The sequence below is a fragment of the Vicugna pacos genome, chromosome 18 (genome assembly GCF_048564905.1).
Source record: "Vicugna pacos chromosome 18, VicPac4, whole genome shotgun sequence".
NCBI lineage: Eukaryota > Metazoa > Chordata > Mammalia > Artiodactyla > Camelidae > Vicugna > Vicugna pacos.
Window position 1 is genome coordinate 43,858,511 of NC_133004.1, and position 272,033 is coordinate 44,130,543.

At 54.4% G+C, this 272,033-nt stretch overlaps 4 protein-coding genes, 3 long non-coding RNA genes and 1 pseudogene across 38 annotated transcripts; 3 read left to right on the forward strand and 5 right to left on the reverse strand.

Moving 5' to 3' along the window:
- Positions 1-6,535: 6,535 nt before the first annotated feature.
- LOC107034188 (uncharacterized) lies at positions 6,536-34,816 on the reverse strand. Of its 10 annotated transcripts, none has more exons than XR_012061334.1 (6): positions 34,190-34,722; positions 31,215-33,703; positions 28,332-28,552; positions 20,331-20,437; positions 15,329-15,415; positions 6,536-6,799 (listed from the first exon to the last, which is right to left on the reverse strand). It is a non-coding gene; the product is annotated as an uncharacterized lncRNA (long non-coding RNA). The 10 variants fall into 10 exon arrangements; XR_012061336.1 differs by lacking the exon at positions 6,536-6,799 and adding an exon at positions 34,730-34,816 and having other exon boundaries at positions 12,430-15,415; positions 34,190-34,320; XR_012061335.1 differs by lacking the exon at positions 6,536-6,799 and adding an exon at positions 34,730-34,804 and having other exon boundaries at positions 12,430-15,415; positions 34,190-34,317.
- A 193-nt stretch (positions 34,817-35,009) lies between these two features.
- On the forward strand, positions 35,010-120,683 carry TNRC18 (trinucleotide repeat containing 18). Of its 10 annotated transcripts, none has more exons than XM_072943367.1 (30): positions 35,010-35,390; positions 37,309-37,753; positions 55,299-55,454; positions 57,730-57,855; positions 58,327-60,045; positions 66,942-67,044; positions 67,323-67,528; positions 67,893-68,039; positions 68,600-68,790; positions 70,085-70,514; positions 72,154-73,152; positions 78,664-78,839; positions 79,408-79,544; positions 79,756-79,884; positions 81,517-81,688; positions 83,076-83,436; positions 86,665-86,940; positions 91,516-91,764; positions 101,646-102,067; positions 105,725-105,877; positions 106,186-106,327; positions 108,230-108,347; positions 108,840-108,915; positions 109,004-109,112; positions 111,651-111,767; positions 112,454-112,618; positions 113,108-114,426; positions 118,343-118,579; positions 118,703-118,777; positions 119,153-120,683. In XM_072943367.1, exons 2-30 carry the CDS (start codon positions 37,567-37,569, stop codon positions 119,357-119,359), a joined length of 8,904 nt encoding a protein of 2,967 aa, XP_072799468.1. In that variant the 5' UTR covers positions 35,010-35,390; positions 37,309-37,566; the 3' UTR covers positions 119,360-120,683. The 10 variants fall into 10 exon arrangements, with proteins under 10 accessions (XP_072799468.1, XP_072799473.1, XP_072799472.1 ...); XM_072943372.1 differs by having other exon boundaries at positions 83,076-83,322; XM_072943371.1 differs by having other exon boundaries at positions 70,088-70,514.
- LOC102534770 (elongin-C pseudogene) lies at positions 74,317-75,128 on the reverse strand (annotated as a pseudogene).
- SLC29A4 (solute carrier family 29 member 4) lies at positions 120,527-150,508 on the reverse strand. 10 transcript variants are annotated; one of them, XM_072943385.1, is made up of 12 exons: positions 150,491-150,508; positions 149,674-149,764; positions 137,800-137,982; positions 134,582-134,710; positions 134,188-134,301; positions 133,613-133,741; positions 131,801-131,875; positions 130,301-130,548; positions 129,376-129,514; positions 129,048-129,235; positions 127,926-128,166; positions 125,681-126,854 (listed from the first exon to the last, which is right to left on the reverse strand). In XM_072943385.1, the coding sequence occupies exons 3-12, from the start codon at positions 137,969-137,971 to the stop codon at positions 126,712-126,714; spliced, it is 1,578 nt and encodes a 525-aa protein (XP_072799486.1). In that variant the 5' UTR covers positions 137,972-137,982; positions 149,674-149,764; positions 150,491-150,508; the 3' UTR covers positions 125,681-126,711. The 10 variants fall into 10 exon arrangements, with proteins under 10 accessions (XP_072799481.1, XP_072799486.1, XP_072799485.1 ...); XM_072943384.1 differs by lacking the exon at positions 150,491-150,508 and adding an exon at positions 149,947-150,108; XM_072943380.1 differs by lacking the exons at positions 125,681-126,854; positions 149,674-149,764; positions 150,491-150,508 and adding exons at positions 120,527-120,811; positions 139,523-139,675.
- Positions 141,968-143,029, forward strand: LOC140687178 (uncharacterized). The gene is made up of 2 exons (XR_012061342.1): positions 141,968-142,386; positions 142,806-143,029. It is a non-coding gene; the product is annotated as an uncharacterized lncRNA (long non-coding RNA).
- A 5,068-nt stretch (positions 150,509-155,576) lies between the features above and the next one.
- On the reverse strand, positions 155,577-160,658 carry LOC140686981 (uncharacterized). Its single transcript, XR_012060993.1, has 3 exons — positions 160,482-160,658; positions 156,853-157,078; positions 155,577-156,449 (listed from the first exon to the last, which is right to left on the reverse strand). It is a non-coding gene; the product is annotated as an uncharacterized lncRNA (long non-coding RNA).
- Positions 160,659-177,480: 16,822 nt separating this feature from the next.
- WIPI2 (WD repeat domain, phosphoinositide interacting 2) lies at positions 177,481-206,343 on the reverse strand. 2 transcript variants are annotated; one of them, XM_031676762.2, is made up of 12 exons: positions 206,073-206,343; positions 199,679-199,761; positions 187,526-187,695; positions 186,095-186,191; positions 185,600-185,697; positions 185,118-185,210; positions 182,148-182,218; positions 181,576-181,683; positions 180,503-180,667; positions 179,608-179,715; positions 178,506-178,636; positions 177,481-177,800 (listed from the first exon to the last, which is right to left on the reverse strand). In XM_031676762.2, exons 1-12 carry the CDS (start codon positions 206,144-206,146, stop codon positions 177,688-177,690), a joined length of 1,311 nt encoding a protein of 436 aa, XP_031532622.2. In that variant the 5' UTR covers positions 206,147-206,343; the 3' UTR covers positions 177,481-177,687. The 2 variants fall into 2 exon arrangements, with proteins under 2 accessions (XP_031532622.2, XP_072799488.1); XM_072943387.1 differs by lacking the exons at positions 199,679-199,761; positions 206,073-206,343 and adding an exon at positions 198,010-198,028.
- Positions 206,344-224,994: 18,651 nt separating this feature from the next.
- MMD2 (monocyte to macrophage differentiation associated 2) lies at positions 224,995-257,658 on the forward strand. Of its 4 annotated transcripts, none has more exons than XM_072942116.1 (7): positions 224,995-225,123; positions 242,574-242,655; positions 244,180-244,340; positions 247,229-247,303; positions 252,858-252,959; positions 253,718-253,787; positions 257,236-257,658. In XM_072942116.1, exons 1-7 carry the CDS (start codon positions 225,077-225,079, stop codon positions 257,437-257,439), a joined length of 741 nt encoding a protein of 246 aa, XP_072798217.1. In that variant the 5' UTR covers positions 224,995-225,076; the 3' UTR covers positions 257,440-257,658. The 4 variants fall into 4 exon arrangements, with proteins under 4 accessions (XP_072798217.1, XP_072798220.1, XP_072798219.1 ...); XM_072942119.1 differs by lacking the exon at positions 257,236-257,658 and adding an exon at positions 254,716-254,803 and having other exon boundaries at positions 225,000-225,123; XM_072942118.1 differs by lacking the exon at positions 224,995-225,123 and adding an exon at positions 238,456-238,566.
- The last annotated feature ends 14,375 nt before the right edge of the window (positions 257,659-272,033 follow it).

Here is a 272,033-nt window from a genome sequence, read left to right on the forward strand (position 1 = left end):
CCTAAGAGCGCTGCCCCCAACCCCCCGGTCCTGGCCCTTCCAGACAGAAGGAACCACTTCTCTTCCTGCACCGTCTCTATACCTTGTTCAGATTTTCCCTGTTCATTTCCCTTATCCTACTAAATTCAGGTTTTAAATTAGTCTTTTTTTCCCCTAATAAAATAATGTTCATTTGCAAAATCTAACTAGCACAGGCAAACAAAAGGAAAAAGAATTTAGTCCCCAGTATGACTATTTTGGAGTCTATCTTTCTAGTCTTTCTCTTTGGACTTTAACGTGTCTGTATATATCGACAAAATTAAAATGGGATTAAATCCTGCAAACAACTTCACCCAATGCCCTTTTTGATGATTTCAGTGGTGCCCACGTTTCTGCCTCACATAACCTCCTACAGCGTGGTTTGTGACAGCTTTAACTACTTATTTGAGTTCTTAACTGACCCCCGGTGATGGGACGACCAGGTAGTGTCTAGCTTTTTACTTCTGTAAACAGTGCTGCAGTGAGCATTCTTATAAACTTAATATTTGTGCATCGTTTTTTTTTTCAGGACAGAAAGCATCCTTAGAAATAAAATTTCTAATAAATAAAATAAAAAATAAAAAAATAAAATAAAAAAAAAAAGGGCTAGAGGGTGGGTAGAGCTGAGTGGTAGAGTGCGTGCTGAGCATGCATGACGTCCTGGGTTCAATCCCCACTGCCTCCATTAAAAAATCTTTTCAGGGCCTCAAGGTGTTTAGAATTGGAGGTGTCAGTACACGGTGTTTTGCTTAGCCCCAGGAAGAACAGACGTTAACCCCCAGGTGGGGAGCAGGCGTATGGCTTTGCATCACAGGGCCCCAGTGGCTCATGGTTCCCTTTCTGGGTGGTGAGACCCTGCCCGCCCCCGCCGGAAGATGCTGGTGAGTCCTCCTGTCTGAGCACACAGGCTGGGCACGGGGCGGGCTGCTCCACGTCTGGGGACTTGGATTCAATCAAGGGGTGCAGAGAAGGCAGCGACTCTTCAATCTAGTTTTCCACAAGTCAGGCTTTGGGAATGCTCATTGTCTGCTTAAAAAAAAAATCTGACGCTGGGGATTTTTGCTCCCAAAATGTATTTGAAGTTCTCAGTGGCACAACAAACCAACAGCAGCCGCAGCGCACGCTGGACGCGGCAGTGCCGCCGGCGCAGGAAAGATGCGGTCCAGTCCCGGCACGGCAGACCCTGCTCGGGCCCTGGGCTCCTCTGTGCTGCTTGGCGTCCGGGCCCCCCCTTTCTCAGGGGGAGGTAATTAGGTTTATTTATTTATTTGTTTGTTTATTTATTTATTTTTAGAGGAGGGACTGGGGATTGAACCCAGGACCTCATGCATGTTAAGCATGCACTCTACCACTTGAGCTACACCCTCCCCCCAGGCCCCGTCATATGTTTTGTGTCCCCCCAGGCCCATCGCACAGTAGGTCATGAGTAATTGTGCAGGATTTGGGAGCCTGGCTGTGGGCACGTGTGTGGTCCCCCAAAATGACTCCAAGCCAAAGGCTGCAGTCCCCGCTGGAGGTGAGGGAACATGGCCCAGACCCAGCGCCTGGGTTTGGGGGGTTGGGGGGACAGCCCGGGCCCCCCAGCCCCTCCCACAGTGGCCGCCTGCCAAGCCCCCTGAAGCCCTGGAGCGTTTGTTCTGTGGCCGCCAAGCTTTTTCTCCCTCTCCCCCTCGCCCGTTATTTTTTCTTCCCTTTTGGAAGCAGTGCTGTTCGGAGATAATAGTGCTTCTGGGAAACGGGGCTGAGAGTCTTGAGTGTTCGAAGAAAAATATTTTTCTGCCACGCACAAGGGCTGTGTTTACGCCATAAATCGCCCGCCTCCGCTTCTGTCCTCCCACCCACCTTTCTTCTGGCGTCTTTCCCCGTGGCGTGGACTTGGGCCCAGGCAGGCGGAGGTGGGGTCTTTAAGCCCGCCTTCTTAGGCCTGGCTGCACAATCATCCTCATCCCCGCTGCACTGGGGCCGGGGGGCTGGGGCAGCCCTCTAGTTGAGGGGGCCCTCCCCTTACTGATCACAGCTGGGATCCCCCACCTGGGGAGGGGCTCCCCAGCCCTAGGGCTGCCTGTGATAAGCTTTGCATATTTGTTCAATATGCTTGAGGCCTGACAGCTCACAAAGCTGCAGGGCTGGGTGTGTCGGGGCCTTTGGGTGGGGGACCCTCCGGCCTCTACCCTCTGCCTGGGCGCGGGGGTGATGTCATAGCAGAACCTGGCGGTGCCACAGCCCCTCCCTGGCCCCACTCAAGGCGCTGAGGGGAGCACCATCCTCAGGGAGCAGCTCCCCCTCCTCCCCCAGAATTTGAGCTGGAGGGGGCAGGGCTTTGTCCTCTCCCGCGCTGCGCCAGCCCCACCCAAGGTGTGCAGCATCAAAGCCCACAGATGGCCACTGTGCATCCCCACCTGCCGGCCCCAACCAGTAAGGGTCCCACTGGCTGTGGTATCTGCGTCCTCCTGCGTGTTCCTCTGCCCAGCGCCCCGTCACCCAACGCCCTGTCCCCCAACCACGTTTGTCTCCTGGTTCACCTGCTGATACACACTTGTCTTGTTTCCAGGACTTCGCTGTTGCCAATACAGCTACTCTGAGCATTGACATGCCAGATTTTGCCCAGGCGTTGGCTTTCATTTCTGTTGGGCAAGTACCTTGGAGGAGAAAGCCTGTATTGTGGTAGCGGTCTGTTTGACTTTCTAAGAAACTACTGAACTGTTCTGCAAAGTGGTTGCGTCGTCTGCACTCCTACGGGCAGGTTCCCATTTCCCCACATCCCCGCCAGCACTGGGCACAGTGGGCCTTTCATCGTAGCCATTTTGGTGGCTGTGTGTGTCTCCTCGTGGTTGTCACGGGGGTTTCCGTAGTGACTTGTGATGCTGCACATCTTTTCACGGCCTTATTCGCCATCAGTGTATCTTCTTTGGTGAAGTATCTGTTCAGCTCTTTTGCCCATTTTTTTTAATTGGGTCATTTGTCTTACTATTTTTTTTTATTCTTTTTTTTTAACATTTTTTATTGATTTATAATCATTTTACAATGTTGTGTCAAATTCCAGTGTTCAGCACAATTTTTCAGTCATTCATGGACATATACACACTCATTGTCACATTTTTTTCTCTGTGATTTATCATAATGTCTTACTATTGAATTGTAAGAGTTTTTCTTTTTCTTTCTTTCTTTCTTTTTTTCTTCGCAGCTGAATGAGTCATTTGTCAGATATCTCTTTTCTCCTGGGCTGTGACTTGCCTTTTTGGCTTTTTTAACATCATGCCTTTTGAAGAGCAAACTTAAAAAAATTTTATTTGATGAAATCCAATTTACCGATTTATTTTCTTCATAACTTGGCTTTTCTTGTTGTTTTTCAGAAATCGTTGCCTCACCCGAGGTCCCTGAGATTTTTCTCTCATGCTTTCTTCAAGGAGTTGTGTAGTGTTCATCCTTCCGTTTAGGCCTATGATCTGTTCTTTATTAAGTACATTCATATTGTGCAACCATCACTACCATCATCTCCAGCACCTTCTCATCTTCCCAAACTGAACCTCTGTCCCCATGAAAGACTAACTCCCCATCGCCCTCCACCAGCCCCCGGCAACCGCTGCTCCAGGTTCTGTCTCTGGGAATGACTACTCGCGGGACTTCACGTAAGTGGAATACGTGGAATCACACAAGGTTTGTCATTTTGTGACTGGCTTATTTCACTCAGCATAATGTCCTCAAGGCTCATCCATGCTGTCGCAGGTGTCAGAGTTTCCTTCCTTTTAAAAAATGATTCTATTTTGAGTATTATTCCATTGTATGGGATGGGTCACTTTTTGTTTATCCATTCATCCATTGATGGACACTTGGGTTGCTACCACCTTTTGGCTCCTGTGAATAATGTTGCTATAAACAAATGTCTCTTCAAGTCCCTGCTTTCAGTTCTTCTGAGCGTAAACCCAGGAGTGGAATTGCTGGATGGTGTGGTAGTTCTATATTTAATTCTTAAGGAACCTCTGTTCCGTTTCCCACAATGGCCACACCGTTTTGCATTTCCACCAGCAGTGCATAGGAGTTCCCGTTCCTCCACATCCTGGTCAACACTTGCTGTTTTCTGGTGTTTTTTGATCTGTTTGTTTGATAATAGCCATCCTAGTGGGTATGAAGTGGTATCTCTTTGTGGTCTCGGATTGCATTTCCATGATGTTTAGTGATGTCAAGCATCTTTTCGTTTCCTTACTGGCCTTTTGTCTGTCTGCTTTGGGAAAATGTCTATCCAAGTCTTTGCCTGTTAAAAAAATTAAAAAAAAAATTTTCCCCTTTGCCTACTTTTTAAGTTGCTTTTTTTGTTGTTGCTGCTGTTAAGTTGATGATCCTTTCTGAATCCTACTCTTAACCACCCTCAGCTGTCCAGCCCCTGGGAAATCATCACCTCACCCCTGGGCGTCCCTTCCTCCTTCCTCCAGAGGTTGCTGGCTCCCAACCCCAATTCCTGCCGCCTTGTTCACACACAGAGGCCACCTTTTCCTCTTTCCCTGGCCCATGCAGGCCTGGGGGACTTCGTCTTGTGCATCCACGGAGGCCAGTGGGGTTCAGCTGAACAAAATGTAGTTAGCCAGTGAGCAGGTTTCTCCACGCTCATTTTTTTTTCATCTAACACGTTTACTTAATGTTAATTAAGGGTAAGATGCTGAGTGTGGACTAAAGCTTATATTCCAAAAGAGACAAAAAGATACCGTGTTGGCCAGCCTCCAAGATGGCCCCTAATATCCCTGCCCGCTGGTATTCACTCCCCGTGGGGGCCCCTCGTGTACCGAGTAGACCTGGCCTGAGTGACAGGATATTGCACAAATGATGGAGGCTAAGTTAAAAAAGACAGACAGCGTCAGCTTCCCTCCCTTGGACTGCTCGCCCCAGGGAGGCCACCACCAGGCTGTCAGGGTGCTCAAGCAGCCGCGTGGAGAGGTCCGCGTGGTCAAGAGCTGAGGCCTCCTGCTGGCAGCCACGCACGCACCCGTCTTGGATGTGGAGCCTGCAGCCCAGTCAGAAGCCCCTGCCGGCAGCTTGGCCGCAACCTCGAGAGAGAGCCTGAGTCAGAATCACCCAGCCGAGGTGCTCTTGGATGCCTTACCCACCAAAACTGTGTGAGGTAATAAATGCTATTGCTTTAAGCTGTTATGCTTTAGGGCAATTTATTGTCCAGCAATAAGTAACGCATGCAGATGTCTATATAAATAACTATTCTAGGTAGGGAGCGATAAAGGTCACCAGAGAGGGACAAATAAACCATTATAGGATTGGGGTTTTTTTTGAGCTCTCCTTTTTAAAATAAATCAAATTAAATTAAATTAATTTTAGTTTTTATTGAAGTGTGGTCAATTCCAATGTGTCCGTTTCTGGCGTACAGCACAATGTGTCAGGCATCCACGTTAATTCGTATACTCATTTTCATATTCTTTTTCCTTAAAGGTTTCCATGAGGTATTGAATATAGTTCCCTGTGCTAAACCCTTACGGGATCTGAGTGGTGGAAGAGGTGGCTTCCACGTGCAGGGAGCAGGAGAGGCTTCATGGAAGAGGCGAAAAAAATCCCTACTGCTAACATAAGCTGTGAGTTGAAGCATCACTTGGAGGAGGGGAGAGGGTGAAAGAAGACAGAGAAGCGGGCAGGAGCCAGGTGTGCAAGTGACAGATGTCACCCCATGTGTCTTCAGCTCTTGGCCTTTTCATTTTTGGAGTGTTCTTAGGATTGTATTAAATTTAAGTAGCTTGTAAGTATACTCACAGGGGCTTATGTTTCTGGGTTACTCGCTACATATCAGGTGTCATTTTGAACCTTCGCTCTCTACTGAGGCATTTGCTCTCACAACTTGGGAAGCCAAAGCCGTCATCTCTCCCATGTTCAACCAGCTGACCGCCAGCTTTTGCAGTAACATGGTCCCCGGGGCTCACAGCTGTAGGCCCCCACGTGTCACTGAGTACCTTGTAGGTTTGGTTGTTTTTGTCTCATGGCTTTTTTGGATCAGCTGTACATTTGATTGCGTGACTTCTAGGCCCTGGTGGCGATGATTTAGTGGACCGGAGCTGGGCCAAGGTAGAGCCCTGTGTCCCATCTCTGCAGACCTGTTTCCAGAATGTCCATCAGTAGCCCCTAGTAAAATCCTGCCCTGCAGTCTGGGTTCCCAAGTCAGATGGGCATTTGCTTGTGAGTGCTTTCCCAGTGCCCTTCGCCTCCCTGGGAGCAGTCAGTGATGGCATCTCTGCTCTGTTAAGACGGTTCATTGTTTCTGCACAGGTGGATTCCTCTCTTCTGCTACCTGTCCCGCTTGGCCCCCAAATACGTAGGGGTGCAACCTCTGTAGAGTGAGAAAGGTCTTGGGGAGCCCTGGGCCTGCTCGTGCCCAGCTGTATTCTGGGGGGGGGCGGGGGGATATCCCAGAATCACTGGGCACTTCTCTCCGCAACTTGTTGCCGTGTTGCCCAGCAACTGGCTGGCTGCTACTTATCAGCTCCCTGTCGAGCTCCAGCCAAATCCTGAAACGGTCCCACCTGTTTTTCAGTTTGTGGTTTAGATTTTTTTTTTAGGAAGTGAAATGAACAACACTCCTTCTGGAAGGGGAAGATAAGGGCTTGGATCCGCCGGAGCAACGTCTGCTGGAAAGAAATCTCTTTTAACTTTTGGGCAGTTTTCCAGCGCAGCTCGGGTGGTGCAGAAGCTGGTGGCACACTTACTGAGTGAGTTGGACGGCGGGCTGTGGGTGCGGGCCAGCCTGGCGCGGCGGCTGTGGTGGCATTCTGCTGGGACGGGGCCTGGAGACCTGGTGAGCAAAGGGCCAGACCTCAGACCCAGGCCAGCCACCTGCCCCACCTCCCACCTGCTCCTGGCCACTTGGGGACATTGTGGGGCCTTGCAGTTCTTTGCTATCTAAGGGCCAATGTCCCCAGACCTTCTGTTGCTTTTTAGAATATACCTTGATCCTCCCTGACACTGGAAAGTCACTTTTTGCTTTATGGCCATCTAGAAATGGTTCTGCTGTCTAGCTTCGAGGTGGTCTCACTGCTATGTTGAGTCTCTGGGGGAATGCAATCCCACCCCCGGTATCAGGATGTGTTTGGAAGCAAAAATAGAAAACCATGCTCAAAATGGCTTAACAATAAAGGGAATTTATTGTAATAAAGGAATGGTATTGTAGATTTCAGGTCAGGATTGATCCAGCAGCTCAGTGGTGTCTCTAAGGACTGTTTGCGATAGCTACTGGCCAACTAGGCTGTGGGATTCCTTATTTATTCCTACTCCTGAACCAGTCACTGTCACCAGGGGGATGAGAGCATCCTGGGTTGCTTAGAGCAGTCAAGGCCCACCCAAACCATGGGGCTACCACAGAACGGGTGTGGAACAGATTGCATTTTGAGGAGCACGTGAAGTCCCCTAAGTCCTTTTCTGATACACAGGTGTAATGACTATTGTGGCTCTGACTTGAGCGGACCTGAACCTTTCTCTGACTGTCAGCCTACAAGTCTGTGTGATCTTGGAGGGGACAACCCTGTTCTGAGCCTCTGCACCCACGCTGCCCTTCCCCAGCTCCCTTCCCCTCTGTGAGCTCCCCTCTGCTCCTCCTGTCTCCTTTCAAGTCTCCCAATACTCTGAGCTTGGCCCACCACAGGGCCTTTGCACAGGCTGCTCCCTGTGCCTGGAGTACTAGAGACAGAGACAAGAAGGCAGAGAGAAGTCAGATTAACAGGTTAACAGTGGGTAGAGAGAGGAGGACAGAGGCTAGCAGGGAGGGAGAGAGTGGGAAGTGGAGCCTGGGAGGCTGGGTTGTGCTGTTGACCAGTCTGTGGAGCCTCTCTGGGCCTGACTGTTTACATGGCCATGGCCGTGGCCAGATTTGGCCAAGTTCCCCTGACATTCTGGCTGCCTCCCCGGGTGGGGAGGGTGGGGAGGGCCTGGAGGCTCTCAGGGCTGCCATTGGACTGATGATTAAAGCAGGTCTGGCTATGAAGGGAGGACAAGAGAAGACAGTAGGTTTTAGCCCCGCTCTTCCTTTCCCCCCTCCCACCGTGGGACCAGCCTCCTCTTAGGGGCCTGCTGAAGTCCAGGGCTTTCAGGAACTTCAGAGGCACCAGTGTGGGGGACACCACCGGGCTGCGGGGTGTGAGGCTGAGGGCAGGTGCTGGGCCAGATCCTCAGGGCAGCTGGGTTTCCCCAGCATTGGGTGGTACCCCAGGGCTTGGTGGGCATCTGAGGAAGGGCCAGTCCCCCCTCCACCACCAACATCTGTCCTGGCATCACCAAGCTGTCAGTCACGTGGGCCCAGCCTGACGAGTGCAGCGGGGGGTACTGAGGCCTGGAGCAGGGACCAGCCCCAAACCCCAGGGAACCTTGGGAAAGGACCAGGGCCCTGGGCACATTGGATCCTCGGCAGTCCTGTGCGGGGCAGGTGGGGTCAGGTTATGCCAAGACTGGCCTGAGTCTCCCTGTCATCCCACAGGGTGTGGCCAGCAGCCCCAGGGAGACCCCTGGAGCAGGGGAAGGGGACCTGGGGAAGGGGGAGTAGCTTTAGAGGAGTCAGTCCCCAGTCAGGCCGAAGCGAAGGGCCGAGGAGGCACCAGGTCAGCCAACACCTCCCAGTGCTGCCCTGGGCTCAGCTCCAACCCAGAGGGGACCCCACAGTCATGGTAGTGCCAGGCGGCACCTTGGCTGGGGGCAGAACAGTTTCCAGGTGATGCCGAGACCAGGGAGATCACAGCTGGTGGAATGTTCTGGAAGGCTTTGCTGATGGGCGAGAAAGCTGGAAGGGTTGTGGAGAGGGGCACAGCATGCTGAGAACCCCAGGTGGGAACAGCAAGTCTGTGTGGCCCAGCCTGAGGGAGGGTCTGGGCCTCGCCGGGGCACAGGATGTGTGTCGGGCCACAGAGGAGCTGGGCTGTGACAGCCACCCAGGTGAGATGTGACAGCTGCTCAGGTGAATGTGACAGGGCCTAGGTGAGGCTATAGAAGAGGAGGTGGAGTGAGGTGGGCACAGGCCAGAGCTAGCAAGGAGGGGAGACCCAGAGGGGCTGGGGTAGGCGAGAGGCCTCCCACTGCCTTCTGGGGGGTCCAAGCTGGGTGAGAGGGGTCACTGTTCCTGAGAGGGAACCCCAGAAGCCTAGGGGAAGGTGATGATTGAACTGGGGCTCTCGGGTAGGGGGCTGGGTGCATACCCCCTGAGCTCTGGGGAGCGTCAGGCAGGAGGGGCAGACACGGGAGGTGGGGAAGTGGGACGAGGTATGGGCTGGGGTTGGGTGCAGAGTGCGGGGGTGGGGGGGTGATGAGGGTCGAGTGGGAGGCACGGAGTTGAACAGGAGTGATGGGGGCTGTCCCTGGAAGATGCATGCTGCTGCTGCTGGGCCCCCTCCTGTGACTTCTCATCCCTCACCATCCGGCCTCGGGCAAGCCCCACCCCATCCGCCCCCTGCTGGGGGGCTGGGAGGCACAGCTGGGGTTGCTATGGTGATGGGACAAGTGGCCAGCAGGTGTCAGCAGAGCCTGTAGAATGGGGCGGAGCAGGTGTGGATGGGTGGGGGGCACCCATAGCCCCTCTCCAGGGGCCTCCTCCAATTGTGCCAGGAGGGACCCCTCCAACTCCACCAGGCCCTCAGATCCGTCTCTGCACGAGCTTGGGACAGCTGGCCCGCCATTGCCATGGGGTGCACAGCTGGGGACAGCAGGATGCTGGGGTGGGGCCCTGGGGGAGCCCTGGGAGAAGTTTCTCCCCTCAACCCACCAGTGGGAACCCAGGCTCCACCAGTGTGGGACCCCGAGCAAGAGCAAGGCATTGCATCGTGCTCTCTGCGCCTGGTCTCCGCATCTGAAAATTGCGCCAAGGAGGGCGGTCCAGGGTTTACCTGGAACAGGGCCCAGTAAACGGGGTGGCCCTTGCTACCCTCGGGGCCTGGAGGCACCTCTGGGTCAGAAGCCACTTTGCCCCAGGAAGTAAGGTGCACACGCACGCGGACGGCCCACACGGGCAGGGTCTGTAGTTCACTTCAGAACTGTACAGCAGGGTCACTGAGGCCCGGGGCGGGCTGGTCTGTCTCTGCTGTCCCTGCTGTGCCCCTTTCTGAGCCTTGAGTGGGTCTCTGGCCCAGGGGCTCTGTGAGAGGGGCTCCAGGAACCCCTGATGCCTTACCCCAGCTGGTACACAGGACCCAGGCCATGTAACTGATCAGTGAGGAAACTGAGGCAGGCTGGCCTCTGGCAGCGGTGGGGACCCCGGCTGAGGGCCTTCCTGCCTCCCTTTCTCACTGATGCTCCTCTCCCCACTCCCCTCTCTAGGCCCAGGAATGCTGCCAACGCTGGGAGGTGCTGAGGTCTGCTCTTTTCCTAAACAAAGTCTCCGCTGCCTGCCCCCGTTGGCTTATTTTATACCGAAACAAGTTAAAGAGGCTGCGGAGGGAGTTGGGTGGGGGAGGGGCTGTGCTGCGTCCACGGGTCCCTGCCCGGCAGGGGGTGGTGCGGCTGGCCTGCTGGCCTTTGGGGCCCGGGGGCCCTTCTGGGGCAGGGAGGCCGGGCTCATGGCCCTGTGGACCCCACTCTAGATCCCAGCCAGAGTCCCCGAGGACAGAGGACAGCATCCTCCCCTCCCTGGCCACACGGGAGAGAGGGCTGATTGCCTGGGGTCACTGGCTGCCCACTGTCCCCTACCTGGAGCGCCTCTCCCTCCTCTTCCCTTGTCTTGCTCCCTCCGTGGGCCCCTCCAGGTCCCACTTTCTTCCCAGGGCCTCCCTGGCCATGGCTGGGAGGGTCCAGGCCAGAGCCCTGCCTTGCTCTGCAGCCAGACAGGACATTGGAGCAGCTGGGAGCCTGTCACTTGGCCGGCGTTAGCCTCTCCAGAGTACACACTGTGTCTCTAAGACTATATTATATGTGGGGGGAGGGTATAGCTGAAGTGGTACAGTGCATGCTTAGTATGCACAAGGTCCTGGGTTCAATCCCCAGTATGTCCTCTAAAAATAAATGAACCTAATTTCCTCCCCCTGGCAAAAGTTAAAAAAAAAAGACTGTATTATAAAGGCAATTGTTTTCACCGTAGAAATGTTGGAAAACAGAGAAACCTAGAGCTAGGAGAGCAGCCATGGCCGCATCCACCCCTGCTCCGTCCCAGCTCGTGCTGCAAATCACTGGGGGAGGCAGGAGGGGCCCGGGGCTGCGGGATGAGGCCCTGCAGGGCTGGGTTGCAGCAGCCGCCCTTCTCCCTTCTCCCAGCCCTCAGCAGATTGAAACATGCTGCGCTTGGAGGGAGGCCTCACCAGGAAGCTCCAGATGACACTGACATGTCCCAGACAGGCTGAGAGGGAGACGCAGAGGGCGCTCCTCTGTCTCTTGCCTGGGAAGGGGGAAGGGGGGTCTGAGGAGGGTTTCCTGGGGCGCTACAGCTCCACTCAGCCTGGGAAGTGCTTGCAGGCTAGGTCCCTGGGCAGAAAGCACTGGTCCACCTACCCACCCACCCCTCTACCCAGCCCCATCCATCCCCCATCTATCCACCTACCCCACCTACCTCTCTACCCATCCCCCCGCCCATCCACCTATTCCCCACCCATCCCCTATCCACCCACCCATCCATCCTTCCATCGGCCCATTCTTCTGCCCATCAGCCCATCCATCCATCCATCTTCCTTCCTTCTTTCCTTCCACCCATCCAAGACTGACTGACATCTCCCATCTTAGGGCAGAGCCCACGACTGGGATTTTTGTGCAAGGATCCCAGTGAGGGAGGGCCCTCTGGAAAGGCCCATGAGACAGCGAGGGAGGCAGGACCAGGAAGGGGAATGCCCGGCAAGAACGTGGCCTCAGCTGGAGCCAGTGTCCGTCTTCACTGGGGAACTCTGGAGCGTGAATGGCCTCATGCAATTAGGACCCACCCCTAAAGACCTCATCTTGATGTTCTGCAAACACCCAAATTCCACATAAGTTCCCGTCCACAGGTACTGGGAGTTAGGGCTTCAGTGTGTCTTTTTGGGGGGAGACACGAGTAAACCCACAGCATTGGCTACAGGCCGCCGTGGCTCAGGGGTTGGGGTAGGGCCCTGTAACCTCATGGGAAAGCCAGGTCCCTGCAGCAGAGGGCAATTTTTGGAGAAGGGGGCAGCTGTGAGCTGTGAGCAGCCAAGATGCACAGAAGCAGCCCAAGGGCACCTGCAGGGACACCAGCAGTCCCAGACCTGCCGACAGGCGGAGAACGCTGGGAGCTGCAGAACCAATGAACTGAGCCTGGATGGAGGGGCGCTGGGTGCCTTCGGGGTCGGGTAGCTGTGTTGGATTGTGTGGTCCAGGTGGTCCCTGTCTGTCCCTCCCTGAGCTGTTTCCTCATCAGCAAAGTGGAGGGGCCAGAGCATGGCCATCAGCCCCCCAGGAATGTCCTAGAGGGGCAGGCAGAGTGGAGCCGGTGCTTTTGAAAGGTATTTTATTTTTGGAAACCGCCAAGGAGATGGGGCCCCAGTGACCCATTCCCAGGGGACCTTCGGAGGGGCTGGGGGGTGGGGCCAGGATAGCTCCTGGGGCAGGCCACTGCCTGCCCCTCCGGGCCTCGCCCCGGATGGGGAAAGGGGCCCGGTAGGAAGGTGGGGGTGGAGGTGGGGACCTGGGAAAGGCCTAGCCTCAGGGGCTCCAGTCTTGCCCACAAGGCCCTGGGAAACCTGCCACCTCTTTTCTCTACCCTCTGCCCCATCCCCGTCCCAACCCCAATCTCAGAGTGCCCTGGGGGACGGGAACCCACTTTCAGAGGCCATTACCCACCCGGCTCATTAGAGGAAAATCAGAACAGACAGACAATGCTAGAAAAGGGGGCAGAACCCCTCAACAGACCCCCAGGTCTCCCTTGCCCCCCAACCCCCTGCAGCCCGAGGACCTGGGCGTTCTCCTCCAGACTCTTCCCTTGGGTGAGAGAAATGAAATCCAGTTCAAAACCTGTTGATAGGAAACAGATTCCATGCCCAGCTCTGGCTGAGCAGCGGGAGCTCCGCCCCCGGGAACCCTCGGGTCGGGGCAGGAGGGGGCGCGGAGATCCCTTCCCCAGCTCCCCACAGGGCTGGCTGGTGCACAGGGGGGCCCCTGGGGCTTCCTGGGGCTGCTGTAACAAATGACCACAAACCAGGTGGCTGAAAACCTCAGAGATGTATTCTCTTGTACTGTGGAGGCCAGAAGTCCGAGATCCAGGTGTCAGCAGGGTCAGTTCCTGCTGGAGGCTCGACGGAGAATCTTGCTCCAAGCCTCTTCTCAGCTTTGGTGGTAGCTGGCAATCCTCTGGATATGTCACTCCAACCTCTGCCTGTCTTCACACACCCGTGTGTGTGTGTGTGTGTGTGTGTGTGTGTGTGTGTGTGTTTCCTGTCTCTTACAAAGACACTTGGCATTGAATTTAAGTCCAGCCCTAATCCAAGGTGATCTCATCTTGGGATCCTTACTTTAATTATATCTGCAAAGACCTTATTTCCAAATAAGGTCATATTCTGAGGTTCCAGGTGGGCATATCTTTTGGGGGGACACCACTCAACTTGCTACACCACCTGGCGGGTGGCCCAGGATGCGACGTTGCCTGGACTTGAGATTTTCAGGGATAGAAGTGGGACAGTGTTGGCCAACTGGACGGGTAGATCCCACTGGCCTTGGGCGGGGGCCTGGATTTTGGATTTTATACATCAGTGGTGAGCAATGCTTCAGGTGTAAAGGGCTGGGCCCGGGGTGGGAGGAGGGGCCCCTGTCTGCCCAGCAGCCCTCCAGCAGGGAACACATTGTGGATGCTGGCCTGCTGGGGCCAAGGGCACCCCACGCCCCGCCTGCTGGACAGACAGCTGGTGGGGATGGTGGGGCTCAGGGCTCAGGAGACCTGGGCACTCCAGGCACAGGCCAGGAACATGTCCCCCGTTCCTGTGGGCACGACAGTGGGAGACACTGGGAACTTTTGGGAGCCTCCCTTCAAAGATAAAAATGGTCCCAATTAAAATGGGAAGTTGGCATTGCCTCAGGCCAGGAGCTGGCCTTTTCCTTGGCAAGTTGGATGCTTTTAAAGCCCCAGAAGGGATTAGGTCTCCAGGGACAACCTGGTTCCAGGAGGAAAGAAAACCAAATTAAACTCCCCAGGCTGCCCTCTCCAGGCAGCAGGATTCCTGCAGAAGCTAAGCCCACCCCCCTCCATCTCCACCCTGTGGAACCAGGCCAGGGGTGCGGGTCAGTCTGTGCTCCTGGAGGGTCCAGGGGACAAAGACAGGGTGGGGGCAGCAAAACTGGCTCTATGTCCATCCCCTGGAGGCTGCCACAGGGTGGACACTGACGGGGTCAAGTGTGTTCAGGCCGCCGGCCGTGGGTGCTGACGACACTTGGCGCGGGGTATCCTGGGATGCTTGCAGGGGTGGGGGTTGCAGCACCACTGAGGTCGGCAGGCAAGTTGCATGCAGTGGACGTGGTTGGTGCCCGCACAGACTATCTTAGAGATTCCCCCCTCCCTTTTTTTGCATTTAAAAAAATAGTGAGAAAATATATGTAACATAAAATTTACCATTTTAACCATCACGAAGTGCACAGTTCAGGGGCATGAAGCACATTCACATTGTTGTGCAACCATCCCCACCATCCATATCCAAAACGTTTCATCTTCCTGAACTGAAACTCCAGCCCCCAGAAACCACAGCCCCTCCCCCTCCCCAGAGCCTGGGGTGCCCTCCATCCTACTTTCTGTCTCTAAGTTGGGCCTTAGATCCCTGCATTTTTCTCGGAGGCCTGCCCTTAGGTTACTGCAGCTGCTGTGCCTGTGGGCAGAGCCAGGTCCCTGAAAGGTCCCCCTCCCACTACTTCTCGGGCAGCCTGAAACAAGGGCCAGCCGGTGCGGGGCTGGGGGCTCTCCCTGGGGGTGCAGCCGAGGCAGCCTTTAGCCTGCAGCCTGGCCCTGCCTTGTTTTCTCCCAGTGACTGGTCAGTGAACCAAGGGGTGGCTGAGTGTGCACAGGTCTGGGACTGCGGCTGAACCCCACCAGGTGACCTCCAGCAGCCCCCACCTTGCTCTGGGCCTCATCTGGGGAAGGGACATTGGTCTGTTGGTCTTGACACTACATCTCAGGGCCTTGGAAGAGCTGTCCCTCTCACCAGGTGGGAACTGCTCCCTTCCTGGGCGGGGGGTGGGGTGGGGGGGCTCCAGGCCTCGGGGTGAGGTGGCTGGGGTCAGGCCTCTGCAGCCACACCTGCCCCGTGATGTGACGTTTGCGCCCCGTGCCTCTTCCCTGCCGACCAGGCCCCAGGGGCGGGTGATGTGGGGGTCCTCCCCGCCCCTGTCAGAGTGGGAGCCAGACACACCTGCTGAGAGCGGGACTGACCTCAGGGCTTCCTTTACTCCCGGATGGTCCTCCTTCTCGCCTCCTCCTGACAGACGGGGACCCTGAGGCCCAGAGATGTGGGGTGACCTGCAGGCAAATCAGAGAAGCAAGACCTGTGCAGTCCTGGCCTGGGCACCGCACGCCCAGAGAGGAGCCAGAGCCTCAGGCCCCAGGGTGGAGCCGAGGTGGAATTTCAGGAACGAGGCAGCAGCTGGAAGGCATTTTTAGTTGAGGGAGGAGAAGGAGAGGGAGGGGAGGTGGGGAGGAGACGCCATGTGGTCCCCAAAGCTGGCCCCTCTACCTGCCCCAGCCCTGTCATCAGCACCTCTGGGACCCCCCTCTTGCTTCAGTGCAGCGTCCCCCTCCCCCTCCCCTGCCGGCTCCTCGGCGGGAGGCCTGTCTCCCAGGCTGAGGAAGGCCTTTGAATTCCCCGGTTTCAGATCTGGGAGGCTGTGTTTTAAGCCGCAGGATTCTGAACCTTTAATGAGCACATTCAGGTCCCGGTTCTGCTCCTCTGGGTGGGGGGGAGTTGGGGGGAGGCCAAACAGACCTAGGCCTGGGCAGCCTAGCAAGGGGCTCCCCTGCATCCCTCGTCTCAGAGCTGACCAGCCCCTGGGCCTGGCGGGGCTTGGAGGGGACCAGGTGGGTATCTGATGAGAGTTGCTGAGCCCTACGTGGACACAGCCTCCCGGAGCCTGCATGTAGGAGGTGCTCAATGTATGTCCGTCTCCTCCCTGGCTCATGCCACCCTCTTAAATCCTCACTGCCCCCCAGTGCCCCATAAGCTCTCAGACAGGAAGTTGGGCAGGTGAGACGGAAGAAAGACAGAACGCCGCCTGCAGGGGGGCTGAGAAGGAAGTTAGGGCAGTGCCAGGCCCTGTCACCCCACTCCCCTGAATCACCACCTTTCAGCCACATTTCCTGTTCCAGATCATCACCTCTGAGAGGTGGCATCTTCAGCCCCATTTTGCAGATGAGGAAACCAGGTCCGTGGGGAGCAGAGGCAGGGCTGGTTTCCAGCACAGGCCCAGGGCTCCCTCTGCGGACCTGGCTGGCCTGTGCAGGGACAGCTTGCAGACTGTGGCCGACTGAATGGTCCAAAGGCAGCCACAGCAATTCCTCAGGTCAGGGGCTGAGCCGTGACCGGATGGAGGGAGGCAGGCGTGAAATCCGCCTGCTCTGACCTGCAACTGGCGTAAGCGCAGCCACGTGACCCACTTCCGGCCAATGGGACGCAAGGCAAAGCTGAGCAGGGGCGAGGGGAAGCGTTCCTGCCCTCGAGAAAAGGGGGAGAAGCGATAGGAGTAGTTTTGCTCCTCCCTCCTTGTCTTGGACACCGTAGTCTTAGCTCAGGTTCCCCAGAGGCAGACCTGAGACAAGGATTTGAATTAAGTAGGGAAATGAGGCAGCAAGGGGAAGGGCCAATAAAAGGAGTGTTAGTGAGCACCGTGGGCACCCGGCGCTCAAGCCGCCTGGGAGACGGCGAAGAGCACACACCTCCAAGCTCTGCCACCCAAGGGTGAGGGAGCTGGGACACTGACCTGCTAACTCCCATCGGTCAGGGTTGAGGGCTGCCCCTGGAGGGTGTTAATCCCCACCCAGCCAAGCCCTAGGTGATGAGAAGGCCCTCAGAGGTGCTGATGCTGGCTGTTGGAAGTTCAGGTGGGCCAAAGTATACCAAAAAGGTAAGGATAAGGGGATGGGGGATTGAATGTCTGGAGCTTCAGCAACCAACTTGTGATCGTGAAGCAATGGCCAAGAGAATGGCGTAAAAGCCTGAGGTAACTGAGCTGCCGAGCTAACTAGTTATGTGAGAACGTCAGTGCCTTTTTCGTGTAAGTGATTGTTAGTCAAGTTTTCTGTTTCTTGTAGCTGAAAGCATCCCAAGGGATAACGGGCAGCTCAGAGGGCAGAGGCCTGCCCAGATCGTTCTCTTGCCCCAGGTCTCACACAACCTTCTCACCCTCTGGGAGCCCTTAGAGGAGTTCCTCTTGTTGCCCCATTATGCTCACACCACAGGGTGTGGGGGCGTGGAGGAGCCTTCCAGGTAAGGACAAGCTTTTTGGCCTCAGTGGTGCCTTCCTTTTCCTTAACCAGCTGCCTATATCTGCTCAGAATGGCCATGACCTCCGTGCGGTTACCCCTGTGAGGCCCCTGCCACAGGCCCCAAATGCCTGTCCTCACGCACACCCTGTTTTGACACAGGCTCAGGCCACATCCTGAGAACCACTCCTCCCTGGCGGAGCCCAGCCCCCAGCCTGGGGCTGGCTTGTCTGGGTGACGATCAGGGTGACTTTCACAGTATTTACAGCTGCAGAAGCCAGTCAGAGGAGACAGAGCCTGGGTGAGTGTCCCAGGGGCCCCTGTTGGGCCAGGTGTCCATCCTTCTGCTATCAGGAAGTCTGGGGGTCCCAGGAAGGGCCAAGGTGGTGACAGGTCGAGGGGGCTCGGGCCAGCGGCTCTCCACAACCTGGCTCAGGAATATTGTAAAAACTGAATCACTGGTTTGCTTGGATCCCACGGGCTGCCTGTTGTCACGGGCAGAGGCTGGGGGTCATCTGGTGCAGGAGCGAGGGCGGTCTTTCCTGCATGGGGCAGACGCACCCACCTGTGTGCTGGGAGCTCTGCCCCCGCCGGGTACCGGGTGGCACCTGGGAGGCAGAGAGGAATATGGCCATCACTGCCTCAAGAGAGCCACAGTTGGGCAGGGGACCAGGCTGGGAGGGGGCAGCAAGGGGCTGGGGGAGGCCAGAGGAGGTGCTTACAGAGGCAGAGAAGCCTAAACTCAGAACCATCTGGAGAATATTTTTGTGGGTTGAATTATGTTCCCCCTCAAAAGATATGTCGTAGTCCTCACCCCTGCCCTGTTACCAGTGAACATGACCTTATTTGGGAAGAGGGTCTTTGCAGAGATAATCAAGTTAAGATGAGGTCATGGGTGGGCCCCAATTCAATGTGCCTGGTGTCCTTATAAGAAGAGGAAGAGGCAGAAACCTGGGGTGAGAGAGGCTGAGATTGGAGTCACGCAACTGTCAGCCCAGGAGCACCAAGGGGCGCCCGCCGCCCCCACAAGCAGGGGCTGGCAGGGCAGAGAGGCAAGGACGGACCCCCCGCAGGTTTCCGAGGGAGCAGGCCCTGCTGACACCTTGATCTCTGACTCCTGCCTCCAAACTGTGAGAGAGGGCGTCTCAGTCGTTTGAAGCTGCCCAGTGTGTAGGAATAAGTCGTGGCAGCCCCCGGGAGCAAACCCAGATGTGGAGGTGGGGTTGGACGCGGGGGCGCTGCTCTGGAATGACGTCCACGGGCTTCTCGGGGAAGCAGGTGGGTGGGCGCGCGCACGTGTGTGCATGTGGGTCTCTGCTGTGCTTTGGGGAGGCTCAGGTTTTCCGCGTGATGTTTAAATACTGACATCAAAGCAGCCCGAGAAGAGGCAGGGCTGCCTTGCAGACAAAATAAAGGACTGCTGGCTGCTATTTTAAGCCAGGGCCCCTGGCCAGCCTGTCTTGGCCCCTCCACCCTGCGTCTGAGATTCTGTGGGGTTGGGCAGGTGTCGGGGTGGCAGCGGTGGGCTGTAGCCAGCCTGGGGTGGCTACTTCCCCGCGCTCACCTGGCTCCCGCTGTGGGTAGGGTGGGGGGCCTCCCCCGGGAGCAGCAGCTGCTGTGGCCCTTGAGACCTCCCGACCCCCACCTGACAGCAGTGGCAGCCTGTCCAGGATGCTGGCTGGTCAGACTGGTGTGGATTCGTCCAGTTAGGGGGTGGGTGAAAGGTGCTTGGCCTGCCTGGCCACCCTCCACCCCATTTCAAGCATCATCGCTCACTGGGCCCGGCGGCCATGCTGGTTACGATCACTGTGCCACAAACTCGTACAAGACGTAGCTCTCGGCACCATCTGTATTTAGCTCAGGATTTCACAGGAAATCAGGGAGGTGCTCAGCTGGGGGTTCCCGGCCTGGGGTCTCTCGGGCAGTAACAGTCAGATGACCCGGGCGCTGCAGGCATCTGGGAGTTCGGTGGGCCTGGATCCAGGAAGGCCTGCCGGCCGTAGGCAGGGCGCTCAGCTGAGGCCTGGCCTCTCCATGCGGCCGGTGCTTCCTTGCAACATGGTGGCCCCAGGCTCCTGGGACGCCTCACCCAGCGACTGACCTGCCCCTGGTGCAAGGACAGCCAGGCAGAAGCGGTGTGGCCTCTGGTGACCCAGCCTCGGACAGCATGTGCAACACTTGCGCCCTACTCGATTGGTCAAAGCAGTCGTGGGCCTGCACTGGCTCACAGGGAGGGGCCTCAGATTCCACCTTTGGATGTGGGATGTTTGAAAACTGTCAGTAGCCACAGAGAACCCCTGCAATGTGTTGACGGCCATCCGTACCGGCCCCCATTCTTTGGTGGGCTGGGTCCCTGCCTCCCTTCTCAGCCAGACTCCAAGCTCCTCCAGGTAGACAGACTGGCAGATGAGGCTGGAGGAGCCGGGAAGAGTGGGTCCAGGGAGGCTGGTCCAGCTGGAATCGTGCTATACCAGTTTCCTGTGGCTGCCCAAATTATCACAAAGTGAGTGGCTCAAAACAGGAGATGTTTATTCTCTCATAACTGCAGAGGCCAGAAGTCCTGACAGTCAAGAAACTGAACAGAGTGCTCTCTCTGAAGCCTCAGCAGGGAGGGGGACACCCATTCCAGGCCTCTTTCCCAGCTTCCGGTGGCTGGAGCTCCTGATCCTGTAGCTGCATCGCCCAGCATCCTTCTCTGTGTGTGTCTGTGTCCAAATCTCCCAGTTCTGATATGAACACCAGCCCCTGGATGGGGAGCCCCCCTAAAAACCCAGTGTGACCTCATCTGAACTACATTTGAATTGTAATCACCTTCATGACATCCACAAAGACCCTATTGCCCAAACAGGGACAATTCTGAGGTTCTGCAGATGTGAATTTGGGGGAGATGCTCACTAACCCAGGAGGTTGCTGAGATGCCCACGGCCCTCTACCCTGTGGTCCCCGGGGGGTGACTGACCTGCTTCCCGACTGTAGGTGTCTCAGGAGCCTCACCTCAGCAGCCACAGATGTTTTCCTCTGCCAAGTCACTTCCCTCGAGAATCGTCTGGTTCCTGGCTCTTCAGTCTGGGCCAAGAGAGATAAGTCTGAGCAGCAGGTGAGATGATGATCAGGCGAAGCTTGGCCAAGCCTCGGGACCTTTGCCCTGGCTGGGGCCTCCACCCGGGAGCCCTTTATCTGCAGCCACAAGCTAATGTCAGTCAGACCTTGGTGCAGGGTGTTGCAGGCTGAGCTGTGTCCTCCAAAAATGCAGATCTGTTGAAATCCTCACCTCCAGCACCTCAGAATATGACTATACCTGGAGATGTGACCTTTAGAGGGGTAATTAAGGTAAAATGGGGACCTTAGGGTGGACCCTAATCCAATAGGATGATGTCCTTATAAGAAGAGCTTAGGGAAATGGGGGTGGAGGGGTAAACTGGGAACTCAGGATTTGCAGGTACCAACTACTGTATATAAAACAGATAAACAGCAGCTACCTGCTACAGAGCACCAGAAGCTATATTCAATAGCTTATAGTAACCTACGATGAAAAAGAATATGAAAAGAAGTGTATATGCATATGGGGGAGGGTATAGCTCAATTGGTAGCACGCGTGCTTAGCATGCACAAGGTCCTGGGTTCAATCCCCAGTGCCTCCTCTAAAAATAAATAAATAAACCTAACTACTCACCCCCCCAAAAAATATATGTATGACTCAAACACAAGCTTGTAAACCAACTATACTTCAGTAAAAAAAAAAAAAAAAAAAAGAGGTGATTAGGACCCAGACGCACACAGAGGGAGGACCACGTGAGGACACAGGGAGAGGACGGCCGTCTGTGAGCCAAGGAGGGAGGCCTCAGAAGGAACCAGCCCTGCCGACACCTGGACTGTCGGCCTCCAGCCTGTGAGAAGGAAATTTCTGTTGGTGAAGCTGCTCAGTGTGTGGTATCCAGTGCAGAGCAAACCCGTGGAACCTGTCCTTAGGTCTAGACCAAGGGAAAGGTCAGGACGGGCCCCTGTGGTGCCCAGCAGGGCCCCGGTGTCCCCTGGCTCCGTATGCTCCTGCTGGAAGCTTTTACACAAGTGCGCACGGTGTCGTCGTTGAAACGGAACAGTGTAAGACACTCCTTTCTGCGTCCGCCTCCTCTGGGATGCTGTCCTTGGCGGCGGCACCTCAGGTCGTGGTTGGGGCTTTCCCCGCAGGCCCCGCAGGCCCCGCAGACCGGCTGCCCTTCTCTGTATCGTGGCCACAGACTCTGCCTCAGGTCTCTCTCCCCCACAGGTGAGGAGCTCCAGCAGCCCTAGGGCCAGGCAAATGGTCCAAGATTATCTGGTTTTGTTTTGTTTTTATTTTTTGGAGGGCAGAAAATTAGGTTTGTTTGTTTGATGGAAGTACTGAGGATTGAATCCAGGACCTCCTGCATGCTAAGCACACACTCTACCACTGAGCTGTACACCCTCCCTCCAAAGCTTATCTGTTGAGTGACGGATAGACGCCGGAGATGGGAGTTACTGGGAGTGGCCTGGTGTCCTAGTTCCTAGTGAGAGATCTGGCCCTTGAGCCTCACCGTCCCCATATCCAAAAGTGCAAGAGCTGGGTGCTGGGTGTTGGGAGCTCACGGAGGACCAGACAGGCCTGGGCGAGGACCTGGAGCTCCGGCACATCTCCTTACACCCGGAGGTGGGGTCCCAGGTCCTACTGGCCGTCCTAGGAAGCACTTGGTGTTGACGAGGCTGGGGAACAGGGCGCTGGGCAGCAGGTAGAGGCCATCGATGCTGATGCAGGGGCTCTGACCTGCTCTGGATGGGCCCCAGGCATGAAGAGGAGCGCCATCTCTACCTGTCCCCTCATCCCTGCTCTGGGGGCACTGGCCGGCTCCATCTGGGAGCTGTGAGCCCTGGAGAGCAGTCGTGGGGGTGCGGCCTGAACTTCCCGCATTGGTGCAGGTGTGCCGGGGGCTCACAGGGAGGGAGGGACAGGAGAAGAGAAGGTGCTAGAGGGGGCAGGTGAGAGGGGACTCAGATTTAGGGGGCACCTACTGAATTTATACTGCCACAACACAGCTGACCCCAGCCCTAGTGCCGTAAACACCATTTCATTCCGCCCATGGATTCCCTGGGCTGAGGATCTGGGATGGGCCCAGTGGAGATGGCCTGTTTCTGGTCCATAATAACTGGGGTCTCAGCTGAGAAGGCTCAGAGGCCGGGGCAATGCGAGTCGTCAGGAGGCATCTGTCTGGTGGCTGGTGACGGCAGTGGGCGGGGGCCACGCCTGGAGCCATTGGCTCGAATGCCTCCTCGTGGTCTCCCTGTGTGGCCTGGGCTTCCTCACAACGTGGTGGCCACAGGGTGTGGGATGTCTTACATGGAGTCCGTGTAAGAACTTAGGGCACCACAGGCAGTGCACCAATGAACAAGGCAGCAGCTGCCACTGAAGTTACTCATTGTTACTTCTGCCACAATCTGTTGGGTACAAGCAAGTCACAAACCCAGATTCAAGAGGAGGGGGCACAGATCTTGTGTCTTGACTGGAGACATGGCAAGATTCTAGAAGACCATGGAGGAAGGAAGGTGTTTTTTGATGCTGACAGGAGCATCATTCTGATCTTTGCCTTCATCTATACCTTCTCCTTTGGTGTGTGTTTGTGTCCAAATGTCTCAGCTTTGTACGAATGCCAGTCTTACTGGATCAGGGGCTCAGAGAGTCTTCTGGCTGGACTCATCTGAACTATTTACATCTGCAATGAACCTACTTACAAATAAGATTGCGTTCTCAGGTCCTGGGGGTTAGGTCTTCCACTTAGGAAATTTTGAGGACACAACTCAGCCCATCATACAAGGCGCAGTCGTCAGAAAAGGTCTGTTCTCGGAGATGCTTGCTTTTGGAACCTGGAGCCACTCTGGGAGAATGCCTGACACCGCCATGTGGCCCACCACATGGACAGGTCACGTAGGTGTTCCCCCACAGCTCTGGCGGAGGTCCCAGCTGGTGGCCAGCACCCACTAGCAGACATGTGAGCAAAGGAGACCCCCCTGGTATCCCACCCCCAGCAACTTGTGGGACCATGACCCACTGAGGTCCCTGCTGCCTCCAGCGAGACTTGGCTTCCAGAGCATTCCGAGTCTCCGTCACTTGATGCTCGGGGGCAGCCTCTGACCGACGTGAGTTGAGCTGACACATAATTTGCACCTTATGTACGAAGAAGATGCGGTTGTTGTCAGAAGAGAACCGAAACCAGCCATGAATAATTCCTATGCTTTCAACACACCACCAATAAAATGAAAGTTTGAATAAATACCACTCAACCCATCCAGGCATGAAGGGGAAAAGAGATGCCTAAAATCATCTGAGCTGGGTTCCTGGAGGCTGAGGAGGGTAGGGCCCTGTTCCCCAAGGATGAGCCCCAGCTCAGGGGGTAGGAGGTCAGCAGGGCCACAACGGGCAGCCCACAGCTACTGTCGCCTGTGCTGACCCAGGGTGCCCAGTCGCCTGGGATGGGAGGCCTTGACTGGCTCTCTCCCCTCCACCAGGCCCAGCATGCTACCTGTGAGCCAGGAGATCCTGCTGGGGGCCTTCTAGACTTTAGCATAGGCTGTTCTTTCAGCCTGGAATGCCTGTCTCTGCCTTCCCTGCCTGGCAAACTTCTATTCATCCCTGAAAACCCTACCAAAATGATATTTCATTCATTCATTGAATGGACGTTCACAGAGATCTACTGGGCTGGGTATGGGGGAGAGTGATAATAAAGCAAAGGGCTTCTGGCAGGGGCTATATTATGGACTGATTGTCTGTGGCCCCTCAAATATGTTGAGATCCTAACCCCCAAGGTGATGCTGTTAGGTGGTGGGATCCTTTGGGAGGTGATTAAATCATGACAGTGGCACCCTCATGAATGGGATGAGTGCCCTTGTAAGAGAGACCCTACTCCAGCCACATCATCTCCACCCCCAAGAAGCCAACAGGGGCTCAGAAAGGGCCCTGTGGTCAGGGAACATGGGCCAAAGGGATTTAGGTTACCCCCCAGCACTGCCCTTACACCCCAAGACCTAAGTCTCCCCTTCTGCATCGCAGCTGCCTGGAAGACCCCAGTCCTTCTTCGAGTTATGTCCTGGCCCTGGAATGAAGCAAAGGGCCAAGGACCCAAGGTCAGGGTCTTGGGTTGAATTGTGAGCCCTACAAAGATATATTGAAGTCCTGACCTCTGAGACCTCAGTATATGGCCTTATTGAGAAAGAGGATCATTGCAGATGTAATTAGTTAGGACGCGATCACACTGGAGTCAGATGGGCCTTTAATCCAACATGACTACTGTCCTTATAAGAAGAGGACACAGAGACAGACCCACACGGGGAAGAGAACACCATGTGCAGACACAGACACAGAAGGGAGATGTGTGATGATGGAGGCAGAGAACGGGTCGATGCAACTTCCAGCCCAGGAATGCCAAGAATGCTGGCAGCCACCAGGAGCAGGGAGAGAGGCCTGGAGCAGTTTCTCCATCACAGACCCCCTAGAAGGAACCAACCCTGCTGACACCTTGACTTTGAACTTCTGGCCTCCAAAACTGAGAGAATCAATTTCTGTTGTCCACAGCCACCCAGTTGTGGCCATTGTCATGGTGGCCCCAGGAGAGCAACTGAGTAGGCTACAGTCCTGTCCTGGTCCAGAAGTGTTGCAGCAGTGGCCTGGGTACAGGGCTGACCACAGCGCACACAGTGCCAGTTGGGAATCCATCCTTTCCTGAGCACCTGCTTAGTACCCAGCCCTCACTGGTAGAGTGAGTGAGGCGGTGGGCACCCCTTGGCTACCTGAGGGCCTGCTAGCGTTCAGAACAACAAGCATCTCTCTCGGGACCATCTGCGCACTTGATTTAGGCACACACACCCTCACCTAATCCCAGGAAAGGAGGTTACGTTCAGCTCCACTTTACAGATGGGTAAACTGAGGCTCAGAGAGGGAAAATGGCTTGTAAACGTCACATACCAAGTAAATGGCAGAACCAGTATGTGAACCCAGGCTGGCTGGCTCCACAGTCCCCTCCTGCTCCCTCCCACCATCATTCAGGCTGTATCACCCCAGCAAGGGCAGCCTGGCCAGGGATGGGCAGAACTGAGGTCGAACTCCAGCCTGGAAAGGCTGGCATTTCATCTCCTTTCCTGATCTTGCCTTGGCAATCTTGGTGTCATTTCGTGTGTCTGGTTAGAGACATACGGTCCCACCTCCCATGGGAGGAATGTCAAGGTCACAATGTAGAAGGGACACATTGCATGACCATCCTCAGAGAATACATGTCATGACAGCCACTCGGCCTTACGCCACACAGCATGGCATTTGATCATCTGGAGTTGGAATTGTAACCTGGTGTGCTGGTTTGGGCAGGATGCTGAGAGACACAGGGAGAGAACACGAGAGAAGGAGAAAGAGAAGGAGGGGGAGAGGAGGGTGGGGAAGCAGCTGGAGAAGCCACCAGCTTTGTGGCCAGTACAAGCCCTGTGATGAAGTTCTGCCTCTTGGGCAAGGCCATGTGATGAATCTCACCCATTAGTTGTTCCTCAGGTCTGATTAGATCTTGCCCTTGGAGAAGAGTGTGATGGGTAGAGTTTATTGGCAGTATGTTTCCATCCAGCATTATTACTTTGACTACCTTCTCTCCTGATAAACCTTTGGGGAATTGCCTCTTTCTTGCTGCAAATGTGAGGCTGGTCATATCCTATAACATGGAGGAAACTGATGTTTGTAGGAGAGAATGGGGCCAGTGGAAAGGGAACTGAAATTGACAGGGAGGAGGGTGGTATATGTCCTTGATCTAGCCATACCTGAAGGTGCTATACTTCTGAGCTTCCTACTTGTGGGACTTAGTATTTCTTTTATTTAATACAGTTGCATACCGGCCACTTAAAACATCTCTTTCCAGGTTTAGACTATGGTCCAGCCCCTTCCACTGCTCTCAGGCCTTCTCCTTGGCTCACTACACTTAAGAGTTCTCTGTGAACCAACTGTCCCTCTCACCGGACTGTAAGCTCTGTGAGGACAGGACTCTGGTCCAATGTATTTACCACTTTATCATTAGGGCCTAGCACAGAGCCTGTATTTGTTAAACAAACACAAGTGGATAAATGCAAGGAAGGAGAAATGCTCTGGTAGTAAAAATCCTCTGTGCAATGATGGCCTCACAGTGGGGTGGGCAACTTGGGAAATCTAAGTGGCTTGGGATGCTGAGTTGCCACATGGCAATCAGCTGCTCTGGGGGGTTGTGCAGGCTCAGAGCAATGTGTCGGGGAGGATGGATTTTTGTCTTGTGTTAAGCTACTGAGATGTTGGGGATTTTTGTCACTGCCGCATAACCTAGCTCATTCTGACTGATACACAAGTTTCCCATGAACAACAGCAGATCTGAGCCCTTGGGGATTACCGGCTGGGCTGTGCTGAGTCCTCCCCTCTAGATGCTGTCCCGCTTCTGCTCCTCTGTGTTTCCCACCCTTAAATTTGGGGTGGTGTATTAGTTTGCTCAGGCTGCTGTAACAAAGGGTCACAGATTGGGTGGCTTAAACAACAGAAATTTATTATCACTCGGTTCTGAAGGTTGGTAGCCCAAGATCAAGGTGCTGGCCATGGCGGTTCCTTCTGTGGGCTGTTCCAGGCCTCTGCCTGTGTCCTGTTTTTACAAGAACACCAGTCATACAGGACTAGGGGCCCACCCGACTCCACTGTGGCCTCATCTTCACTAATTACAGGTACAATGACCCTATTTCCAAATAATGTCACACTTCGAGGTACTGGGGGTCAGGATGTGAACTTATGAATTTTGGGGGTATTCAGCACACAACAGATGGCCTCCTGGAGGAAAGTCCACAGGGCCTGGGCCAGGTGAGCAGGGCTGGACAGGGGAGAGTTGGGGAGAACCCACACATTTCCAGCAGGAGACGAGTAAGTAGGTCTTACTAGTATGGGCGGCTCTAGAAGGTTCTTAAGAGACTCCCTGTGGCCACAAAGTACGTGCACACACGTGAGCCTGTGTTGTGTGTGTTGGGGGGCTCCTCTTCAGGGTGGAGACAGACCGAGACACGCAGTGAAAGCGGAGGCGCGGGGGGGGGCCGTCGGGTTTGATCTGTGGGGGTTCGTGTTTGACTTTATGCTGACTCTGGAAAGGGACTGACATGGGGGTGGGGGCGAGAAAGGAGAGGGAAACTTTCAAAGCTGTAGCCATGGGAAATGTTTTTATTTTCTGCTTGAAAGAAAATGCCAAAGAAGGATTAAAAAAAAGAAAAAGGGTGGGAGGGAGGTGAAGCAAGTGGGAGGCTCCTGTGTGAGTGTGTAAGTGTGTTGTGTGTGGGTATGAGTGAGATGTGAGAGAGACAGAGAGACAGAGAGAGAGACATTCTGGGAGACTGTAGGGGAGGGAGGATCCCAGGAGACCTGGGAAGAAGGGTTAGAGCCAGCTATCCCCTCCCTCGGGAGATGCCACCAAGGGCCGCAGAGCAGCAGCTGGGAGTGGGGAAGGCGGGGAGCTGGGCAGAAACGTCTGGCTTGCTTGTGCCACCTAGGCCGGGTGACCTTAGGAAGTCACCCCCTCTTTTGACGAGTGTGTCTATAACAGGGGCACAGATGTGTGGGACAGAATGAGTGTGCAAGGAGCAGAAATAACACCTAGAGGAATGCCCAGAGACTGGGGCGTGTGTGTCAGACAACAGCAGACCCAGAGGAGATGTAAGTAAGATTCTTGGTCCTGAGCGGGAGCGCTGGCCCTCCTAAGCCCTGACCGCAGCCCCCTTCCAGCTGGGAAGGCGGGCTGGGCTCCCTGCCAGCTTGACCTCACCCTGCCCCCACCAGGCCCAGGCCAAAGGGACTCCTGTTAACCTCTGACCTCTGCTGCCTCCCCTACAGGCTGGAGAAGGGTCCCAGGAGAAGGTAGGGAGGACTGACGGGGAAGGGCGGCTGTGGGGGGCAGGGTGGTGAGAGCCTTCGGGTGCTTACCTTTTTCCTGAACTAGTCTTGGTCAGGCTGGCAGCTCCCTGGGGCACTGGGGCTCCACATTTACATCTGTATCCGCAGTGCCCTGCCTGGCTTAGCTGAGGGTGCCTGCTGCCACTTCTTAGCTGTGGGAGTACGTTGCTTCTCTTCTCTGTGCCTCTGGTTTCTCGTCTGTTAAATGGGCCTGATGCGGCATGGTTCCCAAGCCAGAGGGCTGTCAAAGCCTGCACGAAGCAGGGGTTTGCATCAAAAGGAATTTTCAGACTGAAAGACAGGAAGTTGGGAAGTTTCTGCGGTGGGAGGGGGTGGCACTGGCTGGATTTGCAGGGGCCACTCAGGTCAGGGCAGCAGCAGGCAGGGACTGGGGCGCCTCTGGGGGCCCGGCTGCCAGTGGAATTTGCTCCAGAACTCTCAGCATGCACAGGCCTGCCAGGAAGGGGTTCAGAGGCCCAAACAAAGCTGGGAACTCACAGCAGCAGGAGAGGGGGGCCCCAGCAGATGGGGTGGCCCTCTCCTGGGGCACTGACTCCCCACCTAGGTGCAGCGTCCCTCCCTCAGCAGGCACACCCCTCCCCAAACCCACGTGCTGCCAAGCCTTCCATTAGTCACCCTGGCACTGACATACATAAATCCCATTAGTCACACCCGCACAAACTCGCTGGCAGAACACACCCAGGCACACCCAGACAAAGAAGGCCCCCAAAGAGGCCTTGTTTGTCCCTCGTGCCTCTTCTCCGGGGCCTAGAATAGTGCAGGCACCCGAGGCGCTCCATGAACACGCGGTCAGCTTCCCTCAGAGCAACCGACTCCCACAGTAACACCCCCCACCGCTGGGCGCTGCCAGTCCCCCAGATAATCACGGCAGCCCCAGGCCCTCTGGGCGCACAAGGACTGCAACAAACGCCCACGAATGGCCTTGGCCCAAGCCCTCTTTGCTTCCCTCTGGAGGAGGGCACGGCTGGCACTGTGTCCCCCTCCCCACGCCTGTCCTCTGAAGGGTCGAGCAGGAAATCCATTCCCCAAGGTCAGCAAAGCTCCTCAGCAGGCGGCCCCGAGTGCTGATTTATTGGCGGTTTATTTGGAGAAACACTATCGCTCTTGGATGGGGGCGGGGCGGGGGGATGCTCGCGGTGGACTTTAACCTTGGGCTGAAACCGCAGCGCTTTGTTTTCGGAGGCGCTTCCTGGGGCGCCGCGGGGCTGGGGCCCAGGGGGGAGGCACGGCCGGAATGCGGCTCAGCCACCTCACCGCTCCTGGGCTGGGCTGCGGCCGCCGCCGCCAGAGCGAGCGCTCCGATTCTCCTAGGCCGGGCTAGAAGGCCTCGGTCCTTTCAAATATGCTTCTAGAAATTCTAGGAAGGAGCCGAAGCTCACTGGGTGAGAGTATTTCCAAGCGAGGTTTCCAAACCCTCCACCTCCGGCGTCTGCCACGGCAGTTTGCAGTTGTGTTACTGGCACAGTGACGCTCTCGGGAGGCACCCAGGAAGGGTGAATGCCTCCCCTTCCATGGTTGTCCCCACCCGAAGTCCCGAGCAAAATGAGGTTGTTCCGAGGGGGTTGTCTCCGATCGCGCGCACCGCCTGCTTGGCTGATGCGGGTCACCAGCACCAAGGCTTGTTCCCCGCCTCTCTGGCAAAAACGCAAACAATGCTGGTGACATTAAGCATTATTGTTGCAAATACACCCTCTCTGGGGCTGCTCCCCCTCCTACCCACTGCGCCTCATGCTTCGGGTAGAAAGACTGCTGCCAGTACCAACCAATTCCTGCTTTCCTGACGGTCTGCCTCCTTGTGCCAAAGCGGGCGGCCGAGGAGGGCGCCAAATGGGCTCAGACAGCGAAAAGCCCGGGGTATCCCCAGCAAGAAGATGGGCTGGTATGGGGTGGGGAGCCAGAGGAGCCCCCGCCACAACACTGCTTGGTCCTCGGACGCTCAAAAAAAGTTCTCCTCTCTGCATGGTGCGCCCACAGAGGGCTCCAAGGGCAGAACCATAGAGCAAGATTAAAGCTGGGTCTGCGGAGAGGGGTGGCAGTCTGAGTCCTATGAAGCCACTCTGATCCTGACCCTGGTGCCCTCAATGGTGGAGCCGGAGTTGGGGTGTAAGCGGGTGGACACGGGCCCATTCCAGCCGCACCTAGTCTCCCTAAGTGCCCTGCCTGGGCACCCCTACCCCACTTATCCTGAGGCACAGGACGTGTCTGGGTCCAGTGGCCACGGGGATGGAAGATGGTGGCAACAAGTGGAATGGGCAAGGCCTCCTCTCTCTGGCGAACTAGGAAGGGCCTGGCTTGACTCCCTGCGGTCTTGGGCCCCCAGGCCCTGACAAGGAGAGCATAGGGCAAGGCATTGGGTGCTGTCCAGGACGTGGGGTAGACTGGGAGTACCCACGCGAGAGAGAATGGGGAAGGAGGACCCTGCCCCGAGATTTATGGCTGCAGCCAGCCCTCTGCACATGGAGTGTCTCCGTCCCCTTAAAGCCAAACAGTGGAGTGGAAGACCAGAGCCGGCCGAGGGAAGAGGCCAGGGCCGGAGGCGGAGCCGAGGGCCGCGGGAATCTGCTGGGGCCGGTCCTGGAGCTTGGGTTCAGGCTCTGCCCGCTGTGCGCCCTGGTCCCTGCGGCTTTTGGGGCACTGGCGCCGCGTCCTTGGTCTTCCTGGCGGGTCTGGACGGATCTTGGCTGGGCTGGCCGAACCTCAGCTGGGCACTAAGTCCTGACTAGGCCAGCCGCAGCAAGGGGATGGCTAGCTTGGTTTTCCCGGGCGGGGCCTCTCCGGGTTTTAGCGGCACCCAGGCCAGAAGGTCCCTGGTTGCAGGACCTGGAACTGGAAACTGGAGCTTAAAAGACCGGGCCATGGTTTCCCGAGCGGGATGCAGAGGCCGGCCAATACCTGGGGACAGGCTGCTGGAGTGCGGGGACTTCGGTCCCCACCAGGAAAAGCGGCTCTGGGCGACCGGTGGAGGTAGCTCGGGCGTCCTCGCGTAGGAAAGGATGCCGGTTTCTTTTCTGGGGAAGGAGTAGGGGAGAACGTGTCCAAGTCGCCAGCAACACCAGGGTTCTGGGAAGCGCGGGGTTTACTCCTGAATAGGGCAGGACTGGCCGAGGCGCGGGAGCTGAGCCCGCGCAACAAAGATGCAGCCGGGGAGAGCTGAGCCCAAGGTTGGCCTGTCCTTGGTTTTAAAACAAAGGGGAAGAATTTTGTCAGTCGGGCCGCGTCCACTGGAGGAGCTGGAGGCCTGGGAACACTCTAAAGATCTCGGCTCCGGACGCCCAGGATGGCCGCGGACTACAGCTCTGGTTGGGCAGGTTCTCCGGGAACTGAGGTTGGGGGTTGCGATGAAGTTCCCCCCTTCCGCCGATTTTCCGTCCAGCCAGTACAAAATACACACACATACACACTGCGTCAACACGCTCTTTTTGGCCACGGATCCTGCCGAGTAAACACAAGTATGTAGAGGGAGGGGGCCAGAAGATGGCGGCCGGAGCCGGTAGGACTGCGGGCTGCACGCTGTTAACCCGCACTAAGCGGGGCGCCCAGGCCTGGTTTTTACATTTGTGTGGCTTCCAGAGCGGAGAGGGTGCTTCCCCAGACCTCGAAGCCCGGCCAGGGGTGCCCCAAAGGCCCCCGATGAATGGTGGGGGTCTTAGAAGGAGCTTGGGCTGCGCCCACCACTTGGCTTGGGATCCGTCCCCCGCCCCAAGATGGCTCCCGGCCGCTGTTTACTAGCGAGTGCGGGGCACCGGGCGCGGGCCGGGAGGGAGCAAAGATCAGGGCGCGCTGGGGTCGGGCGGCTCCTCGGCGTGGCCCCCTCGCGCCCCTACACACGCTGCAGCTCGGAGAACCGGTGCAGGCAAGGTCTGTCCTGCGAGTCCCGCTCCGCAGCTGGGAACCAGGAGCCGCCGCCGCCGCCACCTCCGTGTTCCCAGACCCTGCACCCTGGCGGAGCTCTGGCGGGAGGGCCCCGCAGCGACTCTCGTGGATTCGAGTGTGTGCAGGAAGGGCAGCCCAAGGGGGCTGCGGCCCACAAAGGCCCGGGATATGGGTGGGGGAGGGGACCTCGCCTGCCCCGAACCTCGGCCCTAATGAAATGCAGGCTTGGTTCGCCACGCCGACCAGGCGCACACTTGGAAAATGCAAACGCCATTGGCAAATCCAGGGCAAACAGGCAGAATTTTTATTAGCAACTAAATGATTTATGGCACAGATACCCCGCCGTCACAATTACGGCGTCTTGGAGCATCCAGGGGTGAAAACATTAAACATTTATAAAAATAGGCTTTTGTTTTTTTCCACCCCGCAAGCCTTTTGTATTCCCCACCCCAACTCGCTAGCTCTCTCCCTCTATTTTTTTCTTGAGATGTATTAAAGAAAAACATTCCAGATCCCCCGCGGGGATAATGGAGTGGGGGGAGCAGGGTCTGGGGTCTGAATGTTGAGCGTTGGGGGCTTGGGCGTGGGAGGGTTTACTAGGAACCCACAAAAGCCTCTGCATAAGACTTAAGAACGCTCGGCGCCCACCCGGGCTGTGCCCTGATGCACGGCCCCTTCCCTTGCCTTGGTCTGCAGCAGCCCCTTGCAGCTCAATTGCATTTATTTCTCTTCTGCAGTCACCCCCTCCTCCCCTAAGGCACAGAGACACAATACCTCCTTTCTCTAACCCCCCTCTCCTCTCCGTCTTTGCTCCTGGCCGTCCCGGAGCTGCACCGGGAGCCTCCCGCCGCCCCGGCCGCCACTGAGACCTGCGCGCCCTGCACCGCCGCTCCTTCCCCTCGGCTCCGGCTATTTTCGTTCCTTTCTTTCCTTCGCACCCCTCCCTCCCCCACGCGGAGCTCCAGCTTCCTAAAGAGGGCAGCCTAGAAACCAGCACAGGAGGCTCCAGGAAGGGCAACTTGAAACTGCCCTCAAGAGGCTGAACTTTTTTCCTCAAATTTATACTGGAATTAAATTGGACACCCCAAGTTCGCTCTCGAAGCTTACCCCCCGTCTTTTTCTAAAAGTGGAGAAAAGAAAATAGAACGAATGGGCGCTAACTAGCTCATTCCCCCCCCTCCAGAAAAGTTGCCTTAAAAATGGATTAAAAAAAATAGAACGAGCGATGCAAAAACGCTGAGTCCGCAGCTCGGGGCGAAAGAGCTTGTTTTAATTAAAATCTAATCACCGCGGTTGCTCTCCGAGGCAGGATCGGCAAGGATTTCTGTCCCTCCAAGCTTCCTTTTGAGGGTACGTAATGCCTAGCTGGGCACGGGTCCTTGCCGGGCTGCGGAGAGCGTGTGCCGGCCCCCAGGACTGCCCTTCCGACCGCGTCCGCACTCTTCGCGCTCACAGCCAAGTAGGTTGCTGCGGGCAGCTCCCGGCGACTCAACCCAGAAAGGATTTTGCTGAAAGCGCAAAATAAAAGTACAAAGTCTGGGGGTTTGGGGCTCCCCTCCCCCTCTGGCCACTGCAGCCAGCCAAGCACTTTTTGGGCTTGGCTGCTGCTTCCTCTGAGCTCAACAGATTTTTTTTTTCCCGGTCTCGCCCTCCCTGGAGGGGGCGCGGCGGATGGAAGGCGAGAGAGGCCCCCAGCCAAGAGGTTTTTAATATTACACTTTAATAGGTTTCAGAAGGCCCCGTGGAGAAATGCTAATAGGCTGAAATGTCAGAATCGAGAGGGAGTCAGTTCGCGCTCAGCCGATCTAATCCTTTTTCCTGCTCTGATTTTTTTTGGGGGGGAGAGAAAGGGAGGGGAGCGCCCACGCGAAGAGAGCCTTTGGGGAGGGGCGCGGAGTGCAAAGCGCCGCAGCCCCGGCCGGGGCGGGCGGGGTGGGGGGCGCGCCCTGGCCCGCGTTTCTATAGGAACCCCTTTTAGAAGATTAGAGACTCACCCGCTGCCCGCCGCCGAGGCCTCTCCAAAATATTAATCAGTAACCATCTGACACCGCGTTTCAGGGAGGAACCCGCAGACCGGGGCTAGGAAAACGGCCTTCTCGCCTGCCCGTCCCACCCAACCGCGCTGCTGGGGGAGAGGGAATGAATCGCTGCTTTGTTTTAAGGCGGGGGGGGGGTGGGGAGGAGGGAAAAAGCAGCCCTTGTCTGTTTTGGCGTCTCCACCGCGCGTTCTAGAAGGCGCGCCCCAGGGGAGGTGGGGGACCTGGGGCCCGGGCACGGGGTGCAGCCCGCCAGGCCCCAAGCCCTTCCCGGCTCGCTCGGCTTGTCACCTCCTCCTGCGAGCAGGAAGCTGACAGGCGGCCCATTAAACCGCGCCTTGCAAAGCCCTGGATTGCGGCGACAACCATCTTCCTCTATTTTGATCACTCAGCCCAGACGCTGGGGGGTGGGGGAAGGAAAAAGGGAGGAGGAGGAAGGGGGGGTCCGAACTGGTGGAGGGGGAGGGCTGCCTAGAAACGGCCGGGAAAAATTCTCACCACCAGTTTTGATCATTCAGCCCCGCGGAGGGGAGCCTGGAAACTGTTGGAGCCCCTTGGTCCGTAATTGGTTTTATAGGAATGGCTGAGGGCCAAGGTGTTTACATGCACTTGATTGGCGGCGCGCTCGGCCAATGGGTGGCGGCCGAGGGCCGGCCTGGGGGGAGGCGGGCACCCGGGAACAATGCGTGTTTCTTCGCCGGAGAGTGCTCCCCTCCCCCAGCCGCCCCTTCCCCCCCACGCTGGTTTTTTTTTTTTTTTTTTTTTAGATCCAGCGAGAGGAACTTGAAAGGGGGGTTGTGTAATGTACCTTTTCCAATCCCGCGCTGTATATGGAGATTTGGGATTCTTTAAACCGGCGCTACCTGGATTTTATTAAAAAGCGGGGAGCTCGGCAGGAGGAAAGCTGGCTTTTCCGGGGGCTGCGGGAGCCCGGCCGCGGGAGGGCGGAGGAGTTGGCGCGCCGAGCTCTCGGCCCGGGGAGCGGTTTTCTACCAAAAAAAGGAAAGGCGGGCAAAAAGTGTGAGGCGGTTGCGGGTGGCGAAGGGGAGCAGCGGCCACGGGATGGCGGGCAGCAAGGGCGCCTAGCTGCGCCGGGAGCCGGGGCCGTCACCGGAGTCGCCGTCGCCGTCGCCCGGAGCCGGGAGCCCCGCCGCGCCAGGTACGCCGCCGGGCCGGCCGACCGCCCGGCCCTGGCTGGGCGCGATGGTCTCCAAACTTCTCCAGATGGCCCTCCACGCCGCCTCCCCCTTGGGGTGCGCCGGGGATCCCTGCAGCTCTCCGGCTCCCGAGAACGGAATTGGGGGACCGGGGCCGGTGAGGTGGGGCGCCCTGGGAGGGGTGGGGGCGAGTCCCTGCGCCCCGGGCGCCCACCTGAGCCCCTAGTCCTGCTCCAGCCCGCCTAGCACGGCCGAGGGGCGTCGGTTCCCTTCTCGGTTCCCGGCAGGCGGCGGGGGAGCCAGGGACGCCGAGACGTTTTCGATTATAGGCTGTTTTTAATTAAAAGCCGGAATTCAGCCATTTTAACTGCATTTAAGAGGGGGAGAAAAGTAGGGAGAACGCAGCAGAGCCCGCAGATGGCCGAGCCAGCCTCTCCACCAGAGCAAGGGTGTTCTGGGGGGGCTTCATCCCGAGTTCCCCAAAGTGGGGCGCCGGGACATGCCCCGAAGCTCTGGCTTTTAAAAGACAGCTACACAAAGAACATTTTTTAAAAAATCACGGAAAGCTCATCGCCTCCTTAAGACATGTATCTTCGGATGTGGCGATCTTAGATTTTTTCCAAAGTAAACGCGGATCTGGTAACCAGAGCCTGATGGGAGAGATCAGGGGAGGGAGGGAGGGGGTGTTTGTAACCAAAACCGGGTTAAAATAAGCACCCTTAGCAAAGTTGGGCAGGGAGGCTGGAGGAGGCAGAGGGGTTTGCGGCTGAGAGGGTCTGCAGCTCGGGGGACTGGGCGCCGATCGCGGGGCGCAGGGCGGGCACCCGGGAGCCAGTGGCTTTGGCGTGATCGGCGGCTCTAGAAGCGCCCGAACCTCTTGGTATCAGGAATCCGAGCTGCTGCGGACAGACGGAGAGCGAGGGCAGAGTTGGCTTCCAGACCCCCTCCCGCCCCCACGGGAATCGGCGAACGACAAATCTTTTAAACAAACAGCTTTAAACTGGAACTACAGGGGGATTTGTACAACGCTGGGGGAGGCGCCCCTCGGTCGGCCGGCGCAGCAAACGTTTTCTTTGTAGGTTATTTTTGGGGTCGGGGGAAGCTAGGGTAGGAGCGAGACCATAGAGTCCCTCCCTTCCTCTCTGACGCCCCCCAAATACCCCGCGCCAGGACAAGTTCTCGGGCTGTAGGCTTCTCAGGCCAGGGCGATGGAAAATGAAACCAAAGCTTGTTTTGAAGGATTCTTTCCAGTCCTCGGGCGAGAATGCCACGTCTTGGGTCCTCGGACTTAGACTTTGCGACTCGCAGTGGCCGGAGGCGGGCGGTGGGAGGGGGCGACGAATCTCTTCAAAAATAATAAACGCACATAGCACCCTCTCTCTCGAAAAAACTAATTCTGCGTCTCAGGGCGAGCTCAGGGGAACCAAACTCAGAAAAGGGAGCCAAGGGCCCCCAAAGGTTAAATATTAAACTTTACGGATCAGATAGTGACACAGTGTTTAGGGAGAGTTTTCGAACTGCTCAGGGAAAGGTTTCATCGTTTGAAACCCAGGAGCATGTGACGCCCAGTCGTCCAGCACTCTTCGGAGGTTTGTATTGATGCGCTCCGGGCAAAGCCGAGGGGCCTTTCCCACTTTTCGGGAGCACCCATGAGCCGCCGAGGCAGAGTCCGGGCTCGGGCGCATCGCGCCACCGGCCACTTTTTGAGCCTGGTCCCCGTGACCCAGAAGCCGCCAGAGGAAGGAGCATGGAATTTTACTTTTTATGGAAAAGGGGCTACTCCCCATTTCATTTCTGGCCACCAGATCGGCAGCCCCCGACCCCGAACAGCAAGATGATTTTCTGAACTTATTTCCCCCCCCCTCTTTTTCTTTCCCCCTGTTCTGTTTCTTCCCCGGCCGGTCTCCTCTCCCCGCCAAGACGCCTTGTGCGCCGCTTCGCGCAGCTCCGCCTGGACGCCCGGAGGGGTTCCATCGCTGGCCGTCTGTGCTCCTCGGGCCGCGGGCCCGCCACCGAGCGCAAGCCCCGCAGGCCGCCGCCGCCGCCGCCGCCGCCATGCCCGCCGCGGAGCCCCCGCCGCCCGAGGATTCTGGGACTACGCCGAGGCCGAACTTTTAGGTCCCACTGAACGAGGCCTGCGGGCCGGGTGGGGGTCTGGCCGCGGCACTCCCGCGGAGGATGGATGGCCGAGACTTCGGGCCCCCGCGGTCCGTGCACGGCCCCCCGCCGCCGCTGCTGTCTGGCCTGGCCATGGACAGCCACCGCGTGGGCGCGGCCACGGCCGGACGCCTGCCTGCCTCAGGCTTGCCCGGCCCGCTGCCACCCGGGAAGTACATGGCCGGCCTTAACCTCCACCCGCACCCGGGTAAGTGCCCTGCGCTGTGCCCGCCCACTCTTGTCCCCTCCGGATCCTGGGCGGGAGGCTTGGGAGAGCTACTAAGACTGTTCCCCTACGCCGGAGTTCGCAGTGGGGGTCTGCGCCTCCCTGTCCTTCGGCCGGTCCATGGGGTGCGGGCCGACTCAGCTCCCGGGGCGAAAAGACCCCTGGGCACGGGGCAGAGGCCAGTCTGGAACGCCTGGTGGAGAGGGGTGCGTGGCTTAGCTGCTTTCCCCGGCTTTCGAGGCTCTCCCAAGGCGCTCGAGTCTGCCGAAATCGGAGCCACCAGGGTCGGTTCCAAACCCTGGGCCCCTGCGGCTCGAGCCTGGGTTGGAGTTTTCAAAGTCTGGGCGAGAAAAGAACAAACCAGCTCCATACCCTTTGAGACATCTGCTCCCAGAGCTGGAATACTGTTCTTGGCAAATGTCCTTTTGGGCGCTGTGGGCCTGGGTTCCGTCTTTAGCTTCTCCTCTTTCGTGCAGGGTTTCCATCCAGTCTGGGCGCCTGCGGGTGCGGGAGGACGGAAACCCCAGCCCTGGGAACGCGGCTCCGGCGGGTGGGCGACGGCCCTCGGGAGACCCCTCATCCCCCGGGGAAGAGAACCGTGGTGGCAGGACCCATACCCCGGGAGGAGGGTAGCAACCCTGGCCATGGGGCCCTCTTGTTTTCCGGCGGGAAGGCGGGCGCGCGGCGCAGTGGGGATGCAGACACAGCTGCCGCCATCCCGAAGCTAGGAGAAGGAAGCAGCGCGGGAGCGGATTCGCGGAGGGAACACCCTGGGTCTGACACAGAGCTGCGGGAGGAGGTGGCCGAGAAGGCCCGCTGGCTTCTACCATTCCCCGAGAGGGGCTGCCCAGGCTCGGTGGGGTCCTCACTGGGGAGGGAGGAGCTTGCCCCCGGCGGGCCTCGGCTGCTCCAGTCCGGCTAGGTGGGAAGGGAGACGCGGGGGCCTGCCGACCTGCCTTCCGCCGCCGCTGGAGACCCGGTCTCTCCTCCCAGGCTGCCTCCAGCTTCTGTGCCTGGCGTACCACGCTTCGACTTTTTAAAAATCCACCTCTCCCACATAAAGTGTAGTCTAGGATTTGTGTGATTTCTCCGAGAGTCCCCGATACTCCCTTGGCCTTGGGGTCTCGGAGGGGACACCTCTGGCCGCAGCAGCCGCCTTAGCCCTGCCCCATCGACCCTGCTCGCTCGGCAGCGCTGGCTGTTTTTACCTCTCTGATTTTTTCTCTTACAACTTTTCAGGAACCGGAGTCCCGGGGCTCGGCGGGACAAAGGACCTTTGTGAGGCGCCAGGCGGGGGAGGGGCGCGAGCGGGGGCCCGGAGCGCGAAGACCCCGCCTGCTGGGGTGCGAGGACCGGGTCGTGGCCTTGGGGCGCGCGCGCGCGTCCCCCGGGGGGCTTCGGGCCTCATTCTGCCCTGGTGGCCCCGATGAGGGCTAGGATTTTCTTCCAAGTGGTGCGCTGCCAAGGAGGGAGGGTGCCGGAGACCCTAGAGGAAGAGTTGGGGGCGGCCCTGGGGTACAAAGGGACACTTAAGCTGTCCCCTTTTGCGCGCCGCCGCCGGAGGGTGCAGTAGTTTTTTGCCTTTGCACTCATGGGTCACTAGGCTCCGCCTGGGGAGGTGGCAGGGTTCTAAGGCTTAGGAGTCAGACCCTGGGTCTTCTCTCCTGGCGGAGCCGTTACTCGGCCTCTGAGAGTCTGGGAGAGGGCAACGCGGACTCCCAATCTTCAATCTGGCTCGGGCCTGGCAGCGGCCAAGTGTTCTAATCAAAAGCGGGGAAAACAGCCACTACTCAAGGGGGCCTCTCCGTGCGCGCACCGTGCCAGGGCCGCGCTGAGTGCAACCGCAGCAGCCAGACCTAACTTGCCCATTAGGGAGATGCAGAGGCTGAGATCGGGGGGCGAACGGACTTGAGGAGGGGCAGGCATGACGAGGAAGTCCAGCGGGAGGTGGCCGCAGAGGCCTGTCGGGACACCTTCTGCTTTAGGAACTGCCTGAGTTCTGCGTGCTTGGCAGCTGAGGTCATGGAGGAAATAGCAGACCCGCGCGGGAAGCGCTCGTTGCCCGGGAAGGGCGCGGAGGCAGCCCCTTGGGCCGTGCTCACGCAGGAGGGAATAGTGGCGGGCTGACGCTGCCTCTTGTTCCCCGCACCCTGAATGGCCTCGGTGAGACCTGGGGAGCCCAGGCCTACACCCAGAGCCCAGCCTTGTGCTAATCCCATTAGCCAGAAGGTGGGGAACTGCTCCCCATTCACTGCTTGGGGTGGGGCCGGATTACAAATTCCTCAACCCAGCCCCCCCCTTTCTTGCGGGGGTGCAGGTGCTAAATTTTCTCTTTATAATATGCTTCACCTTGGCTGTCGGCTCCCTAAGTCTCGCCAGCTTTATCAGCCTCATCTTTATTTGTTTATTTTTGTACTGGGAAACCTGGAGAGGCTGAGCTATTTGCCCGAGGTCACACAGCGCTAGAGTGAGAGGCTGAATTACCTCTGGACAACAGCGTGGGCGGGAGCTCCAGGTGGATCCAGCTCACCTAGGCAGAGGGAGCTGCCTGGGGAGAGCTCATAAGTTTGCAGGGACCCTGCCTGAGGGGTGGTGGCTGGGACCCCTACTCAGGCAGGTTTGGACAGGGGGGTTGCTGGGAGTGAGAGCCTTCTGGAGGAGATGCCTTATACGTCTGATTTCACTAGGCCAAGAGGGGTGGCTCCTTCCTCTGCAGAAGAGGAGGTGAAATCCAGAATAAATAGGGTTTGGGACAAAGGGTCTGGGTTATCTTTCCCATCACCTTGGGCATTGATAGGCATGTATGTGAGCCCTAAATGCTCACAGCAGTCTGTGAAACAGACAAGTAAGTGACAAGCACCTAGGAGACTTACCCCTCTGTTCTGGGGTTGGGAGGCCTGGAGTCAGTTCTTCTCACCGTTGCAATTAAAGATCTATTAGCAGGATTTTGTACTTGGATGTTTATTTTCCCTGCCCCTACACCGTGGAGAATATGTGCATGGGGGGTGGGAATCCAGGATCAGAATGGGGGGCCCTGCACTTTGGACTGGCCAGTGGACAATAGTGGGCCAAGGGCTTTCTCCAGGGCCTGATCAGCTCTATCTCTGGAATCCAGCCCGTCAGCCTACCGGATTGATTTAAAAAGATTAATCAGTAGGACTGGCTGGTGGAGAGATGCGATCCCCAAGATAAGGGAGATTTGCTGGGTGCATCCTCCTCTTGGCAGAGGCACAAGGGAGGCCTGGGGGAGGAACTAGACTCTGGAAGGGCCTCGGCAGCCCCATGGCTCTCTGAACCCCCTGATTCTTTAGCTCTCAACCCCAGCACTCTCTTCTTTCCTCGCTTCTTCATTTGCTCAGCAGAGGATTTCCAAGTGCCTCTGGGTGCCCTGGGAATCAGCAGTGACCAAACACAAAACTCTTTGCCCTCTTTGGCTCTCCCATCCACGTGACATAAGTCAGGCAGTAAACAGAAACCAGCAAAGGAGGTCATTTTAGAGAGATACAGGCTATGAAGGAAAGAAAATGCCGAGGGTCCTTTTGGGCAGAAGTGGTGAGGGGCTGTGAGCCCTGAGAATGGCCAGAGCTGGGGGGAGGGGAGTGGGACCCTGCAGGTCCCTGAAGGCCAGTAACTAGGTCTTGGAATTTCCAACTGTGAGGAATGAGAAAGCAGTGGAGGGTTTTAAATGGAGGGAGTGACTCAAACTGAGGGACATTTTTACAGAACTAGTCTGGACTCTTAAAAAAATTTCAATGGCATGCAAAGACAAAGGAAGGCTGAAAACTGTCCCTGATTAAAGGAAACTAAAAGAAAAATGTGACAACAAAAGGCCAGGCTGTATATGGCCGTCGATTGGATCTTGGATCAGGGAAGAAATTGCACTAAAAGACATCACTGGGGCAATTGACGAAATTGGAATATGGACTGTAGATTAGCCGATAGCATCAAATCAATATCACGTTTCATGAAGTTGATAACCACAGTGAGGTTACGTAAGAGAGCGTCCTTGCTCTTCGGAAGTAAGAGCACTGAAATGTTGAGGGGCCGGGGATGTGCCCTCTGCAACTTAATCTCAGAAATGGCTCAGGAAGAGAAAAAAACAAGATCTATAATTTATAGACATGGGAGACAACGATAAATCAGATGACTTCAAATAACACGTGCAGTGAGAAAGCACTTCACAATTGCCAGACCTAGGGAGGGTCATGTGGCAGCTGGATTCTTTGTTAGTTGTACTGTTTCAGACTTTTCTCTGAGTTTGAAATTATTTCCAAATAGGCATTTAACAGAATTAGTCTGGATTGCCGGCTGGAGACTGTCTGGTGGACGGGAGAGAGGCAGGGAACTAGTCTGCGGTGAGGAGGCTGTCAGGCAGGTGATAGTGACCAGGGAGCGGGGCTGGAGGTGGCCAGGGTTTGGTGCCTTGTGGAGGTGGTGCTGCTAAGATAGTGGAGGGGCAGATAAGGAGGACAACACGTGGATTTTGGGTTGGTGCTACTTTTGGAGGGACGGGGAGGAACAGATATGAGGAGACGGTAGTGATTGGGCATTCTTGATTCGGATGTGGCCAGCTTGGGGTGTTCTTGACTCCCACCGTGGACTGGTCTGATTTCATTTCACTGCCACTGGGTCACTAGGAGCTCTGTCTTTCACCTAGACTCTACCCCCATTCTGGACCTCCCCTGTCCTTTACTTCCCAGCTTTTGAAGGGACCATCAGGAGCTGCTGTCAGGTGGGCCTCCCCAGTGGCTGCGGGGAGTCCCAGCCAGTGGTCAGCCTTGGCCCTCAGGGCTACGGTCCTTGCCACACTAGCTGCCCATAGAGACCTGGCCTCTGACTTTGGAGGAGGTCAAGGCCATTTGGTGGGAATCACAGACGCTCCTCCCCACCTTTGCAGGCTGTGAATGCATTTACCCTCTGTATCCCAGGTTCCTTCATGAGCTAATGAAAGTGATAAATCTACTTCACATACTCTCACTAACAATTTTGCCCACACCGGGCCGTCATGCACAAGCTGAGAGGTTCTATCACGCGATCTCCAGATAGCTGCTGGAGGCAGGAGGGCCTAGGGGCTGAGGTCAGATGGCCCGAGTTTAGATCTTGCTCCTCCACTTACTGGGGGTGTGATGACTCTAAGCCTCGATTTTCTTATCTCTGAAATGGTTCCCTTAGTGGTACTGAATTCATTCGGTTATTGTGGAGTTTGAGCAAGTACCAGCTAGGTGCCTAGCGCGGGAATAGCTTTCTGCAGAAGTTACAGTAAAAGTGATGGCTGTAATTGCAATTGTCATTAACCGATGACTCATGAATCCCTTGCTCTAATCTGGTCCTGTCTGAGGGCCTCTGGAATTGCGTATTTAACCCCTTTATCTGGTCCACAGGCTCCTTAGACTTCAGGGTCCTAAGCAGGACTCCTCTTTTTAATTTTTCTCATTTTGTGTGTGTGTGTGTGTGTGTGTGTGTGTGTGTAAATGTTTCACTCTTGAGTTCAATACATTGCGGTTTTACAAAACACCCATGTCACTACTAGCATGTTACTGCCTGCTCAAGATCAGAACGTTTCCTGTATCCAGGGGGTACCTACTGCTCTCTCCTGGTCACGATCCACCCCACGCCCCAACATCATTCTTATTTCTCTTAGATTAGGTTTGCCTATTTTCTTTTCTTTTCTTAAAAATATTTCTATTAAAGTATAGTCAGTTTACAATGTTGTGTCAATTTCTGGTGTACAACACAATACTTTAGTCACATAGGAACATACATATATTCATTTTTACCATAACTTACTACAAGATATTGAATATAGTCTCCTGTGCTGTACAGTATAAACTCGTTTATCTAGGTTTGCCTATTTTTGAACTTTCTATAAATGGAATCGTGCAGTGGGTCCTTTTTTGGTTTCTGGCTATTTCCACTCAACACTGTGTCAGGTTGGTCGGTATCTAAGGTGTGAGGCAGTATTGGTTTCTTGGGTGGTATTCCACTGCACTGAACACAGTGCATGCAGTCTACGCGCTCTTCTGTTGAGGGACCTTTTGGTTGTTTCCGGTGTTTGCTGTGGATAGTGCTGGTGTTGAATGTGGCCTTGTGGTGCACATAGGTACGCATTTCTTTGGATGTACCCTCACAGCTATGAAAGCTGAAATCTACGCACACTCTGTGACCCGTCACTTCCAGTCCTAGACACTGTGTGTAGATTTCAGCTTTCGTAGCTGTGAGTGTGTGCGTTCCCATCCCAGTGGCAGCTTCCCTGTCCTCCCAACACGTGGTGGTGTCAGTGCTTTAAAGCCTGTTCATTCTGGTGAGTAAGTAGTGGTATCTAATTGTGTGTGCATTTTAAAGTTTTTTTCTTCATTTGTTTTAAGCTTTACTGAGGAAAACTCCCACCGTAAAATTCACCCAGTAAAAGTGTACACGTCTGCTTTATGCTTCATACAAACTTGAAGGTAAAAGTTACATATCATTTTAAAAGTCAGATAGTGTTGGAAGGGTTATGAAGAGAGCCAGCGTCCCTTACCTCCTGTCTCCCCATTCCTGATGCCCAGTTTTAATTCTCTTGGTTTTTCCTTTTTTTTTTTTTTGGCAGGAGGAGGTAATAAGTTTTACTTATTTTTAGAGGAGGTACAGGGATTGAACCCAGGACCTTGTGCATGCTAAGCATGCCACTCTACTGCTTGAGCTATGCCCTCCCCCCAGTTTTTCCTTTTGGGTTTTTCATCTATATTTCTCTGTAATATCCTGCTTCTACTGCTAGTTATTTTTCAAATTTTGAGGTTCTTTTCTGACTTCGATAGAAGAGGATTTTGCATAGACTGCCCAAGTTTGCATCTTGACTCTCCCCTTTATTAGCACGAGACTGTAGGCAAGGTCTTTATCTCTCATACCTTGGTTTTCTTATCTGAAAAATGGGGGATAATAATAGTGTCTATGAGATTGTTGGAAGGATTAAATTGTTGATACATGTAAAGCATTTAGAACAGTATCTGGACTATAATAAGCACTTAGTAAAATGTTTACTGTTGTTGTTACCTCACCCCTGCCCCGATTTCTGTTTCCTCTGTCCTCCCAGTATATGTGAAATACAGTTTTGTGTAAACCAGCTTTATTATTATGGCTTGGACATAGTAAATATTGGTCAAATTTGAGCCAGGTATAATACAGTTTATTTCTTTATTTCCTAAAGTTATTCACTGCCCCCCCCCCCCCCAGTTTGTGGGGGATTCTTAGAATCAGAATCACTATCTTCTAATCTCGGTATACTTTTCAATTGCTTAGAGCTGTTGGGTGAGCTGCCTCCTTTTGTTGGAGATTTCCTTCCTGCAATTTTCCATCTTTCTGCTCTAGTCTGGTTTGTCTGGTGCTTCGGCCATCATCCTTCACATTCCCTTCCTAAACTCTGCTGTTTTGCATCCCCCGGTTCCTGATTCTCATGCTTTCCTTTTTCCTGCTTTACTTCCTTGTTTTGGTGGAGCATATCTTGCAGTAGCTTTCTGTGAAAGAGTGCACAGAAGGCAGACTTTTTTTGAGGCCTAGTATCCCTGAAAATGATTATTTTACCTTCACATTTGGGAAATAATTAGAAGGAAATGCAACATCACCTTCTAAATTCTAATGCAGCTATTGAAGGTGTGATGTTATTTTGATACTTGATCTTTTTAAGTGAACCACCCCCCCTTTACAAATGCTTAAAATCTTTTAGAGCCGCTTAATAGTTAAGAGCATGGGCCCTGAGATTCATATACTGTGTTCCTCCACTTGCGAGCCGCACGTTACCTAATCCTCTATGCTTCAGTTTTCTCTTTTGTAAAACGAGTAATGTTTACATTTTACAGTTTGTATGGGGACTCTTTGAATTACTTTCAATATTATTGGTATTTTATAATTTCCTTCCCATCATTTTCACTGTTCTCTCTCGTGTTCCTATTAGATACTTGATCTCTTGAACCAATCATCTACTTTTCTTTGACTTCCTTTTCTATTTTCCATCTCTTTGTTTCTTCTGCTTTCTAGGAGACATTCTCAACTGTGTCTTCTAAACCTGCAATGTGATTTTTAAATTAGGTGGTCATATTTTTAATATCTAGGGAGCTCTTTCTTATAATCTGGGTGTTCCTCGCTTTTTTTTTTTTAATAGCATCCTGTTCTTGTTTCATGAATACATTAGTTCTCATCACTTGGAGAATATTAATTACGTATTTTTTTCCTGGAGTTTTCTTCCCTCATGCATAGTCTCTGTTCCTCTGAGTCTTTCATGTTGGAGACTTCCTTGGGTATCCGGTGATTGGTTCTCTGGTGTCTCTTCCTATTTAAGAAAGAGGCACTAATAAGGTGATGGCACTGGGGATCCAAGGGTGGGACTTGTTGACTGAGGTGGAACTTTCTGAATCTGTCTGGAAGTCTTCCTTTCTGCCTTCCTCAGTCTCCCAGACAGAAGTCCTGTTTCCTACCTACAGGGAGTTTAAACCTGATAGCTTTTCTTCTAAGAGGGTACCTTTTAAGGATGAAGATTTGTAGTCAGATAACATTTTCATTTTGGTCCCCACACTAACCCCGAGAATCTAGCCCCAGACCCTCAAGGGCTCCATGGTTCCCCAGTAAACTTTTCCCTTTTTAAACTGTGTTCCTGTGTTTTTCGTGAGGTCCTGGCATTTGGGAAAGGATGTGTTACGAGAGATCTCTCCGCCACCACTCTGGGACCCAGCTGCAGCCCTTTCCCTGGCCTGTGTGCCCCGGACACCTGGTTGCTCTCTGCCTCCGCCCTCCCCTCTCAAGTGCTGCCTGGCTTTTGCCCCAGAGTTCCTAGAAGGCCCTCCCTCCGTTCCTGCCTCTACTTCCTCTAGGCCTAGTCTTCTGTTGAGGGGAAGAGAAATCAGTGGGGAAATCCTCTGTAATTGCTTTAGAATTGAGAAGTCTGGAGCCCCAGGGCGAGGCTGGGGTGGATGCATTTGCATATCATTGGCAGGGACGAGGCCTTGACCGCTCTCAGCTGCTTTGGGATGCCCTTTTATTTAGATTTGAGCACCTACTTTGTAGGATGGGCGTCTGGTCTGAGCGAGGTAAAGTCTCAGCCTGCAGGGGGCCCAGATTCTGGGGTGGGGGAAGGACCAGAGTTAAACCCAGGTTGCTTCTCACGCTGTGACCTCTGCCGGGGAGGAGCTGGGAACTCTGGGATGGCTGAAGGGTGCCTGTTGGGATCTGAGCCGTCAGGGCTGGCTCCAGCAGATGGGAGGGAGGTTGGAGGTAGCGCTTAGGCTGGATGAAGGAGCGAGAGGAATAAAGCCCCTCCTGCCTCCCCCCGGGGCCAGTCCCCAGGCCTGGCTGGACCCATCCCCTCCTGGGGGGGCGGGGCAGGAGCCAGTTAATCTGGCCTGTGGTTCCTGAGCCTTTGCTTGGTTTGGAGGAATCTCTGCAGCGCAAGAGTCTCAGCCACGTGTTCCGCAGGGATGGGAGCTTGGGGACGCTGGCAGTGGCCACAGGTGCTGTGGCCAAGTCACATCACCAAGACTGTGCAGGGTAAGCCGCCCACCCACCACCCCACCCTCTAATTGTGTCCCTCAGCCTTTCTTGTCTGTCTTCCTTCCAGAGAGGAGAGTGCCAAGAAGCAGTCCTGCCCTTCTGTTTTACTTTAGAGGAAAGTAAGGCTCAGAGAAGTTGTGTCACCTTCCCAAGGTCACATAGCCAGGAAGTGAGGGCTTTAGGGGCCAGAGCAGAGCTACCTGGTGAGAAAGCCTGGGGCTGGGGAGAGTTGGTATTAATACAAATCTTGCTTTTCCTTCCCTTTTTCCTTCCTATCTCATTTAAAAAAATTTACTTACTTGTTTTGGTTTTGGCCAATTTTGTCAGTGTGACAGTTCTATGAAAATTACCCCAAATATAATATTTTCCATGCTTGTGTTCAGATTGGACTCCCTCTGCCCCCAATTTGTGAAAGAATTTTTTGTAAATTGGGGTTTTAGGTGCACACAGAGATAAGCCCAGATCACAGATGTACAGCTCCATTATTTTTTTCCCAAATGGAACCAACCAGGTTGAGAAAGAAAGAACCAGGTGTCCTGTTCTGTCACCCTGCCCCAGGGTGACCCCGGTCCTGGCTTAACCCACTAGCCCTCCGAACGGTCTCTTCACAGGCAGGCGTCTAGTGTGTTCCCTTGCGGCTGAGGTCGTGAGATGCCTCCTGCCCCGATTGCTGTGGTTGTAGTTCCTTTTTGCTGAAGGGCTTCCCTCGGACGAGAATGTCCCAGTGTGTTTATCCGGCTCCTGTTGGACATTTGGGTTATTTTCTAATTTTGATTTACAGTCTAAGACGCTGAGTACCTTGTCATGGGTTTCCCGGCCACTTGGATGTCCTTATCTGCCTCCTTCTTGTTGAATCCCGTCCGTTTTTACACCGAGGTATCTGTCTTTTTCTTACTGATTCGCAGTACATTTAATACACCTCAGTGTATCAGTTTGATCTTTATGGTTAGTGCCTTTGATATGGTCTTTAAGAAAGCTTTGCCTGCCTTTGGTCATGAAGGAATTTTCCAGTGTTTTCTTCTAGAAGCTTTTGCCTTGTCCGTGTGGATCTGCAATGCGCCTGAAATTGATTTTTCTGTATAGTGTGAAGTAGGGGGGTTAAGATTCAGGGCTTTCCCCATATGGGTGTCCATGCTGACCAGCTGTGTTTACTGAAAAGACCATCCTTTCTCTACATTCATTTTCAAAGTTACCTTGGCTATTTTTGACTTTTTGTGTTTCTGTAATTTTTTCCTTTAACTGGAAAAATCCATAAGAACATAAATTTACCACTATAACCATTTTTACATGTACTGTTCGGTGACATTAAGCACATTGACTGGGTTGTGTAACCGTCACCACCATCCACCTCCAGAATATCCCCATCTTCCCAGATTTAAACTCTGTCCCCATTAAACACTCACCACCCCCCCACCCAGCCTCTGGTCCCCCTCCTTCTACTTTCTGTCTCTAGGAATTTGACTCCTCCTGGGACCTCATAGAAGTGCAATCGTAACAATAGTTGACCTTCTGCACCTGGCTTATTGCGCTTAACATCATCTCTTCAAGGTTCATCCCTGTAGGATCAGGTGTTCCTTTTTTTTTTCTAAGGCTGAACAATATTTTGTTGTACTAAGATAGACCACATTTTGTTTATCCAGTAGACCCTTGGGTTGCTTCTACCTTTTGGCTCTCATGAATAAGAATAATGCTGCTGTGAACGTGGGTGTGCAAACATCCCTGCTTTCAATTTCTATGTAACTTTTATCAGCAGTTTCTCAGTTTCCACACCCACCCCTGCCCCTGCTGGGGTTTGGGTTGGGATTGCATTAAATCTCCAGCTCCACTAGGCTGCAGTGAGCATCCTAGGAAGTACATCTTTGACCACACAAGTTTGGTGACCTCCTTGGGAGGAACCCTCCGAAGTGGGTCTGGGCCTGGATAACCTGCTGATTTGTTTTCCAAAACCTGAGGGTGAGCTGGCTCTGTCCCCATCTTTGTGCGGCTTCTCAGGCCCCACCTCCCCCTCCCCACAATCAAACCAAAAACATGCTAGTTCGATACATGAACGTGATGGCACCCTGTTCTGATACTTGTTTGCGATATAACTTTTTACTGAATTCAGCCATTATTTATGGTTCTTTATTTGTGAATTGCTTGGATTTCTTATTGAATGAGAAGGCTCTTTTTTATATAAAAGGAGAGTATTAACCCATTATCTGGCTTAGATATTATAGAAATCTCTGAATCTTGGGATGTATGGGAATCTGAAGGTCATTTTTCCATCGGTCCTCAAGCTCTTTTCAGCCGCTGTCGTAGAAATGGCTAAGTCACATGTCTGCTCTGGGCTAGAACGAGCTCTTTTTTTGGGCAGTAATCCTGGTCCGATCATGTTGATGAGATGCCCTGATAGCCTTTGGTGACACCTTAAGGGATGCAGGTCCTTTGTGAGGCCAAAACACTTTAAAATAGGAAGGGCAGATACATTTGTTCTGTATTGGTTTGGGGAGGGGGTCTTTGGGAATGAAAAGATGAAAATAGGGTCTTGAGTCTGGGTGGTGTGGCTGAATGGCAAAGGGTAGACTGTGGAGTCAGAGCCTCAGTTTTCTCGTCTGTAAAAGGGACAGGAATCCCCCCTCCCAGAGCTGATGAGGGATAGACAGGATGAACTGAATCATTGAAGCCCTATGGCGGCTGTGCAGTAGGGCCCAGGAAAGGCTTCTCTTTGTCCCTCCCTCAGCACTAGCTGATCGTGACCTTGTCCACCCTCCCTCCCATCTGTTAGTATTAATCGAGAGCCTACTACATATAGTGCATGGGGCCCTGGGGATGGAGTAACCTACATGGTAACGCTGGGGTCTGCCCACTGGGGCCAAATCTGGCCCTCCCCCTGTTTTTTGTAAATAAGGTTTCATTGGAACAAAGCCCAGTAGTTTTAAGTATTGTCTGAGGCTGCTTTTCCTCCTCAGCAGACAGAATAGGCCTGCAACACCTGAAGTATTTATTATCTGGCCCTTTCAAGAAAAAGCTCCTGTTCCAGAGGGTGGAGAGGGACAATAAACAAGAAACTACAATAAAGAAGGAACTAATGTGTATATGGTATGATAAGTGGTGATAAGCACTGTGGAAAAAAATAATTCAGGAAAGGGTGTGGGGGGTGGGCTGGGTTGCAGTTTAAGATAGCCCTGGTTAGGGAAGGCTGCATTCATCTGGTGTCACTAGGAGCTGTAAGAGAAGGGAGTGAGATATATACAGCTGGAAGTATGCAGTTAACTTGCGGTATCTGGAGGGAGGAATGGATTCCAGGCTGAGGTGCAAAGGCCCTGGGGTGCAGCCTGCGGGGCTATGCTGTTCCGTATTCCAGCCCAGCCTAGGATAAAGTCCTCTGAGTCCTTCATTGTTTATTAGACCTTTGTACCCATTGTGACCTCATCCAAGTCCCCCAGACGTCAGGTCCCCATTATACAGTCAGCTTCCAGGAGGATCCCCCATGACGCCATCCAGTACAGAGGCAAGATTCCATTGGCTGGCCAAGGTGGCCTCACTGTTGTCCTCTCTGTAGGGCCTGCCAGGTGCATCTGGGTGGGGCTGGGATGTTGGTGGGTTCCAGGTAGGGGAGGGCCTGTTAGCTCAGTGCTGGAGGGGAGCACAGATGGGGTAGGGGGGTGCCAAGACCAGGTGGAGTAGGATGTCCATGCCCGCCTCCTTGCTGCTCATATTCCTTCAGGGACCCCGGACCCCTCCCCCAGGCAGTGACAGCATCCCGTTGCCCCATAGCCAGGCCTTGGTGCCTCCTTTCTTGCCCCACCTGGAGTGCCCTTCCCCTCTCATTGGGGTCCAGAGAAGGGGAAGACCATTTTCCGAGCACCAGGCCCTGTGTGTGGGGCTTCCCTCAGTCAGAGTCCCAGTGACCGTGGCCCTACTGGAGATAAGGGCCCCACGTGGTGGGATTCCTGAGCTAAGGCCTTGGGGCGCTTGTGGCATCGCTGAGTGACTTGGCTGCACAGGCCTGGTGACCCCTCTGAGCCTCAGTTTCTTAGTCTGTAAAATGGAGGAGACAAGACCCCTATACTCTGGGCAGTGGGGGAGATGCAGCTCCAGATTCAGAGGCAGAGAGAGGAGCTTATGTGTTGCTGCCTTTTTTTTTAAATTGAGGTGAAATTCCCATACTGCACAGTTCACTGTTGGAAAAGCATGCACTTCAGTGGCATTTAGTGCCTTCACAACAGGCAACCAGCAGTTCTCCAGTTTGAAAATGAAAATTTGATTTGAAGGAAGGACGGATGGAATTTGGGTAGAGGTATGGTCCCTCTCAGACCCTGACCTTGAGGAGTTGCTGGGCTTCTCCAAGCCCCAGGTTGTGTCACTATAAATAATGTGGGGCTTCACGAAAGCATTTCACAGACGTGAACTCATCTGATCTGTGCATACACCGGACTGGGGGTGGAGAGGGGGCATATAGCCCTGTTCTGCTGCACAGCCTGCGGGAGTGAAGCACCTTGCCCAGGGTCACAGTGCCCGGGCCTTGGGGCCAGGATTTGTCTTTCACTGTCCCTTGGGGGTCCCTCTCTCACAGCCCTGTCCATGGTCAGGGCCTGGCCTGTCAGAGGCCCCATCCCTGCCCCTGCTGCAGTTTCCAGCAGGGAGGAACCTTCAGCCCAGACTGTGGCTAAATTAAGTCTAAATTAATTAAAATTTAATAAAATTGAAGATGTGGTTCCTCAGTCTCATCAGCCAGTCATTTCAAGTGCTCAGTAGCCACAAGTGGCCTGAGGCTCCTGGGGTGTCCAGCAAAGGTCTAGAACAGGGGTGGACGCTGTCGGTTGTGGGCTGGTGGGTGTCACTGATGTACCCGGTCCTAGTCTGTCCAGGAGGTGGGCAGGCCAGTGGGGACACACTCCCACGGGGGGCCTGGTGGCCTGCAGAGGGGTGTGGGCTACGTGGCTGGACTTGGGGTCAGCCCCAGCTCTGCCCCCGGCCCAGGGCTGTGTGGCCTGGGACTGTCCTCTGTAAAGGCTGGCGGGAAGATTCCACGAGTATCTACGTGACAGTGTGTGGAGGCGCAGCAGTGAAGCCCGGTTCCAGCAGGGTGGTGGTGTCCTTTCCGAGTGTGAACCATGATACTTTATTCTGGTTACATTATGTTTTAGGTTTTGACAGGCGTGGACTGAGATACTTGTGTGGGTGGGAGGGTGGTATGGAGGCCTCTAGTAACTAGGTTGTGGCCTGGGACCACGGGGGTGCCGGGCCTCGAGCTCAGCCCGTGGTGAGAGGGAGACCCCTCCCACCGCAGTCTGTGCTGGAGGATTTCCAGCAAAGTCTGGGGAGAGGCCAGTGGGCTCCAGCTGACTGTCCCTGCCCCCCGGCTCCCCTAAAGCCTGCTCCCTTCTTGGTGAACCCAGGAGGCCACTGCTGGGGCCTCAGGATGTGAGGGGTGGGAGATGCGTACCTAGGCACGCGAAAGGGTGCCAGGTACGTTGGCGGGTGGTATGTGTCTGGAGGGGTCAGCTACCCATCTTCCACTCCAGGGGGACAAGGTGGGACGGCCCTGGGTGGCACGTGCGTCCTCGGGTGTCAGGGGCTTTGCGGGCCTTCTCTCCTAATCCTAACACACATCCGTCTGCTTTGGCCCTGAGAGGACCAGACACAATGCAGTCACTTAGGCCAAGAGTTGACACCTGCTGTGTGCCAGGTCCCAGGCACCTCAGATGTGGCAGAAAGCGAGGCTGACGGTCCGGTCCTGCCCCTGGGGAGGGAATCTGCTGGAGGGGAACTCAGATCAACGTTTCCAAGTTATCCTAGGTGGAGGCCAGGGAAGGGCCCAAGGTGGGAATGAGTGAGGAGGGGTCTACGACGAGGCCTGGGAGCTGGCATGGATGGAAGGGTAGGCAGGCAGCAGGGGTTCCAGCAACCGAGGTTTATCTCATTTGCTTCTGAGATCTGTCACTCTGCTGCTTCCCGAGCCTAGTTTGGGGAGGGGGTGGGCGCAGTGAAGTTGTGTAGATTAATGCCACTGTAGTGTTGTTGTTCTGGCCCTGGTGGTGAGGTGGAGGCGGTGCGCCCATTTTACAGAGGCACACGCCGCTGGGGCTCTCACGGGGCACAGGCTGGCCGCCCGCAGTCTGGCCGGGGCACCAGTTCCCCTGCTGGGCCCGGGGGAGGGAGGTCGGGCACCGTTGAGCCCTGTGGCAGGTGGGAGCCGTTGGTGGCATCCGGGCCCCAACGCCCTGCCTGGCCTGGGGTGCCGCTAGGCGGGTTTCACAAGCCCAGGCAGGGGCAGGCCTGGGCCACTGGGCTTCCGCAAGGCCCGGGGCAGGAAGAGCTGGCGGCTGATGTAAGCCCTTGCGCAAACCTCTGGCTGCCGGCTTCCGGAGCCGTCCACCCGCCTGCCTGCCAAGGAGGAAGCCTGGGGCCTGGGGGGCCCGGAGGCCCCGCTGCCTGGACTTGGCCCGTATGGACGGACTGCCTGGCCGCCATGGCCCTGGGTCCCCAGGGCTTGGTGCTGGAGTCTGGTGAGGGGGCGGGGTGGGGCTGGAGTGTGTGTGAGGATCTCTCTGGACCTAGGTCGGGGTGGTGACGGCACATGTGGCCAGAAGGTGTCCTCCCATCTCTCTGCTTTGAGGAACAAAAAGGAGGCCCTGCCCCTTGCAGTCCTGGTTTCCCTGCGAGCACCCTGAAGGGAGTGGGTGGATGTGGGGGGCTCTTGTGCCCTCCAGGAGGTGGTGAGTGAGAACTTGTGGTTTGCAGGCCCTGCGTGGGGGGCTGCCGGGGACCCAGAGATTGGGTGGGGGTCTGCAGGACCCCTGCGGGCCGCACATCGTCTGTGAGCCCCCCGCAGTTGCTTCCCAGTCTGGGCTAGACAGACAGTGCCCGCTTCCCAGGGGCTTGGAGAGGTTGTCTGACGGGGCATGAGGGGGCTCCTACCTCGGGCAGTCGGAGCTGGTGCTTGGTGGCTCTCCGTGAATGGGCTCTGCTGCTGTTGTGATTATTATTATTGTTAAATGTGTGCTTCCTCTGTCACAATTCTCAAGGGAGGCCTTATTAGCCCCGTTTTGCTCATACGCAGACGGTGGCCAGGTAAGGGAAGCCCCCTGCCCAGGTCTTGTAGCCCGCCCCCTGGCCTATGAACTGGGAGCCTGCCAGGGTCTGCCCCTGGAGGGTGGGGTGTGTGAGTCTTAGGGGCAGCCCCCCCGGGTGGCGGGAGTGAGGAGAAGGCATTGCTGCGGGTGGGGCCTGGCCAAGTGGGCGTGGCTGGGGTGGGTGTGGTTTGCACCCAGGCCCCTGCCATGCTGATTATTCTTCCTGGCAGCAGGCGGGCCCCACAGCCTCATTTGAGGGACCCTATTGGGAGGTTCTGCTCTCTGGAAGGATGGCCCACAGGGCCAGAGCTCCCTGGCATGGTGCTCAGCTCCCAGGCCCACTGCTCTCGTTCATTCACGGGTTCATTTGCTAGTTCTCTATAGTTCCGGGGCACTCTACTGGCTGTGCATTCGATCACTGCCTGTGGGATCAGACACTGCTCATCTCCAAGCCTCAGCTTCCTCATCCGTTAAATGGGCACACGGTTCCTCCCTCACGGGGCTGGCTGAGGGGTTGGTCTGGGCCTGTCCAGGGCTACTGTGGGGTCCCTGAGGGTCCTTCTTTGACTCTCGGGTGTCCTCCCTGGTCCAGAAGCTCAGAACATGAGTCCCTGTCCACTTCCTCACTCTGTGGCCTCAGACTTGAGGCCTGCCCCCCTCTGAGCCTCAGCTTTCATCTGCAGATGGGGAGAAACATTCCCCTGTTGGGTCTGGGGATGGTAACGCCCTCCTGCTAAGAGTGCTGGGTGCCCTGGAGGCACCTAGGGTCTCACTTGACAGTTTTCTCAAACTGCCTGTCCTGAGTCCAAGGGGCTGGGTGAGGCCGAGGAGGTTTCGGTGGTCTCCCTGCCCGTGTCAGCTTCCAGATGTGGAGAGAGATGGGGGTCTCTGGGCAGTGGACTGGGCAGCGGTGGCCTGCTGGCTGCCTGACAGTCCCCCCCTTCTCTCTGCAGGCGAGGCCTTCTTGGGCAGCTTTGTGGCCAGCGGGATGGGGCCGTCGGCCTCTTCCCATGGGAGCCCGGTGCCCCTGCCCTCTGACCTCTCCTTCCGCTCCCCCACCCCCAGCAACCTGCCCATGGTGCAGCTGTGGGCGGCCCATGCCCATGAAGGTAAGGAGTGAGCCAGGCGGGCGGGCCAAGGGCCGCTGGGCCACTGTCCCCAGCACTTCTAAAGTCTGCCCACTCCTCCCCACCTCCACAGTCGCCTCTCCACGCTGTGGCCAGTGGGGCTCAGCCCTGGTCATCCGGCCTCCTTGCTGTTCTTCCAATGCTCAGCTGGTCCTCTTGTTGCTGTCACAGGGCCTTTGCACGAGCTGTTCCCTTTGCTTGCAGCCCCTCACTCCAGCTCACTGGCTATCTCCTGTTCATCCTTCAGGGCTTGGCTCAAACACTCACCTACCCCGACCCCCGTTCCATCTCTCAGTTGTGGCGACAGATTTATCTGTTTTTTCGTGAAATACGTTTTCCCACCAGAGTGCGCTCTGAGGGCGGGGCCTCATTTGTTCTGCTCACTGCTGTCTCCCCGGCGCACAGTCGGCTTGTCAGTAGTTGTGGGAGCAGTGGGATCGGGTGCTGTTGGGCTTCCTTATTGTCGTTCTGCAGTGATGCCCTTAAATGTGGGGGCTCGGCTGGCCTGGCTTCCTGCTGGCTTAGCAAATCCTGGGCCTCCCTGAAGCCTCAGTTTTCCCTCTGTCAGTGAAGGGATGGGCCTGGGGGAGCCTCAGCTCCTCCCCGAGCTGCAGCTCTGGTGGATTTTAGATGCTGGGTGCCAGCTCCCTCCTGCTTCCTCCTGTGGGTCCTGGAAGATCGGGGCCTTGGGAGCGCCTGCTGTAGGCTCAGACTTTCCTGGGCCTTTTGCTGCCCACCGTATCCCCACTTCCTCTGTACCAGCGTCACCAAGTGCTTCTGTCATTGTCCTGACATGTGTGTGCCCCACATGGAAGGGGGGCCATCTTGCCTCTAGGTCTGGGATGGTGGGCAGTCCTTCTGGGCTGGGGTCCCATCTGAGCCTCCCGCTTCTGCCCACTAGCGCGGGGGCTGGAGGGGCCTGGAGAGCAGAAGTTGTCTCCGGGGACTGTGCCATCAGCGTTCTTCTCTGCCCTCCCTGACTCTCTTTTCTCCTTTGCCAACAAACACTATTAATAACTGTAACAATAGCAAACATGCAGTACGCTTCCTGTGCAAGAAGCACTGCTTCCTAGAACTCACTTTATCCTTAGAACAAGCCGTGAAGGGGGGACTATTATGCCCATTTTACAGATGAGAAAGCAGTGTGACCAGTGCCTACAAAGGAGTGTTATTTCAGTAATAAGATAACGTATCAGCTGATCAGTATTGTTTTGTGGTTGTTAATGTCATTATCCGGTGGTGATGTGGGAGAAGGTGTGGGCCCAGGGTGGCCAGGGTTAGGTCCTGCATCTCTGGCCTCAGAGGGAGCAATTGGGTGGGAACATGCGGGACCCAAGTCCCTTGGGGATCTCCAATAGGCCTGAGGTCCTATAGGACCCACAGCCCAGGCAGAGAGGCAGTTCCCTCCCCCAGCACCTGCTTGGCCCTCTGGGCCCTGCCGAGCAGCTCTTGGACCTCCATTCCTCGTGTACCATCTTGGGCCTCTTTTTTCTTTCTGTGGTGACTACCCTTCCTGTCTTCTGTGCCCCGTAAGGCCCAGGTTCTGGGCATCACTGGTGGGGTCGGGGTGGGGAGTTGTGGGAAGTTAGGAGGAACCACGGCAGGACTAATTCCTCCTGGCAGCGCATGCCTGGGAGACCCAGCAGCTGGAGATGCTGGGTGGGCTGAGGTTCAGAGAAGGCAAGCGACCTGTTTGGGGTCACACAGCAAAGTTAAACCAGTATACCACTCAACTGGGTCCACGTTGGGCTGAGGTTGAGTCCTGGTGACCTCAATTCAAAGCCAGGCTCCTCTGCTGTGTGACCTTGGGCAAGTGATCCTCTCTGAGCTTCAGTTTTCTCATCTGTAAAATGGGGATATTAAGAGTATCTGACTCACACGGTTTTTCCTTTGAAATGTAAATGAGAATAACAAAGGCAAAGCAGTTAAAAGGGCTTGGTCTGTGATTAGACCGCCATCTTCATCATCATCATCATCATCATCATCATTGCCCTTTGTTGGATCCAGTATAATTCTCTTCCTGGGGGATTTGAGAGCCCAAGCCTCTGGGGGCTGCCTGGGAATAGAGGGAGGCCTGAGTGCCAGGCTTCGGAGGGGCAGTCCTTGTTCTGAGGAGCTGGCGGTAAACTGCAGGGCTCCCACCATGGGGTGGGGGAGCTGACAGCCAAGAGACATTACTTCCAAGAAGAGAGGGTCGAAGGAAGGTCCCTGTGGGAGGCAGGAGATGTTTCAGCCCAGCGTCTTTTCTCTCTTCCAGGATTTTCTCACCTGCCCAGCGGGCTATACCCATCCTACCTCCACCTAAACCACCTGGAGCCCCCAAGCAGCGGGAGCCCCCTCCTCAGCCAGCTGGGCCAGCCCAGCATTTTCGATACCCAGAAAGGTCAGAGGGCAGGAGTAGGGAGGCTGGTGGGGGGAGCTCTGGGATGAGGTTGGGGGGACCACTACCCAGTACTCCAGGCAGCACCCCAGCTGTGTTGTCCAAGGCTCCTGCCTTAGATGCTTTTCTGAGACCCAGCCCCTGAGCACCCACAGGCTCTCTGGGCCCGCCCATAGCCTGGTGCCTTTTCACTGTGCTGTTCTTATTTCATCCTGTTGGGCCCTCTGAGTAGCTCTCAACCCTGGCCTCTCCCCCTTTCACAGATGAGGAAACTGAGGCTCAGAAAGGCTAGAGGTGGCCAAGGCAAGATTTCAACTTGGTTCTAGCCATTTCCAGAGCCTGCCTTCTACAGGGTTGTGCTGTGCATGGCCCTCCTGCCCTGGAGTCCAGGGTACCCTTCAGGGACTCCTTTCCGCTCTGTACTCGGCAGAAGGGAGCACTCGCTCAGGGGCTGTGCTTTTTTTTTCTCCGCAGACGGCTTCTTCCTGCCTGCTCCTGGGGCTCCGGGCGCCCTGCACTCTCATGTGCCCTCCTCCAGGACCCCAGGCGGCCACTCCTCAGGAGCCTCGACCAAAGGCTCTTCTCGGGATGGTCCAGCCAAGGAGCGGGCGGGCCGCGGCGGGGAGCCACCCCCACTATTCGGCAAGAAGGACCCGCGGGCCCGCGAAGAGGCTGCAGGGCCGCGCGGCGTGGTGGACCTGACCCAAGAGGCAAGGGCGGAGGGCCGCCAGGACCGCGGGCCCCCGCGCCTCCCCGAGCGCCTGTCTCCCTTCCTGGCCGAGCCCGGACCCCCGCGAGCGCCGGGCACGGCCACCACCGAGCCCAAGAGCAAGAACCCGCCGCCGCCCTCGGTGCTGAGCCTCTGCAATGGCTCGGGGGACCCAGGGCTCTCGGCACTGGTGGCCGAGGCGGCCCGTGGCGCCAAGGAGGCCGCGCGCCAGGACGAGAGCGCGCGACTGCGGCGCGCAGAGGCCCTGCTTCCTGGGCCTTGCCCCTGCCCCTCACCGCTCCCGCCGCCGCCTCCGAGCAAGGGTCCGCCGGTCCCCGCGCCCCCCGCCGCCTCCGGGTCCTTCGCCGCACCGCAGCCTGCCCCTGCTGGCGTCTACACCATCTTCCCCGCGGCGGCCGCACGGGAGCCAGGCCGCGAGCACCGCGTGGTGGCGCCCACCTTCGTGCCTTCCGTGGAGGCCTTCGACGAGCGCCCGGGGCCCATCCAGATCGCGTCGCAGGCGCGTGACGCCAGGGCCCGGGAGCGCGAGGCAGGCAGGCCCGGCGTCCTGCAGGCCCCACCCGGGTCCCCACGGCCACCCCCGGACCGGCCCGAGAGCCTCCGCGAGAAGAGCTCTGTGATCCGCTCCCTCAAGCGGCCGCCGCCTGCTGAGGCCCCACCTGCGCGGGCAGCGCGCGCCTCCCCAGACCCCCGGGCCTACCTCCCCGCCAAGGAGTTGCTCAAGCCGGAGGTCGAACCGCGGCCCTGTGAGCGCGTCCCACGCGGGCCTGCCGCCGCCTCCCAGCAGGCCGCCAAGCTTTTCGGCCTGGAGCCCGGGCGGCCGCCCCCGCCTGCCGGCCCTGAGCACAAGTGGAAACCTTTCGAGCTGGGCAACTTCGCCACCACGCAGATGGCCGTGCTAGCCGCGCAGCACCACCACGCTAGCCGCGCCGAGGAGGAGGCCGCTGCCGCCGCCTCCAAGAAGGCCTATCTGGACCCTGGGGGCGCGCTGCCCCGCACTGCGGCCACCTGCTCCCGTGCGGGCGCCGACATGCACGCTGCGGCCCACGGACCCGGAGAGGGCTCGGCCATGCAGAGCCTCATTAAATACAGCGGCAGCTTCAACCGCGAGGCCGTGGCCGTGCGCCCTGGTGGCTGTGGCAAGAAGAGTCCCTTCGGAGGCCTGGGCACCATGAAACCCGAGCCTGCTCCCACGGCTGCCCCCCGCGCCCAGACCCGCCTCCCGCACCCCGGGGGCCCTGCAGCAGCTGGGGGCCGGCAGCTGAAGCGGGACCCCGAGAGGCCCGAGAGCGCCAAGGCCTTCGGTCGCGAGGGCTCCGGTGCCCAGGGTGAGGCGGAGGTGCGACATCCGCCCGTGGGCATTGCGGTGGCTGTGGCCCGGCAGAAGGACAGTGGCGGCAGTGGCCGGCTGGGGCCTGGGTTGGCCGACCAGGAGCGCTCCCTGTCGCTGAGCAATGTCAAAGGTGAGTCCTGGTCCCCCTCCCACCCTTCACCCTTTCTTCCCCCTTCACCTTTGCTTTCCCTTTCTACCTGTCTCCTCCCTACCTCCAGCCCTCTCTCCCGCCTTCCTGGTGCTGTTTTTTATCCCACTTGTGGGCTGTGGCTACTTTTCGAAGTTTATTGCTTTTTCCATTATGCACTTAGAAAAATGTGTAAAATGCAAAAAGGGAGAAAGGAGAAAGGGACCGTTATATTTTATACCCCCCTGAACATTTTCACGTCTTTCCCAGATTTACTCTCCTGTGCATCTGCAGAGCTCCCCGCGCGCCGTATCCCAGGCCCCTGCATTTTTCCCACATGGGTGGGCTCCTCTCGCTTTTGCAAACTTTTTATAAATATCATTTTTAATGGCCTTTACTATTCTGTCCAGAGCGTGCACCCTGGTTCACTTAGCCATTCCCTGGTGGCATTTCAGTTTTCCCTTTTCTGATGTTTTTGTGTTTAGCAAGCTGCATTGAATATTTTTGTGCATTGCACCTTCCTGATATTTTGAGTCATTTTCTAAGAATAGATTCCTAGGAATAGACTAGCTTTAAGCTTTCAATTCTAAGCCCTTGAGGGAGGTAACTGTGCCTTACTTACCTAGTTCAGTGTCCCCAAAACCTACCGTGGGATCTGGCGCGTAGTAGGTGTTTGATAAGTGAGTGAATGAGTGACCCAGTGTGATAGATGAAAACTAGGGTCCCAGCATTCCTATGGTCTTGACGTTCAGTGCCTTTGTGACTTCCTAGGTAATTAGGGATTTTATATGCTTGTTTATGGTCTGTTTCATTTTAGATTTCTCAGGATTGTGTTTTAATATTGTTAAAAAAGAAATTACTAAGCTCAGTAGGGAGGAATGGTGCGTTTCTTTTAATTACTAGTGAAATTGAATGTTTTTCCAGGACTTGGTTGATTGTTTACATTTTCTTTTGTCCCTTGCGTATTTTGCTGTTGGACTCCTTCCTGGGATTTTGGAGAGTTGATGTTGTGGCATTTTTGTTGAAACTCTGGACTCCATCTGCCCAGAGAGAACCCACTCTTGAGCCAAGGGTCCCCCCTCAGGCACTGAGGCCGCCCCATCCCCCAGGCGATGGTTGTGTGCTGGTGGTATGGGGCTGGCAGGCTGAGGGAAGGGCCCCAGAAGGCTGTGTCCCACTGCCCCTTGCTCTCTAGGGACTTCTTCGCAGTCAAACTCAAGCAGCTGGTTTCTTCCCTGTGTCTCTGTCCCTGCCCCCAGCTCAGCTCACTCCTGGGACTTGACCAGCTGCAAGCTCAGGCTTGGCTCAAGACCATGTCCGGGGCTCCTGTCTGTGGTCCCCTTTCCTGTGTCTCCCAGATGCTCCTCCTATAAGCTACATAGGCATCTTGGACACACATCTCCTGGATCCCCATCCCTCCCTGGGCCTGGTCCTCCTGTGCCTCCCAAGCTGACTCCTGCCTGGGCTTCATCCTCAGTCCACGGTGAGCAGCCAGTGCTGTGTCCTGTCCTGGCTGCCTCCTCCACCTACAGCCCCAGCCCTGCTCTCCCAGACAACCCAGTAAGGCTGAAGACCGCCCCGGCCTCCCCTGGTCCCCGCCCATCTGCATGCAGCATAGCTGCAGAAGATCTTTATCAGGCCAGAAAGCTCAGAGCAAGTGATGCTTAGGAAATGTTTCTTGAATGACTGACTGAGCCTATTTCTCTGTGGGGAGCTCCTCTGGAGCCTGGGAGGCCTATCCTCTGACCCTGGGGGCTCGCACGAGTTCCTGCTTTAGTCTAGGGTTGAGGGAGAGGCTGGTGGCTCTTGGCTTGGAGGTGGCCGGCTGGGAGGTAGGCAGGCCCTCTCAGTAGGTGAGGAGTGTGGAGCAGAAGGCCTCTCTGGGAGGCTGGACGTCTTTTGGGGTCCTTTGTCTGGCATGATGCTCATGTGATATGATGTCACACCCCTGTTGGGACTCATGGTCTCCAGAGTTCATCCCGGTGCCCAGGGTACCTGTCTGTGCCCAAGGGACCTGTGTTCATGGGTGTGTGTGTGTGAGAATGTGTGTGTGTGTGAGAATGTGGGTTTGAGTATGCACGTGTGTGCGTGTGTGAGAGAGAGAGAGGGTGGAGAGGGAGCGAGGGTGGGACAGTTTTAGGCTGAGACCTCCAGGGCTTGGGCTGAGGCTGCCTTTTCTTGTTGGTGACGGTTGAAAAGTAAGAGACTTGATTCTTATTCTCCTTAAAACAAAAATCCCCATAAGAAGTGGTGATTTTTACCCAGTCGGGTGACCTCAAGGGAGGGGGAGGAGTTCTGGGTACCCTCGCTGAGTGGTGGTTGTCAACCCTAGGCCCTGGGTCCTCCCAGCTTACTCAGTCCACTTTGTGGGGTGAGCCTGTCATTGGGTTCAGGTCCAGGCCCTGCCTCTTGCAGCTGCATGACCTTGGAGCAGAAGCCTCAGCCCTCTGGAGCCGGCGTCCACATTTGCTCCATGGAGGTAGGGAGGACTGTCCTTCCCTGATGCCAGTCATGTAGTAGGTGCTTCATAAATAGGCCTGCCTTTTCTCTGCTTACACTCAGGTCCTTAAGAGCTCAGAGCTTCTGCCTGTGAGCCCTAGATCCTTTCTGAGAAAGGCCCCGAGGGCTCACCCAGGGCCTGGTCTGGCTTTAGGAGTCTTGGACCCTGAGATGGGTGAAGGTTGGGCGTTACATCCAGAGGTGTGCACACCTGAGAGGCCAGCAGCCTGGCACAGTCCCTGCGGCTTAGCAGGGGGCCGTGTGCAGGTACCCCGGCCACCATCTCCTCCCCGGAGCCCCTCCAAGGAGGATCTGTTATTCTTCCAGCTTCACAGCTGGGAGAGCCGGGTCTGCGGGGTTGCAGTGCCTCGCCAGGGGTCACCTGGCTAGAAGAGGTGGGCTGAGCTTGAACCCTAAGCCCAGGCCTGTGCCTCCCATCTCTTCTCCTTGCCCGTCGTCACCTCTGTGGTAGAGGCAAGTTGGGGGCCAGATCTGGGGGGGAGGGGCAGTGACGGGTTCCCCCACCCCCACCCATTATGCTTGGCAGAGCTGGGGTTGTGTTGGGTGTAATCAGTGGTGTTGACCACCGACTCTAGAGAGCACTGAGTGGGCTGGAGGTGGTGGCTGCCCTAACTGCTGAAAACCTCAGATGGAGCCGGCAGGGGGTTGCCATGGGAACTGGGCCATAGCTAGAGCCTTGGCTGTTACTGCCAGGATTAGAGTGTGTGACCCATAGAGGGGCCGTCACTGCAGGGTTGCAGATTGCCCACCCTGCGGCTCTCTGTGGGGGCACTTGCACCCCAGTGGTCAGGAAGACCCCCTTAGACCCCGATGCCAGCGTGACACCTCCCTGCCAATCAGTGGTCTGATCTCCGATTCCTCACCTGGGATGGGATGATGGCTGAGCCGCACCTCCTGGGTTTATGCCACTGGATGAGTGCACGCCTGGAGAGGGCCTAAGACCCTGCTGGACACAGAGGCAGCTTTAAAATGCCAGAAGTTGGGGTTGGGGTGGGGGAAGGTGTAGCTCAGCGGTAGAGCATGTGCTTAGCATGGTTGAGGTCCTGGATTCAATCCCTGGTACCACCATTAAAAATAAATAAATAAAGCAACAAACTTAACTACCTTCCACCAAAAAAGTACCTAAAATTAAAAAAAAAAGCCAGATGTCTCCAGAGCTCATGCCTCAAGGGCTGGTGGGGGAGGGGTCTTGTGTCTTCGGGACCCCAGAGCAGGTGCCCCTCTGCCCATCCGCCTGCCTCCTGGAGGAGCTGGTTCCGTGCCTGCCTGGCGCTCACACAGAGAGGTGGTGGGCCCTCTGGTTCACTCGGCCACAGGTGGCCGGAGGGAGGGAGGGTTTCAAAGCCTCAGTTGGGAGGAAGATCTGAGCATGTCTCATCCCTGCTCAGAGCCTCCTCTGGCTTCTCCTTTCACCTGCAGTGAAATCTCAGTCACATTCCCTCACACGGCTTACAAGGCCCTGCGGTCTGCTCCCCAGCCTTCATCTGCACCCTCTCTCCCCTGCACCTGGCCTTCTAGATGCTCCTTGGCACACTCCTGCCTCAGGGCCTTTGCATGTGCTGTTTGTGCTCTCTGCTTAGCTCACTCTTCCTGAGGATATTCTTGTAAATTCATTCATTCACTCCCTGCATATTTATTGAGCAGCTTCCTCTGTGTCAGGCATTGTGTAGGGTAGAGGTGGACAGCCATGGAGGTTCTGCTCAAACCAGACTAACACACGATCTGACGGAGGAGACAGATGGTGACCAACTAACAAGCAAAATGGCTCTGTGTTGTGCTCAGTGCTGTGAGGGAGACAAATAAGGGATCATGATGGAGAGGTGGTCAGGGAGGGCTTCCTGGAGGAAGTGGCATTTGGGTTGAACTCAAGGGTGGCTGAATAGTGTAGAGGAAGGGCATTCTGGGTGGAGGGAACAGTGTGTGTGGCCCTGGGTATGACTGGAAGGCAGGCAGGCTGGGGGTACGCTAGAGTGGATGGCTTGGTGGCATGAGCCATGTTCAGGGGCATGCAGGGCTTTGGCTTCATGGAGCAGGCACTCTGTGGGAGGGACAGGTTTGAGCAGAGCTAAGAGGGAACAGGTTGACTCAGGAGGATGAGGGTGCAGCCTGGGGGTGAGATGTGGAGGGCATGTCACATTTCTTCAGAGACCAACTGAATTTGGAGAGAGCGGTCTGGGGCTCTGGCCTGAGTGACCCTGGGGATGGTGGGTGCTCCAAGATGGGCGGACCTGCATGCGGGTTTCTGGTGCAGGTGGGGTTTGGGGTGGGAAGCCCCTGAGAGCCTGTGTGGTGACAGTCAGGGCAGTGGAGAGGTGTCAGGCTGGAGGACAGAGGTCTTTGGGGCAGGCTACGCTCCAGGCACTTGTCCCTCTTGGAGACACCAGGAGCTCCGTGCCAAAGCCTGTCCCACACTGCAGGGTGGCCCAGAGGGTCTGAGGACCCTTGGGGTTTCTGTATGCCTGGGAGGACATCCCTTCCAGGGGAAGGAACCTTGGGCACATGGCCTGGTTTTCCAGTCCAGCTGGAGAACTCCTGGGTGGCCCTGATCAAAAGCCTGGCTGCCCTTTGGGGCCTCATTCCTGGGTGGGGGTCCGTATGCAGGGACCCTTCCAGTCCTTTGTGAAGGGGGCAGGTGGGCTCAGGATCCTCTTTGATTTGGGAACAAGGCTGACACTGGAGGCCAGGGCTCCCTGCCGGGGCCTCCCCCTGAGTTGGCCCAGCCTTGCTTTCCCACCGCCAGTCTTTCCCCTTCTTCCTTTACCTCCTGCCATGTGCCGGAAACAGTAGTGGTGACTTGGCACTGGCACTGACATGGAGTCTGCTCAGTGCCTTCACTGACTAGGGCCGGCATGAGGTGACTTAGCAGGAGACCAGGGATGAACCTCTGTGACCCACAGGGGCCACGTCGGGAAGCCTTCGTTGCCTACCCTCACTCCTGCCTGCTCCCCTCTGCTCCCCGTGTCCCAGCTCTGACTTTTCTCTGCTTCACCACGTGCACTGCTTCCCTGTTGTCCCGGCCACCTCTGGAACATCCAGACCAGCCCCAGGTGGCCCCCCCAGCCCATCTCCAGCTGCTTCTCGGGGTGCGCCCCCTCCCTGATGCTAGGCTGTGCCCACGCATGCTTGGGCCATCGGGCACGTGGGCTTGCATGGTTGTACCCTCCCTGCAGGCTCCTCTCCTGTATTCCAGGGCCAGTGGGTTCCCACCTCCCTGAAGGGGAAGCAGATGTCTTCGTGTCCCTGAGCCTCTCCTCGAGGCTCTGTTCTTTGGGGGTACAGTGGGAGAGAAGTGAGGGGGAGATGGCCAAGGCAGCATCCCAAGTTAGGTTCCTACCCACGAGGGCCATGAGTGTGGGGGCTGCTGGTGGACCCCTGGTGACATTTGTCTCCAGCAGAGTAATAACTGATAAAGTCTATGTGCCATGGGGGCTGGGGGCGGCCTCCTCCCTGGGCCCACCTCCCAAGACCCAGGCGGGCGGACACCTGCCTGAGGGCGGCTGACCCTGAGAGAAGTAGTTAGTCCAGCCTCAGCGGGTTTCTCTTTTGAGAAAAGTCTCAGCTGCACCCTGAGTGGCCTCTGCTGCTGGTGGCTATGCCTCCTGGGCCCTGGCCTGCCCGGGGCTGCCACACGTGTGCTGATTTATGGCTCATGGTGTAGAAGACGCCCAGGAAGAGGGGCTAGGCAGGGACTGGAGCAGGTGGCAGGGTGATGAGGGACAGATGTGGGGGCCCTGGGCTCCTGTCTGTGTAGAGCCGGCTGTATGCCTAGCTGGGACTCGGACCTGCCTTCTTTGCTCTGGGGCAGGTGGGGAGCTCATGGATGGTGCAGCTGGACCAGCCACAGAGGGGGGGCACCCCCTGGGCACCGGGGCAGGGACAGGTGACAGGGGCAGGGCAGGCTGGCAGCTCCCACATCCTCCACTCTCCCCAACGTGGATAGTGTTCTCTGGTTTCATTTTTCTGTCTTGATTTTGAGATTAACCACGTGTCTGCGGCAGAACCATGACAGGGCCTCGGTGTGGGGGCTGACCGCCCCCCCCAACCGGGCTCTGGCGGTACTTTTGAATGGTGACTGCTTTTTTGGGTTGTGGTTTTCCCTCCATCTTGACCCGCCCCCTACAGCCTGCCTTTCTGGCGTTAAGCTAGTAAAACAATGTCAGTAAATACCATTGGGTTCATAGCGTGTTATTCCGTGATCTGTTTTACGATGCTTTAGTACAGCATCCCGGTTACCTGTGCGGGTTACAGTGGGCTCTTTCGGGGGTGGTGGAGGGACGATTCTGCACAAGAGGACATCTGGCCAGGGTAAGGGAGCAGCTCGGACACTGAGGGCTTGCCGGGGCTCTGAGCGGGGCTCACTCTCTGCCTGCTCCACTCAGGGCACGGCCGGGCCGACGAGGGCTGTGGGGATGAGCGGGCCAGGCAGCGGGAGGAGCGGCTGCTGGGGGCACGGCTGGACCGGGACCAGGAGAAGCTGCTCAGGTGAGGGCTTGGGGGCAGCCCGGGAGCCTGGGGGTCTGGGAGCCCCTGGGGCGAGGGTGGATTGGCTGGTGGTCCCGAGAGTGGGAGCCCCAGCTCGTCTCCAGTGAGTGTGGGAGGGACCCCGGAGGAAGGCCCAGGGCCTGGCTCATCTGTACTCTGGCGCTGGCTTGTCCCAGCAGTGCCCTGGCGTCCCCCTTTTACTTGAGGTGCTACCCCTTCTCTCTCACCCATCCCTGGGGCCGTCCGGGCTGTCACCAACGCCTCTGTTCCCCTTCCAGAGAAAGTAAGGAGCTGGCCGACCTGGCCCGCCTGCACCCCACCAGCTGTGCTGCTAATGGCCTGAACCCTAACCTCATGGTGACTGGGGGTCCGGCTCTGGGGGGCTCGGGTCGCTGGTCTGCCGACCCTGCAGCCCATCTGGCCACACACCCCTGGCTGCCCCGCTCAGGCAGCACCTCCATGTGGCTGGCTGGACACCCCTATGGTGAGTGTGGGGTGACTTCTCCCTTATCTGGTGGGAGGGCAGGGTGGTGGGTGGGCTGATGTGGTCCTTGCTGGAGGGCAGCGCTGGTGGCTGGGGCAGGGATGGGACTCCTCTTGTCCCCACAGTCCAGCTCCCTCCTTCACTGTCCCAGCAGGGTCATAATGGCACCAACCCGATGGGGTTCCTCTGCCAAGCCTACTGGTGTGCAGTGCCCAGGAGGGGGTGGCTGTGGGCATGTTCACAATCAGGCTGCCCTAGTCCTCGACTTCCTGCTTGGAGCCCCAAGAGAGGGGCACTGAGGAGTGGGTGGGGTAGGGGCTGGGCTTGGGCCCCCAGCGCTGACTTAGGCCTGCGTCTTTCCTAGGCTTGGGCCCCCCGTCTCTGCACCAGGGCATGGCGCCTGCCTTCCCACCCGGTCTGGGGGGCTCCCTGCCGTCGGCCTACCAGTTCGTCAGGGACCCCCAGTCGGGCCAGCTGGTGGTCATTCCCAGCGATCACTTGCCTCACTTTGGTAAGTGGCAGCCCCGTGGTGGGGGGCAGGGGCTGTGATGGCCTTGCCTAGCACAACTGTCCCAAACATCATGGGCCTCCTGTGTGGTTGGCGGGGGAGTCCACTTAGCAGAACAGGGTGGGTGTGTCATAAAGCCACAGGGGTCCTTGTTTTGGGTGAGTCCCTACCCAGAGAGCTTACATGGAGAAGCAGAGTGGGGCTGGCCGAGTGGAGGGCCCGGTCCCCTGCCTTGTTGCCCCCACCCCTTAGGAATTCACGTGGCAGACCACTGGGTGTAGTGGGAGGAGGAGGAGGAGGACCCACGTCGGCACACTCCAGCCGCAGCCTCAGGGACATCCCACATGGGGTGTGGACAGGACCCGTGTGCCCTGGGCCTAGGACGCGTCTGCCCGTGGTGTAGGGAGGATAGGCCTCCTGGTGCCCAGGAAGCAAGCAGGGGCCCAGCTAAGCCCAGCTCCACCACAGTGTGAACTAATGTTCCATCCCGGAGCTCCGGCGTTCCCATCTGTAGAGCGGGCATCAGGCGGTAGGTGCAGCCTCACCGTCTTTCTCGCCCCCAGCGGAGCTGATGGAGCGGGCCGCGGTGCCGCCGCTCTGGCCTGCCCTGTACCCGCCGGGCCGCAGCTCCCTGCACCATGCCCAGCAGCTGCAGCTCTTTTCCCAGCAGCACTTCTTGCGGCAGCAGGAGTTCCTGTACCTGCAGCAGCAGGCGGCCCAGGCCCTGGAACTGCAGAGGAGTGCCCAGCTGGTGGTGAGTTGGCGTGGGGGCAGTAGAGACCCCTCCCGGAGCCCCTCTTTGATGGGGAGGCAGAGGGGTCAGCCAGCAGAAAGTCCAGTTATGGACCTTGAGGGAGAAAAGTCTAGAGAGGCTGGTGGTCAGGGAGGGCCTCCTGGAGGAGGTGATGTCTGCCCAGAGACCTAAAGAAGTTAGTTGTGGAGGAGTCCTCTGTGGAGAGGGGACGGTGTGAGCAAGGCTGAAAGGTGAACAGAGCTTGGCAGGGGCAGTTTGCCGGGAGCAATGGGGAAACCAAGGCAGGAGAGGTGGCCTTGTGGACTGGAAATGTTTGCATTGGAGCTGAAGGGATCCCAGTGGGCTCCTGCTGTTTCTTGAGCCCAGCCTGGCCTGGCTGGACACTTGATGGCCCTGGGCTCCCCTCTCAGGCTGGGACTGGCCTCCAGCCACATGGCCTGATCCCATAAGATAGGTGGCATTAAGGGTCCCCCTGTGTGGGTGGACTCCCTAAAGCCTCTGGCCCTCCAGCCTCCTTGAAGGTGTTCCCTGACATTTGTCCTCTCCTTGGCCTTGTCCCTTCTTTCTTGTGTGGCACTCACTCTGGAGGAGTCAGCAGAGGTGACACACTCAGCACATGGCATCCTGGGTTTGAACCTTAGTTCTGCCACACCTGGCTGTGTGCCCTTGGGCAAGTGAATTCATCTCTCTGGGCTTCAGGTTTCCTCTGGAAACAGAGAGGCTAGTAATTCCTGTGTCATCAAGTTGTTCAGTGAGACTGAACAATTGTGAGAGTGGCTGGGGCTTGGAGCCTTTCTTCTCAGTGTGTTTGTGTGCTGACTGCCTGGCCTCCAGGGAGCATGGCTGTTTTAGAGCTGGCTTCCTTCCATTTCCCCAAGTCATCAAAGATGAGAAAAGGCTCCCCCCGCCCACCTTGAGGTGTTTGGAGACCCAAATATGGTAAGACAGGAGAGTGCTCACAGGCAGGGAGTTCTCTGTGCAGGTAGTGTCATGACACCATGGAGGAGCCGGGCAGTGGGCAGGTCCCTTGTCCTCAGGAGCCTCATGTCTCCACCTGACTGTGAGGTCCCAGCGGGGCCAGGGCCTGGACCGGCGGCGCCCCCAGCCCGTCTGCTGGAATTCTACAGGGAATGCTGTGCTTGTTATGCGTGCTGTGATGGAATGTCTGGGAGGTGGGCAGCCTGCAGCCCGTCTGAGGTTCTCTGTCCTGTGGGCTCAGGGGGCCCTGAGGGCAGGGCAGGTGCTGGGTGATGGGTCCTGCTGCGCTGACCCTGCCTGCTGGCCCCTTCCCCAGCAGGAGCGGCTGAAGGCCCAGGAGCAGCGGGTGGAGATGGAGGAGAAGGTGAGCAAGCGGAGCCTGGAGGCCTCGGGCAAGGCTGGCCTGGCCACCACGGGCCCTGGGCTGCTGCCTCGGAAGCCCCCTGGCCTGGCTGCCGGCCCTGCAGGCACCTATGGCAAGGCCATGAGCCCACCGCCATCTCCCCGTGCGTCCCCTGTGGCTGCCCTGAAGGCTAAGGTCATCCAGAAGCTGGAGGATGTGTCCAAACCGCCCACCTACGCCTACCCCGCCACGCCCAGCTCCCACCCCACCAGCCCACCGCCAGCCTCCCCGCCGCCCACCCCTGGCATCACCCGCAAGGAAGAGGCCCCCGAGAACGTTGTGGAGAAGAAGGACTTAGAATTGGAGAAGGAAGCCCCCAGCCCCTTCCAGGCCTTGTTCTCAGGTAGGAGCTGGTGAAATGGAGCCTCCATCTGTTCATTCATTTATTCTTTGACTCAACTCGTCTTTCCCTTCTCTGTTGAGCACCTACTATGTATGTGGCCCACAGCTGTGCTCTGGGATAGATACCTGAGCACACAGTCAGACATAATCCTTTTCCAGCCTTCCCTCAGTAGGAGGGGCAGGGGAAATGGGCGTGATGTTAGAACCTACTTCAGAAGGACCTGAGCTGAGCATTAAACAAAGTAAGGCCTGCAGGATATTCATCTCCGTGCCTGGCGTGTAGTAGGTGCTCAGTTGTCACGTTGATGATGATAGTGTAGGGACGCCCATTCTGCGTCGGATCCCCACCCCATGTGCTGGGTGCACACCCCTCTGCCCTGCCCTGTGTCGGCAGGGACGTGCAGCAGGCGGCCTTGGTGGGGCCGGAGGCTTGGGTGCCTCTTCCTGTGGGAGGACTTGAGTTCGAATTCCAAAATTCAGACTTCTGCCACCAGAATGCTGTGTGTGATCAAGGCCAAGGGGCTACCCCTCTGGGGAGATTAGATGTCTTGCTGCTCAGGTCACATGTGGGGCACGTGCCCGGCCCTGGTGCAGGGTTGGGGCGCTCTGTGCCTCTGGCTCCCCCAGTCACCTGCTGCTTGCCCAGCTCTGGGCAGGGCCTGGGAACACTGCAGAAAGGCAGCTGCACCCCATCCTGCTTTCAGGGAGGTTACCCTCCAGGGTGGGGAAAAGTAGGGGAGGGGAGGCCACACTGGATCATTACTGAACGCAAGTTCATATGCCCAGTGCACAGTGAGGCCAAGCAAACTGAAAGCGCAGAGTTTGGAGCAGAGAAAGGTTTATTGCAGGACTGGTCAAGGAGAACGGGTGGCTTATGCCTCTCAAACCCCTTGAAGTCCTTGAAGGGTTTCAGTGAAGCCTTTTTAAAGGCGAGGTGAGGGAGGGGCATCCCAGGGTCTGTGAGCAGCTCCGGCATGGTTCTCTGATTGGCTCGTGGTGAGCTAACAGAGTGTTAATGTTACCAGTCCTTAGGTGCCAGAAGGTCACATGCTCATGATCATGGCATAGTTAATGTCTTCCATTTGGTAGTGGTTTTAGCATCTGAAAAACTCAAGAAATACACATTAGATACTGTTACCTGTGTCCCTCAGAGAGGAGCTAAAGCAGAGGATATGGGGGGGTGGTCTGTGGCGGGAAGGTCCCTTAGGGTCCTGCTCAGTTACAGTATTACTATCATTTTTTGAACAACTTGAATCCCCCAACTCTGCTTTAATGGGGTGGGGTGGAGGCCAAAGATGGCATACACTGGGACCGTTTGGGGTCTTACTAAACATTTGCTTCTGGTCCTGCCTTGTGCTGGGTGCTGAGGCGGGAGGGACTCAAGAAAGAGCCAACGGAGGTTTCTGCCTCTGAGACCACTGAAGACCCTCGGAGACAGGATGTGGATGGTGGCCGACTTTTCTGTGGCCCAGCCGTGCAGAAGGGCTCTGGGGTTCCTCAGATCCTGTCTGGAAGGGATCCACCTCTGCAGGCCGGCCGAGCAGAGAGGGTTGGCTGGTAGGTGGGTGTTGATGGGGACACGGGGGATGTCAGATGTGGCAGGAGAAGGGGCCCCCACTGACCCTCAGTGTCCTTGGCAGATATCCCACCCAGGTACCCGTTTCAAGCCCTGCCGCCACACTACGGGAGGCCCTACCCATTCCTGCTGCAGCCCACAGCAGCCGCCGATGCCGATGGCCTGGCCCCTGACGTGCCACTGCCGGCTGATGGGCCTGAGCGCCTGGCGCTCTCGCCTGAAGACAAGCCCATACGCTTGTCCCCCTCCAAGATCCCAGAGCCGCTGCAGGAGGTCCCGGACGAAGAGCCGCTGGTGGACCGGGAGGTGAAGGCGGAGGTGGAGGACATGGACGAAGGCCCTGCAGAGCTGCCCTCCCTGGAGTCCCCGCTGACCCTGCCCCCCGAGGAAGCTCTGGCAGCCCCGAGCCCGGTGGACAGCTGTGGCGGTGGCCTGCTGGAGGCCCAGGTGCTGAGTGCCGGCAGCCAGGGGCCCACGGAGCCCTCCGGGTGCCCAGACTTTGCGGAGGGGCCTGAGGCGTGTGTTGATTCCCCGGGCCGGACAGAATCCTGTGCAGCTGCCCCGGACCTGGGGGGGCGGCTGACGCCTGAGACGCTGGTGGAGGCCAAGGAGGAGCCAGTGGAGGTGCCCGTTGATGTGCCCATGGCTGTGCCCATGGCAGAGGCGGTACCCGAGGAAGACCTGGCCCAGGTGGCCCCAAGCGAGCCCCGGCCCAGCTTGGAACCACCGGACTGTGATGTGCCAGCCGAGGAGGGAGAGTGCTTGAGCCTGGAGGCCCGGGAGGCCACACCTGTGCCAAGCAGCACCTGCTTCCTGGAGGAGGCAGGCTCTGACCAGTTCCTGCCCACCCTGGAGGACCCCCTGGCCGGCATGAATGCCCTGGCGGCGGCGGCAGAGCTGCCCCAGGCCAGGCCCCTGCCCTCCCCGGGCACTGGAGCCCAGGCCCTGGAGAAGCTGGAGGCGGCCCAGAGCCTGGTCCTTGAGCAGAGCTTCCTGCATGGCATCACCCTGCTGAGTGAGATCGCTGAGCTGGAGCTGGAGAAGCGGAGCCAGGAGGTGTCAGGTGAGCCATGCTGAGCTGGGCGGGGGGTTTCTGTGGGGGACTTTTTCCCTTTTTTTTTTTCCAAAAAGCTTTAATAAGATTTTTCAATTTCAAAATTTTTAGACTATGGTTTATTCATACTCACTTTTTAAAGAAAAATGGTATACTATACTATTTTAACTGTCTTTTTAAGTGCAGTGGTGTTAGATGCAGTCACGTTGTGCAACCAGTCTGTGGGTTTCTTAGTGGTGAAAATTTTCCTCTGTCAGTGGTGAGTTTTCTAGGAGCAGGATGCTTTGGATTGCGAGGGACTGAAACTCTCACTTTGACTAGCTTAGAAAAGGGCAGAGGAAGTTTATTGGCTTGTGGAACCGAAGTATGTCAGTGATTTGGTAATTAGTTTCAGGTATGGCTGGATCCAGGTGCTAAAACCGAGTCATCAGGAGTTGGTTTTCCCTCTCCGCTGTCCCCTCCCACCCCTTGCTTCATTTCCTTCGGCTGGCTTCATTCAAGGCAGGCCCACTGTTGTTGGGGGGGTCACTGATAACTTCTTCCCAGACCCACGGGCCTGCTCAGCTCGGTGGACACACAGAAGAGGCTACTTCCTTCCTGGTGGCTCTGACAAAGATTCTGTGAGTCACTTTCATTGGCTGACTGGGAGAAGCAAACCCTGTGGCCTGGGAGATGGGATGCACCAGGCTGATCATGCCCAGCCCTAGATGGGGGGTGGGCAGTCACCTCTGGCATGTAGGAAGGGGCGGTTCTCAGAAGGAGTGGGAAGTCTTCAGCAGAATGAGCAGTGAATTCTGGGCTGGCACAAAACCACTGATGTTCATGGGGGGAGGGTATAGCTCAGTGTAGAGTGAGTGCCTAGCATGCGCACGGTCTTGGGTTCAATCCCCAGTTACTCCATTAAAATAAATAAATAAGTCAATAAACCTAATTACCTGCACCCTGCGAAAAACAGAAACAAAAAAACCACTCATGTTCAACATAGGAAATTGAGGTGCGCCAAGAAATGTATGAAGAGGCTGTGCCAGCAGGCCATGCTCCGCCCAGAACCGGCACAGAGGAGATGCCCGGGCGACAGCTGTCAAGGAGATAACAGCAGTGCCAGGTGTTTTGGTGTATCTCCTCCAGAGCTTTTCCACACGCGGCATGCATTTCTAAAATTAAGATCATTTTGTAAACAGTGTTCTGTAACCTGCCTTTTTCACTTAGTATATATCCTTTATGAAATGTTTTTCAAAGCTGTATGTTATTAAAGATTTTTCTTAGGGACTGCCCAGTTATCTGCCTGGTGGAGGCCCTGGCTTTCAAAGACCCAACCTCAGATTGTTGGGCATTTTAATTTGCCTCCCTTACCTTTTTTCTTTAATTTTTTTTTAAAATACTGAAAAAAGTTAACAGTTTATTATAATTTATTTTATTTAACAATCTAGGAAGTTTGCAGCCATCAGCAGTTCCAGTACAATTTTCAGGTGCAATTGGGAACTCAGGACTTTCCGTGGAGCTGTTAGTATCCTGAACCCTGTAGGTAAAATACATGCATATTTTTGATAGCACATGTGAAGGGATCGCTCTATAAAACTGACTTCATGAGTTTCATTCTCAGCAAACTGACCTGGGCCACTCAACATGGCCTGTATCGTTCTGGTGTTAGTGCATGTTCTCTTTTTACAATAAATTCATGACCATCCAAAGATACCAATTTAAGATACATGGCATCAGGCCTTCGCAGCCACCATAGGTTTTCTCTTCTCCATCCATCATGTTCTTATAAAATTCGACTTTGTGTCCACAGGAACTTTAGCAGTTTCTCGTCGGCCCCACAGCCACCGCAGCCACCCCATCGGGTCCCTGCACATGGCTACAGCCCTACACCAGGCTCTTTCTTACTGTTGTAAATAATGTGATGATTACTCTTGAAGAGAAATCTTTGTCCACACCTGGTTTTCCCGGGGACTTATTCCCCGGGGGTGGAACTGCTGGGTCAGAACAAGGCCATAGTTCTGAGGCTTTTTCGCCGTCATGGTCAGATGTCCCGCTTCCAGGAAGCTTGGACAAGTACCGCCCACTCCCCCGCAGGCGTCTGTTGTTCTGGTGTTCTAAAGCTATTTATTTTCTCTCATTTAAATAGTTTGGCACACAAAAAAATTTTTTTTCCAGAAGAAAGTGAAAACCCTCTTGATCAAACGAACTGGTGCGTTTTCAGTGGGGACCACAGAGGCAGGGGTGACTGGGAAGGTGGGCGCTGAGGATGGGTCACGCGGTTCGAGGCTGCTGCTCACTCTTGCCTCTTTTTCACACTCCTGCCTTGTTCACCGAGTACTTGTTAAGATCCCGCTGTGTGCCCAGAATTGTCAAGTGGTGACTGGGGTCAGGCAGAAACCCTGGGAATGGGACAGGGCAGAGGTGGGAAGGGTGGTCTTCTATGGGGGATGGCCAGGGAAGCCCCTTTTACAGGCGGGGGAGGAGGATTCTTCTGGGGAAAATCATGCCAGGCCCAAGAAACAGCAAGTGCAAAGGCCCTGAGGTGACGGTTGTGTTATGTTAGAACAGAGGCAAGGGGGCCAGGAGCTGGAGTGGAGTAGGAGTGGGGAGTAGGGGCAAGGAGGTCTGCAGGGTAACCTGGGTGGGCGATCCCAGTGGGGTCTTTCACTTGGAGTGAAATGGAGAAGCTGCTGGAAGATGGTTTTGAATTGGAGTGATGGGCTCAGACTTAACTGCGGTGTTTGGGGGCTGCGTGGAGAGCTGTTGCAGGAGCAGGGGCGGAGGCGCGGAGCCCCAGGCCGAGGGATTGGGGGCACGCAGGTGAGGATAGTTGATTCTGGGTGGAAGTTCAGGTAGAGCCAGCCGGTGTTGCTGATGTACTAAGTGTAGGTGTGAAAGGACAGTTCCAAGGTTTTTGGCCTGAGCTGCCGGATGCCTGGAATCACCGCCCACTTGGGAGCTGGGGAAGTGGTGGGAGGGGCAGGTCTGGGGGAACCCAGCAGTCGGTGCAGACATGGGTGTTCGCGATGCCCTTCAGTGCTGTGCCATGGAGGCATGCTGGCCCAGCGCTGGATCTGTGACCCTGGGCTGGGGGCCGAGCTAGGGCTGCAAAATGCCCTTGGAGGCACCGGTGTGCAGGGGTGTGTGAACCACACAGGCGAGGCCCTGGTGGCCCTGTTCCCTTCACGTAGTTGCTGACGGAGCATCGGTCCCCTGCAGCTTCTGTTCAGAGCCGGGCAGTGAGTAGTCCCGGGTCGCACAGCAGGCCCCAGGCGCCTGGGCTGTGTTAGAGCTTTTCCCAGGGCCCACCCACTTCCTGGAGCCACTGGCCTCCCGCTTTCCCCACCCTGCCCCACGCACTGCTCACAGTCAGTGAACTAGGCTGTCCCGGGTGTGCCGGGGCCTCTGTGACTGATGCTGGTCCCACGGGGGTTCCAGTGCATGTCTGGCTTCTGTTCCGAGGTCACTGGTAAAGCCACAAGGTTGTTGTACTAGTCAGCTCGGGCTGCTGTAACAAATATTGCAGATGTGGTGGGTGGGGCTGGGTCTTGGATAACAGAAGTGTATGGCCTCACACTTCTGGAGGCTGAAAGTTGAAGATCAAGGTGTCAGCAGGGTTGGGCTAGTTCCTGCTGAGGCCTCTCTTCTTGGCTGGCTCGCTCGCTGACAGCATCTCCCTGTGTGGTCACATGGTCTTCCCCTATGCGTGTCTCTGAATCCAGATGTCCCCTTTTTATAAGGACACAGTTGTGTTGGGTTGGGGCCCACCCTCAAGACCTCTCTTTAACTTGATTACCACTTAAAGACTCTGCGTTCTGAGGTCCAGGGTTGGGACTTCAGTGCATGGATTTGGGGGCAAATGATTCAGCCCATAGCTGCTGGCCTCGCGTCATCGGGCCGCCCTGGGCTTTCGGTCATGAGCGCCTCGGCAAAGCTGGTTTGTTAGAGGGTGAAGGCGGTGACGGAGGCCCTCTTCGGTCCCCTCTGTGACAGAGCAGGTCTTACCCAGCCTTACCCAGCAACTGCACATCTTACAGCGTGGAGGACCTTGCAGCGGGCAGGGTGGGCTGGTGTCACTTTGGGGTGGGCCACATGCTTGTCTAGTGCCAGCCCCTGGGAGCTGATGTGGTTCACCGCTTAGCGACCTCTGTGTAAGACGTGGAGGAGCAGAGCCAGTGACTCAGTTGGCCACCAGTGACCCTTGGTTGTGACAGCTTGAGGGGAGTACTACTGACATCTAGTGGGTAAAGGCAGGGGACCCTGCTGAATACCCTGCACCACGCCCGGGACAGCCGCCCTACGGCAGAGTACCTGCCCACGGTGTGAACAGCGCCTCGGTTCAGAAGCCCTGATCTGAGCGATACAATTATTGAAGCCGATTTTATGGAACTTTACACGTTGAGAGTAAAGAATACATTTTTTTCCCGTCAAGCGCACGTGGAACATTCACAAAAATTAGTCACATATTAGATCATAAATAAAACAAGTAAATGAAAACTCATGTTACTTGGGTAGAAAGATTGTAGAGAAATAGGCTCCTAGGTATGACTGTTGAGATTCTGAGCTGGTGCAGCCTTTCTGGAAGGCGGCTGGGACATTTATCAGAGATGAGCACACACACCTTGACCACATTAATTGCATGGGTAGTCTTCCTGACACTTCAGTCCAGGCTGTGCGCCTATCCATTCACTACAAAAAAAAAAAAAAATCAGAAACAACCTGAATGCCGTTCACGGGGGGGGGGGGGGGGTCATTAGAGAAACCAAAACACACGAGAGGAATTCAGGCTGCTGTCACTCAGTTTGGCCAAATAGAAGTGCTGATGCTCTGTTTATGACCTACAGAAATGGCAGTTTTTTTAAAGTTTGAGCTATAATATGAATATGCATTTGTATTTCTGTGCTAATGTGAAAAGATGTTAAGTAGAAAAAAAGCAAAGCGTGACATGGTATGTACTGACTGAGGCCATTTTTACATTTATAAAGGATGCCTGGGTACATTATGTATGTTTGAATATGTATGTTTCTAGAACCATCTTCCAGAAACTGTCAGCAACAGCCTCTCCAGGGAGGGACCTGTGTGTTAGTGAGGAGGAAGGTTTTTGTTTCATCACACCTTTCTGCTTGGTTTGTGGGTTAGTTTGTGTGCATGTTACTTTGACCATTTACAAAACTTAATTTGGGGCTCTTTTTCTCTGATTATGAAAGCCATGCATGTTCGTCATGAAAGATTTTAAAGACAGATGAGCAGAAAGAGCCGCACTGTTGGAACACATCTCTGCTGGCCTTTGGTGGCTTGCTGCGCATTCTGTGCACAGACATTGGGAAGGACAGGACCCCTACCTGTTCTCAGCGCTATTTCCTGGATCTGGGAAAAGTCCATGGTCTGTCAGCATCTCGGGGGCCATGTGGCCTTGGGCCAACCATGAGCTCTCTCTGGGCCTCATCCTCTTCCCTGTTTGGGGTCTGAGGCTACAATGCCCGTGAGTCCTGCCCCCTCCCACAGGGGAGCACAGGCTCACCTGCCTCCTGCCTGCAGGTGCAGAGCGGGGCCTGGTGGTGCGGCCCTCACTGGAGAGCCTGCTGGCGGCCAGCAGCCACATGCTGAAGGAAGTGCTGGACGGCCCATTTGTGGATCCACTCAAGAACCTGCGGCTTCCACGGGAGCTGAACCCCAACAAGAAGTACAGCTGGATGCAGAAGAAAGACGAGCGGGTGAGGTGTCCTGGGCCCGGCCTGTGGAACAGGGTTGGGGGGGTCCCCCTACAGATGCCATCTTGCTGGGGCCACTGCAGGCTTTGGGTTCCCAAGGGCCGGTTCTGCATCCAGCTTCTACCACCAACTTACTGGGTGGTCCTTGGCACACTGCTTCCTTCCTGGGCCTCAGTTTATCATGTAATAACGTGTTGAGTGTGTCCCTTGGGATCAGGAAGAGCAGACCTGGCTGTGCTCCTTGCTGCCTATAAGCCTTGGACAAGTGGCTTTACCTCTCTGAGCCTCTGTCTGTAAGTGACAGATGATTCGATGGCCAGCTCTACCTGAGCAGTTGTCTCGGGCTGATTCGGCCTTGACACAGCCCTGCAAAGTTGGCCTTCCAGTCCCTGTCATGCAGATGAGGAGTCTGGTTTGCTTAGGGCCATGGCTAGTGAGTGGCAGAAATGGAGTGTGACCTGGGCCTCCAGTCCACATTGTGAGGTCTCACCGTCTTGGACAGAGAGCAGGTGCCCAGCCAGGTGGTGGGAGCTCGTGGGCAGCAGCATCCTCACCCTGCCTTTCCCCACAGATGTACGCTATGAAGTCATCCTTGGAGAACATGGACGCCATGGAGCTGGACTTCCGGATGCGGCTGGCAGAGGTCCAGCGGCAGTACAAGGAGAAGCAGCGGGAGCTGGTGAAGCTGCAGAGACGCCGTGATTCCGAGTGAGTGTGCACCCTGCAGGCTGGCCGGGCGACCAGGCGGTGGCAGGTTGTGCCTTGGCCGGGCTCTCATAGGCGCTGGCGCTCAGTAGGTCGACCGAGGCAGGCCATCAGAGGTGTGCGTGGCCCCGAGTGACATGTGCGCGCCGTGTGTCCTTCCTCTGCGCCCCCGCCACCCCCCAGGTTCACAGCCAAGCGTGTGATTCTCTTTAAGGGACAGGCGCGAGGAACCCCATAGAAGCTTGGCACGCAGAGGCCCTGGCAGGCCGCGGAAACGGACCCACGCCCTGAGCGCACTGTCGCCCCCCCGCAAGAGAGGGAAGAGCCGCATCAGTAGCGGAAAGTAAGGCTGGCCCCTCGGTGGGTCGGGGACTGGCACAGAGCTCGGAGGGGAGGAGCACGGGCCCACGCGGGGCCTGTGTCGGCGCCGGGGACCTCGAGTCCCTCGGGCTCTGACCCACCCGCATCAGCAGCTCTTGGGCAGCACGGCGCGCGCTGCCCCAGGCAGGCCAGGAGGGTGAGCCGGGCCAGTGTGGAGCATACGGACAGGCAGACCTACCCTGGTGAGCGAGTTGTGTGCCCCCCGGGCGTTGGGCCCATCTTCTTGCTGCACCTGCTTCCTCCAGGCTAGGGACCCGTCCCCACGCTTCCCCCTGCACCCCCTCCCATGAGGGCCGCACTGAGCCGCCAGCCCTGCCGGGACGGGCTCCCACCTGCACTCTTGCACTGTTCTCTCTGCCAGACAGTGTCACTCCTGTTCTTTCTCCTGGTCTCACCTGCTGGCTCACTGTGCCTGAGCCTGCTCCCTGCGACCTGGGCCACTGCCTCTGTGTGCTCTGGGGACAGGCTCCTTGGGGAGCAGCAGAAGCCACATGTGGCTGGAGTGAGAGCTATTCCTCCAGGCCAGGTGGGGATAGGAACGATGCTGCTGGTGTCGGGGGTGGGGTAGCACAGGCTGAACCCGGCCCATTATGGGAAGGGGCTGGCTTTGTGGCCCAGTGCCTGTCTTGAAGAAGCAGAGGGGCCCACAAGGCGCCTTCAAAGACACAGGAGAGGCAGTGGGTTGGCCACAGGTCTTCTCAGGAGAAGACAGCCCCAAGTGCTCCCACATCTTGCATTTAACCTTCTTGGATGCTGACTGAGGAGAGGATGGAAGAGGAAGAAATAGCCCACCACCAGCCACAGGAGGGTAGGGAGAAGAGAGCAGAGGCTGGGGCTGCCAGCATGGAGGGGGACCACTGGTTCGGAGTATGGACCCCAGAGGTGGGCACGCACCTCCTGCTTTTGAGTTCCAGGCTGCCTCTCACTGTGACTTCGGGCCAGGTGTTAGCTTTCCTGAGCCTGAGTTCCTTCATCTACAAAAGAAGCAGTATACAGAACAAAGCATTGTTCTGTAGTTAAAATATAAAGCACAGACATGGAGCAAGACACGTAGTAAGCACCAAGTAAAAATTAACTATTATTACACTACTTACCAGCATTTGGCTTAGAGCAGGCAGAAGAGGCCGTCGAACCAGGACCGTGTCCCGACTGCTTATGCTCCCCAGGGTTCAGGAGACCAGCCAGAGGCTCTTCCCTTCATAGAAGCGCTGGATCTTAGTACCCCTCCCGTCCTGGTGGATTTCTGTGGCATTCCTGATCCTTGTTCTTGGCATGTTTGGGTACAGACGTATCCGACCACGTAAAGCTACGTGTATGAGTGTGTGTGTGAAGGAGCATGAGAGAAAGAGGCCAGCAGAGGATACACTGCTTTGGAGAAGTTCTTTTTTCCCATTAAACTCTCATTCTGCCCCATTCACAAATAGAATCCTGGCACTATAGTTTTACAGGCTCCGCCTCCCAGACTCGTGACTCTGTCATCACGGTCTGTGCTTCGACATCCAGAGCCCACCCTTCAGGGCCACGAGGACAGACCCCCCCCCAGCCCTGGAGTGCTACCTGGCCGAGGTGCTGACAGGGTGCATCTGGGTTTCAGGCTGAGCAGCAAGCCCCTGCTGACATCAGACAACTACGAGCTGGGAGCGGGGATGAGGAAGAGACATAAGGGGCCCGAGGAGGACCACGATGCCCTCAGTGGAACGGGGAAAGCTAGGGGGAGGAACCAGCCTTGGGATGAGCACGAAGCCTCTTCAGACTTCATGAGTCAGGTCAGTAATCCTGTCTTCTGGGTGTGCTGCCAGCTCGGGGTGGAAGGTCTGGAGGGGATGCCGGAGGACACGCCCCACCTTTGCAGGTCTGTTGGCCCTGTTGCTGCATAGAAACCATAGAGATGGTTGCCTTAGGGCCACAGCAACTCTCCTCCAGTCTTCCCCACTGTACAGAGGGGGAAATTAAGGCTTAGGGCAGGTCAGAGACTTACTGAAGTGACAGCCTTAGGTGCAGCTGAGACTGAAAGCCACATCCTGTGTGTGTGCTCTGTGACCCTTTGCTGAAGCCAAGAAGAGAGACTGCAAGTTCTTAACCAAATAATGCAATTACTCCGTTGTTTAGCAGGATAATTGTTTAATGAGCTGCTTAACCATTCTTTAGTTCTAAGAAACAAGAGCTTGATGTCATTGTAATTTCCTCTGTGAACTCTCCTGAGGCAAAGGGGTAAAAGCCAACGCCTTGATTTTTCTTATATCTGCAGAGCACTGAAATCATCCACTTAAGGCCCTTGTCACTAAATACTAACATACGGTCTCATCCTCCCAGTAAGCCCTGCGGGAGGGGGCTGTCCGTCCGAGGGAAGGACTCACACGAGGGAGACTGGATCCAGGGGGAGGGAAGAGAGTCTGTTTGTCCATTAGGATCCTTTATGCTCTTGAATTGTGATGGATACTTTAGTCATTTAATTGATACTATTCCAACTTTTCTCTCCGTATGAAATGTTACCTGATTAAAGAAAATAGAGATAAAATGTTCAAACGAGGGCCTTCAAAACTGCGTATTTCAACAACAAATTACTACAGCTGACGAGAGACGCACAAGCAGGAATTTATCTGTGAAACCTCTAATCATTCTTTCTGCTTTGGCATCTGAGGCACACTCAAGGCATTTTCTTGGCAGCTTCAGCCCACTGAGCTGGATGGGCTGATTTAGGCTGTGCGGCTGTCTTCATCAGCTGCTTTAGGTGGTTGAGATAAGCAGATCGGCTGCACTGTGATCTGGGTTTTCCATCTTGGTTCTGTCCCTCCTCCCTTAATCCAGCCAAGTTCCTGCTCATGGGCAGCGCTGCTTGCTTCAAGTGCTTCCTCTAGGAAGCACCAGACAGCGCCAAGTGTCACGGATAACTGTAACCACAGTAACAGCTATTTAATAGGTGACTCATGCGCCTTATCCGGGCTCATCCTCTGAACAACCTGCTGATGCCCGTACGTAATTATCCCCATTTTGCAGAGTAGAAGAACTGAGGCAAAGAGGAGTTAAAGCAACTTGCCAGAAGCCCCAGAGGCAGGGAGGATAGGAGCCTGGGTTCCTCAGCTTGTGTACTGAGACCCACTGTCCCGTTTTGCTGAATGTCTTAACCAGGGACTTCCCAACTTCCCTTTCCAGCTAAAGATTAAGAAGAAGAAGATGGCCAGCGACCAGGAGCAGTTGGCAAGCAAGCTGGACAAAGCCCTCTCCCTCACAAAGCAGGACAAGTTGAAGTCTCCCTTCAAGTTCTCGGACAGTTCTGGGGGGAAATCAAAACCGAGCGGGGGCTGCGGCAGGTTCCTGACGCCCTACGACAGCCTGCTGGGCAAGAACAGGAAGGCGCTGGCCAAAGGCCTCAGCCTGTCTCTGAAAGCTTCCCGAGAAGGTAAACACAAAAGGGCCGCCAAAGCCAGGAAGATGGAGGTGGGCTTCAAGGCCAGAGGCCAGCCCAAGTCGGCCCACTCTCCGTTCGCCTCGGAAGTGAGCAGCTACTCCTACAGTAAGTAGCGGGCCGCGCCGCTTCAGGGCCGCTCTTCTCCTTTCTCTTTCTGCCTCGAGTGCTCGAAGGTCTTTCTGCCTTTGTGCGGCATCAGGCCGGAAGGGGAAGTGCCGCCCGAAGCGGAAGTGCCTGTGATTGGCGGGTGCCACTCTGGGAGGTTGCCTATGATTGGTGGGAGCTCGTGATTGGTGGGCAGGTGGGCGGAAGTTGGCGGCTGCTCATGAGAACCTTAAAGATGACGCTCCCTGGCCTGCAGGCGGCTCTCCGTCTTTGGGCCGAGCGTTAGTACGGACAACATTAATGGCGCGCACACTAGGGCTGTCCGGGCGACAGCCCTCCAGGTGGTTACGTGTTTTGTCCGCGAGGATAGGTGCTGAGGCCAGGCGGGAATCAGGCCCGCCTGTCAGACTCAGCCGCACGGGGCTTACTGCCAGGATGGATGCGGCCTATGCGCTGCCCGGGACGGCGGCCGCCAGCCCATGCGACTCTCGGGCCCCGGAAACGTAACAGTCTGTAGGCCTGGAGAATTGAGCTCTAACCGGATCTGGCGGCCTCGGAGCGCCTTCCCTAGGAACTCGGGCATGTGGTTTTCCTGAAACTGGCAGCCTTACCCTCCCCCCCCCCCCGCCCCGGTTCTCTGGGGCCTCTGGTGGCCCAGAGCCCGCTGTCTGGTGTGTAATAGGCGCTCAGTAAGTATTTGTGGGCGGAACATCTAATGCTTGGGATGGATGGGTGCTAAGTACCGAGGCCGCTGCAGAATGACCAGGGAGGGGCTTATTGGCTCCTGTCATCTGTCAGCGGGGTTTGTTCTGGGAGACCCCAGGCCGCGGCTGGCGTGGAAGGTTTTTTGGTGGGTAACTGCCTGGATTTGTGTGTCTCGGTTTTTGATTGGCTCTGCCTGGTTCCTGGGGTTGGGGGTGTAGGATGTTCAGTGCAAAAAATGGACCCGTTTATAGTAACGTGTGTTTTCTTAAGGAAAGAAAATGAAGTTTTTATGAGCTTGAAGTTAAGATATCATTGCCTGTTTCACCGGGCTGTTGGGAGCTCTGAGTGCATTCACTTGGGTAAAGAGCTGGATGTGGCCTCTGGCATGAGATTAAGCCACTGCTGTTTTTTTTTTTTTTTAATATGTTCGTGTTTCTGGTTACTCTGAGTCTTCAGGGTTGATGCTCAGATGGGTGTAGGGTCAAGCAGCTCCTTTGTGCCTTATGTACTGAGGACGTGTCCGATGGCCAAAGCTTTTCATCCCTCAGATTCTGATGCGTGTGAGCCAAGCAGCATTGTCCAGGCCCCTGGCCGCTGTGGGCCAGTTTAGACACTTGTACCTTTGAAGGAGGAAGGAAGGGCTTTCCTCTGCTCTTTCATTCTCTGCTTATTTTGGAATAATGAAAGAGCCAGGAGGATTGCAGCTCCTTTGAGCTTTCAGGGGAGAGAAGTTGATGGATGTGGCCTGGCTGGTTGCTGGAAGAATCCCTGACTCCTTCCTACTTACAGGTGAGTGTGGATGGGGTACAGCTGGAGAGGCCAGAGATCAGCTGGGGCTCTGGGGTGCTCTGAGGTCCTAAGTCCACTGCAGCAGTGTGTGCCTACACGTGAACAGTTATAACTCCCCCGTCTAAGTCCGTTATGCCTTTGTCTAAGACTCCACTGTCCAGGAGGGAGAGATGGTTGGTACTGCCACGGGAGGTCAGAAGCCCTCTCCAGCTAGGTGATGGCTATAATATGCAGCTGACTGTGGAGAACGCGCTTCTCTCTCTTTCTTTTTATATTGGTTTTTCTGCCATTCTCAGTAACGGAGCGTGTGCAGTCACAAACAGGTCGAGATGTTCCCTGGCAGAGACGCTGTGCCAGCAGGAGATGGGAAAAGAGAACGTTGCCCTCCTGCTTTTTCACTTTGGGTTGTAGGGGTTGGGTGGCATGCTCGGTGGGTTTTGGTGGGAAGCCAGGTTGGTCATTGTCACGCATGGGCATCTCGAGCCTGGAGCTCCATCTCCTGTGTGCTCCATCCTCAGGAAGGATGGGATGGAGCACATGGGAGGAAGAGCTGTGCCTGGGGGACGGACAGAGGCTTGTCCTTGTCCTGCCCAGAGTTGCCAGGCCATCCTGCAGTTGGGGTTTTGGAGTGGAAAGCATAGATGTTGGAGGAGTCAGTCAGAGGACCCTTGCCCCCAACACACACGCACGCGCGCATCTGTAGTTTCTCTTGGACTTGGAGACAGCAGGTGGTGCCAGAGCTGTAGCTTTGTTCATGAACATTCCTTGTGTTTGGAGTGGATTTTATCAGATCAAGGGATTACAGTCTGGCTGCAGAGCCCTTTCGTCCGATGAAATCTTGCTCAACAGCCTCATGTGTAAAATGAACCAAAGTGGTGTGAGTTTGTCTATGTGGTGGATGTTTGGGATGGGAGAGCTGTGCCCACTTGACAGCTCCCCTCCCCAAAGCTGGGTGATCCTCTCCTAGGAAGACCTCACCTGTGTAGTAAGGCTAGAGACTTGTGGGAAGCGAGCAGCAGCGTGCTGGTAACCTGGCTCTCTGGTAGTGACAAAAGGTGAGGGGAACCCCGAGTTGGAATAAGTTTTGCCAGTTTCCTTGGTGTAGCTGTTTCAAGCCGTCACTGCCATCCTGACATTGCTGAGCCAAAGGGCTGGGAAGGGGTGTGTGCGATTGCCTTCGGGAGTCTGTGCATGCTGCTTGGCGCACCACTGGGAGCTGCCGTTTGGGGATAGGGCTTTCTTTACCTGAGCCTCTCCCCTCCTGGCCCTGGCCCTGGCCCCGGCCCCTCCCCAAAAAGCCTCTGGGCTGGGTGCAGCCCTGTAGGATAGAAGGGACTAAGCGGGGACCTCCATACCCAGGGGAGAGACCTCCCTGAGGGTGGGGCTTCTGCCTGCCCCCAGGCTTGGAAAGGCTGTTTGCTGAGTGACTGTGTAGTGGGTGATGCTGGCAGTGCCCAGCCTAGAAAAGGCCTGGAGTCCAGGCCCAGGAAAGATGGGCTGTGTGATGCCCATAGTTCAGAGGCCTCCCAGGTGAGAGGGGAGGCTCAGGGCGGGAGGAGAGCTCCAGGTGGCGGAACTCAGCTGGGTCCCTGGCCAGCTGGCATTTGGACCTCTCTGTTCTGGCACGCAGCAGGCTGTTCTCAGAAGCACTGAGAATAATGAAAGAAAGGCACCAGGCCCTCCCTCCCCTGGCGCTCTGTGACTTACCTTTATTAAAAACTACTTTGACTGCAGATACGGACTCAGAGGAGGAGGAAGAATTCCTAAAGGATGAGTGGTCTGTCCAAGGCCCCTCCAGCTCCAAACTGTCGTCTTCGCTCCTGTGCGGCATGGTGGCGAAGAACAGCAAGCCAGCTGGAGGCCCCAAGCTGACCAAGAGGGGTCTGGCGGCCGCCCGGACTCTGAAGCCCAAGCCAGCCGCCAGCAGGAAGCAGCCGTTTTGTTTGCTGCTTCAAGAGGTCGAGGCCCGTTCCTCCTTCAGCGATTCTTCGGAGGACTCGTTTGACCAAGGTTACTAGCTCCAAACACAATACCTTCCGTGTTTCCGAGCGAGAGAGTGAGTGCGAGAGCGAGAGAGCGGGAGCGGGAGCGCAGGGAGGGCGGATGCCGTCTGTCCGTCCGTCCGCGGGATGGCCCGGCCAGGGCGGCCGTCCAGGTTCTTGGCAGCGTAGCCTGCTTTATCAGCCTGAGTCTTTTTATTTTTGTTTTTATTTGTACCTGTATCATTGTGATAATACCATTGGCTAGCTCTTTTTGAGCTTTTATACGGACTGTTTTTGGTCTTCACCCTCCTCCACTCTCCCCTCTCCGCCCCGCACCCTCCTCGCCTCCTCGACCCCTCTAGACCGCAGGCCTGGGTGGGTCCTCTCGGCGTGGGCCTGTAGAGGCCTCCCGGGGGGACGTTTTGTAAATGCAATTCTGTCGTGTGGGCGTGTGACTTGATGTTTGTACCGCGATTTTGGTAATACCAAGCTTTATTAAACATATCGAGTTCATTTTTAACTAAACCCGTGTGCCTTGTCTCTCTTGCTGTGTCCTTACTAGACCATTAGGTTGCCGCTTCCCTCGTTTTGTGCCTCCCCCTCCCCCTCCCCCCCAGAAGGGTAGATGGAATAACGCAGTCTGCCGCTCTCTGTTACTCAAATATCCCTGGTAGCTGTTGGCATGCCTTTCATTTTTCAGGTTTAAAGTCAACTGCTTTCACCTCCAGCTTCATCCTTTTTTTTTTTTAAGCTGCTTGTTTGTCTTTTATTTTCTTAAAGCTCTATCCCTACGCAACAGTGGTTAAAAAATACTTACAAACACTCGTTTTCTAACACATATTTCTGTTTTGAAGGGCGTGTAGGCAGTGCAGAGTCAAGACCATTCTCTGTCCCCGAGTTTTGTTGTGAAATTCAAAGGCTTCACTGCCACATGGAGGGGCAAAGCTCAGTGCCCTGGGAACAGCCTGGCCTGTGGGTCACAGGCCGGTCTGCTCTCAGGTCCTCCCTGGGCTTGCTGGCCTTGCAAAGAGAGGGTTGGACTCAGTGCCCCCGAGAGCCCCCTGGCTCTGGCTTCTCTAAGGAATCCGGGGGTTAGCAGTGTCTCCCAGCACCTCCAGTAGAAATGTCCTGGGCTGGGGTCGGGGGTAGGCAGCCAATGGGTCCTTAAATGCTTCTCGCCCTGGTTTAGGATTTGCTTCAGGGCAGACCCTCTTGGGGGATCCCAGAGCCTAGACCCTGATGCTCCGGCTGGGATGCATTTTGGGTGACCAGGAGATGGCTCGTTCTGGGCTGCTGCCACGCCGGAGCGAGCGCAACCCGTGCCACAAGCTCTCCAGCTATCCTCGTCTCCCAAGGCCTCCCCTAGCCTGGGCCTCTGTGGATGAGTCTGGCTAGTTCGCCATCTCCCTCCCCTCCCCTTCCCCAGGGCTGGACCCCAATGCCTCCTCCCCCTTAAAGCCAGACTTCCAGCTGCCTAAGTTTTTGAGCTCTCTTGCCCCAGCTCAGACCCCATAGAGAAGCAGGCAGCTCCCCCAGATCACATAGCAAAGTGCCCAGAATCTTCAGAGGAAGCCAGGGCCCCTCAAACCAGGGCCAGACACAGCAGTGGACAGAGTCCAGATAGGGGGAGTGCAGGGTGAGAGAGGAGGAGTCCCTGCTGCACCCAAGACCGCTGGACAGGTCTTGAAAGGGGTATTTGGGTAATAGGGTCTCACTGACATCTGGTTACTAAAGCACCTGATTGGCTTGGCTTTTCTAGTGTGTCTGCTCTCTTCCCCCAGCAGCTTGACCATCCCTTCACCCTTGACCCCTACCCATGATGCTTTGAATGTCTGTTTTGGTCTCTTGCATTTGCTCTCACGCTGCACTCTGGACGCAAAGCGAAGGCTGGGAGTAGGGCAGACGGCGCAGCGGGTCACTGAGCTTGGGTCCGAGCCTGGCTCGTTGCTCCGTAGGTAGGCAAAACCCTTTTCTTTGTGTCCCCTCTGCACCCCTCCTCCTCGGGGTTTGCCCCCATCGGCTATGGCAGCAGCGGATCGCTTTGGCATTTACGGATCGGGTTTGAGAAAACCAACTGACAACGGCCAGCCCCACATACTGAGCCCAGAGTTTTTTTCTATTAGAAACGAAGTTTTTCTGCATTTCCTCAGGTTTCTTTGTTGGGACTTTTTCTGCCCACCCTTGGCAAGCTCTGTTGCCTCAGGTGTGGACAACTCCAGAACGGCCTTCTTGGTCCTGTGGCGCTCCTCTGCTCCCCCTGCCCCTCAGACCCCGGTCCAGGCACACTGGCAGCCCCGGCAGCCCCGTCGGGCTTGCTGGAGTGGGAGGCGGGGAGGGTCTCAGGAGACCGAGAGAATCTGCGGCAGCATTTCGTGGAAAGCACTCATTTTTGGTTTTGGCTTTGGCCTTCCAAACATTACCCCATCTCAGGGTGCTGGGTTGGGGCCACTGCTGGCTTTTGGGGATCTGATGTTTGTCATTCCAGACATCAGAAACCCAGAGCCAGACTGACCCCGCCGGGCCCCACCAGTGGAGAGTCCTTCGGGATGGGAGAGTTCTGGAGTCTCCACACCTGAGTGGCCCCGGGAAGGGTACCTCTAGAAGGGAAAGCTGGCCCCCACCCAACCCCGTACCCCCACCCCGGCCAGCCCCCTGCCCGCCACCCTGCTCAAATTGGCCGGCCCCATGGTGGGCCTGATGTGGGGGACCCAGGCGCTGCCAAAAGTCTGCCTACACTTAGCCTGCTTTGCCACTGTGGCCCACTGGGCGGAGACAGAACCATGTGACGTCCGCAATGTGAATGGATCGCAAGTGTGCACTGCCTGCCTGCCTGCCTGCCGCCTGCCCGCCCCGCTGGCCTCCATCCCGCTGCATCTGTTGCTCTGGGAGCCGGGTCTCCGTCTTCTAACCTCTCTTAACAAACCTCCTCTCTCTCTGCCTCCTTTCTCTTTTCAACTCCCTTCAGGCATCCCTCGAGCTCATCACCGCTTCCCTCCCTGAGGGCTCCCTTGGTTGAGTGAACAGACAGAACCCTTGCCCTCACTGGCATCCCCTGGGGCTGCCAGTTTTGGCCGCTGGTAGTGCTCCAGCAGGCAGGCAGCTTGGGCTGTTGGCAGGAGAATGTGGAGTTGGCCATTGTCTAGGGCCCATACAACCCCTAGACTCCCTGCCCCCAGGTTAAAGACAGAAAGAAGATGGCTCATTTTCCTCCCACCTCTTCTTGTTGGAGAGAGTCGCCTCCAGCCTAGCCTGGCCCTGCCCTTGGCCAGTGGCCCCAGAGCCACTGTCACACACACACTCCCACCCCACTCAGGGCAGACAGGCACCGTCCGGCAGGTGTCCTCGGCAGCCCCTTGGCCAGGGCATCTCATGGCGCAGCCGGCACTGGGCAGCCCCGCATCTGCCTGCCCTCGTGGGTTTAGCTGGTCCATCTCCCTAGAAAGGCAGGAAGCAGACCTGGGCTTCCAGACAGACCCTGATTTTGGTGGAGGGCTCAGCTCCCATGCAGGGGGCATCGTCCTCCCTGCTGTTCCTGCCAGCCCCACTGCCTTCCCCACCTTTGTTCTGACGGCCCGAGCTGGGCTCCGGGCTGCAGCTCCTCGAGTGGCAGGGCCAGTGCCTGGGGAGAAGCCTGTCCCTGTTCACCAACTGGGGCAGCCTTAGAGTCTCTGCCCACTAGACTGTGGGTGACGAGACAGCCAGCCAGCCCCAGATTCGAGTCCTGTTCTGCTGCCTGAGCGCCTGACCACGCCCCTTGGCTTCGGGAGCAGAGTGGGCTGACCGCCAGCTCCCGTGGGTCAAGAGGTGTACCTGGCTTGTGGCTGTGGGGACAGCCCAGTTGGTTTTCTTTGTAGAATGAGGTGGTCTTGTGTCTGATCCTTTTCACACTTATAGAGTGTTTTCTTCTATGCATCTGGGGTCCTGTTTGGATCCTCCCCTTAGCTGGGTGGGTAGGGAGGGCCACCTCTGCCACAGATGAGAAAACGGGCTCAGAGAGGGCCAGGGATTTGCTCCAGGCTTCCCAGCTAGGGCTTGTTGCTGGAAGTCAACTTTGGACCCCAGAGCCTACTCAGGGTTTCAGTCATGGGGGCCTCCCACCCCGTCAAGAAGAGACCAAACCCTGCCTTCTCCTGCCACCGGCCCCCAGGACCCCAGCCTGAGCCCCCAGGGCCCTTCCACCTGACTCTGCCTCACCCTTGCCTCTCCTTCTCTCCTCCTGCTTCCTTCCCCAGCCTTCACGTTGTGTGTCGGGGCGTGTGTGTGCGTGTGTGTGCGTGAGACCATGGAGAATGCTATCTCCAGTCCTTGTCTGTGTGTCCGTCCCCCTCCCTACAGCACAGGTGCATGTTCGTGCTCCCCCTGAAGATTCACACTCGACTCCCAAAGCTGCTGCCCACCTCTGGGCTGTCCAGGATGCCCAGGTCTTGGGCTTGCTTTGATGGGGCACTGGGCCGTCGGGGGGACTCGTGGGCTGGTGAGGCATGAGGAGCTGGGCTGGAGCTGCAGCCCTGCCTCACTGGTGCTCCGGCTGAGTAGGGGGTGGTGGGGGGTGGCGCAGGCTCAGGCTGAGGCTCTGACTCGCTCCCTGTTTTCTGCACGCCAGATGAGAGCTCCGAGGAGGAGGACGAGGAGGATGAGCTGGAGGAGGAGGAGGACGAGGCCACCGGTGGCTATAGGCTGGGGGCCCGGGAGCGGGCCCTGTCGCCAGGCCTGGAGGAGAGTGGGCTGGGCCTGCTGGCCCGCTTTGCAGCCAGCGCCCTCCCCAGCCCCACAGTGGGGCCATCCCTGTCAGTGGTACAGCTGGAGGCCAAGCAAAAGGCCCGGAAGAAGGAGGAGCGGCAGAGCCTGATGGGTAAGTGCCAGCAGGTGGGCTGCAGGGAGGCGGGTACCACTGCCCCATCCTACACATGAGGCACCAGAGAAGGGTAGGAGTAGATCTGGGAACCCTGCCCCTACGGGGACCCAGCCCTGTCCTGAGCAGAGGGGAGCTGGCGATGGGGCCTTGGCCTGCCATTCTCCGGGAGGGGTCTCCAAAGCCGTGTGGTGACCTTCACCATTGATGTGCCAATAAACAGGACCTGATTCCTCCGCCACTTCAGGTGCCCGATGTCAGGCAGCTCTGGGAAGCAGAGGTCTTAGACCTACATCCTGGGGGGCTGTGGGAGCCCATGGGAGGCCTGGGGAATCAGGGAGGTCGCACAGGTTGGCAGCATCCTGGCTGAGCCGTGAGAGAGAACTGAGAACTGGCTATGCATCTGCAGAAGAACTTGAGGGGCAGGTGGAAGGAGCAGGCCCTGCAGGAAGGGGTGTCTGCTTACATTTGGGGCATTAGAGGGGATTCCTTCAGTGAGATGGGTTGGCTCAGATAGGGCAGGACTCGTGGGGCCCGGAGTTGGGGCCTGGAGGGATTCATCAGTGGGGGTAGCCAGGCTCACCATCCCATTGCCTGTGTGGGCAAACGGAGGCAGCAGGCACTGCTCCAGCCGGAGGCTCAACCTTGTCCTGGCGCTGCTTGCTTCCTCTCTGTGTCTCCAACCATATTCCTGCCTTCTTGGGACAAACAGACACCTTGGGACCTTCATCTGACGTTGGTGTTCAACACTGAGATGGTTCTGCATGTGTTCAGGCTGTGAGCTCACCTGGACTTAGCGGGGGCTGGTCCTCAGCCTGGCCTCCTTGCCCTTTGCCAAGCCTCAGCAGTACCCCTGAGACCCTCCTGGCAGGGGCTGGGGCTTGGAAGATGGGCACTGTGGTGCTACCCTGCTGCCCCCCAGGCCTCCCCCAGCCCCCCTGACTTCATGCACCCCACAGGCTCCAGGACCAAAGCTCCATTCCCAGCGGCCTGTGCCACCTCCCCAGACTCCATCTCTGGGGCAGTCTCACTGTCTCCCCTGAGCCCACACCAGGCTCCAGGCCCTGTTCTGCCCCCTTCCCCTCCCTTCTCTTTGTGTCTCGCCCCCATGTCCTGCCATGATTCCCCGGGGGGCTTTGGGCCTGGCTCCCCTGAACAGTGGCACTGACCTCCCTCCGGGCCCAGCCCTCTCAGGTGTTCTCTATGCAGAAGCAGCTGCAGGGCTTTTCCTCAAAGCTCGCACTTGACCAGGCTACTTCTCTGCTTAGAACCTCTTACCCGCTCCCCATTGCCCTCTGGAAAGACTGCACCTGGCCCTCCACCTTCAGACTGTGGCTGCTCAGACAGCATCATCCTGTCCACAGCCTCCACCCCACCTCATTGTGCCTTCTGTACTTGCCCCAAACAACCATCTCATCAAAAGTTGTTAAACTTATTGGCAGAGAGTTCACATTTTCTCCTTTTTATACTTTCAATGGCTTAAGGGTCTGTAGTGATGTTTCTCTTTTCATTGTTGGTACAGATAATTTGTTTCTCCTATATTTGTTGATCAGTGTGGTTAGAAGTTACCGATTTCATTGATTTCTGTTCTTTGTTATTTCTGTCCTTCCTTTTTCTTTGGGTATAATTTGCAACCACTTCCTCTTTCTTAAGGTGCAAGTGTGGGTCATTGACTTGGGGCCTCCTTTTCTTCTAGAGGTATTTAAAGCCATAAACTGCTCCAAACACTGCTTTAGTTACATTTCACACATTTTGATATGCTGTCATATTTCACTGTTACCCAATTCACAATATTTTCTAATTTCTCTTGTGATTTCTACTTTGATGCAATCGTTATTTAGACCAATGTTATTTATTTTCCAAATGTTCGTGGGGTTGCCTGGCTATCTTACTGTTATTGATTTTTAATTTAATTCCCTCTTGGTCAGAGAACATCCTTTGTATCATTTCAATCTTTTTAAATTTTAAAAACTTCAGGGTGCATGGTCTTTCCTAGGAAATGTACTGTGTGCACTTAAAGAATATGCATTTGGATGTCATTAGGTAGAGTATTCTATGACTCAGTCACTTCTGTCAGTCAAGTCAGTGTGATTGGAAGTGTTAAGGTCTTACATATTTTTACTAGTTTTTTGACTGGTTCTATCAGTTTCTTAGAGATGGGTGTTGAAATCTCCAACTATTATTACAGAATTCTTTCTCCTTTTAATTCTGTCAGCGTTTGCATCAATACTTGAGGCTCTGTTATTGGGTACATACATGTTTATGATTGCTATATTTTCCCCTTGAATTGACCCTTATGTTATTACAAAGTGTTCTTTTCTATCTTGTAGTGTATTTTGTTTTGAAATCCATTAATCTAGTGTTAAATAGTCACTCCAGATTTCTCATGCTTACTATTCATGTGGTATATCTTTTTCCATCCACTTACTCTCATTTTACCTTTGTCTTCATACTTAAAGTCAGTCTTGTGTAGACAGCTTATAGTTGGGTCCTTTTTAAAAAAATTCTTTTTAAAATCTCTGTCTTTTCATGGCAATGTTTTAGTCTATTAGTATTTAATGTAATTATTGATAGGGCTGGGTTTGAATCCACCATAAAAAAAAAAACAGCTTTGTTGAGATATAATTCACATACCATAAAATTTACCCTTTAAAGTATATGATTTAGTAGTTTTTATTGTATTCACAGAACTGTGCAACTACCACTACTGTCTAATTTCAGTACATTTTCTTCATCCCCAAAAGAAATCCCACACCCATTCCCCCAAGCCCTCAGCTCTAGGCAAAGACTACTTTCTGCCTCTATGGATTTCCCTTCTCTGGACAATTTACATAAAAGATGTCATACAATATGTGGCTTTTTGTGTCTGGCTTCTTTCATTTAGCATAACTGTTTGAAGGTTCATCCATGTTGTAAAGTGTATCAGTACTTAATTCCCCCCTTTTTTAAAAAGTAGACTTTCTGTTTTAAGAGCAGGTTTAGGTTCACAGCAAAATTGATAGGAAGGTACAGAGATCTCCCATTTACCTGCTGCCCCCACACATATATTACCCCCCTGAATGATCAATAGCCCCCATTAAAGTGGTCCGCTTGTTAGACTTGATGAGCCGACACTGACACCTCATTATCACCCAGATCCACAGTTAGCATTAGGGCTCACTCTTAGTGCTGTATATTTTATGGATTTAGACAAATGTGTAATGTCATGTACCTGCCACTATAGTGTCATACAGAGTAGTTTCATTGCCCTAAAAACCCTCTGTGCTCCATCTATTCATCTATACCCACCACCCCCATCTCTGGCAGCCACTGATATTTTTATTGTCTCTATAGTTTTTGTTTTGTTTTGTTGTCTCTATAGTTTTGCCTTTTCCAGAATGTTGTAGACTTGGACTCATACACTATGTAGCCTTTTCAGATTGGCTTCTTTCACTTAGTCATATACGTTTAAGACTCCTCCATGTCTTTTCATGGCTGGATAGCTCATTTCTTTTTTAGCACTGTGTAATAGTCCATTGTATGGATGGACCACAGTTTATTCAATCATTCACCTACTCAAGGGCATCTAGGACATCTGGGTGGCATCCAGGTTTTGGCAGTTTTGACCAAAGCTGCTATAAGCATCTGTGTGTAGGTTTTTCTATGGACATGTTTTCAACTCCTTTGGATAAATACCAAGGAATGTGATTACTGGATTATATGCATATGGTAAGAGTATGTTTAGTTTTTTAGGAAACTGCCAAACTGTCTTCCAAAGTGGCTGTACCATTTTGCATTCCCACCAGCAATGAACGAGAGAGTTCCTGTTGCTCCACATCCTTGCCAGCACTTGATGTTAGGGGTTTGGATTTTGGCCTTTCTAGTGAGTGTGTAGTAGTATTTTGTTGCTGTTCTAATTTGCATTTCCCTAGTGACATGATGTGGACATCTTTTCAGTGCTTATTTGCTGTCTGTGTATCTTTAATAAAGTGTCTGTAAGGTTTTTGGCCCATTTTTTAATTGGATTGTTTTCTTAATATTGAGCTTTAAGAGTTCTTTGTATAGTTTGGCTAAATAGTCCTTTATCAGATTTATCTTTTACAAATATTTTCTCCCAGTCTGTGGCTTGTCTTTTCATTCTCTTGACAGTGCCTTTCACAAAGAAGAAATTTTTAATTTTAGTGAAGTCCAGCTTATCAGTTCTTTCTTTCACAGTTTGTGCCTTTGGCTTTTTTATGTAAAAATTGACTGCTAAACTGAATGTCATCTAGATTCTCTCCTGTATCATGTTTTAGGAATTTCATATTTTTGGGGTTTACGTTGAGGCTTGTAGTCCATTATGAATTATTAATTTTTGTGAAAGGTGTAAGGTCTGTGTCTAGGTTCATTTTTTGGCATGTGGATGTCCACTGGTTCCAGCACCATTTATTGGAAAGACTGCCTTTTCTCTGTTGTATTGCCTTTACTACTTTGTCAGGGATCATTTGACTGTATTTACGGTAGGCTATTTCTGGGCTTTGTGTTCTGTGCCGCTGATCTGCTTGTTCTTTTGCCAGTACCTCACTGTCTTGATTACTCTAGGTTTATACTAAGTGTTGAAATCAAGTACTGTCAGTCCTTTGACTATGGTCTCATCTTTAAATATTGAATTGGCGGTTTGGATCTTTTACCTCTCCTATGTGCCTCTCCTTATATAACTTTAGAATTAGTGTGTTGATATCTACAAAATGACTTGCTGGGATTTTTTTATTGGGATTACATTGACTCTATAGATCAAGCTGGGAAGAAATGACATCTTGACATTATCAAGTCTTCCTGTCCATGAATATGGAGTATCTTCTTTGACTTCTTTTATCATAGTTTTATAGTTTTCCTCATATGGATCTTGTATGTATTTGTAACCTAAGTATTTCATTTTGGGGGATGTGAATGTAAATAGTATTGTGTTTTAGATTTCAAATTCTACTTGTTCATTGATAGTATGTAAGACAGTAATTGACTTCTGTTTATTAACTTTGTATCATGCAACCTTGCTGTAATTGTTAATTATTTCCAGTAGATTTTTTTTGTCATTTTTTTCAAATTTTCTATTTAGATAGTCATGTTATTTGTAGACAAAGACAGTTTTATTCCTTCCTTCTCAATCAACATACCTTTTATTTCCTTTTCTTATCTTAATTGCATTAGCTTGAGACTTCTAATATGAGATTGAAAAGTAGTGGTGAGAAGGGACATCCTTGTCTTCTTCCCGATCTTAGTGGGAAAGCTTCTAGTTTCTCACTATTAAGTATGATGTTAGCTGTAGGTTTTTGGTAGGTATTCTTTACCAAGTTGAGAAATTTCCCCTCGATTCCTAGTTTACTGAGAGTTTTTATCATGAATGAGTGTTGGATTTTGTCAAATGCTTTTTCTGCATCCAAGACATGATCATGTTTTTTCTTTCTTCAGGTTATTGATATATTGGATTACATTAATTGATTTTTGATTTTTGAACATTGAACCAGCCTTGCATACCTGGGTTAAATCCCACTTGGTTGTGGTGTATAATTATTTTCATACCTTTTTGGATTTGATTTGTTAATATTTTTTGAGGATTTTCCATTTATTTTCATGGGAGAGACTGATCTCCGTTTGTCTTCATGTCATGTCTGTATCTGGTTTTGGTGTTAGGGTGATGCTGGCATTAGGAAGTATTCCCTCTGCTTTTATCTTCTGAAAGAGATTGCAGAGAATTGGTACAGCTTCTTCTTTAAATGTTGATTTGAATTCATCAGTGAACTCATCTGGGCCTGGTGCTTTCTGTTTCAGAAGACTGTTAATTGTTGATACAATTTCTTTAGTAGATAAAGTTCTCCTCAGATTGTCTATTTCTTCTGTGTGACTTCGTTCCTTTTTATGGCCGAATAATGCTCCATTTTATGGGTATATCACATTTTGTTTATCTACTTTTTTGTTTTTGTTTACATCTTTGGGCTATTTTGAATAATGCTGCTATGAACATGCATGTATACGTTTTTGTGTGGACATGTTTTTAGTTCTCCTGGGTACAGAGCTAGGAGGAAAATTGCTGGGTCATTTGGTAGTTACCTTTTAAGGAACTGATAAACTATTTTCCAAAGTGGCTGCATCATTTTATATTCCTTCCAGCAGTGTATGAAGGTTCCAATTTCTCCACATCCTCTCCAATACTTAGTTATTATCTGTCTTCTTGATGATAGTCATCCTAGTGGGTGTGCGATAGTATCTCATTGTGGTTTTGATTTGCATTTCTCTAATAACTAATGGTGTTGAGCATCCTTTCATATGCTTAGTAGCCATTTGTATGTCATCTTTGGAGAAATGTCTATTTAAATTCTTTACTCATTTTTAAATTGGATTGTCATTTTGTTGTTGCATAAGAGTTCTTTATATATTCTGGCTACAACTCTCTTATCAGATACATGGTTTGCAAGTATTTTCTCCCATTCTGTGAGTTGTCTGTTTCACTTTCTTGATAGTGTTGTTTGAAACAAAAAATTTTAATTTTGATGAAGTCCAATTAATCTATTTCTTCTGATGTCTCTTGTACTTCTGGTGTTATATGTAAGAAAATATTGCCTAATTAAAGGCCATAAAGATTTTGTCCCATTTTCTCCTAAGAGTTTTTACAGTTTAAGACTTCCATTTAGGTCTGTGTCTAGACCCTCAGTTCTATTCCACTGATCTGTATATATGTCTTTATGCCAGTACCACATTGTCTGGACTCCTGTGGGAATTATTGTAGGAAGTTTTGAAATTGGGACATATGAGTTCTCCATCTTTGTTCTTTTTCAAGATTGGTGCCTCCGAGTCACTTGCATTTCCATGGATTTTAGGATCAGCTTGTCAGTTTCTGCAAAAAAAGGCAACTGGGATTCTGATGAGAATTGTGTTGAACTGGTAGATCATACTGGAGAGTACTGACATCTCAATCATTTAAGTTGTTCAATTCATGAACATGAAATGTCGTTCCATTTATTTGGGTCTTTAATTTCTTTCAACAGTGTTTTGAAGTTTTTATTGTACAAGTCTTGCACATCTTTTGCTAAATTTATTCCTAAGAACTTACTCTTTTTGATGCTATTGTAAATGGAATTCTTTTCATTTTTGGAGTGTTCGTTGCTACTGTGTAGAAATACAAGTGTATCCTGCAACCTTGCTAAACTCATTTATTATAATAGTTTTTTAGTAGATTCCTTAGGATTTTCTATATACAAGATCATGTCATCTGCAGATAGAGACAGTTTTACATCTTCCTTTCCAATGTGTTTGTTTGCCTTTTATTTTTCTTGCCTAATTGCTCTGGCTAGAATCTTCCATGCAATATTGAATGGAATTAGTGAGACGAGATAGAATAGATATCTTTATCTTGTGATCTTAGGGAGAAAGCATTCATTCTTTCAACAGTAAGTATGATGTTGGTGATGGGGTTTTCATAGGTGTCTTTGCTCAGTTTGAGGAAGTTTCCTTTCATTTGTAAAATGATAAAAATCAGTCAACAATTGCTTTTCTGTGTCTATTAATGTGTCCCCATGTGGTTTTTATCCTTTATCCTATTAATATGGTATATTACATTGATTTTTTTTTAAGGATGTCAAGCCAACTTTGCATCCCTGTGATATATCCCACTTGGTCATGGTGTATAACCTTTTTTTTACAGGTTTCTGGATTATTTTCATATTTGTTTATAATTGTTATGTCTTCTTGATGGATTGACAATTTTATAATTTGAAATTTTAAAAATGTCCTTCTTTGTCTCTAGTAGTAACTTTTGTCTTAAAATCTATTTTATCTGTTATTAGTACGGGCATGCCTCAGAGATTGTGGGGTCAGTTCCAGACCACCACAAAAAGCCAGTATCACAATAAAGTGAGTCACACAAATGTTTGTTTCCCAGGACATATAAAAGTTATGTTTATATACCATAGTCTATTTAGTGTGCAATAGCATTATGTCTTAAAAATAATGCATATACTTTACTTAAAAAATACGTTATTGATAAAAAATGAGAACCATCATCTGAGCCTTCAATGAATCACACTATGTCACCAAAGATCACTAATCACAGATCAACATAACAAATATAGTAATAATGAAAAGGTTTGAAATATTGTGAGAGTTACCAAAATGTGACACAGAGACATGAAGTGAGCAAATGCTTTTGAAAAAATGGTGCTGATAGACTTGCTCAACACAGGGTTATCACAAACCTTGAATTGTAAAAAAAAAAAACGCAGCATCTGTGAGGTGTGGTAAAGCGACGTGTGTGTGTACGGCTGCTCCAGCTCTCCTTTGGTTACTTGTATCTTGTATCTTTTTTTACCCCTTGACTTTCAATCTGTTTTTGTGTCGTCCTCTCTTCTTATTTTTTTGCCTGTTTTTAGGTCTATTTCTTTGTTCCTCTGTTGCTCCTTTACTGCCTGTTTCTGGGGGAAGAGGCTGTTGCACAGGACGCTGGGTGGGGGTCAAGGACGTGGGTTCAGCTCCCTGCCCCGGCCCGCCTTCCCTCTCTCTGGGCTTCACGCTTGTCCCCCCTGCAGGACCCTGACAGACGCGGCTCCCTCTGCCCCAGGCACCGTTCGTGCTGCCTTACTGGTCTCATCATCACTTGTCTTCTGACCTGGTCTTACCCGTGCAGCTCCAGTCTCCCCTCTTCCAAGCGAGTGTCCACTCTCGGTCACTGCTCTGTCCAGTCTCGGACTCGCTTCCTTGCAGTGCATCTTCTAGGTTTTCTGGTGCTTTCATGCAGGGTGTCTGTTGTTATGTGGGATCTCATTCCGTCATACTCAGAAGCAGAACTCTCAGGCTGGTGTTTTATGGCCTGTACCTTAATCAGCCATGAAAGCCCCCAGCTGCCTCCCCTGCAGCAGGAAGTCTCTTAACAAAAGATTAATTAATGGGATCATTAAGCTTTGCAAATGGCTCCTTCCCATGGAGTGTGCCCCCTCCCCTGGCTCCGCCCTTACTACTGCGGCTGCATCTGCTGGGGTGTTGGAGCTGGGCCTCCCATGGGAGCCCTCCTGGGCAGTAGGCCTGGGGTCCAGACCTGGCTTCTCAGCTCATTGCTCTGGGACCCAGGGCAAGTCCCTATCTGGGGTGGTCAGCCCAGGGCTCTCACAGACGTCGCATCCCTGAGGTCTGCCTGGAGGAGGAAGGCCTCCTCATGTCCCATGTGGTGGGTACTGGTTGAGGCACCTACCAGCCCCTAGTTCACATTCTTTCCCTGGTTTGGATTCTTGGCCTGGCTCCTGTCTCTGGGCCTGGCTCTAAGCAGTGGAGGGAAGCTGGCCCCTTGGTTGTGGGAGGGGGCATTTCCACCAGGGTGAGAGGAGGGGCTGGGCCCCAGGGCAGTGTGAGTTCTGGTGAATCCGGTTTTCTAGAAGGGGGAGTGGGTGCCAGGGACCGCCCAGCTCTGAGAAGTGGCACCAGGAAGCAGAGGAGCAGCCCCACCGGGCTTGGGGATTTTGTGTGGGCTTTCCCACCTGCCTCCTTGGAGTGCTGCCCTGCAGGTGTGGGCCCCCCCAGCTCACCTGCCCTGGCTTCGGGATTCCCCTGGGGCACACACGTGTCCAGGCAGGAATCTCCACATTCCCAGATGGTGCTCTTGGGGTGAGGCGTCTAGAGCAGAGTCTGGGCAGACAAGGGGGTCTGGGACAGGTGTGAGGCCAGCAGGACCTGCCACTCACAGGCATGTGGCTGGTAAGTCCTTCCCTCTCGGCCTCCGATTCCTCCCCGGAAACGGGGAGAAGCCTCCCAGGCGTGGTGAGGTCCCCTGCAGGAGGAATGGGGCTGTGGCCCTTCTGCTGGTGGCCAGGGCAGCTGGGTGGGAGAGGAGTGAGGGCCCACGGGCCCCTGTCCACAGCCCCTCCCTCGCCCGCCTGCAGGCACGGAGCTGGAGTACACCGACTCGGAGAGCGAGGTCAAGGTGCGGAAGCGGTCGCCCGCAGGGCTGCTGCGGCCCAAGAAGGGGCTGGGGGAGCCAGGTCCCTCCCTGCCGGCGCCCGGCGCCCGGGGCCCCAGCCCCAGCAGCCCCGACAAGGCCAAGCTGGCGGCCGAGAAGGGGCGCAAGGCCCGCAAGCCGCGGGGCCCCAAGGAGCCTGGCTTGGAGGCGGGACCCGAGGCCAGCGACGACGACCTGTGGACGCGGCGGCGCAGCGAGCGCATCTTCCTGCACGACGCCTCGGCCGCCCCCGCGCCCAGCAGTGCCGCGCCCGCCGCCGCCAAGCCCGGCCGCTGCGGCAAGGCCGGCCCGCCGAGCCCGCGCAAGGACGCCGGCCGCGCCAAGGACAGGAAGGACCCCCGGAAGGTAGGGCCCGGCGCGGGGCGGGGCTGGGGAGGGGGGCCCTTTGTCCTACCGTCTCAGTGAGATTCTGAGGCCTGTGTGAGGTGCAGGGGCCCCAAAGGGGAACAGTGATGCTGAAACACAGTCACTCACGAACCGCAAATCTCTATTTGTGATGGGCACTCCGTGTGCTCCTTTAGGTGTGTCTCTGATAAGGACACCCGGCAGCCGGGCTAGTGAGTAAGTGCCGTCGCTGGACGTGATAAGCTTAAACATTTCGAAGTCTCTGCAGTAACTGCCATGCGCTACGTCACAGCGATTTTTGTTGGTGACAAAAGTCTTAGCTCTCACCTGAAGGAAAACCTCGTCTCTCCAGAGCTTAGTGAAAACACAGATGGGATTTCCTTCTCCCCATCCAAGCACACCCGCTCCCTGAATTCCCACCGCCTACGTGGCAGGCTGAGAACACTGGCTTTTCAAGAACTCTGATGATTAGACCTGTTTCCCTTCTTGCATTGGCTGCTAGGAAGCTAATGGCCAGTTGTTCCCCATTGAGGTGGTTGCATTGAGACCTAACAGCCAGCTCTGGACAGTGGTCTTTCTGACTCAGGCCTCTCCACTCTGTGTCCTTGATGAAGGGCAAACCCTCAAATAACTGTCATTCTAGAGAAAGCCACAAAAAGGGGAGAGACTCGCCATTGGTTTCCTGATAATGGGTGGTAATGAAGGCAGGGCTGCATTCGAGTGTCCTCCACAGGCACCTTGATTTGTGCTCACCTCTGGTTTCCTCTTGGCTGAAGCCGTCTCAGATTTTTCTGGCCCCCGGAGAGAAGGTGCTGGAATAATAAATAATGATGATGATTAGACCAGGTGACCCATGGTAGGGGCCAGGCATGTTCCAACCACTTTTACCACATTTACTTGACTTGTTGGTAAAGGAGAACTTTGACTCTGCTCATGACACGTCTGACACTAACTACCCAGAATTGGTGCAGACCCCTCAGGTGAAGGGCTCAGCCCCCAAGGACTGTCCACCCCACCCCCACTTCAGAAGCCAGTCGCCGAGTCCCAGATTATCACCTATGCATTTTGACCAGATGGCTATAAATCAGGGATTTTCATGACCACCTCTGTGGGCTGATAAATCACCAGAATGACAGAACATGGGAAGACACTTTACTCACATTTACAATTTATCGTAAAGGATGCAACTCAGGAACAACCCATCGGAGGAGACGCACAGAGGCGTCATCACGGAGGCACGGTTGATGAGTAACTCAGTCTTGTCCCTGGCCTGTCCCTGGAGGATGCGGGGGTGGGGCTGAAAATGTCATGCCTCAAGTTGTGGCTGGTCTTTCTGGTGACCAGGCTCCATCCTGAAGCCATGCAAGGGCTCACCAAGAGTCACCTCATTAGAGCAAAAGACCCTCCTGTGACTTAGGAAATTCCAAGGGATTTAGGAGCTCTGGGTCAGGAAAGGGGGCCGAGACCAAATAGAAATTTCTTAGGATGTCACAGTCGAATACTCACAAAGCCACGTGAGTAGGTTACTCATATTAACTGCACTTTACAGGTAGGCCTGGAACCTGCCCAGGTAGCCCAGCAGCTAATGATCATCAGAGCTGAGCTTCAAACACTGGGGGTCCAGAGCCAGACCGTAGGCCTTAACCATAGGGCCACCCTGCCTCTCTGGGCCTTTCCTGAGATGGCACCTTCTGGTGGGGAGAGGACCAGGGGCTCACCCGATCCCAGCCTTCTGATGATACAGTAAGAGACTGGAACAGAACACGTTGTCAACAAAAGGAGAAGTCAGGCATCAAGGAAATTACTCCAGGAACAACCACGGTTCATAGTTTTGTGAGATACACTTTTGTATCTTGCTTTTCAGACTTGGCATTATAGCTCGTGCATTTCCATATACCATAGCTTTTATTTTACTTTATTTTTTTAAAAATCACTATCTCTAAATGGCTGAATAACATCCCACCATCTGGGTATCCTGTAGTGGTTTTCAGTATCTCCCACCATCAACCATGCCAGCCGTCTGTGATTTGGTTGATGATGGTATTTTGCTGTCATAATTAGTACAGCAATGAACATCTCTGTTCTGTGTACAGAACTTGTCACTTTTGGAATTACTTTCTTGTTAAGAAAAAAAAGTTTCCCAGAAATGGGCTTTCTGGTCAATGGAAAAAGAACAGTTACCAGTTTTATCTGATTGTAACAGTGATTTGGATGATGAAAAGGAAGAAAGTGAAAATCCACTCGGAGATGACTTTTCTTGCTGTTGACTCCCCCTGCCCCTGTGTATACAGCTGCGGAGACGTGCACCCTAAGCTGAACTGTTATTTGGTAACAGAAGTAGGGGAAAAGGAGATGTAACCATGTGAAAAATGATCCTTCAACCCCCAAGGTGCCTTCTGATCTCAGAAGTGATACTAGGATTAAAATATGCATCAGAAACAAGAAGATATAATGTGTGTTTTATATATATATTTTACTCCCCCCAAGTGGGGATTAAAACGCATAGCTTTTGTCCCTATAACATTTCCCATTTTGTTCCTTTTAATGCTGTTTGCTTTGAATTTCACTAGTCTAATGTGGAAGCTGTGAATTCTGCTGTTGTCTTGGTAACATTGGCCCAGTCTTCCTTTTTCCTATTTCTTAATTTTCCATCTCCCCTGGCCCCTCGACTTGGTTGCTGGATGTTAGGCATGTCTGTTTTAAAAGGCATGAAGCGACTGCCACCCCCGCCGCCCCATCACCTCTGTAGCCTGAGCCTGCCTCTTGCCCAGAGTAACATCACTTCACTTCCCACGCCGGCGCCTCTTCCTTGGAAGGGACTCTGGGCCACTGTGATAAATCTTGTAACTGTATCTGTGGACGCACCAGCTTGCTGGACATCTAGGTTGTTTCCACTCCTTTGACAAATGGAGCTGTGCCCCGGCCCAGCTTGCGCTTCACCAGTGCAGGGAGCATCCCTGAGCCACCCCGGGGGGTTCTGAGCTGGAGCGGACGCGGCGCCCCCCACTGCTGGACTAGTGGAAAGCAGCTCAGGCGACAGCTGTGCGGTTTTAAGTGCTCCTTCCAGGAATGTGCCTGTAGGATGAATTGGTTCTGTCGTTTTCTGTGGCCTCATTTGGAAGAGGGAAAAAAGAGGCGGCCTTCATGTCCACCGTGAGGGGGTGGTCATGTGAATTTTGGATCCCCCTACTGAGGCAGCTAGGGCAGCTGTTAAAAATTAAAAGTGAGGCCATCTCTGTGTATAGTAGACATGCCAGGAGGGGAAAGTTGCAAAGCAGAACTTTTGGTAAATTCCAGTCTGTGTTTTAAAAAAAAAAAGAACTGGGTGTGCACAAATGTGACTGCATAGCCTGCGTGTTTGCATGATGATACGTGCTTGCGGAAGGTTCTGGAAGGACACGCCATGTTGTTACTGGTCCCTCTAGTTAACCTCTGCGGTTGGTGGCATCCTTGGAGAGGAACTAATGTTTGTACACTTTAGTGTGTTGTCTCTTTAAAAAAAAAACAATAGGTGATACATGGCAGTAATAAAACAAAATTAAAACCAGAAATACTTGCCGGGGGTGGGAGGGTGTTTCGTTCCTCTCTTGTGAGGGTGAGCAGTGGGACCTGGGCCTCCCCTGCCCTCTGACAGCCACTCTGTTGCTCCCTCCCCAGAAGAAGAAGGGGAAGGAGGCAGGGTCTGGAGGCTCACTGCCCCCGCCCCGCGGCCCCGCCCTGGCCCCTGAGGCCCGGGCCCCTCACACCAGCTCCCCAGCCGCTGCCAAGAGGAGCAAGGCCAAGGCCAAAGGGAAGGAGGTGAAAAAGGAGGTGAGGCTCGCTGGCCACAAGGCAGGTCCCTGCTCCCCATGGGCCCAGGCTTGGGTGAACTGCTCTGTTTGCTTGACAAAGGGGGGCCTGCCTGAGTGTCCCCTCAATCTCACCCATCCCTCATGCGGCTGCCTCAGCCCATTTCGTCCTTCTTCTGGCCTAGGGAGTGACCCGGCTGGGGCCCCACTGCCCATGTGGCAGACCCCACCACGGCCTGACTGTGACCCCGGGTTTCCAGGGAGGGTCCCGGCTGGACAGGACTCGGTTGTCATGCCCTAAGCAGATGGTCTGTCCTTCTCTGTCCCCAGAACCGGGGGAAGGGGGGAGCCGTGAGCAAGCTCATGGAGAGCATGGCTGCCGAGGAGGACTTTGAACCCAACCAAGACTCAAGCTTCTCTGAGGACGAGCATCTGCCACGTGGCGGGACTGTGGAGCGGCCACTAACTCCGGGTGAGTACCTGTGATGCTGTGTTGACTTGGGCCTGGAATATGACAGTGCAGGAGGTTCCCATGGAGCAGTCACCAGGGCCTGAGATGGGCTAAGCTAGCATGGAGAGGGGTGGGGAATAGAGTGACGGGGGCAGCATGTGCAAAGGCCCTGGGGTTGGGTGGGTGCACAGTACCACCGGTAAACTCAAGGAGGGCCAGCCTAACCCTGGGTTGGTAAGCAGGGGGTGAGAGAGCAGCCCTGGGCTAGGGAGCAGGCAGAAGCAGACTACCCAGAGTCTCGAGGGCCTGGGTAGGAGTTTGGTCCTCGCCCTGATGTAATCACAGAGCTGCCAGTGGTCAGATCAGTTTAGAAATGAACTCTCTGACTGCTGAGTAGAGAGGAGTTGGAGGGGCTGGGGAAAGGGGTGGTGGGCAGGGAGCTCGGTTGAGAGGGTTGTTGAAAGGATCCAGATGAGTGGTGGGGCTGCCGTGGCGGCAGCAGGGAGGGAGACGGGGTGGGTTTGAGCTCATTAGGAGGGAGACCACATGGGCTGTGGGCTGGGCTGTGTGAGCAGGTGAGGGGAGAAGAGGTGTGGAGGGGTATGGGGGATGAGGAGCAGCTGTCACAGAGATGGATCACAGAGGGGAGCGGGGGACGATCATGTGCTGGGCTTTGCTGGCTGGAGTTGGGGCTGCCCGGAGGGTATCCCAGGGTTGTGACATCCAGTAGGCACTTGGACCTGGGGACCTGGAGCTGGGAGGAGAGACTGAGGATATGAATTGGATGGGGATGAGGGTGGAGAGAGAGGAGGAGCAGAGTCAACCCTGAAGAACTTTGTCACCTGGTTTAGGAGTTTATCTGTCAGCTACTGCTATACAACAGCCAACTGCTCAGACTCAGTGGTGGGTGGCAATAAGTTGTCAGCAGAATGGTGGGACTGGCCTCATTTAGGCTTGCTCCCATGATGATGGGATGGCTAGGGGTCTGCTGATGCAGGGACTGCTCTGCCCCCCTGCCACTTATCCACCTGGAGCACTGGGCTGGCCAAGGTGTGTGCTTCTCGTGGCCCTGCAGCCAGATCCTCTAGAGGAGAGTAGAACCTTTGAGGCCTCCTGAGGCCCAGGTCCAGAATCAAGCACTTCCTAACCTTGTCCACTGTCCAGAGGAAGCTATGTGGCCATGCCCAAGGTGGAGAGGTGGGAAGTCCACTCCACCCACGGCGAGGCTGTGGCCGGGGTGGGGGTTCAGGCAGGGACCAGGAAGTGGGCCCATTGTTCTGTCTGCCCAGCGGGCCTTGGGTCTCTGTGTGAGATAACAACGAGGAGGGGCCAGACTCAAGGTCCTGCAGGGAGAGAAGAGCAGCCCCTAGGGGCCGAAACAGCGTGGCGGGGCCCAGAGGAGGAGAACTGAGGGGCGCCTGGGGCGGGGGTCCCAGGAAGGGATGGTGTAAACCGGGGAGTGGTCCTTGGCGGCGATGGGGAGTGGTAGCCTTGGGCTGAGGCCTGGGGGAGATAGGGGAGTGGGGAGGGGAGTGCGGACAGCCTGGCCGTGGGAATCGGTTTCCACCAGAGCAGACAGCTTTCCAGTGGGACAGCTAATGGCACAGCCTTGGGGGTGTGGCTGAGGGGGCGGCGGTGGAGTCTGAGGACGCAGAGCCAGGGCCCAGAGAGAGGGGAGGGGCATCACGTGCAAGTTGTCACCCCGGGTTCACAGCTGCCTGAGATCTTGGCAGCCACTGGGGCTGGGAGGGGAGCCCGTCTGTGCGGGCTTACAGCGGTGCAAGCCACCCACACTCATGCCTGCAGGCACCCTGGGCCTTCCCCTCTGGGAGGGGTGATGAGGCTGACCAGGCTGGCTTGGCAGAGGGGAGACTCGGAGAGGGAGGGTCTCACGCTGCCCCTGCCTCACTGCCCCCACCGCAGCCCCTCGCTCCTGCATCATCGACAAGGACGAGCTGAAGGATGGCTTGCGCGTGCTCATCCCCATGGACGACAAGCTGCTGTATGCGGGGCACGTGCAGACCGTGCACTCGCCGGACATGTGAGTAGGGCTGGGCCGGGAGCCTGAAGACCGTCACCCAGTCCTGTGTCCAGGGGGCCTGGCTGGGCGTCTCCAGGCACATTGCTTCACCTCTCTGAGCTGCAGCTTCCCCTCCACAGGGCTGGGCTAGTGGTGCGTCCCTTGCAGGGGCTTGGGCCAGCTCGGAGGACTCTGGGAAGACAGTACACTCTGAGGGTGTGCCGGGGTGGGCACGGCGGGCCCCCAGGTGGCAGGGGCTCAGTGGGAAGGGGCAGGAGAGAGCGTGCCGGCCTCTCGTGGATCTGTGGCCTCTCGCTGTGCAGATGAGGAAATGGAGGCCCAGAAGGGGAGGGACCTGCCCCAGGTTTACACAGCAAATCAGAAAGCCCTCAAGCTCCAGCATGGCATCCTGGTAGTCCAGGAGGTAGAGCTGGTGCTCACTGGTGGGGCTGGGAGTCTGGGGCACGGGGCTCCCCACGGGAACCTCACAGCACACTTGCCCTGGCCTTGCAGATACCGTGTGGTGGTGGAGGGTGAACGCGGGAACCGGCCCCACATCTATTGCCTGGAGCAGCTGCTGCAGGAGGCGGTGAGGGGGAGGGGAAGCGGGGCTGCTGGGAGGATGGGGCTGGGGCTGTCGCTGTCACCACCTGGCACTCAATCCTTCACCTTCCCAGATCATCGACGTGAGGCCAGCCTCCGCTCGCTTCTTGCCGCAAGGGACCAGGATCGCAGCCTACTGGAGCCAGCAGTACCGCTGCCTCTACCCGGGCACCGTGGTCCGAGGTGAGACGTTCCCCTCTCCCCAGACCCTCCCCGGCACCGGTTTCATAGCCTGTCGGCATGGATTCATTCATTTCCTGAAACCCAACTCACATGGGCTTACGCATAGTTTTATCGGCTTGTGTAAACGCAGACAGACAGGGCCTTTGGGCAGTGTTCGCACAGTGTCTTCAGGACCCAGCTCCCAGCATCCATCAGCCCATGGTGCTCTCACCCATGCTGGCTTCACCCCGGGCTCCTGGGGGCTGTATCTCACCATCTCAACAAACCTTGCCATCAGAGAACTCCCCCCTTTTCCCGTCCGAGTCCTGGGATGGAGCCCCACTGACCTGGCTTGGGTCACGTGGATTTCACTGACTGCCGTGAGTCTGATCCGCCAGCCCCGGTCTTGTGCTCGTCTTTGCTCACGAGTGAGACTGACGTCCTCATTCTGTGTGTGGACCGAGAGATGGGCAGGTGGCTTCCCCAGGAAAGTTGATGTTGTTAGCAGATGAGAGAGATTGGGAGCCGGGCAAAATAGCAGGTAGCCCAGAAGCCGTGGCTCTGGGCGTCAGACAGACAGACAGCATGCCCCTCGGCGTTGGAAAACCTTGTCCGGGAGACGAGGATGTGGATGTTTGTTATATCCAGAGAACAAAACCAGGTGCCAGTTGTCGCGTGCCTCTTGGCCACCTGACGTCACCCGTACAAATCCAGAAGGTGGGGACTGGGGATGCTGGGCAGGAAGTCTTCTTAAAAAGGTCAAAGTGCGTCTTGATGCAGCTCTCCCAGAGCGGTCTGTCCCCCTGCTGCCCCACGGGTGTCACCCGCGGAACTTCCCTGCGCCGTCAGTCTGAGCCTTGCGGTCCTCCGTCTCCTGTGCCACGCCCCCCCCAGGCCGTGTGGCTTTCTGAGAAAGAGTCCACGGGAGGTAGGTTCCTCGAGTACACACGTGCCTCAGATCGCCTGGTTCCAGCCTGTTCTTCAGAGCGACTTGAACTGGTGTGAGTTCTAGGCTGGAAATAATTTCACCTCACCTTTTCAAAGTCACTGTTCCATTTCTATCTAGATTTTGACGTTGGAGGCATTCAGCGCCAGGGTTATTCCCACATCTTCATGAGAGACTGGCTTTTTAAAAAACTCTGGAAAATGAGGATCTTCTCATAATTCCTAGATGGAATCATGTGCTTGCTCTGTGTGTGTGTGTGAGCGAGTGTGCGTGTGTGTGTGAATGAGTGTGCGTGCGTGTGTGTGTGTGTGTGAGCGAGTGTGTGTGTTTTGCTGGGCGTTTGGGGGAAGGGGGCTTAGACTTTGAGGCAAATTTCCTTCATTCCCGGAAACTTCCCTTGTATTCCTTCTTTGAGCATTTCCATCTCACTTACTCTCTTTCCCCTGGAACTCACACATCTGGTGGCCCTCAACACTGGTTTTTATTTTCCCCCCAATGTTGTCTATTTCTTTATCTTTTTGTTAAACTTTCTGGGAGATTTCTTCAACTCTACCTTCTCTCTTCCATTGAATTCTGGATATTTCTGCTGTCATTAAAAAAAATTCCCAGCAGTTCTTTCTCATTCTCTGACTGTTCTTTTCTTTTATAACCTCTTTTTGTTTCACGTATACATTTTCCAAGGATACGTCGTTTTCACATTGTGTTTCTGCTTTTCCCTTCCCCTCTCTCTGGGGGCTCTGTGCCTGTTCTTTGAGTTCGCAGAACCTCTCTGTTCTGTGTCTTTTATTAGAGGCTGTTCTTTGGCCACTGGAGCTCCTTAGCAAGCAGGCTGCAAGCTCCACGTGTGGGCAGGCCCTCCTGACGGCGGTGGCAGGAACGTCTTGTTGGGGGACACAAGTACAAGCACCTGTGGCTCTTCTCCCATCAGATGGCCCAAGGCCTCTGTCCTTGGGGATCCGGATTCAGCGCCTGGCACTTGGGAATGAGGCTGGGGGTCATCCTTAGTGTGTGGACTCCCCGTCACCCCTGGTCAGCAGGGTGCCCACCACCCTCTGCTGTGCCCAGTTTCCAGGCATAAACCTCCCAGCTCCTGCTGCCATGTGACCCCTGGTTTGTCCGGTGGTGGGGTCCCCCACACCTGCCTGCAGAGGAGCTTGGTGCTCAGCAGAGGGTGTCCCAGGGCTCCCCAGGGCTGAGTCTTTCCAGGGTTCCCCTGTGAAAACCGGGTTCCTTCTCGGTGGTGTCGCCTCCTTCCAGGCCCCTGACCGAGCAGAGAGCCCAGAATGAAGGCAGTTCTGCTCGTCCACACCAATGTCTTCCAGAACGCAGGCACTGTCACCACCACTGGCCCCTTGCCTGCTCCCTTTGTCCTTGGTGGTCCCACCCTAGCCGTGTCTTTGTTGGTCTGGGGGTCTTGGGAGTGGCACAGGCATGTGTCCCGAAGTTGGGGCACATTTGGCTGGAACAGGGGAGCCTGTACCCGCCAGTGCTGTGTGGCTCTGAAGCTACGTTCTGCTCCACTGCGTACCCACTCTCGTACTCCCCCCTATGCCCTGCGCCCGCTGGGAGCCACAGGTCCGCTGGCCTCCCTGACCCTGCCCTTCCTCCACCAGGCTTGCTGGGCCTCGAGGATGACGGGGACCTGATTACCGTGGAGTTCGATGACGGGGACACTGGGAGGATCCCCCTCTCCCACATCCGCCTCCTGCCTCCTGACTATAAGATCCAGTGTGAGTGGTGATCCTGCCGCCCAGCTGGGGTGACCCCTTCAAGCTGGCTCTCGGCTCTTTCTGCAGTTTGGACCGTTTGCACCCACAGGGGTGGAAGTGGCAGAAAGCGTGGGTGGGGGCCCCCAGGGTGGGATCCGGAGGACTGTCCCAGGGCTTCCCAGGTCTGCATCCCGAGGCCCATGGGACCAGCCGCAGGCTGGGCGGTCCCGGCCAGGGCAGGGATCAGTAACGTTATTGACACTTCCACACTCGTGCGTCCGTGATAGTGTCCAGGTCTTGTCTGGTCCTATGTGTCTGGAAGTTCCATCACTTTGACTGACCAATATGAAACTGAGGTTTAAGGAGGTGAAATGGCTTATTCAGGGTCCAGTGACTAGTTAGAGGCAGAGGCAGGATTCAGATGCAGGACTGCTTGACTTCTAGAACATCCTCCAAATGGATCATTAAAACCGCAGAGTGAGCCTGGCTCATTCACTGGAGGAGCCTTTGTGGAGCCTGTGTGCAGACACCTGAGCTACATCCCTGCTTCGGGGCCTCCTGCCTGACCGCCCAGCTATCCGGGCAGGCCGAGTGGGTCTGCAGTGTCATCTGGTTCCTCCCCATCCCTTCTCCCCACAACAGACGACACTCTGGGGGCCAGGGGAATGGAGACCCAGGCCTGAGCCACAGTCTGTCCTGCCCGGCAGGTGCTGAGCCGTCCCCGGCCCTCCTGGTGCCGAGCGCCAAGCGCCGCAGCCGGAAGACCAGCAAGGACACTGGGGACAGCAAAGATGGGGCCACGCCCGGGTCCGAGGAGTCCGGTGCCAAGGCGCGGGGGCGCGGACGGAAACCCAGCACCAAAGCCAAGAGCGGTACGTCGGCTGTGCCCAGCCCGCCGGGACGCCAGGCCTGCACACACAGGCCTCTGCACGGAGACCGCTCCCCGCCTCTGTGGGGCTCTGTGTCGCCAGGCTGTTCAGACTTTTTGACAGATTAGGGAACTGTGGCTCAGGGAGGCGTGTTGATCTGTTGGAGGCAGAGCTGAGATTCATCCAGCCTGTGCTCCCACTGGATTCCAGAGCAAAGTGCTTCAGGCTCAGGGGCCAGATTGGGGCCAACATGCGTGGACGATGGTGTGCGAGAGCCACTTGTCCCCAGACCCCAAGCCGCTGCCGCCCACCCTCTGCTGGGCATGGGCGCCGGCGCCTTCTTGCCCAGGGAGTGGGCCGAGGAGCGGGCCTTGCCCGCCTGCTTGGGTGCCTTGCTGGGCAGGGCCGGCGGGGCTGGGTGACTGGCGGCACCTCGACAGAAGCCCTGGCCCTGGCCCTGGCCTCAGTGTGCGTTTTACTACTCTCTTCTAGACAGAGCTGCTGTCCTGGAGGAGGGGGGCTCAGCGGATGAGGTCCCCAGTACCCCTTTGGCCTTGGAGCCAATCAGCACCCCAAGTTCCAAGAAGAGCCCCCCAGAACCCGTGGACAAGCGGGCCAAAGCCCCCAAGGCTCGCCCAGCACCGCCACAGCCAAGCCTCGTGCCATCCACCTTCGCCAGCTGCCCGGCTCCAGAGCCCTTTGGGGAGCTGCCGGCGGCCCCCGCAGCCCTGGCTCCCGCCCCGCTCGTCACCATGCCCGCTACCCGCCCCAAGCCCAAGAAGGCCCGTGCTGCCGAGGAGGCAGCCTCCAAGGGCGCCCGGAGGCCTGGCGAGGAGGCCGAGCTGCTCGTCAAGCTGGACCACGAGGGTGTGACCTCGCCCAAGAGCAAGAAGGCCAAGGAGGCCCTGCTGCTGCGGGAGGACGCCGGGGCTGGGGGCTGGCAGGAGCCCAAGGGCCTGCTGGGCCTGGGCAGCTACCCGCCGGCAGCGGGCGGCGGCGAGCCCAAGGCGGCCCGGCCCAAGGCCGCAGATGGCGAGCTGGCCCAGGAGCCCGGGGCCGCGCTCTCGTTCGAGGACTCGGGGAAGCCCAAGAGCCCGGACAAGGGCCGGGCCGAGCAGGACGGGGCCGAGGAGTCGGAGAGCGGCGGCGGCAGCAGCAGCAGTGACAGTGGCAGCAGCAGCAGCAGCTCGGAGACCGAGGGCGAGGAGGAGGCCCAGGGCGGCGGCGGTGGCCGGAGCTGTGGTGCCTCCAGCTCCAGGGCGTCCTCCTCGTCCTCCTCCTCGTCGTCCTCCTCCTCGTCGTCCTCCTCCTCGTCCTCCTCCTCGTCCTCATCCTCCTCTTCATCTTCTTCCTCATCCTCGTCCTCCTCCTCGTCCTCATCCTCCTCCTCCTCTTCTTCCTCGTCCTCCTCCTCCTCGTCTTCCTCCTCGTCCTCTTCCTCCACCACAGATGATTCTTCCTGCAGCTCAGACGATGAGGCCGCCCCTGCCCCCACGGCCGGTCCCTCCGCCCCGCCGGCCCTGCCCAGCAAGGCACCCAAGCAGGCGGGCAAGGCTCGCTCCTCGGCCCACTCCCCGGGCAAGAAGGCGCCGGCGCCCGCGCCCCAGGCCCCCCCACCGCAGCCCCCACCGCCCAAGGCTCAGGCCGGGGCCGGGGCCAAGAGCCGACCCAAGAAGAGAGAGGGCGTCCACCTCCCCACCACCAAGGAGCTGGCCAAGCGGCAGCGCCTGCCGTCCGTGGAGAACCGGCCCAAGATCGCCGCCTTCCTGCCCGCCCGGCAGCTCTGGAAGTGGTTCGGGAAGCCCACCCAGGTAGCTCGGCGTTGGAGGGGCCGGGGGTGGGGGGGTGTCCTGAGCCCCCTTCCCCAGCCCTCCCAGTAGCCCCACAGTGGGGGTGTGGTGACAGGCGTGGCTTCTCTCTGACTCCCCTCCCTCTAGTCCCCAGGCCCCAGGTCCATCCCCTGCGGAACCCAGGTGGCCCACGCAGATCCCTTTCATGGGCCTTTAGTTACCATGCGGCCGGGTCTCTCAAAACAGCTTGGCCAAGCAGCCTGGCTTGCTTTCCCTGAGCTTCATTTCCACTGAAGACGAATGGCTGGAGGCTGCCGGCCGGCCAGCTTAGCAGTCACAGCAGAAAGCACTTCTTTCCCTCTGTTTGCCAGGACTGGGTCTCCTGGGCCTGGCTGGATCACCTCCCACCCCTGAGCTGATCAGTGTGGCTCGAAGGCAGAATGCTCTGGCTGGCTGTGTCTGGGTCACATGGCCACGGCTGTTTTGCAGAAGGAGCCCCTTGGCCCTCCCTGTGCCTTGTATACACACAGACACACGTGCACACACACACGCACGCACACACACATACCTGCATATATGTGCACACACACACAGGTTCTGTGAGCAGAAGGGGGACAGTGTGGTGGTCGCCAGTCCACCCCAGGCCCCTGGTCCACAGGTGTAGCCCGCTGGTTCACCCCCAGTCTCCGCCATCACCACACCAGAGCTGGGCTTGGAGGGGGCACCCTGCTGGGTCTGACGCCGGTTCTGCCAGGCAGATTTTAGGGGTTGGGGTTGACAGTGATGAACTCAGAGGGTCTCTAGCGCTGTGCCTCTGAAGAGCTTGGGAAGCCTCTGGCATGTTTGCATTAGTCAGCTTCCCAGGGTGCGTCAACAAGGCTGGAGAAGCGGGCGGGGGGGGGGTGTTCTGAATCAAGACTGGCTTGGGGGATCCTGTCTTAGCATCAGCCTTTTAGGGCCCCCACCCAGGCTGCACCCCAAAGGCTCTTGAGAATAGGGTGGGGTTCCCCCCTTTGTCAGGCAAGGGGTGCAGAGCAGGAAGTCGGGGACCTCCCCCACAGCTCCTGCTCTCCTCTGGCTCCCCTGCCTCTGAGGCACCTCCTTGACTCTGGGGCAGATGATCTGCTTCTCCAACCCTGTAGGGCGTAAGCTTATCTGACTTTAAACCCCCCTGGATTGCTGGCTCCTGGCTGACACAGGCTCTCTTGGCAAGGTCCCCACTGGAGACAGCAAACTTGAGCACGTAGATTCTTGTAGGAGCTTTCCTGACCAGCCCCACTCTGACATTCCAGACCAGGCCCCCTGGAGTCCTGATCCTGGCAGGCACTTTATCCAGGAACAAATCAAGGAGCCATAGCTTCTGAGCTGAGGACAGGCACGTCCTCACTGCCCTGCCCCCATGGTGATTGGCCTTACTGCTGCAGAGGTTAGAGCATAGGGCCAAATTCATTTACCAGAACAGTCCAGGGTGGTCAGCGTCAGGTACAGCTGGATCCAGGGACCCAAAGGCTGTCTTCAGACCCACTCTTGGGCCTGTGCTTCAGGCTTCAGCTTCTCCTTCCTTTCTTTGTACTGGTCTTCTTCTCTGGCAGCCCCTCCCCTCTTGGCACCAGGCAGCCCTTCACTTTCAGCTGACCTTCTGCCAGCTCAGAAGTGACGGTAGGAAGGATGTGTCTTTCTCCCAGGGGTTCAGGCTAAAGTTGGTGGGACATGTTTGGCTTAGGTCCTGAGCCCATCCCTGAGCCAATTACAATACCCAGGAAGACGGTGGGATGTTTGGATTGGCCAGATCAAGTCCTGTGCCTGCCAGTGGGGGGCGGGATCAGCCCCACTAGGGAGCCCGTGGACCGAGGGGGACATCTGTGAGTCTGTGTGGAGAGTAATCATGGATGCCAAGAAACATAACTGTTGTCAGAGATGAGTTGGTTTAGAAATCTTAGCCGTCTGTCTTACCTTGAATCAGCTTATACCATGCCTTGAGCTGAAAATAATTTGAGCAGTTTACAGAACAGTAAGAAATCAGTGGCTTGGACATCAAAAGATCTGTCACTACTAGGGATCCAGTGATAAAAGTAGAAAAGGGACAGCTGGATAAAGTAGGAAATTAGCATGTAGGTTTTTCCTGTTTAGGCCCCCCCCCCCCAAAAAAGGGGAGCTTCAGAGCCACCTAGTGGCCAATATGAGAAGGGAAATGAGAGTTTTAAAGCAGTTTGAGGTGAACGGGTGCTGGCTCCACGCGAGGGCAGAGCAGAGCTTTGCTCAGGCCTGGCTTCTCAGACATTTTCCCCTGGGTGCGGTGACATCCCAGAGCTGCCTGGTGCTGTGGTGAGTTGCGAGTTTTTTTGGTTTCTGATTTTTTTTTTGAAGTAGAATTGATTTACAATATTGTGTTACTTTTTGGTGTACTACAGAGTGACTCAGTTATACATATATATGCATTTTTTTTCATATTTTTTCCATTATGGTTCATTACAGGATATTGGATATTGTTCCCTGTGCTATACAGTAGGACCTTGTTGTTCATCTATTCCGTATGTGGTAGTTTGTGCCTGCTAATCCCAGACTCCTAATTTATCCCTCTCCCTGCTTTCCCCTTTGGAAACCATAAGTTTGTTTTCTGTTTGTGAGTCTGTTCCTGTTTTGTAAATAAGTTCATTTGTATCATTTTTCAGATTCCACAAATAAGTGATACCGTAGGATATGTGTCTTTCTCTGTCTGATTTACTTCACTTAGTATGATAATCTCTAGGTCCATCCATGTTGCTGCAAATGGCATTATTTCGTTCTTTTTATGGCTGAGTAGTATTCCATTGTGTATATATACCACAGCTTCTTTATCCAGTCATCCAGTCATCTGTTGATGGACATTGAGGTTGCTTCCATGTCTTGGCTACTGTAAATAGTGCTGCTGTGAACATTGGGGTGCAGGTGTCTTTTTGGATTAGAGTTTTCATCTTTTCTGGATACATGCCCAGGAGTGGGATTGCTGGATCATATGGTAACTCCATTTTTAGTTCTTTAAGGAATCTTCACACCGTTTTCCATAGGGGCTGCATCAATTTACATTCTGAGGTGGGTTTTGGATTCTAATGGCAGGTCTCTTCCCTCTTTGGAGTCTGCATGTCTGTCTGTCCCATTGCCAGCCCAGGCTAGGGCACCAAGGAAGCTTTAGGAAATGTTTGTTGAGTGAATTTAAAAAAACAAACACACCCAGACACATCCTGGGCCTGGCAGATGTGGGCCCAGTGCCAGACCCTGCAGGCCGCAGGCTCTGATCTCAGTCAGTGGCTTTCCTGGAGAAACTGGGGGGTGGGGCAGTTGGCTGTGCCTGGGGGTTGATATTGTCTCAGGGACAGCCCTCAGCCCACGCCCCACTCCCTTGCCCCTGATCAGGCCACTTGGGGGGCTGACTGTTATTGAGCCCTTGCGCCGCTTGGGGTGGTGTAGACTGAGGCTCTGCAGTGAGTGGCCGGCTGTGTCTGTCACCCCGGGGTGTGTTGAATGAATCTGCTTTGTGGCAGCCCCATTGTGCGAGGCAGCGAGGGGACGTGGAGTGATGTGCTCTGTCCAGAGACGCAGCCATGAGCCCCTTGGATTCATGGCCCGTGTCTCCTCCCTGGACCTCCCTGTCTGGAAATTGGGGGTCAGCAGGGGCCGGCTGTGCCTCAAGGGCTGGCATCAGGCCCCAGCGGGAGGGGTGGGGATTCTGCTGGGACATCCGCGGGCTCTTACCAGCCTTGGGGGCCAACACTGTCCCCAAGAGCGGCAGACTCCTGCGTTTACGGGAAGCCCCTATTGGAGGCCCCATCTGCCCTGGGTATGGACAAGGGCTCCCCAGTTAGAGTACGCAGGGGGTGTCTTGCCCTCCTGCCCGCCCCTGCGAGGCCCCAGGGTTTGGGGAGGGGCTCCTGGGCCTGACCCCTCCGCCCGCCCGCAGCGCCGCGGCATGAAAGGCAAGGCCCGCAAGCTCTTCTACAAGGCCATCGTGCGCGGCAAGGAGATGATCCGCATCGGGGACTGCGCCGTGTTCCTGTCGGCCGGCCGCCCCAACCTGCCCTACATTGGCCGCATCCAGAGCATGTGGGAGTCGTGGGGCAGCAACATGGTCGTCCGCGTCAAGTGGTTCTACCACCCGGAGGAGACCAGCCCCGGCAAGCGCCTCCACGAGGGCCAGGTGAGTGCCGCCCCACATGCGCGGGTGTGCTGGGGGTGATGGCCGGCCCCGGGGCTGGGGCTCAGGGGCCAGGCGGGGCTGGACCCAGGCTCACCGCAGCCCCTGCACTGTCTGCACACACAGCACTGGGACCAGAAGTCTGGCCGCAGCCTCCCCGCGGCCCTGCGGGCCTCCAGCCAGAGGAAGGATTTCATGGAGGTAAGAGGGCACAGGGTGGGTGGGGGCCCCTCCGCCAACCCTCCCCAACCGGCGCAGGAGGGGCCTGGGCTCCCATGTCCTCAGCCTCCCAACCCCGTGTCTCTGAGTCTGAGCTGCTGTCTCCTGGTCTCTGTCTCTCCTAGTCTCTGCATCTTTGTCACTCTTGGTCTCTTACTCCTCAGGTCTCTTAACTCCTCTGTGTCTCTTTTGGTCTGTGTGTCTGTGCCTTTCTGTCTCTCAGTCTCTGTTTCTTAGTCTCTCTGGCTCTGTATCAGTCCCTGGGTCTCTTAGTCTCTGTCCATCCTGTTTCTCTGCTTCCCCCCGGGGCTCTCTCTTGGGTCCTCCCTTTCTGATGCCCACCCGCCGTGCCTGCAGCGCGCCCTGTACCAGTCCTCCCACGTGGATGAGAACGACGTGCAGACAGTGTCGCACAAGTGCCTGGTGGTGGGCCTGGAGCAGTACGAGCAGATGCTCAAGACCAAGAAGTACCAGGACAGCGAGGGCCTGTACTACCTCGCGGGCACCTACGAGCCCACCACGGGCATGATCTTCTCCACCGACGGCGTACCTGTGCTCTGCTGAGCGCACTGCCCGCTGCCTTGCGCCCGAGGGCCATCGGGCCACCACCATCACTGCCACGGCTTGGGGCCACGTGCGTTGGTTGTGTGCATGCAAGTGTGCCCGTGGACGCCCTGGCACGTGTGTACATGTGTGTGCCCGTATGCATGCACGTGTGTGCGCACGTGTGCACACGTCTCCAGACCCCCTCCCGCAACCCCTCGGTGCCCCCAGACAGGGGCTCCTCTCAGCTATCAGGGTATGGCTCTGCCGGCCCCCCAGGGGCCCCCCCACCTTGTAAGCACTTGGCCGGGCTGGGCCCCCAGGACCCCGGTGCCCCCAGGCTGATGCCGACTGGGATTCAGAGGGGAGGGGGTTTCCAAGGAACCAAACTGACGCTGGCTCGGGGGGTCCCCGCTGCTTGTGGGTCCTCCCCATGCCCGGCCCCCTCAGCATGGAGCCCACCCCCAAGCCTCCCGCCGTGGGACAGGGGCAGCCCCACACCTGCCAGCCTCACTGACTGGGCCAGGCCTGCTCTGGGCGCTGCCAGAGGCCCGGCCTCCACCCTCTCAGGATGGCCTGGACTCGGGGAACAGAGCCAGGTGGGGGTGGGGCCCAGGAGCACCGGCCTGGCACCAGGTGGAGGGGCTGCGCGCCCTGAGGCCCCACCCGCCGGCCCAGACCCTCACACTACAGACAACCCCGATGGTGCTGAAACCCTCATCCCGGCCCCGGCCAGCCCGGAGGGAGGCGGCAGTTCTTAACCTGTACAGTTTTATTGTACCAAGAGACTCTCCCCCCTGTATCATAACGCCTTTAAATGGAGTCAACTTTTTAATTATATATATAAAGATAAATATATATAAATATATATAAATATAAACTTTTTAAAACTGTGAAAAAATAGCTATGAAATTATAAAAAAAAAAGCGAACACATTCTGACGTGCAGAATATTATTTTTTATTTCCTGTTAGATTGTGAGTGTCTAGCACCCAGCTTCACGGCCCCTTGTCCCAAGCGCACCCCCCCCGCTCCCCCTGGCCCAGGTGCACTGTACTTGCCCCCAGGATGGAGAAGGACTCAAGAGCAGAGGCTGAGGGAGGCGGAGAGGGAGCCGGCCGAGGGCTCGGCCCACGAAAGCACTTAGCAGCCCCCGCGCCTCCCAGGGGACGGGAGGCCTCGTCCAGACAATCTTAAGGGAAGGAAAAGCCAGACTTTGGTTTCGTTTTTTGGGGGAATTATCGTTTTCCTTTTTTTTTTAAGTTTCTTTTGGAATTTTTTGTTTGTTGGCGGATTCTGTGTGATCTTTTTCATAAAAAAAAGAAAAAGCTATAATTGGAAAAGTATGGTTGTCTGGAGTAGTTCATTTCTGGGGCTGGGGTGGGCCTGGTGTCCGGAAGCGGCTCCGGGGGGCAGTGCGGGCATTTCTGGGGGGACAGCATCCTCTGGCCACATGCGGCTGTTTACACAGGAGCTAATTTAAAAGAAAGGAAATGAAAGATTTCTTGGTTGCACCAACCATGTGTTTGGTGGTCAACAGCCAGCCATGGCTAGTGGCTACCGTACTGGGCAGCCAAAGCTGGACCGTGTCCGCCAGCGCAGAACATTGTCCTTGGCCAGGTTGGGGCTGGAGAGCTTTGATCTCCTTTTTCTAACTTTAAAACGCGGGACTGGAAACCAGCCAAGGAGGCGGAGCAGAAAGACCCTGAGCGAAGTCACAACTATGTGCACAACAGCCATCGACGGAAAAGACTGGAACCTACCAAAAAAGTCTCCTATGACTAAAGACACAAAGAAGGAACCCCACTGAGGCGGGTAGGAGGCGGGCGCCCCCAAGGCTGGAGAATGCACTGCAGAGGTTCCCCCAGGAGTGAGGGTGCTGAGCCCCACGCCGGCGGCTCAGCCTGGGGGTCCTGCACTGGGGAGATGAGCCCCCAGAACATTTGGCTCTGAAGGCCAGCAGGGTTTAATCTTGGGAGTCCCACAGGACTGGGGGAAATAGAGACTTCACTCTTCAAGGGGCGCACACAAAATATCACGTGCTCTGGGACCCAGGGTGGAAGCTGTCATTTGATAGGAACCTGGGCCAGACCCACCTCCTGGTTTTGGAGCATCTCCGAGAGAGGTGGGGTCAGGGGAGCAGCTGTGGCTCACCCTGGGGACATAGTGGTGGCGGCCATTCTTGGGGGCTCTGTCTAGTGCACGAAGCTCGTGCAGGCGGTCTCAGCTGTGGGATCCTCCCTCTGGCTCATGAGCACCAAGACCTGGCCCCACCCAACAGCCCTGAGGCACCAGTGCTGGGACACCTCAGCCCAAACGCCTGACTGGGTGGGGATACAGCTGATGGCCCACCTATCAGCAGTCAGGCTGCCCAAAGGCCTCCTGAGCCCACAGCCACGTCTAGACACGGCCCTGCCCACCAGAGGGGCCAGGACCAGCTCTACCCATCAGTGGGCAGGCAGCAGCCCCAGAATCTCCTGGGCCCTGGCTTGCTCTCCAGGAAGCTGCTCTGGCCTCTGGCCCAGCCTCACCCACCAGGGGGCAAACACCAGAAAGCCACAATCCTGCAGTCTGCTCACCCAGCCCACCCACAGTTAAGGGATATATAAAATAATCAGACGTAAAATATATCAAAAACAGTCATTGTGAGAGGAGAGTACAAGTGTAAGGTTGTTAAAATGCATTTGAGATTCAGAGATGAGCAATTAAATCACATGTCTACAGACTGCTACATAAAAACCTCACAATAATCACAAACCAAAAGTTGTAATAGATACACAAAGAAGAAAAAAGGAATCCAAGTAAATCAGTAAACGTAGTCATCAAATCACAAGAGAATAAAAAAAAAAAAACCTAAACACAAGCCCCAAACAACAAATGGCAATAAGAACATACATACCAGTAATTACCCTAAATGCAAATGGACTAAATGTTCCAATCAAGACACAGAGCGGCTGAACAGACATAAAAACAAGACCCGTATATTTACTGCCAACTAGACTCACTTCAGAGCTAGAGACACACACAGACTGAAAGTGAGGGGACAGGAAAAGGTACTCCATGCAAACGGAAATCAAAAGAAAGAGTAGCAACACCTTTATCAGACAAAATAGACTTTAAAATAAAGACTGTTAAAAAGAGACAAAGAAGGACACTACATAATCATCAAGGGATCAATCCAAGAAGAAGGTATAACAATTGTAAATATATATGCAACCAACGTAAGAGTGCCTAAATGCATAAGGAAAACATTAAGACATAAAGGGAGAAACCGACAGTAACATAACAATAGCGGAGGACTTTAACAGTCATGGTGTGCAGGAGACCGGACACCATACATGGAAAACCCTAAAGAAGCGACCAGAAACCTACTAGAACTCATCACTGAATTTACCAGTTGCAGGATACAAAGTGAATATACAGAAATTAGCTGCATTTCTATACACTAACAATGAAATAAAAAAAAATTAAGGAAACAATACCATTTACCATCATACCAAAAAGAATAAAATACCTAGGAATAAATCTACCCAAGGAGGCAAAAGACCTGTACTGTAAGACACTAATGAAAGAAATTGAAGACAACAGACACAAATGGAAAGATATACCATGTTCTTGGATAGGAAGAATTAATATTGTTAAAATGACCATACTATCCAAGGCAATATACAGATTCAATGCAATCCCTTTCAAATTACCAATGATACTTTTCACAGAGCTGGAGAAAAAATGCTAAAATTTTTATAGAAACACAAAAGTCCCTGAATAGGCAAAACAATCTCGAGAAAGAAGGGAGCTGGAGAAATCATACACCCTGACTTCAGACTATACTGCAAAGCTACAGCAATCAAGACAGTATGGTACTGGCACAAAAACAGACACATAGATCAATGGAACAGAATAAGGAGCCAAGAATTAAACCCATGCATTTATGGTCAATTAATCTATGACAAAGTTGGCAAGAATATACAACAGAGAAAAGGCAGTCTCTTCAATAACTGGTGCTGGGAAAACTGGACAGCTACATATAAAAAGCCTGAAAGATTAGAACATTGTCTAACACCATATACATAAAGACTTAAAATGTAAGACTGGAAATCATAAAACGCCTAGAAGAAAACATAGGCAGAATGCTCTTTGACATACATCATAGCAATATTTTTTGGATCTGTCTCCTAAAGCAAAGGAAATAAAAGCAAAAATTAACAAATGGGCCTTAATTAAACTGAAAAGCTTTTGCACAGCAAAGGAAACCACTGACAAAATGAAAAGACATATTTGCAAATGATGTGACTGATAAGGGGTTAATATCCGAAATATAGGAACAGCTCATACAATTCAACATAGAAAAAACAACCCAATTAAAAAATGGGCAGGAAAAAAATGGGCAGAAGACCTGAATAGACATTTGCCCAAAGAGGACATACAGATGGGCAACAGACACATGAAACGATGTTCAAAATCACTATTCATCAGGGAAATGCAAATCAAAACCACGGTGAGGTATCACCTCACACCTGTCAGGATGGCCATCATCGAAAAGAATAGGTAACAAATGTTGGAAAGGATGTGGAGAAAAGGGAACCCTTGTACACTGTTGGTGGGAATGTTAATTGATGCAGCCACTGGGGAAAAGAGTATGGAGATTTCTCAAAAAACTGAAAATAGAGCTACCATATGACCCAGCAATTCCACTTCCAGGTATATTGCTGAAAAAAACAGTAACACTAATTCAAGAAGATAAGATGCACCCCAATGCTCACAGCAGCACTATTTACAATAGCCAAGGTATGGAAGCAACCTAAGTGTCCATCAACAGATGAATGGATAAAGTAGATGTGATAAATATACACAATGGAATATTACTCAGCCATAAAAAGAATTAAATGTTACCATTCGTAGCAACACAGATGCCATTTGTAGCCTTGGACACTATTTTGCTCAGTGAAATTAGAGAAAAACAAATACTGTGCAATATCTCTTATATGGGAATCTAAAAAATACAACGACCTAGTGAATATAACATAAAAGAAACAGACTCAGATACAGAGAACAAACTAGTGGTTACCAGTGGGGAGAGGGAAAAGAGTGGGGGTAATACCGACTTAGGGGATTAAGGGGTACAAACTAACATGTATAAAATAAGCTACAAGGGTATTTTGTACAACACGGGGAACATAGTCAATTTTTATAATAACTATAAATGGAGTATATCCATGAAAATTGTGAATCACTCTATTGCGCATCTGTAACTTACGTATCATATATCAAGGATACTTTAAAAAATAAAAAATAGGAGAAGAGTGCAGGAGGCTACAACTGAGATGACTTTTATGAAGAATGAGACACTAAGAAAAAAAAAAAACCCAAATGCATAGAGCTGAGTGCTCCCAGCCATGCCCACACCCAGAGCTGACAACGGGGCTGATGGTCTGAGTGGCCCCGAGCCAGTGCAAGACAGAGGGACGGCACTCCAGCCGGCGAGGGGGTGGGGGTGGGGGTGGGCCAGGTCCTGGCATGGTCACCCGAACTCCCAGCCCAGGACACTCCAGCCTGACCCCAGGGGTACATGCCCTGTGACCCAGTACACTGGGCGTGGACAGGACACGGATGTCGTGGCTTTGCTGTTTCAGGGCAGTGTGGCGATCATGGAGGGCAGCTAGCTCAGTGTCTGGCCAGAAAAAAGGCTTTGTGGGTCCTCTGGTTTCAGAGAAACTGAATCACGAGGCCGTCTGCCCCCGCCCCAGCCCCGCAGTCTCGGGAGGAGCGGCGCGCTGGCGCCACCTGGCGGCTCGTGTGGCATCGCCCCGCACGGTCTTGGCCCACGTGGTAACGAGTTGGTCTCTGTCCTGAGTGGGGGGGCCTCTTGGAGGATGCCAGCCTCAGACAGCCGTCTCCCTCCTCCCCTACTGCCCATCAAAGAGTGGGCCAGCCCCACTCCCTGGGGAAACTGACACAACAGTGAGGGAATTTGTCCAAATCACACAAATCAGCACTAGGGCTGGGACTCCACCCAGAACCCTCAGCCTTAGGTTCTGGCTCTGATCCCTGGGGTCAGGGGGTAAGCTGCCTCCCCTCTTTTTCCCCCTTTCAGGTGGGTGGGATGCAGCCACCCTCCCTGACCGTCCTGAGGCTCAAAGGGGCACCAAGGTATCCTTCAAACCCCAAATGCTTCCTGGCCCCCTCACCATCCACACCCTCCACACAAACCTGTCCCTGGCCTGCCAGGTGTGTGGAGGGAAGTCTGGGGTCCCAGCCAGGCAGGTGGGCCCCGTCCTGCCAGGGGCCCTCCTCCCACCCCAGTGCCTGAGACGGCGGCACGGACGCTACTTGGAGGCAGCGGTGGGGCAGTCGCTCTGCCTTCGTCTTTAATGGCCAGTGCGGTACAGTTAGTGGACAGACGGGCGGACAGGACACAGAGAGGCGGGGTGGTCACAGCGGTACCGGGGTGTGGGAGGGTGTGTGTCCTCCCCCTGCAGAGGCCTGTCTTTGGCAGGAGGTTCCCAGCATCCCCCCAGCTCAGGGCGCCGAGTCAGCCTGGAGCTCTGGAGGGACCCCCGTCCCTTCCTACTTGCCAAGGACTCCCGGGCCTATCTGGACAGGGTTCAAGGCTGAGGTCAAGAGTTGACTTCGGCAGGGTGTGGGCCCTGCTTTGTGGCCCCAAATTGTATCACAGACAGGGAGGAGCCAGAGAAGTGTATGGGGGTCCCCAGGCAGGCAGAGCCCCCCAGGCCTGAGGCATTAGGTGAGTGCCAGTGTGCATAGGGCGTGCTGGCATGGGGGAGGCCGGCACCAAAGCTGGGGTTGCAGAAAGGCCAGCACAGGCCGTGCTCTGAGACCATTCAGACCCAGGACTACAGCTCCTTCACAGCGAACTCATTTTGTTTGGGAGAAGCAGTGTTTAAGAGCAGGGCAGAATGGGGAGGCCGGTGGGGTGGGGTGGGGTGTTGTCCTCAGTGAAGGGAGGGGCTGGGTCAGGTGCTGCAGACCGTGTGATCGTGGCAGGGGGCCCTCAAAGTAGACGCGGGTGAGGGTCTCCAGGAAGAGACACCGGCTGGTGGTCTGCTCTCCCCGGTGAGGACGGCAGTGAGGGACCCCACAGAGCACTGGCTTGGCTAGCGCTGGGACCACGGACACAGGCAGACGGCGGGGGGAGGGCGTGAGACGAACAGAGGGCACAGTGCTGGCAGAACCCTGGTGGCCGCGACCCATCCAGGCCTCCAAGAACTCGGCAGGCCCCTGGGGCTGGAGTGACGGCAGCTGGGCCCAGAGGGTGGCGGGGAGGATGCGGGGCCCCGCAGGCACTGCAGGCAGGGGTTTGGGGCGGGGGGGGCCCGGCGGCCCACCCTGGGCAGCACGGGGCTCGGGCCTGGCTCAGGGGCCGGCGGGGGCCGAGGCGTTGGTGGTGGAGGTGTGGAGGCAGCTGCTGGGGGCGCCCCGGGTGAGGCTGTAGGTGCAGTAGGCCACGGCCGAGCCCAGCGTCAGCCCCGTCATGTAGGACACGGTCATGGTGTTCCCTGCAGACAGTACGGGACCTGAGTGGGAGGGAGGCTGCAGGGCTGTGAGGGGCCCAGGGTTGGGGTACAGCAGCCAAGTCCCGCGCACAAGTCCAGCGGCCACTTAACAAAGGGCTGGAGCCCGAGCCTTGGCTTCTCAGGTGTGAAGCAGGAACCGCTGTCGGCTCCTGCCCGGGGAGGCGGCCGCCCACAGGCCGGGGCCCCAGGCCTGGCCTGCGCCTCCCCCTCTGCAGTCTCCCATCTCCAGCTGCTTCCTCGTCACGGACGCCTCAGGATGTCTAATGGGCTCTTGAACATACCTAGTGCAGAACCCAGCTCCAGGGCCCCTTCCCCATCTCAGCTGATGGCAATCCAACCTTCTCGCCGAGCAGCAGGCCTAAACTTGGGAATCCTTCTGGACCCCCGTCCCTTTCTCCTACCCTATCTCCCAGTCTGTCCAATGGTCCTGTGGGCCCTACCGTCAAAACCGATCCAGAATCCAGGGCCTTCGTCCAGGCCCCACCCACCTCTTCATGCCACTGCCCTGGCACACACGACTGCTTTTGCCTCGGGGCCTTTGCACATGCTATTCCCGCAACACTCTTACCCCGCATTGTCACGTGACTGGCCCCTCACTACTTCCTCCAGGTCTTTGCCCAAGTCACTGCCTCAGTGAAGTCTTCCCAGACTGCTCTGCCTCCCTGTGAAGCCCCCAGCCCTACTCCCCCATCCTACTGCCTGTTTCACATTTCTCCATCATACTTAGCACCATCCAAAAGATCACATCTTTTTGTTATTTGTCACCTCTGGACTGTTAACCCCACAAGCACAGGGATCACTGTTTTGTTGCCACTGTGTCTCCAGCGCGTAGAACAGCGCCTGGTCCACGGCAGGGGCTCACGAAGTAGCTGCAGGATGAGTGAAGGGTAAGTGACTGACAGATGTCCCCACGCCTGTGAGCTCTGAGGCTGACGTGCCCTGGGACCCAAGTGTACCTTCTCGCTGTGTGGCCTTGACTTTCACAGGCCTCAGTTTCCCTGCCTGGCAGCAGACAGCCCCGTGGGCAAGGGGGGCATGGGCCGGGGGTCTTACCTGCCAGCTCCCGCTGCCTGGGGCTCACTTTGCCCGCGGCCAGAATCATGGGCACACTGCCGAAGTAGCCGTTGCTGATGCCCATGAGCAGGGAGAGGACGCAGGGCCAGGCCGGGTGGCGCAGGGCGGGCGTCCCGCTGGGGTAGACGCACAGGATGAAGAGGGGGATGAAGACCACGCGCAGGCAGGAGCAGGCCAGCAGATGGGTGCCCCGCCAGTCCATGGGCAGGGCTGCCAGGATCTGCGGGGGGCCAGACACGTGCATCCCTACCTGTCCCCGAGCCCACTGCCCTTGCATCTCCCTGGCAGCCTCCAGACAGCCCCCATCCTGCCTGGTCCCTGGAAACTTCTGGCTCGGCCCAGCTCACGCCGTGTTCCCATCCTTTGCTAGCTGTATCCACAAAACCCCACCAAATTCCATGTTAGAGGCACACAGTCCTTGCTGTGCACCCAGCACCCAGCTAAACACAACGGAGGTGCTGCCTGCTCAGTCCTCACAGCACCCTCGCCAGGTGGGGCTCTTAACCTTATTTGAGAAATGAGAACACAGAGGCCCAGAAGGTCAGGGCCACATGCATCCACTCGCAGGAAGTGGCAGCAGCTGAACCCACTAACTAGCCTCACTCCCTCTGGAAGCAGAGACTTGAGGGTTTCTCAGACCTCTCAGCTGTGTGACCCCAGGCAGATGGCTTTCCCTCTCTGGGCCTTATAGAAACCTCAGCTTTGGTTTTGCCGGAGCCCTGACCCCAACCTTGCCTGCACCCATAGCACATGATGCTCTGCCTGGGTTCATCTGGCCCCTGAGCCATTTCTAGGTGCTCCTGGTCCCCTGCACTTCTTGTGCCTGCACCTCTGATGGGCATTAGAGACTCATTAACTAGTGAGCATGGGGTGGGAGGGTGACAGCCAGCCCTGACCAGACCCCACAGAGCTGCCCTGTGATCACTTGGGGCACCCCTCCTACCCCGCGCTGGCCGTTCCTGCTTCCACCCTCCCCACCCGGAGACCCGTGCATCCTCAGCTCAGGGTCGGCGCCTCCCCGGGGACCCTCCCTGCAGCTCCCACGACCTCCCCGGCATCTGCTGCCCCTACCCACGGTGTCCTCCCCGCAGGGGGGCCCACCTTGCCCACGAAGTCAGAGAGGTTAAACACGGCCATGATGAGGATGGGCAGCCACTCGCCCAGGATGCAGTGGCGAATCTCGGACTCGAGACCCGGGAACAGGCACAGCGTGATGAAGTAGGTCACGGCGATGGATAGCATGTCGGCCCAGATGACCCGCGCCACGACGTAGCGGTGCAGCAGCAGGGCTGTGGGCACCAGGCGGGGGTCAGGAGGCAGCACCCCGAGGACCCCCCCTCCCGCCGGAGCACCCCACGCGTGCAGACGGGGCCAGCGAGCCCGCGGGGGTGGAGGCGCCGATGGGAGCGTGGGCCCAGCCCGCCCCCACCTCTGAAGGAGGGCCAGCTCCGCCGGATTCTCGGCCGAGGCACATCGAAGCGCGTGTAGGCTCCCCCGCTGCTGGTCACTTCATGGGCTGGGCTGTCCTTTGGGGACCCGCCGTTGGACAGGGTTGGGCCTTGGTGCTCCTGGAGGGAGGACGGAGCGGGAAGGTATCTGGGTGGGACCCCCTCGCAGCCTCCCGCCTGCCCGGCTTCCTCACCGCCCCACAAGCACGCCCAGCTCCTCCCAGCCGCTGAGCCTTTGCGCATGCTCTTCCCTCTGCCCCCAACGCCCTCCCTGTGGATCTTCCCCTCCCCCCCCATGGCTCCAGTCTCAGCCCAGAGCCACTTCTTGGAGAAACTCCTTGACCAACAAGGGGGCCCCCGTTTCTGGCGTAGGCCTTGTCACAGCACGCCTCCCTCTAGCCGGTCTCTGGCTCACTGCAGTGTCCCCAGCCCAGGGCCCAGGGAGGGTGACTCGCTGTAACAGAGTCTTTGAGAACATTCTGGCTCCCCTTGCCTGGCCCTCCTCGTGGCCGGCACACCTGCCGTCCCTGGACCCTCTGCGGGATATGCAGCCCTGCCGCCACCAGAGGGCGCCCCAGCCCCCGGATGCTCAGGTCGCAGGTATGAGCCATCACCACCAGGGGGCGCTCAGGCCTCAGCTGTAGATCATCATAGCCACGGGGCTCAGGCCGCAGACCTGGGCCATCACAGCCAGGGGTCTCCGGACACAGGCGGATGGTGGCACCAAGGGACGAACCCTTAGACCACAGAACGAAGGAGGGCCGATGGGAAGGAGCCTCGGGCCACAGAGGAGCTGGCGCCTGAGACTCCGGGAGCGGGAGGCGCAGCTGTCGGAGCCCGGCCGGGACTGGGCGGAGGCTGTGCCCGGGGCCTCCCGGCTGCCCGCCCCGCATCTGGGCGACTTACAAAGTGGACGTCCTCGGTGCCGACGTCGTGGTGGATGCGGTAGCCGGCCCCGCAGCCCCGGCGGCTGGGGCGCGGCCGCGCCGTGTGGTAGAGCACGAAGCGGCTGCGCCGCACCAGCAGGTGCAGCAGGAAGCAGAGCAGCTCCAGGCCCACGGACACCAGGAAGAAGATGAGCGTGCCGGCGCGCTCGTCCGGCAGCAGCAGCTTGGTGAGGATGCGGCTCAGGGAGACCATCACGCCCGCCGTGCCTGCGGAAGCGCCGGGGGCGGGGTCGGCCCCACCGCGCACAGCCGCCCGCAGTGCTTCCGCTCAGGCCGCCCCCCTCCGGCGCCACCCCCTGCTCACGCACACCCCAGGAGCATTTATCGGGTGCCTGTTGTATTCCCGGCACCATCCCGCCCTCAGGACACGGGGGGGTTTATACACACGGGCCCTTCCTTCCTGGGGCTCTGTGGGGGGAGGCCACAAACAGGTCACAGAAAAATGTCGAAAACTGCATGATTTGGGGGGATAGGCAGAGACTAAGGGCCGAGCATCCCTGGCAGAGGGCTGGCACGAGCTCTGTGCGTTTGTGTTTGAGGTGAAAGGAAGTAATGGGCCTGGAACCACGTGGGTGAGGTCCTGAGGTTACAGGGGAAAGTAGTGGGGGTCACTGCAAGCAGGGTACCTTCCTGGAACCCAACTCCATAGACACAAGGCTTGGAGCTCTGGGGGCATGTGATCGACCTCACTGTATGGTAGAGGGTGCAGAGTACCCCCAGAGGAGAAATAGGGACCAGAGTCCATGTAGGTCCTGGCCGGGGCCCAGCCTCCTGCCGGACAGCACGGCTAAGCCTGGCCCATCAGGCCCGGAAGGGAGACTGAGGACACCTGCAGGAAGGTGCTTCAAGGTGTGGGGCCCGTGATGCGTGGGGCTGGGTTAAGGGCTGAAAAGGGGCGGCAGGGAGACAGACGGAGTCAGCTGCCTGAACCAGGAGCTGGAGCAAAGGAATCGGCCTGGAGGGCAGGTCCCCAGGACAGGAGAAGGACTCAGTGTTGGGTAAGTTTGGGGTTCGAGCAAAGGGGTGCCATTCACTGAGCAAGGGCGGGTGGGAGATGATGAAGTGGGCTTGGGAAAGTTAGTCTGGGACGCCAAGCAGCGGTGGCTCGTGGATCTGGGGCTCCGAGGGGTCTTGATCCTTTAGGGATGGCACTGTACATCAGGGGTGTGGATGGGGTGACCCCCCCAACACACGCAGACATGCAAAATGCATACCATGCACAGGTGCACCGGCTCTCCAAGACACCCTGAACCCATGCTCAGAGGGGTGTGTGCTTCCCACATCACAAAGGACCGCACACTCGAGATCACGCACATCAGAGCCATGTCCCTTCCATCTGGGAGCCCCGCCCCCCACTAGCCAGGGGATCCCCAGCCCCATGCGCCCAGAGCTCAGGAGCCCTGCCTCAGTCCCAGGAAGAAGGTTCCAGCACCCGGCTCCGGGGGCTGCAGATACTCACTCTCCCCCGTCATCACCCCCTGCGTGTACCTCTTGGGCAGCATCCCCGTGTACCCATAGAAGCTGGATTGCTGCACTTGAGAGAGAGAGAGAGAGAGCAGTAACCGTGAGACACCGCTTATCTGTCCGCGCAGAACAGAATTCCGAAGTTTGAGAACACTGTGTTGGTGAGGGTGCGGGGAAAAGACATTAACACCGCTGGTGGCAGAGGGGTCTGGTCCAGCCACCTCGCAGGGCATGGTGGAAACAGCAAAGCCCACTGCCTACTGCTGTACTGTCCCCCTCGTCCCCGCCACGGGGGCCAGCTAGGCTCCTCCTCCACCTCTGGTCACTGAAATCTGAGCAGAAATGACACGTGTCACTCCTGGACCAGGTGGGAAAAGCCCATGTGGTCTTCCTCCCAGTGCCTCTTTTCCCAGCGGTGGCGACAGAAGAGGCTGCATGTTATACACAAGGAGTGGCCGTCAGTCCCCAGTGATTGTGTTGGACACAACCCCACTGACACGCAGGATGCGTAGAAGGAGCCAGAAATAAACCTGAGATTTCCAGGCTCATTTGTTACCACAACATAACCTCTCCCATTCTAACCAGCAGGTCAGAAATGCAGCAGTCTCTGGGGAAATCAAAACGCACTGACTCTTGTCCTAGCCTCGCCCACACCTGGATGTGAGCCCTGGAGCAGGACTGGCAAGCTGGCGTCTCCTGGTCCTTACCAGCGTTTGTTGTCAACGTTGTTGGTTAATGAAACAGAACAGGACAACACAGGCCTGAGTACAATGCCTGGACTGAGAATATTATTTCACGAAAACTTGATTTCATTTATAAACACACACACATTTGCTAGGTCATAATGTGAAATGCATTTTTCTCCCTGGATGTCATGGTCAAAAAAAGTTTGACAGTTGACAGAACAACCGAGCTGGACCTTTCCAAACATCACTGCCACCAGCAACAGAAGAAGGCTGGATTAAGACATCTGGATTAAGGAAGACTGAAGATGTGACAGATAATGCGGTGTGTGCTCCTGGGCTGGGTCCTGCATCAGCAGAACCCAACTATAAGGGATGTTATCAGGATGATCAGTGAAACTTGAGTATGCACTGTAGATTAGATAATAGTATTGTATCAGCGTTAGATGTCCTGATTTTAGCAATTATAAATGTGGTTTTGGAGTAAATGTCTCAGCTTTAACTGTTAAACACTCTGTCAGTGTTTAGACAAGAAGGGTGATGACGTCTGCAACTCCCAAATGATTTAAGGGGAAAATATATATTATTTCATATTTAAATATATATATATATATATTTAAATATATATATACACACACACACATACTTTAGAAGGTGGAGGGGGTGGTGGACAGAGAAAGCCAGAGAGGGAAAGAAAGCAATTAACACTTGATGAATCTGTGTGAAAGACACACGGAAACTCGTTATATTATTCTTGCCACTTCCCATAGGTGTGAAATAGTTTCAACACAAAAAGTAAAAAAAAAAAAAAAAAGTTGGAAAGCTACCACCCCGGAGAAACACCGTGACACGGGCAGGGGAGTGCTGAAGCCCAGTTCATAGCTGAGCAAACCCGGGCACCGCCTGCACGCCCACGCGGCGCGTGGGGGCGCGTGGTGTGCGGCCCGCGCACGCAGCCCTGCGGGAGCGCCGTGTGCGTGCACGTGTGCAAGCGGACACGCCCCTGCGCGCGGGGCTGCGGCCCAGCACCTCGTGTTATACGCCCCGCCCTCAGCAAGCGAACGGGGCGCGGGCGACGGCCTGCAGGGGGCGCTCTGGGGCCAGTCCCCGCCCTCCGGCCCTACCTGTGCAGCCGAAGGCCACGGTGCCCACCGCCGCCAGGTTGATGGCGTAAGCCTGGTCACGAGAGAAGAGCTGCAGCCACACGTCACAGACGCTGATAAAGAGGAGGGGGCCCAAGGCTAAGAGGTAGCCTGTTGTGGGGAGAGGCCAGAGAGGGGGCAATGAGCAGTGGGCTGGGGAGCCCCCGATCCCACTTCTCCCATAGGGCCAGGTCTGAAGTGCCCCCTCTCTGCCCTTCCCCTTAATACTGGGAAGGTGTGGACACTTTAGAGGTCTAAGAAGGGCACCCGGAAGGCTCCCTGGAGGAGGCGCCATTAGAGCTGGGCTTTGAAGCTGAATGCTACCATGGAGACAAAAGGGCTAGGACAAGCAGACTAGGCTGAGGGAAGAGCAAGGGCCCGGGGACACACTCGGGGCGCACAAAAGCCTCCCCAGGGGGAGTATCACACCAGCCTGTGCTGCACGCATCCAAGCCTGATGCGATTTTCATACAGGAGGTGTGCCCGTTTTACAGACAAGGAGAGTGAGGCACAGGGAAATGGAGGGGGTGAGGGACGGGCCTGGGTGGGCAGCGTACCTGCAGTGATCCTGGTGTGCAGGCTCAGTCTCTCCACCAGCGCGTTGTTCAGGAGCACAGCCACCAGGGCCACCAAGATGTAGGTGAGACTCATGTCAAACACGATGGAGGTCCCTGCAGGGGGCCGGCCAGCAGCAGGTGCTCAGGCAGAGTCCCACCCCCTGCACCCACCCCCGCCAGGGACTGCCTCCGCACTCTGCCCAAAAGGGGCTGACAGCCCAGAGAGGGTGAGTGGCTGTCCTGGGGCCACACAGCAGTTCACAGCTGAGCTAGGATTTGAATAAAATGGGCTCCCTGAGCAGGGTACTGCCTGTGGGGTTATTGGAAGGCAGGGGGCAAGAGCTGAGTGTGCAAGTCAGCCTGTGGTGGCAGGACAAGACTGTGGGGGACCCACCTGGGTACTTGTGGTGCAGGTAGTCCACGTCGGTGATGAAACTGTTGTATGGCAGCAGGAAGCCCACACCAGCCAGCAGCATCGCAAAGTAGATGGCGTGGTAGCGGTCATCGGGCACCGGCTCCTCTGCCGATAAACCCAGACACCAGGTGGGAAGTGGACAAGCCCTCTCCAGGCTGCAGTCCACCGGCATGGCCACCATCGCCATGGCCACAGTCCACCACAGCACCCCCATCAGGACCACCACAGCCACAGGCACTACGGCTATCACCCTGACCATAGACACAGCACCTCACCATCCCACGCCACCATTCACCTGTCACTGCCACCAGAACCACTGCCAGCTTAGCCACCATCATGACCTTCATCACCATGGCCATTCCCACCATATCCAAATCACCAAGCCATAATGACCATGGCCACTCTCCATCACTGTGGCCACAGCTGCCCACACCACTGCCATCATGGCCATTATCAAAAGTCACCAAACACCATGGCCACTGTTACTGTCGTAGCCACCATCATGACCCCATCACCATAGCCATGGTCCATCATCATGGGCCACTGCCACTGCACCCACCAGCATCATGGCTATCATCCCCCTGGCTGCCATCCATCCCCACAGCCAAGGTTGCCAGAGCCACTACCCAACGGTGGTGATCGTCACTATCACAGCCACTGCCATCGCCTTCACAGCCACTCCAACCACGGTCACTGTCACCATGGCAGCCATCCAACTTCACGGCCACAGCTGCCCCAGTCATCCAAGTCGTGGCTGCAAGGCGACATGTACAACCGCCAGCACCACAGCCAGTGCAACCATCACCGTGGCCACTGTCCACCACCAAGAGACCACTGCCGCCACGACCATCACCATCATAGCCCCTGAAGCAGCTGGCTCTACAGAATGACAGAATGGCCGTTTGAACACTCAGCTATGGGGCCAGACGAGCGGGAGAGGAAGAGCAAACCAGGCGGGACTCGGCGGGGCTGAGGCGGCGTTCTCCGCGAGGCCGCATGCGCTCTAAGTCAGTGTCCAGCATACGGGCGGCTTCTCCCACAGTCAGCATTCACACATCCAGAAACCATGCGTGGCAGTGGGAATGGGCAACTCACTCTGACCTTTAGAGATCCACTTCGCTTCCCACCCGCACGACCCGAGGCTCTGCTGGTCCACGGGACTTAGTTCCAGAGGGAGGAATGGTTCTACCCCGAGACACAGTGACATAGTTGATCTCGAGGCTAAGACTGCCACTGACTGCCCTGGGCACCTCCTGCCCCAGTCTACCGGCCGAGGAGAGGGCTGCTGTCCTGGCTGGGGTGACTGGTCCTGACTATCAAGGGGAAGTCAGGCTGCTCCTAAACTGGGAGTAAGAAAGAGTATGTCTGCAAGACAGGAGATCCTTTACAGCTTCTCTTAGGACGTCCACGGCCTGTGGTACAGTCAGTGGAAAACTACCAGCCCAGTGCCAGCAGGACTGCTAGTGGTCCAGAGCTTTCGGAATGAAGGCTGCATGACCCACCAGGAGAAGAGCTCAGGCAAAGGAAACACGGGGTGGGTGGTTATAGACACTGGCTGCCGCCACGTGACCAGTCCCAGACACGAGGAGTTAAGTGTTATGAATATCTCTTCCTTATTTTGGTAAGAGTATGTTCGTGTGTATGTAATAACCAAATATTTTTGTTTTATTCACTCTCTGATGCCTTTCCCGTCTAACCTAAGACGTGCATAACAGCTGTTTTTGTACCTCAGTATATAAGGTACAGGGTGTCAAAGGAGAGGTATGAGTATCGCACAAGGACTTTGCTTCTTCTGGGGAAAGGGTGAGTGTGTTTTCGTTAGCACGGGGGTCAGCTGTGTCACGGTCGGTGGGGGTTTCACTGTTAGCGTCTTTATTTGGAGCTTAACTATGGTTTAGGGAGCTGTGTATAGGAGCCAAGCTGGCGGGGTGGGGAGACTGGGATGGTCCATTAACAGGCCAACTTGGCAGCTGAACCACAGTTGTTTAATCAAACACTGGCTGAGGTGCTCCTGTGAAAGGATTTTGCAGATTAAAGTCTCTCCTTAGTTACTTTAAGTTAATCAAAAGGGAGGCACCCAGGGTGGGCCTGACCTAATCAGGCAAGACCTTGAGGCCTTCCCAGAGCTCAGGGACCCCAGACAGCTCATGCCTGTGGGGTTCCAGCCTGTTTGTGATCTTCCATCCTGACCACCTGCCTTGAGGACTTCAGACTGGCTTAGCCAGCCTCCCCTTTAGTTTGTCAATTTCCTGTAATAAATCCATATGAATATTCATATATTGATACCTGTAACATATCTTCAATACTGTCTATCTCTGTCTGTCTGTCTATCTAGCTCCTACTGACTCTGTTTCTCTGGTTGAAACTTGACTGATCCAGCCACCGTCATTGAAGCCATTACAGTTAAAACCACCACTGCCACAGTCACCAAGGCCACCAACCACTTCCACGGCCACTGCCACATGACGCCCACTGCTATGCCTGGCCAGAAATCTGGCATCTTGGGAATGGGCTCCAAGCTGACTCTCCATGCATACGGGTGCTGGGAGATTATCCCAACCCAGCACACGGCTCGGCCAGCAGGACCCCCACTCCCCATCTGCAAAGAGAGGGGATGGGACCTGAGAATAAGCCCCTCTTTCTGGGCCTGAGCTGGTACCAGTATAACCACAGCCATCCGAAAACTGGCTGTCACCTACAGGGTTGGACCCAAGCCTGCCTGACTCCAGACCCGCACGCAGCCCACCCTGCAAGTTTCCAGAGGTTGAGACACTTGCCCACGGTCACAGAGAAAGACAGAAAACCAGGTCTTTGAACCTCGCATCAATCCTCCTCTTTTCAGGCACTCTCCTGCCTCCACTGAAGTGAAGCATGGCTTGCTCTGGCCAAAGAACGTGACCAACACCGTATGTGTCACTTGCAGACAGGAGTTTATGCACAGGTCAGCACAGGACTCACCGTGTGCCCAGCGGTCCTGGAAGCCCGTGTTAAGACGGAACCTTCTCTGGACACGTGGCATTAGTGAAGGCAACGGGATGGCGGGCTTGTTTGTCACCACAGCTCATTGAATCCATCCTGACTGATGCTGCCTCCCAGGCTCAATGACCACCCACAGCTCCCCGTCCCAGGAAGGCTCCTGAGGGCTCCCACAGAGCCTGCTCTGGGAAGACGCGTACCCTGGCCGCACCCTCACTCACCAGAGTCCGTGAAAATTGGGATGTCCCTGGCCCTACCGCCCGGGGTCTGAGCTGCCCCTGCCACCGCCTCCTCCAGCTGGCCACTGTCGAAGCTGAAGCTCATTACCACACTCCTGTGAGGTGTGCCCGCCGCGCTGAGCTCCTGGAGGCGCTGGCTGCCCACGGAGCCCATGGCAGCCCGTGCTGCCGAGAAAGCAGAGGAAGCAGGCTGGGGGACCCAAGAGAGGACTCCCCACCCCCTGCCACGTTGCCAAGCCTGTATGCCCGGGGATGGTCCTCTCTACTCATCCTACCCATTTTGAATTTCTGTTTTATTTAATTAAAAAATTTTTTTGAGGGGGAGATAATTAAATTGATTTATTTACTTATTTTCTTACTGGAGGTTCATGGGATTGAACCCAAGACCTAGTGCGCACTAGGCATGCACTCTACCACAGAGCTATACTCTCCCCCTGAATTTCTATTTTACTTTTTAAAAAAATTTTTAACAGAGGTAGAGGATTGAACCCGGGACGTTGTGCATGCTAAGCAGGTGCTCTACCACTGAGCTATACCCTCCATCCCACCTGCCTTGAAGCTGTGCACTGGAGCACACAAACTTCTGCGGACGAGTGATGTCACATGATTTGCGTCTCCCTGGCCGTGGTGGAGAGCAAGGATGGAGACGTGCATGGTGGGGGGCGGGGGGGGGCATGGCGAGAAATAGAACTGGGGGGAGTGTCGGGGAGAAATATCGCGAACACTTTGTGTGGCAGCGCTGTGCTTGGCTGCCCCACGAAACATTTCCCTCTGGGAGGAGGGTCCGATATTCCCTCATTTGACAGCCGAGGAAAATGAGCGTGGGTGGGGGTGAACAGCCCTCCTGCCACTACCCCGACGCCCGTCTCAGTCAGCAGTGGTGCCGGGACCAGACCGAGGGCCGGGAGTCACTGCAGCGCTCCGTTCTGGGGCTGACCCCCTGCAGCTGCAGGAAGTCCTTCCTTTGGTCTTCCTTGGTTTCTCTTCCTTCATTTTTAATCTGTAGCCCTTCCCTCTTCAGAGGAATGGAAGGTGCTGACTTGACTAATTCTCGATGGAGAAACCCCTACTTTGTAGGTAACCCTGTGTGTGTTGGAGGAGGGGGTCTAGCTTTCCCTAAAACATCCATCAATTTGTTTTTCTAACACCCTCCATTCATTTATCTGATTGCAAAAAGGATACACGCTTATGGGAGAGAATTTGAGACAGCGGTGGGACATGGCAGCGTCGGGCATTGGGGGTGGCATCTCTGCTTCCTTAGCCCACCCCGAGCACATGTAGGGGAGCCACGGAAGAAGCAGGGGGCAGGGGAACCACTCCCACGTGCCCAGAGTCACTCCCATGCTCTCTGAGGTTGCCCCATGCCACGCCCACCTGCCCCCTTCTGCTTGTTTCATCTAATTTCCTCCAGCAACCCTACCTCAGTTTACCCGCTCCCCAGCCTCCTGATGGTTGTGCCCACCAGTTACCGAGCGCCCCCCAACCCCAGTCCTGTGTTTTCCCCATGCCTAGCTCCCCACAGAGAGTCTGAGTTGGGCCTGGGAGCCCCAAGCCATTCCAGTTTCCAGGTTGGTCCTGGGGCCTGGGGAAACTGCCCCTGCCAGCTGGGGCCTGACCTGGCTGATGGGCACCCAGGAGCAGTGGAGAGAAGGGTGGTGGGCTTTTCCTTTTCCTTCTAGGGGCTGGGAAGTCAGGCAAGACCCACCTCCAGGCTCAGTGCTGGGCCTCCTGCCACATCTGGAGCTGGGGGCCGAACAGGACTTAGAGCTCAGCCTGTGTCTGAATGACCGTAGCCTTGGGCAGGATCCCGCACTGAAGGCTTGGACATCCTCGGGCCCTACCCGTCCACCTCCCTCTGCAGATAGGAGGGGCTGCGGGAGGGGCCAGCAGCGGAGCGGAGGTCAGCAACGATGGAACACTCCTCCCTCCGGCCCTGGAGGACATCCGACCCCGAGCCCTGGTCTGTGTTCAGCAAAGGTTCCCGAGACAGACATGGTGCCCGCACACGCCTGGCCTCTGAGCTGAGGGTTCCGCCCAGCCAAGAGGCCACGCCACCCGGGAAGGCGGACGTGCTCAGCATCAGCCAGGAGGTGGCCCCTCTGCTCCCTCCCATTCCCTGGTGGAGGCAGCAGCTGCCACCCACAGTGCCCGCCTCAGCCACTGTCCCCATGTGCCCCTCCTGGCCCCCTCCTGGGAGGTGTTCTGGCTGCCTTGGCTGAGGCCTGGTGAACCCTCACACGACCTCACAAGGTGGCAGGGCAGGGGGTGCACTGAAGAGGCTGTTCCCACCTCTCCTGAGCTACAGGCACCCAACTCCCCTCCCCCAGCCTCCCCTCCACTCCACACCAGCAGCCCAGAAACTCAGCTCCTCCCCAACACACTCCTCCTCTTCCCAGGTCCTTCTTTGATTACAATGTAAGGACAGGCACAGGGAACTTCTCTGCTCCCCCATCCTGTGGGGACCCCAGTCACTGCCTCCATGGGTCACACCTGGGCCTCAGTTTCCCCATCTCCTTGTGGACAAGGAGGGTGAGAAAGTGCTCCATGAGTGGGTGGGGGGTGGTTACTGGGGAAGGCTGGCTGCACACAGGAGATACCCAGCATCAGCCTCCGCTCCAGGGACCTGCTGTGGGCTGACCGCAGCCATCCTGAAGGCCCAGCTCATGCCCCCACTTGGCAGAAAGGGATATTGAGGCACAGAGAGTCAGGCCCAGGGGTCACGCAGCTCATAACCGGAGCCGCAGCAGGCCCACCACCTTTGGCTCCGCCATTTCAGCTGTGACTGAGTGGACAAGGCTCTGGCTGTGCCCCCGGGCACTGTAAAGGACACTCACTAGATGTCTGACCAGGCTGGCCCCTCTCAGGGGCTGTGCTCTACCCACAGCCGGAGGGGACAAGGGAGCCTGAATTTTACTTGGAAACCCAGCCTGCTAGCCCTCCCTGGGCTCCTCGTGAGCCCCAAGTCCCTGTGTGAGCCCCAAGCCCTGGCTGGCAGGATGCCCTTGGATGGCCCTGGGCCCCTGTGCCTCGGCTGGCTTATGAGTTCTCTGCTGTTCTTTCTCCAGCCACACATCCTGGACCACCCCAACTCCTTGTTGGTTCTGCCCACAGGAAAGTGGGTTTCAAGACCCTTGGGCCACTCCATTTCTGGAGTCTTGGGAGGATGTGTGAGGGCACTGGCCACAGGCGCTGGCTGGCTCCTGGGGTGCCCAGCCCCAGCCCCCTACCCCTGGCCTTGGTGCTACAGCTCCCCTCAACCCCCAGGCTCCTTCTGTGAGACCAGCCCCATCAACAACAAAGTTCCCAGGCCTGTGCTCCTCGGCAGAGGACAGACTCCCCGGCCACTGGGAGGTGACCTCTGGGGACAGGCCGCACCTCTTCCAGCGGCTTTCCCAAGAGCTGGGAGGGGGCTGGCTGGGGGAAGGGGCGAGGTGGGGCGGAGGGGGTTCCAGAGAGGAACTTCAGGTGGAAGAACGCTTAGGGAGTGTCCGGGGAGCAGGTGGCGCCTAGAGCTGGGCATGGCCTGGAGCCGCCGGCCACTCTCACCCTTCCCGTGTCTGGGTCCTGCGCTCGCAGATGGGCTCGTGGGGGCTGGCCCGGTCTGGATGCTGGATAGGCTGGAGGTGGGAGCCTGTTCATTCCGGAAGGGGTGGGGGCTGGAGGCTCGGGGTGAGGGGGCGAAATGGTCCCTGGGGGTCACGTGACCCTGGCCCTGGACTCGGCGGCCGGAGCCGGTGCAGGGGGAGAGGAGGCGCGGAGTGGGGACGCGCGCGCCTTAGACAAAGGCTCCGACAGGTCCCCTTGCCCCAGCCGGTCCCCGCCCCCGCCCGCCGTCCCCGCGGTGACCGCTTACCTCGGCCGGGCCGGGCCCGGGGGTCCTCTGCGCGCGCGGTCCCGCCCGCGCCCAACGCCCCCGCGCCAGGACCCCTGGGCGCCCGCGCCCCGGCCCGCTGCGCCCAGCTCCCTGCACCCCGCCTCGGGCCGGGCGCGGCCGGCGTCCTCCGCGGGTTCCGGGCCCGCGGGCCCCCGGGTCGGCGAACGTGTCTGGGGGGCGCAGCAGCATCGGCGAGCACAGCAGGGGGCCCCGCGCTCCGCCCCGGCCCGCCCCCCAAGCGGAGCCCCGCCCCTTTCTCCCCTCCTCCTTCCCCGCCCTCCTCTGCCCTCCCCCGCCCGATGCACCGGCAGAGGCAGGGGAGGGGCAGAGGCTGAGGTCCCGGCCGCCGACACCCCGGGGAGGGTGTGATGGCCCTGGAGACCCGGGGTGACCTGTGACTGATGTAGCCGCCAACCCCCATGCCCAGCTCCCCGCCTTGGTGCCCAGGCCTCCAGCCCCCCTTTCCTGGTTCACTCCCCTAACCCGGGTACCCTAGCGGGGGGAGCCCTGCGGTGCTCGGAGGGTGGGTGAGACAGGGCACCCGGTGACCTGATTCAAGTTTTGAAGGATGAGTCGGATTCCGCGGGCAGGAGAACGTGCGGATTCCAGACAGGTCAGGAGGCTGCTGCTGCCCTCTGTGCCGCTCCGTCGCCGGGTCCCCAGCCCTGCTCGGTCTCCCCCACCCGCAGCCTGGGGTAAGACCCTGATTAGGTAGCTTCCTATCCAGAAGCCTCAGTATTCTCCTAGGCAGATGGAATTATAACCCTTCCCCAGGGCTGTAGGTCCCAGCGCCCACTGCCCTCCTAGCCTCAGTCTACTCGCCTGTAACGTGGCTCTAAGAGACATGGTGCCGAGGCTCAGGAAGCGTCACCTGGGAGGGGCCCTCCATGGGGGGCAGAGGGAGGGAATGTTCCTTCCCGGGAGGTCCGGCAGCAGGGTGAGAACAGGAACCAGGTGGGAGGTAGAGGAGCCTGCCCCTGGGAAGGAATCAGGTGAGCCCTGTCCCCACCTAGGGCTGAGCACGCCCCCCGCCTGCCGCCCTGGAATCAGCACAGGTGCCTGCCAGGGCTGTGCCAGTCCCCTACCTGATTGCCCTTACCTCACCTTCCACCAGACTGGCTCCTCCTCCCACCTGAAGGCCCACCCTCGCCATCAACCCGGAGGCCAGCTGCCTGTGGCCGGGGTCAGCCGCTGTTCTCACGGACCCGCCCGTCTCTCCTGGAAGACTGGAAGCCCGCTCAGGGGAAGGGTCTGCTTTGTGCGTCTCTGGCTCCTGGGTGCTCAGTGCAGTGCCTAGCTTTCAGCCGGAATAAAGTATTGTTTGATGGATGGACTGAACTTGGTGCTAAATATGGGTGTGTGAAGTGAAGCGAATGGAAAGTGTGCTGGGGAGGGTGCTGAGAGCACGTGGGGTGGGATGCGGCCCCCTGACCTTCGTCTGCTGCTGTCTGGGCCAGGGGGATGGCCAGTTGTTCAAAGTAATTAATCTTACAGTTAATGAGCCTGAAGGCTCCCCTGGGTCTAGAGCTTTGAGAGGGCCAATGCAGGAAGCCATGCAGAGCTGCCCTGGGTGTACATAAAAGTTATTTGGTGCCTGTATGACTGTGTTCTAGATGCAGTAAATAAAAGTTATTTGCTCCCCGTAAGACTGTATTCTGGATGCAGGGGTCACATCAGGGTCCCTGCCCCCATGGGGTTGCACAGGCAATAAATGGGTACAGTCATTTCCGGAAGCATCCAATGCCTGGAAGACTGGGAGACGGTGGTGAGCTAGACAAGGGCGCGTGCCTGTGGGGATGGGTTGGCATCATTGTCAAGTGGTCAGGGAAGGCCACTCTGAGAAGATGACACTGGACCTGAGAGACTGGCCTCTTGTTGGGAGGTTTGTGGGAAGGGTGTTCTGGGCAGAGGAAACAGCCAGTGCAAAGTCCTGAGGCCAGAGAAAGCTCATTCTATTCAAGAACAGAAAGAAGGCCAGCATATCTGGAAGGGAGGAGCCACTCCAGGGGGAGGAGAAGTGGGTGAAGGGCAGAAACCAGCCCGAGGCGGGTCCTGTTGAAGCCCCTGGAGTGTTAGTCAGAGCAGGGAGCGTGGCCTGACCCAGGTTTTTAAACGGAGGTAGCTGGTGGGAGAGCAAATTGGAACAACCCTTCCTGAAAGTAAATTGGCTTAAGAGACATGCTTGCCCTTTGATCCAGAAAAATCTAGCCTAAGGAAATAATTCTAAATACAGAAAAGGCTTTATACACAAAGATGCTCGTCCTAATAGCCAAACATCACAAATAGCCTGATTATCCAAGAAGAGAGGATAAGGAATAATTATTGTGGCAGGGGACAGACGCTATATTCGGAAAAAAACAAGAAAACTAGTGGAATAACATGTAAATCACTGCTAGGAGGCATGGTGATGAAGTATTTACAATAAGGTGGGAAAACGGCAGTGTGAAAGTAAGGGACGCAGAAACAGGACATGGGAAGAAATACAAAAGATATTTTGCACTTTGTGCCCCCAAATTGCAAAAATTGGGTAAATGATTTTCTGGGAAAATACAAATGAACAGACAAGCTGTAAGCAGACGAGAAATAAATCTCCACTGAATACTTGCTGGAGAGGAAATTGAGGATTTCGTTAGAGAACTCCTCCTCCTCTGCTTCCAAACCCCAGGGGTGGACAGTTTCACAGAATTATAGAATTCTACCCACTTTTAAAGAAGAGAGAGCCACATGCAACTTAATCCTCCAGAGCACAGGAAGAAAGAAAAGGCTTCCTACATCTGACAAAGATTTCTCCAGGAAAACAGCAGACTAGTTTCGCCTGTGCATATCAGTATAAAATCCTAAATAAAAATATTAGCAAACAGTGATTACTTCTGAGAAAGGAGATCAGGGGGCTGGGGTCCGAGAAAGGATTTTTTTAGTGTACCCTTTTGCACACTTTGAATTTTTTAACACTAGGTGGACAAGCGTGCGTACGGACGGTTATATATTCGGTATAGTCACGCTGCATAGAGAAAAGGCTAGAAGGAAACAGCAGAACAGTGCATCGTGGTCCTCCCTGCACGCGGGGACTGGAGAGGGATCGCCTTCCTGTTGTTCCACCTTTTCTGTAGTAAGACCATTTCAGTGTGTAATGCTTTTCACCAAGAACACATTTATCATGAGACATTAAAAACCTTTCTGTGTGTAGAGACAGAGACGTCTTGTCTGCCTCACCTTCCCGGTTCCCACACTGTCCGCACACCCTGGCCCCTGTCAGCACCGAGCTATATGAGGACTTGGGGGTGAAGGACCTTTTGGTTCCAAAAACATCTGCTTAGATGTTGCAGAAACTTCGGGTTTTAGATGAAGGCCAAGGTCTGGGAGGATGATATGTGTTGCCCAGTGTCCAAAGGACCTTAGCAGGGGTTTGTGGTGTGGTGGGGAGTTCAGGGCTGCGTTGTGCGGACTCTCGGGGGCCAGTGGTGGCAGGTGCATTTCAGGAGGGCTCAGAACTGACAGGAATAGACCACCCCTATAGCACGCCATGTCAGGACCTTTCCTCAGGGACAGTCCAGCCTTGAGCTCTGCAGGGCCACCTGAGACGTGAAAACCACACACACTCACTGTCTCTTCTACTGACCTTTAGGGAGGTTTCTTACATGGCATTGCTGTGGCAGTGACAGCAGTGACTGACTCTAGCTGTGGCTCTGAAAGGACTATTGTGAGGGGTAAAAGACATATATCACACTTTACAGGGGGCTGACACTCACTAAGCCCTCAGACATGGGTGAGGATGACTTTACAGACATCCCTCCATTTAATTTCCCAGCTGCCCTATGCTGTGGGACAGCTACTGTTATCGCCGATGTCATGTGTGAGCAGACAGGCCCAGGAAGGTCCCCAGCTGGTAGGTCACAGCTGAGTCTGGCAGCTCCGCATCTTGTGAGTCTGCCACTGGGCACGGAAGCCTCTGGGGGGGGGTGAGGGGCAGACCCAGGAGAGGGTTCTCGGCTGCGGGCACCGGGGTGGGCGGGGCTCAGAGCCAGGCCCGCAGCCCCTGCTGTGACACCACGCCTCACGGACCGCAGCGCGGACTCTGCTGATCGAAGCCTGTCCTCCAGCCCCGGGTAGCAAACTTCCCTTGGAGAAAAGCAATCTGTCAGGACGAAAAATGCAGCCAATGAAGGCCCCAGCCAATGAGCAGGTGATGGGCTGTGGCTGGGACTGAGGGAGGGGCCCGCAGCCATCCCTGTTCTGTCATCTGGGCTCCGGAGGGCAGCCGGGCTGGTGTAGGGAGAGGCTGTGGAGGGGTCTGCGTCATGGACAGAGTGACCGGGGTTGGGGTGCCACTGCCAGGGACCAAAACAAGTGCCGAGCACTGTTCTAAACGGCCTCAGACACTCTCCCCAAATCGTCTTTCAGAGGGTGGCCACCATGGCCCCTCCTTGGTCTCCCAGCTTCCCCCACGGCACCCTCCAGCCCACCTCTCTAGGCAGCCAGAGCGAGCTTCTAGAAGGTGTCCTCCTCCCACTCACCCTCCCCCATGATTCTTCAGGGCCCGCAGGGATCACACCCAAAGCCCAAGGCATTCAGACCCCGCTGACCTCTCCCTTGTTTCCTACCACATACTCACTTCTAAGGAACGGGCAGCAAGGCTGGGTACATGTTATGGTCAGCTTCCTAAGCCTCAGGTCCCACCAGCGGGGATTCAGCTCAGCTGCTCCCTTCGAGCTGATATAATGACCTTAAAAATCTTGTGGGCTTCCTGTGTATCAGATTATAATCCTCCACTAGGTAACAGCCACACCCACACATCTCTTTGAGACATCTCTCTGTCCTGGGTGGTGGGACAAGACCATTATGCTTTTTAGAAGCTCTCTAGTCTAACAGAGAGAGTCAAAGATGCCTGATTTTAAGATTCTTGGAAGCCTTTTGTTGAGCTGAGAGCATTTCGAGGCACTACCTTAAATATTCCTTAGTTGTGTCTTTTACTCCTGACAGTGGCACCTGGAGCATCTGCTGGGCCTGAGGCCACGTTTTATGGGCAGCACTCTACGTTTAATCTTTGCCTTTAGGCGACTCCCTTCCCCAGGTGCTCTTGGGTTTGTTACTCCTGGTGGTCTAGCCAGCCAGCCCTCCAGGCGAGTGCCCTCATCTGTGATTCTCAGAGGAGGCACTTGGGGACCAAGGTAGACTTTTTAGAATAACTCCACTGTTGCAGTGACAACAGCTACCAGCCTGCCCACCCCTGGCCCATCCCTTCCCAGAGAGTAGGAGCCACCCCAGACTGCCACGTCCCACCGAGGCGACTCAGTGTGGGGTGATGCGCCCACCCAGAGACCAGTGGGTGGACTGAGGTATTTTCCTGTCTGCTCCAGCTACAGAGTGGGCTTGGCTTGTTTGGGGGCAAGGGGAGCCTCAAGATCATCTTAAAAATAAACTCAATGCCCGCAAAAAGACATATACAGGTTTTATTCATAATAGCCTGCGGCCTTTCAAGGGGAGGTGGTTAAACAGACTGTGGTCCACCCCTACAAGGAACACTACTCAGCAAGACACAGAACACATGTGACGTTATAGAACAGGCAAAATGAATCCAAGGTAATCGAGACGCTGATTAGCCTTAGGGAGGGTAGGGGGCAGAGAAGGTGAGCAGTGCTCTGTATCTTGATAGAGATTTGGCTAATCCAACGTGTCCCTCTGTCAGAACTCAGCAAATGTTCACTTCAGCTTTGTGTCTTTCACTGTTTGTAAATTTTGCCAAAAAAAAAAATCCCCAAACCCAAACCAAATATTGACCTCTGGCTAACGATATGCAGGGTTAGGGGTGAAGTGTACCGATGTTGAAAATTGACTAGAACTGCATTAAAAAAAGGAAGGTGGATTGGTGGATGGTTGGGGGTGGGGGCTGGAGAGACCGACAGCTCACCGAGAAACAGCCAAATGCAGTCAGGGAGCCTCTGAGGGTTCCCTGCATAATTCTGCTTTATGTTGAAAACGTTCACAATAAAGTGTTGGGGTAGGGGGAGAAGGAAGAGAGCCCAGTGGTACACCCCCACCCCCTTCCCGCCCCCACCCCCGCTGCTGCTCCCACAGGGCCTTTCCAGGCCATCTGCTTCCTGCGGAGCTCAAACCTAATTTACTCCCAACTTATTAACTTAAAGCACATTAGAATCTTCCCATCAACCTGCACATGCAGCCAAGAGCCAGACAGAGACCAGAGTGAGGGACCTGCCCAGGACACAGCCGGGGAGGGAGGAGGAGCCGGCTGGCTGGGTCCGCAGGTCCCTGCAGGGCAGGCTGGGAGGGGGCCCGTAGGGTGCTTTCTGGGGCCAGCCACCTGGATGCGCTGGGCAGGGCCAGGCCTCAGCAGATCGTGGGGAGGTGAGGATCTCCCCCTGATACAATGAGTGGCCTTCATCTGCGTCACCTCCTCTGATTCTTACAAGGACCAGGGTACCCCAGGAGCCCCCCTTCAGAGATTAGGAAGCCAGTGGGGGAGGATTCCCTCTGGGGAACCCTGGTCACAGTCTTAGCTGTCCATGAGCTGGACTTCATGCTCACAGCAACCCCAGGAGTGTTGTTGGTCACCTTAGGGCAGGCCCAGGGACCCAGCCTTCCCACCCGGACAAAAAGGCCCCCTGGGACTGCCCAGGCCCCGGGCCCCAGAGGAGGAGGCCCTGGCTGGTGTCACCAGCCAGGACACAGTCAGTCCTGTCCCTGCCTTTGCCTCTGCATTCGAGCACTGTGTCATCAAACTCAGGAGAAAATAGAACCAACAATCTGTGCAGAAAAGGCAAACTCAATAAACAAAACCCCAGGAATCTCTCCTAAGAGGGCGAGGATGGCGTGTGTGGTCCTGAGCGGGACCCGGTGGGGGCTGGCGCTTACACACACAAACTAGGAGCCAAGTGCATCGTCTGCTCAAATCCTCTCAGCGACGCCTGGAGGAAACCAGAGGGGAGGGGCTGAGGTTCAGAGCCCTGACTTGCCTCACCCAAGTCACACAGCGAGGCCAGGCGGATGCGGGTCTCTCCTCAGCCACCCCATCTATCCTGCAGCTGGTGCTGCCCCCGCACCCCCCGCCCTGACCCCTAGGCCTGGGGATCAGAACAAGTCACACCCGGGCCAGGTTTCCGGGGCTGGGATCCCCGAGCCATTTGTGGCGTCTTGGGCCTCCATCCCTCAGGACATCCCAGGCCAGCCAGCGAGCTGGGATAAAGGCTTCCTGGGGCCACTGCTGGAGGCTGGCCTGACTCCAGGAGCTTTTAGCTGGAATAGCTCTTCATTACTGCTGCTGAGGACGAGGGGTGGGGGCGGGAAGCCTCAAGGGACCCCGGGCCTGCTGCTGCACCGGAGCGCCCACCTCCTCCCCTCCTGCAGCTCCAAGCCCTTCCACGCTCCTGCCCACCTGGGACGGCCCGCCCCGCCCCGCCCCGCCCCTCCCGTGAGGCAGCAGCCGCTCCCAGTCTCCTGCAGCGTCCCCTCCCCTGGCAATGAGGCCACTCTCTTCCCAAGCTTTATAACCACACACCTCCCGCCACATGGAGAGCCTGCCCATCAACACACTCCCTCCCCCCACCAACTTCTAGTCATCTGCAAATTCTCACCATCGCTGCCCCCTCCTCCAGGGAGCCTCCTCTGTCTTTGGCATGTTAGGGGTGACCCTGAGCACTCCCTGGGTATCAGGTATCACTGGACCCTCACGGCCTCTGAGACAGGCTCCAGGACACCCCACTTTACAGATGGGCACGAGGCCTAGAGGAGTGAATTTACCCAAGGATGCCCAGCTAAGGGTGACCAGACTCTTACAGATACTCCCGAGTCCCAGCACGCCCACATGATGACTCACGTTTGACTCCTTTGTAATTAGCGCGCCCATTTCACAGATGAGAAAACAGATGCCCGAGGTTTCCCAGCCAGGCTCCCGGGAGTGGCAGAACCAGGACTGGAACCCAGACCAGCCACACCTGGGCCTCACCTGGGCCTTACTTGAAGCTTACCTGGGACTCGCCTGTGTTCCCTCCGAGGCCTCTTCCTGTGGAGTCAGATTTTGCCCGTCAGACACGCCGTGCGAAGGAGCCTTTGTACTCTCTATTTACAAGAGGACGCTTGTGAGCAAATTAGCAGGGTAACCAGGGAAAATGTTTGGCTTCTGTGGGTGGGAGCTGGAGCCATCTGTTCCCAAGTGCTGAGAAAACACCCGAGCGCCCAGCAGAGATGCCAAGAGTGCTACCAGCCTCCGCAGGCTGTGTGTCCCAGGGCAGGGCCCTTACCCTCTCTGGGTCTCAGTAGCTGCCCCTGGAAAGCCGAGGGGGCCTGTCCAGCCTTGTGACTCCAGGATGCTCCCTGTCTGCCTCCTTCATCCTCGCTGCCCACCCCCTACTGTGCAGACTGTGCCCCGCCCAACCCGGCAGAGGGAGCCTGTGGACCACAAGGAGGACAGTTCCAGCCTCCCCAGTACCGGCCTTTGGGGCTTTATTTACTGTTGGACTCATTTGTTCCCAAGCTGAAAATAGCTTTTTGGTTTCCTCTGATTATGAAGATGGTAATTTGCCAGTCCAGAAATGCATGGCTGAGAAAGGTAAGCTGAGAGAGAGATGCCTCTCCTTGGACGGAGGACATCTGTCCAGGAGAACATCTGCCCAGACCGCTCTCTGAGCAGCAGGGGCCCCACGCATGGGGTGAGGGTGCTGACTGGGGTATTTCAGAGGTGGAGATGGAGTTGGGGGGGTTCCCGCCGGGGGGTTCCCGCCCTCCTGCCCTCATCCCGGGACAATTTCACTCCCTGCTAGGTCCCCGGAGATGGTGCCCCCATACCATGTTTTTCCCCTACTCGGGGGAGCAGAAAGGTTGGGTTCGAACCGTCAGATGAATCTGGGTTTGACCTGAGCCTTCCGCCTCCCAGTCATGTGACCTGTGACATCCCTTAGCCTCACTGAGCTGAGTTCTGTTACCTCATCTGTAAAATGGGGGTAACAGTGGTAGCTGTGTCTTGGGATCATTGCTAATTACATTAATAACGTGTGAGGATCTGCGAGCCGGGGCTGGCCCTGTGGCTGTTGGCTGCAACCAGCAGGATTAACAGTAAAATGCCCTGGGCATCTTGCCAGTCGGTTACAACAGATCGTGCAGGGCGTGCCAGGGGGGCAGGACTTCTTGGTGAGGCAGGACCACCTGACCTGAGGGCAGACTGGACTTCCAGGTTGTTTCCCACGGTTGCTGTGTTCAAGGGAACAGCGTCGGCAAGAGGGGTGCCTGTGACAGCTGACTAGTGACCTGCGTGGTCTGGTGGTGGTGGAAACCCCTCCCCCTAGAGGCAGTTCCAGAACATCCAGCCTGCAGGGTAGGGGAACCAGGGACCAGGGCAGGCCCAAGCTGGGGCCCCCACCTCTTGTAGTGGGGCAGGGTCACTTAGGGTGTGGGCTGGGATTTGGGGGTCAACACAGGACGTCTCCACCCGGGACCCGTGTCAGGATCTGAGGGTGTGGTTGGCATCTGGGCTAGGCTGTCCCTCAGGCTGGATGTGGCCCTTTGGGGGGCAATGGGCACAGTCCCCCACATCCCACACCGAATCGTGCACTTATGAGGAAACATTCGAGATGCCACGCTCACCTTCACAGCTCCCACCAGCTCTGAGAGCCATTTAGTACATTCTGAGGAAATTTTGCTCAACAGTTGTTAAACTCAGTCATTATTAAAAATTAAATAAACCTATCAAGGCAATCCCTATTGAGAACCAAGGTCATACATATTCATTGTGTCCTAATTATTTTACCATCATCCGTGCTTTCGAGGTCACTGACGCCCACTGTATCCAGCAGGCCAGCACGCCACGCGACAGCGGGCTACTGCGTTTCTCTTCCCAGCTCCGTCCATGACGTCGTGTTGGCATCCTGAAATCGGCCACGGGGGGAGCATTCATGCTGTGGAAATTGGCCAAGGCTACAAACCGGGGCCTTTCCCACCAAAGAAAGAGCCGGTTGTTTAGCACTTACCAGCACACCACCGCTTCTGCCCCACCCCACCCCACCTCTCGGATCCTGCATTCCTCTCCTCTGAGGGTCCCCCAAACACATCCCAGACTTCCGTGCCCTGGACTTCAGCCTGGGGTCACCCGTCCATCATGTCTCCTTGGCCCTTTGGCCCCACTCCACTCCCTCCAACCTCTTTTGCCCGTGGCATCCAGAGGCATCTCTCTAAGCACAAAGCTGACTCCCACAGCACCATATCCTCCATGGCTCCCACCTGCCTTTAGGATAAACCCAAGCTCCTTAGCAGTCCTTAAGGTCCTGCAAGGCTGGCCAAAGCCAGCTGTGTCCATTTCTCTGTTCACTCCCAGATTCTGCCAGATGGACACTGCCAAGTAGAACCACTCGTGAGCCCTGGTCAGGGGTCCCTTCCCAAGGCCCCGTCCGGTCCTGCTCAGCATCCCTCTAGGGCCTGTGTGGGCTTTCCCCTGATGGCCGGCCACAGGGCTGGCATGTACGGCCCAAACCAAGGGCGACCAAGGGGTGTGCTTGTGTGGGGGGCGAGGACAGAGCTTGGACATACAGGCTGCGATGTCTGAGCTCCTGCCTGTGTGACATTTCGCCACACCAGGCTTGGCCGGGATCTGGGACCAGGTCAGCAGAGCGCCACCTGCCCCATGTCCTCGCAGGGGGCTCAGCTCACACCTAGCCTTCTAGGTTCTCAGGAAGGTGGAGACAGTCCATGTTTGCCTTTGCTCTCTTCCTAACTCTTAGCCAGTTAGACTTACAGCGGGTGGGCCTTCCCCCATTTGACCCTTGCCCACGGCCCTGCAAATTTAGAAGCAGATCTGACCCTATGTTCCAGACTGCACACTTTCATTCGTGTGGTTTTCCCAGCCCAGAACCCCATCCCCTGGGAAGCCTTCCCAAGCTGTCAGCAACTAAAATGTCTGTGGTGTTATGATTACGTTGTAAACCCAAGGCCCCAGGGCTGTTTGCTGCAGGGCCACTGTCTCTGCCAGAGGCTGGTCCCAGTTCGGGAGAAGGACGGTGTTGCTGGAAGGCTCCTGTCTCGTCCCTGGAAGGAGCTTATCTAGGCTGAATTCTCCTAATCCTCTTGGAGGATTAAGGAAACGCAATGCACGTCCCCTGATAATGCATTTAAGGATTTAATAGGCTTCAAGCTTTCCAAGAGAAAGCCCAGATGACTTTGTTCTTGACTCTCTGGGTGACCTTGATCTGTGGCTCCGCTCCTCCACCTGTAAAGGAGAGAGATGGATGGTGGTCTGTGGTCCCTGAAGTATTGTGGGCCTGCGGGGGTGGGCTGTGGTTGCCATAGTGCATGCTGATTCGGAAAGCTTCCTCATCCCATCACCCCATAGGGAGATCGGGCTGTCAATCATAAAGTAGGTGGCCAATCACAGGACAGCACCCGCTAAACACAGTGGCCGGAGCTCGGACCACCAGAGCATGCCTTGGACTGGGCAGTAAGTGCTGTGCATTAGGCTGCGAGCACGGGCTGCCATAACCAACTACTACAGTCAGGGTGGCTTGAATAACGGGAATTTATTAACTCAGCTCTGGAGGCTGGAAGTCCAAGAACAAGGTGTCAACAGGGTTGGCATCTCCTGAGGCCTCTCTCTGTGGCTTGCAAAAGGTGGCCTGTTCCCAGTATCCTCACGTGGCTGTCCTTCTGTGTCTGTGCCCTAATCTCCTCTTTCTAGAATGACCCCTCTCCGATTGGATTCAGGCCCACCCTAAGGACCTCATTTAACCTTAATTACCTCTTTAAAGGCCCCATCTCCAAACACAGTCACATTCTGAGATCCTGCGAGTTAGGGCTTCAACATACGAATTTTGAGGGGACACAGTTCAGCCACTACGGGTGTTGCTGTAAGTCGCCCAGTTTGGGGTACCTTGTTATAGCCGCCACAGGACACTAATATGTGACAGCTGAAGGCCCACAGAAACGACCCCAGGAGGAGCTACCTGTCTTTTCTGCTGCAGCCTCCGCTGTCATCATTTCTGCCTCGTTCTGTTCTTGGTGGCTGTCACAGAGGACCACCCAGGCTCAAGGGGTGGGGGCACGAATGCCACCTCTTGATAAAAAGAATGACAAAGAATTTGCAGATGCCCTTGGCCTCTCACTGGAGGGTGGCTGGGTTGGGAGAAAACGTTGGTGGTGAGAAGGAAAAGAGGGAGGAAGCGAGGCTACTCAAAAGAAAAGTGGGAGGGGGAGGGTACAGCTCAGGGGCAGAGCGCGTGCTTAGCACGCGTGAGGTCCTGGGTTCAATCCCCAGTGCCTCCACTGAAAAAAAATACACCTGAAGCTAATATTGTAAATCAACTACACTTCAATAACATTTTTTTTAAAAAGGAAGATTGTAGTGAAATATACACAACGCATCATCCAGCACAGACACAGGCAGGGCATCCCTTTCCGGCACAGCTGTGAGCCCTGTGAGCCAAGCTCCGTGGGGCTTCACAAGTAATCACGGGGGAAGGAATGCTGCCCGTGGCCAGACGTTCCCCTCTGGATTCTTGAGCGTTTGTCTGTGGAGCCCAGGAGGGTGGAGGATTTGACGCCTCCATCTGTGTGGTTGACAGTGTCACATGTCACACGGCCCCCATCCCCAGCATGTCACAGGAACACAGCCCACCTGAAGACCCTCCTGCAGTTTGCAAAATCTCCTTCTCCCAGAGGGGCTCCAGCAGCGGGAGCTCTCGGCCCCTGAGATCTGTGGGTCGGTGCCCCACCCCCACCCCCACCTAATTTCCCCCTTTTCAGCTGAAAGCTGGAAGGGTCTGATGGCTTCCAGCCTCGCCCCATCTCATTTTTCTTAGGCTTTTAAGGGGTATTTAGTAACTGGTGACACGGCTGCCTGCTGAACCCCGGGGAGCCGAGGGAGCTTTGAGTTTCTCCACTTCAACCCACAGGAGAAGGGGACATGGCAGGCCGCCCAGAAGCTTCTCTAGGACTCTGTCTGCCAGCACCCCAGCCATGTGACCTCAGGCAGGTCACGTCTCGACCCTGGGGCCTTGGTCATCACCTCGGTCTGTGAGAGTGGGGCTGTTGTTGGGCCAGGCTGGGCTGGTTGAGTCGGGAGTCTCTGAGCCATCAGCCAGGGATGTGCAGAGTGGCCAAAGCTGAGAGCTGGAATCCCTTCTGGATGCAGCCACGATCACCACCCACCTTCTGCCGGCAGACCTGGCCCTTGTGTGCCCGTGTGCCTTTGACCTGTGGCTCCCTGTTTCCAGAAGCCTCTGCCAGGTGTGCCCGGGGCCCCCTTCTCTGCCAAGCACCCCCCCCGGGGGCCCTCCCACTCTGCTCCATCTGGGGCTTTACTGGTCCCTCCTCCTCCACCTGACCATCGTTCTTTTCTCAACTGTGCCGACTCCCTGGGACACCCTGCCGGTCACAGCACTGATGTCCCCTCCAGGCTGACCACTCCAGACCCAGTCCCAGCCAGGCTTTCCTGTTCTCCTGGGATGTGTGGGGAGGTGCACCCTGGAGCCCTGACCACGTGACTTCTGCTGTCTGGGCCTCGGGTTCTCTGGCTGCAAAGAGGGGGTTGAAACAGCTGATCACAGCCCCCTCTGTGCCCAACATCCCAGGTTGGGGTAGAGCAAGTCTGCAGGTCCCTGCGAGCCAGAAGCGTTCTGCGGGGCCTCAGAGAAGAGCTGGAAGGGGACATGGGGAGCTGGTCTGTCTTTATTCATTTACCAGCCTTTCCTTCAAGCACGAAGTGCGGTTTTCTTAGTCCACTCGGTGGCTGTGACAGAGTAACCCAGGATGGGCAGCTTCAGCGACAGTGGTATTTCTCACCGTTTCCGGAGGCGGGAAGTCCAAGGTCAGGTGCTGGCAGGGTCAGCCCTGGGTCTGCTTCCTGGTTCATACGTGACATCTTTTCACTGTGTCCTGATGTTGAGGGAGGGGAGGGAGATCTGCAGGGTCCCTTTATTTGTTTATTTATTTATTTTGCGAAGGGGTAATTAGGTTTACTTTTTTGGGGGGGTTACTTAATTTTTTGGTGGAAGTACTGGGGCTTGAACCCAGGACCTCGTGCATGCTAGGCATACACTGTATCCCTGAGCTATACCCTCCCTGCCACGAAGGCTCCGGGCTCATGACCTAATCACCCAGAGGCCCTGCCTCCTAATGCCATGACACTGAGGGTAAGGATTTAAGCACAGGGATTCAGGAGACACAGACATTCAGTCCTTTGCACCCTGAGGGCCAACTCCATGGCAGCCAAGTGTGGACCCTTCTGGGTCACCTGGTCACTGTGGAGAACGTATGTTGCCTGTCCTGCTGGAGGAGCCCCCATGTGACCCTACATCCTTCCTTCTGCACCAGGCCCACAACAGCCAATCAGCAGCGGTGCTCCAGCCCCGAGCTGTGGTGCTGGCTCAGTGGTGGCCACAGGCCCCTTGCTGGGCCAAGCACAGTCCTCTGAGCTCTGATACATGGACGTGGGGAGCAGGCTGTCCTGCCTGGGGAGTGTGGGCCTACAGCATTGCTGACCACTGCACCCCAGCTCTGATGGTGAAGCCGGCTGCACCGAGAGGCTGATGGGTGGACAGGGCCCTGGAGGTCTGGCGACATCTCTGGGGGCCAGCTCTTGTCCAGATGCCCCAGGTAGGCAAGCCGTGCGTTCCCTCTCTCACTCAAGGCAGCCAGAGTTGGGTTTCTGAAATATGCAGCTCTGGGAGACCTGATCAGTCCAGACAAACGAGGCCTCTGCCCTCGCCGTTCACAGTCCCGGGGGAGCAGACCAGTGCGACACCCTCCTTCAGACGATGACACCCTGTGAGAAACGTGATGGAGGCGACAGATGAGGCGGCTGGCTGGAGGATGATGGGGTGGGGGTTTGTAGACAGGTGGTCGGGGAAGGCGTCTAGAGAGGTGACGTTTAAGCCAGGAAACTGGGGTCAGTTCCTGGAAGGGACAGCTCGCCTCCCGCTCCACGGGGCCGGGGGTGCTAGAGTGGGCTGGGGCCCCGATCAGGACTCGGGAGGTTGCAAGGAACACAAGCCCAGCTCAGGTAACCAAACAGGGGCCAGGGCCAGGTGAGGCTGGGCCTCAGAGAGGCTCGAATGAGGGATAAGAAGGCTGGCAGCGGGGCTGGAGGGGCTCTGTCTGTCTCTGTCTCTGGCCACCCACAGCTCCCGGCTCACAGCTAACACCGTCACCTCCCAGCATGGCCTGACCCTTCTCCCGTCCAGTGTGAAAGGTCCAGGGAAGAGTCCTGGTTGTCTCAGTGCCGGTCACGTGGCTGCGGGTGGCGAGCAAGGACGCTGTCAGATGGTCAGACACGTGGCTGGGGTGCTGGGCGCTCTTCCCAAGAAGGGGTGCTGTTTCAGGACCTCAGAGGGTACCAGCACCAGGGTGATGGGCTGACACGACGGCATCTAGAGTATCCTGCAGAGCGAGAGCCTGAAGTTGAGGGAAAAACAGGTTCTCAGACTTGAGTGGGAAACGGCCCCGTGCGTCTATTCTGGTCCCTTTGATCCTTATCGGTTTTGTCAATTCCATGACAACCGGGAGATGAGCGCTTTTAAGCCTCCCTGGATTTTGTAAGCAACGAAGTTTATATTTTTATCCCTGTGAATCCCCTCCAGTGATGGTGTTCTCAAGGGCTGGGCTGGGCATGGAAGGGTCTCAGGGGCCCCTGGTGGCCCCAGGGGTGGGGGACGTTCTGCCCAGGCTCTGACCCAGGGGGCTGCCTCCGACTCTGTTGCGTGGCTTCATTTCTCATTCCTGCCACTGGCACTGCCTCTGTCTGGCTCCCATGTCCCCTCCCCCCTCCCCTCTGGCTGCCGCCCAGCTGTGTGTCCTTTGCTTCTTCAAGGACATTTGCAAGCAAATTGGAGTGTCATCTATTGGCTCAGACTGGATTTCACTTGAAAATGCAGTTTTCAGCTTGAGAGGCCATACACAGTGACAGACACACGGTGACACTCACACAGCGACACAGAGACACAGTGATGCTCACACAGTGACGCACATCCACAATGACACACACACTCATCGCACAGAGATGCGCGTATAAACACACCCAACACACAGAGAAATGCACACACACTCAGATACATGCAGACTACACATGGACAGAGACACACGTGCACACACAGAACACACTCAGACACACCCACGTGCATGAGCCATGCACAGACACACACATCCCAGACACAGACAGACGAGGACACCCACATGGGGACACACACAGACATGAATGCACACAGTCTCAGACAGACGCACACCTGTGTCACCGGTGAGCAGGTGCAAGTCAGAGAACCGCCAGCTCTCTAATTTGTAGCTGATTTTTGCCAATTCCTGCTGTGTAAATGCTCCCGCCTCAGTAGGTGTCCGGCGACCATTATGTCACTGAACGTGGAGCTGGGAAGAGGACGTATAATCAGCTCTCAAGCTGGTAGGAGCCGCTCCCATACCCACTGATGCTAACAGACCATCTTGCACATGCACACACACAGGCTCTCTCCCTCCCTCCCGATCTGTCCCTGCTGGTGCCAAGGCAGCTCTGAATTCAAACCTTAGCTCTGCTGTGTGTCTTTGATCACACTTCTCAACCTCTCTGAGCCTCAGATTTCTTGCAAAATGGGAAAAATCCGTCTGGTGCTGATGTAGGGACCAGGGGTTGTTTGGGAACACCCTGCCTGGAGCCTGGTGCATGGTGGTACTCAGCAAAAACGGGGCTCATCCTTGAGGAGAAGGGAGAGCTCTCTGTGAGGTCCGTGTGCTGCTGGAGCCCACAGCCTGGGCAGGAGCAGACATCGGTTCAGCTGCTACAGTCCCAGGGCCACGCTGGGCGTGTGCCCACTGGCCCCTTGGTGGCTTGGGCTGTGGGTCTCGGCTGCTCCTGAGTAGAACTCAGGGTACATCCCGGGTTGCAACGGGGGTTGGGGGCTAGCCCCTGCAGCCTTGTGTCCTCCCTCGTCATCCGCCATGCTGCCCAGAGCACCCAACGCACCAATGACTTGTGCCTCCGGGCTTTGCACGGGCTGGCCCTCCACCCGCTGGCCTCCCCTTTCTAGGCCATCAAAGCCCCGTCGTCTGCCCCTCCTCACGGCAGTTAATCCATGGCACCCGCCTGCAGGACCTGGGATGACGCTCACGTCCCAAACTGGGCTGGGTGGTCTCTTTTTATGTCTGTCTTCCTTTGAAACCACCAGCCCCAGGGCACCGAGGCTGGGCCTGGCTCCCATCCCCAGAACCTGACACTCCACTGGGTGTGTGTCAGGACAAATTTTGTCAGGTTGGATCAAATGGGATCAAAGACTCAGTGACCCGAGAAGCTGCAGGCAGGAAGCTTTGGAGCTGGAGCTGGGTGGGTGCTGGGTGGGTGTGGACCCAAGTGCCCAGAACAGCTCTGAGTGAGCCGACAGCCCTCAAAGACAGAGCCTTGGCCACCTGTCACGGATGCCCCAAGGGAAAATGTGAGGTCACGGAGAGGTCCGAGGTCAGGGGGTCCCAGTGCACCAGTGGGAGGAGCCGTTGCTGCTGGGCTGGCTCGGCTGGCGGCAGCCCCAGGCTTCCAGAGAGCCCTGCACTGGACCCCAGCTCTGGCGTGATGGCCCGAGGGTGCTGCAGGCGTCTTGGCAGCTGGCATGTCCCACGTCCGGAGTGAGACCCCAATGCTGTGTTCTGACAGCCTCCAGCTGCCCCAGGTGATAGAAGGTTCCACGCCAGAGCTTCATTTCCCAGAAGCACACAGCCATTTTGCCCAAATGGACTTGAATTCCTGCCAAGCCGGTTGTGGCATTAAGGACAGGAGTGACCAACTCAACCTCAAGATGAGTAACATTAGCATATTTTGACCAAAAAAAAAATCCCAGTAAGCTGAATGCCAAATGGTGCAGCCACTTTGGAAGACAGTGTGGCGGTTTCTTACCAAATTAAAAATGCTCTTATGACACGGACCTGAAATCTCACTCTGGTTTTTACCCAGAAGAGTTGAAAACTTACGTCCACACAAAAGCCTGCACATGGATGATTACAGCAGCTTTGTTCAAAAATGCCAAAACTTGGAAGCAAACGAAGATATCCTTCAAGAGGTGAGTGGATTAACTGTGGTCCATCCAGACAATGGAATATTATTCAGTGTTCAAAAGAAATGAGCTGCCCAGCTATGGAAAGACACAGAAGAGCCTTGAATGCATACGACTAAGTGAAAGAAGCTGATCTGAAAGGGCAACATAGTGTGTGACTCCAAGCCTGTGAGCCGCAGGAAAAGGCAAAGCTATGGAGATAGTAAAAGATGAGTGGTTGTCAGGGGATGGAGGGGGAGGAAGGGCCAGGCAGAGCACAGAGCATTGGTTTAATGGACGGAGGAGTGTGGACATAAGCCAGGCACAGAGGGGTGGGCGAGCACACGCGAGGGCCGGAGATGTCCTCAGAGTCAGCCGAGCAGCAGACACCGGCCCGAGCCCAGCACCCAAATCCCTCCTCATCCCAGATTCCGCCCAGCAGGCGAGGCTGGCTCCCACGGACTCCCAGGAGCTGCTTGATACATTTTTAGAAATGCTGCAAGCTGGCTGTTGAACGAGGCACTATTAAGAATTAAATGACATAAACATAGGATTAAATCCGTTAGACTAAAAAGCCGACGGTAAAAATTGGGGCGAGGCCCCGGCTAGGAGACGCGACGCCCTTTGGTGGGTTCAGTCGGCTTTGCTCGTGAGCTTTTGAGCGCCTGCTGGGCGCCAGGCTCTTGGGCTGGGAGGGGTCCCTTCTCTTCCCTCGCGTGGTTTCCAGTGACTTTCAGACAGAAATGCTGGAGTGGAAATATTTCTGGCAAAAGGCAGAAGAGATTTCTCACCTTTTGCAGGGGGTAGGGTGTGTCTCAGGCATGAGATGTGACCTCAGCTGCCGTGGTCCAGGGTGGAGCCTGGGGGGCGTCGGAGGTGGCATGGCCGGGCCCCTGGCCCTGGCGGATGGGTGGGCATCCCCCACAGCCTCTCCTGGGAGCCCTGGAATGCAGGAATCAGAAGCACGCTCCCACCTCTCAGCTCTGCCCCCCGGAGAAGCTGGGAGGCGAATCCGCTTGCAAACGCTTCACAAGATCATCAGCTCTGAGAGTCTGGCCGGGTGCCAGGCTTCCTGTAAGTGGCTCTTACAGAATCTCCACGGGTCCCTGACCTCAGGAGAAGGCTTGGCAGCTCCCGCTCACGAAGATGAGTGTTTGCTGTGCGTACGGAACAGCCTGCCCCGGGGAAGGGGGGCCCGGAGCATGGGGCCCGGGGCCAGCCACCCTGGCCTGCTGACCTCACCTCCGCAGCGGGGGATGGAGTAGGTTGATCCGACTGGACAGGCGGAGGAGTAGCTGCTCTGCTCCGGCACCCACCCCGCCCTCCAGGCCCCTCGGCCCTGACAGCCCCTGAGGGAAGAGCCCAGGTGCCCGCCGGGCAGGAAGGAGCCTCAGCTGCTCCCATCCCAGGAATGAGGATGCTGGCCCAAACAGGGGAGGTGGAGGGGAGGGGTCCGGCCAGCCAGGCTGCTCTTCTGCCCACAGACCCCAGGAAGCAGAACTGTGTCTTGGTGGATGGGTGACCAGGGACGACAGCACAGCAGGGTGCAGTGACGGGAGTGAGGGTCCACGCTGGGACACGGCGGGTGTGTTTCATTTGCGAGGGCAGTGAACAGACCCCCTCTCCCTGTCTCTCCTTTGTCTCTCCCTTGTCTCTCTCTCTCTCCCCCTCTCCCTCTCTTCTGTCTCTACCCCATACCTCCCACCTCTCTCCCGCCAGCTCCTACAGCGGGGTACAAGCCCAGGACATCCCACTTACCTGTCTACCTGCAAATACCCGCCACCTCCACCTGAGGGCACTCGCAGCCCAGACACGCAGAAGAACCAGCAGCGGGGAGCCCAAGGTCTTGGGAGGGGTGGCAGTTGGAGGATGAATGTCCCAGCTTCCTTGTCCCTGGGGTGGGACAGCTCAGACCCTCGCCCAGCCCCCCGGCCTGGGCTGAGTTCCGTGGCACTGGTGCCTTCTCATCCCCCAGGAACACCCTTCACGGTGGCTCTGCCTGCGGGGCCAGCGCAGCCGGACACGAAGCCCCGTGTCACTCTTACAAGATGGTTCAAAGAACAGGCTACCAACCCCTGTAGCCCCTCTGCCTAGATTCACAAGTTAAGAGCCTCGTCTTTCACTGCTGATATCCAGAGCTTCATTGCTGGCTGCCCAACATTTTAAGCCATCCGAACAAGTCATTATGCCTTTTCCTTTGTCATCGTCAGCATGGGCACCAACCGGCTTTTCAAGTCTTTGCTCACCACTTCCCTTTAAAAAAAAAAGATACGTTTTCCCTTTTCTTTTTCTTTTCTTAATATCCTTCTGGAGAAATGTATAATTATTCATTCATTCAACAAGTATTTCTTGGGCAGTTCCCGACTTGGTGGCCCTTTTTCATAGAAATCCGACTCATTTCTCGTCTCACTAAGTTAATTACTCAGCGGTGGAGATGTTTGCTGCTATTGTGAGTGACACCCTCCGGGCACGGAAGTGGCCTCGTGTCACTGTTCTATTTTCTAACCAGCTGTTGCTGGTATGGAGAAAACGACCGATCTGTGAGTGTGACTTTCATAACCACATATCTAGAGGAGTGTGGTTATAAAACCACACTTCTTACTGATCCTAACACATTCCCTTGGTTATCCAGGTAGAGCACATTGTTTGCAGACAATGGTCATCCTGCCTCCTCCTTGCCAACATTTTTTGTTTTCGTTTGTTTTGAATTGTGGTAAAATACACATAACAAAACGCATTTTAACCACTTTTAAGGGCAGAGTTCCTTGGCGTTAAGCACCTTCATGTTGTGTAGCCGCCACACCATCTACTTCCAGAAACTTCTGATCGCTCCGAACAGACACTGTGCCCTTGCTCAGTCACTGCCCGCCTCCCCGCCCTCCCCCGGGCCCTGGCGCCCACCCCAGGCCTCCTGGAAGTTACAAGCATTCTGAGTCTTCTTGGGGCTGGTGGCCAGCGCTGCCCTGTCCCTTGTCACTGGGCAGCTCTCAGTGATTCGTGTTTGGAGCAGTCTGTGTCTCTGTCTCCACCTCAAACAGATTCCAGGTCCAGCCCCCAGCTGGGGTTGGCCTCTGGGGTTGGCCTCTGGGGTCCACACCCCAGGCCCCTGTGTTGTAAACCCAGTCTCACTGCTTTGCCTTTGACTTTCTCAACCTGAGAATTTCTCAGCCTCTCTTTTGAGCCCAGTTGTGCGTTTGTGTTTACAGGCTGCAGCAGGGGTGTCGTGGCCCCCAAGCTCGTTCCCGCTCCCTCTGCCAGCCTTCCATCCACGGAGCAGGAACCACGCAGCCGGGACCACGGGGCCACCCTCCCCAGGACCCGAGCCGAGGCCTCTATTCGACGACTGGTTGAAACAGAAAGTAAGGCAAACACTTAGGAGGATCTGGGGGCTGAACATGAGTTAAAAATCACGTCTTCTCCTAACTGGCCTGGTTCTCCCCTGGGTTTTATTCTGAGCACTTCAGAGCATTTGTGCTGCGATTGCAAGCTTCTGCTCAGAGCTCTTTCCCAGCCAAGCTCTCCCCCGGCTTATGCCGACATAAACCCCCCAGAAGGCAGCCCCCGCGCGACTGCCAGTGCAGAGACAGTGTGCTCCACCAGGCTCCGGGTCTCTGGAGACCACTGGGAGCCTTTCAGGCCTGCGGGGCGGGGATGGGGGGGGCCGTCTCAGCCGCCACCAGGGCCTTAATTCAGCCTTCCCGCAGCGCAGTGGGAGGGAAGCTGGCAGATACTCCTTTTCTCGTGTTTTAAAAATCTGAATGTGTCGCATCTGTCGGGCCTAGTGTGGGGCCGGGAAGACGGGAACGATCGAGGTCTCACGCACTGCAAGGGAAGGCGGTGCGAGCCTGGGGCCGCCTCCGAAGAGGGCGGCCAGCCCCTCCGCCGGCGGGTGCCTGCTGGGGGGGTTCCCTCCCTGCAACCTGACCCGGCCTGCTGCCTTGTTTCGGCCAAGGCAGTGACGTCAAAGTGACCCTGCCATTTGTTTGTTATTATTGTCATTACGATTAATTAATCATTTTTTGTAAAGAAAGCTGGTAGCTTCTGCTTCCCCTCCGGGAAGTCAGCCGCCAGGTAGGGAGGCTGGCGGCCCGGGTGCCGCCATGCTGCGAGGACGAACAGCAGCCTGAGGAGGGCGAGTAGGGCCGGCCTCTGGGGTGCTCCAGCCAACAGGGAGGCGCCGCCCGCTGCGCTGTGAGCCAAACCCGGGGCGGCAGCGGGGGCCTCTGCAGCGCGCGTCCGGGCAGGCACTCCGGGGCTGTCTTCTGAGCTGACACCTGCACACCCCGTACCCCAGCCACCCCTGCCATAGGTACAAACCCCCAAAAGACACACAAGGGCGTTCGAAGTGACAGCGTTTGTGAGAGCGCCAAAATGAAAACTCCCACCCGTCCATCCGCGGGAGAATGCGCAGACACGCGGCACGGGCCTCGCGGGACGGAGAGCCACGCGGCGCTGGGAACACAGGACCCCCGCCTCAGCCTGGGGCCGTGATGCCCAGTGAGCGAACCAGACTCAAGAGCAGGGGTCGGGTCTCGGTTTCCAGCAACCGGGTGCCATTCCTCACAGACCGGAGGCCGGCGTGGAGGCGGGGAGGCGGACGGAGGCCCCTGCAGTGCCCCAGAGAGCGGGGAGGCGGGCCGGCCCGGACGAGCCCGGCCCTCTCGCCCCGCTGGCAGGACGCCCTGGCCACTGGCCGCTCACTGTGGAGCGCTGGGTGTGAGGCTGGAGGTGCCTGACCGCTGACGGTGTCCAGAAGGTGGTCCTGCTCCCCCACTGTTTTGCAGGGTTGTGTTTCGGGCTCGCTGGCCTTAGGAGAGTGGTTCTCCATGTGCCCCCCTCCCCTCAAACCTGTAATGTCAGCATCACCCGGGAACTTGGCTGTGCAGCCGCGCAGCCCCACCCCAGCCGCAGCGTCAGAGCCTCCGGGGTGGGTTCTGCTGAGCCCTCCAGGCGGCTCTGGTTCACACTTACCTTCTGGGGCCAGCCTTCGGGCCACACAGAGCGAAGTGCAGACACAGCCGGCTTCCACCCGGACGTAGTTCTAGTTTGGGTCCCTTCCGTGGGAAAGGAAAGTAACGTTTATCGGAACCTGTGGGCCGAGGGCTGGGCCAGGGGTTTTCCACAGGTGATTTCGCCTGACGGATGCGCTCCGGGTGTCAAGTAGGATGCCTGCCGGTTCACCTGGGGGATGCTGGGGCTGAAGGGCTCACAGCTTCCTCCGCATCCTCTGCTCGTGGTTTGAATAGTGTCCCCCCGTCCCAACCACGTCCACCTGGAACCTGAGTGTGACCTTATTTGGAAATCGGCTCACAGTAGATGGAATGAGTGAAGGCTATGAAGAGGTTATCACCCTGCAGTTAGGGGGCCCTACTCCAACGACCGGTGTCCTCAGGAGAAGAAACAGGGACACACACACACAGGAGCCATGTGGTGAGGGGGGCGGACTTTGGAGGGATGCGGCCACAACCCGAGGAGCGGGGTGGGGACCCCAGAACCCGGGGAGGTAGGGAAGACTCCTCTCCTGGAGCCTCTGGGGGAAGCGTGGCCCTGTTGACACCCTGATTTTAGACTTCCGGCCTCCAGAAACACAAAAGAAGAAATGTCTGTGGTTTAAGCCTCCAGGTCCATGGGGCTTTGCTCAGGCCACCTTGTGACACTGGCCCAGCTGGCAAGCAGTCCAGCTGGGATCTGAGCCCGGGTCTGCAGCATCAGAAGGGGCCTCAGTCCGGCACGCCTAGGAATGGAGATGGTTGCCTCCTCAGGACTCTATGCAAAGTTCTCCTCCTTCTCCAAATAGCCCGGGACCCCCAACGTGCCCAGCCCCTCAGGGCGTAGGCCCGGGTGCCCAGAGGTGCGGGCTGCCCAGGGCACCTCTGGGACCATCTTCGTTGATGGCCACCTGGAACCCAGAGTGGACAGAAGGGCAGGGAGGCTCCAGGCGTGTGTGACTTCTCTTTGCAACTTAGGCCGAGGTCTGGATTCCCCGTGGCTGCACCTGCCACGCGCTGGGGCCACTGGGCTGCTAGGTGGTGTTTCAGTGATGGAGAGGACGTGTTTTTCCATCCTGACTGTGGCCTTGCCCAGGGGGAACTGTCTGATACCGGGAGCACGGGGGACTGTCACCTACCTGCAAGGGGGTGTCCTGGACTGGGACAGCGGACTCGGAGCACAGACCCAGCGGCCCTGCTCTGCCCGGCTTGAGGACTGGGAGACCGAGCCGGGAAAGGCATCCTGGTGCTATTTCCTCTCTTTGTAAGAACAGCTTTACTGAGACGGAATTCACACACCACTCAAGGCACCCAGGAGAGGTAATTTCCAGGTTTTTTTTAGCATGTTCATAGATCTCAGCAACCATCGCCAGCTGATTTCAGAGCGTTTTTACCATCTCAGGAAGAACCCGGAGAGGGGAGTGTTATTACAGGAGGAAGCAGAAGCAGAAGGAGAGGGGGGCGGTTGGCGAGCATCTTTTGGGAAGCTGCCTGGCAGGGCCGTGGACCAACCTCAGGGACCTTCCGTTTGGTCTTTAGAGTTGCTCTGAGCATCGGCTGGTCTCCACTAGGAAGAAAATGGGATTGGGTCACCGTTTATTCAACCATTACCTTGCTGCACGGGTGTCCCCAGGCTCAGACAGGTCGGGGGCACAGGTGGAGCTGGTGGGGGTCAGGTCCAGGTCTCCCGTGGCTCCCTCTGTGCGGGGAGGAGAGGGTTCCTAGACCTGGACGCCGCGGACGCGTGGGGCTGCATTCTTCTGTGTTGTGGGGGCCGTGCTGGGCGTTGTAGGACGTGGGGCACCCTCTCTGGCTTCCACCCACGAGATGCTGGCAGCACCCCCTTTCCCCCAGTTGTGACAACCAAACACATCCCCAACGTGGCCACCTGTCCCCTGGTTTGGGGGTGGGGATTGCAATCCTGAAACCTTCCTCAGTGACCTCGGGCTGGTGCCAAGCCTTTCTTACTAAGAGCTCCGGGAATTCTGGCTGCCTGGCGTGGGAGCTGCACTTGGACCCTGTAAACGGCTTACTGTGTGACATCCAGAGATGGCCAGATTTCCGGTATTGGCGTTTTTGTTCTTGTCATCTTCGCCTCTCTCCCCGGTCACCCCTAGGGACTCGCACGCAGGACGGAGGGGCCGACGCACTGCTTGGCTCCCACGCCCTCCCCGTCCACAGGCAGGAGGGCGGGCGTTCGGAGGAGCTCGACGTGGGAAGAATGCGGGGAAGCTCGGATCAGGTGTGGCCCCTGACGCTTTGGCTCTAAGCGGAGTGAGGCTGCAGGCCGTGGGAAGGCTGCCCGCGGAGATCAGGCGTCCCCTGTCTTCTCAGTAAGGAAGGTGTCAGCCCAAAGGGAGGATGCAGAAAATGACCAGAGTCTCCGGGAAATGACTGCGTTCAGAATAAAGCAAAGAACCCTGGTCAGAAAAGAGGAGAGAGGGCACCGGACGAGGCCGGGCTGAGGAAGGCAGCGAGGCAAGCGTTCAGGGTCTGCCCGAGCCCGTGCGGCTGAGAGTGCACGGGCAAACTGGGTTTGTACGGGTCTCCACAGCAGATCAGAGGAGTTTTTGAAAGAGAAAAAGTAATTAGATGTCATTTGCTCAATTTATCCTCGGGGATAGCGTGACCATGTCTGTCTGCAAAACTCAACAACCACCCCCCCAAACCCTTTAAATTCCTTTCACCCACTCGCGGAATCTGCCGAGTATCTGTGGACCGTGGAGGAAACGTCCTGCCCTCGAGGGAGCTGCGGCCTGGGGGTGGGCACGAGGCCGGAAGTAGGCCTGGAGGGCAAATACAGCAGTGTGCCCCCACAGCAGCCCAGCAGCCCTGAGGGCTGCTAAGAGGCCCTGCCTGGCTCTGGGGACACTGACAAGGTCATGGAGGAGCTGGCCTGCCTGGCTTCCACATCCGACTGCCCGCAGCCCCACGGCCACTGAGAGCCCAGGCCGGCGTCCCGGTGGCTGGAACAAGCGGGGATCCTCCCAGCCCCTCGCACACACGCACACACGTGCACAGACAGTGCACACGCTGCTGTGGACGGGATGTCTGTGCCCGGAATTCCCAGGTCAAATCCTAACCCTGAGCAGGTAGGGCCTCTGGGAGGTGAGGAGGTGGGCAGAGTCCGAGTGATGTGCTTAGTGTCCTTATGAGAGACCCTGGGAGCGCCCCACCCCGGGCACAACGTGAGGACACCCACATGAGAACCAGCACAGGGTCCTCTCCAGACGCACGATCTGCCAGTGCCGCCCAGCCTCCCGGACCGCGAGACGAAAACGTCTGCTGTTAAGAAGCTGCCTGGGCTCTGGTATCTTTAACAGCAGCCTGCACGGACCGAGCGCCGGACACACACACACACACGTACACACAGGGGCACAGACACATCACTCCACTTTAAACACATTCCTCACACACGCGTGCACACATGAACCACACACAAAGCACACACGCACACGCTCGTGCACACACGCGCCGCTCACACGAGCGCTGCAATAGGAGGAACGCATGCGACCCCGCGTTGGAGCTGCTCCTTTGGCTCTGACCCTGGGCTCTGTTTCCTGTGCTGAGCCATGCGGGTTCTGCGCCTACTGTAAAAGGATGTTGCCTAGAGCCTGAGGCGGACAGGAGCGCCCAGGCTCTGACCTTTGAGGGTAGAGAAAACTTTTCCATTCACACAGAGATAAAAAGTTGCAGGAACCATCAAAGACCTAGAATTGCCAAAGCATTACTGAAGAGAAAGAAAGAGGCTGGAGGAATAACTCTCCCAGACTTCAGACAATACTACAGAGCTACAGTCATCAAGACAGCATGGTATTGGTACCAAAACAGACATATAGACCAATGGAACAGAATAGAGAGCCCAGAAATGAACCCACAAACTTTTGGTCAACTCATCTTCGACAAAGGAGGCAAGAATATACAATGGAATAAAGACAGTCTCTTCAGCAAATGGTGTTGGGAAAACTGGACAGCAGCATGTAAAGCAATGAAGCTAGAACACTCCCTTACACCATATACAAAAATCAACTCAAAATGGATTAAAGACTTAAACATAAGACAAGATACAATAAACCTCCTAGAGGAAAACATAGGCAAAACATTATCTGACATACATTTCAAAAATTTTCTCCTAGAAGAAATAAAAGCAAGAATAAACAAATGGGACCTAATGAAACTTACAAGCTTCTGCACAGCAAAGGAAACCAGAAGTAAAACAAGAAGAAAACCTACGGAATGGGAGAAAATTTTTGCAAGTGAAACCGACAAAGGCTTGATCTCCAAAATATATAAGCAGCTCATACGACTCAATAAGAAAAAAATAAACAACCCAATCCAAAAATGGGCAGAAGACCTGAATAAGCAATTCTCCAAGGAAGACATACAAATGATCAAAAAGCACATGAAAAAATGCTCAATATCACTAATTATCAGAGAAATGCAAATCAAAACTACAATGAGGTATCGCCTCACACCAGTCAGAATGGCTGTCATTCAAAAATCCACAAATGACAAATGCTGGAGAGGCTGTGGAGAAAAGGGAACCCTCCTACACTGCTGGTTGGAATGCAGTTTGGTGCAGCCACTATGGAAAACAGTGTGGAGATTCCTCAAAAGACTAGGAATAGACTTACCATATGACCCAGGAATCCCACTCCTGGGCCTGTATCCAGAAGGAACCCTACTTCAGGATGACATCTGCACCCCAATGTTCATAGCAGCACTATTTACAATAGCCAAAACATGGAAACAGCCTAAATGTCCATCAACAGGTGACTGGATAAAGAAGATGTGGTATATTTATATAATGGAATACTACTCAGCCATAAAAACCGACAACATAATGCCATTTGCAGCAACATGGATGCTCCTGGAGAATGTCATTCTAAGTGAAGTAAGCCAGAAAGAGAAGGAAAAATACCATATGAAATCGCTCATATGTGGAATCTAAAAAACAAAAACAAAAACAAACAAACAAACAAAAACAAAGCATAAATACAGGACAGAAATAGACTCACAGACAGAGAATACAGACTTGTGGTTACCAGGGGGGTGGAGGGTGGGAAGGGATAGACTGGGATTTCAAAATTGTAGAATAGATAAACAAGATTACACTGTATAGCACAGGGAAATATACACAAAATGTTATGATAAATCACGGAGAAAAAAATGTGACAATGAGTGTGTATATGTCCATGAATGACTGAAAAATTGTGCTGAACACTGGAATTTGACACAACATTGTAAAATGATTATAAATCAATAAAAAATGTTTAAAAAAAAAGTTGCAGAACAGAGAATAACATTTGTTTTGTTGGAGGTTTACAGGGACGACATGACCTGACTACATGGATGGCTGCAAGAACAAAGGATTCTGACACCAAGAAGTCTGCAACAACCAACCACACCCCCTCCCCTTTTAGTATAAAAGGAGGCTGAATTCTGATTTGGGGAAGATGGTTCTCCAGGACACGAGGTCCCCCATCTTCTTGATCTGCTGGCTTTCCGAGTAGTCATTATTCCTGCCCCGGCACCTCATCTCCTGACTTATTGGCCTGTAGTGCAGCGAGCGGAACAAGTTTGGACTCAGTCAGAGTCCCACGCACGCACCTGCACACAGCATCGCACACCTGAGGGCACACACAGGCATCCCTGCCGTCCTGCATGCACGCGCTGTGGCCATCTTGCCCCAGTCCTGGTTTCAGACCCCTCACCCCCTCCCTGTGGCTCCAAACCTCTGAAAGCCCTGAGTGCCCGTCACTCAGCAGCCACCGTTTCCAGGCGGCCTCAGCGCCCAGCACACACGTTCTTTGTCAGACAGCACATTCCAGTTTGGGGCTGGAAAAATAAGCACCCGGTTAATTGCTCAGGGAGAGCAGGAGGTCGCTGCAGAGCCACACTCTCATTTAAAGGAATCAACGTATAAAATGACCTCTCTGTCGGAAGGAAACGTGCCACAGTGTTAGCCCTGTGTTGGCTGGGGGTTAGCGGTGAACTTTACCCTCTGCACAGCATCCCTACTTTTCCAGAATGTTCCATGCTGAGCCTCTACCTTACAGTCAGAAAATTGTTACTAAAGGTTACATTTGAACCACAGATTTGCTGAAATGTGCTTGTCTTCAACCAAGATGATGCCTCGTGGCCCTTGGGAATCTGTCCCTACGTGGTCCTCCTGCCCTAAGTCTTCAGTTGGGAACCTGCTTCAAATTAGGAGGCAGGCTGGAGCAGCTGGGTGATCCCAGACCCAGGGACCAGCACGAGCTGACGATGGTGGCCCTGAGCAGACTGCCCGGGTGGAGGAGGACACACCCGGGCTCAGAGCCCTTAGAGGCTCTCCTGGCCTCAGCTCTCATCTCAAGGACAGAGGGCACCGCAGAGCAGGGCTGTAGAGCCACTTGGCCTGGTCCTGGGGGCACCGAGCGCCCTCCCCGCCCAGTGATGACGTCTTCCTTCCACTCCCCCAGCTCCAGGGATCCTCCTCCTCCCACTGTGGGGCTGTGGGCTGTGTGACCACGTCAGGGGCTGGGGGTCTCTTCCCTCCCTGCCTCCACGTTAATCCTGCCAGAGGGACAGGAGCCTCCAGGAGGAGGAAGGCCCCATCACTGCCTTTCAGGGTCTGAATGGGAAGAGCAGAGGGGTTTTCCAAGGAGAAAGCCCCAGGCAGCCGCAGCACCGCTGGGGACGGGGAGGGGCTGGGCTGGGCTCTGCCCTGGGGGTGAGGGAAGGGGAGCAGGGCTGGCCTTGCAGTGCCACTTGGCACCTGCTGGCTGTGTGTCCTCACAGAGGTTGCTCACCCTCTCTGGGTCTGTCCCCACATCAGGGACAGCAACGCTTCCTGCCTCATGACAGCTGAATAAGGAAACACACCTAAGTGCCAACAAGTGTCTCACACATAGTAGGTGCTCAGTAGGTGGGGGCTAGTGTCATTGGGTCCCTGGATATTCGGGTCATCACCGGCAGTCCCTTCAGCCCACCCTCAGTCCATTGTCTGGCTGTGGTGGTCAGGGGAGTGGCCGTGTGAGGGGCAGGGAGGGGCCTGGGACCCACAGCTGGGCTGGGCCGGGCTGCAGAGGCCTCCACGCTGGGCGTGGGGCAGCCCATGCCCCAGCCAGGCTGCGTCTGGGGTGTTCCTGACCGCGCGGGCGGGCAGACACTTGGTGACTGCCCCCAGCGGCCCTGCGGTGGTGCTGGCCCGCTCCCCGGGTCGTGCTGGTTCAGCCTTGAGGTGCTCGTATCGCCCTGGCCCCAGGGAGGCTCTCCGCGTCCTGACCCACTCTGGGCTCCTAGGCTGCAGGACCAGCCCTGGACAGGTGGACGGAGGGGCTACTTGGACTGCCCACCGGGCAGAACCCCCCCAAACCCCTCACAGCGGTGGGACCTGGGCTCCCCATTCTCACAGGCCTCTCTGATAGAAGTGCTCAGTTACTATGTCAGACGGCGGTGGTGTATCCCCGGGGGCCTGGTGGCGCTGAGATTTCGGCCCAGTTCCTCCCGCTCACCAGGCCCTCCCTCCCCACCTGGGACCCCAGAACCTGCTGGAGATGGGAACGAGGGAGCTGACCGCACACTTTGTGGGCAGGAGGAGCAGAGACTAACGCAGACCAACCAGCACTAAACTAACCGCAGGAAACCAAACCGGAAAAGCCTCCCCAGAACCCTCAAGCGAAGGGGCTTGGCGCCGAGCGGTGTGTCCGGCGGGCCGGGCTCCAGCCTCACCGGCCTCTCAGGGCGCTTCTGGTTTGAAACGCCCTGTATTCCACGTAAGGCTTATCTGAGGGCTCAGTCTGCGAAAAGTTGGCAAATTTGAACAGGGCGTCTCACGGGCATTTCAAAAGGTGGTGGCTGGAGTTTACCACACCCTCTACTTAGTCTGCACTTGGCCTCGCTGCGTCGGGCTCCCTGACCCCCAAGACCAGCTCCCTTCCAGGTGCCGCTCAGCACGCGCAGACCGGTGTGAACCCCTCACCCTGCGTCCCAGTCCTGGGATGAGGCACCAAATCCACGGGGGAAGGCCGACAGGTCCTCCCCCAGGGAGGAAAAGGGAAGCAGAAAACCCACTGCCCTTCCCCTGCCGTCACCTGCCTTCACGCTCTCTGGCTGTTCTAAAAGAACTCAGCTCCATCCTTGTGCTAAGCCACTAAAAAATAGTTGAATACAGTAGAAAAAAATCTTAAACGTGCTCCCTTCAACAGGAACTGAAGTCAGCCCCTGGAAAGCTTTCTGGAGTTTCCTGTGCCTCCTCAGAAACTAACAGCTGCACCAGTGTCCTCCAGCAGGACGGCGCCACCGGGGGCTCAGCCCCGGATCTCAGGCGGGGATGCGACGGGACAGCCACGACCAGCGGCCTGCCCGGAACGCCCCGGCGGTGTCACCCGGCAGTGGGCACAGCAGGCGTTTCTCGGCCTTGATAGAAAAGGGCTGATTCTCCAGTCCTTAGGGAAGTGTGCGACAGAGAAATCCGCAACGGGAGGATGGGCTTCTGGAGCCACCAGACTAGCCCGCCGGGACAGCAACACTTTGGTCAGGACGCAGGTGCAAACAGTGAGCTCGGCCGGGCTCTGTCCACTACGTCAGGCCGACCGCTTCCGCTGACTCGGGGACACCGAGGCGCTGGGTCCCGCCATCCTGCGAGACCCAGTCTTTTTACAGTCTTTCAGACGAGGCCAAGAATGCTGGTGGAAAGAAGCGTATTATCTATTTCCCAAAAGACAAAAATCAATTCTGGATGAACACCTTTAGAAGATTTCAGTCAGACTGCAGGATTTTGATAATCTGCTCTGATATTCCAGACAGAATTGTAGGGTATTTAAATCTGGTACAAATGAGATGCACAGCCTGTGAACAGGCAATGAATCAGCGGAACGTAGCCAGCACAGCCACAGCATGGACCCCCCCACTACTTGCACACCGTACACACATCCCCCACTACACACACCACACACACTCATACTACACAGACACCATACACACACCACACACACCATACACAACATACACACACACACTAGACACCATACACACACTCACACAGTACACACACACAGTACACACACACAGTACACACACACCACACACTCACCACACACACACCATATATTCACTGAACACACAAACACACACACACACCCCTATACACACAGGCAGCGCATACAACAGGCTCATCTAGAAAAGAAATACAAGAAGGAATAATTAAATTACAACTTGGTAAGGAAGGAAAATACAGGAGTGAAGAATCAAAACAGTCCCTTTAAATTCTGAGCTTCAAAAAGATTTAATTTTCCCAAATTAAAGATTTTCCTGATCAGGTACCAGGGAAGGATAAGGGCTGGTCACACCTCAAAATCCAACTTTTTTTTTTGTGCTTCACAAAGTCCACAGAATAAAAAGGTACAAGATGGGCCGAGGATTCTGACCTGGGTTAAGCACTAAAATATACATCGGTGAAATGTCTGCTCGGTGATGAGTGATCATTTTGGATTTTCAACAAGGAGTAAGTTACTCAGGAAGGGAACTCTGTATAAAGCACTCACTGAACAGAACGCCAATGGATTCAGTGCACTTTCTTTTCACAATTTTGACACCATGAACCCGAACCCGAACCCAAACCCAAACCCCCGTTTTCAGCCCACCCAGTGGTTTAGGGAGTGATTAAGTACACTTGTAAAGTAACGTTATTTGGATTTTCAGCTGTGTTACCTACGGTGTCACATATACATTTAAAACTGGGAATCCTGGCATTCCCTGCATGCAGAAGAGGGGCTACAGAGAGATTGGTGGGAGACAAACACCACCCCAAGCGAGGCTCACGGCAACTCGGAGCCAGAGCATCACGGGGACCGTGGGCGCCAGTGCTCTGCTGGCTGCTCCCGTTTCCTTTGCTAAGCAGCGACTGGAGCGCGTCTAGTCTCTGCTCGCGGTCCCTGCTGGCCGTGGAAAAGTCAGGAGGATTCCTTTTCTTTCCTCCTCCCTCACTGGGCCTGTGAGGAGGCAGAGCTCGGTAACTCATTCCTCGGCCGCAGCCTCGGCGTGGAGCCCCGGGGGCCCTGACAGGTGAGACCAGGAAGGCAGGAGTTTGTGTGTCGTCCTGGGCGGCAGCAGGTTTGCAGGCCCCGGGGTCCCACGGTGAACCACAGCCACAGGGCAGCGCTCAGTGTCCAACACTCAGCAGGTCTCCAGCCCCCCGAGACGACGCACACGTCGGCTCAGGGCTTAGCATCCAGGAGCAGAAGGGCAGGGATGAGCAGGAGCCACGTGCAGCCTTGTGGGTGACTGTGGCTGACTTCCCCCGGCGTTGTGCTCAGGAACCAGAACTGAAAGGGAATGGGGGCGTCCCCTCCCTAAGACCAGTTTCCATTTCAGTGTTGATCGGGGGCCGCCACGGGCCGGGCGCCCGCGTGAGCTGCACTTCACAACAGCCGTGGGGTAGGGCTCGCTCCTGCGGGCCAGTCCAGAATCTGAGGCCCCGGGCCCCGGCACAGACACGGGGGCTGAATTCAGTCCTTCTTAACTTCAGCTTCAATCCACACTTGGCTCCGTCATTCAAGAAAGTACAAAAGGCTTGGTCCCGATCCACACGAATCCAGGAAGGAAGTTTCCTGGCATCGTGTCCTATCCATCCTCCCCTCCCCGGGGGCAAATCCTCTCTCCTGAAGCCTGGAAAAATATGACGTAAAAATGAATATTGGTGTACAGGCTGGGGTCCCGCAAATCAGTCCACGTCCTCCGTTCGTCCCGGCCACAGCCCTTCCCGGCTGCATTTCTAGTGCAGCCCCTTGAGTCCTACACTGGCCACTCAGCGGCCTCTCCCCCTCTCAGCCTCCTGCAGGAGCCTCAGGCCGGCGACCCTGGGGCTCAGACCTGTTTGGAGCACAGAGGACGGGGTGCTCGTGGCAACAGTAGGGGCAGAGGGAAATGGGGGGACACCAGTCCCCTCTCCCCGATGGTTAGTCTGCAAACATCCCCCAACTCCTTCAGTTTTCTCAACCAAGAATCCTTGGGCCCCTGCTCGGCGGTGCACAGGTTATACCAACCCAGACAAACGGGCACTCACGTCCAGGAAGACGGTGCCTGGCAGGCCTGCTGGGCCCGCACTGACCAAGGGGGAGAACATGCATCTGCGAGGACGACTGATCCAAAGCAGCACAAAACCACGTGCCTTTGACAAGAGAAACCGGCAAAGTGGGTCTGATTCCTCGGATCACCATGCAGAGTCAACGAGCAGGACCAGGGCCAGTCAGCAGGGAAGGCCATTCCCTCCCAGTTCTCAGGAGGCCCCGGCCGCGGGCCCCACCCCGGCCACGTACACTCTTGACACTAAAGGTGCCATTGAAGAGACAGACCTCAAGCCTTGCTCCAGAGCCAGAGAGGGGCTCCAGGTGGGGCGCAGGTGAGCCGTCCTGCCCAGGCCCCCTGTCCCCACTCAGGGCTCAGCGGATGCTCGGTATCAGACCTACCACTGGACAGCTTCGTTGGGGAGCCAGGACAGATGTGCCAGAGGTTTTGGGAAAAGCTGACTTACGTTTCCACCTTCCCCTCTAACTCACACGGCACTTCACATTGCTGCCATAACACGAATTTCTAGAGATTTCTGTCGCAGTCAGATGCAGCCTAGGCACCCCAGAGCCAACCACTGGACAGCAGCCTGAGGGGTGGGGACTGACCTCAAGGTTGGGCACTGAAAGTGGGCCATCAGTGCAGCGACCCCCACTTCCCTGTGACAAGCCACTCAGCCACTGCGACCCAGGGACGCGCACAACCTGGAACGGACAATGGAGACCCTTCCACTGTCCAACACCCGACAAGGTGAAGACGGAGGGCAGACACGTTACTGTGGCTTTTCCACTTCCATCCGTAACGATCACCGTCCCAAAGAACCCAGAACCACTTTTCACGCCGTTAATGCCACTTACAACCCCTCAGAACTTGAACCGCTACGCGTCTTGATTTGGAATGCAGAGTTTGAGGTATCTGAGGTTGTTTCAGTTCTGTAAAAATGAGAAAGGAGGCCAAGCAAACACCGGACCTTGGGACACAACCTCTCATTGCTCTGCTGCGAGGTGAAGACAGAAAGGCACAGGCCGCCCTGTGAGGGAGGCAGTCACAGCCAACTCTCTTTCGCGGTTCCTCATCCTGGGCCCAACAGACAGCGGAGCTCCTGGCAGGGGCGGGGTTCGGGGGCCCACCACGCTTTACTCTGGGCCACAGACGTTCCTCAAAAAAACCAGCCGACACACAGCTGTTTGATGGGAAGGTTAAAGTGAAGACCAGACCATTTAATGAGGCAACCGAGACCACGCTCCTTCACGCCGGGATTCCCGGGCGTTCTTTCAAGTTCACATGCCGCGGAAGGAAGGTTTTCGGTGTCAGGAAGGACCTCTCCCTCCTGACACCCACAAGGAAAAAAAGCAGGACCGGAAACACCAGTCCATCACAGAAGGAATCCCAGAAGAGTCCAATTTGGAAAGAATTTAATTAATTTAATAAGACGGGGAAATGGTCCCAGATGGGCTCCGGGGAGAGAGGCTCCCACCCCTGGCCGACGCCCGGCCCCGCCCGGGCAGAACCAGCCCCGCGCCGCGTGCCGCCGCCTGCTCGTGCCGCCTGCTCGGTCCGCTCCTCACTACGCATGGATTCAAAAAACCAAATGACTGCAGTGTGTCACGAAGTGGCTTCTAGGCCCCTGTGCTGGCTTGGCACACGGACACATGCAAAGCAAGATTTCAGGGCTTCACCAAACAGTTAATTTTGGCAAAAAGAGAAAACAAACACAAAGCTAAAATTCATAAGCAGAATTAAAAGCCACTGAAGTGAAAACAATGTATTTCTCAACAGTATGGAATGAGGCTACAGCTACAATCTTTTTTTTTTCTTTCTCTTTTCTTTTTTTCCTTTTCAAGTCTCTGCCATCCTCTCCCCCAGCTCGGGTCAAAGTTCATAGCAGCATCACTCGAAGTCCTCTGTCAAGCCAGTGTTCTCTGCCTCAGGGGTCGAAAGAGTTCACAGGTGGAGCTCAGTCCGTCCGCAGAATCATTGGAGGATGCTCACTGTCCTCCTCCAGCCGCAGGGCGCTGGCTTCATCCTCCAGACACACGCCGCCCGCCGCGCCCAGCTCGTCCGCATAGGCTGTAGAGAGACAGCAGGGAGTTCACAGCCCACCCGGGAGTCGAAAATGTCACCTCTCCTCTGAACAGCGAGCTATTTGCAGCCGCACGGAGCTCGAGATGGAGCTGGTTCCTTCCTAAGACCCACAAACGTCAGAAAGGACATTTCTGCACCGTGACAGGGCCTTCCCAGGGGACAGGCTGCAAACTGTCTTGTGAGCGGGGGCTTGAAGTGCTCAAGCTGCTCAGCAGGGTGCTCAGAACAGGGACGGGGACACTCAGAGTTTCCTGTCACCAGAAGGGCCCTTCCCCTCAGAGTCAGAAGGGCGAGCGGGTACAAGTGCGCACGTGAGCGGAAAGACAGCGCTGCCCGAGCGGGGTCAGGTGAGCCTGGGGGAAGACGCCTCGTGAGGAGTCCTGCCGTGTGGAGGGCGCGGCCCGTGGGGAGGCGAGCCTAAGCACATGCACCCGACAGGGCCAGGCTCAGGGCAGGGCCTTCCCCGAGAGGCAGCAAGCGGGGGACAGTCACGTGCCCACCAAGCCTGATGACTGTTTCTATTTGAATTTGGCCTTGAGAGGCCTCGAAAACTGGGCTTTGCCACAGTTCCCCTAGTACGGCTGCTGCCCCACCCAGAGCCAAGTGGCAGGTGGGCGACCCCAGCAGGACCATGAGAACCACTCGGGGGCCTAGTGGGCGTGCCTTCCGGGCTGGCGTCCCCGCCCTTACCGAGTGTCGTGGGAGACGAAGGCACGTGAGCACCTTTGGCCGCGGCCGTGCTGTGGGCCTGAGTCACCAGGGGGCAGTCATGGGACGTGGAGTCCAGGATCTCGTTGGTTGTCTCCCCGCTGCCATCCAACCTGGGGACGAGAAAGACCCACAGCAAGGCCGGTCAGGGGTGTGAAGACAACACGGCCGGCGGGCAGCTGGGCCAGACCTGCGGCACAGCGCAGGGGCCCTCGTCAGAGGGACCGCCACGCGCGTGCCCTACACGGTGGTGACTGGGGGTCTGTTCACTGGGACTCTGATGTGCTAGGTCTGACGAAAAAACTTACACCTAGCAAGGCAAGTTATCTCGTTTCTAAGACTGATGATCATGATACAAACTACTGTGTACTGAATAAACAGCAAGGCCCCCGGTACAGTGCAGGGGACTACACTCAACAGCCTCAGTGACCTACGACAAAAAAGAACATGGAAAAGAACATGTGTGTTTAACTAGAGCACTATGCTGTACACCAGGAACACATTACAAAAGTCAACTAAACTTCAATTAAAAGAACAACTAATGGTCATAAACAGAATTCGCTATAAAACCCCAAAATCACCCCCATGTCCATCGTGATTATGGGACTATCACAGGACCACTGTTTAATAAAAAAGCAAAAACAAAATCCACCTGCACTACCTCCCAATTAACAAGCATTAATTCCTTCTCTTCAAAGGGAGAAGCTGTACCCAGAGAGGCAGCCAGCTCTGGAGGACCGCGCGCCGCGTCGTGGGCGACCCCGTGTGGGCGTGGCGCTCCTGTCAACACTGGGCCGCATCCTTAGTGGATGCAGCCCCGGGAAGAGGGACGAGCGCTGCACCCGGCCCCTCCTCCTCCATCTCTAACCAGCAACTGAGCTGGGACGTGGGCAGGCGTGTGGGCGAGTGGGGTCTGCGCCCACACTAGATTCTGTCTGGTGAAGCAAAGCTCCCAACTGGGCACAGGCAGTGGCCCTGGGATCGTCCCTTTGCGTCCCTGGCATTTGGGGAGCGAGCGAACCTACGGCAGGTGCCATAGCAGCCTGACACACGGAGGCGGCAGGGCCGGCCGGGGCCCACTTACTTGTGCTGCTTCATCAAGGTGCACTCGCCTCCCTCCTGGGGGTCCAGGTTGTACATGTATAAGTACCCATCGGAAGCTCCCACCAGCAACCGGGGAATCTTCTGGATTCTATGGCAGACAAAAAGCTATCAAATTCTAGGACCAAAACTTTCACGAGGTTCTTACTGAACCAGCAGCCTTGCCTTTGGCCTGGCCAGGAAAACCCCAGCTCCTCCCGCCCGAAACGAGCACAAATTCAGTTCTGTGCACTTGACACATTATCTCTGTGCAAGAGGATAAATGTAATGTCCGTGGTGCTACTTGACGCCGTCACACCCAGGCCACGGGGCACCCGGTGGGAACACACACACAAGCCCACAAGAGAACAGGTGGAGACAACGTCAACTCTGATCACTAAGGGTAGACATCTTCCTAAACTCTTCAGCTGCGCTAGCTGGATATGGACGTGAAATAACGTCTCAAAGATTCATGGAATCACACGCAGGTGCTGTCACTGAATTTCTGAGACCGCCTTTCCCCGCAGGGCTGACTGTGGACCATCCCAGGGAGGTGCATTCTGAAGCTGCCTCGGGATCCTCAGAGAGCCTCGGACCATGTAAGGCAGCTGCTGCTGGAGGTCCCTGTGGGTTCTGTCTTGATGGTTTCTCATGAACCTTCTAAATGTTCTCAACAAAATCCAAAAGGAAGATCTGGGGGCTCAGGCAGGAGCCGGGTCTACAAACAGCCAGGGCACGTGGTTTCAGGGTCCCTCTGCTCCCCTGTGACTCCCGATGAAATCGAAGGTCTAAGCTTTCGGGTTATTCTGAGGCCACAGCCCCCGTCCCCGGCACCCTGGACCTGCTCCTGGCCGGATGCACGGGGTCAGGGGCGGGTTGGTGGCGCCTGCATTACTCACGTGGCCAGCGCACAGATGTTCTTGTGGCCACAGAAAGGCAGGCGGACCGTGGCGAAGGCTCTGCCCTGGTTGAACATTTCTGTCACTTGGGAGGGCAGGTAGCTGGTGGATGCCATGAGCACCTTCCCGAAGTACCCCGTCCAGGTGGTGGGCTCCTCCTGAGGTCTGGGGAGGGGGGAAACGCCACCAGATTCACAAAGCTGGACTCTTCCGTGAGAATGACCAAGTCCTGCTCATACAGAGACAGGTACGAGGCCTGAAACTCAAGGGGCAGTTCCCAGACTTCAGGGAAGAGGGGCTACAGAAAACGACGCCTCTCGGGACCCTGGAGATGCGACAGAGGGTCCTCAGAAGGTCTGCAGAGGGGCCCCCAGGTCCCAGAACCCAGAGAAGCCGTGCTCCTCTGTAGTGGCCACCTTAGATCAGAGCAAGTGGTCAGCGCCCTGCTAAGCAGCAGTTGTGAAGACAGGTGCCAAGTTCAGGACCTGTCTGCCCAATCCTCCCACGAGGAAGTCTCCAAGAACCTCCTGAGCACAATCTCAGTCGTTACTTTCCCGGAGCCGCACTTTGTTGCTGTTCACCTTGTGTACATTTGTAAATCGTTCTGAACGCTCCTGTGACACACGGTACAAACAAACACCACCGACCCCAGCAAGACGCTTGCGCCAAGGTTCAGAGGAGAGAATCCCCCGCTTCACGGCGCACACCCACTGCACAGACACACCGTGAAACGACTGCTGTGAAAAGGAAAGCGGCCTCTGGCAGGAGGGGACGAGCCTCCCCGCCCACGGGCAGTCCCGAGAAAGGCTCTGTGCGGGGGGGGGGGGGGGGCGTTGAGAGGGGACCAAAGACACGCGTCTCCCCACTCTGTGCCTCCTGCTCCCCGCATGCTCCCCACGAGAGCACCGCCTGGCCCACCACGAAGCCCAAACTTGGGGACGCTCCCTCTGCAGCCAGGGCCGGGTCTTCATGGGCAGAAACATCCCCAGGCGGGAGTGCGCCTGCGCTGGTGTTTCCACCGTCAGGGAGACGGGCTTTGTGCTACACTGAGCAAACACATCTCTGCAACTCACTTTTCTTTCACAGTCTCGAGTTTGAAGATGTGCACAGTCTCAGTGTTGCTGGACGCGGACAGGAACATGCCATCCATGCTGAAGGCCAGCGAGCAGATGCTCACACACCTGGGGATGGGCGGGAGGGGCTGAGTCAGGCTGTGCCCTGGACACTCGGCGAGGGCCCACCGGCCACCCTCCTGCAGGGGCTTGTTTTCAGGAAGGAGGGCGTCTGAAAGGTGATACCCTGTCCAGCTCACTCTTTAACCTAACCTCACAAGGCCAATTTTCTTTGCAATTCCAAGTAACACCCGACTTGGAGTTCCTCCTCCATGCCCTTTGGCTACCTGGCCACTGCAGGAAGTCAAGGGCGAGTTGCAGACAAAGAAAACCCAGTTTGCTTTTATAAAAGTGTCCCTTTACTTACCATGACCAGACTCTAAGTAAAACCCCACCTGGCCACCCATCTGGGCTGAAAATGCTGGTGAACTGGGGTCCCCAATGTCTGGGGTGCCACTGCTGGCCACAGAGAATATGGACCTGAAACCCAGACAGAAGCTCCAGAATTGATTTTGGGGATTTATATACTTTACCTCTTCACTCCTCTCCGGAACTCAAAGAGTTTTTGTCCCTCTGGAATGGAAAACACCCTAATCACGGTCCCCTGTGACAGCGAAAGAAGGAAAGACAGGAATTTGAGCCGAGTGACATCTGACTTGTTCTTCTTCCATGCTGAGAACTGAGTGGACAGTGTGGCTTGGACCCGACATACACACCACCTTCAGACCCTTGACACACACTTGCCAGAGCATCCCCCATTCCTCGTCTACTTAATGTTACACCAACCCACTGTAACTCACTACTTATTCTAAACACTATTAGTCTCAAAGTCAAAGCTGAAATATAATAGTTCTGTATTTCCTAAGTTGTCTGAAGTTTTTTTCAAGAACTAACCATACACCCTTAAGCACTGCTCCACGTCAGGGAGCACCACCTAGCTCGACCCTCCTGGAGCTCGGAGGCCCTTCTGACATCCTTTCCTCCCACTTTAAGTTGAGCTCCCAATGACAGCTGATTAACAACTGAGCAGCCAGCAATGTTACTTAATTGCCTAAAAAGTAATAAACCCAAACTTACAAAATGGAAAACCTATATAAGGTCAGTTCTACAACTGAGACACAAGAAAACGTGACTGAATGGTGAGTTACGGCATATACCCTGCACAGGAATGAAACAGTCTGAAGAAGTCGGTTTCCCCACCACGCCTCTATTTCCCACCTCCCCCCAAATCCATGGGGCAAGTGTGGATGGGGAGACAGGACCAGAATGTCTGGGAGAGTTAACAGGAGAGAACAGCCATGAATGTGAAAGTGAATACTTTCAACAACTGAATAGTAAAAGAAAGCTAAGAGCTAGACAGAATACAAACTTGTGGTTGCCAGGGGAGGCGGGGGACAGACTGGGAGTTCGAAATTTGTAGATACTGACTGGTATATATAGAACAGATAAACAAGATTATACTGGATAGCACAGGGAAGTACATACAAGATCCTGTGGTGGCTCACGGTGAAAAGGAATGCGACAATGAATATATGTATGTTCATGTGTAGCTGGAAAATTGTGCTCTACACTGGAAATGGACACAACATTGTAAACTGACTATAACTCAATAAAATAAAATTAAAAAAAAAAAAAGAAAACCAGGAGCTACGGTAATAAAGTGGCACAAAGAGAAGCAGACTGACCAAATGGAAAGGTAGTGCTCTAAGCCTGCGGGGTAGGAAGAATTATTCAATATTTAACCTCATACCCTACAAATTTTAGAAGGTTCAAACCGTTAAATATAAGAACCATTAGGATTATGTCGTGTTTACAAATAGGAGAGGAAAAAACCCCTCATCTACAGACAGCGCAAACGCAGAGCAGCAGGAACTGTTCACAGAAGCCACGGTAAAGTCACACAGCGGGAAATGTGCAGCCATTAGGAATCAGGCTGGGATAAAACAGGCCCCTTTTTGAAAATATTACAAAAGACAGTGGTTCTCTCTGGCTTAGAAGGACATCAACCAAGTCTGTGATTCTTGAGAATTAAGGGGATAAAATAATTAGTGCATTCATATCCAAAAATTACCATGGCAAAGGTTTTGCCATTTGCAGCCTCAACTTTTAGGTTTAGAGATACTTTCGATGGCACCTGCTGTGCAATATAACTAACTAAGTAAGGGCTGCGGTCACAGCGTGACTGCTGCTCCCAGGAGGTGAGGCTAAGCCGCACAGCTCAGCGAGGCTGCGCACCCGGCTCGCGGCGGGGCTGAGAGCGCCGAGCCGCTCTAATGCCAGGAACTCAAAGTATTCTGTTTAAAAGCCAATCAAGAGTTTGCTTTTTATAGTCTGGGAAAAAAGCTGTTCTATTTTTACTGGCCATAAACTCCATAAAGCACTTTACAGCATTTTAAGATCTAATAAAAACCACAAAGATACAACTTCGATTAATCAAGGGATAACAGAGTCTCAGGGCCACTGTGACCCTCCCAGGGGAGAAGAGAAGGACGAGGTGGCACTGTCACCATCCAGCACAGCGTCTGATGTAAAATCAAACTTGGAGTCTAGTTCTTTGCCGCTGCCCAGATGGGTGACCCTGGGATGATGACTTAACCTCTCTAAGCCCTCAATATAAAGTAGGAGGTTTCCCGTGCAAGGGGGTCAGAGGTGAGTATCAAGGGGCTAGTGAGTGGTACATAAACAGGTATTACAGAAGCTGGGGGTCAGTGGTGAGAAGACGACCCCATGGGAAAGGTAAAGACGTGAGATGACTTTCTTGTACCCCACTGGGGGGCTGGTTCAAGGGCAGAGGCAACTTAGGAGGGGAAGCCACTTTGGATTTTCGGTGAGAAAGCATCGAAGTACCATGAGGCAGCGGGTCCCTGAAGGGCAGGCACCATGCTCAGCGGGAGGGACAGGCCAGGAGAAGAAGCGGGAGCCCCAAGAGATGCCGGGCAGGGGTGGGGCCGTCTGGAGGAGAGCAGAGCCGCAAGGAAGGAGAGGGGAAAGGAGGCAGCACCCACCCGTGTCCCGGGGCTGAGGAGGGCCAAATGGAAAGGACTGTCAAAGCCACTCCGTCCTACGTGCAGGGAGCTTTAACGGGCCATGTCTTCTTAACCCAAAACTTCTCACCGGAACTCAAGCCAATATTTAGAGATGCATGTGAAAAATTTACACATAAGACCTAAATCCACATATTGAACATATGCTCTATGTTCAAATTATTATTACTAGTACGTATCAATATATCCTAAATACTGGAAACAATATAAATATCTCCAAAAGATGGTTAAATAGACGCCAGCTGAATACTGCACAGTTATTTCGAGGGCTTAACTCCAGCACGCAGGGCTGTGAGCGGCCCCTCCTGCCTCTCCCCGGACACACGCTCCGGGCTGCACATCTGACAGCCCGCGAGTGGGCTGATACAAAACTGCCCTGGTGACTTGCCTGTGTGGACAGAGGGGAGAGAGTCTGCTGAAACCTCTGACCTGGCCTCCTCCCGGCCCCAGCAGACTCACCTTCTCGGAAGCAGTGGCGAGCTTGGTTCCACTGGCATCAAAGGCCAGCGCGGCTAACGGGCTGTCGTGGGCCGGGATCATGTTGGCAGCTCTCTGGAAGGTAAACCAACAAGGTGACCGCTGGCCGTGAGGCTGAAAACGCCCACCAGCTGCTGCTAAGACGCCAGAGCGGTTAATAGAACACTAAATCCATCCGACTTCCTCGGGGAGGGGGTCCAAGAAGATGCTGCCCCAAACCATAAAAAAAGTGAAGTGATCTGTCTCCGCTCCTTCCAGCACCCCGGTGGTCAGGTGCTCGGGGCTGGGGGACACGGGAGCACAGCCAGAGGCAGGAGGACCCAGACCTGCTTGCCCACGGACAGCGTGGCCGCTAGCGCTGCGCGGCTGGGCCGGGGAGCGAAGCTGCCGGAGGCCCCAGGGTGCTGGTTTTAGGAAACGGGAGGTTTTCTCAGCGAGCTCCCCAGGGGCGGAAGAAACCTCACCAGGTTGATGGTGTCGAAGACCTGCACCTCCCCGATGGTGGCGCTGCCGGGGTACGCCAGGTAGCAGTGCTCGTTGCTGATGGACAGGGCGCACAGGCCTGCGGGCAACGCACGGAGGGCACACGTGGGTCAGTGCCAAGGCCTCACTCCACGCGTGCCGCACAGCTCAGCGTTGACCTCACCGAGAACGCAGGAATCACGCCGAGCCCCGGTGCAGCGTGGTCACTGCCCACCCCCTAAACCGCCACCTCAGGCGATGGCAGGGTCACAACAACACACGGAGGGCCTTGGGTCGGGAATGATCAGCAACCTCAGAACGGGAGGCTGAGCAAACCGACCTGTGTGGCTACAAGGCCAGCGTCAGGGGACGGCAGCCTGGTTTAAGATCAATACTTCTAAATCTCTGTCTGCGGAACCTTAAAAAAGAAGGCCTCTCCCCTACGCTATCTTTAAAAGCAGAGTCATGGAGGAGACTGCTGCGTCCTGGGGGCTTACCCGCAGGGTTCGGGGGCGTCTCCCGGATGGTGTGCAGCACCTTCATGTCCCGGATGTTGTGTATGTACAGGGACTCCTCCAGGCACACTATCAGCCTCTGGGGAAGAGACGAAGCACACAGGGCTGGCCGTGAAGGAGGAGCCAGCGCCACACACACGCCCCAGCGCCACATACACGCCCCAGACACAGCACTCTGCGCCCCTTCAGAGCCCAGTGCACACTGGACCCTCGTGGCACAGGTACCGGGCAGGTCCCTCACCTACAGTCTAGTGGCACCCAGAGCCGGCCCGGCTGCCCCCACAACTATTTCTGCCACTCGTACTAGGACATCTAATGATGCAATTTAATTCAACATAACAGAAACGAGTCAGCTCTGGCTAAGAAAAATTGGGCTTGTTTTTGTCTTGCTCTCAGCCCTCCCTGCATGAAAACCAGGTTGAGGGCTCTGGACAGACCCAGTGAAGGCGCACTGCTCTCAAAAACTGATGCTGAATGCGGCTCGGCAGGGCGACAGTAAAACCTGGGGATTTTTTTAACATATAAAAATTTATTCTGCACTCAGATTACTCGGCAGGTGTCTAAGTTCTAGCTCCATGTTAGAGAAGATGGACGTGCAGCTGACGAGCCACAGGAATGGTTCCCTGAGAGGGAGAACTGGCCCGCCGTGGCTTGTAATTTGCCATCCTAGCCCACCCCGTTCCCACCACGCCAGTGGGCTCCGCTGTGACAGCTCCACCAGACCCGACCTCTCAGACCCCTGGCTGTCACTCCTCGGACCCACGGCAGTGGCATCAAGAGCCTTCCCTGCACGCACAGAACCCTAGGCTGAGGGCAGAAAAGGCTGAAGGCCCTTAAGGGCAGTGCTGTAGTTGTGAATAAGGAAAAGCCACGAGACCGTCTCGTGAAATAAACTCAAGGACCGGCCACCAAGTTCACACGCCCGGCCACACATTTTTGTGAGTTTTGAGAAAGATACAAAAAAGTAATAAATCCTTCATCTTAAATTAAAAGTTAAATTAGCAGTTGAAAAAAAGGGAAAAGATGCTCACAGATTTTTTAAAAAAGTAACCTTTATAAAAATGAAAGGTAAATAAATGATGATTCCACTCTACGGCTGAGCATTCAGACAGAGCAGCAGGGAGGCCGCGTCTGGAGGGACGGGGAAAGTGCTGGGCAGAGGCGAGGGCAGCGTCAGGACGGAGTGGTCTGAGCAACACTCCTGAGACCAGGAAACAGCGCCAGGTCAGGGTGGGGTGAGGTGAGCAGGCGCCAGCCGGAGGCCGAGGGCCCAGAAACGCCAGCTCAGGACCATCTGAGTCTTCTGGAGAGGCGCTGGAGGAAGGAGCATGGCGGGGACAGCCACAGAGAGCCACCCCGAGACACCCGCGGTGGGCCGGCGCCCGGCTGTGCCCAGGTTGGAGCACCGCTCACCTGCCGGTTCAGCCTCACGGCCAGGATGGTGTTGGAGTAGCTGTAGTTGCAGATCTCGGTGCCCTTCTTAAAGTGGCAGACTTTGAGCTTCCTGGGAGCTTTGAGGCTCACGATGGCCACTAAGCTGCTGGAGAACAACCTTTCCACGATGCACACGTCTTCAGTGTCAGCTGAAGGGGACAAACAGATACACGTATGTACCCGCGTCAACAGCATGACATGCTCGCGGGCATGGACCGGGTCACGTCCGCCAAGCAGAGCACGCGAGGGCCGTGGGGGCGCCGGGGACAGGCTGGGTCAGGCTCATGGCTGACGGCCCAGACAGGCCGCTCTCAGGTTGCCCTGCTTTCTGCAAGGAGGGCTGCCCCCCAACCTCTGTCATAGGGAGGCCTCCCCACTCCACGCCCACATCACCTTGTCACTGCCCCTGCGGCTACCTGTGATCACCTTCCTCCTCTGCTCACCAGGGGCTCCATAAACACTCCGGATGTGAGCCCCGCCAGGACAGAGGCCTTGTTTCCGGGTCCCAGCTGGACCCCTGGCACTTAAAACAGCAGCTGACACATGCCAGGCCCCCCAGAGTCCTGGAAGGACTCAGTCCTGGGAGGCCTGCTTTCCTCGCCCGTCAGTGGGGCTCACGACTAGTCCACACCCTCTCGGGAGGGGCTACAGTCAGCATTCTACCCCGTTAGCTCCCTGCCCCCCGCTTCTGGTGGGGGGCACCCCAGTCAGAAGGCTAGGTTCTAAACCACATGTGTGCACATCCTGCACGGAACAGAACAGATCCAGGAGACCCTCTGCTGGCAGGACTTCACCTGCCACCTTCGCTGACCGCCTGCACACACCCCACCCTCCCTCCTCCCCGTTTTGTTTTACTGATAATTAACCTGGGGCAAGTTCAGATCGAGGGGCAGAGAATTCCGGAATGGAGGAAACCAGAGCCGAGAATCTAGACTGCCCCAACACGCGGCCTGTCACCAAAGCTGCAGAGGGCTCAGCTGTGCCAGGCGCCAAGCACATCCCCACTCACGAACCCAACAACGACCTGAGCACGGCTCGGAGGACAGAGACACCCAGGAGGGCCAGCCCAGGGGTCCTGAGAGGTCTGACCGTCCGGAGCCTCGGGAACATTTCCACTGTGGACAAGAATCCCCCTCTGTGACAACTCACACGAAAGACAAAGGACAGAGCTACTCGAAAAGACTCCTTCCAGCAAGCCCCGACACTGAACTTCATGGTGTAACTTACAAACCAGCAGCATCTCGGCGGAGGGCCGGTTCCTCCTGGGGTCTGACACTCAGCTGACAGGCACGGCGCAGAGTGACCACGAGCACAGGAGGACGGGGCCGGCCTGCTCGCCCCGGCTGATGTTCTTAGAGCACTTGACCCACAGCCAAACTCATAAGAGACTGGCATCACCCAGGGTGAGACTATTTGCAGCAAAAGCTGCTTCCCTCAGGACCGACCCTTGCATTCTCTGATCAGCCCCTGCCCCTCGGGAAGCTGACAGGGAGACCCAAGTACACCCAGGGAGCGCCAGCTTGGTGAGCAGTGGATGCGGTGGCCTGGGTGGAGCCGGGAGGACCATCTGCGAGGCTGCAGTCCCCGGGTGGCCATGAGTGTTCCTGTGGGGTGGCTGATGCTCGGGCCCTGGGCTGAGGGGCCTTTCTCCATCGCTGTCCAGCATCTCGCTCTTCTGGCTCTCGGTTTAGTGACCCCACCTTTTCTTTAGGATTAGTAGCTGTCTGGAGCTGCATGGACCTGACCAACCGCATCCTCTACATTCCCCAGGAATGTGGACCACAGCTCGGCAGTGTGCTCCCCTCAGGCCAGCTTCCAAAGATAGTGTCTGCCTGCCCACACGGCCCCCCACCAGGGCTCACACCACCTGGCACACTGAGTCTGGTCACGGACGTGATCTGGAGACCTGGACAAACTCTGACGGAACGGTGGAGGCAGAATGAAATGTGAATGGGGGTGAGAGACAAGTGGGGGAGGACTCGGGGAACCAGCAGCAGCAGCTGTGTCGTGAAGAGATGGGGCAGGGGCTGGAGGATGCGTGTGCTCCACGTGGACGGTCATGTGTGTGGCGAACGGTTGGGGGAGCCTCTATCTGAAATAAATGAGCTACGAGATGTACTGACGGAGAGACGACAAGGGAACAAGGAGTGAACTACTGAAAACCTAGGAGGGCTGGGCTTTAACAGGACAGGGATCCCCCTTTCCAGTCTGAATGGAGGGAGATGGAGGCCGGGGCCGATGCAGGCGGGTGAGTCATCTGAGGGAGGAAACAGAAGGGAATTCCAGGCTGAAAGCGTCAGTTTCTCTCTGAAGCCCGCAGAGTCGGTGCTGCTTTGAGGGGCACAGAGGTGGAGGTTTACTGAGTGAGGACAGGATGAGTAGTCATCTCAGGGAGCAAGTGAACAGCTACAGGAAAACGCAGGACCATCAGCAGGCACTGGTCAGTCCCCACCGGAGGTCGTGGTGATAAACTAAAATGCAACCCAGTCAGGAAAATCGTATCGCTGCAACAGCTGCAGAAAAAACAGAGCAAAATCCAAAGCCTGTTCCTGGGGAAAACGCAGAAACCTCAGGATGGGAAGAAACGTCTTCAATTGACAAAGGACATTTATGAAAAATCTCACTGCTGGTACTACACTCAATGGTGGCAATACTGAATCCATCCTTCCGAGACTGGAAACCAGGCAGGGCTGCCACGCTCCTCTCTTTGCACGGGACGGCTTACACACGGCAACAGGCAAGAAGGAGATGAAAAAGGCACAAGGACAAGAAAGGAAGATGTCACTCTCCACTGCTAGCTTGCAGAATCTACCAAGCAACTACTGAATTTAACGAATGAATTTAGCAAAGTCACAGGACACAAAGCTAGAAGACAGAAATCAACTGCATTTTTATACGCCAGCAGCAAACAACAGGGAAGCGAAGTAAAGAAATTCCACTTACAACACTCTCAAAAACCAAAATATTAGGAAAACACTTAACAAAAGATCGAAGCCCTCCATAAACCCCACAGAATATTACTTAGAGAAGCTGAAGACGATCCGTGTAAATGGGGAGACACACCACGCTCACGCGCGGAATACCCACACTGTGCAGACACCAGTTCTCCAGCAGAAGTCCAGGTCCCGCACAATCCCAGTCACAACCCCGGCAGACGGTTCTGAAGACAAACTGATTTTAAAGCCAGAAAGGCAAAGGGGCCAGGGTACCCGAGCTACCTTGAGAAAGAACCAGGTCGAAGGGCTACGTCACGTGGCCGCAAGCCTTCACACAGAAAGCCACGGTAGGTCCGACGTGTGTTTCTGACACAAAGGCTGACACGCGGCCCACAGGAGAGCAACGCCACCGCAGACCTGCACCTGGGGGCTAACCGCGCTCCTTTATCCCAGGACTCAAAGGACTGTGCTTCGGCACCAGGGCAAGCCAATGGGGGAGAAAATTTTTTCCCACAAATGGTGGAACAGGAATTCATAAGGAAAAAAAATTAACCTGTCTCAAACCTCACACCACGCCCCAGAATTTATTTGAAAGGGATTACTGAATGAAACATAAAAGCTGAAACTATAAAGCTTTCAAAGAAAACACAGGAAAATACTTTCACGATTGGACAGTAGGCAAAGGTTTTCTAGGACACAAAAGGCCAAAACCATCAATGAAAAAGAACAGATAAACCAGACTTCGTCAAAATTCAAAATGTTCGCTCAAAAGACAAGACATGCCCCAGACAGGGAAAAAATACTTACGAAACATATCTGACAAAGGACTGGCATCTACGCTATCCAACGAGCGCCAACAGCTCAATAATAAAGAGACAGAAACAACCACACTTAAAAAGGGACAAAAGACCTAACAGACATTTCACAACAGACATTAAAAGGTCAACAAGGACACGGAAGGGACCAACACCACTGGCCATCAGGGGACTTCAGACCGAAACCACGACGAGCTATCGTCACACACACATCAGAACGGCTGCAACGGAAAGGACCGATAACACGGACCTGCTAGCACCGCGAGCACGAAGCGGACGGCCAAGCAGAGCCTGGGGTGTCTCACAAAACCAAACACAGCTCCACGCCTGTCTACCCAAGATAAAGGAACACATGTGTCCACAGAAGGATCTGTACGGGAGTGTTTACAGCAGCTTCATTCACAACAGCTAGAAAACTGGAAAAAGCCCAGATTTCCATCCACAGGAGAACGAATAAACAGACAGTCATACGCTCAGATACCGGGCAACTGAGACACAAGAGTGTGGGCAAATCTCAGAAGCATCACTCGGCACGAAAAGCCCCCTGACTAACAGCACACGCTGCATGTGCAGGCAGAGACCAGGCAAAACCAGGCCACAGCAGAAGAGCCCAGAGCACAGCTTGCCTCCGAGGGGTGGGAGGGAGCTGGGAGTGAGGAGGGTCGGGGAGCACGCGGGAACTTCCTGGAGTGGTGGTGAGCCTTGCTAGGAGTCCAGGTCACACACGCGCAAGCACCTGTCAAAGCACAGAAGGTTTACGCGAGACCAGTGCTTTCCATGGGCAGTAGATACTGCCTCAAAAGGGAAAAATGAACACACTGAACTCTGGTCACTGACAGTCACCCTGGAGTACGTCAGGGGCTGTGTGAGGATGTCTGCAATGTACGTAGAAATGCAGACACGAGAGAGGACGGGTGTGTGGCTGGGAAAGCAGAGCGCTCACGACAGACTCTCGGTGGTGGGCACGTGGCTCAGCTGTAAAATACTTCCGCCTTCTCTGTGTTTGAAAACTTCCACTAATAAAAGGGTGGAGATGAGTCATTCATTTGTTTAAACCCAAGCGTAGAGACAGTAAAGAAATAATGAGCTTAGTTTAGGGTGTTTGCCGATCTTTCCTCGCCAACTGGAAGTCTGAATTTTAAAAAAATTGATGAAAAAAAGCAAAGGAGACTTCTTTAGGAATTTTAAAAACAGGGGCAGTGTGGTGTGAAGACAGCAAAGCTATCTTCAACCGCAAATATTCATAAAAGCCGACACCATGACGGACCTCCATGTCCCTGTCACGTAGATTTAACAAATACCGTCTTTCCACCGTTTAGCTTCAACTCTATTTTCCCTCAATGAAGTTTCAAAGAGGGGCTCATCACCTTGACATTTTACCCCTAAATACTTGAGTAAGACCTCCAAATAAGTAAGAAAAATGTCTTTTCCGGCTCATGAATAAAAGAGAAAAACGTCTTACATCAAAATCAACTCCAGGCGGATCACGCATTTAATGTAAAACACAAAACCAAAGAACTGGACGACGTCGTCAGTGGACGTTTGCGCTTCCCTGGAGCGAAGGCCTTCCTAGTTTTCAGACACCTGACAGGAAGCGGTGGATACACTTGAACACACAAAAAGTCAAGACGTCAGAATGGCAAAAAGACCACAAGCAAGGTCAAAAAGCAAACAACCCAGAAGAAGTGTCTGCAGCCCACAGCCAACGGCTAATCCGCTCTAAGTCAGGAAGAGACAAACAATCCGACAGAAGAGCAGACAGCGGGGGAGGAAGCAGTTAAGGAAAAACAAAATGACCACAGTGACTACATGGAAGTTTCATCTCAGTTATGATTCAAAAAATGTAAAAATGACCAGTGAACGTTTTTTAAAAATCTCAGACTCATAAATATTAAAATGCCTGACAATGCCTCGTGGTGCAGAAATGAGGAAACAGGCGCCAGACAGCGTTAACAGAGACAGGAACCCCAACTGCCTTTCTAACGGCAACTTGGCAACATCCATCAGCTTTAACGTGTGGACCTGCTGACCCACTCTTCCCGGCTCTGGGAGTCTCTCCTCCAGCTGTGCTCAAAACTGGGCAAAACGAAGATGCTCACCCAGCTCACACCTACAGTGCCATCCGCTCGAGAGAAATGCAAACACAGGCCCGCTCAACACGCGCTCACAGCAGCACTATTTACAACAGGAAGGAGCTGGAAGCACCCCGGGGTCCATCAACAACACACGGCACCCTGTGCTGTCACGTTGCTGGGCCAGAGGGGCGACGCGCAGACAAACGCGTGAATCCCAACCTGCTGTAAGCGAAAGACGCCGCTCACACGTGGGCCGTTTATCTGACTCGTCCAGAGCAGCAGATCCGAGGCAGGGCGGACATCAGCGGTTGCCCAGGGCTGAGGGGGTGGGGGAGCGGGGAGGAGTCACCCTGCTGATGGACTCAGGGTTTCTTTGGCCGGGGGTGGGGTGGGGGGTGTGTGTGATAAAAAACGTTTTAGAATTGGATTACAGTAGCCTGCACGGCTCAGTCAATAAACTGAACACACTGAACTGTACACTTCTAACAGGTGACTTACAGCATCTAAATTACACCTCAAAAAAGGTATTAAAAAAAAACACACACACACACTGGAATTTGACACAACACTGTAAAATGATTATGAACCAATAAAAAATGTGTAAAAAAAAAATTAAAAAAAAAAACACACACAGGCAGACTATTGCATAAATCTGAATTCTAGCCACAAACTATTGCATAAATTCAAATTTTGGCCAATATACCAAGATCTGACGTAAGGATAGGGCGCAGGGACTTCAGATTCAAGCTGTGCTCCAGTGAGAGCAGCAGTGACGGATGGGGGCAGAGTGGCATCAGGGCAGAGGGGACTTCACCGCCATCTTCTCTAAGACTGTGGGAGCCTGCACCCCAGAGCACACACACGGCCTGAAAGGCTCCCTAAAACCGCCAAAGTCATACACTGAATATCGGGTTTTCTCTGGGAAATACCTGCCGCTTGCATCAGATCTCCAAAGGTGCCAGGAACCGGAAAAGGCTGAGGCCGTGTGCAGCCACCTGGGGCTGACGCTTTTTTGTCACTACACACCAGGCAGAAACAGAGGAAGGTGCACTTCATCCCCGGCAAGCGACCCGCCTGCCTTCTCGGTGGTGCACCCAGAAGGCGGCCGGTCTCCATGCGCTGTCCAGGTTTAGGTTTGTTATTCTTCTCTGTGTCATTTCAAGAAGCTCTTTAGTGTTTTTATATTACTCCCCACTCCCAAGAAAAGTTGGAGGAACAAGCATAGAAGAGCCCACACGCCCGGAGTGGTCACTCTCCACTGAAGTGAGCGCACACTGCCCAGCCTCCGGTGACAGGAAGCAGACCGGCCACCCAAGGGCAGAGCCGCCACACCGAAGGACGCCGGGCGGCGGGCACGCAGGCCAGCCAGGGAGGGCGGCGGGGCCTCGGCGACCGCGGGGCTCCGTGGCCTTGCTCTCCTGTCTGTTCTGGGTGGGCTTGGCCACAATTTCTGCCATGCTTTCTTCCTCACGATTTCCTACCCAAAATTCAATTTAAGAAACTGTTTCACACTTGAGAACTACATTCAATATCTCGTAGTAACCTGTAACAAGAAAGAACGTGAAAGCGAATGCACATGTGTGTGTGTGCGACTGAAGCACTGCCCTGTGCACCAGGAATGGACGACACTGTAGACTGTCTATACTTCAACTGAAAAAAAGGAGAATGTTGTTTTGCTTCTGCTGGTGCAGTTTAGAGCTAGTGATGATAAAACTTCCCACAGTGGGAAGGGCGGGCACAGCCAGTAACTAACCCAGCACACTTCCCAACGGGACGTCTGCGGTGCCCGGAGTAACAGAGAGGTGCAAGTTAAGAGCCGAGTCTTCCTTCACGACAGATTTGGGCAGAGGGGCTACTGGGAGGCCCACTACCATGCGTCTCACTGCAGCGAACGCCCCGGCCAGTGCACAGCCAGCCAGACCAGAGCCACGTCAGACAGGCTGCTTATGCTGAGCTGCAGACCTGAACGCTTTGTGGGGTCTGGCGTCCTAGTTCAGACACACAGATGCAGAAATGACACAGGATGTCGACTCTGCAAAGGCCAGTTTCTCTCTAAACTTCTGTGACATTTTACAAATAATAAACACAAATAGTTTACAAATAATTAGTCCTTTATACTGCCTAACAGGGTAGGATTTCGTTGCAGTACTATTTCAGGGAAGAGACCATATATTTGTACATAATATATTTTAAAATAAATAAAAAAGGACACACAGGGAGGGAAAGAGAGAATGATAAATGAGGCACTCCAACGGGCAGAGCATACATGGGAGTCCTTCCAACTTTCTTGTAAGTTTGAAATGAGAATATAGAGTTAAAAAAAAAATCTTCCAATGCTGCTGGGCAAAGGGTTTTTCATTTGTTAAAACAAGCAGAAGAACAAGTAGTTGTTGATCTTGTTTCTCCCAAGACCAGCTCTGGTTCATTCTTTCCGTAACGGCAGTGGTGAGCGACAGCAAAGATCTGATTTCACGATGGATGGTCAGGAGTCAGGAGGGAGCAAGCCGGCTGGGCCTGGGTGAGATGTCCGGGAAGTAAGCTCCGCTCTGCTCAGAATCTATTTGTGGAAAAATCCCAGAAAACAATCTTGACTCGGCAGCTAATCTGTTTCCTGAGAGACATTCTTTTACCTGCTCGATAAAAGACCATGAAAAAGGTGGGTAACGATTAAGGACCAAAGGAATTTAACGTCTTCAGTTTCATGAACTAACCCGAGGGGGCAGGTTCTGTCCATTCCGTCCTATTCTGAAGGGCCAAGTTCACTGAGGACAGAGATCTACAGACCACCTGACCGTGCTGGTCAGCAAATGCCCACTCTTAACGATGCTGTCAAGACATCACGTTTTGTTCCACCAAAAGCCTTTCAAAAATGAGGAGCCAAGAACCAGTAAATAAACTTCATGGAAACAGATCAGTCAGGAACCTGATTCAATCTGAGGACGAGTCAAGACAAGGCTTTGGGACTCTGCCACCCTATCGGAGCACGGGCTCTCCAAAGAGGGGGGGCCTGTGATTTCCAAATCTGTGACTCTCATCACTGCAGCAACAATGCAACAGCACGATTCAGGCACTCGTGCGGACGTGGATTTAACAAATGCTTCAGCCCTTCATGGAAGCCCAGTGGCATCCTTTTTCTAGAGAGGGATTCTCTTCCCTTCTTTGAAGAAACTCCCTGTGGAAACAACCCTACGTGGGACCGAGTCAGGTGAGCTGACGTGGAGACTCAGAAACACTCGCATGAGACAAGCAAGCACGTCAGTTCACAGCGAGCGCAGCACCCAGATCACGTCTTCCAGCTACATCCTGGGAGCAAGGCCTTTTAGAAGCGTTGGTAAGCACCAGGAGGCAAGTCTGAGGACAAAGAGGAGTAAAGTCTCAGGCAGGAGCCATGAGTTAGGGACCCTTATTCTAAGAATTCTGGGTCTAGCTGTGTCCCTGGAAGGGGCCTGGGCACCGGCCTTCGGGGGGCAGCGAGGAACAGGGCCTCGTGGGGAAAGTCAGACACACTCGGCTGATGGAGGGGAAGGGCACCTGAGTGCCCCCCCTGGATGGGAGAGGCCAGGGCCCGGGAGGGAGCCCGGAAGGCCTCTGACCTTGGGCGCCACGGGAACCCCACAGCTGCAAGTGATCGCCGTTTCCCCTGGCGCCCCTACTTATGTTAATGGAGGCCAGGGTGCGGGGCGGTACTTGGGTCTGTGTCTGCTCAACGCTCTGTCCCTAGCATGACATCCGACACAAATCCCGTCACTTGTCCTTTGTCCTCCTCCATTTAAATAGAAGTGTCACAAGAACAGGAACTCTGTCACCACTGCATCTCCACACCAGAACAGGGCTGGCGTGTAGCGGGTCCTCAATAAACGACTGTGGATGAACGGAATCAAGAACGAATACAACACATCTGCTCACGTTAACTCACTGAAGCTCCCCCTTCTTAAGACACGTTCACAGGTGAAGGAGAATTCCAAGATGGAACAGCGACCACAGTGAAAGCAAAGCTGACAGCAGTGGAACACTTGGGAAGGACAGCCTTGCGTCGCTAGTAAGGAGAAAGCTCACGTCCCCAAAGCTGAGTGCTGGTGCAGATAATTACACTGCTAACTATGAAATCTCTCCTTGAATCTGCTCCCCCGTGTGACTAATTACAAGAAGAATCCTGAACTCCCCAATTCTCTGTAACAAGAATTCTTAACTAGGTCACGGCCGTCGTCACGCACAGAGAAAACATTTATAAACCGTGGATCTGACAAAGGACTAGCAGCTAGAATATAGAAAGAACTCTCAAAACTCAACATCGGAAAAAAAGAACAAGCAATCCGACTAGACAGCGGGCAAAAGCATGAACAAAATTTCACTGAAGATAACACACAGATGCAAGTAAGCACAAGGGAAGACGTCCGTCGCTGGGGAACACAAACGAAACCCGCAGTGAGACAGGCCCGCACACACCCAGCCGGACGGCTGAGATAGAGCCAGTCGTAGCCCCCAACGCTGGCAAGGGTGCTGAGGGCCTGGCTCATCGCACACTGACGGTGCGAGCGTGCAATAGCACAGCCACCACAGAGGACAGGGCAACAGGTAAAAACACGAAAAACAAAAAACACCAACACAGGACACGGCGATTACACTCAGACACTCACCCTAGAGAAAAGACCAGCTGCCTCCAAACAAAGCCCCGTGCGCAAACGTTCACAGCAGCCATCTTTTTAACAAACAGCCCAAACCTGGAGTCAGCCCAGACATCCTTCAACAGGCGAGGGTCAGACAGTCGGCTGCACCCACGCGGGGCTCAGCCTCGGCCACAGGACGGACGGCGCCGCCGCCGCCCACAGGCGGGGCGAGAGTCCAGGGAACGCCGCTGAGCGGAGAAAGCCAATCTCAGAGGGTCACGCACTTCCATCTGGGTAAGACTTTTGAAATGACAATATTTTAAAAGTGGAGGACAGATGAGTGGCTGTCAGGGTTGAGGGATGGGGCATGGGAGGGAGGCAGGTGTGGTTATAAAACGGCAACTGGAAGGATCCTGGGGTGTCAGAACTGCCCAGTAACTAGGCTGTGGTGGATACGGGAAGCTGCGTGGGTGTTAACACGTGCAGGACCTACACGCCCCCCCACGCCCACGTACAGAACCTACACACGCCCCCCCAATACCCCCCACGCCCACATACAGAGCCTACACACCCCATTACACTCCCGCCCACGTACAGAACCTACACACCCCCCCACACACAACACACCCCCACGCCCACATACAGAGCCTACACACCCCCCGACATGTACAGAATTTACACACCCACACCTCCCCACACCCCTGCCCGTGTACAGAACCCACACCCCCCCAAATAAAGAACCTACACCCCCACGCCCACGCCCAGAATCTACACACACATCCCCACCACGTACAGAACCTACACACCCACACCCTCCCACACGTACAGAACACACACACACACACACACGTGCAGGTAAGACTGGTGGGGGGACCTGAACATGGGCATGGATTACATCAACGTTACCTTCCTGGTTGTGACACTGTACCATAGGTTTGCAAAATAGTACCACTGGGGGAAACTGGGAGAAGAGTAGAGGCGTCTGTATTATTTCTTAAAACTGTACGTAAATCTACAATTACATTAATGAGAAGGAAGTTACTGACGTGGGAGAGTCAAAGCTTTCCATCCTATTCTCACGGGGGTTGCTGCTACTTACTCAACAAGCTCGCTTGCTGGCTCGCTCACTCTCTCTCTCTCTCTCACACACACACACACACACACACACACACACAAAAACCAAAGAAAGTGAGGTCCAGGGACAAAGCCAACCATATAGAGTCACAGTAAGTGACTGAGCAAGACGTCAAAGCTCACGGCCGTCCGCAATCCCGCAGGCCTCTGACACGCAGCTACTCAAATGCCACAAAATGCCAACTGGAGGACATAAACCATTCCCCAAGGGGGTGCAAAGTTCCCAAGTTTCTGGAAACCCTCTATGACAGAGACCTGCATGGTTTAAGTGGCATTAAAAAGGGGGAGAAGTTACAGAACAATGCATATAGTACGACACCATGCATTGAAAAAGACAGCCCGTAAAACAAGTCGTCATGCACATCTGTAAGTGTGCAAACGCCCAGGAAGAGACCTGGGAAACACATAGACTGTTGCTCAGTCGTCACCTCTTGGTAAGGTGACGTAGGATTATTGGTCAAGGGGTATTTGGATCTTAATCATCATCTCTGAATTTAAGAATGCAACCTAATTCAAGTATAACTTGTCTGTTTTAAGAAAGGGGAAAAATAAAGCAAACACTTACTGCATTCATAGATCTGTTCCAGTTTATCCACAGAAGAAAGGGAGAAAAACTTATAACCGGATTTACTACCAACAGCTAGAGACCTGCAAAAAAGCCAAATTCAGACATAAGAGCTGATACGGGTAGGTATGATGCACAGACTAGCTCCACGTCGCTGAACAGTCACCGTCACCTCTACCGACAATGAGCACAGACCGTCTCGTGTCATTTGTACCCGGGGAGTGGTGGCAGAGCAGGGACGAGAGGGACAGAGGAAAACATCACACCTCATAGCCAGGAAAAGGTGAATGTCAGCAGAATAAAGATAGGCGATATTCTTACTGAAAACCTACAAAACGGTAAAGATAAGCTTGACATAAAAATAAAAGTAATCAGCCCTAAATTAACGATCACCTCAAAGCAAAGTGGTGATCTGATAGACGAGCATGGTGTACCTGAGAGTCCAAAAGGTAAGATAACATTGTAAATTTTAAACAAAGATATTTACAGCCTCAGCAAAGGACACTGTCTTTCTGCGTCTCAGTAAGGCCATAACAGACGCAGCTCAGTCACCTAAGCTAAGCTACGGCTGAGCACGGGATGGAGCTAAACAGACCGCACTGCTAAGGTACAACCTGGCATGAACGGGAAGACTGCATGACACTGTCGGCCTGGAAGGAAAAATCTCACCAGCCTTGCGTGTACGAGTCTATGCGCATCACTCAGCACCGCTGCTTCTGCTGAGGGGCTCGGAGGGACCGCAAAGCTCCCGGGGCCCCGAGCACAGGAGGGCTGCGTCACTAAATGAAGCACCTCGCCACCGAAGATCCCTAGTTTCCAGAACGTGACTGACCGGGGAGGGGGGAAGAAGGAGAAAGCACAGCTTTTCGAAAGAGGGGATGAGAGAATAAAGCAGGACGCGGCGGGACGTGCGAAGAATCAGGGGCTGGGATCACTTTGGTATCTACCGTCTGGGAGAACGCGAGAACAAGAGGAGCCAGAGGATAAACCGGAGGATGAGAAATGAAAACTGACATATCGTATTATGAGTATTTGCACACCAAGGTACAAATCAGGGCTCCTGTAATGGTCATTTCCTCTATTAAACACTTGAGGTTCCCAACCTCTTTCACACTCATGGAGAAGAAATACATTCCAAGAACAGAGCTGCTACACCACTGTTAAACTTTTAAAATTGCAATTGGTTCATCTTAGCATTAACAGAAATGAAACTCTTTCTACCAGCCCATATAATTTTTCTCTGCAAACACACTTCACTGTGTTGAATTAATTCTATCAGTGAAGTAATTAGGCACTGTTACCTGTAGATATTTTGAGATGCCATAAAGGAACCAACAAAAATACAAGAATATCCAGAAAAGCTAAAAATAAAACAAAATCTCAACAATTTGTAACTTCTGGAAAATGTTTTCCAGATAACTAAGGGTTGCTATTTTAAGCACCAAAACCTTTTTCCCACCATTTCTGACTTAAAAAAATAAAAGTCATTCTTACACGGTCTTCTGTGTGGGATGGCAACCCCCCAGCATCTGGCTGGACTCCCACCACTGCACGTTTACTGTCGTGACACAGTGACCCTCTCAGACTCTAACAAGGAGTTGAGGGCTTCGTGTGCCTACATCAAACGGCAGGCTGCAGCGCTGGGCTGCAACGGTATTTTCCACCTTCTGTTCTGCTGTCAGTTGTCACTGCGCCCGGAGCATCCTACCATCACTAACAGCCGCTCCCTCTTTCAAATTTCTTGCTGACGTGGGAACCAAGCCACCAAGCTTATTAGTTCCACGTAAACGATAGGCCTAGAGAGGGCTCCTGTATGGGCAAAACTAACGAGCTTTAATGAATTAACGAGAACCTGGATTTTGATCTATCCAGGGTCCTAGCTGTGCTTCAAACAGGTAGAATTTGTTAAAACTGATCAAATATTAGAACTTTGATGTTCCTCCAGATATTCAGAAACTGATGTAAGATATTAAACGTCTTAGCTAGACTTTTAATCTCATGGTTTACAAAACATTGTGCACACCCATCAGTAGGAAATGTAAGCAAAAATACACCAAACATTTTCGGTATGTACATGTGGTTAGTATGAGCATACACTTTATCAATAAAGGCAGACTTTTTTTTAAATGGAGGTAGTTGGGGATTAAACCCAGGACCTCGTGCATGCTAAGCATGTGCTCTATCCCTGAGCTGTACCCTCCCTGCAAGGCAGGCATTTTTAAAGGATGATGTGAAATATAAATGGGTTTGATATTTACATCTCAAATGCCTACCATCAGGTTCACACACCCTCTTGGGAGAGTCTGCTTTTAATGACCGCTCCCGAATCGCCTGACCACACACTGGCAGACATGTTAATGGGAGGAGTACAGGTAAGAATGAGATTCCCCTAATAAATCATCACATCCCCCAGTCAGTGTTTATGTGGCTTTTTAAAAAGGTAAAACAGTGACATCTCTTACTGACAAAGGGGAAAACAGAAAAGAGGATACATTTACCTCATCTCTACCCCAGTGCTTCACCCCTGCCTTCAACTGGGTCTGGTGTCAAAATCTAGGGACCTGTCTGCTGTGCCCTCTGGAGACAAGGCCTCAGTCCTTCCCTAGGGGCAGGGGAGACTGTGCCTGCTTCTCAGACACACTTGGGCTGATCTCTTTCCCAGCATCACAGCTGCTCTGCCCTAGTGGGAGAGCTTCCGGGGAGGCCGCCCAGAGCCTTTGGGGGATTCTGCGGGTTAAACTCGGCTGGTTCTCTGCTTCCTCCACCGCTAAGAGAAGACCCACCTTCCCTCACCGCTCGCTAGCTTCTAAAATTTTGTTGCTACTGTCTCCTTTCTCGTTCTCCTCATCCTACGGGTTTAAGCCTTTTTCAGTATCTTTTTGGCATTTTATTGACTGACATTTTATCAGGGTTCTGAGGGAACCAAAATAAGTGCCTGTGTTTTAGCTACCATTTTTAACTGCAAGTCTGTGTCACTGATTTTAAACTTGAGTGGTTCAACATCTAAAAGACGGTGGTTTCTACCAAAACACAAAAGTGTTTTAAAAAGCATCAGAACATTTAAAAGGAAAAAATCTTTTTCTTAATTCCCTTTTCTTTTCTCTACTCTCTGAACAGTGATCAGTTCACTAAAGTTTTCTCTTTTCACTACTTTCATCAAAGAGCCAGACTGGATGATGGGGTCAAGTGGAAACAGTCCACACCCATAAAAAGGAAGCCACCTGGACCATTGCTGAGACCAGGTAGGCCCCAGGGCCCTACTCAGTAAGCTCACTGCCACAGCAAGCCTCCCCTCCGCTCACGTCCTGTCCACCCCAGACGCCACCTGGGTATCACTAAGGCCCTTGATACTTAATAATTGCGGAGGCAGAGTTCATCTTTTCCCCTAAATGGAATCCCTCTCTGATCTTTCTCCCAAAGTATTTTATCACTGTTCATTCAGAACCCAAAGCTGGAGACTGGGGAGTGACCTTAACTTCTCCCTTTGATGCATGTCACTCATCCCGTGGGTCCCGCCACACCCTGATGGTCCCCAGTCTTGTTTCCACTGGCGGCTGCTGCTGGACAGTGTCCTCCTCAGGGGCTGCCCCGCCCTCCTCAAACACATCCTCTCCACGGCAGGCAGAACCACCTCCAACTTTAAGGACCCTCAAGACTATCTACTCCCAAGCCCTTTGATTTACTGATAAAGGAAAAGGACCTTCCCAGAACAGCTGCTGAAACCTAGAAGAAAGCCAAAGGAAGCCATAAATTCAGACCAGAGCTTCCTTACTGTCTCTATGCCCATAACTTTCAGACACGTACAACATCAATGCTACAAATGGAAGACTTGGGAAATCAAGTCCCAGTCTTCACTCTATCCCTTTTAGAAATGTAATTTCTAAACGATGCACACATCGCTACACCTCTGACCTCCCACAAGCTGAGTGTCACCCCCTGGACCTATTCAGTCCCTGATGCTTCCATTTAAGACTCAAGTGACACTCTGCCACTTACTAGTCAATGTCAAAAAAAAAAAAAAAACCACCCCAAATTCCTCCAAAATAAGCTTTCCAAAGTGTTACTTTCAGAAACTAGGATTGAAACTAACCAGCTGAAAGAGAGACGAGGGGGACCAACTTTTCTTGATGTCTTTTAACCAATTCTGGTTAAAAAAAGAAAAAGAAAACAACAGTGAAAAAAACCCCAAAACATTGTAAAATGACTATAACTCAATAAAAAAAGTTAAAAAAATTCACACTTTCAGAATAAGAATCATAGGAAAAAAATACAATATTTGAAATCATATACCAGGACAAACAGAAAGGACAGATACAGTTTGCTATGGAAGGAGTATTGCTGCTCCAGTGTTACTGTAAAACACACATGTGTTCTATTATGTGAAATGGCTTCCAGATTTTCTCACTGAATACCATGAACATAGATCCAATATCCTTTGTCTTGTGAAAAATTGTGTTCCTTTATTAAAAGGAACACTGGAGATAGACAAGGGGGTAAGGAGTAAACTGTAGAGCCTCCGTCTAGGAACGTCTGTATTGCTTTCAGTCACTTTAATCAATAACCTTTCAGTATAATCCTAACTTATTTTTTCGTACAACTTATGCTCCTACTCTCTCTCTCAAGGTCTCCTTGGCAAGTCAAAATTATGACACAAATCTTGTCTTGAACTAATAACTTTAGAGCCGAGGGAGGAGTGGGAAGGAAGACACACGACTTCCAAGTACAAAAAGACCTTATTTCAGGCCAGAGTGACAGCCTTCTATCTACATATAGGGAAATTGGTAGCCCATTTGAATAACAGCAAAAGAGAATGCCTTTTTATATTTGATTTCCTTTCAGTATAAATGATGAGCAGTGAAACACTGAAAGAATGGTATAAAATGTTTTGGAAATTCTCTATTTTATACAAGACATTAAAAAAAAAAACCCAAACCATAAAGCTACCATTCTGACGGGTCTCAAAATACTAAGCACTTTAAAACCAAGTCACAGCTGGTTTGAAATGTCCTCCTCCCTACCTGGATTAGTATGACACAGTCCATCTCTGTCATAACCACCTGCAACAGGTTGTCCAAGTTGTTTCTGTTGTACTGGCTTTTGGTCACAAAGAACACTACAGTATTTGATAGTTTGCATATTTATAGATTGCTACAGTAAGCTTTGTAGAGTCACTGTCCTCAAAATCCTACAAGAGCGTGTCAGATTGGGAAGAACAGAAGAGAATTCAGGAAACCCTAAGTTCTAGTCCTGTCCCGACTCCACTATTAACCAAGTGTGAGAGCCAGGCTCTGCTCTGACCCCTCCTGGACTTCGGTGTTTCCCCCTGTAGTTGGAGGAGGTGCTCTGCTCCCTCCCAAGTACAACACAGCCCTTGAGGGGGTGTCTGCGCCACTTTCACAACTTCGGGAGGAACTACTGAGCACCCACTGCACACCACTGACTTGCTCCTTGCCGTTCTGCAATTAAATTTTAATTTAAAAAACAAATCTCATTTTCTACCTTGCCCATTCCATTCAACCAGTAACAACTCAACCAACCACTTACTATGAAGCCAATGGACCACTCCTCCTCCCCTCTGACATCACTTCCTCTTACTCACTTCCCAAGATGGCTCTCCTCCCTTCCAGCACCACAACTCATCCTTCTCCAGAAGCCTCATCTATTACCTGTCCTCACACATCACCTCAGAGACAGGCTCTGAAGAATCGGCTTTAAATCCATACGGATTTGGACAAATAGCATGTCAAATCCACGGGATGGCATCAAGGGCCTCTCTTCCCCTAGAAGGACGGCCCATTCCCTGAAGGGTCAAGACCCCCTCGGGTGTTTCTGACACATCCCCCTTGGATCTGTTTCTCCCCAAGTCAAGAGACCAGGATTCCTGCTAAGTCTCCTTCTTGCTCGATGAGGACATCAAAGTTACCTGCCGAAAAGAACCGAAAAGAACAGCGAGACAGGGAGAAAGGGAAATAAAAGGGACCCTGAGAGGCTGAGAAGCCGAGAAGGGCCCGAAGAGGGCAAAGAGTGGAGGAAGAAGGCTGAGGGAAAAGGGGGAAGCGGGATATAAGGAAGAAGCCCACTCCCACCGCTCCGGAGGCGGCAGAGACAACAAGTCTGGCCACTAAGTTCTGCCCCAACTTTGTGAGAAGTGAGGTCCGAAAAGAGAAAGCCTTCCCGCCGGTGGGAAAAATGCCTCCCTTACAGCCATCACTTTCCCGCCCGGAGATCGCAGCTCCAGGGCAGCGCCCCGAGGGTCCCCAGGGACGGCGCCCCTCCCTCCAAGCCCCGGGCCCGCCCGCGCCCTCCGGGGCTCCAGGCCCCCGGCCCCGGCCCTCCCACCCCGATCTCCGACCTCCGACCCCCGGCCCCGACCCCCGCCCGTGCCCGTCCTTACGTGACGTCCTGGTTGAAGTTGGCGAAGAGCAGCTGGCTGGCGCCGGCCTCGCCGCTCTGACTCGCCAGGTTCATGGTGGGCGCGCGGCTAGTGGGCCCGACCCGGGGCTCGCGCGCGGGTGGGCAGGTCGGGTGAGCTCAGGGTCGGCGCCGAGCCCCGCTCGCCGCCTCGCTCGCCCCGACTCGCTGCTCGGGCATCAACCGCCGCCTCATCCCGACCCCTCTTGTTTATGCTCCAGAGCCGGGGCACCTGGCGCGCGTGCGCGGCCCCGCCCCCTCGGCGCACGGCCTCTCAGGGCGCAGGCGTACTGCGGAGGCCCCACCCCTTCACCTCCGGCCCAGGCCCGGGTTCCGGCGAAACTCGCGCACGCATGGGGACACGCGGGGGCGCATGGGCCCGGCTTGCGGGCGCGTCAGGAGCCGCGCATGCGCATGGGGGAGAGTAAGCGCTCCGTATCCCCCGCCCCCGTCGTTTTTTTCCTATTAGAAGGGCCCGCCGCGGGCCCATCCCTGCCAAAAACGTGCGTTATCTTGTTTGGTACCTATAGCAACCCTTTGTAGAGAATGTTGCATTCCCATTTTACGAATTTGCAAACTGAGGCTCAGAAATACTAATCTATTTGCTAAGGTTAGATCTGAGAGCCGAAACCCCAGTTTTTTCTCCAAGGCCCACGCGTTCTAGGTCCCTGGGAGAAGATTCCACTTTACATTCACTCTTTCATTCAAGAATGTTTAGGGAGCTCCTTCCTTGTGAACTTAATGGGCCTCCTCCTTTCAGCGAAGTTACAGTGGGAGAGATACTTAAACACAGTTACAAAGCCGGGGTGCATTGAGAGCACGTCACGAGGACACTTAACCTAGACTTCAGGGACGGGGACTGTGCAGCCGAGAAGGCTTCCTGGAGGAGGTGAGACCTGAAGTTTGAGTCGTAGGTAAACAACCTAAGGGGATGTAAGCATTCTGTATGGGGAAGGTCCACAGATCAGAGTGTGACCGGGCCAAGGAACTCTCTGCTGTGTGTCTGAGCTTGGAAGGGGACATTAGATTCAACACAAAATTTGGCTTGAGAAATAGGAGGTGACCAGATCAAGCTGGGTGTTAAGATACATTAAGCAAGAAGTTGATCTGTACTAAGAGGAGTGCTCCACCATTGAAAATACTTAGAATGGTGTAATCAAGTTTGTTAATTCTAGCCATGGAGTTAAGAATGCATTGAAAATCATTGTGGAAAGAATGGTCTTTCCCATAAAAGATGCAGGACCCCCCCACCATACCATACTCAAACATTAACTTGAGATGAATGGTAGGCCTACACATGAAAGATAAAACAAAAAAGCTACTAGAAGAAAACAGGAGAATGCCTTAATGACTCTGGTGTAAACAAAGTACTTTGAAAAGTACTAACCACAAAACACAAGATTGGTCTTCATCAAAATCAAGAACATCTGCTCATCAAATGAGATCATCAAGAGAGGTTGAAAAAGCAAGACTCGGAATCAGATACATTTATTTGCAGTACATATTTTTGACAAGATTTATTTCCAGAATATTGAAAGAACTTGTGCAATCAATGAGGGAAATACCAACAACTCATTTTTTTTAATAGGTAAAATACTTGAGCACAGGCACCTCACAGAAAAGGATACCAAAATGGTTAATGAGCACCTGAAAAAGTGGTCATCATTAATACTCATCAAGGAAATGCTAATTAAGAGCAAACAAGATAATACCAAGCATCTGTCAAACAGGTTAAAATTAAAACAATGGGACAATACCAAGTGCAGACAAGAATGCAGAAAAATTTCAACTCTGATACAATGTGAGTAGAACTCTGAAGTGTTAGAACCACTTTGGAAAACTTGGGCAATATCTACTAACGTTAAACATATATTCCCTGTGGCTCAGCCATTTCACTTCCATGTATATACTCAGGAGAAATGAGTGCATCTTTTCCTCAAAAGACAGGTGTAAGAATATTCATATGCTTTATTTATAATAGCCCCAAACTGGAAATAACCCAAACATTCATCTACAGCAGAATGAATAAATAAATTGTGGTACATTCACAGAAAAGAATACTACATGGCAATGAAAAGGACATATACCCTTGGATGAATCTCACCTATATACTATTTGAGTGAAAAAAGCCAGATGCAGAAGAATATATACTGTGTGAGTCCATTTATATGAACAGCATAGTGGCAGCATAGTGGTTACTTCTGGTGGGGGACTGGTTGGAAGGGGGCACGAGGAACCAGCTGGAGTGCTGGAACTGCCCTATGTGTTGATTTTAGTGGTTGATTGTATGGGCAGATAACACGTGTAAACGTATAAATATACATACGTAAATGACCATCAAGATATAGGGCAGGAGCTATGTCTTTATGTGGTCCTGTATTAGTTGGCACAGTTTCTTTTGGTCCATTATTATTGATCAAAGGCACATAAAGGAGTCCCCAGGTGAATCCCCTGGGTTCTAGACACAATCCTTGACTTCATTTTTAAATGCCACCCAATTTCCCCTTGTTCATCAGAACCTATCAGCCCACCCAGGAGAGTAACACCCTCTCTCTCTACTGATTCAGCAAATAAAGATTCCCAAATGGCCAGAGGGTTGACTGTTTCCAATTTACCAGAACCAAGACTGTATTCCCTGGAGTAATAGGTGATTGGATCACCTCTAAGGTGAGCTTAGAGGTGTGTGAATGGAAACAAAAATTTCTTAAGTGATTAATTAGATGTAATATGCAAGAAAACACTACCACCTCCACTCCTAGTTTGCAGACATGTCTGCATGCTGTAGAATGGCACCCCAGCCTCACCGGGTGTGCTCTTGTAGCTGATACCACAACTGAACGGTCAGTAAGCCATTCCACCTTCTGCTGGGTAACAGGGCACATGATGAGGGTGGTGAATTCCAAGAGCATGAGCCTGTCATCAAATCTCCTTCACCTAAGTGTAAATTACTTGGTCGGAAGACATGTGGTACGGACACCTGGATAACCTTATTGAAAATGGTAACCTCCACCCTTCTACACATTTGCTATTCCTTTCCTTGTGTTGTATTTCTATATAGCACTTATCGCATCCAATATGTCATAAAATTCCCCCTTCCTAACTAGAACATAAGCTTCATGAAGGCAGAATTTTTGTCAATGCTGTTCTCTCTGCGTTCCCATTCCCTAGAGCATCGCCTGGGGGAGCTAACTTCCACACCTCCATTCTGGATGACTGGGATGGGCTGGAGCTGAGGGCTGCTGCCCATTTACCCGGTTTTTGTTTCACTGCTTTATTATCCGCTTGGTATTGAGGAACACTGACAAGTGTTGCTGGAAAGTAGGCTAGATTTGTGCCAGAGAGCTCGACCTGTGTGTGACTCAGCAATACACCCTCGTGTCCCAGCTCACCTGGCAACAGCATGAGCTGACATGCTTGATGGCATGTAGGGCAGAAGAATGCTAAGGAGTTTCTGTCATCATTTCAGAATTCCTCTAGGTGACTGGCTTGATGTCCATCCCAGGGAGAAGAGCTTCCCTTCTTCTTTATCAACCTTAGAGCAGAACCATCACCAGCAAGTGCTTAGAACATTCCTCAAGTATCATTCTTGCGTACAACATTCAGGGATGAGCAGTCTTCCTACAGGCAAGTTCCTAAACATACTCATAGGATAAAGAGCTGGCATGGAAGAGGGAACGAAGGGCTGGAGGGAAAGGGTGGTGTGCACCTGGCATGAGGTGAGGCAGTAGGAGAGAGGTTAGGATGTGTAGAAACCTGAAATCAGACAGTGGCTCAGATTCTTACCAGGCATGTGTCCTTAGATAAGTCACCTAACTTCTCTGGGTGTCCGTTTCCTTAGTAATTACAAGGGCTAAGACAAATCACCTCCTGAGAGGTGCTATAAAGAAAGACTGAGTGGATGGGAGAAGCAATTCCTAAACAGTAGAGCAAGAATCTCTGAAAATCGTTCCTCCGTAAAAGCAAAGGGAACAATGACAAAAAAACTGTCAAAATCAACTTTTTTTTTTCAGAACTCTGGATGTTAACTTAAGTCTTGCAACAATCCAAGAAGGATTTATTCAAGTAAAACAGCTGAATGTCAGTTAAGAAAAAAAAAACAGTAAGTTTGTGGTGTTTTAATTTGTCCTAATCTCGTCTGTCTCTCCACAGTCCATGGTAGCCTTGAGAACCACCAGCCATGCAACCGCGGTAGATGTGAAAACAAGCGACCCAGCCGCCACTGGAGGGGGCCCCCCGAGAGCCCTGTCCTCACAGAGTCATCACTATTTGACCTGTCTGGCAGTTTGCTGAAAAACTCAGTTCTCAAAGCTTATCTTTATTTGATTTCACCAAGAGTTTCCGATATCTGTGTGGACAGCCTACTCCCCGAGACATTTACCCAGAACAATCAGTGGCAATTGTTTAATATTGCAACTGCCTGAGGCAGCATTACCAATTGGGCCTAAAAAGGGACCAACCCCCCCCCAAAAAAAAAACTTCAAAGGAATAACTGTGGAAAGACATGTCCATAGTAGACTTTGGAAGGCTCCTGGAATATTGCTGAGAATCTAGAGGGTTATGCATACGTGCAGGACTGTGCAGATGCCAAAGAAAGACCTGAGAAGGTCCTAAAATCTCACCTCTGGCTGTTCTTGAGGTCCTGCGAAAGCAGTAAGTGAACGCTAAGGCAGAGCTGTAAAATGCCTGCTGGAATGTTGAAGGCATCCCCCAACACGCGCACAGAGCCCCTTGGTGAATGCCAGGAGGCTTATTGATTCAAGGCATTTAAAGAAGTCTCTGTTCAATTATTGACTGACCGCTAGGATAACTGAGCAGAGACTTCACTGGTTGCACACAACAAAGAATACAGACTTCACAGAATTAGTACAGAAAAGTCACCAAAAAAACCCACACAAAAACAAGAGCCTCAAACCTTAGGGTAGGAAGGGGTATCTGCTTTCCAGAGTTGCTATATGATTTTATTTCAAATGTCTAGTTTTCAACAATAAAACTATGAGACGCACACACACACACACAAAACCCCCAGGAAAATATGGCCCCCAAATGAGGAGAAGCAACTGCCTTTGAAGGGGCCCAGGTGGTGGATTTAGTGGACAGAGCTTTAAAACCATCTATCATAAATACATTTGAAGAACTAAAGGAAACAGAATTAAAGAAAGGGTATGATGGCAATGCTGCACCAAGGAGAGAACCTCAATAAAGAGGTAGAAATCGTGAAAAGAACCTAGTAGCTGGGGTTGAAAAGTACAATAACCAACAGGAGATAATTCACTAGAGGGGCTCAACCGCAGATTCAAGCTGGTAGGAGGAAGGGTCAGCAAACTTAACGATGGGTCAGCTGAGAAACCCTAGTAGTCTGAGGAACAGAAAGAAAAAAAGATTGAAAACAAATGAACAGATGCTCAGAGAGCTGTGGGACACCATCAAAAATATACACTTATGCACAATGAGATTCCCAGGAGAATAAGAGAAATTTGGGCAGAAAAAAAATAATTGAAGAAGTAAAGCATGTACATTTCCCAAATTTGATGAAAAACACTAACCTGCACATCCAAGAAGTTCAATGAAAGCCAAGAAGAATAAACTCAAAGTGATCTACAACTAAACACATCGCAGTCAAACAGTTGAAAGTCAAAGATCAAGAGGGAACCATGAGGGCTGCAAGAAGGAAGGGGGCTCATCACAAACAAGGGATCTTCTTAAAATTAGCAACTGAGTTCTCATCGGAAAAGATGGTCACCAGAAGGCAGCGGGATGACATATTCCCATTTTGGGGGAGGGAGAAGAAGACTGTCTATCAGGATTTCTATATCCAGCAAAACTACTCTTCAAAAAACGAAGGAGAAACTAAGGCTTGATAGAGAAACACAAAATGAGTTTGTCACTAGCAGATCTGTTCAAAAATTGTGAAAGGCCACCAGGCTAAAATGAAACAACAGAAGACAGTCACTCAGATCCACAGGAAGAAATAAAGAACCCAAGAAAGGCTACTACGTAAGTAACTATAAAGATGGTATAAGTGTATTTTTGGTAACTCTTTTCTTTTATCTGATTTAGAAAACAATTGCATAAAAAGAAATTATACAACTGTGTCGACAGGCTTATCATGTATCAACATGTAACGTGTATGACAATTGTGCAAAGGTCTTTAATTTCTCTCAACAGTGCTTCTTAGTTTTCAGTATACAGGTCTTACAGTACCTTTGTTAAATTTATTGCTAAGTATTTTATTCTTTTTGATGCTACTGTAAATGGAATTTTCTTTGTTTCATTTCAAATTGTTCATTGCTGATGTATAGAAAACACCTGACTTGTGTGTGCTGATCTTGTGCAACCTTGCTAACCCTAGTGCAGTAGTCTTCAATAGTTTTATTAACAGATTTTTTAAGATTTTCTATATACGAGAGTACGTTATCTGCAGATAGATAATTTTATTTCCTTTCTAATCTAGATGCCTTTTATTTTATTTTTTTTTTTTACTTGACCAGCTGCCCTAGCTAAAACTTCGGTACAGTGTTGAATAAAAGTGGCAAGAGCCGACATCTCTGTCTTATTCCTTATCTTAGAGGGAGAAGAAGCATTATGTTTTCCACTGTTAGGTGTGAGGTTAGTTGTGGGTTTATTATAGATGCCTTTTATTGTATTGTGATGAAGTTCTCTATTCCTAGCTTGTTGAGTGTTTTATCATGAAAGGATATTGGATTTTGTCAACAGTGTTTCTATATCCGTCGGATGATCGTGTGTAGTGTTCTTTATCAGTAAAGTGTAGTACATTGATTGATTTTCTTATGTTGCATTCCTGGGATGAAGTGATGTGATGTCATCTCAAAGCCAGGCTTCCAGGAGGCGCCACTGAGAAGGAGCAGCGTCTTGTTCAGTGCCTGTCAGTCAGGACTCCTGGTAAGCCCTGAGCCAAGGAGACTTCCACCTGTTTGGATGGGGCTGGGTGTGGCGTGGGGACCACTTTCAGGCTGCGCTTAATGCTCCTGAGTGGCCACAGCCTTCCCGACCCCCAGGGTTGCCTGTGGTCCCAGGAGGGCTTTTCTTGACTGCCGGTTTCTCCGGCTCTCAGACTTACAGATGTTCCTCGGATCTCCACTAAGATGTGCAGTGTCTCCCTTTCAACTCTGGGCTCCCTGTAGCCATCCCAGGAACAGCAGCTGCGTTCCTCATCCTCAAGTCTTGCCTCTTCCTCCGTGCAGAACCCTGGGCCACTTCACCTGAACCGGGGATGCGGACCAGCTCTTCTTGGAGTGACACGCTTGCTCTACAAATGAGCACTAGGGGTGGGTGGGTGGGCTGGTGGCCCCGGGTTTCCTCCCCTTGTGCCTCTAGGCATGGAGAGTGAGCTGGGGTGGGGGCGACTGGAGCCTCAGTGTTCTCAGCAATGCCTGGCGCTCAGCTTCTGCCCTCTAGCGAGGGCTGGGTGCAGAAGAGAGGTGGGGTCCTCCAGGATGGTCACGTCGGCCGGACTAGAGCTTCTGCAACATGGGGTGGTAAGGAGCACTGGCAGCACGTCCCTCCAGGGCACGCAGCTCCAGACTGAGCTGGAGCAAGAGGGAGCCCCATCTTCTTGGCTGCACCAGCCCTCGGGAGAGCTTCTGTGACGTGGCGCTGGGAGTGTGTGATGCGGGGGTGGGGGGGCGTCAAGGTTTAAAAGCCACAGACTCCTGCTCTTCCACAGATTTAGTAGACTTTCTTGAAAGAATGTTGCTCTATTTGCTGTGTGCCTTGAGGACCATCTCCAGAGGCGCCGACTGATTGTTTTGGAATATTTTCACCAGTTAAACTGTTGGTTTCCTGGAGAGAGCGTCTGCCGGGTTCCCTACTCCATCTTTACAGACGTCCAACCTCCATATCTTGTTTTTTCACTTAACGACAGACCCTGGGGACATTTCCAGGCCACTTCAGATTGAACACAGTCTTTTCTACCAGTTGCACTTGATTCCACCGTATGTCTGTCCTACGGTATTTAAAACAGCATTTCCCAGTTGATACAAATCTAGAGTGTTTCCAGTTTTTCAGGATATGGCATGCCTTCTCTCGTATCATCATATTTTTGACTCTCAGATGTCTTCCTTCTGCCCAGATGTCTCCTCCCCGCCCCACCACCAAGGCTCCAGAATGCTGGAGCCAACTCTCCCCTTGACAGGGGGTGCCACGTGGAGCTCTCACGGGCACCTCTAATTTCAAAACCCAAAGCAAATTCTTGGTTTCCCCGAAGCCACTCTGTCCCTAGGCGTTCACCTTCTCAGTCAGTGGCCCCTTTCTCTCTCTCACACCTGTGGGAATGAACAAAACCACACAAGTGAGGACAAGGAGAGGCTATTTATTCAGCCCTCGCCATAGCAGGAGAGTTACCCACCATCACTTGCATTTGGCAGAGACTCAAAGGCAGACAGAGGGATGGAAAGCTTCCTGGTGAAAGAAGAGGTTTCCGGTGGGTCCTGCCTGGAGGCTGTCCCCTGGGGAGGCTGGAGGCAGGCTCTCTAGGAGTGGGGCATCCCTTGTGACTGGTTAGGGGTATGCATTTGGTTTTCTCCAGCTGGTCCTCAGTTGGAAGTAGGGACAAAAGCGGGGGAAGTTGTCTGATTGATCACGTCCCCATGTCTGGGGCTGATGGCTATAGAGTTGGTTGTCTGGGGTCCTGGGCCAGCTGCTGCAGATTGTGGGTCCGAGTTCTACCCTTACGTGTGGCCTGGCCCTTGTATGACTGAACGTTCAGTCTCCCACACCCTCAGTAAACAGTGCAGATTCTATTTCCAAAACGCAGTTAGAAACCAACCACTCCCCTTTCTCCATCCCCGTCAATATCCTGGGACCATCATCTCTAACCTTGGGGTGAGAAAAAGCTTCCATCCGGTCTCCACGCTTCCACCCTGGCCCCCTTTAAGCCTATTGGAAGAATCAGAACAATCCAGAAAGGCGATGGGCGCACGGACACTCTCCTCACCCTCTCTCCCAACAAAATCCAATTCCTCACCACGGCCTGTTCTGGGCAACCTCTGGCCACCTCTTGCATCCCACTGGGGACCACCTGCCCTCTCCCCCAACTCTCCAGCCCCATCGTTCTTCCTCCAAACTCCCTCTTCTCTCTTTCCCACCTGGGAGCCTTTCCCTTCACCTGGAACCTGCCCCACCCCTGACTCCCACCTTTCAGGTCTTGGCTTAAATCGAACCTCTTGGGACCAAGGTGAACAATCGCCCTAATTATCTCAGTCACCAAGTCCCGGTCCAGCTGTCTTCTCTGCTCCCCTTTTAGCACTTACATTTTTTTAAATTGTGGATATTTTTGCATACACCAAAAGCAGAGAGAAAAGCACCATAGATTTCCATCCACCCATAACCCAGCTTCGCCGAAGATCAACACTTTGCTTTCCTTCAGGTGCCCTCCCGGACATCTGGTAGAAATACTTGAGAAATAAATCTCAGACACCGTTTCATTTCACCCACACGTCCTTCAGTATTCGACTCAGAACGCCCCCCTTCCCCCTTGCACACGGCCGTAACGCCGTTACCTCAGCTCACAGGATGATCGCTCACGTCCTAACGTCATCCAGCTCCCTGTCTGGGGTCCATCTCTCCTGACCGTCTTGTACAAATCTGTTTCCAGTGGTTTCCTTTGAACCAGGATCCAAACAACGGCTCTGCATTCATATTGGTCGCTGAGCCTGGAAGCCTCTTTCTAATCAAAAGTGCCTCCCCCGCCCCCCTTTTTACGCCAGGTGCCAGTGGAAGAGGCAGGCTCGGCTGCCCGCAGACAGCCCCGCACTCCGGATTCAGCTGATGACTTCCCTGCGGTTTCTTTTCCCACGAGGGTGAGGCTGTTTCTCTTGCCTCTTTTACTGAGATCTGGAGGAAGTCTGTTTCGGCAAGAAGATCTCATCTCTGCTCCCCAGAGCCAGGGGCAACGAGTCGAAGGGTCCGTGCGTTTTAAGTTTTGGCATGCACCGTGGGAAGGCTTTTCTGCACCACACTCTCCAGCCCGGCCCCGATCAGAACCAACCTGCAGATTGCCATCCTTTTTAATGTGTGGTCATTCCGCTGCTGTCCACAAGAGGCCAGCAAGGCGCAGACATTGGACCTAAGGGACCCCCCCCCCACCCCCGCCGAGGCTAGATCCTGGGCTTTGGGTCCTCCTGGGGCGCCCAGTAACCAGGAGGTGGGGAAGTGTGGCAGATGGGGCGGGTGTGGGTGAGGGGCTGGGCACGTCGGAGAGAAGAGCTGACCTGACCTTCAGGGCTCGTGGTCAGCTCCTGGGAATTCGAGCCCTGAACATTTCTGTGATTAAAAAGGCGTGTTAGTTAAAGTTGATAACCATCAATACAGCAGCAAGCGGGCCCATGAGCACCCCACACTTGCTCTCTACCTTTCACACACACACACACACACACAGCAGTTACAAAGACGTGGCTTTTTTGGGTACTGTTACATATATTTGAAATTTGAAATCTTTTCAGTCTCATTAAAGTATAATTTACATACAGCAAAACTCACTTTGGTGACCTGTTCAGTTCTGTGAGCTTTGACAGATTTACACAGTAACCACCGTCACGAGCAAGACAGAGAAGGCTTCCGCCACCCCCCAAAATTCCCTCGTGTCCCTTTGGCACCAACTACTGCCTCTCCCACTGGTGGGCCCTGGAAACCACTGACGCCTGTGAGTTACTTTATGTATACGATGTGAGATATGGAAGAAACAATTTTTTTGTGCATGGATGCCCAGTTTCTTCCCAGCACCATTTGCTGAAGAGACTATCCTGTGTATCCATCCCCTAGGTACCTTTGTCAAAGATCAGAGGGCCTGTCTCATCCCATTGATCTGCGTGTGCGTGCCTTCCCCGTCTCCATCATGTCCCGTTCACTGTAGCTTTAGAGTAAATTGAAATCACGTAGTATAATTACTCCAACTTTGTTCTTCCTTTGGCATTGCTATACTTTAATTTTATTAGTTTTAGAGCTGGAATGCCTTCGTCGTAGGTATGAACACTCTGAAGCCCCGAGAGAGGGTGAGTTTTTGATGGTGACACAACTGTCAGAAGCTGGACCTAGACCAGACCCCCAGCCTCCTGCTTCCTTCCCTATCCTGATGCTCGTGGGATTGTCAAAACTCAGGACCAGTTGTTCCCAAGTCATAAGTATTAAGAAAATCACAATCAGGACCTGTCTAGATAAAGCTTAAATGTAGTGTTTTTGTATGTGTGGAACAAAGCCAAAAGTTTCAAAACCCTACTTAGCACTTCATACCAGTTTTTGTGAATATTTTGAAAGTGATATTTTTGTCTTGGGGCCTCAGGTGAAATTTTAGATAAAAATCAAGAGGGCAATAACCTCAGATGGGGAAGTTACCTCACCCGCTAGCCAAGACGTTTGGAAATCTTCTTATGACAATTTGCCTTATTATTATTGATACCGCTTGCCTATTTTTTCTTTTTAAATTACCCTCCTCCTCCTGCTCCCCCCCTTCCTCCATCTAAGCCCCCAGGTCATTGGAGAGCCTGCATTTGAATTTAGCTCCGTCTTCTCAAAAAGTCTCTCCTGCCCTAGTGCCCTCTTTGAAAATGGAAGGGTGCCCTTGGGCACTTTGCAAATGCAGAGATTATGCCGGGTGTCTCCTCCTACGGGATTTGGACAGTAACTCGCGGCGTCACACTATGTCGAGATTAAGAGGTGTCTGGAGGACAAAAACCCCCTTCCCAGCCTCCTACCCCGCCTCTAGCCTGCAGCTGCACCCGGCTACTGATGGATGGGGCGTAAAGAAACCACTGGAGGGTCTCCCCAGCTTCGGAACTCCCCCCGGGCCCGCTGAAGCCACTGTTGAGTGCCTCCCGCCCGCCCTCTGCCCCTTCCTGCCTCTTCCCCACCCCTGCCGTCCACTCCAAGAATAGTTCCTTAGTAAGCCTCCTCCCGCCAATCTCCTCTCAGAGCCCGCTTCGCGGGAACTTACCCTGGGAGGGACTGCTTTCTTTTCTGGGAAGATCTGAAGCTGGCTGGAGGGCCCGGGTCAAGGCTGGAAAGGAGGAAGACCCCTCCCCACCCCCCAGCCATGGATTTGCTGGCTGAGCAGCTCCATCAGGCTCAGGGGCTGGCACATGGTAACCGGAACAAGGAATGAGCAGTCTGAGTCCCAGCTCTGGGTGATGACACAGAACAGAGGAACCCGGTTAGACTAACACTCCAGTAGTTACACATATGCATACGAAAGAGAGTCTGGAGTATATATTATACAATTTGAGACATATATGTATATACGGACCTTTTAGTATTATCTCCTCTATATAAATATGTATGTGTGTGTATGGATATACATATAAATGTATACACATATACCCACCCACACTCATACACATATACACTATGTGCATGTATACACATATATACACACACGTACACATACTATGCACACTCACATACATGTATATACATCTACACACGCATATATGCACGCGTATACACATACATGTATTATACACGCACACGCGCACATGCATATGCACACATACAGACACATGCATGTCTACACACATAGATGGAGAGATAAGGTGCAGGTTTAGATATTGATACAGATGCTATGTGAAGGTACTGAGCATGACCAAGAGCAGAAGGAAACTACAGGGACTTCTGAAAGACAGTGACACTTGCGAGTTTGCAGCTCCAGGTCTGAGGATGCTCCCCCAGTCCAGGAACCTTTCTGCGCCGTGGCGCCGGCCGGAAGGTGGCACTCAGGGAAGCAGAAGCTGCCTGTTCAACAGCTCTCGCAGAGACCTCTGATCTGGGTCCTGGCGGTCCAGGCAGAGGGAACCGCGTCTGCGCAGCCACAGCAGGAGAAAGCCTGGGGAGTTTAAAGTCCTTTGTTCACTGTGTTGGTGGGTGAGGCTGGTTTGTCTTGATTCCATCCTGAGGGCAATGGAGAGCCACTGAAGGGCTGGAGGGAATGTGGCTTGATCTGCTTTGTATTTTAGAAAGACTGATCTGGTTGGGGTGGGAGGTGGCTGGGGGGAGGGGTTGTGGCCGGGCAGGGACTTTGCTGGGCCCCTGAAGCCCTGTAGGGGAGGGAGAAGTCCTGGGCACGCTGTTCTTATCCCCATCTCTCCTGCCTGGAGTGCCTGGGTGGGCCTGTTAACTCCCTCCCAGGAAGCTTCCCTCCGCTGGGCCAGCCTGGGGTCCACAGCATCCCCTCACCAGACCTGGATCTCTAGGGCCCTGAAGAAATAAGTGATCAGCAGTGGTGCCCCTAGGGTAGGACCCAGGCACACCGAGCAGCCCTACCCTTGCCTCGGGACGGGTGGCGCAGTGGTTAAGCCCTGACCTCAGGACCCACCCTCCCTGAATTTTGACTCCTGACTCCTCCTGTTTGCTGTTTGACTTTAGGCCTGTGATTTAACCTTTTTCGTACCTCAGTTTCCCCCTTTGTAAAACAGGGAGTGAAACCTACCTAGGGATGCTGGAAGGGTGAGATGAGTGAATGTACGCTAAGTGCACACCCTGCAGGTAGTCAGCACTCGGTTCACACTGGCTCGTACTGCAGTTCCCATCTTAAGCCTGAAACCAGGGTGTGTCTTAAAAGTCCATGACCTCTTAACACTGGAAACAGCCCAGGTGTCGATCAACTGTGGAATGGCTAAACTGCCGCTGGCCCACCTGCGCCCTGGGGGACGACGCGGTGAGAAAAGGAATGAACTACTGATCCATGAAACAACTTGGATGGATCTCAAAGGCATCATGCTGAAGATCAAAGCATACCCAAGGATATTAAAGGCGTTCTGCTGAATACAGACTGTAATTATTCCATCTACACGAAGTTCTAGAATGGGAAAAACTAACTAGAACAGGGGTTTTCCCTGGGAGCGGGGGTGGGGGTTGACTGGCTCAGGGCAGGAAGGAACTTTCTGGGGTTCTCTATCCTGAAAGGATCTGACTTACATGTGTGTATGCACATCAGCGAACGTTTGCCTGGATTTGTGTTTCGTTCTTTGTAGATTTCCCCCTACAGAAAGGGCCATAAACATATATTCAACTCTAGTTAATGGTATGTCCACTAGTGTCTGTTAGGATGTCTGCAAGCTACTTTGCAATGCACCAAAAAAAAAAAAAGATGGGATGATGGATGGATTAAAGAATAGATATGTGGCAGGACCAGATGTTAGCGGTAGATTCTGGGTGGTGTGTGTGTACGCATGCTCACCGTACAGTTCTCTGAACTCCTCTGTGTGCTTATAAAGTTCACAGTCCCATGCCGGCAGAATTAACTGCCAGCGATTTGTCTTTCCGAGTGGTACGCGAACGTGCACCTGACGGTGGGTGGTGTCTTAGATTTGATGGAACGTGGCGTTGTTGAGAAGCTGGGCCTCAGCTGGGAATCGGGGGGTCACCCCCAGTGACTTCCCTGCCCCCATTTCCCCTTGAAGACATGCAGATTCTGTCTCCCAGGATCCCTACCCTCTGCTCCCTCTGCTCAGCTGGGTCTCTGCGCTCCTGCCCTAAGAGGCAGCCGCTCCTTTACAAACACCAACGTTACCTCCTTCTGCAGCGTGGAGGTCGGTGCTCACTCACCCCCTTACTTAAAATCATTTGCTTCTCCAGTGCCTAGGGGATACAGCACAGACCCCTCACTCAGGTTTCAGGAACCAGCAGGACCCCAGTCACACCAGGATGCTCCGTGCCAGTGACCTTTGCAGATGCTGTTTGCTCTGCCTGGAAGACGCTTTCTGGCTGCCCCTTGTCCTCCTGGCTAATGTCCAGCCATTTAAAAAGCCTCAGCTGAGAAAGCTTCCCTGACTTCCTTCCAGCCCTGGCCCCCCAGGCAAACTGCTTCTCCTTCTTGGCCACGCCCCCGCCTGAGTCCTCACTGCCCCTTGGTGCTGCATTCACCAGGTCTGCTTCCCGCATCCACCTGTGTACCCCAAGCAGGGAGGTTGGGATACAGAAAGGGAAATTCTGGAAAAGGGCAGGGGGGTTGCGTGAGGTCGACCTGGGTTTGAGATCCGGCTGCACCCTTTCTACCGGTCACCAGCCACCTCTCCAAGCCTCAGCCTGGAGTCGGTCGGTTGAGTGGGAATCACTGTCTGGTTGTTGAAAGGATTCATGAGATGATGTTTGTGAAGAATCAGACAGGAGAACTTTACTCACATTTGTCGACTGAGTGAATGAACCAGTGGTTTGCAATTGTCTTGTGTCCCTTCCGTCACAACGACCCCAATCTCTGGGTGGCCAGGACTGTGCCTTCTTGTAGCTCCCAGACCCTGCTGGGCACATGGAGGTGCCTGTCTCATACCTACTGTTGGGGATTCAAGTTGCCAAGAGGGAGGAGGGGGAGGATCAGGCCAGGGGTGCCATGGGGAGCCATAGGGTCCTAGGGACAGGTGGCAGAGGCTGGCCCCATGGAGGGGAGGAGGCTGGTGATGTGGTCAGGGCTCCAGGGAAGGGGCAGGAGCATGCGCGCTTGGGCAGGTTTCATCTCACCCACCTACCTCCCACTCTGCCCCTCGGAAGAGCTGGAAATGCAATAAGTACTAAATCAACATCTGTTCAATAGCGTAGGGGCTTTGGGCTTAGACAGACCCGGGTTTAATTTTCAGTCGAGCTGTGAGGCTTGCTGGGTGCCTGAACCTGGCTGAGCCTATTTCCTCATCTGTGAGTTAGGACAGGCAACACCTGCCACGTAGAGCAACAGAGAGGATTAAAGGGGAAGCAAACTTTCCGTCATAGCCTCAGGACCAGGCTGCCTTTGCTCCTTGGCAATCCTGCAAGGGGATGCTGTCACCCCTATTTTACAAGTGGGGAGACTGAGGCTTGAGGGTTAGTACCTGGCTGATGGCACAAATTTTGGCCTTGAGTCCCAGGAAGGCCACCTTCAGAGCTTCCAATCTCTGTCCAAACTGGCCCAGTGGGGTGGTGCTGGTGCCACCTTGAGGGGGCAGGGGGACTGGAGCGGGGAGCCACAGAGGGGGAGAGAAGATGGTGAGTGGGGTCTCGGCCAGGTGAGGTGGAAGGGCTGATCTCCTTATCCGCCCAGGAGCTGACACTGTGCTGGGGCTGCGGGGCCCATCTGGAGATGAGGCATGTCACCTAGGCCCGGGGGTGGTGGAACCAGGCTTTGGTGACAAGGCTGGGCTGAGCCTGAGACCGCAGAGGTGGCAGGAGGTGGGGCTGCACCAAACGGAGAAGCTGTCAGGGACCACCGGCCATGGTGAGGTGCGTTAGTGGCGAGCAGCGCTGGACTTCTGATTTGGGGGTGCAGGTCCTAAGGTCAGGGGTCCTGCTGCCCCTGGAGCCCACCTGCCTTCTCTCACACACACGCAGTCCAACCCCAACTCTGGCGCAGGAGTCAGGCCCTCGGTTGCTATAACAACTGGATCCCGGCAGTAAAAATAGTAACTTATTTTTTATTCAACTTCTTTTGCTCTTGGAGGAAAGGAAAATCCATTTCTAGGCTTGTGTTTCCTTTTAGGGGGGTCGCCTCTGGGGCCTTGCTGAACCCACTGCCAAGATGTACTTGAAGGTCATCTGCGGGCTGGGGCCAGGAGGAGGCCAGCCGACCTGGAGCCCGGGGGAGCCTCAGACCCGAATCTGCGGCTCGGCCCCGGGTGAGCTGTGGTTACCAGCCGACACCCTGAGCCTGGCCTGGCCACCCAGGGAAGCGAGGAACTCTCATCTCTGAAAAGCCAGCAGGGGCCTTTTTTGGAAATTGAGGTTGAGGACTTTGGAGGACGTATGGCTGGTGCTTGGGGACAGGGGTATCCTGGCGTGGCTGAGAGTGAGGCTGGGGGGAGTGGGGTCAGGGGGTGGGGTCAGAGCAACAGAGATGGAGGTCAAGGTCAGGGAAAAGTGCCATGAAATGCAGGGCTTGGCCTTATCTGCCTCCGTTTGACTTTGGGCTCCTGGAGATTTAAGAAATCATTAGAACAGGAGTTCTCTGGTGGACAGTGAGCTCTGGGCTCCCAGGCAGGCCCCGCCCCCGGGATGTGTGACCTTAGCAGGGTCCCTGGTCTCTCTCACCCTCACTTTCCCCCCTCTATACAAGGGGACAGGAAGCGCTAGTCACCACGGCCGTGAGCCTTGCGTGTCTCAACCATGACTCCCAGTAAGAAATACATTTTCCATTCCAACCAGGACCCCACATGTATACCAACAAAAGTTTCCTGATGGTGACTCGGTTCTCATTGTATCTCTTCTACTTCACTTTCTTCACTTTAAAATGCTTCTCACCAACCACCAGGTTGACTCCATGGTCTGCTAGTGTCCGGCTGTCCCACAGAACTTGCCATGACAATAGTCTGATACAACAGTCCTTGGAACACATGTGGCTTGAGCACTTGAAATGTGGCTGGTGTAACCAGGAAGCAGCATTTTAAACCGTATTTCGTTTTATTCAGTATATATGTAAACAGGCACATGAGGCTGGTGCTGTATTGGAAGTCACAGCCCCAGCAGGGCCAGATGAGCAATTCGAAACCCAGGGCTCTAAGCGATCTTTCCGGCTCAGCTCTCGCAGCCCCTCCTCACAGGCTAGGCTTGCTGCCCTGCCAGAGCCTCTCGCCCACGTGGCTATCCCTTGGCCTTCCACTCATGCCAACCTTGACCTCAAGTTCTAGGGCCAAAACCCAACTCATGACCTCTCCTGCCTCCCTACTGCTCCTCCCCTGGTCTCCTGCTGTTCCCCCAACCCCCACCAGGTGGCACCATACCCACCCAGCAGGGCCAGCCAGAAACCCAGGGGTCATCCCCGGCTTCTAATCCTCCATCAACAGGGCCTGGTGGATCTGCCCCCTAAGCACCCCTGGATCCCTTCTTCTGTCCTCCTGTCCCCACCTCAGCCCTGCAGTGGCCTCGAAATGCATCTACCTGCAACCCTTCTGGTCCTCACCAACTACAGGTGTGTGTCCCCACCTGTGCCCAGCATCCGGCGTGCAGAAATGAATTTGATGGAATCCCTTTGTTTTTCTCCTTCCTCTTGTTCAAGCTTCCTTTGGGCAGACGGCGTGGGTGGGGTTATTTTCTCAATGTGTAGCAGGATCTCAAATAAAGCTTGTTATAAAAAGTAGCAGGGAGCTGGGGCTTGGGAAGGGATGGGAAGGGAGGGGGGAGGGGGAGGTGTGTGCGTGGGAAGGAGGGGCCTGTCCTGCTTGGGGACCTTCCTTCCACGTTGAAGGCTGTCCTGCCTCTAGCAGCCCCCCAAGGTGTCACATCTTCCAGTAGGTGGTTTGGCATAGCCCATCACCCAGGCCAAGGTCCCCTAAAGGAGAAAGCTGAGTTTTGTAAAGCTCCGGGGGGAGGTGGGCAGATCCTGGGTACCTGGAATCTGGCAACCAAATCCGTGTGCCCCTGTCTCGGAGTCATGAGGGCCCCCACAGTCACGGCCTTTGGGAGTTGCGGGAAGGTTCCTCAGAGACTGCGTCCATCCCCCTGGGGCCGTCGTGCCTGGCAGGGACGCAAAGGTTCCAGGCGCGGGCGGTGGGGGAAGCGCGAGCTACAAGTACACTCAGGGGCCGGCCACGCGAAGGGGCTGCAGGGCCGGGGCGCGGGCAGGGCCCACCACCCTCGCAGCCCAACCCCCGCCAGGGGGACAGCGGGGCTCCGTCTAACACCCCGTCTTCTCGGTGGAAAAACTACGGGAGGAGGGGGCCTGGCCAGCGAGGAAAAAGGGGGCTGCGTTCGGAAGCCCCCTCTCCCTGTCCAGGCCCCCATCCTTCCCCAGCGCCCCCCTCCTCTCAGCGAGGCCAGGAGGGGGTCCCCCCCGCGCGGGGAGGGGGCCAGGGCCGCGGGGACTCAGGCGATTGGCCCGGAGCCCCCCCGCCCCGCCCGCCACCATCTGCTCGGGATTTGGCGTCGGCGGCTCCCGGCTCGGCTCCAGCCCGGCTCCGCGCGCCCCCGGCCGCCCCCGCCCCCGCCCCCGCCCCGCGCCCGCCGACCTGCTGCTCCCGCCCCGCGGTCGCTGCAAGTTGCCGCGGCCTGAGCCCCCGGCTGGAGGCCGATGGAACCGCCGCGATGTTCGCTCACCGGCTCCCGGATTTCCAGAAGACGAAGTACGCGAGGTGAGCGGCGGGGGCGCGCGGGCGCGGGGCGCGGGCGGCGGGGGCGGGGGCCGCGCGGCGAGGGTGGCTCCCTGCGCCGCCCCGAGAACTCGCGTTGATAAATGGACCTTGTCCCGGGCCGGAAGAAACGGGACACGAGACGTCGTGGTCTTTGTGGGAGCCTCCCCGCGCAGCTCTGCGCCCCGGACCCGGGGACAGCGCGGGTTCCCGGCGCCTCCGACTTAGCTGGGTGCCGCGAGGCGAGTCTCTCCACCTCTGAACCTCAGTGTCCGGGTCTGTAAGGCAGGGATAGAGTCCCCACCTCTGCGGTCCCCGCGAGGATTAAGTGAGATGATCCCTTGAAAGCACTCTGCTCAGCGCCGGCAACAGAATAATCGCTCCATCGCTCTCTGGCGTTTTTGTTAATGATAAGAGGCGTTGGCCCACACCGCCCCCTGTGCCCCCCGCACCACCCCTGTCTCCCTTGACCACCCCTGCCCACCCTGCACCGCCTCTGTCCTTCCGCCACCACCCTGACCCCCGCACTACCCCTGACAGCCCTCATAGAAAGCAGGAGGAATGGGTCAGTGCTCTTTTTGGGTGGGGAAACTGAGGCTCAGGACCAGAACAGCTGCCTGTACATCTTGGCCTTTTCACTGTGAAGTCTGTGGTCCTCTCTGAGCCTCAGTTTCTTCTAAAGTGGTGATTTCAGATCGCTGAGTGGAAGCCAAGCCTCCGTCGCTTTGAGTCCTAGTTCAGGGGCTGGGTGGGGAGATGGCAGAGGGAACTGTTGTTTCTCCGAGATTTGGGGTGGGGGTGGGCTTGCCTGCAGGAGGGTGTGCGAACCCTGTGCTAGACCCGCCCCTCCCAGGGGGCCTTGGCTGAGGACAGGCCCTGCTTGGAGTGTGGCCCGGGGCTTCTGTCCCCTGTCCCCAGCAGGGGAGGCTTTCAGCCGCCCTGCCCTTCCCCTACCCCCTCGCCTCCTGGGTGGGGTGGGCAGGTAGTGAATCGAGCTGGGTTGGCATCATTTTTGCTGTCCACGCCCACACGGTTCATTGTCTCCAGATGGTTGTGAAGGTCCTTGGTCCCACAAAACCTCTGCAAGTTCCCATCAGGACCAGCACAGCTTGACCCCAGAGGCTGAGCATGGCTTCAGTGCAGGGAAAGTGGGGAGGGAGGACTGGGCCCTTTCTCCTTCAGTCCCATCTCCCTTTCCTGGGGGTGGGGCATTGTGTCTCCTTCATAAAGTTGGAGAGTCCCACTGGAAAGGGGATGCTGGTGGGAAGGGCAGGGTGGAGTTGCTCTTGATGAGAAGGTAGGAGGGGCTGGCTGCACAAATCAGCGAGGTCTTCTCTGGTGTGGGCACTGGGTCTTTCAAAGGCTGTTCTCCAGAGTCCTGTGTGCTGGTGTGAGATGTGAGTTGGTGGAGTGTTCACTTGAAGGGAAGGGAGAAGCTGGGGGCTGGAGGCTACAGATGCAGACACTCGGGGAAGGAGTTCGGACCCACACCTGCTGTGTGATCTTGGGTGGGTGTCTCAACCTCTCTGGACCTCTGTCAGTTGATCTGTAAGACAGGAGGTTCGGTCTAAATGATCTCTAGATTTGGACTGCAGTGCTGCCCTTGACGTAACTGGAATAGAGGTCTCCAGCTGGGCTGAGGGCTGGACCTGGAGTCCCTCCTTTCATGCTAGGGCTGCGCGTTTGTGGGTGATGAGTCCATTGAGGAAATGGAGTGGGTTGACTAGAACTATTTCCGTTCCCTTCCTCATCGTGTTACCCTTACTGCTGTCCAGTCCACAAGTGAGGTCCTTAACCAGGGCTTGGCGATTGAGTGAACTTAACAGTATAATCCAGTTCTATACATGCCACAGGAGTTGTTTTAAATTTTCTAGTAGCCATTAAGCTTAATGTGTGGCTAATTTCCCATCTCATTGTCATAAAAAGTTAAAAAAAAGCGAAATTAATTATAAGAGTATATTTTAGTTAACCCTTTATATCCAAAGTGTTCTTTTTAATACACAATCTAGGGGGAGGGTATAGCTCAGTGGTAGAGCACATGCTTAGCTTACACGAAGTCCTGGGTTCAATCCCCAGTACCTCCATTTAAATAAATAAATAAACAAACCTAATTACCACCACGCCCCGCAAACAACACAATCAATCTAAAGAAGTTGTTGAGATATTTTACGATTTTTTTCCACCACAGATCTTCGAAATCTGGTGTATCTTGTACTTACAACCCATCTCAATTTGGACTAGCTGTATTTTAAGTGCTCAATAACCACATGTGGCTAGTCTCCCTTGTCTTTCATAATTGCTTGCAACCTCAGTTTAACGCGTGCTGAATATTCCATCTCATCACCGTACCCTGCATTAATTTATTATTTCCCACTTTGGGACACTCAGGGTGTTTTCTGGATTCCCCTGCTGTGAATAACGCCACAGTTACATCTCTGCAACTCATACCTGTCCATTGTCAATGGACGTTGGGTGTTGGCCTGGCCCCTTGAGTCACCAGGTCCCTGTGATGCTCGCCGACTGCCCAGACTACAGTGACCAGGTTGAGGGCTCCCACGGAGATTGCCCCCACAGTGCAGTTCTTGCTGTGGTACTTGAGTTGCTCTGACGGCCAAAGATGGGGTCCCACTCCTTCCACGGCAGCGTCCTTGGGAAGTGGAAGTTGCTAGGAGCTTGTGCTGTGTCCTTCTCTTTGCTGGCTTCTCTTGGGCAGGTGACATTCACTGAGCCTGGCTTTCCTCCTTGTAAATGAGGCTGCTGGGTGGGGGCAGTGAGGCCCGCAATGGCCCTGGCAGGCCTTCTGTAGGTCTTGGTCCCCGTCCTGCTACCTGACATCCCTTCAGAGCCACCCGTCCTGCTCCGGCCGGAACTCTGAAATTCTGATGGTTGCCGGTTTCATAAATGTTTGTGGTTCTTAAGGTGATTAAGATAATGTATGTGAAACACTGAGCATGGTACCTGGCATATAGTTGGTGCTCCAAAGTGGTGGTTATTTATGTCATAGTTATGTTGTTATTTAGTCTGTCTCTTTCCAGAGAGGGTAGGAGGCAGTTTGTGAAAAGCAAGTTTCTCGAGATCCATGGGGCTGTCAGAGAAACCCTTTGGTCTTGGCAAAGCTGTCTCTGACTTCCGCAGGTGTCTGCATGGATGGGGAAGGGTGGGTGGGCCGGCGGGGTTGGTGGGCGCTTCTGTCCTGCTGGGTTACCATGGGAAAGGCCGGCACAGGGCTTCATGCAGTTGAGGAAGATGCCCCCAACCATGTGCCCAGCTTCGGCAATCAAAGCGCTTCCCGTACGTATAACGTCTCCTGTGATCCTTGGTCGTCCCGGGAGTAGCTACAGTTTATATTGCTGTTTGGGTTGCCTGAGGTCATAAAGCAATTGGTGGGATTCACACCTGGCTTTGTCTGGACTCTGCTTTGCTTTTCTGCCTCCCACATGATCGTGAGGAATCATAACAGTCACAGTCAGCTACGGCTGCAGAGGACGTATCGCACCGCGCCTCACACGATCGTCCGCTCCCCAGCGGGCGCACGGGCTAGCGTTCCCAGTCCTCCCTGCTGCCCACGCCCTCGCAGGCACTAGCAGGGCTCTCAGAACACACCGTCTGCGCATCCGCCTCCTTCGTTCATTCGCTGCCAAGCACGCCCCAAACGTTGTGGGGCTGGAGTGATGTCCCCTCGGAAGCCCACCTGCCGATTGTCTGGATGTTGAAAGTGAAAAATCAAGCTAACAAGCTTTCCCATGAAGCGGGTTCTGTCCTCCTTGACAGGTGTACCTCCACAGGGATAAAACTGAACGCTGTGAAATTGAAGGCTGGCGGGTATCAGAGCCAGCTGAGGCTGGGTAATTTTTACAGGTGTTTTTGGTATTTGCGGCTGGGTAGTGATGCTTGGATGAGTGATACAATAAAGACACATACAGTTTATCCATTATTATGCATGTCATATGATTTATTTTTCTTGACTTCATTGCAGCAAAATCATGGTTATTTCTAGTCAAGATTTTCACTTAAATTTGGGTTCTACTGACAGTAATAATCTGGTGTTCCGTCAAGGACTGTAGCACTAGCCACCTGTAGCTATTTAAAAGTAAATTTAAGGTCATTAAAGTAAAATAAAATTAAAAAGCTAGTTCTTCTCACTAACCACTTAGGGCCAGTGGCTACTGCATGGGTGACACAGACGTAACATTTCCTTCACTGCAGAAATTTGTCTTGGGGAGCCCTAGTCTAAAGGATTAAAGTGAACGATGTAATATAACCCTGCACCAAATATAAATTAAACCAAAGGTAAGAAACCGAAAAAAGTTTAAATAATTTTTAATCCTAAAATCTTCAAAAATTTCTATGAAATGTCAAAGGTGAAATATAAATTAAGATCAATAAGTATAAAATTTTGAAGTCAAAAAGTATGTCAGTCAAGCTGAAATATTTTATTTGATTTTTTTTGGGAAATATAATTGAAACATATTTTAGGAAAATGAAACTGCTCACTTCTAGAGTTCGGTGTCCACCTAGTTGCCAAAGTGAAGAACAGGACTCTTGTCTGAGGCAAGTTACGTCTAGTCCTGCACACATTCAAGTTCAGGAGTCACGTGAAATCGTTAATGTTTCACATGTTCCTCGGCTGCCGTGTGCACCTGCTGGGAATTCCAAGGCAATTCGTGAGTATTTTGAAACCTGAAACTGGAAGAGGAAGAGCAACAAAGATGCTTGGGATGCCTGGACTGTGACCCTTTTTTGGGCATGCGCCTATGGCGTTCATGCTCCCTTGAGAGGAAGACTTTTCCAGATGAACTCCAGTCGTCCCTTGGTGCCCCGGGAAGGATTGGTCTCAGGACTCCCACGGATTCCAAAATCCACGGATGCTTACGTCCCTTTCAGTTGGTCCCCCGTATTCACGGGTTCTGCATCTGCGGATTGGAACTATTTTCTGCCCGCGGTTGGTTGAATACGGGGGATGGGGAGCCCATGAATACCGAGGGCTGACTGTAATTTGTCACTTCTCTTATCTAAGAGCTTCTGCTGCTCACATCCTGCTTGCTTCCAGTACCAGCAGTGGCATCACCCACAAACCTTCACAGCATTTGCATGCAAAGTTTTTAAAAAAAAAAAAGTGTGGCAAAATATGCATAATGTCAATTTTACTGTTTGAACCATTTTTAAGGGTACCCTTCAGTTAAGTACATTCACCTTGTTGTGCATTTATCACCACCATCCGTCTCCAGGACTTTTTCATCTTCCCAAACTGAAACTCTGTCCCCGTTACACACTAACTCTCCATTTCCCCCTCCTCCAGCCCTTGGTACCCACTCTTCTACTTTCTGTCTCTATGGACTTGATTACTCTAGGGACCTCGTGAGTGGAATCATACAATACTTGTCCTTTTTTGTCCAGCTTACTTCACTGAGCATCGTGTCCTCGTTTCATCCATGTTGGAGCAGGTGCCAGAATTTTCTTCCTTTCTAAGGCTGAATGATATTCCATTGCATGGACATGCAACCATCTTTTGTTCCAAGGATGAAGGACGGGATGTGGAGAAGCACTTGCCTGGGGCCTGCCCATGTTATTCATAAAGTGAATGTCCAGAGTGACAGCTCACACTACCAGTGATGAGTGCTGGATCCCCCATGATCAAGGTGCTCAAGGGCTCCTTAGCAAATTTACTTGTCTGTGTCTGTGAGAGCAGGACCCTCTAAACTCTGATCCACAGCATACTCCACACTTTGAAAGTGCTGGCATCATCTAGCACTTGTTAGAAGTGCAGAATCTTGGGCTCCACTCAGACCTATGGAGTCAGAATCTTCATTTTCATAAAATCCTTCAGTGATTCATGTGCACAGGAACATTTGAGAAGCAATGGATCCAAAGGACAGGCTTAGGGATAGAGTCCCTCCTGTGTAAGGGTGGTGCTGCCTGAATATCACTCTAATAGATTATCAGATACACAGCAACCTGGTGCCAATCTCCCTTTGTGCCTATGGCAGACATCAGTAATCAACTGTGGAAAGTGCAATCATTCTTCCCAGTGAGCAGAGGGAGCCTCAGATGCCTCAATGCGGCACTCCTGGCCAACAGAAAAGCAAAGCAATCATGTGGCCAGGTAGGTGCAATAAGAAGTGTGGATCGAGATTGGGTAGATGAATTCCCCAGTGCCCTAGACTGCCTCTTTGCCACTAATTTTTTCTTATTAATTGCTACCACAATAATGATATCTGCTGTTCCCCGAGTATTTTATATGTTCCACACTTTGCTCTAGCTACCACGTGCCAGGTAAGAATTATTAGCCTCATATTACAGATGAGGCTGGTCCGATGGCAGGTGAGAGGGACAGCCAGCTCTAAACTCAGATCTGTCTGACCTCAAGTTTGAGATTTTGCCAGTTCCTTCCTGCAGGGAACCCGGCCCTCCCTGCAGAGATCCCCAAGCTGCCAGAATGCCCAGCTGAGGTCCAGACCTCTGGATCCCCTTCCCTGGGGGTCCCAGCTACCCATAGCCAGATGAGCAGCAGGAGGGCCACTGGACTTGACTACAGAGTGCTGACTCAGCCCACAGAGGTGTGAGTGTGGACAGTGCCCACCACGACTACGTGAAGTTGCTTAGACAGAAGGGCCCCTGAGCTCGTCACCGAGTTTAGTGTGTTGGGGGATCCACGGGACTTGGGGCTGGAGGCCAGGCGGGAGCTGCAGCCTCTGCCCCTGCATCGCCGTTGTGTCAGTGATTCTCTGTGTCAGTGTTCACTCCATTCTTCACCTTCGTCTCTGTTGCTTTTCTCTGCCTCCTGCCTGCAGCTGCCTCACAGTTTCTGCTTCCTCATAAGCTCAGTTCCGTCATCCCTGTTGCTTGCCGTCTCCATCCTGCCCTGTATTTGATTTGCTTCCTTGGCCATCTCCCCCGTGAACGTGGGGGCAGGGGAGTGAGCAGGTGTATCTTCTCTGTGTTACCTGGCAGTGGACAGCACATGGTGAATACTAGAGAACTGGGAATGAGAATTGTTCAGTCCCCAGCACCTCCTTTAAAAAATAAATAAGTAAGGGGGAGGGGATAGCTCAGTTGTAGAGCACATGCCTAGCATGCATGAGGTCCTGGGTTCAATCCCCAGCACCTCCATTAAAAATAAAAAAATGAATTAAACCTAATTACCCCCCAAAATTTTTTAAAAGTCTCAAAAAAATAATCCAAGTACCAAGTAAAAAGTTACTTACCTTACAGGAGATTTTGGTTGAACTGAAAATATAAGTATTTCATTGTGGTGTGCCTGAAAAGGAGAGGTAAAGAACACATTAAAAGTGCTTCACAGAAAGTTCTGGCAAAGTGTGACATGTTCTTTAATAAAGGGTAGTGTACTTACAGCTCTGTGATGGACAAAAAAGTTATTGGCACACACACCAAAAACAATGACTTCTGCCTCACAGACACAAGATGAATGCCAAAATTTACATTTAAAACAAAAGTTTGAGTTTTGAAGTCACTCAAAACACCAAATTGATAATTTATACTGCAGAATAGAAATGGTGAAATAAAGACTAAAGATGTTTAGTGCAGACCAAGACATAATGGAGAGGAGCAGCTGTCTCAAAGAAAAGCAGCAGGAGCTAGACAAATCAACGTCTGTTTTATCTGAATGTTACCATTTTATCTCAGTGGTCAGTTCCTAACTTATGCAGCGAGGTGTTTGAACTGAATGATCTGTGCTCTAGGTCTTTGTTAGCGATAAAAGTCTTATGCAAGATGAAAAAAAGAGAGAGAGAGAGACCTCCTGGGTCTGTTCCGGGGCCCCTCTGTTTAATGGCTGTGTGATCTTGGGTATGTTAATGCATGTAAACAGTGGGTGCCAATTAAATGATGGGTCGGTACTGCAGGACTGGGGCTCTTGCCGCTGTACGCGATGCTGGGGGAGCTGTCCTTTCAGCACCAGCAGGTCTCGGCTCATTGCCCTCTGCCTGGACCGGAAACCTGAGCTGACAGATATGCAGGGGGATGTAGGGAGTGAGATTTGTCCGGAAACTCCACTCCAGCAGCAGTGGAGAAATGCACCTTCAGATTCATCCAGACTCAGCCCAGCCCTCCAGATTTGTCCGAGGTCCCAGTCTCCAGCAGGGGAGTGTACGTCAGACAGGTCCTGTGTCTTTGCTCACCATTCCTCAGCCAGATCACAGGCTGCTTGGACCAGCAGTGGGCTGAGGGCTGTTCAGACCCCCTGTGTCCCCTGAGGGGTCGGTATGGTCTGGCATGTGGTGGGCATGCCAGACTTGTCCACTGGTTGGGCACCCACAGTTGGTTAGCTGGTTCACTGACCCATTCAAAACCTTGCTGAGAGTCATACGCAAAGCTTGCCCCCTTCCCTCCAGAAGCTCATACTTCAGAGGCAGACTCAGCTGCTAATAATATGTGAACAAATGCATGACTGAGCTGGTGATAAACATGCTGGGAGTGTAGGTATGGGTTCTACTTGAGTGCCTGGGTGAGGAGGGCTTTGAGGGTAACTTTGGGACTTCCAGTTACAAGTAACTGAAGCCTCAATTTGAACTGAATTGAGAGAGAGAGAGAGAGAGAGAGAGAGGGAAGGAGAAAGAGGAAGGGATCAGCAGGGGAAGGGAAAGGGGAAAGAAAGAAAAAATGTTGGTATTCAGAAATTAAAAGTATGTGGGTTCAGGTACAGCTGGATCCAGGGTCTCAAAGAAGACCACGCTGTCTCTCTCCATCTCCAGGCTCCGTTTCCTGTGGTGGCTCCGTTCTCTGGACTGCTCACAGCCCTTATGGAGAGTTTCCTGCAGGATCCTTCAGGATCACCGTAGCCCTGGAATTGAGTCTCCTTGTCCTGGCTTGGATTGCATGCTCATTCTCAGACCTGTTGCTGAGGTCAGGGGAAAGACTGTGCGAGATTTAGATCACAACCCCTCTCTTGGAGCTTGGAAATTGGAAGTCAGATGTGGCTTGGGGTAGGGATGGGATGCAGCTCCACCTGAACTCGATGGAGTGAGAGCAGAGAAGGGGTGGCCCAGAACGAAAGCGGGGCCATTGACTAAGTAGGGGATACAGGTGGACAAGCAGAAACCACAAGTACCCACTGTAGGACAGGAGAAGCTGCAGAGAGATTGGGGCATTTGGGTGGATCCTTAAAGATTAGTGGGAGTTCTTCAGGGAGGCTGGCAGGTGCACAGGGGGGGAAGACGCAGTTGAAGACAAACCCCTGGGGATGCTGCTCCAGTCCACGCCTCTAACGGGTGAGGGCTGCTTCCGGACCCACCAGACCCGCACACCTGGCAGTGCGGGCAATACCTCCTCGCGCTGCTGAGCATGTGATGTGCGGCTTGTGTGATGGAGCAGCTGAACTGTCCACTTCGTCTAGTTTTGGTGAGTTTACATTGACTTACCCACCCCTGGCCTGTGGCTGCCCGAGTGGCCCGCACAGCTGTAGAGGCAGATTACCTTCAGGGTCGACGTCCTTGGCAAGAAAGGCACGGCACGCGGCCTTGCATCCCCCGCGGGCGGCACGGAACATCTGACGGTCCCGTTCTGGTGATGCCAAGGTTGGTCTCGGGCCTGCGAAGTGACGCTGGGCCCCCCGGATGTGACTGCCCCGCTGCTCAGCAACCTCTCACCAGCCTTCTCCGCGTCCGTGGGTTGCCCTTGTCTGAATCAATGATTGCACCACGGTTGCAGTTTTGTGATTTTCAGGAGCCTCTTAAGGAAGGAGACTCTTACCCCCGCACGTGTCTGCTCTTCGTCTGCCACGGTGGAGGGGTCTTCATGATGACGTGAGACGAAAGCAAGGTTCATTTCCTTCAAAGAAGAGCCTCAGAGGAAGGAATGGCTCGCTCCCTGTTCATAGTGGAGATATGATTAGGATGTGTGGATGGTGTTTTGGGCTCAGGGAAGCTCCTAGGGTTGTGTGCACAGTGTGTGTGCGTGGCGGTGGGGGCGGGTTTGTGTGTGTGTTCGTGTGTGTATGCACGTGTGTGCGTTTTGCTGCAGAAAGCTGTAGGTCTCTGGGGAAATCTGTTTCTCCCTGAAGGCAGCTGCCTTGCTCAGGAGTTGATGCCTGAATCCTGGTCCTCGGGGATGGAGCTGGGCTGGAAACCCGCTTTGGTGGATCCCAGAGCCCTCTGCTCCGGAACTGCCCTGGCTCCACCCTGTCGTAGGCTGGCACCCTGGACGCTTGGCCGTGGGAAGGGCTGGGCTGTGTCGGGCATGTGGCCCTGTGTTGGCGGGGATGGGACATTCCAAGGCCTCTACCATGTTCCATGGGCCCTGGGGCGGCCCCTCCTTTCCCAGGGAGTAGTAGGAGCACAGAGAAAACGCTTTGCTGTGAAAGGATCGGCCGCTCCCGGGAGCCCTGGCTCTCTGGCAGGAAGATGGGCTGTAGAAAGTGCCCCCCTCATCTCTGGAGTTAGAACTGCTTTGACTCCCTGTGGAGGGAGAACCAAGGGCTAAAGTTACCCGGGGTGTGGGGGTGTTGAGGGGGTGGAGGGAGATCATATTTACTGATTTTCTTAAAGTTCCTCCCAGTGGATTCCAGTTTGGGACGGACCTCTTAGACGGCGTGTTCTGGGTGTGGCCCCTGAGAGAAGGAGGAAATGTTCAGGATCGGAATCCTACCATGGCTTCAGGGAGGGGAAAACCGCAGAGATGGGAAGGGGCAGGGAGCCCACAGCGACCTGGGTTTAGAGAGCAAGGGCGTACAGGGTGGTGGCCTGTCCCTTCCAGAGGTGGTAGAAGCCAGGGCGGGTGTGAGTGAGGCTTGCAAACTGTGAAGTGCGGTGCCACCCGGCCTGCTGGGGTTGGCAGCATCCTCAGCTGGGACTGGAATAATTCAGAGCAGTGCTGCTGCTTGCCCGGCGTGCTGGGGGCCGGCGTCTGCGGGGCTCTATCCTTAGCTGCCAGATTCTGCCTCAGTGTGGGTTTCCCCAGAAGCGGACCCCGAAACAAGGGTGCAATGGCGAGTGATGTGTTTGGGAGAAGCCCCCAAGATACAGCAACGGGAGAGAGCAGAAGTGAGAACAGGAAGGGCGCACAGCCACTAAAGGGTCTGTGAAGGGCCAGGTTGCTCTGTGGGTGCCCAGAGCTTAATTGTGCTTGGGAGACAGTGTGCAACGGGGCGGAAGTTATCTCCACTGAGGGCAGAGGAGCTGGGGTGTCCGTCTGCGCCCTGTGAGTCACTGATGGAGGCTGATTCCTCGGAGCAGTGACTCTTGGGCTCCTACAGTTGCAGCGCGAATCCCCCAGATCAGAGCTGCGGGCTCGGAGTCTGGATATGCTGAGATGGGGGATGGGCACCCACAGCATTGAGGCAGCGGGGCGACCACTCGGTCTGGCATCAGCCCCTGGTTACAAAGATTGCGGAGGTGGGGGCCCCACCCCCGGGTTCTGGTTCGGGAGGTCTGGGTTCCCGTGGCATCTCATCACCTGTTACCTTCTGGGAGCTTCCGGTTAGGCAGGGAGGATGGGGTGGTCCCTGCTTCAGAAGCATGGACCCTCATTATCCCAGAGGGGAGGAGATTCCCCAGGGAGCAGAGCAGGGGGTGCAGGGCTGGGGTCTGGCCCCAGCTGTGTCAGGCAAGCACCACTAGGATCACACCTCCGAGGGGGGCGCCACTCACGTGGAATGCCACTTGTTCTCTGCTAGAGACCTCAGCCCTTCTCCCCCTGCTCCCTCTCCTCCCAGCTTCCTCGCCTTCCCCTCCTGTTCCGGCTCTCTCCCCACTGGGATTTTGATCTCACAACAATTCCGAGCTGGCACCAGCCCATGGACTGTTTCTCCCCTACTCTGTTTCCCAAAGACTGAGCCAAAATGCTGTCTGCTGTCCGGGAGGAGCTGTGAATTCATGAATGGACACAAAGAAGTCGCCCGGGGCCAAGCTGGAGAAAGGGAGAGACTCTGACGGCCCCGGGCCAGCTCTGGCCTGGGCTGCCCTTGCCCCTGTGGGACAGACAGACAGACCCCCCTTTGTCTCCTGGACAAATCTCTTTAGTCCTCTGCCCCGGGGATTTGGGGCTGCCACCGCCAGGCACAAGCCCAGCCCAGCAGGGGCGGCCTCTGCAGTTTCCCTGGGTCTGCGCTCATCTGGGAGAGGAGGCCTGCTTCTCTCTGGGGGCTACAGACCCTGGCAGGGCCCAGGTCAGAAGGACAGGGAGAAACTGCAGAAGCTCTGAGGCTGGGGAGCTGGAGGGGAGGGCAAACACCTGGGATGCGTTCAGCCCAGGCCCAAAGGGAGGCAGCGGTGGGGACAGGGCAAGCTTATGCCCTGCCTGGGACTGCCTGGAGAGACCCCAGGGCTATGGTTTAGAAAGCACACCTTTTCCAGACCCCTCCCAGACCTGGTCAGTAGGAGCCTGGGGCCACTCCATCTTTAAAACTTTTACTGATAAATGATGTCCAGGAAAGTGTGTGTCTTGCCATTATGGCTGGAAATCTGAACGCGCCTACGGGATCAGCACTCAGATCAAGTCACTCAATGTCACCAGTCGCCAGAGACCCCTCATGGCCCCTAGTCACTGGCCCCTGCTCCCAAAGGTTACCACTGTCCCAGCTTTTATCCTCAACGACTCCTGTTGCTGATTCTCAAAGTTTATAAAAGTAGAATCGGAGAGTGTATCCTGTTGTTTGACGCCATGAGCGTGATGCCCCGTGTCTCTGAGGCAGTGTGTGCTCACTGGTTCTCTCTGCTGCCTCGGTCCGTGGGGGACCCTCCGCAGTGCATTTCCATAATACTCTGGATGGACAGTTGGGTGGCTTCCAGAACTCTCTTGGGGACCAGCCCGTCCCCTCTCCCAGCTGTAATGCTGTAGGTTGGAGGACGAATGCCTGGTCTGGGAGATTGATTTCCGATGTAGACTTACATGTTTGAAACATTTTGTTTTAGAAGATTTTAACAAAATTATTGAAGCAGTAAATGAATATGGTAGCCAGTCAGGCAGCACAGAAACAGAAAGAAAAGAAGTAATATTTCCCTCCTCCCCGGGCTCTCCGTGGGGGTTTCCTTTCACACTTCCCACTTTTCTAAAACAGCAAACTGGCCCTGTCCCTGGAATCATGTGACCGTGGGCAGCCGAGGTACTGGCTGCATAGACCTATGTCTCAGGAGTCTGTCTATTCCAAAGTTTCTGAAGGTTTTGAAAGACTGAGACTGTTGCTGACTTGCTACCTGGAGTCTGAATGACTTAATAAATGACTGGTTATTTGCCAAGCATCACCTGTTGCGTGCAGGCTCTGTGTTGATACCAGGAAGACGAAGAGGAATCAGGGCCAGTCCCCAGGTTTGCAGTCTTCGGGCCAAGGCAGACCCAGAAGCACCCAAATATGTATCATCTGTGCTATGATAGAGGTTGCACAGGCAGCTGTGGGAGTCCAAAGGGAAGAGCCACTCTCTCTGCCTAGGAGTGCCCCAGGAAGAGAAAGGAGGGAAGGAGGTTCCTGCAGGCAACTTGAGCAGTGGCCCAGAGGTGAGAGAAAGCAACTTACAACCCTGTCTGGATGGCATATGAAGGTGGGGATTGAGGAAGATTTTTCAGTGCCAGGGGGCCATTTGACCTGGGCTCTGAAGGCTGAATAGGAGTTTACCAGGTGGAGAAGAGGGAAAGGGACTTTTAAGCAGAAGGGACAGCGTGTGGAAGGTCCAGAGGCATGATGACTGTGGGCCATGGGGAGCGCTTTCCTGGGGTGGGGGGAGACTGTAGGGACTGAGTCAGGGATGTGAGACAAAGGAAGTAAATCCCCCGGAACACAGAGTCTCCTAGCCCACGCAGAGGCCGCCTGGCATTTTTGTTCTTGGCCTTGGCACAGGCATTAATGCTCTTAGTCCTCCAGGGCGTTGCCTTGGGTGGTGGGACCTAGGAGTCTCGGGGACCTGAAAGTCTTAGTGTGAACTTTCCAACGTGGGAGGGACCGACAAAGCCAGGGTCCAGGGGGACTGGGGATCATGAATGACTTGCGGCCGGGGCCGCTCTGACCACTGGCCAATGAAGTGCTGGTTTCAGGGTCTGGGAAAGGGCTCTGTCCCATCTCTTCCTTTGCTTCCAGATCCATAACCAGTCCTCTTGGAGAGGATGACCAGATGCGTTATGCCACATACTTCCCACGTCATTATACAGGTTTAAAGGCTGATTTTCAGTTATACAAGTAAAACCTGAATATCATCTTATAAAAATTCAAACACGACAGGTCAAATTATCTTCCACCCAATCCTGGAACTTAAAAAATGAGGAGAGGAAGACATGCGTGACCAGCACCCCCAAATCCGTCCATCCCTCCTGCTTTCCTCTGGCCTCTTTTTCTGCGTTTACCATTCTTCTGTTGTTAAGCATTCGAGTTAATTCCCGTGACTAGTGTTCGTCCCGCTCTCTGTGACTTTTAGTCACAAGCCAGGTTTTTAATGAATCTAACTCAGAACTTCTCACCAGGGAACTTTAGAATTCCCGATGCCTGGGTCCCAGCCCCAGAGAGTCCAGCCTGTCTGGTTGAGGGCGTAGCCTGGGCATCGGCAGATTTAAAAGCTTCCCAGGTGATCCTTTTCCTTGGCACTTAGAAATTGCCAAGAAACTGACATGACAAAAACCAGCTATTTTAAAGTGAACCGTCCAACGGCATTTAGTACATACACAGTGTTGTGCCACCGCCACCTGTATTCAGTAAACGTTGCCACCACCCTGAAAGGAACCCCTGTACCCATTAAGCAGCTTCTCCCCCCACCCCCAGCCCCTGGGGACCCCTAATCTGCTCTCTGCCTCTATGAGTTTGCCTGCTCTGGACATTTCATATAAGTGGGACCACACAACATGGGACCTTCCGCATCTGGCTTCTTTCACTGAGCGTTGTGTGTCTGAGGCTTATCCTGATGGTGGCAGACGTTATGTCTGAATAATATTCCGCTGTGTGGTTGGGCCGCTTTATTCATCCATCCGTCCATTTCCTGGGTGGTTCTTAATGTGTGGCCAAGACTGAGAAACACCGGCCTGACCTCTTGTGAGTCTCATCTTCAAATTGGATTATTCGTAACTACTTTGCAGGGATGTTAAGGGAAGTATCTGAACATCCCTGCAAAGTGCACACCAGTAAGAAAACGGTGCCTGGGCTCCCGGGGGAGCTTCCCAGGGAGAGGCGAGGACACTCTCTGAGCACCGCCGTGTGCCAGGTGCCCACGCGGGCTCTTGAGCCGTACTGTCTCCTGATGCCTGCAGGCTACGGCTACAGTCTCCTTTTACACACAAGGAAGCTGCAGCCCAGAGACGTTAAGGCATTTCCCCTGTGTCACACAGCAGCTAAGGGACCAGGCAGGGATTTTCCACCCCGCTCTGCCTGACTCCCGAGCCCTGCCCCCTCCAGTTCAGGGTGGGAGTCAACTTTCTGTCCTAATCTCCCTCCCAGCTCAGTTTGGGAGCTCTCCACATGGAGTTGCCCACCGCACCCCCACCCAGTGTCGTGGCCACTAAGCGTGGTCATCTGATGGCAAGGGTTGGCCACAGAATGGGGATTCTGTTCTCCTGAGAGGAGCAGAAGGCCCACTTCCCTCCGTAAGTTGAACCAGAGGCAACCTGCTAGAAATGCCGACCCTTTTAAGAGAAATTTCCCACTGTCTTGCAAGCTGCCTAGCTGACTGCCAGCTCTGGTCCAGAACATCCTAAATTTCATCTCTGCATTTCAGCTGTCAAAAATCATTCCCTTGTGCCTCTCCTGGGGAGTGGGTAGACAAACCATTATACGTCTTGTACGCTGGACTGGTTCCCACCAATGAGAAGGAAGGAACCGCGGTCCAGGCAGCAGCATGGATGGATCTCACATGCATTAAGCTGAGTGAAAAAAGCCAAACTCAGAAGACCAGGGGGAAAAAAAAAGGCTGGAAAGGTTGAGATGATGGCCAAGAATGGTAATGTTAGGAGAACTCAGTTTCTTCTCATATAAACCAGGTTTGCCTTAGATACGTTTTCAGTAGAAAATAAGTGAATCCCTGTTTGGCATTCAAAACACAGTTTCTTTTCACCTAAGGATACACTTTGAGGTGGGGAGGGTGCAGCTCAGGGGCAGGGTGCGTGCTTAGCATGCACGAGGTCCTGGGTTCAATCCCCAGTCCCTCCTTTTAAACAAATAAATAAATAAACCTAATTAACCCCCCAAAGAATACACTTGACTTTATACAATCAATCCTCTTTAGATATTAAAATAAAAAGATCTGCAGGGCTGCAGTGTGGCCCCGTGTATGTGACCTTCCGGGACAGGCAAAGCCGCAGGGACGGGGACAGAGCGGCGGTCACGGGGCTGCGGGAGGGACTGGGTACAGGCGGCAGGTGTGCGTTTCGGGGCTTGGGGTGGGTGATGGACCTGTTCTTGATCTTGCTTTTGGTGGTGGTGGTTACCCAACTCTCCATTTGCCAAGACTCATAAAAAGCTGTAGTGGAAAAAGGGAAGGTTTACTGAGTGTAAATTGAAAGGCAAATTGAAACGGAAACAACGAATTCATTGTCCTCGTCAAATGCCTGCCTAGAGGTTCATGAAGAGAGAAAGGAGGCCACAGGAGTTAAAGAAAAAGTTCTCGGTTCTTGAGGGCTGTGGGAACTCTGTTTCTTGGGTGTTTGCCCCTGGCCCCGGGCCCTGTCCCCCCGGCCCCCCCCCCTTGCCCTATTCAAAGTAGCTGCAGCTCGGGTGGGAGACAAGGAGAGTTTTGTGGAGCCCAGAAATAAATAAATAACCGTCCACCCTGGGTCGCCATGGCAACCGTGACATCACCCTTGGACCCCAGTGGCTGGCACCACCGATGGCTTGTTGGTGTTTGTTAAGGGGACAGAGAGGGCAGCCCCGCAGCAGGTGGGGGGGACTTGGCGGTTTCCCCCCCGGGGGAAGGGTGTCCACCGCGCCCCTTCACAGTGGACCTCTGACCCCCACCCCCCTGACCAGCTGGAGGGACTGTAAATTAGCACAGCCTCTTTTGGGGGCTTTTGGGCAGAATCCATCGAAGTTAACACTGTGTGTACCTGTGTTAGTGTGTCCAGGGCAGTGTAACCAATGAACACACACTTAGTGCCCCGAAACAACAGAAATTTGGTCTCGCGCGGTTCTGGAGGCCAGAAGCCCATGGAGCTCCAGCCCCTCGGGACGGTGGTCCCCTGGGCGTGCACGGTGTAAGACCCACCGGGCTGTTCCCTGGGAGCTATACTGTGTGTCAGTTTGCGTAAAGAAAATTGACAACAGGAAGTGAAGAGGCAGCCCAGTATTTAGCGAAGCTCTGTAAGCACTTTGGGGATTAGGCACAAAGTGTCGGGTAGTCCAGGAGAAGTGTACTAGAGAGAGAGGGTGCGAGGGAGGGAGGGAAGCAGAGGCGGCAAACGGGAGGCGAGGGAAAGAGGACCCCCCCCCGTCACCAGCAGGGGGCCGAGGTCTTCAGGCCTCCTGGGAATTCTGTGACCAGCGCGGCTCCCGGCTTCCCGGCCAAGCTTCCAGGAACTGTGTCTCCTTCCAGGTTTATGAACCACCGAGTCCCCGCCCACAAGAGGTACCAGCCCACGGAGTACGAACATGCCGCCAACTGCGCCACCCATGCTGTGAGTCGGCCTGGAGGGGCTGAGAGCTGAGGGGGACACTTCCGGGTGGGGGTCGGGGGGGCAGCCTCTTTGCCCGTGGAGAGATTCAGGGTCTCCATTCCACGGCGATGTCCCAAGGGGCCTGTTCCTCAAGCCTTCCGTGGCCCTAGGAGGAGTGAGTGGGACCTCGAGGGAAGACAGTGGCCCTGAGCGTGCCTCTCTTTTGCTTTAAGATGTAGACTCACATTGTCCAGCTTGGTAGCCACTGGCCTCGTGCGATTGAAATGTGACTCATCTGAACTGAGGTGTGCTGCGAGTGTAAAATACGCCCCAGCTTTTGAAGACTTAGCGTGAAAAAAGAATGTAAAACTCTCCTTAATAATTTGTATATTAATTACTAGTTGAAATGACATTTTGGATCTATTGGGCTAAACAAAATATGTTGTAAAAATTAGTGTCACCCATTTAATTTTTCTTTTTACAAATGTGACTGCTAGGAAATTTACCATCACCTGTGCCACCTGCGTTACGGTTCTGTTGGCTGGAGCTGCTGGAGCCTCTCTCTCTAGGAAACATGCTCCCAGCACCCAGAATTGGGCAGACCCTTCCAGGGGCCTCCTGCCCCCAGTGCTTTGCAGAGTTCTGAGATTTCTCAGAGGGAACACTGGATAAACCACGATTTGCAGGGTGGGGGGTTTTCAAGTGGACATGGTGGGAGGGATGTATTCTTCAGAGAGAACCACACGTGCAGCAACGCAGTGGCATGAGGCAGCCTGGCCTGCCTGGGGATCTTATCAGGGCATCAGCGGACACAGAGGGTGGGGGCAGTGGCCAGAGATGCTTCTTTTTTTTTATATATAAATGAAATTTATTTCTCACAGTTTTGGAGGCTGGAAGTCCAAGATCAAGGTGCTGGCCAATTTGATTCTTTATTTTTTTAACATTTTTTATTGATTTATAATCATTTTACAATGTTGTGTCAAATTCCAGTGTTCAGCACAATTTTTCAGTCATTCATGGACATATACACACTCATTGTCACATTTTTTTTCTCTGTGAGTTATCATAACATTTTGTGTATATTTCCAGAGATGCTTCTTGAAGACAGAAGATTTGGTTTTCCATTTTCCCACTGCATCCTCTAGAGCTATGCTGTCCAGTATGGTAGCCACAGGCCTCGTGCAGCTGTTGGAATTGAAATTGAAATCAATTACAATGAAATAAAATGAAAACTTCAGGTCCTCTGTGGTACAAGTCACATTTCAAGTGCTCAGTAACTCCATGTGCCTAGTGGCTCCCACATTGGACAATGCAAGTCTAGAATGTTTCTGCTGTCATGGGAAGTTCTGCTGAACAGGGCGGGTCTGGAAACTTCCCTCCATCTGGGAAGTTCTGTCACACAGGGCAGGTCTGGAACCTTCCCTCCATCTGGGAAGTTCTGTCAGACCTGCAGGTCTGGGTAAGAGGCTCGGGTTGCTCAGGGCACAGTACGCACCCAGACCCCACTCCGAGGTGGGTCTGGCAGCCCCTCTGCCCTTCTTCCAGCTCTGGATCATCCCCAGCATCCTTGGCAGCTCCAACCTCTACTTCCTGTCGGACGATGACTGGGAGACCATCTCTGCCTGGATCTATGGCCTCGGCCTCTGTGGGCTCTTTGTGGTGTCCACCGTGTTCCACACCATCTCCTGGAAGAAGAGCCACCTCAGGTACCTGCGTCCAGCCCGAGGGAGGAGGCGCGTGCCCGGCAGGGTGACCAGGGGCCGGAGCCCACGGCGGGCCGAGGGTGAGGCAGGATGCTTCTGGGCACACTTGGCTGAGCCAGGAGGGACCCAGGACGGAAGACCCTTGTGCCATCTTTGCTTCTGGCAGACGGAGTTGAGTCCCACCTGGGCGGACCACCCATGTGATCCTCATTTGCTCACCTCTGAGTGGCCGAGGGGCAGGCCCCTCCCTCCCAGGCTCATTATCAGGGACCCTCATAACCATTCTACTAATCTCCCCCTCTGGGCACCCTGGGTGTTTGCGCTCTGCAGATGTCACTCCTGATCGGTCCAGTAATTCTGCCATTAGAATCCTGGATTTTAATTTTGATTTGTTGTGTTCTTAATTTTAAAAAAATCGTGGCAAATACACATGACACAAAAGTTACCATCTTCACCATTTCTAAGTGTGCAGTTCAGTGGCATTAAGTACGTTCACACTGTTGTGCAGCCATCACCACCGTCCGTCCACAGATTTCCACCTTCCCAGACCGAAACTCTGTCCTCATGAAATGCTAACTCCCCAGTGTCTGTGAATTTGACTGCTCTGTGTGCCCCCTGTAAGTGGACTCGTATAATATTTATCCTTTTGCGAGCACAGTGTCCTCAGGGTTCATCCACGCTGTAGCAGGTGTCAGAATTCCCTGCCTTTTCAAGGCTGAACCGTATTCGTTGTGGGGAGGGACCGCGCTTTATCCATTTGTCCGCTGGTGGACGCTTGGGATGTTTCTTCCTTGTGTGACGGGCTTCTCGCATCGGCACCTTGCATCGGCTCGTCCACGTGGCAGCTTGTGGAATCCCTGACTTGTGGGTGATGACACTGAACTTGGATGGTGGTGGGACTTGCTCCAGGTCACGGAGTTGGTCGTGTCCAAGCCAGAGCCGATTCCTGGATTCCAGGGCCCCCACGCAAAGTCAGGGGACAGCCTGGTCCATTGCAGCAGCTTCAGTGACCACTGGTCCCCACGTCCAAGGCCCCTCTTGCCCCTAGAAGCCCCGTGACCCTGCTGTGTCCCACCCCCTCCCGTCCCCATTCTTTTCTCTCCGTGGGCCCTGCTTGAACCTGCTGAATGGGTGTCCTGTGGCTGCCATGATGAATTACCACACTCTGGGTGGCTTGAAACAACAGGAACTTAATCTCTCATAGTTTCAGAGGGCAGAGGTCCGGGGTCGGGGTGTCAGCAGGGCCGTGCCCCTAGGGAAGGCTCTTTCCCGCCTCTTCCAGTTTCTGGCAGTTCCCACGGTTCCCTGGCTTGTGGCTGCATCACTCTAACCTCCGCCTCTCTTTGCAGCCTTCCTCCCCGTGTGCCTCTGGGCCCCAGTCTCCCTCAGGAGCTTAGCTGTGTGGTTCTGGCCCAAGGCTCCTGATGCAGTCAGGATGCTGGCTGGGGCCGCCGGCACCTGAAGCTTGACAGAGCTGGAGAAGCCACTTCTGAGGCGGCTCCCTCACAGGGCTGGCAAATGGGTGCTGGGGTTTAGGGGGTGCAAAGTCCTCGTGTGGACCTCTCCACGGCCACATGGCTCATTCCCCCCAAAGCCTGTGATCCCAGAGAACAAGGCAGAGGTTGTCATATGGTTTATGCTCTGGCCTCTGAAACCACAGGCCATCATCTCTGCCCCCTTCTGCTGGTTCCATGCACTTGCCCGCCTCGCTGGGTGGGGGGGGGGCGCACAGGGGTGTGAATTCCAGCAGGTGGGGCCCCTCGGGGCTGTTGTGACGGCTGGCTGCCGCCCTGCTCAGACGTACTGAGAACCCGAGGACTGTAACTTGCCCTTCAAGGTGAGGTTGTAGCAGGAGCAGGCCGATGCTAATGAGCACTGGCTGCTGTGTGCTGTGCTGAGGCCTGGCTCGCCGAGTCCTCCCGGCCGTGCGTGCGGGGCTGTTGGTGCCCTCCTGTTCCGCAGACCAGGGAACTGAGGCTCAGGAGGGTGGTGACTTGTTCAAGGTCGTGGTCTCCACCTGGTAGGGCTGGACTGGAACCCAGGTCTTCTGGCTCCGGAGCCCGGACCTGAACCTGAGTGCTGGCTCCCAGAGGGTCTTCACGGAGCACCAAGATTTGTTGGTTTTGCTCTTATTTTTTTTAATGAAAGGTGAATAGAATAAATAAGCATTTAATTTTCCATGTTTTCTTCTGTTTGCTATGCTTCTATTGCATATGCATTTTCTGTTTATTTTTTCATTTTTTATTGAAGTATAGTTGGTGTACAGTATTACGTCAGTTACAGGTGTACAGCATAGTGAGTCACGACTTTTTTTACAGGTTATAATCCATTTATGGTTACGACGCCACGCTGGGTCTGCTCCCTGTGTTGCGCAGTGCCTCCTTGTAGCTCATTTATTCTGTACATAATAGCTTGTCCCTCTGACTCCCCGACCCCTATCTGGCCCCTCCCCGAACCCCCTCCTCACTGGTAACCACTAGTTTGTTCTCTGTATCTGTTTTTTTCCTTCTTTTTATTGTCTTGTTTATTATGTTCTCTATATCTGTGAGTCTGTGTTTTGCTCTTATTTTTAAGCCACTGAATTCTTTATCATTTGAAATCTTTTCAGAAGCCCAGTATATAGGACAGAGTGCAGAGTTGTTCTGACCACATCATGGGAGGAGGATGGCGGGGGTGGGGAGGAGGGTCCTCGGCGGGACCCCTGCAGCGTCTCCATTCAACCCCTAGGGTGACGGGGAGCCTGGTGGGAAAATCACTGGTCTGGTCACTCACAGATGGGGACGCTGAGGCCTGAGGGGTCGTGGCTGGATAGAGGCACGTCAGTCCTGAGCCCGGGCCACCCCGAAGCACGTTTGTCCAGGGCAGCCCTGTAACCCGCCTTCTCGCCGCAGGACCGTGGAGCACTGCTTGCACATGTCCGACCGCATGGTCATCTACTTCTTCATCGCGGCCTCCTACGCGCCCTGGTGAGTGTTTCTGCGGGGCCTCGGGGGGGTGGGGGGGCTGACTTCCTCTCTATTCTTTGTTTGAATTTCTTTTTGTATCCAGTTGGGTGGTATCTTGGCTCAACACAAAATAATGCAGGTGAAAGGTGCCCTCCACCCAGTCCCCCTCCTGGAAGCAACTACGTGGCTCCCGTTTCCCGTGTGTCCTTCTGGAGTGATTTTGTGCAGAACAGAGCGAATGTGTATGTGTGTGTGTATCTATATAGACATACATTTACATGGGATGCGTATGTAAATATGTAAATACACACGTTTTATATTTATAAATTTATACTTATACTTTCCTACTGTTTTCCTTTTGTTTTTTTATTTTTAATTTTTTTTTATTCTTTCTGCTTTCCTGCTTTTTTATGGCTCACAAGTTAATTTGCTTTGCTTTGCTTTGCTTTGGAGCAGGGAGAGGTAACCAGGTTTATTTATTTACTTATTTTCATGGAGGTGCTGGGGATTGACCCCAGGACCTCATGCATGCTAGGCATGCCCTCTACCACGGAGCTAAACCCTCCCCCTCACAAGTTTATTTTTATTATTTTTTTTGGTGAAAATTTAAAAAACTTTTTTGACGCATTCGTACTTGTAATACAAAAGGAAATCGGGGGAAGGGCATAGCTCAAGTGGTAAGGCACATGCTTAACATGCATAGGGTCCTGGGTTCAATCCCCAGTACCTCCTCCCAAAATAAATAAACCCAATTACCTCCCCACTAAAATGAAAAAAAATGTAAAGTTAATACAAAAGGAAATATGCTATACAGACTCTGTAGTTTGCTTTCATTCTCTTAGTTGTGTACTTCGGGACATCTTTCCACATTAGTATTTTGCAGATTTCTGTACTCTTTTTTGATGGCAGCATAATGTTCCCTGGCCACGCTATTTATGGGTATTTATGACCTTGGGACACGCCCTTTCTTTGCTGTAACAAACAGGGCTGCATTGACTGTCCTTGCTGGTGTCTCAGCACAGGCGCTCAGTCACGTTGGCTCGAATCAGGTGAAATTGTTAAGAGGCAACCCTTTTTTGATCTACCAAAACTGCAGGGCTCCTATGGCGAGCCGGTCTTTGTTGGGGAGAGCCAAGAACTGGACGCTGGGTGGTGGCAGCGGGCCTCAGCCATCTGGTTAACTGTTGCTGGGTCACCCTGCACAGTTTATACCAGTTAAATTCCCCCAGCCAGTGCCTCAGGGTTTTCGGAAGTCCTGGAATAAAGAAACACTCCGGTCAGGTCACGTGCTGGGAGCCTGGGAGCCTGCAGAGCCCCGTGAGGGGAGAGGGACCCCTCCCCTCCCCTTTTGGGCATGTTCTGTGGGGCCAGGACACTGAGGCTCTCGTCGACAGAGGGGGTTCTGGACAGGACAGTGATGGCATGGTGAGGCGGGCCTGTGTGCAGGCAGCCACGCAGCTCAGAGGACGCCCCGAACAGTCACGGAGTCGGACAGCACGAGTTCTGGTCCTGGACCAGCTTTCCCAGCCATGCCCTCTGGGATGATTGCTGAGTCTCTCTGAGCCTCAGTTTCCTGACCAGTAAAACGGAGACAATGATAGTGCACCCTTGCTGGTGCTGCAGCGAAGAGAGATGAGCTAAGGGCACAGTGACCAGCGCACAGACGTCATTCACGTGATTAACGAGGCAGGACCATGTCCTGAGTGATACAGATAATCAAGTGTGACCCAGAGTCTTCCTTCCCCGAGGCTTCAGCAAACAAACAAAACAGAATTATACAGATTGAGGAGGGCAAAAGAAAAATTACGTCCACTGCTGGACGAGGAAAAAGACGGTGCTGTGATTCGAGAGCCAGAAGGTTCCGGAACAGAGTGGAGCAGCAGCAGGATGCATGAGATTCTGCTTCACCCGTCAGCAGCCACCCTGGGGGTTCCTGCCGGTAACTCACACTTGCAAGGGCATCCTGGTCTTTCCTCTCTACTGACTGGAGGCCGCCAGAGGAGGTTCCGTGCGAAACGTGTGAGGTGAGGAGGTGAGTAATGGGGGCAGCGCCTGGGGCACAGCCGTCCAGCGGCGCCGGTGGCTTTGGACTGTGTCCGCTGTGTCTCTGAGCTGGACCACATTTTCTAGGATTCCGTCCCCCGTGCATGCCGGGTGGGAAGGTGGAAGGGAAACAGCGCCCCCTGGTGTGCAGTACTGGGGCTGTTGCTTACACCCACTGCCCTGATCTGAAGGCTCGTCCGCCCGCGTGCAGCTCCAAGCTCAAGTCTCCCAGCTTCTGCATGTCGCCCGCATCGTGTAGGTTGGTACCGAGAGGCTGATGCAGGTCCAGCTTGTCCTCCTGCTCCCCCGCTGCAAGTTCCAGGGTTTCTTCTGACTGCTGGCCCTGCTAACCTGCAGGGACTTCAAGCCCACGCGACCAGAAAACGGAGGTAACTAAACAAGAGTGCAAAGATGAGAGGACCGCGCAATGGGCAGAAATGGGAATGGAGACAGCACACCTTAGTCAACAAGTCGGAGACCAAAGCTAATTATGATGGAAGGAATCAGCAAAGAACTGTGTAAAAACGACTGCAAATCGGATGTTATTGCTCGTAGCTTATATGTTACTGTGTAAAGAAGCAGAACTGCTTCATGCCTTTACGGATGTAATGTTGAAAACATAACCTTTGGATAAAAGTAAATGTTTGCAGAGGGGGAGGGTGCAGCTCAGTGGCGGAGCACGTGCTAAAATAAGCATGCACAAGGTCCTGGGTTCAATCCTCAGCACCTCCATTAAAGATAAAATAAATAAACCCAATTACCCCCCCTACAAAATTAATAATTAATAATCTTATGAGAATCCAATTGTATAAACCAGTTTTTCATTAGGCTCCAATGAGAAGAATGGTAAGAGATTATAAAGTGCTGGTTTGCAGTGAGGGAAAAAAAAAAGACTGCAAATCAAATACTGACAAAGACAAGAGAATCAGGAGAATGCACATTGTTTTAAAAAAAAAGCCGAACTTTAAAGCAATCAGAGAGAAGCTGGTGGAAATGAAGGACAGACAGATGCTTCAGATATTGAGGCTGGAAAAGCAAATCTCTTCCGAGGGGGAAACGTCTGGCCTCCACACGTGGCCACAGCAGCGTGAGTGCTGGAGCACGTGGAGGCCTGCAGTCCGCTGAAGGTGCACCTCAGAATAAGCTATCGGTGAGGGTGTCGTGTGGCTGTGAAAACAAGCAACCGCTCTCATGCATGGAAAGGCAGGGAAAACAGTGCCCATGAGAAGTTCTTGGGGAAAAAAAGAAAACCATATTGACAACAAAATCTAGCTAATTAAGAGAAGATGGAAAAAGAGAAAGGAACTCAAGAATGGTGCTGAACACTTTAAACACCGGACCAGCATTAAGCAGCCGTGCGGGTTATGGTTATAGAACAGCATGTGAACGGTGCAAACCTTGAGAATGTAAAACTAACAGTGTCCCCGAGGAAGGTGGGCTGTTGGTGGAGCACGCGGGGAGGCTGCTGCTTCTGTCTTCCAGGGCAGGGGGCGAACCGACAGCAGTGACAATGGAAACGTAAACTAAAATCCCCAGCGTCCTGGCGTTTTTCATAATTTATCTTTAGGGTCAAAAGTGACTTTCAGGAAGAGGAGATACTTGTTTGAAGTTGAGCAGGAAGTTTTTTGGTTTCATTTTCTTCTGTTCAAGTCCAGTTAAAATTAAATGTAATACTTTTAATGAAGAATGATGCAAGTTAATTTGATTCTCACCACTTCTCGCCTTCTTCCATCCTTTCCTCTGCCGTTTCCTCGATCCCACTTTAAGCTCACTCTTGTCCTCATGGGCGGCGTCTTTCTGTCTGCTTGGGGAGATCTGGAATGATGCTCACTGATGGTTCCTTTTGGTAATGAGATGAGTTATTACTATTTTTTTACCTTTAAACTTTCCAACATTACTTAACTTCTTTATAATAACAATTGGACTCTGAGCAGGTTACGTTTTTTCCAGAAGTTTTACAAAAGATACTCTCATTCAAGAAATTCATTCCAGGGAAAAAAAACCTGAAAGGACCACCCCCCTGCCCCGACCATTAATTGTTCCTTTCTAGATGAAACTGCTCTTGGCACTTGGGAATGGGTTAAGATCTGTTTCTGTGCATTCACACTTACCTTCACATGTACAAATAATACAGTCATGTCGCTCTTGACTCAGCCCCGGCCTGCCCCCACCGTCCCCTGCCCCGGAACTGTGTCTTGGAGATCTGTCCTTGTAAGTACAAACAGAACATCTTCATGTTTTCCAAACTATTGTCAACGTCCCACAGGACGGTGTGTTATTAGTCAGGGGACAGAAACCATACAATGATTTGAACATGGAAATTTTAACATGAAGGGTTGAATTTGCAGAGAATTGACTAATGAGGGTCAAAGACAATTCCAAGGCATCCAGCATTGGCAGATAGAAGGGACCAGTACTGCCAGCCCCCTCCTCCACCCGGGGCTGAGATCGCACCTCATCGGAAAGCGCAGGGCCCTGGTGCACTGGATGGCAGAGAAGATACTGGAAATCGGCCGTCCCGGGGGCAGGGGGAGAGGCACCAGGCTTCAGCACTTGCTCTGCGCCGGGGGAGCTGCTGCAAACAGCCCCCCTCTGCAGGAACCTAGAGCATTTCTGTGCAGTTTCGTCGTGCGGACGGCTGCTGGCTGGGAACCCCCGTGGCTGCGTGTGTGTGGACCTGAAGAGTGGGTGTGGGAGCAGCTGTGGGGCCGGGGCCCCAGCCTGCCCTGTGCGGGGTCCCCGGCTGCACTGCTGTTACCCACGCCAACAGCGAGAGGAAAGACGTGGAGGCCAAATGCGGGAGACGCCTGGGCCCTGCAGGCGCCTGGCCCTGGAGACGCCGCTGGACCAAGCAGCGGGCAGCAAAGCCCAGGTTCTGGGAGCCTGGGGAGAGGCCCGCAAGAACGGGCAGCAGGGGCCGCTCCTCCTGCGGTCTGTCCGCCGCTCTCTGCTGACGCACTTAACGCTGTGCGGCTGCCGAGGAAGATGCTCACGGGGCCCCGCTCCGTTATCGCCCAGCCGGCAGGGAGGGGGAGTGTGGAAGGGAGGGGCGGGGCCCTGGTAACCCGCACAGGGGGGCGCCAGCCTTATTTCCCCGCCTTTGGGTGGACAGTGCGTGGTTTGCAGGCTCTTCTATTGGGACGGATGCCGCGGGGCAGGTCCTGTCCTGTGCCTCTGTGAGCCCACAAAACAGCGTGTGTCTGGCTGGCCCCTGGCCCTGCAGTACCTGGGTCACTGGGCACGTGCCCGTCAAAGTTTGGTAGGTTCTCCAAATGGCCTTTACTCACTTGTATTCCCACTTCTCCCTCATGCTTGGGCATCATCAGTTTTTGCTAATTTTCCTCAAATCGTTGCTTACTGTTTTGGTTTCTTTTTCTGTCTCTCCACGTGTCTTCCCGTGTGAGCCCATGTCCCACACGTGGAGCCCCAGGGGACACGGCTTCTCTGGGCTCAGTGTTCCTGTGGCAGGCTGGCTGTGGAGGGCGAGGTCCCAGCACCCCCCTCAGGCCGTGCCCTCGGCTCTCCCTCCCAGGCTGAACCTCCGTGAGCTGGGCCCCTGGGCCTCCCACATGCGGTGGCTGGTCTGGATCATGGCGTCTGTCGGCACCATCTATGTCTTCTTCTTCCACGAGCGGTAAGCCAGGGCTGGGTGGGGGGCAGGCGGCTCAGGAGGGCGGGGTGCCTCCAGCAGGGTCTCCTCCCTGGCCCTGGTGAGATCAGACCCCAGGATGACCCCGGAAACATGAGGACAGCCACCAGGTCCCCAGCCCGTAGGGTCCACCTGAAGAGTAGAAAAAAAGACACTGTAGGTTCCTAGACTCACTGAACTGTGCTGTGTTCTTTGCCTTCCCTGAGCTGTGTTAGCAGAAGAGGGGGAGAGGCTCCGAGAGCTCCCCATTCCCGTCACTCCCATCCTGCAGGGTGGGAGTGAGTAAGTAGGGGGAGGAACACAGCTAGAGAAGTGAGAGGGAGGAACAGACCCCTGGAATCTCCCGGGGCAGCAGACAGGTGTCCGTGGGTGCAGCCGGTATCAACGGCGAGTGTGCTTGGATCCTGTGGGAAAGGTGCTGGGATCGACTAGCCATGCCTGCCCTGGGCTTGGGCGTGGTGGGTTCCCATAGGCATGCTGTTCCCAGCGTCTGCCATCCTCCAGTGTCATTTCGTGGATGTGGAAACTGGGTCTCAGAAGGAGAAGGAGACCCGCCCGGGGCCGCGCAACTCTGCCAGCACCTGCTGGGTGGAGAGGGTGGAATCTGAGCCCAGGAGGGCTCGGCAGGGGGCAGAGCCCCTTTCTCTTACTCCTCCGGTCAGGGCGTCCCCTCCCACCCACAGCCGGGACTCTGGACTCACGGGGAGGCTGCCCTGTGCCGAGACGGCTTGTCTTCCCGGCAGGTACAAGCTTGTGGAGCTGCTCTGCTACACGGTCACGGGCTTCCTCCCTGCCCTGGTCATCCTTTCCATGGTAAGTCCCACGTGCCTGGTGCAGGGCCTCGTGCCTGCCCGCAGGGGATGCAGGGTGACTCTAGACATTGTCAGGCTGAGCCTCTTCTCTGGCACACGGGGAACTGAGGCCCGTGGGCCAGCATGACTCGCCCACGGAGGCAGAAGAATGTGCAGGTGAACCCCAGGACTTGGCTCCCTGGTTTCTCCAGCACCTCCTCTCTCCGCTGGACCTTCAGTGAATTCATTAGTCCCTCTGGGCTCCAGTTTTCCCATCTCTTTAGAGATTAAATAAGAAACCCCGTGGAAAATGATTAGAACAGTGCCTGCAACTGAGTGAAGTCTAAATGACATAGGTGGCGATGGAGTCACAGTCTCAGGTTTCTGACACCCTCTCCGGGTCCTCCCCATCCTGAACGGCTTCCTGGCACAGGAGGGTGACTTTACCGCACGTGTTGAGCCCTTAGGGTGGGCAAGAAGCTTACTCACAAGACCTTGCTTTCCCCGTCCCGGGTGTCCCTGGAGACGGACCACTTCTGTTTCATGAATGAGGTTGCTCAGGCTCTGAGAGGGGAGGTGACCCCTAGGGGCTAAGCTGGAAGTTTAGCCCTGTAACCTGTGACCCCAAGGGCCAGGATCTTTGAGCGGCACCGCCTCGCCCTGTGAGTGGGGGAGCCTTGCAGAGAGGGGGAGTGAGGGCCCCCACCAGGAAGGAGAGGCAGCTCGTGTGTGTGCGCATGGGTCCCCTCTCCTCTCTGAGCCTCAGCTGTCACATGGGCACAGCCAACTCAGCCTGCCTAGTGCCTCCCTAGGCCAGATAACAGTTTCTTACTTTTATTTTTTTAATTTTATTTTCTATTGAAGTTTAGTTGATTTACAATGTTAACTTCAGGTCTACAGCAAAGTGCTTCAGTTATGCATATACATACATATATATTTTTTCTTTTCAGATTCTTTTCCATTATATGTCTTACTTCTAAATGATTCTTGTTGGCAGACGTTAAAAATTTATGTAGTCACATCTAGCAGGTATTTTTTTCCCCTTAATTTTATGGCTTTGTCTTAACTATGATGGTTAGAAAGATCTTCCCTTTTCTAAGTTTATATAAGTGTTTACCTATATTTTCTCCTGTTTCTTTTCAAGGTTTAACTTTTAATTTTTAACTCTGTATTCCCATTGCAATTTCTTATGGAAATGACGATCCCTCCTCAAACGACTAGCCAATTATTTATGTGCCATTTAAAAATACTCACTTTATCATGTGTTATCTTCATATGCATACATGGGGGTCTGTTTCATAGATCGGCCTACTTTCATGCTAGTAGCAAACCGTTTCACTTGCTGCAGCTTTAATTGTATTTTTAAAGTCAATACAGTTTTACCGTTTGCTTGTTTAATTCACTGACTGTCATTCTCCCTCATGCTTTTAACTGCATTATAACACTTGGTGGTGAAGTCTTGCCCCGTTAGGCTTCCTACTCAGTATTTTCCCTGTGATTTGTGTTCATTTTTACAAATGCCTTTTCCCCCAAGTTTATTTTTGTTTATATCTGTATAATTAAGTTACATCTGTTAAATTATGTAATAGCCATCAATTACATATTACATAATTTAAACACATATATACATATACTTATATACATGGAAGTGTATATTTAAATATATACTCACTGTGAAATATAAGTCCTGTCTGAAAATGTATAAAAGAACTGAAACCCCCCTCACCTCCTCCCCAGTGGGATGCCCTGGCTGCGCCCACCATTCACGGGTCCTTGTGGATCTTTTCCATGTTTTATTTCTATGCAAGTCAATGTGGCTATGCAGACATATTGACTTGTCTCTTTTCCTTTACAAAAATGAGGTCACACTGTGTGTGCTGTCTTGCAATGTGCTTTTCTCACGTGGCGCAATGTCATGGGCGTTTCCATGCCTGTCACATGGAGTCATACCCGCCCCACGGGGTTGTTGTGGAGGAGGCATTAGGTAATTCATGTAAGGCCCTTAGTACGGGGCCTGGCGCATCCTAAGTGTGGAGGGGTGTCACCGCAGTATGTCCTTAATGTTCATGCATCGTCCTCTCGGGAACTGGGTACATACCTGTACATATGTGCAATGAACTCAGGTGTTCAGAAGTCCCAGGTGGGGGTGGGGAGGGTGTAGCTCAGTGGTAGAGCACGTGCTTAGCACGCACGCGGTCCTGGGTTCAATCCCCAGTACCTCTGATAAAGAGAAAAATAACAATAATAATTTAAAAAATCAACACCTCTCCCCCAAATAAATAAATAAACAAAATGGTTAAAAAAAAAGACCACGCTGGATCTCCTCGTGGGGTGTAGACTGACCTCCACGAGAGAACACTGTGGAAAGTGACATCGCCTAATGGCAGGGATGGTGTGAGCCCCCTTCTCTGAAGCGATGAGTTCTCTGTATTTGTACATGCATGTGAAGTATGTATATATATCGTGGGTATGTAGACAGTTCTGGAAGGACACTCTGAAACACCGCCACTGGTGGTGAGCGGTGACGCCTGCAGGACGTGGGCCTGGGGGAGGTGGGGAGGCGGGTCTTCTCACTCCTCAGTCCCTCCCCATCTGCCTGAGCCCCTGCAACCAGCCGCTTACCCAGGTGTTCACATGCTCACCTCGGAGGGCTACCAGCACCACTTTCTTCTTAACTACTTTTTGCTTTTCTGTAAAATTTTCCACCATGGATATGTTTGCCTTTTAAAAATTTGATAAAATAGACACACAATTTATGATTTGAACCTGTTTTAAGTGTACAATTCATGAGCATGAAGTACATTCACGGGTGTGCAGTCCTCACCACCCTCCATCCGCAGAACTGTCTCATCTTCCCAAACTGAAACTCTGCACCCATTAGATGCTGACTCCCCACCCTAACCCAAGCCCCTGGGAACCACCCTTCTACCTCTGACCATGAATTTGACTCCTCCGGGGACCTCACCTAAGTGGAAACCTGCAGTATCCGTCCTCTTGTGTCTGGCTTATTTCACTCTGCGTAAGGTCCTTGAGGTCCATGCACGCTGTAGCCAGTGTCAGAGTTTCCTTTCTTTTTAAGGCTGAGTAATATTGCATTGTATAAAATAACATGAATAACATTATGCTTATCCATTCTTCCGTTGATGAACACTCGGGTTGCTTCCACCTTCTGGCTACGGTGAATAATGATGTCTAAGTATCTATTTGAGTCTCTGCTTTTGCTTCTTTGGGGATATACCCAGCTGTGTTACTTTTTAGAAAAGCTAAAAAGCTACAAAATGTTCTTTGAGATTTTGGTAGAAATATGTTACATGTGAGGATGAATTTGGGGAGAAATGACCACATCACCGTGTAGTGACTCCCCGCCATCCGCGTGTCTCCGTCTCGGGGGGGGCCGGGGGGGATGGCCGGGCGGTCCTGGTCTTCCTGGCTGCTCTCTGACCTGTGCTCGCTCTTGTCCTTGCTGACAGCCCAACACCGAGGGCATCTGGGAGCTGCTGACCGGAGGGGTCTTCTACTGCTTGGGCATGGTGTTCTTCAAGAGTGACGGGAGGATCCCCTTTGCCCACGCCATCTGGCATCTCTTTGTGGCATTTGGTGCTGGTACCCACTACTATGCCATCTGGAGGTACCTGTATCTGCCCAGCACCCTGCAGGCCAAGGTGTCCAAATGAGGTGGCCCAGACTGCACAGGACATTTAGGCTTTTGGAGCAGAGCATCATGGGGAGCGTTTCTGTGAACTGGAGCCCAGAGCACAGAGCCCAGGCCCATCTGCCCTCCCACGGGTAGACCTTCTGATGGGCCCAAGGTTACTTCTGGTGACAGCCAGACCATCTCTTGAGTCCTAGGAGAGAAAGAAAGCATTTAGTCATTTTTACGGAGGAGACGTTAACCCTGTAATCTGTTTCTATTCTAGACAAGTGTTTCCTAATACAACCAACATTAACATCGTCAGAAAAGGGGGCTGGCAAATTGAGGACTGATGGGCCAATACGTGCTTCTTAAGGTCCTGAGAAATCTGTCAGGGTGTCTGGTGGGTTATTGGTACATGGGTGGCCAGGGCCTCCTTCTCTGCCACCAGAGTCCTGGCTGGGGAGTTGTCCCCTGCTCAGGGAAGGTCACCCAGCTTGTAGCTCAGGGATGGCGGATAGCCGTGACCGTGGCAGACGTCACCAAGCAGCTGCAGCATGGTGTGCTACCTGACTTCTTCTCAAGAGGGCTCTGGGCAGCCACTACCAACCGACTCGGCACTCATGATGGCACCTCTTTGCCTTGCCTGCCCGTGTGCTGTGCAGTGGGGTCCTGGCCAGACCAGTTCAATGTCTCCGTGCTGGGGAGCATGCTTCTTTCCCGGAGTGGGCAGTCTGGGGCAGACGCAGGAGACGGAGGTGCGCCCAGAGCAGCCCCTGACGTTCTGTTCCACCACAGCTGGTTCTCACTGCAGAGGGGTGAGTGCTTGGGGGTGGGAAGCTGTTCCTTGGCCATTTCTTCTCTTGCCAAAAAAATCCAGAGAAGCTATGAGAGCCATTCGTGGGCGGGGATAGGGTGGGGAGGTGGGTAAGCAGATCCCAGGCACTTGCGTGGCTGCTCCAGATTTAGGGTCTGTGATGCCAGCATTGAGCTTCTTGCCGGGCACCAATCAGCGGCCCTTGGAGGCTTGGATCTGATGAACCCTAGAGGGAAGGCCTTGGCTAGTCTGATAGGGACCTGGGCAGAGCGTCAGAGGGATACCCAGCCTCTGAGGCCTCCAGGAGCCCAGCAGCAGGGCTTCCAGGGGCCCGCCCTCAGCACTCCCCCAGGGCCGGGCGAGCACGCCGCGCAGGGCGCGCGGACCTTTGCTGGGGGTCTAGGCCCAGCCCCGGGTCCCTCTGGATCAAGGGTCTGTTTCGTTTTAGACGGGCTTCCCTCTCCGACTCCCATCCAGAGTCACATGGGCGGGACGAGATGCCTTGTGCTTAGTTCCAGCACATTCCAGGGTAGTTCAGGGCCCTGGTGTCAGGAGTCCCACGTCCAGGCCGGCATGGAGTCATCTGACCTGTTCCTCAGACAGGCGGGCTCTGAGCTGGGAGGTGCCTGGGGGATGTTTTGTCCCCTTACCCGTGTGTGTGTGTGCGTGTGTGTGTGTGTACAGGCACTCCCCGGCCCTGGAAGCTGCCTCTGTTCTGCACACCTGCCCTGCAGAGTCCGCCAAGTATTTCCCGTCAGTTGGGGTCAGGGTTGGAGATTAGGGGGGACGGGGAGCTTGGCAGGGGAGGGACACTATGACCTGAACTCTGCCTGGGCCTGAGGCAGGGCAGGGGGCGTGTGGGCTCCGGGATGCTGTTTTGGGAAACTCCCACAGCATGGCACCATGGCAGACGGAGATGACAGCCCCATCATCCGGGGGTTGATGGGAACCAAAGCCCCGTGACGGGGCTACAGCTGGGCGCCCGGGAGGCTGACCTGGTCCTGTAGCCCCTGCTGAACTCCTCTGGTACCCACATCTCCTCCTCCCCCTCCTCCCGGGTACACTGGACAGCCTGCCCCTGTATCCCCCACACCCTCTGAGGTGCTAGTTCCTTGATGGGGACTCTGCTCACCCCTTCTCTTCCCAGCTCACTCCTAAGCATTCTTCAAAGCCCCGCTTGGGCGTTAGTTCTGAGGAACTTCCAACCTTCCTCTGAGTTCGTGGCTCCCTCTCTGCTTCCCAGCACCCCTTGTGCTCATCTGTAGCACAGCTCATAGCCCTGTCCTGCATCACCCTGGTACTTGTTTCTGTCCCCCAACCCAGATGCTCCTGGAGGGAGGAACTGTGTCTTGCTAGACTTGGGACCAAATCCGCATCCCCCCTTTGTGAGGGCTTGGGCCAGTTACTTCACCTCTCTGTGCCTCAATGTCCTCTACTGTAAGAAGGGTATAGTAAGGCTATACCTGGCAGGGTTGCTTAAAGATTCAGCGGGATGATGACAGTAAAACACCTGGCCTGGCATCCTAATTAGCTCCCTTAGTTGGAAAACAACCCCCACAATGGTAATGAGGGGTATCACAAAGCCTGCACTATCCAAAGGAATGAATCACCAATGGTGGAATTTCTGACTGTGGACAGGCTGCTGAGGACACTGGAGGGCGTGCTCTGAAGCCTTGACCACACTCCCTCCCCTCACTCCAATTCAGGACCTGCTTGCCATGAGCTGTCTCTCTTCCCCAGCATCATTCTGAAAGTGAATTTCCCAGGATTCCATTTTAACCGAGCCTAGATCCTGGACTGCCTCCAAATATACCCCAAACAGTTCAGGAAAGGAAAAGATGTTCCTTAGGCCAGTCCCTTCTGTAGGTAAGACCCTGTCCCAGGAATATTCTGAGCTGTGTTGGGCGGGGAGGGCACGCCACTGGAAATTCAGGTGCCAGTTCCCACTTCCTGTCCATCCTTGAGGCCATCAGGTGCTGAGATGACCCAGCCAGGCGGCTGCTATGCCCCAAGGAGCCAGGGGGGCAGTTGGCAGCAGACTGGCCTGTTTGACCTTGCAGGCGCTTTAGGGCTGGTGTGCAAGACGGAGAGGAAGGCAGGTGACCTGCTCAGCGATTCTGCTGGTGATGGGCAGGACGAGGCAGAGCTGGTGCGCTCGCTGGTGGACGCCTGTCTGCCTGCCAGCAGGGTTTCCCTGGAGGCCCAGAGCAGAGCTGGCCCAGGGCTGGCCCTGCGGCCTGCAGCCTCTCAGCCCAGGAGTGGATTTAAATCAATACCATAGACCAGAGCTGCCTTTCTTTCTTGGGTGGAAATTGCACGTATGGTGGGAGCAGGGCTGAGCATCCTTCTCTTCAGCAGCCTTTGGCTCAGGCTGGGAAAGAATCCTAGGAAAGCCCTGGGGGGATGGGAGGAAGCAGAGATGAGACCTGCAGGTGCGCCTGGATCTGAAGCTCTGAAGCCGCCTTGGTCGTGGGTGGGTGCCCCGCACAGTGGGATGATTTAGGAAGTTGCAGCCCTGGGATTTTGGGGAGTTTTCAGCTCACCCAGCTCTTTTTTCTGTATCTGTCTGCAAAAGCTGAAGCACTCTACAGCCCTGCCCAAGCTCCTACAGTTGGACCCAGGCCTCCGTTGGGAAGTGGGGGGCGAGGGACGCTTCACAGGTGCTCAGAGGGGCAGGGGGAGCTCAGAGGGCTGGGAGGTGGGTCTAGTGACCTCATCAAAAAGGCACTTGTCAAACCTGCCACCACATCCTGTGTAATCAGATGCTGAAGTACAGACTCTGGGAATAGCAGCGGGGGGCCCGGGGGGGCCTGAAGGAGCCTGTGGAAACCCCAGCAGCCACTTCCACATGAGCGCAGGGCGCAGCTGGACTCACAGGTGCGGAGGGCGGCAGGTGTGAGGGGAAGGAGCAGGAGGCTGGGGGAGGCAAAGGCTTATGCGCAGGGCGCCCCTCCTGGGGGCCAGTCTCAGTGCCCAGGGCTTTAGAGATACTCTCTCCAAGGGGGGCATAGCCCTGTCCCCGCCCCCCCACAACCCCGTTGGGTGAGGATTGTTAGCTGATCTTACAAAGCAGGAAACAAAGCACAGAGAGGTTTGGCAACTTACCCAGGGCACCCAGCTTCTAACCGGCAGAGCAACCGTTGTGTCCCTTGGCCAGATGAAATCTCCTGCTTCCAAGGAAACCCACTGCCCCCAGGTCTCTCCTCCAGGGAGGAGAGCCAGGCTCACACATTTTAATAATAATTAAAACAAACAAACAAAAAAACCCCTAAGCCCTGGCATGTGGCATCCGCCAGTTTCCATGGTGTAAATACCCCTACTACGGCCAGTTTCCTGCTACTAGAGGGACATCCCTGAAGATGCTCTGGGAAGAGATGTGTACTGTTAGTCCTCGCAAGCCAGGCCCAGCACACCTCTGCCCCCTTTTCCCGATGCTTGGAAACTTTGTCTTGGGGGTCTGAGGTCTGGAGCCAGTCCAGCCCTACGCTGGCCAGCATGCAAGGCCCTCGGGGTAGTGTCTCACCCGCTCCGTGCCTCGTTTTCTCATCTGTAAAATGGAGACTACGATCCGTGTGCGGAACCCCCCTGTCCGGTTAACTGCAGGGCCAAGGCCACATCTTTGCTGGAGGAAGTCAGAGCAGCTGTTCTCAGCCCCAGGATTTGCCCAGAGACCTACCCAGCAGGGGTAGGGGTGCTAGACCACAGACCCCGGCTGCCCCGTCCCCGCCCTGAATGCTGAGCCCGTGGCTTGTTGTCGAGGGGACGCTGGACCCCGAACTTGCAGCAAGCTCCGGGTGGTCTGGCCGCTGGCTCTGGCAGCCCCGCGCTGGTGCTCACCTGCCCTGCTTGTCAGTGGTGCGGTTCCTGCGCCCTTCCCTGGGGGACAGCACGCATGTCCAGGGGCTGAGGACCTAACCACTGCTCTTGGTTTTCACTGTCTTTTTCACATGGTTTCCTTCATCCACACCATCAACCCCCCAGCAGCCTGCATTTATACTTAAGTCCATTCCTTAAACTGGGCTCGCTCACTAATGTTTCCTGAGCTAGGTCCCAAGTCCTGGGGGTGGTCCATCGTCTTTACAATCACTCTAAGAGGTAGATATGATCCCATTTTACTGATTTGGCTATTAAGGCTCAGAGAGGCTAAGTAACTTGTCCAAGGGCACACAGCTAGTAAGTAGCATTCATGTCCTCACCGTACCCTCTCAACTATCTGCTTCCTAAAACACTGGCGTCTCCATCTCTGGGTTCACGGCCCGTGGAAACAAGCAGTTGACATGACGCTTGGATCCGCATTTCAGCTGCAGCCCGTTCACGTGCTCTGAAAGGCGATACCAAGGACATGAGGCATCGTTCAGTAGCCCTGTGTTCAGGCCAGTGTCGGACAGGACCGTACACACCTGCAGAGGTTCCCACTCGGGCTTTCGAAGGATGAGCGTTTGGGAGAACGTGCAGCTGTGCGGCCAGGGGCTGGGCGTAGTGGGGCTGCCTCCATCCCTGGGACCCGGCTCCCCCCAGCAGCAACGCCGAGACCCTTGCAGGGCAAATAAAAATAAAGAATCCCGAATGGACAGAGAATCAGGAAACATCATCTACAGGAGTGCCATCCAGTACGGTGGCTCTTCAGTGCAGGTGGCTATTTAAATCTAAGGCAATTAAAATGAAAGGTTCAGTGCCTCGGTCACACTGCCCACATCTTAAGGGCTCAATAGCCACACAGGGCCAGTGGCTACTTCTCTGCACTGCACAGCCATAGGCCATGTCCACCACCTCAGAAAGTTCTATTGGAGGATGCTGGTAGATCTGTGGCTGTAAGACTTGGTGGTCTTGGAGCCCCTTGGAGCTCTTAAGAATTACTGAGGACACCAAAGAACCTTTGTGTCTGGGCTCCATGTTTGAGCATTCATCATACAGAACAGAAATGAAAACTGACACTATTCTAAAATGCCTCTTCATTCACTGAAATAAGCTCATTACACACTAACATAAGTAACATATTTTTCTATTAAAAAGAATGGTATTTTTTCCAAACAGAAGATTTAGGGAGAAGAGTGGCATCGTTCCGTATTTGCAAATCTCTTGAATGTCTGGCTTCACAGAAGCCGCTGGATTCTCCGTCTGCTCTTGCAGTCAGTTTCTGACGTGACCCGTCATGTAACCTCTGGAGAACTTTTCATGAAAGCGTGGGCAGGAAAAACTCAAATAATAATGTCTTGGTATCATTATGAAAACAGTGACTTCGAGCAACTCCTGGAACGGTCTCGGGGATCCCCTGGGGGTTCAGACTAAACATTGTTGAGAACCACAGGTGGATCCAGAGTTTCCCTGTTTGGAGCAGGTGATGCTCCATCGGTGGTAGTTATCACAGACCAGTGCCATCCGATTTTAGCCCATCTTAGCCGAACCTGGAGACCCGGGCAGGACAGGAGGCAGTACGAGAGCCAGGAGGGGGGGGTCTGGGATGGTGAGGGCAGGCACTGTGGCTGTAGATTGCTGGCAATGCCCGGTGCCCTGCAGAGCACCCAGAGCTTAGTAGGTGCTCAGACAAATGTGTGGACGGAGCAGAGGATGGTGAGCTTGGCCTGGCTTGGTCCGCACCCGCTCCTCCTCTCTGAGGCTGGGAAAGCTCGGCGAGGGAGCCTCAGGTGAGTCTTGGTCCTTTTGCATCCGAGGTCAGAGGAGGCAAGTCCACAAACCGGGGCTGCAGGGACACCGCCCTGGCCTCCGCTCTTGGCGGTTCTGCACTGCGGAAGTCACCTCGGAGCACTCCCGGAGGCTTCCGGGCTAGTTTTTCCAGCTCAAGTTTGTAACGAGTTTAGCCTCTGCCCTGAGTGGGTCTGCAGCCCTGGAATCCCAGGATGACAGAGCCAGAACCCCGGGGGACATGGGCAAGGCCTGCCCGGCGTCAGGGTAGCCCCTGAGGCGGGGCTTGGAGACGATCTGTAGGCTGAGGGAGTGTGTATCCACGTGCTGGGGAGGGGGCTGTTCTCTTAAAGATGTTCTCACTACAACCACATGTGCTCACTGTAAAAACTTTAGAAAATACTGGGAAGGTAGAAGAGATTTGGTGGAATATCTGCCTCCGGTCTCCACCCCTAACCTTTTCCTTGCTGCTCTCCATGCTCCATGCACGCTTCTAAACTGCGGCGTTTGCTCTTCTTGCCAAAGGTACTTTTACATCCTGCTTTTTTTGTTTAAACTTTCTGAGCAATTTTCCTTACTTCAAGTCCTTTGTAAGTATTATTTAAAAAGTCTTCACTGAGTGGATGTTCCGCAATTTGTTTAATCATTCTCTTTGTGAAGAAAAAACTTGTAGTTTTTAAAAGGAGGTACCGGGGATTGAACTCAGGGCCTCAGGCATGCTGGGCTACACCCGCCCCCACTGTTCAATCACTCCTAATTCAGGAGAGGAAGGTAGATCTATCTGTGGCGAGGATCTTTGACATCAAGTTTTCCCTCACGTTTAGCATGTTTTCTTAACCTTAAGAGGCTACGGCCACCATCTTCCTACTATCGTTGGGCTGATCACTCCCTACACTTGGCCACCGTCCCCGTCCCTGAGGGAACCTGGACATCCAGGGACCTGCTGCCTGGGCACTGCCAGAGAGCTGGATTATCTGGAAAATTTGGAACAGTCAGGTGTGTGCTCTGGGGGAGGGACAGGAGCTGTGTGTCCGTCCTACAGGTGGTCTGGTTGGGGCAGAAGAGGGAGGTGCGTGCGGGCTGTGGAGGGGATGCTCTCAGGGACACTGACCCCACCCCGTCGGCTGCTGTCACCTGCTGGCGGGAGACGAGGCGTCCTGGAGGGTACCCGAGCGCTCTACATGCTCACGGCGCCCTGGAGACCCAGTGTTAAGTACTCAGGCACTCGGGAAGTCCTTAAACATTGCTAGCGGGAGACTGGCCGTGGGGGGGCTGTCGGCACCATGGAAATCGGCAAAGGCTGCAGGTCGGAGCTCACGGTTCTTGGAAGCTGGTTGACCAGCACGCCACTGCCTGCCCCCTGGGTCCGATTGGCTGCGTTCCACGCCCTCTTCGTCGGCATCACAGCGCGTATACATACAGTTAGGAACACCTGCTCATTCACACCCGCGTCCTCGTAGATCTCTCCGCCCACAACCTGGCAACGCTATTACACAGGGAGACCGAGGCTGCTCAGAGAAGCTAGGTGACTTGCCCGTGGGGTCCAGCGGGGCGGGGCATCCTCCCCCCCGCGGTGCTGGGCCGTCTGGCCCAGAGGGCGGCAGGTGAGGGCAGCTCCGTAACAGCCTTCTGGGGCCTCGTTCCTCCGACGGGGCTGTTGAATTTCTGAGCTCCGTCCGTCTTGCCTGAGCTTTGAGAGGGCGGAGGATGACACCGCGGATGGCCACCCCAGGGAGCTGGCGGGCTGGGACTCTTCCAAATGTGCAAGGACACCGAGCCATTGAGCCCTGGGCTCGCGGGACGCCCTAGGTCGCTGGGGCCGACTGAGCAGCGAGGTGGCCCAGGCTGTCCCCTGTGGTACCCATATCCGCGCAGCTTTCCCAGCCAGCAGGCACGAGGTAAAGGCAATAAATATGTTTTTTAAGGACTGCGGTCTGTATATAGAGAAACGACCGCTTTCGTCCACCTGACGCGTTGGGGTGAGGGTTTGGGATCTGCTGGGCGGGGCCCAGGCGTGACCGACGAATCCGTCAGAGGTCCTCACGGAACCTCTGCCCACACACCCTCAGCCTTCTCACAGGCCTGGCCGCGTGACGGGCCTTCAAACAGAGTCTGCCCTCATTGTGGTGGTAGGGGCAGCCCGCAGCGGGAGGGTGACCTGTGCATCGCGGGGTCGGCTTGTTCCGATGTGTGGGACCTGCCTGCAGGTGTCGTGGGTTAGCTGCCTCCCTCCGTTCACTCCCGGTTGTTAGTATTTCCCAAGCTTCCTTAATACTCATCGTAAGAAACACATTTCACACTGTGATTCCAGTTTATGGATCCATCACCAAAACAGGACCTACTTGTGTGATGCACTGTGATATTTCCTCCCCAGCCTGGTCCATCCTCTCTTATCCTGTGTCATTTTTTCAAGTTGCTGGTGGCAACCCCCAAAATGATTGTATGACCCACAGGTAGGTCTGGAGCCTCAGTTCCAGGAACTGCTCCTGGTGGGGCCCTCCTGGGAAGCCATGGGCACTGGATACCGGGTGCCCGGTGCCTGCTTGCGGTGACTGGTGGGTGTCAGCATGGTGCCATACCTCGGGAGCCTGGGTGTCCCAGGGCTATGTGGGGACAGTTAAAGGGGAAAGAAATCAGTTGCTTCTGAGCCTCTGGTTACTCAGAACTCTGACCCCACTGACAGGAATGCAGGCCAGACTTGGGGGTCTCTTGTGCTGGTGGTGGCCCCACGTTCTGGGGACCTTGGCGCCGGGTGGTCGTAGAGACCCGGGGCAGGCAGCCTGCCTGGATACGTGCGTCAGCGCTAGTCCAGGCAGGGTTGGGAGGGCAGGAGGGAGACAGTGACTCCATTCTGGAAGGAGCAGATGTAGTTCTGGAAGAGCTGCTTTGCCTCCGAGAGCAGTTTCAGATTGCAGGCTCTGACTCCGCGGAACGAATGGCCCGTGGTCCTGTCTGCGCGGCCAGCCTTCCCAGGGCTCCTCCCGCTCCTGTGCAGGTCCCAATCCCGCTGCTCGCTAAGGCCTTTCTCGGGGTGGGGGGACCGGAGCTCTGATTGTCTTTTGTACTCACTTTTATAGACCTACCGTGTCTACCATGTTTGAGAATCGCATGACTTTTTAAAAACCGTCCTGCTGGCATTGGACTCTTTCTGTGTTTGTGAAATTGCCGTTTTGTATTAACACGGTATTGGATAAACATTTGTATTAAGAAGAATAATCCTGCTGGTGAATGTTATTGTTTCCAGCAGAGTAGAAAGAACTTAAATAAATAAAAAAATTCGAGATGCCTCACACTTGCTCAGTTGTCTTTAAAAAAAAAATAACATTCATCAGTTCTTTTTCTAAAAGCCATCACTGTTCATGGTGGAAAACTTAGAAGTAAAAACCCTATATTAGCTGTCTATTGCCATATAACAAATTATCCTAAAATACAGGGCCTACAAACGACAAGAATCGTCTGTGTCTCTCCTGGCTTCTGTTGCTCGGAAATTCAGAGTCTTGGCCTCAACTGGAGGTGGGAGCCACTCACATGTCTGGTGGTTGATGCTGGCAACGGGTGAGGGCCTTCACTGGGGAGGTCGCCAAACACCCTGCTTCAAAATGTAGATTTTATTATGATTCAGGTCTGGTGCGACCAAAAGATCAGAGGATGACTACCATCAAAAAGGTAGTTTTTTATTCAAGATCCCAAGAGGAGGGGCCATAGGATGTCATGCAAGGCCACAGGGGGAAGCACCAGGGTTGGCCAGGAGGCAGGGGGAGGAGGGAAAATGGGGGCCAGAGCCTTTACTGTGGCCTCCGTGGGAAGGGATGGACACGGCAGAATAAGGAGTCTCAGTACTGGTGATTTTGAATCATTTCTTTTTTTTTTTTTTTTGGCAGGGGAGGTAATTAGGTTACTTATTTATTTATTAGTGGAGGGACTGGGGATTGAACCCAGGACCTCGTGCATGCTAAGCACGCGCTCTGCCACTGAGCTCTCCCCGCCCCTGAGTCTGAATCATTTCAGGTTCAAACTCTGGGGCACAGGGGCTAGCCTCAGTTGTGTGGTACTTGCTCTTGGAGGGACGGGGACAGAGGAATGATGATCTGGAGCAGCAAAGCCCAGCAGAGGAGGGGGGAAGGCTTGGTGCCCAGCAGAGGAGGGTGGAAGGCGTGGTGCCCAGCAGAGGAGGGGGAAGGCGTGGTCTCCGGGTGGGTTGGTTTCCCTATGAAAGCTGTGCTCACAGGTGAGCTGTTCACTGTCTCTAGGGACTACTGTTTCTACCCTGGGAGGGGCAGTCTCCCCATGGTCAATAAGGCCCCAGACATCAAAACATCAGAAGAAAAGAGATGCTTAATACACACCCGCAAGTGCCTTCCCCATGCGTCCTGGGCTTCCGTACAACACGGCGGCTGAGTCCCAAGAACAAGAAAGAGCCAGGCAGGCGACACAGTGTCTTTTATGACCTAGCTTTGGACATCTGCATCATTACTTCTCCCACATTTGATTGTTGGACACGGCCAGAAAGTACCTCCCAAAAGCAACGTGGTTGGGGAGAGTCCAAGTTATGGAGCAAGAAGAGGGGGCGGGATGGATTACGTACTGATGTGGGTGTATTGAAGTGGCTGTCTTTGGAAATTGCCCTCTGCCACAGACTCCAGCACCCAGAGATGCTCACTGTAAACAGTCCCTATCTAGCCTGCTTGCATGGGTTTTTGAATGTGATTTTACAAGGAAGAAATAATCTGTTACCAATGAACCTTTGTGATCTTGGACAAATTCTTTAGCCTCTCTTGGCTTTTGGTCCACATTTGTGCAGACAGTGGATTAAATTAGGAACTCTCTCTCTCTTTCCTTGGGTACTAGAAAGGAGATCTCCAGCTGGACCAAGCTCTTTCCCCCTAAATTTGAAAAAGGGCCACTTGTTCTCAATTCTCAGTTTATAAAAAGAGAAGTTAATACATAGTATTCTCTCGATCTTTATTTTTTGCATACATAAGTCGTAAAGCAAATGTTACCTCCTAAAAAATGCTCACAGGCAACAAATCAAGTAAACAAATAAAAAATTAATATTAATGGAAATGTCAGACCCAACCAAGCAGGTCTGTTTCTTTAACAATATGTTTTTTGTGAGGCTACATGTGCTCATGTTTGTGATTTTTTTGTTTATCACATGGTCATATTTTTGGCTGATGAAATTAATCCTAATTCCTATGTGGCTTGAAATATAACTTTTCAACATGTTCCCAATCCCCAGAGCTCTAGAATTTCCAGAGGCTTCACCACAGGAGTAGTTGAATAATCACGGGGGTAGATGATTTCTTATCACACCCAGCCTAAAATCTTTGACAGTTCAAGTTTTTTTTTTTTTACAACAGACCCAACATTCCAAGGTAAAGTAATCTGACATGATCTATTTTAATGGTGTTTACTTGCTTCAATTGAACACGTCCACTACACCTGCTTCCTATGTGCATGCTGAAGACTTTGAATCAATATTTTCCAACTAAATAGCTCACACGAGCTATAGATCCCCAGCACAGAATGCCTGTTGCGTCTCTACATGCGAATACACTGAACATACTAATCAGACTGAACAGCAGCGTATCACTTCTCTGCAGTCCTGGCTCCCTATGCGTTACTCTGCAGTCCTGGTGGAACTGAGCAGGACCCACGTGAGGACCTGATGGGGCTGTCCCAGAACAGACCACCGCCCCCACCATGTCCTCCGCTGGCCTCTTGTCTGGAGAAGAACTTTAGCCTCCTAGCCTTCCCTGAGTTCCAAAGGGGACATTTAATCCAAGAAGTGAGAAAATGCAGAAAGAAAGGAAAACAGTCAAACAAGACAAAATAATAGTGTAGCTGTTAAACCACGTCAAGGACCTTTGGTTCCTCGTCAGGGACTCTAGATAATAGTCTGAGCCATGTCCTTTGAGCTGTTTTGCAGATTTGTAACTCCCACCAGGTAGAAGAGGTTCGCTGTGTGCTGCCCACGAGCACGGAGACCCAAGACCAGTTGGAACCAGAAGGTTGATGATGTTGACTCCTGTTGACTGTTACCAAGTCCAATCTCGTCCTGTTTGCCCCACAACAGGCCAATATATCGGGAGATGAGGTGTTGGGGCAAGGAATAGCGACTTTATTTGGAAAGCCGGTAGACCAAGAGGATGCCAGAATAATGTCTTGGAGAACCCCACCCAAGTCAGAATATAGGCTCCTTTTATACAAAAAACACGGGAGGGGGTGTGGTTGGTTGTTGCAAACTTCTTGGTGTAGGAACTCCTTGTTCTTGCAGCCGTCCACGTGGGCCAGCTCATGGTGCTCCTGCAAAACCTTCAACACAACAAATGTTATTCTTTGTTCTGCAACTTGTTATCTTTACGTGAGCGCAGAGCTAGCAAGACTAAGCCTAGAAAACAGGGCACAGGGTTAAAGCCAAAGGAACAGAGCTAATATGGAGCCAGATTTGTTCTTTTCTATTACACGACCTCATCACCAGCCAATCAGAAAAATGTCCTTGAGCTGATCATGCACCCCTACATCCCTCCGCCACCCCATTTTAAAAAACCTTTGCCTGAAAGCCTTTGGGAAGTTCGGGCCTTTTAAGCACTAGCTGCCTGGACCACTTGCTTGGTGCCTGCAGTAAGCACAGGGAGGAGAGCCGGGCGGGGAGAGGGGGGCGTCAGGAGATTGGCTTTACTACAGGCTGGCAAGCTGACCCAAGTCTGGCTCGGTGACACTGGCACCCTATACATCACTCTATAGTTCTGGTACCCTAGACATTACTCTAGTCCTGGCAGTCCATTCTGAGACAGGCTGGGACCTGGGACCCTTTACTGCAGTGCTTGCACCTGGACACACGTCTCCTCCTCCCACGGTAGGATACAAAGAAATTTATCTAAGGGACTAAAAATAACTGCACACGTGTGAAGCTGGGGCAAATTATGACCAAAGAGATACAAAAAGGCCACAAACTAGCAGCCACACCTGAGGGGCTGGGAACCAAAGCAGGGTACTGTCCACGATCCCTGCACACAGCACCACCAAGGGGGCAGGTGGACCACGCAAGCCACCCCTTCGACCCACACCTACCCTCGCCCACTGAAGGAAGCAGCCCGCTCTCCTCGGAGAGCGAGCTAGGGCGCCTGTTACGTGTTTTCACTCCCCCACGCTGCAGCCCGAGTCCCAGGAAAGCCTCACCTGAATTTCTTGTCTGGCCTCTGACCAATTTCTCCTGATGCGAGGAGCCAAGGCCCTGAGTCAGTAACAATACAAGTCTGTAGTGCTGGCGCCCCATATGTTACCGATGCCAGGGGGTCCTCACTGTCGACTGAAAGTTGCTCAGCATACGACGTGGAAGTCAAAAGAGCAATTTCCGAGCTCTCAGCGGATGCGTCTGCAAGGAATGGCCAGACCTGACGCACTGCTGTTACGGCTGTGGTGTCGATCTCATCAAGAACGGAAGCCAAGGATTCAGTCACCTGTGTGCTAGTCCCGCCTACTGGCTGGGATGTAACAGTCTCTGAAAGAAAGGCTTGGGTCTCACACACTCCCTGTGCCTGCTGCCACCTTCCCTTGCTCTCCTCTGGTCTCCAAGAGCCCAGTCTGGGCCCCGGGACTGGCCATCCTGTGGGACCCTGCCCTTTGACCTTAATCAGATGCTTTTTCTTTGAGCTCATTTGGGTTTTTCCCTACTTGAGTGCCGGGACTCTGCCGCCCTCTGGTGGCCGCGGAGGGCAGCTCAACACTCCATTTTTGTCCCTCGGATTTCCAAGATTTCACCCCGTGTTTCAAACACTTGTTTTACTCACCTGCCCAGGAAGGGCAGGTGCGGGAATACAAAGATGAATACAATTCAGTACTTGAGAAGCTTCCTCTTGAGGGAGGGGGTGAGACGTTAAGATGGGTGGAAATTTATTCATCCCCGTGTTTATTCACATAACAACTATTCATGGAGCCTCTATTCTGTGCCAAGTATAAAGAAGACAGATGAGGCACCTGCCTTTTCAGAACTCAAATCCTAGTGTGTGTTAAATATATAAATAGTAATAAAGGCCTATGAATTCGGTAAAACAGTTTCCAAGACAGAGAATGACCACAGGGGTGACCATCCAAGGGATGGTCATCGGTTAATGGCGGAGCTGGGTTTTGAGGAGAGGGAGGTGGCAGCATGCCGACAAACAGGAAACGCACTT

Coding starts and splice junctions, on each gene's coding strand:
- TNRC18 (XM_072943367.1), top strand. CDS start 37,567: ATGGATGGCCGAGACTTCGGGCCCCCGCGGTCCGTGCACGGCCCCCCG. Junction 57,856..58,326: donor CATTTTCGATACCCAGAAAG/GTCAGAGGGCAG, acceptor TTTTCTCCGCAG/ACGGCTTCTTCCTGCCTGCT. Junction 83,437..86,664: donor AGTGAGCAGCTACTCCTACA/GTAAGTAGCGGG, acceptor CTTTGACTGCAG/ATACGGACTCAGAGGAGGAG.
- SLC29A4 (XM_072943385.1), bottom strand. CDS start 137,971: ATGGGCTCCGTGGGCAGCCAGCGCCTCCAGGAGCTCAGCGCGGCGGGC. Junction 134,302..134,581: donor CCTGCACCACAAGTACCCAG/GTGGGTCCCCCA, acceptor GGCCCCCTGCAG/GGACCTCCATCGTGTTTGAC. Junction 126,855..127,925: donor CAGGCAGCGGGAGCTGGCAG/GTAAGACCCCCG, acceptor TACTGTCTGCAG/GGAACACCATGACCGTGTCC.
- WIPI2 (XM_031676762.2), bottom strand. CDS start 206,146: ATGAACCTGGCGAGTCAGAGCGGCGAGGCCGGCGCCAGCCAGCTGCTC. Junction 185,211..185,599: donor TCTTCGACACCATCAACCTG/GTGAGGTTTCTT, acceptor TTTACCTTCCAG/AGAGCTGCCAACATGATCCC. Junction 182,219..185,117: donor TCGCCACTGCTTCCGAGAAG/GTGAGTCTGCTG, acceptor TCGCTGTCACAG/GGGACCGTGATTAGGGTGTT.
- MMD2 (XM_072942116.1), top strand. CDS start 225,077: ATGTTCGCTCACCGGCTCCCGGATTTCCAGAAGACGAAGTACGCGAG. Junction 244,341..247,228: donor TGGAAGAAGAGCCACCTCAG/GTACCTGCGTCC, acceptor TTCTCGCCGCAG/GACCGTGGAGCACTGCTTGC. Junction 252,960..253,717: donor GTCTTCTTCTTCCACGAGCG/GTAAGCCAGGGC, acceptor TCTTCCCGGCAG/GTACAAGCTTGTGGAGCTGC.